This window comes from Schistocerca serialis, chromosome 2 (assembly GCF_023864345.2).
Source record: "Schistocerca serialis cubense isolate TAMUIC-IGC-003099 chromosome 2, iqSchSeri2.2, whole genome shotgun sequence".
NCBI lineage: Eukaryota > Metazoa > Arthropoda > Insecta > Orthoptera > Acrididae > Schistocerca > Schistocerca serialis.
The window spans coordinates 1,125,512,451-1,125,800,808 of NC_064639.1; the positions used below are offsets into that span (position 1 = coordinate 1,125,512,451).

A 288,358-nucleotide genomic window follows, 5' to 3' on the forward strand; every position below is an offset into this window, starting at 1 on the left:
CTTTATGTTGAAAAGGTAACTCTCATAAAATTCAGTTACACGAATGTACCACCTACTTCTCCTTCCGAAATTAAGAAAATTATACATTCTCCCAAAAATAAAAGCTCATCGGCTTTGATGGTTTTTCCAATAGCGTACTAAAGATTTGTTCCCACATAAAAGCGCACTCTTATCTGAAATCAGTAACTCAGAGCATTTTCCAGAGAGACTGAAGCCCTCTTAAACAAATGTGATAAGACAGATGTCAATAACTACCGACCTGTTTCACTGCTGACATCGTTTTCAAAAATTTTTGAGAAGGTGATGTATCCTAAAATAGTATCTCATACTCAGCAAATTATAATTATATGAAGAATGCCATTTGCATGCTCATTCAACAGATTTTACAAGCATTAAATAATAAAATTGTGTCGGTTGGTATTTTCTGTGACCTATCTAAGGCCTTTGATTGTGTGAATCACAGTAGTCTCCTAGATAAACAGAAGTGTTGTGGGATTGGTGGTGTAATCAACCAATGGATAATGTCATATCTAACAAAATGAATGCAGATGATTGTATTTAGTAATTCAACCAATATAGTCCGGGAACATAATTCTGGCTGGGGAGAAAGCGCATAGGGGGCCTCCCCAAGGCTCAATATTATGTCCACTATTGTTCGTCATATACATAAACGATCTTCTATCTAATAATACAACAAGCAGAATTATTTCCTTTTGCAGATGACACTAGTATTGTAAACAGTCCAGGCATATATAGAGAAACAGAAGGAATGGTAAACAAACTTCTTAAAAGTATCATTGACTGTGAAACCTCCTCTTAGAAAAATTATAAATGACTGTGCTGATAAACTTCTTACGTTATTTGATTTTCAAACAGATGAGCAAAACTGAACGTACTCAGACATTTCTCTCTTTACTTATTCTGATCATCACTAAACTGACACACAATATTTTTAGTGTAACGCAATCTGACTTTCAATAATCCCTACTAAAGAGTGGCCCTGACTAAGAATAATCTACACCTTTCATGAATCACTTACCTCTCAAAAATCTTCGTTCTCGAACTATTGCAATATATCGAGCGCCAATACTGGCAGCTAAATAAAAGATTCTAACTACTGAAGTCACTAAATACTGATAGGCATACTTAGCAATTGAAAGATTTTGATAGAGAACAAACAATGTATTTACCTTAATAATATATATATATATATATATATATATATATATATATATATATATATATATATAAGCAGTCCATGAAATCCAGTCTCTTTCTGATGGATGGATACACGTTCAGATCATCTGCTCTCAAAACTCCACCATCTCTCCCCCCACATCCACCACTGCTGGCGGCTCACCTCCAACTGCGCAACGCTACGTGCTGTTCATATCCAACTGCCCAACACTACAATAGCAAATATTCCAACAATGCCAACCAGCCACAGACTGCACACAGCACAGCCAGTGATTTTCATACAGAGCGCTACGTGGCGCTACCAACATAAAAGCCTAAACAGCCTACTTACAACTGGTATTTTGCGAATGGTCTCACCGTCAGTTTTGAAAAGATACAACTTATTCAGTTCTGCACATCTAGGGGTACAACATCAATGATTAGTATTTAACATTAAGTGTCAATATCGATGAGAATTTAGACTGAAAAAATCACTGTTTGGAACTCCTAAACAACTTATTTCAGGCACGTTTGCATTTACAATTATTACAAATCTTTGAGAGAGACAAATCATTAGGTTGACATATTTTGCATATTTTCATTCAATGTCATATGGAATAATGTTACAGGGTAACTCGCCTTTAAGAAATAAAGTCTTCGTAGCTCAAAAACATGCTATAAGAATAATATGCGTTGCTCAATCGCGATCATATTGTAGACATCTGTTTAAGGAGTTTGGCATTCTGACTACTGCTTCACAGTATATTTATTTCCATACGCAATATGTTGTAAATAATCCACCACAGCTCAAAGGGAACATTAACGTAAATAATTTCAATACCAGAAGGAAAAATGACTTTCATTACTCCACATTAAGGTTCTCTTTAGCGCAAAAAGAGGTGCACAATGCTGCAAAAAGTTTTTGGGTCACTTACCAAGTAACATAAAATGTCTGAAAGTAAAGAAAAATTCGAAAACGAACTGACAAAATATTTCCTCGTCGACTCCTTCTATTCAGTAGAAGAATTTCTATTATTTTAACGTGTAGAGGGTAGCAGATAGGAATTACAAGTCATATCTGTAAATCTTTTTTCTTTAAAATAACGAAAAAAAAGCTTCGACATGTTCTGCATGTAACCATACGTACAAATCAATTTTCGATGTGAATGTAAAGTGACTCGTTCCATGTCATTACGATCTATCGTGCAAAATAATCCAGGTAAACCTATCTGCCACTGGAGGCCAGTGCACGTTAGCTAACGAGTGCCTTGTTTTTACACTGTCCCGTCATTTCTCTTCAAATTAAGATTCTTTCTCGCCTCGTGGTTTCTGATCTTATATTTTCACGTAATAATTAGTTACTGCAGCTTCAGCTTAAGGAGAAAGCTTGCTTTTGGAGACCGCGGCCATTTCCCTTAATTGTGTTCTTTTGTCTGGTCATTTTGTTCATCAAGTACGATTAAAGTCTTGGCCACGAGTGAAATTAATTTCATTTCATTTTGTCCGTTGTCAAATATCAAGACACATATTTTTAATTAATTAATTTTTAATCGAAAGTCTTACAAACACCTGATTTATCGTATACCGTCCTGCGTCTTCAATAGCTGTAAAATTGAGCTTGTTATACCTAAACATTTTAAGCTCCTCGTCTCTTTGGGCCATTTAATATTGCAGAATTCTAACAAATCTCGAATAAAGTTTTGTAAATTTTAGACTTTTGTATCATACTCGCAAAACTGCAAGGAACATTGTGTACTTTGGGTGACCTGTTATGGTACACTTGGTCCACGTCTGTGTCCACAGAAAAACATATGGTTTACGGGTCCACCTTGACGCAGAAAACTTCATTTCTTACACTTGTTTCGGCGAGGTTCGCCATAGAGATCTTTTTAATTCTGAAAAGACAGTAAAAAAACATTGAAATTCCCTCTCGATGTAGTTTGCTAGCGATGATAAACCCTTGCATTTTAATACTTTTTATTGTTCTTTTCTCAAAATCATCAAATTGTTACGTGACGTGTTTTATAATACATTAAGCCATCTTGTCGTGTGACATTCAGTAAACTAAATTTTAGTTAAATTGCATTCCATTGTTGTCATATCATAGAAATGCTACTTGTGAGCTAACTGACGCAAAAAGACCACAGTCACAAAAGTCCCCATATTAGATATTTTGTAAACAAAAAATATTGCACAATATTTTCGATATACGTGAATGAAATGTAGAGAAACGCGTCAGGAAGGAAAATAGGTTGACGTCACTTTATTATCCTATATTTTCAGAACTGAAAAACCACTGATGACGATAAGCATCCCTGACAGTAGTTTGTAATAAATAATATCTTGCTTCAAAGGAGAATCCATTAATACCACACTCAGATGAACTATTTCGTCTCAGACTTCGTCTACGTTGGCAAGTCTACACGGCCGTCAGTTAGGAAACCTCTTTATTCGTAGTTCCACGTAGTATCATGTACCAACATCTTTGCTGAGCTGATACTGAAGAAGGAATTGCAACACGTTTCCAGTTTAGGACAGTGCAGCTATTTCCTGTTCCCAGGCGCCAGTACTCGAAACGCACTGCTAGCCGCCGTCTTGATCAGATGTTTCCCAGAGCGTGACAAAACTTGTGCCTTGTTGCTACAGGAGCAAAGCCTCCATTTCGTCAGTTGTTGCTGCACGTGTTCCACCGTACCAGGCTCGGGATAGGTTGGTGTTCGCTGTTTGCTCAGACCTCCATAACATAGATATCTGTTTAATATGTGATAATTCGCCTTTGATGTTCTGTACGCATTTATTATCTCTTAGAATATAGTACGAGGTGTACGGCTGCACAGTTTAACAACCAACGTTTTTTCGCAAATTTATAAAAAAACTCATTTCATTTGGACGCTAAATACGTTTTTAACTAAAGGTGCAGTGATAGAATACAGCGTGTAAGTTAAAAGGGCGGCATGTAATGAAAACTTGTACGTATTTCTGCTCACTGGAAATGCTTCACATAAATTGCGGCAAATGCGTATGCGAAACAGAAACTGATTTTGTTTTGTTTCACACAGACGCAGCATCAAAAGCATTAATATAATACATTGAAGAGACAAAGAAACTGGTACACCTGCATAATATCATGTAGGGCCCCTGTAAGCACGCAGAAGTGCCGTAACACGACGTGGCATGGACTCCACTAATGTCTGAAGTAGTGCTGGGGGCAACTGACTCCATGAATCCTGCAGGGCTGACCATAAATCCGTAGGAGTACGAGGGGGTGGAGGTGTCTTCTGAGCAGCACGTTCCAAGGCATCTCAGAGATGCATTACAGTGTTCATGTCTAGAGAATCTGGTGGGCAGTGGAAGTGTTTAAACTCAGAAGAGTGTTCCTGGAGCCATTCTGTAGCGATTCTGGAGGTGTGGGATGTCGCATTGTCCTCATGGAATCGCCCAAGTCCGTCGGAATTCACAGTGCACATGAATGGATGCAGGTGATCAGACAGGATGTTTATGTACGTGTCACCTGTCAAAGTCGTATCTAGATACATCAGGGGCCCCATATCACTGCAACTGCACACACCCCACTCCATTACAGAGCCTCCACCAGCTTGAACCCTCCCCCTCTGACATGCAGGGTCCTTCGATTCGTGTTATCTCCATACCCGTACACAACCATCCCCTCGATAAAATCTGAAACGAGATTCATCCGAACTGGCAACAAGTTTCCAGTCATCAACAGTCCGATGTCAGTGTTGACGGGCCTAGGTGAGGCGTAAAGCTTTGTGTCGTGCAGTCATCAAGAGTACACGAGTGGGCCTTCGGCTCCGAGAGTCCATATCGATTATGATTCGTTGAATGGTTCGCACGCTGACACTTTTTGATGGCCCAGCACTAAAATCTGCAGCAATTTCAGCAATTTACGAAAGGGTTGCCCTTCTGTCACCTTGAACTATTCTCTTCAGTCGTCGTTGGTCCCGTCCTTGAATGATCTTTTTCCGGCCGCAGCGATGTCGGAGATCTGATGTTTTACCAGATTTATGATATTCACAATATACTCGCGAAATGGTCGTACACTTCATCGTTACCTCGGAGATGCTGTGTTTCATCGCTCGTGCACTGACTATAACACCACGTTCAAACTCATTCAAATCTTGATAATCTGCTATTGTAGAAACAGTAACCGACCTAACAACTGCGCCAGACACTTGTTGTCTTATATAGGCGTTGGTGACCGCAGGGCCGTATTCTGCCTGTTTATCCCTATATTCGCATGTCTATACCAGGTTCTTTGGCGCTTCAGTGTATTTCTGTCAACTGAGGATTAGTTGGACTACATTTGAAATAGGTACTGCGAAATTTTCGGAACACATTGCTCAAACATAGAAGAAGTAAGTATGGGTTCAGAAACGCTCTACACGCTCTACTTTCTACAACTCTTGACAGTACGTTACTAACGGGAATCCCATAGGAACAGAATGTACCAGCATATCACATGAAATTATTTCTTATATTAAAGTGTCAAAATGCCATCCGCTAAGATTCATACGTGCATGATTCCGTCATTGTAGCGAATCCCTTTATCCCTGGCGTACTGCTTGTGGTTTTGTAGCCTGTTATGGTATTTGCGCAGAGACACTTTTCCTCTTGCACCGAAATTAGATACATAAGAGTTTTCCACCACTCTCACAAATTAACATCTAGTGGATTTACGTGCGACGAACGATGAAATTAGGAAATTGGTCCGTTCCTTCCCATTCCATCCTTCTGCCATTTTTGTAGATTTCTTATGCTGAAAGTTAACTGCCAATCCCCGCACTAAGTCTCAATTCTCTGTAGGCCTTCGCTACAATTTCTGCCATTACGACATCCCTAAGTACATCATCTCCACGAAACCTCTACGATCGTCTGGTGGTATTCACCAGAACACGTATGTTTATAAAGAACAGTAAAGGCCCAATAACACTGCCATCGCCTGAAGCCGAACTTGGTTTCTTCGATTACGAGACTATGTTGGCAAAAGTCATGTTCTTCTTCAACCTTAATTATTCAGAGAGACCACGCTGTAGTGTAGGAGTTGGGTAGAGTGGGCTGCGAGCTGAGGGTTGTGCAGGTGGTAGCTCAGTTTTTTAAGTAATATTTCATTCCGGAATTTATTAAACACAACAGGTTCTCCTTGACAGTAAGTAATACAACTAAACTTAATCTGAGGTCCAATTACAGTTCTTGGAGGCAGGACATGAAATAGGAGGATAAGTATACGAAATTGGTTCAGGACAATACGACAAAATTTAAATTACACTTCATCCTAGTAAGGAAAATGGGCCAACAATAAGAGTAGTTCACAATATGTAATCCTTGGCCACAGACACCAAAATGGCCAATGGAAATAGCTACCACAGATAACCACTTAGAACAAGAAAAAGAATCAGAAGACAAATCTTTGACTTAATTAGGGCCTACTCACATTAGTGCTCAACTTAATGTAGATCTAAGAGCACTTCCATCACCAGCGACTCACCAAAGTGGTACTATCAACTGGTACGCCCTGCGCAAATGTCACAATTACAGTTATCCGTAGATAGCACATACAAAATCAACCACGCTCGTGGCGTAATAACAACATAATTTTCTGTACAATGACAGATACAAAATCAGTCACACTCACAGACTAAAATTAATAAGATCACTGCAGTTTTTTTCTTAGACAAAACACCACATGCCTTGTGTGCGCGCAGAATAACCTCAACATGTCGCTCTGAACACACAGATTTACCGTATGCAATATTAATCACAATTTATCATAGAGAATGCATAGCCTGCACTCTTAACTGTACACGATGCTGTAGCTGCTGTCAGTCACTAAAGCGTCATGATAATTTTCCTCTTGTAATGTGAAAGCCCGTGACTATGTGTCCACTGGAATCGCCATTCTCTCGCCCAGCGAAAGACACCAATCGCCGCACTGGGTTGCTTGTGTTCACACAGTGCTCACGTTCCACGCTGATGGTTAGTCCCGAAGTTCGATCCTGGGTGCATCAGCTTTGGAGAAGGTTTCCAGTTCTTGGCTGTCCACAGACACACTGCGATCCCTTTGGTCTGCTACTCTGATTGGGATGAGTTGGGCCTATGCTAAAATTCTGGCCTGGCTAATATGGCTAATCCGCACATCAGTAGCAGACAAACTGCGCGAGAATCGGGAATCTCAAAAACGTCGCTGTTGAGAATGCTACATCAACATCGATTGCACCAGTACCATATTTCTATACACCAGGAATTGCATGGCGACAGTTTTGAACGTCGTGTACAGTTCTGCGACTGGCCACAAGAGAAATTACGGGACGATGACAGATTTTTTGCACGCGTTCTATTTAGCAACGAAGCGTCATTCACCAAAAGCGTTAACGTAAACCGGTATAATATGCATTATTGGGCAACAGAAAATCCACAATGGCTGCGACAAGTGGAACATCAGCGACCTTGGCGGGTTACGTATGGTGGGGCATTATGGGAGGAAGGATAATTGGCCCCCATTTTATCAAATGGTTCAAATGGCTCTGAGCACTATGCGACTTAACTTCTGAGGTCATCAGTCGCCTAGAACTTAGAACTAATTAAATCTAACTAACCTAAGGACATCACACACATCCATGCCCGAGGCAGGATTCGAACCTGCGACGGTAGCGGTCGCTCGGTTCCAGACTGTAGCGCTCAGAACCGCACGGCCACTCCGGCCGGCCCCATTTTGTCGATGGCAATCTAAATGGTGGAATGTATACTGATTTCCTTCGTAATGTTCTACCGATGTTGCTACAAGATGTTTCACTGCATGTCAGAATGGCGATGTACTTCCAACATGACCGATGTCCGGCACATAGCTCTCGTGCGGTTGAAGCGGTATTGAATAGCACATTTCATGAGAGGTGGATTGGTCGTCGAAGCACCATCCCATGGCCCGCACGTTCACCGGATCTGACGTCCCCGGATTTCTTTCTGTGGGGAAAGTTGAAGAATATTTGCTTCGTGATCCACCGACAACTCCTGACAACATGCGTCAGCGCATTGTCAATGGATGTGCGAACATCATGGAAGGCGAACTACTCGCTGTTGGCAGGAATGTCGTTACACGTGTTGCCAAATGCATTGAGGTTGACGGACATCGTTTTGAGCATTTATTGCATTAATGTGGTTTTTACAGGTAATCACGCTGTAACAGCATGCGGCCGGTCGAGGTGGCCGTGCGGTTCTAGGCGCTTCAGTCCGGAACCCCGCGACTGCTACGGTCGCAGGTTGGAATCCTGCCTCGGGCATGGATGTGTGTGATGTCCTTAGGTTAGTTAGGTTTCAGTAGTTCTAAGTTCTAGGGGACCGATGACCTCAGATTTTAAGTCCCATAGTGCTCAAAGCCATTTGAACCATTTTGTAACAGCATGGGTTCTCAGAAATGATAAGTTCACAAAGGAACATGTATCACACTGGAACAACCGAAATAAAATGTTCAAACGTACCTAAGTTCTGTATTTAAAAAACCTACCTGTTAGCAACCGTTCGTCTAAAATTGTGAGTCATATGTTTGTGACTATTACAGCGCCATCTACCACAAAGCGAAAAAAGTGGTCCAACCAAAACATTCATATTTCTTTACGTGTTGTTGTTGTTGTGGTCTTCAGTCCTGAGGCTGGTTTGATGCAGCTCTCCATGCTACTCTATCCTGTGCAAGCCTCTTCATTTCCCAGTACCTACTGCAACCTACATCCTTCTGAATCTGCTTAGTGTATTCATCTCTTGGTTTTTTTTTTTTTACTTTATTGTTATTTTAAAGCCTGTACAGCAGGCAGGCTGTCAGCAGCATACTACGCTGCTCTTCAGCCATAGAAGGTACAATCAGCAAAAACAGGAGAAAAACATAAAAGTTACAAAACGGTGGGCAATAAACAGGAGACACAGAGAAACAAACACGGAGCCGTTCACACTCGACGATAAGCCACACTGCAAACTGTTGAGACGACGCACAAACACTGAAGGAGACGATGGCACTGGTGAACGATGGAGTGTGACGGTAAACACTGAACACTAAACATGACGGCACACACGATACACTGATGGCGGTGATCTCCGGCGCGCGAATGTCCACTGAGCGTGTGCGAGTCCGGGGACCTGCCAAGAGGGCAAAAGGGATGAGGAGGGGGAGAGGGGAGGAAAAGAGGATGCCATGGCTTAGGAGACGGGGACAGGAGGATAGGGACAGGGGAGGGGGGGGGCCCGGGGGACGAGGGACGAGAAAAGGAGGAGGGAGGGAAGGGGAGAGAAGGGAGGGAGGGTGCCCCGAGGAGCAAGCACAGGAGGAGGGTGGGAGGATCAAAGTTGGTAGGAGGGGTAGATGGAGGGGAGGAGGGCATCATCAGGGAGGGGGAGCTGGCGGAAGCCACCTTGGGAGAGGGTAAGGAGGGTGGAGAGATGGAGACCGGGTGGGACGTGGGAGTACAGGCGTGGCAGCGGGCGGGGGTGGGAGAGGAACGGGGAGACGAGCGGGTGAGGAGGATCGAGTTTACGGGAGGTGTATAGGATGCGTATCCTTTCGAGGAAGAGGAGGAGGTGGGGGAAGGGGATAAGGTCATACAGGATCCGCGTGGGGGAAGGGAGACGGATGCGATAGGCAAGGCGGAGAGCATGGCGTTCAAGGATTTGGAGGAATTTATAAAAGGAAGGGGGGGCGGAGATCCAGGCGGGATGGGCGTAACAGAGGATAGGGCGGATGAGGGACTTATAGGTGTGGAGGATGGTGGAGGGGTCCAGACCCCACGTTCGGCCGGAAAGGAGCTTGAGGAGACGGAGTCGGGAACGTGCCTTGGCTTGGATTGTCTGGAGATGGGGAGTCCAGGAGAGGCGACGGTCGAGGGTGACGCCAAGGTACTTAAGGGTGGGGGTGAGAGCGATGGGACGGCCATAAACGGTGAGATAGAAATCAAGGAGGCGGAAGGAGGGAGTGGTTTTGCCTACAATGATCGCCTGGGTTTTGGAAGGATTGACCTTGAGCAACCACTGATTGCACCAAGCGGTGAACCGGTCAAGATGGGATTGGAGAAGGTGTTGGGAGCGTCGCAGGGTGGGGGCAAGGGCAAGGAAGGCGGTGTCATCGGCAAACTGGAGAAGGTGGACGGGGGGTGACGGCGGCGGCATGTCCGCCGTGTACAACAAGTACAGAAGGGGGGAGAGGACGGAGCCTTGGGGCACACCGGCGGAGGGGAAAAAGGTGTAGGAATCGGTGTTATGGATGGTGACATAGGAAGGACGGCGGGAGAGAAAGGAACCGATCAGACGAACGTAGTTAATGGGAAGGGCGAAGGTTTGGAGCTTGAAGAGGAGACCGGAATGCCATACGCGGTCATATGCGCGTTCGAGGTCAAGAGAGAGGAAGATTGCGGAGCGACGGGAATTGAGCTGTTCGGAAAGGAGATGAGTGAGGTGAAGGAGAAGATCGTCGGAAGAGAAGGACGGCCGAAAGCCACACTGGGTAACGGGGAGGAGGCGGTGCTGGCGGAGATGCTGGTGGATGCGGCGGGTGAGGATAGATTCCAGGACCTTGCTGAAGACCGAGGTAAGGCTGATGGGACGGTAGGAGGAGACGGCGGACGGCGGTTTGCCAGGTTTGAGGAACAGGAGGATACGGGAGGTTTTCCACAGGTCGGGGTAGTAACCGGTGGACAGGACTACATTGTAGAGCCTGGCCAGGGTGGAGAGAAAAGAGACAGGAGCTTCACGAAGGTGACGGTAGGTGACACGATCGTGACCAGGAGCGGTGTTGCGTTTGGTGCGGAGTGTATTGATGAGATCCTGTGTGGTGATGGGGGCATTTAGGTCCGTGTGTGGAATGTTGTCCAAGTACTGGAAACCAGGAGCGAGGGGAGGGACAGAGGTATCAGTTCGATCGCGGATATCTGGGAAGAGGGAGTAATCGAACTGGGGATCATCAGGGATGGAAAACACATCGGACAGGTAGGAGGCAAAGTGATTGGCCTTACTAAGGGCGTCAGGAAAGGGGCGATCATCGTGGAGAAGAGGATAGTAGGGGGAGGGTTTAGTTCCGGTAAGGCGACGGAAGGCGGTCCAGAACTTGGACGAGTTTATAGGGAGGGTAGCAGTTAAACGGGTGCATGTCTGTCGCTAGTCCCGGCGTTTCTTGGCCGCGAGCAAATTTCGAATGTGTCGCTGTAGTTGCCGGTGGCGTCGTAGGGTGTCCGGGTCACGCGTGCGGAGGAAGGCACGGTAGAGACGACGGGATTCACGGAGGAGGAGGACGGCCTGTGGTGGTAAGGTAGGACGGTGGGGGTGGATGGCAACAGTAGGGACGTGGGCCTCCACGGCCTCAGACAAGGTCTGCTGGAGAAAGGAGGCGGCATGGGTGACATCATCAGGACGGCGGTAGGCGAGAGGGTGGCTATCGACCTGAGTGGAGAGGGTATCCCGGTAGGCATTCCAGTTGGCACGGGAATAGTCATGGATGTACTTAGGGGGAGGGTCATGACGAGGGTCGGGGCGGGGGCGACGGCCATCTGAAACGGTGAGGAGGACAGGGAGATGGTCGCTACCAATAGGCTCCAGGACATCCACCGTAATGCGACCAAGGAGGTTGGGGGAGGAGAGGATAACATCGGGAGTGGAGTTGGATTCGGGACGAGTATGCTGGGGGATGGGGATGAGGTCGCCTTGAAGGGAGGAGAGGAACCGATGCCACCGCCGTAACTGGGCAGCGGAGCGACTATGGATGTTGAGGTCGGCGGCGATCACATAGGAGGAGAAGGTACGGTCGATGTGGGAGAGGAAGTCGAAAGGAAGAGGGGCGTTGGGGCGGACATAGATGGTGGCACAGGTAATGGTAAGGCCGGGGAAGAAGAGACTAAGGATCAGGTGTTCGGTGGGGTCGGGAAGGAGAGGCTGGAGCCGAACGGGGATCTGGCGGTGGTGGCCAATGGCAACTCCGCCACGCGCAACTGGGAGGGGATTATCGGAGCGGTGGAGGAGATAGGGGGAGGTGTGGATGGAGTGGTGGGGTTGGAGGAAGGTTTCATTGAGGAGGAAGGCATCCACACGGTGGGTAGCAAGGGTGTGCAGGAAGAGGTTCTTGTTGGCGGGAAGGGAGCGGATATTGTTGAAAAGGATACGATGCTGTCGCGCCATGATAAGGACTTAGACGAGGGTGTCAAGGCGGGAGAAGGTGAAATGGGCCTGGTTATTGGAAAAGGTGGCGTACATTTTAAGGTGGAATATGGAACGGGCGGCGAGGGAGATCTGTTGTAAGGTGTGGGGGCGCTGAAAGGGATGGACGTTTTGAAGGACAATGGTGAGGAACCTGATGATGTCCTCAGCAGTGGGGGGGGGACGAAGGGAATTGCCAGGAGGGGTGGGGGCGTCCAGGGGACGGACAGGTACGGTGAGTTCAGGAGTGGTGGGAGGGGGTCGGGCTTTGCACTTTTGGGAGTAGGTGGGGTGGGGGAGGCTGCAGGTATTACAGGAGGGAGGGGATTGGAGGTTGGGGCACTGCCGGAGGAAGTGCGCTTGCCGACAATGTGGGCAGGTGGGGGCCTCGCGGCACTCTGCTGTTGGATGTGCATTGTAGCGCAGACATCTCTGGCAGCGCAGGGATTGAGGGGGGGAACGGGAGGGGTCGACCTTGTACCGCTGATTGAAGAGGAGGGCACCCTCCTTCAGGAGACGGTCAATGGAGGGGGCGTCCTCAGAGAAAACCCGCATAAGGCGGGTGGGGCCGGTCGCGTTGAAAATGCGGCGGACCGCCCGCACCTCCAGGGTGGGATGGGCCTTCAGCTCCGCCAGCACCTCCTCCTCCGTGATCGACGGGCTAAGCCGAGTGATCACGGCAGTGAGGGTCGGCGGGCGACGCGGGGGTTGGGGTTGGCGGGTAGGAGATGGGGAGGGAGCAGGGGTGAGGGAGGCGTGAGGACCAAAACGGGTGATGGGGAGGCGGGAGAGGATGTCAGTATGGAGGGTTGGGCTGGGGGAGGAGATAAGAACAGAATCCCGTCTGGGAGTAAGGAGAGAGATGGGGACGCCAGGGAAATGTTGGCGGAGGAGGAGGGAAAGATTCCGGGCCTCGAGGAAGGAAGGATCGGGACGGGACAGGAGATATTTGTAGAGACCGGGTGGGGAGGAGGAGGAGGAGGAGGAGGAGGGAGCGGGGCCTGGTGGGGAGACGTCCATGGCATTTTGGGGTGGGGATGGCGGGCGGGGTGGAGCCTTTTTAGGAGCAGAGGAAGTGGAGGCGCCACTAGGGCGTTTGACAGCGGCAGATGGGCGGGTGGTGACAGGAGGGACGGGAACGATGGGGAGGTGGTGGGAAGGGACAGGTCCCGGCACGGACGCAGCAGGCGGCGCCGGAGATAGTGACTGTGACGGTGCAGGCGAATGTGGCAGTGATGGTGATGGTGACGATGACGGTGGTGGCGGTGATGGCGATGGCGATGGCGATGGCGATGGGGAGAGCTGGGCGTGGGCAGTGGCCCGACGGGCCACCACCCTAGCCGGAGCTGCAGTGACAGGCTGGGGGAGTGGGGGGAAAGGATCAGAACGAGAGGAAGAGGCGGGAGATGGGGAGACAAAGAGCGAGGGCGAAGGGATAGAGAGGAGGGGAGGGATGGAAGGAGGGGGGTGGGATTGGGCACACCAAGTGATAGTGGTGGAGGCGGCGGAAGGGGACGTATACACGATGGCGGTGGTGGTAGTAGTGATGGTGGTGGTGGGGGCGGACATGACGACAACAAGAAGAAAGAAAAACACAGCACTAAAAGGACAGGACACACACTGGGGGACGACGGACGGCGACGGCGACGGCGACGGCGACGGCGACGGCGACGGCGACGGCGAGAGGCAGGGACGCTGCTGCCGCGGACGGGGCCGGGGCGGCGGCGGCTGCGGCTGCGGCTGCGGCTGCTGCTGCTGCTGCTGCTGCTGCTGCTGGCTGGACTGCTGCTGGCTGGACTGCTGCTGGCTGGACTGCTGCTGGCTGGACTGCTGCTGCCACCGGAGGGCTGGCTGGCTGGCTGGCTGGCTGGCTGGCTGGCTGGCTGGCTGCGGGACCACTGCTGCAGGCCGGGACCGGGAACTGCTGGCTGGCTGGCTGGCTGGCTGGCACCTGGAACCCCTAACACTTCGATTAGCGCGAAAAAAGGCACAATCGAAGGGCGGTAACCTTGCGGTGTACCGCCGGAGATGTTGCATCTCTTGGTCTCCCTCTACGATTTTTACCCTCCACGCTACATGTCCTACCAACAGATCCCTTCTTCTAGTCAAGTTGTGCCATAAACTTCTCTTCTCCACAATCCTATTCAATACCTCCTCATTAGTTATATGATCTACCCATCTAATCTACACGAATATGTAGTAAAATATAGGGGTTCCTATTTAAAAAACACAGTTGACATCCGTTTGACCTGTGGCAGCGCCATCTAGCGGGCCAATTATAGCGCCATCTGGTGTCCCCCTTCAAGCTAGACAAGTTTCGTTGTTTGTAGTTTTTAGTTTGACTCTTATTTCGTGAGATATTTCGCCCGGTCACGATCAATGGACCACCTTGCATAGTACCATAAAGCATAGTTTCTTAAAACAATTACATACTTTTACATAACACTGCTACATACTATGTTATTTAAGGCATGTGTCTCTGTGTAAAGTTGAACGTAGTTTGAAGTTTATCTAAATGCAGCTACATATGTAGTTCCCAGTGCTAAAGCACGTATCTGTATACATAATCGGCATAAAACAGTGATTTGCACTGTAGTCGGTAGAAGGCACTTACCATGGTATCACACTTTTGGATATCTTCCTGTTCAAGTCACGTATTGGGCGCAGGAAGCACGACTACTTAAATACCTCTGTGTTTGTTGTAATTGGTCTGACCTTCTCTTCTTGCTGGAGTAGTAAGTCACGTATTGGGCGCAGGAAGCACGACTACTTAAATACCTCTGTGTTTGTTGTAATTGGTCTGACCTTCTCTTCTTGCGGGAGTAGTACAAGGGGGGGGGGGGGGGGGGGTAGTGGGGGGGGGCGAAGAATACCTCTAGATTTTTGACTTAGTACTGATCCTTGAATATTTTTAAGACGACATTAAAGGGTTAACTACCGTCTGTCTTGATGCGTCTGCTAATTCACGTTTTTCAGCATTTCCGTGACGCACTCCCGTTAGTGAAACAAGCATGTAACCACCCGTGCTGTCCTTCTTTGTGTACGTTGAGTATCCCCAGTTGGCCTAATTGGTATGGCTCCCACACAAGTGATTTGTAAGGAGTTCGCTTTGTAAAGGGTATTGCATTTCTTCATTATCCTGCCAACGAACGGCAGTCCGCCACAAGCCGTACTTACGATTGAGACTAAGTGATTATTCCATTTCGTATTCAATGCCACTAATGTCGTCGTCATAGGTTACTATTTTTCAGTGTTCTGTAAAGATCAAAACCCTACATTTCTGTGTATTTCAAACAAGTTGCCATATTTGCACTACTTAGAAATCTTATCATGAAATGATCTTCGGAAGCCTGGATAACCAGCTTCTGGAGCACGGACCGCTGCGAGACGTGCAGAAATAGTCAGTGAGGTTCTGGAAGGTACAGCGATGGATGTGGAGCCATGCCGACTCGAAGTTTCCCGGTTGAGGATCCATCGTGCGATATAAGAGGTCCGGACGATTCACGATTGGAGTTAAATCCGGATAGTTTGGTGACCAGGAGGGTACGTTCAACTCATCCTGATGCTCCTCAAATCACGCACGTGCACTGTGAGTTGTGTCACACGTTGGATTGTCCTGCTGGCAGACGCCATCGTGCGGAGGAAAAACAAACTGCATGTAAGAATGCACATGGTCCTCAAGGGTAGATGCATACTTTGGTTAGCGATTGTCCTCCAGTATGATCCGACCGCCCAGCGCATGGCACGAAAATGTTCCCCAGACCATAACGCTTTTGACGATTTTTGCAAGGTATTCGCTTTCAGACGTTTCTCGCCTTGCACAGCAACTTCCATCTGTCCGATCGAGCAAAAAACTTGATTCATTTGAAAAGACGACTCAGTGGACGTCAAATTGCGGTATTGGCGTGAAAATTCCAGCCTTCGTTGCCGATGAACAGTAACCAGTATGGGAGCATGAATCAGGAGCCTATTGCGGAGGCCCATACGCGGCAACGTTAGCTGAACTGTCGTTGAGGAGACACTGTTGACGGACCCTTGGTTCATCTGGGCGGTCAGTTGCTCAACAGTTGCACGTCTGTTTGTAACGCCGGAAATGCATATCCTCCTATTTCCATCTATTGCACTGCAAATTTTTTTCCTTATTTTGTTACCTGAAGATATAACATTTCTGTGTCTTTATATATTGTAATTGTTTTACTATTTGTATATATACATACATATTTATGCATTTATGTGGATTTATAATTGGTTTATTTTGTGAATATTATTTGTATTTATACGCTGGGTCTTGCCTAGGGAAAACTGCTATCGAAAGATTACATCGATAGGTCGTGTGAAGAATCAAAGTGTGTAGGATCTTTGGTAGTGTTAACTCTGCCGCGTGGAGCGCGGGCAGAGCAGAAGGGGTCTGGCTGGAGTAGCGAGTGGAGGAGGTGTTGTGTGACGCTCCCGCGAGTTGCCTCGCTTTCCGGGTTCAGCAGCATGTAATTGTGCTCGACTTGCGATGATAGTTTCTGACATGGTGTCGCGGACGGGAAGCATTAGCTGGCGCACATCAAGAGCCCGTTTCGTCTGGTGACCGTGTCGAGAAGAAGGCGTGTCAACATCCAGCTATTGTTAATTGTTCAGAATCATTTAATTCAAGTTCAAAGCTAAATCTCTTATTTCTAAATTGCGTAGATTCAAGTAGCTTTAGAAATGATTGTTGAGGTAGTCCAAGACTAACCGTATTTTACTGAATTTCGATGTGCTTAAGAAAGAAAGCTTCTCATTAATTTCAGTCACTAAATTAACTTTCAGTTTTCCGGTTTTATTAATTATTTTGCTAAATTAAGTCAGAGTGCAGCGAAAGTTATTACTTCTGACAAACTATCAGTTTTCACACTACACGTGTCAACCTTCAGTTGCCACGCTTCTAGTGCTAATTATATGTGTAATTACCTTTCTTTTTCAGTTACTATAGTAATTGTCCTTAGGACTGGCGACCGTAATTTCCCCCAAATCTCAAATATCTAATTACCGCTAGTTAATTGTTAACGTAACGGCCGCACATTTACTTTCTTCATTAACTTTACCCCTTTTCAAAATTAATTTCCACCAGTTTCATTTGCATTTTTCATTTCATTTAGATGTAGCCCTTTCCTCCCTCTTTACCGACAGATTAACTTCGGTGACGATTGCTTTTTCCCAAATTTCCATTAGGTACACGCGGTTTAATTTTTCACTGTCATTAAGGTCGATAAGTGAGGGGAAGGTTACATGTTCGCCCGTACACATCTCCGCAGCCGTGGTTCACTCTTGTCATCTGTGGCCCATGGTGCACCACAGTTGCCTTGGCGCCGGTTTTGCCACGCACAGTACACTTTTACGACGGCGGTAAGCGAACAATTTACAGACTTAGATATCTGAGAAATGCTTCCATCCTTGGCACGATCGGCAACAGACTCCCGCCCACCTCCCAAACTTTATATACCCTGCATAGCCCTGCATAGTGTTCCCAACTGGTGCCTGTGAGCTGTTAGTGTTGCACGTTTAGATCGAACATAGGTGATGGTCACGTTAATGTGCGTGGACAGTGTACTACTACATTCACTACGTCCACGCCGCCTAGCAGACAACCTGCAATTGCTTTTAATCACATATTTATTGTGATTCTTGAGTTTCTCCCGGCGTATTTGATAATCAAAATATCCACGGGTGTACTGCCGGTCTACAGTGTCCAACGGGCACGATATTTTGGCGATCATACATGTCGCCAAAATCAGGTGAACTGACGGACTGAGCTCCTGTGAACGTGCCGGCACGGAGATCCGTACGCTATGGCTGCTCAGAGGGAACTGGGTTCGGTCGCGGCGGCGGCCGATTTAAATACCCTCCGCCCGCGGCGCGCTCCCCTGCTGTCCGCGCCACGGTCGCACGGTGGAACAGATTGCGACGGCGTCTGAGATGACGTCGGAGTGATGGCTCTGTCCGCCGTGGTCGTCACAACTATACGTTTGCTCAGTTTACTCTTGATTGACCCAATCGCTGGTTCCCAAGCCTTGATAAGATTATAGCCACAGTCACGGTTTATGAGGTCGTCATTGGTGCAATTTCGATGGCCTCTCTAACAACGTTGTCCCAGTATCTCGACGTCTGTACCAGAATCCTCGTGCGTTCATACTCCATAGCGTGATTTTCCAACAGACAATGTTCAGCGACCGCCGACTTGCTCGCATACATCAGTCGAGTGTGTCTCTGGTGTTCACAGCATCAATCCTCGACGGTACGCATCGTCTGACCAATATACGATTTGCCACATTGACACGGAATCTGGTACACGCCGGCCTTCCTCAAACCGAGGTCATCTTTGGCGCTCCCCACCAGTGCACGAGTTTTATTCGGAGGACAAAACACAGTTCCCACTCGGTGTTTCTTCAAAATGCGGGCGATTTTCCCCGAGAGTGCGCCTGTATATGGAATAAACGCAGTGCCTACCTCCTCCCTCGTGATTTCACCCATCTCCACAGGTTGTGCTGTAGTGGTTGGGCGGAGAGCACAGCGTTACAGGGCAGCGTTGGATATCATGCCGCTAGGAGGAAAAGATAAAGCACAACATTCGACACTGGTGATAAGTGTGAACCCGGATCTGGCAAGAATGCATTAATGATGGAGAAGAAGAAGAAGAAGAAGAAGACCATGGAAAACGAAATCATTTGCTGTCTACGATTACTGAATGTCTTAGTAAAGGGGTTCTTAGGGCATTTCTTACACCGTAATCTTACACATACTAGTTTTAACTTTTAGGCGTCCAGCTGCCGCCGTCCTTCGCAAGTTACGAGCGTACTTAAAACTTTAATTCATAGGGCCCATGTAGTGACCGACGCTGACAGCCTAAAGTATTAAGTGAGCCAGTTGCAAGAGTTATTCAGTAGAAATAGGTTCACGAAACACCAAATTGAGAGAGCTTTCCAAGCGAAAACGTCAGACCAAACAAAGTAAGCGCAAAATGAAAGAGATGTAACGTCTACGGTCTTTCAACCATTACTAGGAAATGTTTCCTCAGAAAAGGCCAGAATAATGAAAAACCATAACGTAGGTGTTACATTCCGCCCACTCATCAATATCCCAGCTCTTCGGGAATTTTTCAGAGATTATCTGACTTTAGGGAAGGGAGTATTTCTGCCCCCCTTCTTGCAGTGGTGTACCGTACGTCTTTAGAAGAGCGTAGCGTTCCAAAGGATTGGAAATGGGCACAGGTCATCCCCGTTTTCAAGAAGGGACGTCGAACAGATGTGCAGAACTATAGACCTATATCTCTAACGTCGATCAGTTGTAGAATTTTGGAACACGTATTATGTTCGAGTATAATGACTTTTCTGGAGACTAGAAATCTACTCTGTAGGAATCAGCAAGAGTTTCGAAAAAGACGGTCGTGTGAAACCCAGCTCGCGCTATTCGTCCACGAGACTCAGAGGGCCATAGACACGGGTTCCCAGGTAGATGCCGTGTTTGTTGACTTCCGCAAGGCGTTCGATACAGTTCCCCACAGTCGTTTAATGAACAAAGTAAGAGCATATGGACTATCAGACCAATTGTGTGATTGGATTGAAGAGTTCCTAGATAACAGAACGCAGCATGTCGTTCTCAATGGAGAGAAGTCTTCCGAAGTAAGAGTGATTTCAAATGTGCCGCAGGGGAGTGTCATAGGACCGTTGCTATTCACAATATACATAAATGACCTTGTGGATGACATCGGAAGTTCACTGAGGCTTTTTGCGGATGATGCTGTGGTATATCGAGAGGTTGTAACAATGGAAAATTGTACTGAAATGCAGGAGGATCTGCTGCGAATTGACTGGAAGCAGTTAATTCCATAAATTATCTGGGAGTACGCATTAGGACTGATTTAAAATGGAATGATCATATAAAATTCATCGTCGGTAAAGCTTGATGCCAGACTGAGATTCATTGGAAGAATCGTAAGGAAATGCAATCCGAAAACAAAGGAAGTAGGCTACAGTACGCTTGTTCGCCCGCTGCTTGAATACTGCTCAGCAGTGTGGGATCCGTACCAGATATGGTTGATAGAAGAGATAGAGAAGATCTAACGGAGAGCAGCGCGCTTCGTTACAGGATCATTTAGTAATCGCGAAAGCGTTACAGAGTTGATAGATAAACTCCAGTGGAAGACTCTGCAGGAGAGGCGCTCAGTAGCTCGGTAGGGGCTTTTTCGAGAACATACCTTCACCAAAGAGTCAAGCAGTATATTGCTCCCCCCTACGTATATCTCGCGAAGAGACCATGAGGATAAAATCAGAGAGATTAGAGCCCAGACAGAGGCATACCGACAATCCTTCTTTCCACAAAGAATACGAGACTGGAATAGAAGGAAGAACCGATAGAGGTCCTCAAGGTACCCTCCGCCACTCACCATCAGGTGGCTTGCGGAGTATGGATGTAGATGTAGAAATTCGATGTCAGTTTGCTAAAAGGTACATAGGAAAAACAATACACACTGTACAAGAACGTTGCACCGAATACCCGTTTCCTACAGCACAACAAAGCTGCATGGGCTGAACTTTGTACGACCGGAAAACCAAGATACTGGCCATTCCCTCACCTCACTGGGGTTCAGTCGTGCATGAAATTCGATTTCAGTTCGCTAAATAATACATAGGAAAAACAATAGGTACTGTACAAGAACGGTGTCCCGAATACCTGCTTCCCACAGCCCAACAGTGGCTGAACCCTGTACAACCGCAAAATCAATGTGCTGGCCATACCCTTTCCTCATTGGGATTCAGTCGTCAAGGACGCTGTGGAACTACTATTAACAAACAATATACTCAATCGAGACGAGGGTTTCCTTGTCGACAAATCATCTGTGCCCTCAGAGGAATTATTATTCTGAGTCTTCGTTGTCTGGCATTACAACACATGCCATCCGTTTTAATACAACTACATAATTCGCAAGAACTGTCCATTTGCTGACTCGGCGCTTGTTATGTTTCATTCTTAGACGCATGAATTTTTCTGCTGTGCGTTTATTCTAAGTTGGACAACTAAATATCTCTCAAAATATTCATCTTACGAAAAAGTAGTTTCAGTTGAAAACTTATTATTTATTTTTGAAATGGTCATCTGTCTGTACTCAGTCTGGCTACTTCCCACCCCACTCCCCCATCCCTCCCCCCCCCCCCCCCACTTGCCCATGGTTGGGTCAACTTTTTGTGTTCAAATAGGAACCTTCATTTTGCGTGTGATATTTAGCTACTACACCAAAAAACTACCTAAGGTGTCCCCGACACATCTTCCGTTCTGATTCACTTATTAATTCGTGCTTCCAGTTCATGTACACAGCTTAAAAGAAGTTTTGGCGTAATTTGTGTGCAGTCATTTCTGATACAAACAACTTTATGGGGAGGGAATCACAGCTCAGAGACGCTATGAATAACAACAACAACACTGAACACTCAATTACCATTCAAATTATCATAAATATTACACAAATTAAAAATCAAAAATTATTACCTATATGAAGATGCTTTATACCGGTTTCACGTTAGTAAAGTCGCATTTTCAGGTTATCTGCCATAAATACCAATCATTCTGTGAAATTTTTGAAATGGTAGAAATACAGAACTGTAGTTGAAAGTGTTGTTAATAAAAATTCTCTGTTTAAACTAGACTGAACTGCATGTGACTGCTTTAGTCTTTAATAAAACTTGCATCTGACTGCGTATTTAACTGAAGTGAACTTTATCTGACTGCATGAAAATATTGTTGGAAAATTTATACTCAAAATACACATCTGACTGCATGAAAGTTTAGTGGTAAAGATAAATGAAAGTCACCAACCTGCATCTGACTGCGTCTGTGGACTTATCTCGTGCACTCCTTCCCGTTTAGCCGATAATAAACATATATTCAACTCAGCCATAGTGCAATGGCATAAAATTGTCATTCTAGATAACTTTACTCATTTTGGTCCTGTTTGTTACTTAATAAAAATTCTGTCCTGATCTGAATAATTTGCTAACTGTGCAATGGCATATAGACCATTTTACTCTGATAAAATGAAATTTTTAGCTTTACTCAAGGGTACTTTACTTTAATGTACCTTTTGGTTCAGTGCAAGCACAGGATGCGGAGAACGACATAAGGTATGAGATGAAACTCTAATTTTATCTAAAACAAATATTTATTATTCAAACTTTTAAGGCACATGTAAAAAACTAAAAAAAAAACTTCTATAGCATGAATTTACGAGAAAGTTTCACAAAACGCATATTGCGTCAACAATGGAATTTCTATCTAGCTTTTAAACATTATTTAATCAAAGAAAACCTATTTTATTAATTATTCTTTCTAGTTTCCCCAGGTATGTGCCGAGTTTCGCTCAATATATAGCTTATTATGTGCGTAGCGCCAATTCTTACTTTGATGCTGTCACGACCCGGCTGCCTCCTGCGGGCATCTAGCTCCGACTCGAAACATGTCTGCTGTCTCTGCGCATCTCCCCACCACTACTCAAACTTTTAACGCGAGCACCTAGCTCTGTTAGCTGTCAAAGATCTTACTACTCGAAGATGTACTACTCGTCCAACCTTGCGGTTGGGAACTATCGACATTTTTCACTGGCTCTATCCTGATCGAATCTCAGCACATACCTTTCATAGTGTTGACAGTCATCAAAAAACAAAGGTGAGTATTCAGAATGGTTAAGTTTCCATAATACACATGGAAAATTACGGAGTCCCAGCTTTCGGGAAGTTATCCACGTTAAAAGCCAAACGTCAATAATGGGTTGTCATAATAAAACTGAGTACACGCAAAAAGTGCTTGTGAAAATGTACAAAGCATCACTGCTGAATGAACCAAGCCTAGAAAAAAGCGGAGGAAAAAACTAATAATGAATGGGACACCACTGTGAATGGGACACTACTATCTTTAGGCATTTATCCCCGTTCACAGATTACCCTAAAGATTCGTCTTTACTGGTGTAAAGCCGGTTGTTGCGAATAAAGCGCCTTCATACATCTATGTGGATTTTTGAAACACTTCATCATTCTTGACTTTTCAGTTACTATAATTTTTGCTGGCCGCTGTGGCCGAGCCGTTCTAGGCGCTTCAGTCCGGAACCACGTGGCTGCTACGGTCGCAGGTTCGAATCCTGCCTCGGGCATGGATGTGTGTGATTTCCTTAGGTTAGTTAGGTTTACTTAGTTCTAAGTCTAGGGGACTGATGACCTCAGTTGTTAAGTCCCGTAGTGCTTAGAGCCATTTTAACCATTTTTTATAATTTTTTATGATAAGGAAGCTATGGGAGTACTATCAGCAAACAATTTACTCAATCGAGACGAGGGTTTCTTGGTCGACAAACCATCTGCGATGGTTACTGAGTGTTAAGTGTTGTTGTTTTTATTCATTTCTGATACGTTCTATTATGTTTTGTGGAATAATTGGTAGTTCTTGAAACACTTTGTCGTTAAAGTAACCCATAAGAAAAAATCCGATGACATAAGGTTGAGTGACCTTGCAAGACATTTTACAGACCACCTCTGCCGATCCAGCGACCATTGAAATCGCGATTTAATGCCTCATGGGCTGTCGTGGAGTAATGTACCAGATATGCCTTGTAACCACATGTTCTGCGCACTACGACGAGTACAGAATTGACAGCTCATCTTGCTATATGTTGCGATATCTTTCTGTCTTCAATGTGCCTTTCAAAAATAATGGGCCATTTAGTTTGTCGCCTAAAATATCGCAGAAATGTTGATAGACTAAGGACACTGATGATGTGATTCAAGGCGCTGCAGTCATGGACTGTGCGGCTGGTCCCGGCGGAAGTTCGAGTCCTCCCTCGGGCATGGGTGTGTGTGTTTGTCCTTATGATAATTTAGGTTAAGTAGTGTGTAAGCTTAGGGACTGATGACCTTAGCAGTTACGTCTCACAAGATTTCACACACATTTGAACATTTGATGTGCTCCACGCACCCAGTGCGGGTTTCCCACAATCCGATAATGCGTGTTATGACGATTAACTTCGCAATCTTTCGTAAAGGTTGACTCATCGGAGAAGATTACTCGACAAGAAAACTGCATTAGTCCCCTATTGCAAAAGCCGATTCGATTCTGAAAATCATTCCCATTAAGATCTTGTAACGTTCTTTAGAAAGATGAAATAATAAACAATACCAATAAAGAAATACAGTCACTGCAAAATATATTCAGCACGTTGGGCACTGAATCCTATGGACCTGTTCAAAACTAGTAACTTTGGTCTTACCTATAGAGCAACAACGGTAGAAGGTGATATATTCTGGTCTCATACAAAAAATTTAAATATGGTAACTACAGGCTCAGCGATGTGCAACTTTGAAATGCACATGAAATCGTTTTGGCTGATAAATGAAAACATTTATGAAAATGCCAGCTTCTTTGAAAAATATATGACCAGGACGGTACTGATTATGGTGAACTACTAAAACTCAATTTTCTACCAAAATTATATTGCATGTTAGGCTTGTCTTTTCAAAAACATCTGAAAACCTAAGTTACGTTGCTCGCAATTTATTCACAAACAATGAGATTTAAACAGCATGTATTATCTAACTTCATTAATCCAACATAATTGAAATCATCAAATTAAATATATCTCTGTTAACAAGTCTTAGGAACATTACAAAGTAAAATAACTAACTACCCTTTTTATCAAAACGGTTTACGTACATTTTGGGGTTACTCAACAATTACAAATTATCAGCCAACTCATCTATACTAAAGCGCTGGCAAAAACAGAAATCATAATTATTTAACGTCTTTACATTGGTTGCATGAAGACTTCTGCTTCCATGTTCAACAATACTGACATACCTACATTAATCTAACAATTGGTGGCTTCACAAAGACTGCCTACTTCATAGTCCTTCTCTCACAGACAGCTGCCCACAACTGTGCACCGAGCGCTCTCTTACACCAGCATTAGCAGTACAGTATCTTTGGCTCTGTGGTCGTGCAAAGTCAGCGATCCGCATTATGGAACCTACCACAGACGTACATTGTTTACACTGTACTAGTTTCATTTTAGTTTACATTAATATTCATATCATTTTCGGGTGCCACATACAAGTGTGCCCCAGTACACTCCTTTCAATTTTGATGCATGCAACATCACAGGGATGATGCTTGTGACGTTCAAGAATCACCTATACAAGTGTACGAGCAATTACTCACTAGTCAGATATTTCTCGGGCAGTCTCATGTAGATTAAGAGCCACTGTAGCAAGTATGCTGCAATTTCAATACTGATTTTCCCCGTTACAGTTGATCTACGAGTTCGTTGTTTAGGCACAACACTTCCTTCGGAAGGTAATTGTTTTACAAAACGATAAATAGTCCTGCGAGATCGTAACCTATCTATTGAACGTTCCATACAAAAAGCAAGAGCAGCGTCCAAATTTCTTTCAGGCTTGCCGTATATTAATATTATTTTGTTATCTTCGTCTATAGACAAAATATCTATGGCTTCAAAGATTGCTGATGAGTCGAGACTGAGATTTTCACTCTGCAGCGGAGTGTGCGCTGATATGAAATTTCCTGGCAGATTAAAACTGTGTGCCGGACCGAGACTCGAACTAGGCACCTTTGACTTTCGTCTTTGGTAGACCGCTTGCCCGCGAAAGGCAAAGGTGCCGAGTTCGATTCTCGGTCCGGCACGCAGTTTTAATCTTCCAGGAAGTTTCATATCAGCGCACACTCCGCTGAAGGGTGAAAGTCTCATTCTAGAAACATTCCCCAGGCTGTGGCTAAGCAATGTCTCTGCAACATCCTTTCTTTCAGGAGTGCTAGTTCTGCAAGGTTCGCAGGAGAGCTTCTGTAAAGTTTGGAAAATAGGAGACGAGATACTGGCAGAAGTAAAGCTGTGAGGATGGGGCGTGAGTCGTGCTTGGGTAGCTCAGTTGGTAGAGCACTTGCCCGCGAAAGGCAAAGGTGCCGAGTTCGAGTCTCGGTCCGGCACACAGTTTTAATCTGCCAGGAAGTTTCATTGCTGATGAGTCTTGCGGACTGCATGGCCGTGGTCAAAGAAACTTTTCGGTTCCTGACGTATCGTCCAGTGCTCAGCTGGACATTTTCGGAGGTGCTCCTGGCAACGCTCTAAAAGTCAGCGACGCTGAGTCTTAGTGTTGCCAGGAGCACCTCCGAAATTGTTCAGCTGAGCTCTGGACGATACGTCAGGAACCGAAAAGTTTCTTTGACCACGGCCATGCAGTCCGCAAGACTCATCAGCAACTATGACAACCGACCGCGAAAGCCTCCATTGTATTCTTCAGTGTCAGAAAGGGCTTCCGAGAGTAGTGGTGCCGAGTCGTTCGGTGTTGGTGGTCATAACGCCTCCAACACTGCGGTGGGGCACGGCGCGTGGTGGGGCGCTGAGCAGTTGGGCGGGCGACCGAGAGCTCACTCCGCCTCTGTGTATCTACGTCCGGTGCGCCTGTTATAATTATGACGAATACTTTTGCTTATACTGACTGTGGACTGTATCCCACCGGCAGTCGCGTAGCGACTGGTGTGAGAGTTACGGTTGGTTATAAGGAAAAACACATCAGTCACCCTGATGATGACATTCAAAGGAGCTCCCAGAAATCAAACGTCCAGATGATGTGGCACTCATGAAAGTGTACCCCGAAGCCAACAGAGAGCTGCGCTACGTTAAAAGTAGCCTATCTGCGAGCCTCTTAAATGTTTAAAAGTAAAAGTTATCCTGTACAATCAAATTTGCAAAACTAAATTAAATTTTTAACAAAAATATCAACTGTTTAGAATAAAAGAAGTTTCTATCTTCATCGCAAATGTAATGTAGAATCAAACGGCTAGATTGTTAAATGTAGAAACCTGAAAAATTTACTTTTCTCCATTAAAGCAACTTGTATCCGCGACTGTAAAAAACTGTTTCGGGTAAACCCTAGGTAATTTTTGGTATAGAACCCGATTCTCTACAATAAAAACTTGGCATTCTCATTTGAAGATAAAGCCATTTTCTTCGTACACTGCGTATTTTTCGAGATATTTAGTTTTTCCGAATTAAAACATACACTCAGAATATGACCTACGCTCTTGTTCTCGGATTTTATCTTTGACACGCGCTCATGTACTGTACAGTGTTATCTTAAGTGTTTTAATTCTGTCACTGACTTATCTTCAAGACGGAAGAAGAAATACTGCACTCATAGATGCGCGCGAAAGATTATGGAATACAGAAAACTATGTTGCATTCTGATGACAACGCTAAGGATGGGAGCGAATGGTGAATAGTCACGTCAGTATCCCGTGTGGAGTTGCAGAAGGATTTGGGTACTGACACAGTGTTGAAAATAGAAAGTATCATGCATAACAGAAAACGTGGGCAGAGCGTGTCCAACGACAAATCTGAGACAACTGCGATGAATGTTTTTAGATTAACCAACAAAATTCTTCTGGGTTTGAGGCCGCATTGTCAACTACAAAATTCCGACGTTTCGGCGACTATTGCCAGACGCCTTCCTCAGGGTGTACTGCTAACTTTTATAGTTGACACTGCGGCCTCAAACCCAGAAGAATTGTTTTGACTCTGACAACGGCCGCGGCAGCTTCCGTTTAGATAGAATGTTTTTAGATGCTTCTCAGGCATACGAGACGACTGAAAATAAAAATTTTACTGCCATGTTCTCTTTAGTGGTGTAAATTCTGCTAACCAGGACGGAAGTTCCAAGCAATAAAACCGACTCGTTATCCAATGAAGATGCTGAAATCCGTGTGTAATGTGCTTGTACACAAAAGTTCTGAAGATTTAAACAGAAACACAATCTCATCAAAGTTATGTGGACACCTATTACTGGACATTAAAGTGGTCTGCGGCGTCTGTTCGCCTTTGTGATGGCCTGAGCTCTGCTAGAGACTTGCAACGAGGTGTCTGTGGAGGAAAAGGAGGCTATTCTTCCTCAAGAGCAGAACCGGGGGAGAGAGTGATGTTGCACGCAGCGGTCTGGAGCAAAGTCGACGTTCTAACCAATCGTGAGGTTGTTTGGCTGAGTTGAGGTCGCGACTCTGGGCAGGCAAGTATATTTCAGGAACATTATGAACCACAAACCACTGGCTCACATACGTTGTTTTATGACAGGGTACACTGTCAAATGCAGATAAAATCGCCTCCGAACTGTTCCTCTAATACTGTAAATTTAGCGTTTTCCTAAGCGCTGTAAGGGGACCACACCCTAACCACGAAAAACAGCCCCATATCGCATCACCAACCCCTCCGTACTTCAGTGCTGGCATTGCACATGATCGCAGGTAATGTCCTCAACGCTTTCGCCAAACCCAAAACCTTCCATAGGATTGCCACAAGTTACGACACTGGTCATCGCTCCACATGAGCTGTGCCCCCGCCATTCACTGTCGAGTGGCGTCGGTCTTTGCACCACCTCAAGACTCGCTTAATATTGGCCCTACTCTTTTTAAGCCCCTACTTACCGTTGACTGTCCTACCTGGAGTGCTGGTAGCACTTCGGAACTCACGATATTCGCTCCCCTGGTTTCACGCGACTTTTTATGAAGACGCTAAGTACTGGTTGGTTGGTTCTGAGCACTATGGGACTCAACTGCTGAGGTCATTAGTCCCCTAGAACTTAGAACTAGTTAAACCTAACTAACCTAAGGACATCACAAACATCCATGCCCGAGGCAGGATTCGAACCTGCGACCGTAGCGGTCTTGCGGTTCCAGACTGCAGCGCCTTTAACCGCACGGCTACTTCGGCCGGCTCGCTAAGTACTGTTCGACGGTCCCTGTCCTTCAGTAAATGAGGTGTTCCTGGTCTTGGTTTATCTGAGATTGTTCTTCCACGTTTCCACTTCACAATCAGATCATCAACAGTCGACTTTCGCGGCTCTACAAGGGTTGAAATGTCGCTGACGTATTTGATACACAGGTGACATCCAACGACTAGTCTACGTTCGCGATCACTGAGCCTTCCTGGTCGACCCATTCTGCTTCTCTACAAGCAACACAATCCTCCCGCCTCATTTCTACATTCTTATGTTCAATTCCACACCATACTGAGGTGTCCGGGTACGTTTGATGAGATAGTGTACACGTATGGCGTCTGTATCTCGGATTCAGAATGTAATTTGGTAATGCTCTGTGACTTACAAGGACCTATATTTCTATATCTGTAGGGTGTCTGGATTGTTTCAATTTTGTTTTGTGTCTTTGTATGATACAAATGTGTCTGTATAAGGGGCTGCAGTGCGCTTTTTGCTGGAATATGCAGTGAGTAGCTTCGTTGTTTGTAATGTATGATTTCCTCATCTCATTATGATAAAAAGTGACACACTATAACAATTTTTTAGCAAAATGAAGCATAGAGCACACAGCTAAGGACATCCACATTTCTACACTTCCTTCAAGGCTTTCTTCAAGAATGTCGCATTCAGCGATGTGCCTATGGCATCTGCACTTGGATAGAGCGCTAAAGAAGAGGTCACAAACTATTTAAAAATATATTATAAGCTGGCTTTGAACGTCGGCTATCGTAACCTGAGTGGGACACATGGTTGTCATGTTTGGTAACAGAACTACGCGAAGCTGTTGTACCTAAAGTGGACATAAATGTTCAGCTGCAACTACGAAGTACTCTTTTCTTAAATCAACATCCATGCTCGTCCGGACGACAGGTACTCTTCACCTTTCTTCTTCCCCTCTCCTCCGCCCCGCCCCCCTTCCACCCCTCCCCCTCGCCGCCATTCAGACAGCTTACTGTTAAGTTTTAAAATCTCTTTTACATGCTCAGGTCTTTTACGTTTCCGTTTCTGTGTTCTCTGACGTGGTATTGACGCATGGTGCCCTTGCAAATTGATGTTTCTGAACGTAATCACTGTCACTAAGCATTTGGTGGAACACCTTTTTACGAAAACGATAAGCTTCCTCGCACCGCGGACTGAATGCGAAGACATTACAGATGACAACGTTGACTCGCCATTGCTGTTATCAGGCAGCACCGCTGTTAAAACTGCCCCTTACTCACTTCACGTTTGTCGCTCTCGCTGCGTCGTCATGACCACACTGTGTGCACGATGCTCCCTGACTCTCCACCACTGCTCTGCTCTGGTCGCGAGCAGACGCGACTGCTCACGCGCAAATTCAAGTTTTTAAGCCCTGGCGTAATCTCTGGAAAAGCGTCGTTTAAGAGAATAAGACTGGTACAGATCACGTCAGGCGAACATGACTTTCTAAACAATAGTATTCAACTCAGGTAGACAGAAGTTCAGGTTCCGCATTTCATTTGTTGCAGGGTACGCTAACCTCGAAGTTACGTCGTTAATAAATATGTAACGTTCTATATTCATGTGGGCTCGGTAGTGGATAAGGAAGAGATTGAAGTGATTGCAATAATTAATTTCCAAACCTCCTGAAAAATTTATATTGTTTTTGTTAATATGTCTTCATCAACCCCGAAAGTGAGACGACGTGCTCATTTACAAGCAAAAACAAGCTGAAGCCCGTTACCTTTGAATTCAATAACATATATATTTAACAATGTTCCTTAAGTTGTGTCAGCAACTTAATTTTATTTTTACACACTCTGAAAAGTAGTTTCAGGAGGTGGTCAGTGATTAGAAAGAATGGATAGCCACTTCTTCAGGCGAGTTAAAGCGGCATCTCATTTATCTAATAAAGCTTAAATGCTGTTCCAGAATACTAGAACACTATTGATCCCTCAAAAAGCGTAGGTATTGGTAGAATTTGTTGTATAAAGTGACGAATAGCGTCGTGTTTGTGGTTAAAGAGGTACTTTAACCAGCCAAAATTACAGCCATTTGCTGCTCATGCCCGTCTCGGAACCCACGGCTGGGTTTTGGCAAGAAGCAAGTTTGGCCTGTTTCTTGATAAAGGAAACGGTGAGATGACTCTTCTAGATAAAAGCCTAGAGAATATACTATTAAAATTGGAGCAATTTCCTGCAGTTATTTATTATTCGGAGTCTGACTCATACGACCGCTACGGTCGCAGGTTCGAATCCTGCCTCGGGGATGGATGTGTGTGATGTCCTTAGGTTAGTTAGGTTTAGGTAGTTCTAAGTTCTAGGGGACTGATGACCTCAGAAGTTAAGTCCCATAGTGCTCAGAGCCATTTTTTCTGACTCATACGAGTAGAATAACTTTGAACACCTCTATGTTGGGAATGGATGAGGATAGCAAGAAAATTTTCAAGTTCTTTCTGGATCGGCATTTTACATACACATCGTAAAAATTTCAGCCAGTTGCTTTGCATAGCCGTCTCTGGAATCCTCGGCTGTGGTTTGGTTCGCTGGAGACGGCAAAAATACAGTAAAAGAGTTCTCTTTGTGCAGTTTTCCAAGGAATCGTTGGAGTTTCGTAAGTCCCATCAGGGCCAATGCAGAAAGAACCAACCGATTTGTTCTATTTGCCTAAGCAGGACTTTGTATCCGTATGCAGGATAATGAGGTTAAGACGATTCCTCATGGGAGTAGACGAATGGTTCCTACACCAAAGCCGATCGAAAACACTAAGGTATGAGCATCGGAATATACCGTTTTTATCCGCGGCGTTTTGGAACATATTGCTAAGCATTCTGTCGGATGCGTACCTGTAAGTAAGTCCGAGAACTGTTTAGAAACAACGAAGGCGAAAAAAAGATAGGACATAGCAGGAACTGAACCAGCTGGTGAACACTTCATAGCTGTACGCTTAAAACCACTGCACCGCGATGAACTACCGAAACTTCAGCCTTTGCGCTATGACTTCGATCTCATAAAGATTTTAACCGCAGTTATGTCATTAGATGACGGATAATTATAACAAATACTACCAAGAACGACTTGTTTCATACATATTTACCGTGCCGACATCTTAAGACAGCGTACTTTCATAGCGCGCACGTTAAGGCGCGAAAACTATCGACTACTGAATCCAATATGGCACTTGCCAAGCGCCCCGCTTCGATAGCAGTTCCTACTGTCTTCGACGAAGCCTTACAAGCTGTTGGATACCCGTAAACAAACCGAGTCTGCGATACGTGATCCGGTAGTGATAGGTTTGTTGCTGTCAGGCGCGCCTCGAGGGCACGGTCACCGGGTTTGGCGACAGGGGCGGCAGCGTGAGTTTGGTCCCCGGCCTGTGTCCGGCGCCGGGCGTCCCCCGGTGCGTGACCTCCACCTTGGGACGCAGCTGGGCGGTGCAGCGGTGAAAGTGCGGCCCGCGCCCGCTTAGAAGCGGCGGACGGGCCTCCCCAGCGCCCAGTCGCGCCTCCGACGCCGACGCCGACACCTCAGCCGCGCAGCGCCCGCTGACCGCCGACGCACCCAGCAGCTCACTGCAGCAGGTAGGCGCCGCCGCCGGCAGTGACGAGAGGTCTGAAGCAACAGTGCTGCGATACCTACCTGCACGTCGTACTGGCGTTTCCCGTTCCCACTAATTCACGTATCCTAGGTTAATACTGCGTCCCCCTTTATATTACACCACCATCCTATTACAGTCTCGTAAATGAAGTTATTCACGTATGACTCTTCACCTTATCGTGGCGCCGGCCGGTGTGGCCGAGCGGTTCTAAGCGCTTCAGTCTGGAACCGCCTGACCGCTACCGTCGCAGGTTCGAATTCTGCCTCGGGCATGGATGTGTGTGATGTCCTTAGGTTAGTTAGGTTTAAGTAGTTCTAATTTATAGGGGACTGATGACCTCAGAAGTTAAGTCCTATAGGGCTCACAGCCATTTGAACCAATCTTATCGTGGCTCTTTCAAAACGTACTTCCACCCGCCCTAAGCGGGTTACTACAGCTTCGGAGCTGCATCTACATAAGCGTCATGCGAGCAACTGTGGAGTGCGTGGCAGAAAGTACTTTTTACCGCTACTATCTTTCTCCAGCTTTTTTGAGTCACCAGTCTTTTGACTGGTTCGTAGTGGGCAGATCGCTATGAATTCCTCTCCTGTACCAACCATTTCATCTCGGCGTAGCGCTTGCAGCCTACGTCCTCAATTATTTGCTGGGTGTTTCCCAGCCTGTGTGTTCCTCTATAGTTTTCACTCTATACAGCTCCCTCTAGTACCCTGGTGTGTTAACAGGTGTACTTTCATCGTCCTTTCTTCGTCCGCAGCTCGTGGTCCAGCAGCTAGCGCTGCTGCCTCTTGATCACGGGGTCCCGCGTTCCATTCTCGGGCGGGTTGGGGATTTTCTCTGCCCGGGGACTGGATGTTTGTGTTGTCCTCATCGTCATCATTATCATCATCATCATCATTCGTACTGAGGCTGGATTGGATTGTGAAATAAAGTGGACTGTGTACACATTGGCACTTTGTACGGACGCTAATGAGTGCGCAGTTGAGCGCCCCACAAACCAAACATCATCATCGTCCCTTCTTCTTGCTCTACATGAAATGTTTTCGTAGTTACTAGTGTAGCTGTATAATGGAAAGACAATGAAAATTTGTGCCGGACCCGGACTGGAACCCGGATTTCCCGCTTACTGCGACCGGTCGCCTTATCATTAGGCTATCAAGGCCACATCCAAACTCCAATGTGTCGTCAGCCATGTGTCTACAGCCTGTAGTCGTACACGCATTATATACATGCCTGTACAGGCGATAAATTGAAACTGCTTACGAGAAGCCAAAAGATGGGAGAAACCTTGAAAAAATCGTGTAAAAGCTTCATATTATTACATATGATTGGTGCCACGTACGGCTGTGAAATAATTCGTTTGTTATAGCGACGGCAGTGTCGAGCATTACTCATCATTAAAGATACGCACGCAGGCATAAATACACCCGCTGTAACTGAACTCCGTCCAAACCCAAACCTTGGAAGATATTCATGGTAAAAAAATCCGCCACAGTTGTAAAATAAACTGTTGACCAAAGTCTTGTATGACGTAAGTCAAGCCGGCCGAAGTGGCCGTGCGGTTCTAGGCACTGCAGTCTGGAACCGCGAGACCGCTACGGTCGCAGGTTCGAATCCTGCCTCGGGCATGGATGTGTGTGATGTCCTTAGGTTAGTTAGGTTTAACTAGTTCTAAGTTCTAGGGGACTAATGACCTCAGAAGTTGAGTCCCATAGTGCTCAGAGCCATTTGAACCACTTTTGACGTAAGTCACTACACACTTCGATTTCCGTTGTGGAAGACTCCCGTTGGTGAAGTATTTTACAAATGTGGCGGATTTATTTACCGTGAACATGTTTCAGAACAGTTATGTCCCGCAAGTAAAAATTTAAACCTTGGAACGCCCAACGGTGTAGACCGACCTCGTGCCATCCTCAGCCGATAGCCATCACTGGATACGGCTGTGGAGGTCAGCACGCCCTCTCGCGGCCGTTGTCAGCTCACGTGACCGGAGGCGCTGCTTGTCAGCCAGGCAGCTCCCCTACTGACCTCACAAGGGCTCAGTGCACCCCACATGTCAACAGCGCACGGCGTATCTGGACGGTCACCCATCAAATATACACGCTATTCGATATACGAACCGACTAGTGGGTACATTTTCAGTTTTATTTTTGTTCGTTAAACATCTTCAACTGGGAACAGCAGCGTAGACGAGAAACCTCTTAGAATAATCGATAAATAAGATGACGAGAATATGATAGATTATAATGCATGCTTTTTCTACTTTACTGTCTTTAAACGTGCTCCTAAAACTTCCGTCCCGAAAAAGTGCTAAGGGTTTTCAAATCAAATATGTGTGCATACTTTTGTGTTTACATAGCTTTCTTGAGGACTCTAATATGACACATTGTGCCGATATTGATCGAAATTATTCAGAAAGAGACTGACAGTTTTTAGAATTAAGTTTCTTAAGTATACAAATCACGTTCGGTACACAATCGTTATTCATTTCTGCAAAAATGCGCTACACGAAGAGTAAATAGTTTATCGATCGTCTAGGTCGCATTTGGTTTGTTTACTGAGCATATAAACTGTACACTAAGCATTCAGAACTTTGTACGACTCTCGCTTCTCGACTAGCCGTCACGTATACTAAACAAACGCGGTTTATACGTACTGTTTACCCAGTGGGCCGTGGGAGGTGGCGCAAGCGTCATCGCGCTGGACGCTTATTATGGAGGGTGGGTCAAAAATCTCCATCATGATACAGGTTTTCTGTAGCTTTCCACATCTATTCACCACGTTTCTCCAAAACAGCTAGCGCTCCGCCTCTTCAGTCTCGTATTTCATAGCGAGATGACGAGTGAGATATTGTCAAGATTGCGTACGATACAAATAGGCGGGCCGGTTCTTAGGCGCTCGTCTTACACTGTTCTTTGTGCCTGTCGATTCTCCTTTAAAGCCACGTATGCCATCCAGTTGCTGTGTTAACCATTCACCCTTTGTGCGTCGTCTAATTCGAGCTATAAATACCGTCGAAGAGACAATCTTTAATCTTCCATGCCACTCCATTCATTTTTTGCTTAGTGGCCATCCTGAGACTGCAATGGGTAATACAACTTCCGACATTCTTCCACCTGGTTCTGGTGGATGGCGACATTATTTATGGGGGACCGAACAAAGTACCGCTCGCTACTGGCAATTAATCGTCTGCTCAAAAGCTTCTTCGCGAACAATAGACGATGCTGTGCCACTTGGTTGCTTTAATTTATAAACTGATCACCCGTAACAAGTTACGCTGAGAAATATTACCTGCTAGCATGCTACTAGCAATGATACACCTGAAGGACAATCAGTGTAAGTTACCGACGGAACAACAATAAAAACAGTCCCATATAATTCCGTTTAAGGAACGAGTTATTTACGAGTGTCTTATTTCCCGTCTGATTCCATTAGTGGCATGTTTCTTCTTGAAGTTGTGTGTTTCTCTGTAAGCAAAAAGAAAAAAATTTAAAAGTGCTAAATTTTAGGAAGGAAAGAGCCTCCAATTACACGAATATTGGACTCTGACTTGGCACTCTTCATAAATGTCGAATGACGCTTTTGATAATTTGTGATGCATTCTAATAAATCGTCAGAGAAGCGTGAAATTTTTGTCATATGTGGCTAAAAGTACTGCACAGAAATGATTAGAGCTTCAAATTATTGATTTACATAGTCTCTCTTCCTTTTGTGATTTTGAAGCTATTAGTCGCAGTAGCCCCCATTAAAAAAATTAAAAAATGCCACATTTTCTGTGACACGTGCTTTAACTAAATTCTGGAAATCATTCAATTTTGAATAAAATAAAAGAACTTCTGGCTTAACTAATAGCAAATTCTGCCCGTTTGAGCGGAAAAGAAGGTTGTTTTCCGTCAGGTCACATTGCAATATGTAAATACAGGAAAACGTATGTGCTACAGCCGATGAAGCCCACAGCAAAATAGGATATTGTTAAATTCCTCTTACATATCCCTAGGACATGATTCTCATTGCAGAAATTACCACTCTGACACTAAACAGCTATTATTCGTCTCCACTGGACATAGGAATGCAGAACACGCTTTTATAAATGTCTGTTCATGTATTCGTCTTAGGGCGAGGGTTTCTACAAGAATAAATTTAATTTTGGCACGTATTAAGTGTTTGCATACTGTGCAAGCGCTCCGCACAGATCAAGTAGCAGGCACAAGATGCGCCAGATCTTTACGGTCAAAGTTATACAGACTGCAGAGAATCCAAACCTGAGTACTCCGAGATCGAAAACCAGTGGTCGAAAATGAGTACATCGGGTAATATGACTGCTTCGTCAGCGATGAGTGTTTGCAAACTACTTATGATTCGGAAACAACAATTACCTGCCGGATCGACTTTGATGGTGCTACCTTCCTAAATCACGCACAACTGTCTGTGACGTGTCCATTGTGTAGCTAACCACCGTTAATAGTTCATAGATGCCGGTCGAAAGTGCTGTTACAGGAAGCTGCAGACAAGCGTTTAATTGTGCTGTAACACATTATAGTTCCAGGGAAACCAAACGAGTGGATAAGGAGTAATTTCGCAACAGGAATCAGTCTATTAGGGGAAATTTATCACTATTCACAAAAATTTTACAAGAAACTGGGTCTCTGAAATCACAGAGAGCTGCTAAGATTCGCTACAGAGATTTGTTCGCACACCTGAATTTGAGGAGAGGGTTTTAAATATCGAGGTAGATGATTCATCAGTATAGAGCTTGTCATCATGGTCGTGAAATGCACACGCTTCGAAGAATAAAGTATTTTGAGTTTTGGTAGAGCAAGAGTCACAGCCGTACCACAAGCAACACATCCAAACTATTAAATACTATCTTGTTTAGAGATGAATTAAGTATTGTAGACTACATAGAAAGGAAGGCAAAAAAGGAGCTATGGGGCCAAATGATTTTGCAGCTGGTGTTCAGTTGTGTCAACGGATTATGTTGTTAGGTACACACTGAAACTGGTGACCGTCACTTTGAACAGCTGCTTTGAGCTTTAATTGTTACTGTAAGATGTAAGTTTTTTATGTCAATAAAAAACTAAATATCCATTCCTGACCATTAATTTCTTATCTCAGAGTCCAGTTTAGGCTCATTTACCATCTGGATCAATTTCATACTGTGAAGAATCTGTTCAGCAGACTTGGCCTCATCCCTGGCCAAAACGTCGGCATCATTCGCTCATAGTTGTTCAACAGTACGACACAACGTTGCACTGAGAGAAAGCTTATGTTAACTTTCAGACTTGTTCCGGTTGTAGAGCTTCCATTAGCATTTTGGGAAGCAGAAACCTAGTTATCAACGCGCACATGGTTCTAAATTGAGACATGGATACTAAAAACTATCCTCACTAAGGTTTCACGCACCAGTGAGATTCTGGCACTATAGTACCCTCCTCTTGAAGAATCAGTTTCGGCTGAATGTGAATACCTTTTTTGTAAAATAAATTTTTTTCTCGAGATGAAAAAGGAAGTAAGATTAGTATTTAACGTGTCGTCGACAACGAGGTTATTGAGAGAAGTGGCACAAGTGCAGAGCAGTGGAGAATGAGGAAGGAAATCGCCCGTGAGCTATCAAAAGGACCATCCCGGCATTTGCTTGAAGTGGTTTAGGATAACCACGAAAAACCTAAATCTAGATGGCTGGAAACGGATTTGAGTCATCGTTCTCCCGAATGTGAGCCCAGTGTCCTAACTCTGTGAAGAGAATATGAGCTACGATGCCATTTGTCATGAGGATTTTGTAGCTGGTACATGTCACTCTCCGAGTGATAAAAACTATATCTTAAAACTGATGTAACAAGACACTGGATCCACTCTATCTAACTACAAGCACTGATCGTTCCAAAGACTCTCGGCATTCTGCGGTCACGGAGCACCGCAAAGGCGGTGAAATATTTCCCAGGCGGCGGTCGCTTTGTGAAAAGCCACCGACCTTGTGCCGTCCTAACCGGAACTGCACGCTACATCCCGGTTGTTGCCGCCCATAGAAAGGAGACACAGGGAAAAACCTGCTGATATCATAATTAGCATGTGAGTAAGGAGCAGGTCGCACCTTGCAAGTCAATAGCGTCCCTATAAACTGCTTTTGTCGCAGATTTACACTCGTTGTTAGCGGACGTTGCCAGTATTCGGAAAGCTAACGAACCGGAAGCAAATGGGTTCGTCTTTTACTAGCACATCAATGGCCCTAACGTATAAGGTGGATGCGCCGTTCATTTGCCAAATTAAGTCAGCAGTTAGATGACACGCCGTTAGCTTGTGTATACCATTAGTAGCTATTTCTGTTTCTCATGAAAGAGGTCACAGTAATCTTCTCTAGAAGCTTTCGAACAATAATGGCACAGAAACGAGGAAATACAAGTGACTCATCGCCGAAAGCCGGCAATAAACCGGTAATGAAAGTTAGTGAGATGTTCTGCTTCGAATCACTCAGAGATGAGCGTTCCGTGACCGAGTTCGCTTGGTTCGTAAAATAAGGAACTCGACCCAAGTCTGGGCTAGCGGCTGACGTCGCGCAGTAGTTAAGAAACTGGGCACGTTTTAGTTAGTTAATTTCATGGTCCATGGATTATTTTGCACAATAAATCGTCTACATTCACATAGAAAATTAATTTGTTCATATAGCTACATGCTGGAAAATTATAAAATGTTTTAATGTTTTATTTAAATTTTTTAATCTACAGGTGTGAGTTAATAATTCCCACCCACCACTTTGCACAATGCAATAACAGAAACTCTTTTACGGAACAGAAGGAGTTGTCAAGGAAAAACGTTTTCAGTTTGTTTTCAAATTTTACTGTGCTATCCGTCAGACATTTAACATCACTGGGTAAGTGGTTAAAAATTTTAGTTGCAGTGTTGTGCATCCGTTTTTTGATAAATGAAAACATAAGATGCGGCAATGAATGTCATCTTTCTTCCTGGTATTGTTATTCTGTCCATCATTGTTCTTTTTGAACTGCAGTGGATTATTTACGACAAACTTGGTTCAAAATGGTTCAAATGGCTCTGAGCACTATGGGACTCAACTGCTGAGGTCATTAGTCCCCTAGAACTTAGAACTAGTTAAACCTAACTAACCTAAGGACTTCACAAACATCCATGCCCGAGGCAGGATTCGAACCTGCGACCGTAGCGGTCTTGCGGTTCCAGACTGCAGTGCCTTTAACCGCACGGCCACTTCGGCCGGCTACGACAAACTTCACGAGAAAATAAATAAACTGTGAAGCAATAATCATAATGCCCAATTCCTTAGACAGATGCCTACAAGGTGATCATGGCTGAGCACCACACGCATGCTAATAAGCGCAAATGCGGCTGAACTAAGTTGTTTTAGGAGTTTCAAAATGTGTTTTTTTTTCTATTTTACATTTTTATCAGTATGGACACCTCAGAATTTTGAAGTTTCCATCTTATTTATTATTTCCTCACCATGTGTTAACACTTGTCATTGGTGTAGTGCCGCTACATGTACAGGACCGAATATGTTGTGTCTTTTTAAAACAGACAGTTGGACCATTCGCAGACAAACCAGTCAATGATACTTTGAAGAACTTTGTTTACCATTTCTTCCTTCTCTTTATGTGTGCTTGGACTGATTAGAATGCTAGTGTCATCTGCAACAACAACTAATTCTCCTTGTTGTATATTAGACGGAAGATAGTTTACATATATGAGGAACAGTAGTGGACCTAAGATTGAGCCTTGTGGAACCACATCTATCATTTCTGTCGTCATAATTGCGTCCCCAAACTATAGTTGTCGAATTACTAAGTACAGCTTTCTACATTCTATTGGGTGGATGTGACATTATCCACTGGTTTACCATACCATCAATTCCACAAATCTTAAAATTACCTAGGAGAATATTGTGATTCACACAGTCAAATGCCTTAAATGGGTCGCAGAAAATACCAACCAGCGCTATTACATTTTTAACGGTTGTAAAATTTGGTGAATGAAGATCAAATAGTCATCGTTCCATACTTGTTTTCCGTGCTTTCCCTAACAGAATCTAGGGGAATATCGGAATGTTCAAATGTCTGTGAAATCTTATGGGACTTAACTGCTAAGGTCATCAGTCCCTAAGCTTACACACTACTTAACCTAAATTATCCTAAGGACAAACACACACACCCATGCCCGAGGGAGGACTCGAACCTCCGCTGGGACCAGCCGCACCGTCCATGACTGGAGCGCCCTAGACCGCTCGGCTAATCCCGCGCGGCGAATATCGGAATGGTGGCGTTTTCTTTGTCATGGTTTAGTGTTAGGCCTCTAATGACTCAGCTACTGACAACAATAAGCTCAAACCTTCCTTAAATAGTTAGATAGAATAGCAGTGCTAAGACGGCTATCGGAATACATTTAGTAAGAGAAACTGATATGGTTCCATGCAATTCCCGAAAGCCATATTGCACATGAATCTCTTGGGCTATAATCCGATACGTTCGTGGTATTTTATGGCGTAGAATTGTATGACATTTTTATTTTTCCATAAAGGGCTCCAATTTAACGTCCTGCCTATATTTATTAAGAGCAGGGATTTATGTCATGGTTAACTGTTTTTCAACGATATAAACAATAAGATGCAGTCTCTCTAAAGATAATGAACCCGACATTATTGAAATACTTCGGGTTAAGTGCTCGAAACACTCTTTGTAGAACGTCTCTGAAACTAGTATCAGTGACAGAGGTGTTCAGATTTCGCTTTTTGTTGCTTTCGCAGCGCGGAGTGGCCACGCGGTTTGAGGCGCCATGTCACGGATTGCGCGGTTCCTCCCACCGGAGGTTCGAGTCCTCCCTCGGGCAAGGATATGTGTGTGTTGTTCTTAGAAAAAGTTAGTGTAAGTTCGTGGTAGATCAGTTTGGATTCCGCAGAAATGTTGGAACACGTGAGGCAATACTGACCCTACGACTTACCTTAGAAGCTAGATTAAGGAAAGGCAAACCTACATTTCTGGCATTTGTAGACTTAGAGAAAGCTTTTGACAATGTTGAATGGAGTACTCTCTTTCAAATTCTAAAGATGGCAAGGGTAAAATACAGGGAGCGAAAAGCTATTTACAATTTGTACAGAAACCAGATGGCAGTTATAAGAGTCGAGGGGCATGAAAGGGAAGCAGCGGTTGGGGAGGGAGTGAGACAGGGTTGTAGCCTCTCCCCGATGCTATTCAATCTGTATATCGAGCAAGCAGTAAAGGAAACAAAAGAAAAATTCGGAGTAGGTATTAAAGTCCAAGGAGAAGAAATAAAAACTTTGAGGTTCGCCGATGACATTGTAATTCTGTCAGAGACAGCAAAGGACTTGGAAGAGCAGTTGAACGGAATGTATAGTGTCTTGAAAGGAGGATATAAGATGAACATCAACAAAAGCAAAACGAGGATAATGGAATGTAGTCGAATTAAGTCGGGTGATTCTGAGGGAATCAGATTAGGAAATGAGACTCTTAAAGTAGTAAAGGAGTTTTGCTATTTGGGGAGCAAAATAACTGATGATGGTCGAAGTAGAGAGGATATAAAATGTAGACTGGCAATGGCAAGGAAAGCGTTTCTGAAGAAGAGAAATTTGTTAACATCGAGTATAGACTTAAGTGTGAGGAAGTCGTTTCTGAAAGTATTTGTATGGAGTGTAGCCATGTATGGAAGTGAAACATGGACGATAAATAGTTTCGACAAGAAGAGAATAGAAGCTTTCGAAATGCTAAAAATTAGATGGGTAGATCACATAACTAGTGAGGAGGTACTTCAAAATAGTTCAAATGGCTCTGAGCACTATGGGACTTAACATCTATGGTCATCAGTCCCCTAGAACTTAGAACTACTTAAACCTAACTAACCTAAGGACAGCACACAACACCCAGCCATCACGAGGCAGAGAAAATCCCTGACCCCGCCGGTAATCGAACCCGGGAAGAGGAGGTACTGAATAGAATTGGGGAGAAGAGGAGTTTGTGGCACAACTTGACAAGAAGAAGGGACCGGTTGGTAGGACATGTTCTGAGGCATCAAGAGATCACAAATTTAGCATTGGAGGACAGCGTGGAGGGTAAAAATCGTAGAGGGAGACCAAGAGATGAATACACTAAGCAGATTCAGAAGGATGTAGGTTGCAGTAAGTACTGGGAGATGAAGAAGCTTGCACAGGATAGGGTGGCGTGGAGAGCTGCATCAAACCAGTCTCAGGACTGAAGACCACAACAACAACAACAAGTAGTGTGTAAGTCTAGGGACCGATGACCTCAGCAGTTTGGTCCCTTAGGAATTCATACACATTTTTTGTTGCTTTCCGGAAGGTTAAGAGAGCGCCACTGCGATGCATTGTGCATTCGGTTAGCCACAAGCGATTAATTGCCACACTGAACCCGTGTTTCCGTACCATTACGTCAGAGGGACATTCGCACGTCTATTGAGCCGATTTAAAGCAGGAACTGCAATAATTATTCGTCGTTGAAGTTGCTGGAACACAATGGAAAGCTGAGACAAGTACTTGTCGAATGTGTACCTGTATTATGTGTATGATCACGATGTGTGATGTGCAGATTAGTGATGAATTTATTACGGATCTCTATTAAAATGGAAATAAGGGAAAGGATAACAACCGGGGCTTACTTCCAGTGCGTTTATCGCTCCCGATCATGATCATCGGTGCTACCACACTACCTAGCTACATGAGATACTGACCGGGAGGTTAGGATTTAATTCTAAACACTCAAAGATTGATAAAATGTCACCATTAAGATTCCGTCGGCAACCTCCTCGCTGACCAGAAACGTGTTAAAGAGTTGAGTACTGCTCGAGCGTTTGGGATCCCTATCAGGTCGGATTGAGGGAGGACATTGAAGCAATTCAGAGGGCAGGCTGCTAGATTTGTTACTGGTAGGTTTGATCATCACACGAGTGTTACGGAAATGCGTCAGGAACTCGGGTGGGAGTCTCTAGAGGAAAGGAGGCGTTCTTTTCTTGAATCGCTACTGAGGAAATTTAGAGAACCATCATTTGGGGCTGACTGCAGTAAAATTTTACTGCCGCCAACTTACATTTCGCGGAAAGACCACAAAGATAAGATAAGAGAGATTAGGGCTCGAACAGAGGCATATAGACAGTCATTTTTCCCTCGTTCTGTTTGGGAGGGGAACAGGGAGAGAAGATGCTAGTTGTGGTACGAGGTACCCTCCGCCACGCACCGTATGGTGGATTGCGGAGTATGTATGTAGATGTAGAAAGAGCGGTACTGACTTCTAAAATTTCATCGTCACAGTTTGCGCTCATACCACGCTGAATGTCTGAGAAGAACAGAAAAATCCACGAAACATATGCGCTACTTGTGATGGGTATGTGATTGGAGTGATATTAAGTGGAATAACTGCTTAAACCGAGCCAAGGGGAAGACCAGCTTAGATTTATTGGAAGCGTCCTAAGAATGTGTAATTCTCGCATGGAATAGGTCGCTTAGATAGTAACCTTTGCGGCCAATCCATGAATATCGTGCGTCGGTCTGGAATACTACCTACTTGAAACGCGTCAAGAGATAGTAAAGTCTCACGGAACGGATCCTAGATTCTTCATGAATTTCCTTAGGTTCAATGAAAGTGTTATAGAAATTCCCAACGGACTGCAGGACGAGGTGTTTCAAAGAAGAATATGTGCATTACGGACATCATAGTCACAAAATTCCGAGTAACTAAAATACGAGTAAAATGTTAGTATTTCTTCGAAAATACATCTTGCATAATGACCACGAAATTAAAATTAGAGGTGGTGAGCTTTATAAATAGGATCACGGATAATTTTTCTTCTGACGTACCGTCTGCGAGTGAAATAGTAAGTGGGGTGCTGATGCTAATGCGCTATGTTCAATCTGCATTGCGGAGTGTAGACGAAGATATAAATATAGGGCTGATTAATCGAAACGTGTTGGGTTATGATTAAAGGATTCTGTCTGAAAAAAAGCCGCTATGGTTCACGTCAGACATCGCCTTTACAGTCTCGAGACCCTAGCTGCATTAAAAATAAATTATTTCCATCTCATATGTGCTTTTCTCTTAGATATTATAGTGAAAAATCTAGAGGAATTTAGATACGTGGGAGGTTCATTGTTTTAGTTCCACCCAACCTTGTTATAAGAAGAGAAATATGATACAGCAAGTAGCTATCTTGCAAGTAAACTCAGCGTGTCGATGACGTCACTGAGTATATCCTTCAGCTAGCGGCATGGAAAGCCGCTGGGCGGGGTCCCGTGGTCACACTGTGTGCTGGTAATAAGAAAACTTGTCTCCGCAGCGGACTAGAAACTCCAGGTTAGCTCGTTTTATACGCCACAGCACGCGAGGAAAGGTTTTGCTTTCCTTCTCGTGCATTTATTATTACTTTTTGTTTCGCTCTGGATCTGATACCTCACGTACGTTTTTTCCCCTTTCCCACTTTCTAAGCTCTTTTCCAGTTCTAAAACCTTCGACCCGACTGTAAGAGAGACCGATTTACCTCATTATTCCGTCGAAGCTGACAAATTGCATCGAACGTGCCCAAAATAGCCTTTGGCAGCTTAGCTGCTTACACTCGTTTGTTTATTTATTGCTATTACATCGCTACCTAATCTCCAAAGTTTCTACACTTGACGCTCAATATTCACTGACTTAGCAAATGTCATAGCGAGACACAGATGGTGCAGGTATGTTGTATGTGCACCACACCTCCCCTGCGCTAGCGGCCGCCGTATAGGAGACGTTCTGAGAAGTGATTCCGCAACTGATTTGTGTAACATGCAACGTTATCGTGGGCTGACGCCTTTCGAATGAGTTATGGAGCTCAGGGCTCGACGGATGGGAATTTCGATTTCGACAGTGGTGAGGGAATTCGGCTTCACCCGCTCGACCGTGTTTAGGGTGTATCGTGAATGGTTGAATAAGGGCGTTACACTCCACAACAGACAAACTATCGGCCGTCCAGCCACCCTCGATGACCATGACTGGCGACGTATGAGACGGGTCGTCAATAGTGACAGAAGGGCAACAGTGCAACAAATTACGTCTGTACTCAATACAGAAAGTGCTAGACACGTCCTTCAGTGGACAGTCTGTAGGAACATAGGTTCCATGTGGCATTAGAGCCGGCACCGCACACGGGTACCAATGTTAACCCAAAGTCATTGGGCACAACGGCTGCATTTGATGTTAATCACAAGGAAGGGACACTGGGGTAGTCGCGTAACATGATATGGTCTGACGAATCATGATGTCAACTGCAAGAGGGTGTGTTCCAAGGCGATGGTGTCTCTGTTGTGCTCTGAAGTGCATTTTCCTGCAATGGAATGGATCCCCAAGTTGTTCTGGAAGGGGCTTTGGGCGGTCCGCGGTATGATGAGCTGCTCGGGGACCACCTCCATCCATTTTTGGCCTCCAGCACCCTGGTGATTCTGCGGTGTTTCAAGATGATAACGCGCCACCACATCGCTCCCACGTCGTTCGGAAATGGTTCCAGGAAACTGCAGGGGACGTCAAAAGACTCAGATGGCCACCCGGGAGCCTAGATTTGAACACCATCGAGCATATCTGAGATATCAAGGAACGTAGGCTCCGTACCATGGAGCATGGACCCATGGACACAACAGAATTGGCTGCCGGTCTTGATTTCAGCTGCTTCCAGATGGGTACCAGTGACTTGTAGACTCACTTCCACTCCAGAGGACTCTCCACGCGATATTAGGCACCTGTCCCATGAAATTTGGTAAGTGAATGTATACTGAGCTAATATGCACAAAATTCCTCATTACTAATTCACAATTTTGGTGTTATTTACTACAACGTAACGAAACTTTAAACGTACTACCCACATGACGATATGAAATGAATGGAAAGCGGTGAAATCCCATCACTAAGTAGTGGAAAACCACCGAATTCAGGCATGCTGGAAGGATGTCTTGTAAGCATGTAGTTTCGATAATCCCTCTTTATACCTCTAAACTTAAGTTATTACTGAAACTAAGGAGGCTTCCCCGGTTGGTGTCGTAATGAGTAAAACTCTTCTTGGTGTTGTACCGTGTCATTGTATAAAATACGTTAATTATAATCTATAACACCGCCGTTTCGACCGTATTATAACGGCCTTCCTCAGAGCAAGACCCGTCGTAATACGGTCGAAATGTCGGTTGAAGATGGAACTGGTCATATATAATCACAATCTGAGAAGAATAGTGGTGTCTATGCCTACAACATACAAGAAAAATATTACCTTTATTACACATTATTTAAGTTGTCATTGCCCAACAAAGGAATTAAATATGCATGAACAAAAGTTTTTGATCGTTTCCTCTACAACCTAAAACGTCTGATAGATTGCAAAGTAATTTTTAAATCTAACATAAAACCATTTCTTCTGGAGAACTCTTTGTTATCCGTAGACGAAATATTTACGAAGTGGTAGCCAGTGAAAAAATAGGTTCAAGTTTAGTCGCACGAGTAGGACTAAAAACTAATATAATCATTGATGTTAAAAATACTCCTGTATATATATCACGCAAATGGCCTGGTTTCACATTATTTCGACAGAAAATGGTTCAAATAATTTATGGAATGTGTAACTAGCTGACTAAATCTGGATGATCTAGAACTAATAGCAGTCTCTATTAACACGCTGCAGTATTCTGAAAAATACTTTCCTGGTAACTTTCGTTTCCGCTGAAAAATTATGAATTAGCAATACAGAAATACAGCAGAATTAACTAATTTATTCAACTTCAGATGGCCTATAGCAGTAATCGAGGGTACAGAAATGTAGCCGAACCAAGCTGCTACACTAATTCTAGGGTGTCAGTTTTTCAATTCTGGCGGTGATCCGTATGTAGTCCCGAAAATTTAGCACTATCGACTTATTGTCTTTTCTTTACAAGTAAGATGTCCACTAACGGACGAAACATGGTTTTAAGCACTGAAAACTCCAACTCCAACGTGTCGGGTCGACAGAAGCTGTCTCAGGACCTTTGTTAACCGGAGTCGACTGACGAGAAAATTTTTCGGATAAAATTTGTGCTTGGTTATTTATTAACTAACGCTGCCATTTCTTATTTCACAATTTTATGGGCTTTTGTAATATCTTGTAACTCAGTGTTGCAGTCACTAAGCAGAATTTTAATATATTCAGATTCAGTGCCATGGAAGTCACAATGGATCCTTCTGATAGAGATGTATTCTCTGTACGTTGTATATTCACATGGGATTAAGTACACTACTGGCCATTAAAATTGCTACACCACGAAGAGGACGTGCTACAGACGCGAAATTTAACCGACAGGAAGAAGATGCTGTGATATGCAAATGATTAGCTTTTCAGAGCATTCATGTAAGGTTGGCGCCGGTGCCGACACCTACAATGTGCTGACATGAGGAAAGCTTCCAACCGATTTCTCATGCATAAACAGCAGTCGACCGACGTTGCCCGATGAAACGTTGTTGTGATGCCTCGTGTAAGGAGGAGAAATGCGTACCATCACGTTTCCGACTTTGATAAAGGTCGGGTTGTAGCCCATCGCGATTGTGATTTATCGTATCGGGACATTGCTGCTCGCGTTGGTCGAGATCCAATGACTGTTACCAGAAAATGGAATAGGTGGGTTCAGGAGGGTAATACGGAACGCCGTGCTGGATCCCAACGGAATCGTATCACTAGCAGTCGAGATGACAGGCATCTTATCCGCATGGCTGTAACGGATCGTGCAACCACGTCTCCATCCCTGAGTCAACAACAACCATCTGCACGAACAGTTCGCCGACGTTTGCAGCAGCATGGACTATCAGCTCGGAGACCATGGCTGCGGTTACTCCTGACGCTGCATCAGACAGGAGCGCCTGCGATGGTGTCATCAGCGACGAACCTGGGTGCACGAACGGCAAAACGTCATTTTTTCGGATGAATCCAGGTTCTGTTTACAGCATCATGATGGTCGCATCCTTGTTTGGGGACATCGCGGTGAACGCACATTGGAAGCGTGTATTCGTCATCGCCATACTGGCGTATCACCCGGCGTAATGGTATGGGGTGCCATTGGTTACACATCTCGGTCACCTCTTGTTCGCATTGACGGCTCTTTGAGCCGTGGACGTTACATTTCAGATGTGTTACGACCCGTGGCTCTACCCTTCATTCGATCCCTGCGAAACCCTACATTTCAGCAGGACAATGCACGACCGCATGTTGCAGGTCCTGTACGGGCCTTTCTGGATACAGAAAATGTTCGACTGCTGCCCTGGTCAGCACATTCTCCAGATCTCTCACCAATAGAAAACGTGTGGTCAATGGTTGCCGAGCAACTGGCTCGTCACAATACGCCAGTCACTACTCTTGATGAACTGTGGTATCGTGTTGAAGCTGCATGGGCAGTTGTAGCTGTACACTCCATGCAAGCTCTGTTTGACTCAATGCCCAGGCGTATCAAAGGCAAGTGGTGGTTGTTCTGGGTACTGATTTCTCAGGATCCAGGCACCCAAAGTGCGTGAAAATGTAATCACATGTCAGTTCTAGTATAATATATTTGTCCAATGAATGCCAGTTTATCATCTGCATTTCTTCTTGGTGTAGCAATTTTAATGGCCAGTAGTGTATATTCCAATATGTGGTGCATGAGACGCGTCAGGGCATCTCGGGATTATGTACGAGTAGATAAATGGTTCAAGAAAAAAGAGTGGTTCAGAATGCACAGTTACCAGACACTGCAGTTCGAAGGAAACATTAGATTTTCCTTCCCCCTCTCCCTTTCGAACGACAGCCAATCGCGTGCCTTGTCTGGGGATGTAGGACGTTCGCTGAACTCCTTTTATGGCTCGCAGCCCCTCACTACGACAGCGTACCCATCAATTAAAGGCGACTGCTTACCCAGGGAACTGAACGCACCGGCTTTCACCGAACAGTCATCAGCTGTGAGCCTCGCCGCTACCGTTTACGGAGCTCGGTATTCTCCGCACGATGCAACGAGGCACCCAGTTTCGCGTAAAGAGTTGCTACGTTGTTTCAACTATCTAAAATAATAGCTATACTTGTATTGAGAACGATGAAGGTGAATTGTCACATTCTCCACTAACATCGGTTCACACCATGTTCCACAAGCCAAAGGAAAATCTAATTTTAGATTGTACTCAAGAGTCCACTTACTCTGGTGGAACATGGAGATTTCAGGAAGAATTGCAGCTGTTACCGTTCCGTCCTAAAACTGACACATTTCACAGAATGCGAAATCCGCTGCTCACAGTTGCTTATAGCGCCATGTGTGGCCGCAGGCACTGTTGCTTATATTCATGGATATTTCTCAGGGGATGTTACTGAACAAACTCAGACTGAAGACATTGTCATATTTAGAAAACCGACATACGGATAGATTTATTTAAGAGCTCTTTCAAGGATGACAGTTAGCATCTACATGGTTACTCTGCAGTTCATAATTAAGTGCTTGGCAGAGGGTTCATCGAATCACCTTCAAGCTGTTTCCTTAGCGTTCGACTCTCGATAACTCTGGATAACCCGAATTCGAGTCTCGGTCCGGCACACAGTTTTCATCTGCCACGAAGTTTCACTCAAATCTTTCTCTGCGAGTTTTGATTATTTTCTTTTATTGCGATAGACATTCCTTCGTAGGTGCGTGGATGTCAACAAAATATTTTCGCACTGTGAAGAGAAAGTTGTTGACTCAAATTTCACGAGGAAGTCCTGCCGCAACGAGAAACGCCTTTGTTTTAATGATTGCCACCATAATTCACTTTTCATATCTGTGGCACTCTCTCCCCTATTTCGCGATAGTACAAAACGAGCTGCCCTTCTTTGAACTTTTTCAATGTCCTCCGTCGATACTGTCTTATGCGGATCCCACATCGCACAGCAATACTGCAAAAGTGGACGTACAAGGTTAGGGTAGGCAATCTCTTTAGTACACCTGTTGCATTTTCTCAGTGTTCTGCCAATAAATCGTAGTCTTTGACTTGCTTTATCCACAACATTACCTACATGATAGTTCCAACTTAAGTTACACTTCATCTAGATTTTTCAGTTACTTTTGTGTCCAGTGGAACGTAATATGAGAGCCAGTTTGAAAGTGACTTACCACCGATTTCAGAATTGTTTCATTCGCATGTCTGACGATTTACTTGAATGAATTATATCCCAGGAACAGCGTTGTAACGGAAGGACAGATATTATTTAACCAAATTAAAGTGTTCATACGGAAATTGTAACAAATGGAATGCCAAGGCACACCTGTCCAGCAGCTGTCTGAACATAATAGAAATAGGCTATGAGTTTGTGTTTACGTAATTTGAACTCCAACTCGAACAGTATTTCAGAAGCTGTTCAGGGATATTTTCCGAGTACTTTGGTATGTGATAGCTTGTTACACAGTAATTGAATTTCGTTTGATTTTTCACCTCGATTTATCTTTGTATATGCATAGTGCTGAAAATATCCGTGAAGGTCTGCAAATGTCTACAGTATGATATGTGCGTTTTTTTGGAAACAAACGTGTTCAATTCCATTCCACTCACGATATTTTCTGTTGACAAGAGTAATTCCCACTTCACTCTTCCCCTTGAAGCATGCATTCGGTACTGCTGGGCTATGTCTCAGGTTTCCTCTTCCAGCAGTGTTAGTTGTACGTTAGCAGTGATACTGAGCTGCTTTGATAGGTTTGCTAATGAAGAACTGACCGATAGGTTCACTGAATGTAATTGTAAGGTGGCGTGAAAACACTATGCGTAACCGTGCATCCAGCGATGGTACAGTTCCCCTGCCCCCTACCCACCGCCTAAAACAATGCTTTGCATCTGCACAGAGCTGCTTACAAGAAACCAGATCCTTCCATATTATGGCTATCGCGTATTGCAGGCTTCCTCATTGGTGCGGACGTGTTTTCATAGACACAAAGGTTGCTGGGGTAACACGTGTTATTTGTGTGTAACGAGCCATCAGCTACCACAACTCCCATGTATAACAGTACGCAGAAAGTGTCCCTGAACAACCTTTGAAATTCTGGTACGTCTAGAAATAGTAGAAAGTGGAATTCTAGGCGATACTCTTCTGCAGTTGACGAAACAAATTTCAATAATCGTATAATTCGTAGGAAATAATTGAACACGCACTCTCAAAGCAAGCACTTTTCACTTGATAATTCGTAGCGTATATCAGAAACGTTCCACAGAATGAGTGAAAGATGTTGACGCCACTGGAGACCTTTCGTACCAGCATGGTCAGCCACAGCATGCAAAATTCGCGCACGCACAGTGTCCTGCACGAGCGTGGTCCGGGATCAGCCTGTCTCGACATTACTCGGTACGTCTTCGCTTTGTTTCTCTCTCTAATGATCTCGCCTCGTTACTGTCTCCAGTGACCTCACTGTCAACGGACGTTAAACTAAAATCTACCTTCCTTCTACTTCGTTATGTTCTCCTCTGCTTTTCAGGTAATCACGCGATACTGCATGCACACATCCCACGACAATGCCAATTACAGAGGCGATATCTTTCATACTCAGTCAGCTATCATAAAAAATAACTGTCTTCATTCACTTGACAGAGTTAGACAGCCTTGAGCGAGACCGAGACCGTTTCCCTCTACGTCTTACGACGTTCGATCTTCTTTGAACGGCCGCAACAGCGAACGTGCATTCTGCCTGTGGTGTCACCGCCAGACACCACACTTGCTAGGTGGTAGCCTTTAAAACGGCCGCGGTCCATTAATATACGCCGGACCCGCGTGTCGCCACTGTCAGTGATTGCAGACCGAGCGCCGCCACACGGCAGGTCTAGAGAGACGTCCTAGCACTCGCCCCAGTTGTACAGCCGACATAGCCAGAGATGGATCACTGACAACTACGCTCTCATTTACCGAGACGACAGTTAGCATAGCCTTCAGCTACGTCATTTGATACGACCTAGCAAGGCGCCATAGCATTTGATATTGAGATTCTATTAATGTATCATCAAGAGCGATGTTCTACAGTTGTGGATTAAAGTTAAGTATCATATCAACTACGTACTTTATTTGCTACTATTAATTCCCTTAACTGTTCCAGACCTCGCGCCAGTCAGCGTGTAATTAAACGCGTGCATTTCGGCCTCCTCTAGCAACACAGTGTTGGCTCTTATTCCAACACTACACTGCCAATCATGATATCATCCTCACATGTATCACTTATCGGATGATGAATTTCGATGAGGTCACACCAAGAAACTAGAGAAAACGAAAATGGTTCAAATGGCTCTGGGCACTATGGGACTTAACTTCTGATGTCATCAGTCCCCTAGAACTTAGAACTACTTAAACCTAACTAACCTAAGAACATCACACATATCCATCCCCGAGACAGGATTCGAACCTGCGACCGTAGCGGTCACCGACCGGCAGAAAACGAAAGACTACTCTTTTTTCTTGTAGCGAAAAGTCCGTGATTGCTAGTATCGAGCTGTGTGATTGACGCAAAGTACTGTAAGCAGCAGAGTGGTCCAGTATTCACGTCGGGAACAAGCCGAGGTTGTGTCTGCGTACAGCCAAGCAGATAGAAACGGCAGGGAGGCAGCACTGCTACACCAAAACAGTGCCCTCACAGACACCAACCACGTCACACAACATTTAAAGCCCTTTTTGGGCATTTATGTCATCACGGGTCCTTTCAGGCAGCCAAACACACAGGGAAGCGACGGACTGTGTGTGCATAACATTTGGAGGACCGAATTCTACAAGATATTGAAACGAACCGTAGAACAATCTCCAGGTAAGTGGCCGCCAACATGGCGTAAGCTAAAGTGCGATTACGCGAACCCTGCATGACAACCGCCACTATCTCTGTCACCTGCAACGTGCTCAAGGATTGTCAGCAACGGATTTCTTTCTACGTGAAGGGCTTTGTTGATGGGATTTCTGTCATCAGTCCTCTTTGGCGACGAAGCAACCTTTACCAGAACTGGCATTATCAGTCTGGGTAATCGTCATCTGTGGGCTACAGACACGGCACGTGGTCAGAGGAACTGCCATTCGTCAGTGCCGTCTACCATGGCAACGATGCAGTTCCAGACCCATGTTCATAGAAGCTTTTTCCCTCTATTTACAGTCAGGCGGTTTGCGGGTTTTATTAATGTTCATCCTGTATAATGGACATTCAAGAAAAAACAAGCCGGAAGCAGTAAAATGAAACCCGTTGAAGGAATTGTAATGTCATGTGCTCCCCATGAGAGCGTTGAGGCCCAAACTAGCTGCTAGAGGCATTTGGCGAACATCTACGTGAGGACAGGACAAGCACTTGTACACATCGACCGTTCACTGCATTCAGTCGTGCTGAAAACGGTGAAATGAGGACTTAAAAAGAACAGCAAAGGGATATAGAGCGTTTACAGACAGCGGAAAGAGTGCGGCCAACGGAAATTCATCAAAGAATGCAATAAGTCGTCCCGAATGAAAGACAGCCCAGAGTTGCACTAAATTATGTTTACTTTAAACCTTGACCATAGTTTCTGCTATAAAAATATAGCCTTCTTCAGAAGTCATACACACTAATAAATGGAAAATGTCTTGGCCCAGCGGCTGCGTCAAGACCAATAAAATAACTTCAACAGACATACGCCTGTTTCGAACGTAAGTAAAATTACATATGTCACCGTACGTCCTCCGTCAATACCACTGTCATATTCAGTATAACTTCAACAGACATAAGCCTGTTTCGAACATAAGTAGAATTACATATGGCATTGTTATACTGAGTATAACAGTGGCAGTGGCGGAGGACGTACGGTGCCATATGTAATTCTACTTATGTTCGAAGCAGGCTTATGTCTGTTGAAGTTATTTTATTGGTCTTGACGCAGCTCCTGGGCAAAGGCACTTTTCATTTATTAGTGTGTACGACTTCTGAAGAAGGCTATATTATTAATCAACGTTTAAAATAAACATAATTTAGTGCAACTGTGGCCTGTTTTTCATTCGAGACAATCTACATCTACATCTACATCCATACTCCGCAAGCCACCTGATGGTGTGTGGTGGAGGGTACTTTGAGTACCTCTATCGGTTCTCCCTTCTATTCCAGTCTCGTATTGTTCGTGGAAAGAAAGATTGTCGGTATGCCTCTGTGTGGGCACTAATCTCTCTGATTTTATCCTCATGGTCTCTTCGCGAGATATTCGTAGGAGGGAGCAATATACTGCTTGACTCCTCGGTGAAGGTATGTTCTCGAAACTTCAACAAAACCCGTACTGAGCTACTGAGCGTCTCTCTTGCAGAGTCTTCCACTGGAGTTTATCTATCATCTCCGTAACGCTTTCGCGATTACTAAATGACCCTGTAACGAAGCGCGCTGCTCTCCGTTGGATCTTCTCTATCTCTTCTATCAACCCTATCTGGTTCGGATCCCACACTAGTGAGCAGTATTCAAGCACTGGGCGAACAAGTGTACTGTAACCTACTTCCTTTGTTTTCGGACTGCATTCCCTTAGGATTCTTCCAATTAATATCGTAACGGTTGCTGTTGTCACTGCCATGATGAAAATAATGAAATGGAATAAGTGTGCGAAGAACATTGTATGTTCATTGCAGGGTCAAGGCGTGGCACAAACGACTCAGGAAAGGAGGGGTGTCCCAGGCAAATGACGCTCGATCCGTGATGCCACACCGCATTATCGGTGTCATTGTCCACCAGGTGGATGGCCTCATAATTGAAGACCGTCGAGTTCCATTGGCAGTGTATGCTGAAGAGGGCGGATCGAACGCCGGAATTGCGACGGACACACAGTGTTCGCCATGCACTTGTGCCATTCTTTGACGAATTCCCATTCCCCGCAGTCCTGCCGCTGGAATCGAACGCCCTACACCCTTTGCTGCTTTCTTGAGGCCTCTGTTCATCTGTTTTCAAGGACAGTCGACGCTTGTTCACGCTTGCCCCGTCACCATGTGGGTGTGTCCGTGACCCTCTAGTGGGGAGTCTGGAGCCCAGGTGCCCTTGTAGGGGACCACACCTTCTTCCGTAGGCAATGGCGCTGCGATCCCTTCAGCAGTTTTCATTGTACAGCCTCCAGCCCATGTCGTTTTGGATGCTCCTTATATATCACTACGAGTTTTGGGGTATTTTAAGCTAAATGGTGTGTTTGTATTTGCCTCCAGCCCTGATAAAAACAGTCGGAGACCTTCGTTCTTGTACTCACCCTTTAACTTCCACTTTGGTTCATCGGGCCGTTCCGTCATTATAATTTTCACAAACTTTGGTGAACAACAAAATTTTGAAACTGAGGTAAGTATGTATGTAACTACGTGCGACACAATGAGATGTGTAGTGCAACATATGTAATTGAGATAGTTTTTGTTTTCAAAAATACCCTATATGTGGCCGAAATACTCACTCGAGTAAAATTTCTTTAAGTGTCAATATGAATAACTTACAAACGTTCGAGCATCTGCGAAAATTAAGTTCGAAATGGGTAAAGAAATAAAGGGAGTGACAAATCCAGATGCGCATATAAAATGAAATGATAACAAATGGCCGGCCGCTGTGGCTGAGCGGTTCTACGCGCTTCAGTCCGGAACCGCGCTGCTGCTACGACCGCAGGTTCAAATCCTGCGTCGGCCATGGATGTGTGTGATGCCCTTAGCTTAGTTAGGTTTAATTACTTCTAAGTTCTAGGCGACTGATTACCTCAGAAGTTAAGTCGCGTAGTGCTCAGAGCCATTTGATCCATGATATCCGTAAACATTTGCGAAATGAATACTAAACGATATAAAATAGTTTCATTGCTGTCTGAAAAAAAAACTTTCGTTTGTTGACATGATGGGAATACATTTTCTTGGAGACATATTTGCGCCTCAGATTTATCTTCGATAAGGATAGAAACTGAAGCAGTGAATTCAAATGCGCGTCAAGGGGTGGACTTCAGCGCTAGAGTCCTGCTTAGTAGGCAGATGTTTTTATTCACTACATTACCGTGTCACCGTGACTAACACAGCTGTCTAAATAAGCGGGAGACCCGGGTCCAAGTCGAGGTCTTGACACAAATTTTAATTCATTACTTGAGCTTCTATTCTTATCTAAGATACCGTTAAGACTCAATATGTCTCCAGGAAAATGTAATTCCATCAGATCAATAGATCACCTACACTTGAGGCACAGGCCGGATTTCTCCATTACGTCCGAAGCCGCAGGCTAGTCCAAAATCGGAGAGCCTAGGCGATACTGATGATTTAAGACGGAGAAAAACAATATGTGCTGACGTGTGGATTTAAGTTTCGGTTAGGAAGAGCACTGACTGTGATAGTCCGTGCAGCTATGTCAGCTGCAGTGATACGGTGGTGAAATGCCTGAATAAATAAAAGACCAGACCTCGTTTCGAGACCAGGCATTGACACAAATTTTAATTCATTATATCAGCTTCTATCCTTATCGAAGAACTAACCTGTGGTTACCATTCCCTCCAGCCCCATTGCTTCTTTTGTACAAGAGTACACTAACCTAAACTCGTGGTGATCGGTGCATGGCAAAATAAATGCTGGCACGCTAAAGTGCTCTAGCAGGGTGATATGCCGCCAGAAATATTGAGGGAATGGCCAGTTTTGTGTAACGTTAACTGAAACGAGCGTCTGCTAACTACATAGGCTGGTACATGTCGTCGTTTGTTCTCACAACAGCACTTACGAGTAGACGTCATAAACATGCAGAACGCGTGTTTGAAACGGCCGCATCCCTTTTGCAGGACGTTGATTAAAACTGCGCCTCTCTCTTTACAACCGGCGCGGTGCGGACTTCGAGGGCAGTGTGCAATTTGCATCGGGAACGCGTTACGTCGTCCAGCCCGAATAATTCAACCGCCACTTCGCACACTTTCCTTTCTAAGTACGCGGAAGCAAGCGATTGTCGAACAAGAACACCTTTCTCTACTGCAGACTGTTAGTGCACTCATAGTGCGATGTATGCCCCGATTATCTCAGGCACTAGGCAAACGATATTTATATAGCATTTGCAGCGATCTAACCAAAGCGCAACAATGCTTTTACGACTAAATCACAATATCTCATCTTCCTTGATGCTCAGAACTTTCCTTTGGAGAGTGCTATAATGAGAGAAAATTTACATCGTATTAGGCGTAATGAAACAAAGAAATTGCCGGCCGAAGTGGCCGTGCGGTTAAAGGCACTGCAGTCTGGAACCGCAAGACCGCTACGGTCGCAGGTTCGAATCCTGCCTCGGGCATGGATGTTTGTGATGTCCTTAGGTTAGTTAAGTTTAACTAGTTCTAAGTTCTAGGGGACTAATGACCTCAGCAGTTGAGTCCCATAGTGCTCAGTGCTCAGAGCCAAACAAAGAAATTGACCTATTAAAAATAACAGTACCGCTCTTATGAATTACTTTTCCCTTCTTCTTTCCCTCTTCCCGTCCCAGGTCTCTCTGCCGCGTGAGGTAGTCGCCCGGTCAGAGGCGCCTTGCGACGGTTCGCGCGGCTGCCGCCGTCGGAGGTTAGAGTCCCCACCCCTTGGGCATGGGTGTGTGTGTTGTTCTTAGCGTAAGTTAGTTTAAGTTACATTAAGTAGTGTGTAAGCCTAAGGACCGATGACCTCTGCAATTTGGTCCCATAGGATCTTACCACCACCACCCCCATCCATCTTTCTCTCTCTGCATCTACATATCCATATCAGTTTCCTCACGTTGTTGGTATCTTCCGTTAAATCTGTTTAAATTAAATAAGTAATTCCAACGAACGCAGGTAATTTTTTTTCCAGCTATCAATGCCACTGCTGTCTTACTCCTCAATCCTTGTCCACTTTCTCCATTGCTGTTCCCATACGGGACTAATGCTGATGCCTGTAACTGTATAGTACCGGAAATGAATAAAAGAATGGTTCCCAGCCGTCCTTCATATTTAGTTGCTTACTCATTATGGTCGCTCTTCTTGATCAGCGGAACTAATGGTTACACACATCCACTGAACTGATTTTGAAGGAGCGAGCGTGGTGGTTCCACTGTGTTTAGCACACTGGACTTCCATTCTGGAGGATAATGGTTCAAATCAGCATCCAGCTTGCCAGATTTTGGTTTTTCCCTAAATGACTACAAGCAACTATCGCCATGCTTCCTTTGAAAAGGTCAGTAGATTCCCTTCCCCTTCCTTGAAACAATTCGAGCCTGTGTTCCATCTCTAACGGTCTCGTTGTGGATGGGACATTAGACACTAATCTTCCTTTTTTCCCGAAGGCATCAACTGAAGTAGCGCATTGATTAAGGCGACAAACTCATGTTAGGGCGATCAAGCTTCAAATCTAGGGACACTTATCCAAAATTAGGTTCTCCCTGGATTTCGCAAACCTCTTCAGACAAATTTCAGGATAATTTCTTCTACATCCCTTACCGATGGAACACTACAGCCACGCGGGATTAACCCAGCGGTCAGAGGCGCTGCAGTCATGGACTGTGCGGTACGTCCCTGTGGAGGTTCGAGTCCTCCCTCGGGCATGGGTATGTGTGTTCGTCCTCAGGATAATTTAGGTTAAGTAGTGTGTAAGCTTAGGGACTGATGACCTTAGCAGTTAAGTACCATAAGATTTCACACACATTTGAACACTTTTTTGGAACGCTACACTCAAATCGACCTTCCTTCTTTCCTTTCACTGTCTATTTACAGAAACAATTCGGATATCCACTACAAGTACAGAATAATACTTTTCAGCCTGAGTGATTCGGAAAAAAGTTCACATAGCCAACTGTATATAGCTAGTTGCAAACATTTCGGCGTCAACGTCAAGTATTTGAGTTCTAGCACATCCCAAGTCAACGTTTTCACTCCTACATTCTACAGGTTGAGAAAACCCCCTATTTAAAACATGACTGATTCTTCGGACGAAGACATTAGCTCATAGAAACGCTCTATGTACAAACAGATGGAGAAAGGAATCCATTTGTTATTTCAATTGAATACATGTAATATTTGAAACCTTCCTAGTATTTCACGGTGTCTCTAAGTGTTCGCTCCATGTCGCCGTAGAAGCGCGGTTCACCCGGTTTAAAATGACCTGTTTCCACATCAAGCCAATAATACCGAAATACTCTGATGCTGGTTAAGACGAAGTTTTTTAGGCATTCCTCTTCGCATGTCAGTCGCTTTCAATTTAATATATAACATAACAGCTATTCATTCCCCCTACCAATATTACGTATCAGTAATGCATTACCTCCCTCGAACGTTTCTTGCTGTACAATATCACATCTTAGGAGACTTAAATTGTTTGCAAAATCACCTTTTCTCTTGAAAGTGCTTCAAGTGAATATATTCATGCGTCTCTTTATAACAATAATTAGAAAATCATAACAGGTTTAGAACATCTTATTCGATACACTAGAGCAGAGCTAGTGATCCACAGTTAATCCAATCCCTTTGGGGAAGAAAAAGAAAGAAAAATAGGCGAGACAGTTGACACAAAACTTAATTTTCTGGACTCAGATTTGGACGTATACCCATATTCGTTCCGATTCCAGTGTTCCTGCAAATGACTTCACGTGAATGGCTCGTCTACGTGCCCAGGGTCGAAGTCCCGTCCTTTGCAAGTCCACATGAGCTCGAGTTTCGTCACAATGGCATCTCGACATCAAGGCGAAAAGTCCATTTAGTCTTCTGTACTTCTTTCCTTCTTCTCTTCTGGAACCATCCCGGAATTCGCTCGAAGTCATTTGGGGGACACCACGGGGAACCTAAGGCATGCTATCCAAAGGGGTGTTAAAACGTGCACTTCCAAGATACGAGAAATGTCTTGAAGACTGTAACAAATGGTTCAGTGATGTTTCCGGCTAAGGGTGGTAGTCATTTTCTTGGAATTTTGAACATAAATACGAGAGAGACATTAGACGTCATCCTTACGCTAATTACACTACATGCCATTAAAATTGCTACACCACGAAGAGGACGTGCTACAGACGCGAAATTAACCGACAGGAAGAAGATGCTGTGATATGCAAATGATTAGCTTTTCAGAGCATTCACACAAGGTTGGCGCTGGTGGCGACACCTACAACGTGCTGACATGAGAAAACTTTCCAACCGATTTCTCATACACAAACAGCAGTTGGCTGGCGTTGCCTGGTGAAACGTTGTTGTGATGCCTCGTGTAAGGAGGAGAAATGCGTACCATCACGTTTCCGACTTTGATAAAGGTCGGATTGTAGCCTATCGCGATTGCGGTTTATCGTATGGCGACATTGCTGCTCGCGTTGGTCGAGATCCAACGACTGTTACCAGAATATGGAATCGGTGGGTTCAGGAGGGTAATACGGGACGCCGTGCTGGATCCCAATGGCCTCGTACCACTAGCAGTCGAGATGACAGGCATCTTATCGGCATGGCTGTAACGCAGCCACGTCTCGATCCCTGATTCAACAGATGGGGACGTTTGCAAGACAACAACCACCTGCACAAACAGTTCGACGACGTTTGCAGCAGCATGGACTATCAGCTCGGAGACCATGGCTGCGGTTACCCTTGACCCTGCATCACAGACAGGAGCGCCTGCGATGGTGTACTCAACGACGAACCTGGGTGCACGAATGGCAAAACGTCATTTTTTGGATGAATCAAGGTTCTGTTTACAGCATCATGATGGTCGCATCCGTGTTTGGCGACATCGCGGTGAACGCACATTGGAAGTGTGTATTCGTCATCGCCATACTGGCGTATCACCCGGCGTGATGGTATGGGGTGCCATTGGTTACACGTCTCGGTAACCTCTCTTTCGCACTGACGGCACTTTGACCAGTCGACGTTACATTTGAGATGTGTTACGACCCGTGGCTCTACCCTTCATTGGATCCCTGCGAAACCCTACATTTCAGCAGGATAATGTACGACCGCATGTTGCAGGTCCTGTACGGGCCTTTCTGCATACAGAAAATATTCGACTGCTGCCCTGGCCAGCACATTCTCCAGCTCTCTCACCAATTGAAAATGTCTGGTCAATGGTGGCCGAGCAACTGGCTCGTCACAATACGCCAGTCACTACTCTTGATGAACTGTGGTATCGTGTTGCAGCTGCATGGGCAGCTGTACCTCTACACGCCATCCAAGCTCTGTTTGAGTCAAAGCCCAGGCTTATCAAGGCCGTTATTACGGCCAGAGGCGGTTGTACTGGGTACTGATTTATCAGAATCTATGCACCCAAACTGCGTGAAAATGTAATTACATGTCAGTTCTAGTACAATATATTTGTCCAATGAATACCCCTTTATCATCTGCATTTCTTCTTGGTGTAGCTATTTTAATGGCTAGTAGTGTAGTAGTTCTAATTTTTCAGTATGGTAGGTACGGCACATTTTTCACGAGATGCAAACCAAGGACCAGTCACATTGCCTTTCTTGTATAGGCTCCTGTGTGTCCAACTAGATGGAAGAGACACGTCCGGAAAGTAAATACCGTTTTGGAAAAAAAACTCATTTTTGAAACCAATATTTATTTTTACAAGAAAACACATTTTCTTCATAGCTGCCACCATTTTTCAGGCATTCCTGGCTACTCGTCAAATATCGGGTGCCTAGGAAACCTGCTTTCTCGGATCGCTACACAACAATTCAAGCAAATCGTATCAATGAATTTTATTACGAGAGGAAATGATTACAATAGTAACTTTTTGTTAAACAGATGTGTCGCAAGCAAAGGGCAACAGAGAAAGTAAACAATGTTCTTCAGTATATACAGTGCCTAAGTCGTTGGTCTTGGAGTGCCTAATCTTGATGCTGCTGTAGAACTGGACCGCGAGCAGTCGGCGGGGCGCTTATGCCCTCTTCACATAGAGGCCGCCGCCGTTGGGTTGTCGTCCTGGAGAGTGGCCAGCGTGTTCTTGGCTGACGTCTTCTCCACAGCCCACATTGCTCTCTCGTTTCCGACTGCCGTGCCGGCCTTGACTTTACACCGTAACACTACAAAATCGTGCTCATATGTTAATTCGGTCCAGCACACTCGATTAGTATTCTGACAAGCTTTATCAACAGTCTTTTCTGGACAATCTGTAGTTTCCTACAATTTCCGAAACGTAGTGAGGTCTACTTCTTACATCAGCACTTCAAAAGCTGTGTGGTTCTTCTATTTCATTTCTTAGAGGTTGTCAGGACCAGATCTATAGTTTACGGCAAATAATGGAGAAGTGTTACGAGTGGAACAGGGAATTGTGTCTATGCTTCAAAGATCTAGAAAAGGCATATGACCGGGTTCCTAGGAGGAAGTTATTGTCTGCTCTACGAGATTATGGAATAGGAGGTAAACTTTTGCAAGCAATTAAAAGTATTTACATAGATAGTCAGGCAGCAGTTACAGTTGACGGTAAATTGAGTTCATCGTTCAGAGTAGTTTCAGAGGTAAGACAAGACTGCAACCTGTCTCCACTGTTGTTCATATTATTTATGGATCATATGTTGAAAACAATAGACTGGCTGGGTGAGATTAAGATATGTGAACACAAAATAAGAAGTCTCGCATATGCGGATGACTTAGTTGTGATGGCACATTCGATTGGAAGTATGAAAAGTAATATTTCAGAGCTAGATCAGAAATGTAAGGACTATGGTATGAAGATTAGCATCTCCAAAACGAAAGTAATGGCAGTGGGAAGAGATATAAACGGATTGAGTGCCAAATAGCAGGAACAAAGTTAGAACAGGTGGACGGTTTCAAGTACTTTCAGGATGTATATTCTCACAGGATGACAACATAGTGAAAGAACTGGAAGCGAGGTGTAGCAAAGCTAATGCAGTGAGCGCTCAGCTACGATCTACTCTCTTCTGCAAGAAGGAAGCCAGAACCAAGACTAAGTTATCTGTGCACCGTTCAATCTTTCGACCAACTTTGCTGTATGGGAGCGAAAGCTGAGTGGATTCAGGTTACCTTATCAACAAGGTTGAGGTTACGGATATGAAAGTAGCTAAGATGATTGCAGGTACTAGGGAACAATGGCAGGAGGGTGTCCACAATGAGGAAATCAAAGAAAAACTGGGAATGAACTCTATAGATGTAGCAGTCAGGGCGAACAGGCGTAGATGGTGGGGTCATGTTACACGCATGGGAGAAGCAAGGTTACCCAAGAGACTCATGGGTTCAGCAGTAGAGGGTAGGAGGAGTCGGGGTAGACCAAGGAGAAGGTACCTGGATTCGGTTAAGAATGATTTTGAAGTAACAGGCTTAACATCAGAAGAGGCACCAATGTTAGCACTGAATAGGGGATCATGGAGGAATTTTATAAGGGGGACTATGCTCCAGACTGAACGCTGAAAGGCATAATCAGTCTCAAATGATGATGATGATGATGGAATTCATGTCAGGAAAAACTATTCAGCGGCAACTACATGTCGTCAACGTTGTAGGGACCATCAAGTGCTGGTAGGACACTTCCTACAACAACTCTTGGTTTGTACACTCTACAGTGGTAGTCCGACGATGGGCAACATCTAACACACTTGATACTGTTAGGCCTCTTGCGAGGAGTCCCATTTTCGATCCGGCAGCGTATAATCTCACATTAGCTGCTGGATGCATGCCGAAGCGGCAACACCTGTAATATCAAGACTCTTCTGGGTCGTTTAGATGATGTTGACTGTAATGGTTTACTACTTACATATTGTTTTTTAACGTAATATTCATAATATACATCGAGGTTTGTCGGTATCGTTTTGTTACATAGTGTGTGTGTGTGTGTGTGTGTGTGTGTGTTTGTGTATGTGTGTGTGTGTGTGGATACCACCACCTTTTCTTAAGAAACATAATTAATTAACGACATCCTGAAGAAACAGAATGACTCAGTATCTAAACTTCATTCTTCCTGAACATCAGACTAGTTAATTAACTTAGCCTGGTTTCTTGTTGTAATCGAGTAGCACTACGTTGTTTCTGTTGTTTAATCCCTTTATCATGGTTTCATACACATTCTAGGAGTAATGTTATTGTAAATCGATAAATTGCTTTAGCCGTAATAGAACAACTATCTTTTAATATGCGGAACATCAGTGTCAGCGCAAAATCAGAGACAGATGTTAATTCCTCTAGATATTTTTGACTGAATAAATGTAAAAGGTCTGGAAGTATCTGTGAACGATTGTATACTGAAACTTCCTGGCAGATTAAAACTGTGTGCCGGACCGAGACTCGAACTCGTGACCTTTGCCTTTCGCGGGCAAGTGCTCTATCAACCTTTTTTTTTTTTTTTTTTTTTTGCATCTGCTTGGGGCGGACGTCGTAAGATAGCCGTTTAAGTTCGTCGTTGATCCATTAACTCAGTTTTTCTTATTACAGAAGGCAGCTATCCCTCTGACCGAACACGCTGAACTACCGTGCCGGCTCAACTGATAGCACGACTCACGCCCCGTCCTCACAGCTTTACTTCTGCCAGTATCTCGTCTCCTACCTTCCAAACTTTCTGCAAGGTTCGCACGAGAGCTTCTGTAAAGTTTGGAAGGTAGGAGACGAGGTACTGGCAGAAGTAAAGCTGTAAGGACAGAGCGTGAGTCGTGCTTGGGTAGCTCAGTTGGTAGAGCACTTGCCCGCGAAAGGCAAAGGTCCCGAGTTCGAGTCTCTGTCCGGCACACAGTTTTAATCTGCCAGGAAGTTTCATAACAGCGCACACTCCGCTGCAGAGTGAAAATCTCATTCTGATTGTATACTGTCCAATCACAATACTGTCACCACCTGTCAAAAGCCTGAATAATCACCTTTAGTAGCGTGGACCTCTCCGAGACGTGCAGGAAGAGAGTCAGTGATGGTGTTGAAGGTATCAACAGGGATGTGGAGCCATGCCGACTCCGATGACGTGTCAGCTGCGCTATGTTTCTGTGTTGAGGATCCGTGGCATGACCAGATTCTCGATTAGGTTTAAATCCGGGGAGTCTGACAGCCCGGGGAGTATGGTAATCCTGTCGTGGTGCTCTTCGAACCACGCACGTACACCGCTAGCTGCGTGACAAGTTGCGTTGTCCAGCTGGTAGATGCCATCGTGCCAAAGAAAAACAAAGTGCGTCTAGAGACGGAAATAATCCGTTGGGTGTTCCAGAACGACGAGACCACCCAGGGAATGCCACGAAAACATTTCCCAGGCTCTAATGCTCCGACGATTGTTGCACGATGTCTGTTTTCAGACGTTCCACGCCGTACACCCAACTGTTATCTGCCCGACGGAGCATAGAACGTGATTCATTTCAGAAGGTCGTCTGCCGCCGCTCAGTAGGGCTGGTGTGCAAATTACAGCTTTTGTCGCCGAAGAACAGAAGTCAGCATGGGCGCATGAAGCAAGCAGCTGGTGCGGAGGTTCATAAGGAAGCAAGGTTCGCTGAACGGTCGATTAGGAGACACTGTTGATAGCCCTTCGTTCAGCTGGGCGGTCATTTGCTTATCAGTTGCGCGTCTGTTCGCCCCCGCACATCTCCGCAGCCACCTTTCACCCCTGTCATCTACGGCCCATGGTGTACCGCAGTTGGCTCGGCATCGGTTTTTGATCTACATCTACACCTACATCGATACTCTGCAAATCACATTTAAGTGCCTGGCAGAGGGTTCATCGGACCACCTTCACAATTCTCTATCATTCCAATCTGGTACAGCGCGCGGAAAGTATGAAAACCTGCATCTTTCCGTACGAGCTCTGATTTCCCTTATTTTATCTTGGTGATCGTTCCTCCCTATGTAGGTCGGTGTCAAAAAAACATTTTCGCATACGGAGGTGAAAGTTGGTGATTGGAGTTTCGTGAGAAGATTCCCTCGCAACGAAAAACGCCTTTCTTTTAATGATGTCCAGCCCAAACCCTGTATCATTTCTGTGACACTCTCTCAAATATTTCGCGCTAATACAAAACCTGCTGCCTTTCTTTGAACATTTTCGATGTACTCCGTCAGTCCTATCTGGTAAGGATCCCACACCGCGCAGCAGTATTCTAAAAGAGGACGGACCAGCGTAGCGTAGGCAGTATCCTTAGTAGGTTTGTTACATTTTCTAAGTGTCCTGCCAATAAAACGCAGTCTTTGCTTAGCCTCCCCCACAACATTTTCTATGTATTCCTTCCAATTTAAGTTGTTCGTAATTGTAAAACCTAGGTATTTAGTTGATTTTACGGCTTTTAGATTATACTGATTTATCGTCTAACCGAAGTTTAACGAGTTCCTTTTAGCACTCATGTGGATGACCTCACATTTTAAGTTCTTTAGGGTCAACTGCCACTTTTCGCACCATTCAGATATCTTTGCTTAATCGTTTTGCGGTTTGTTTTGATCTTCTGATGACTTTATTAATCGATAAATGACAGCGTCATCTGCAAATAACCTAAGACGGTTACTCAGATTGTTTCCCAAATCGTTAATATAGATAAGGAACAGCAAATGGCCTATAACACTACCTTTGGGAACGCCAGAAATCACTTCTGTTTTACTGGATGACTTTCCGTCGACTACTACGAACTGTGACCTCTCTGACAGTAAATCACAAATCCAGTCACATAACTGAGACGATATTCCATAAGCACGCAATTTCACTACGAGCCGCTTGTGTGGTATAGTGTCAAAAGCCTTCCGGAAATCCAGAAATAGCCGCGATGGATTAGCCGAGCGGTCTGGAGCGCTGCAGTCATGAACTGTGTGGCTGGTCCCGGCGGAGTTTGGAATCCTCCTATGGGTGTGTGTGTTTGTCCTTAGGATAAGTTAGGTTAAGTAGTGTGTAAGCTTAGGGACTGATGACCTTAGCAGTTAGGTCCCAAAAGATTTCACACACATTTGAAATCCAGAAATACAGAATCGATCTGAAATCCCTTGTCAACAGCACTCAACACTTCATGTGAATACAGAGCTAGTTGTGTTTTACCGGAACGATGTTTTCTAAACCAATGTTGACTGTGTGCCAGCCGACCTGGGTGGCCGAGTGCTTCTAGGCGGTACAGTGTGGAACCGCGCGACCGTTACGGTCACAGGTTCGAATCCTGCCTCGGGCATGGATATGTGAGATGTCCTTAGGTTAGTTAGCTTTAAGTACTTCTAAGTTCTAGGGGACCGATGACCTCAGAAGTTAAGTCCCATAGTGCTGAGAGCCATTAGAACCATTTTACTGTGTGTCAATAGAGCGTTTTCTTGTAGCTAATTCATAATACTCGAACACAATATACGTTGTAAAATCCTGCTGCATTGGTACCACAGTTTAGCCATCCTCGTTGTACTTTAGCCACGGCGGCAGCGAATAGTTTACAAACGTACAAGGATCACCTTGAGAGCGAGGTACAGGTTCAACCTTTAGTGAGGTTCATTTGAAAGTGTTGTGTTAACGATTATGACAGGAAAAACATTAGCAGGTAATTACAAAGTACGTCAGGAGAGCGACAGGAAATGAGAGTCCGAGAGGTGAAGAGATCACTCTTCTGTGAGATATATGTACACATTTCACAAAATGGCTATCGTCGACATTGAAGAAATGTTCAAAACAAACCATCAACTTGCACCATTAACATCAGTGAAAAATGGCGCGCCGCAGTGATCACAAGGATTCGCACCATCAAGATCGAAAGTGAACTTCTTGGGAGTTACAAACTGTGCAGGATGTTCAGCTAGGGATCATATTTGTGTTACGGGGTGATGAAAACTGACGGAATGTGATGGTAGGGCAACCAAATGCTCGTGGAACTAATCGTGAAACCGGCTATCCTTTAAAGCGTAGCTGAAGGAAGTGCTATAATATTTGTGTTTTCCGCATCCGCCGAGATGTTTTATATACCCTGCTAGTGCTGCCACCTACCGTCTGTGGGCTGACGTCGAACATAGATGGTGGTCACAGTGAATGGAAACGTGTAAAACATAGCTGCAGCGAATCAGTTATCCTACATTACTCATTAAAATTACGCGCCACCTCACTGAAGTCAGATTGCTTACGGCAATGTAAAAGAACCTGCAGTAACTCCAAAAACTGTCAAACGCTGAACGATGCACCATGATCGGGCTATACAAAGAAAGAAAGTAGCACTGAGGGTAGGAAGAAAGTAGCACTTGAACAGCTGGCCAGACTGCGTAAGCGAAGAAGCCGGCACTGCAGGGGAAACCGGGCCAGCGGCGGCCGGCGTGGGCTACAGGTAGAGCCCGGCCGCGTCACTTTCCCGCTCGGACCGGCCGCAGGCGCTGGGCTGTGACGTCACGCGTGGACTGCCCCGCCCAGCTGCGCTGGCACGCGCCGCGCAGGCGCCGGCGGAACAAATGACGGAGCAGGCCCGCCAGCGCCACTGTGTGTGCACAGCGCTAATTAGGCTCTACGTGGCTGTTAGCTCAGACTCGAAACTCACGCCTTCATCTGCTGACCGCGACTCCCTCTCCTCAACGCACACTGACGACTTTAGGAGATGATTTCAAAAGGCAATATGGACCGAGTAACCTCCCTCTCACTTATCGACCTTACTGACAGTAAAAATTAAACCGCGTGTACCTAATGGAAATTTGGGAAAAGCAATCGTCACCGAAGTTAATCTGTCGGTAAAGAGGGAGGAAAGTGTTACATCTACATGAAAGGAAAAATGCAAATGAAACTGGTGGAATTTAATTTTGAAAAGGGGTAAAGTTAATAAAGAAAGTAAATGTGCGGTCGTTACGTTAACAATTAACTGGCGTTAATTAGATATTTGAGATTTGGGGAAAATTACGGTCGCCAGTCCTATGGACAACTACTATAATAACTGAGAAACAACGGTTATTGCACATATAATTAGCACTAAAAGCTTGGCAACTGAAGGTTGACACGTGTTGTGTGAAAACTGAATGTTTGTCAGAAGTAATAACATTCGCTACACTCTGACTTAATTTAGCAAAAGAATTAATAAAACCGGAAAATTAAAAGTTAATTTAGTGACTGAAATTAATAGTGAACTTTGTTTCTGAAGCACTACGAAATTAAATTAAATAAGGTTAGTCTTGGGCCACCTCAACAATCATTTCAAAAGCTACTTGAATCCACGCAATTTAGAAATAAGAGATTTAACTTTGAACTTGAATTAAATGATTCTGAACAATTAACAATAGTAAAATTTAGTACGAACCAAGCTGAGCTGCAGTCACAGGTAAGCTAAAATATGGTAACAAAACTTGCACTCTTAATTTGTGCTTGTGTAATCTAAATATTGTAGCCAGCTATGAATACCTTAACTGAACTTTGAAATTAAAGCAGTGAAGTCGAATATTTTTTTAATGCTGGCGTTTGAATTTCAACGTCACTCGCGTTCATGTCGGAAAAGGAAGGGACCCTGCTTGGTAATGCAATTGGGACAATGAGCAACAAAGGTTCATGCTAAGTTGCTGTATTTTGCTAATAGATTAGTTTGAAAAGCTGAGGTCTGCCATACAGTTCTAAAATTTTACGTGCTTCCAGTCTGCCTTGTTGGTTGATTGAAGGTTTGCAGTCGTCGATCGGGGAGGTGGCGACAGTCACTCATTGTCGGCCGTCGCTGCTGCAGAAGCTGGCTGTTGGCGCGTCTTCTTCTCGACACGGTCACCAGGCGAAACGGGCTCTTGATGTGCGCCAGCTAACGCTTCCCGTCCGCGACACCGTGTCAGAAACCATCATAGCAAGTCGAGCGCAACTAGATGCTGCCAAACCCCGAAAGTGCGGCAACTCGCGGGAGCGTCACACAACACACCTGCTCCACTGCACTACTCCCGCCAGACTCTTTCTGCCCGCGCTCCATGCGGCAGAGTTAACACTACCAAAGATCCTAAACACTCTGGTTCTTCACACGACCTATCGATGTTAGGCCAGACCCAGCGTAAAAATACAAATAATATTTACAAAACAAACCAATTATACATCGGCATATATATATATATATACTGTATATATATATATATATATATATATATATATATATATATATATACAAACAGTAAAACAATTACAATATCTAAAGACACAGAAATGTCATATCTTCAGGTAACAAATAAAAGAAAAAAAATTATAGTACAATAAATGGAAATAGGAGGATATGCATTTCCGGCGTTACAACCAAAGAAGAACTACCAGGAAAATGAAAAACAGCTCTGATTTGTCCAATACATAAGAAGGACGACAAACTGAAATGTGACACCTATCGAGTAATCGCCCTGCTTAACGTCTGCTATAAGATGCTGTCCAATTGCCTCATACATAGAATTCAGCCAGTGGCAGAATCGGTGATTGGGGAGTACCAGGGAGGTTTCCGGCGAGGACGTTCAACAGTAGATCACATCTTCAGTCTCTGGCAGCTCGCTGAGAAACTGGATGAATATGGTAAAGATTTGCAAATTTTATTCGTTGATTTTAAGAAGGCCTATGATTGCATACATCGCAAGAGCCTGCTTAACTGTTTAAGGGAGTCTGGCATAGCAGAGAAACTCATCAATCTGATAATGATCCGTCTGAACGAAACACGTGCTAAGGTGAAGATGGGAAATCGCGTCACTGAGGAGTTTGTAATTGTGACTGGACTCAGGCAAGGAGATGGGTTGTCCCCTATCCTGTTCAACTTTGCCCTCGAGAAGATCGTACGCGAGACCTTCCAAAAGAACGAAGGGATTGAAATCGAAGGAATGAGACTGGCAAACTTAGCCTATGCAGACGACATCTGTTTACTCTCTAGGTCGGAAGAGGAGTTGCAGCAAATAACTAAAGCACTAAAGGAGGCTGCCAGCAAATTTGGGCTAAACATAAACGAAGCCAAGACAGAGTACCTCGTTATGACGCGTGGTCATTGTCAGACTGCTGGTCATCTACAATCACTGCAGGTTGGGTACCATTCCTACGAGAGAGTGCCAGAATTCAAATACCTAGGGGCACTTTTCACTGAGAACTTGTCATGTGAAGCAGCGATCAATGCCAGAATACAAGCAGGAAACCGATCTTACCACAGCCTACCACAACTGCTTCGGTCCAAATATCTCTCCAGACAGTTCACGATTCGATTGTACAAAACCCTGATCCAGCCTGTTGTTCTGTATGGCTGTGAGACATGAAGTAGCCGGAAATAGGACTTCCATAAGCTCCTTGTGCTTCGGTAGATCTTCGGTCCGGTTCTGGATGCAGATACAGGGGAATGGAGGATCAGATACAACCAAGAGCTTGAGGAACTATACCAGCATCCCAACATAGCAGGAACCGTCAAAGTCAAACGAATGCAGGGGGCCGGCCATGTGACCCGGATGGAGGATCACAGATGGCCTCGGAAGCTCCTGGATTGCACACCTACAGGAAAGAGACCGCCAGGGAGACCCAAGAAGCGTTGGAGGGATGGACTCCATGAAGATTTAAACCAAGTGTCAATAGATGTGGACGAATGGCGGATAGCAGCAATGGACAGAATACAGTGGAGGAGGAAACTTGTAGATGCGTGCGGTCCTCTGGGCCTGATCACGTAGTAGTAGTAGTAGCAGTAGTAGCTTTCAAAAGGACGTCACAGACCAATCACTGCTTACCTAACCAAGGATCATTATCTGTTGTCGGAATAGCATTTCGCTTTCATGTCCGCTAGTGACGCGTTTCAAAAAAGAAATTCGCCATTTACAGTCAAAATAGCTGCTAAACAGGCTTCAGGAGCCGCTACATCACGAAGATGACGTGCTACAGACGCGAAATTTACCCGACAGGAAGAAGATGCTGTGATATGCAAATTGTTCAAAAATGGCTCTAAGCAGTATGCGACTTAACTTCTGAGGTCATCAGTTGCCTAGAACTAACCTAAGGACATCACATACATCCATGCCCGAGACAGGATTCGAACCTGCGACCGTAGCGGTCGCTCGGCTCCACACTGTAGCGCCTAGAACCGCACGGCCACTCCGGCCGGCTATGCAAATGGTGCACGAATGGCAAAACGTCATATTTTTCGGATGAATCCAGGTTCTGTTTACAGCATCACGATGGTCGCATCCGTGTTTGGCGACATCGCAGTGAACGCACACTGGAAGCGTGTATTCGTCATCGCCATACTGGCGTATCACCCGGCGTGATGGTATGGGGTGCCATTGGTTACACGTCTCGATCATCTCTTGTTCGCATTGATGGCACTTTGAACAATGGACGTTGCATTTCAGATGTGTTACGACCCGTGGCTCTACCCTTCATTCGATCCCTGCGAAACCCTACATTTCAGCAGGATAATGCACGACCGCATGTTGCAGATCCTGTATGGGCCTTTCTGGATACAGAAAATGTTCGACTGATGCCCTGGCCAGCACATTCTCCAGATCTCTCACCAATTGAAAACGTCTGGTCAATGGTGGCCGAGCAACTAGCTCGTCACATTACGCCAGTCACTACTCTTGATGAACTGTGGTATCGTGTTGAAGCTGCATGGGCAGCTGTCCAAGCTCTGTTTGACTCAATGCTCAGGCGTATCAAGGCCGTTATTACGGCCAGAAGTGGTTGTTCTTGTTACTGATTTCTCAGGATCTATGCACCCAAATTGCGTAAAAATGTAATCACATGTCAGTTCTAGTATAATATATTTGTCCAATGAATACCCGTCTATCATCTGCATTTCTTCCTGTTGTAGCAATTTTAATGGCCAGTAGTGTAAGAACAACACACACACCCATGCTCGAGGGAGGATTCGAACCTCCGGCGGGAGGGAAATGCCAATCATTTCTGCAGAACATATTATGTAGATGTCCTCTGAATATGAATGTACTATCTCTAGTCGTTGAAGGTGTTGTTTTTTTCTGAACGTGAGTGTAATATGCATCTAGCAACTAGCATCCGAATCCAAAAACCTCAACTAACGTTAAGAGCTTCTTAAGACTGCAGTCTTACTGCTCAGTAACGAACAAAAATACTTACAGAGACACTGATATTTCAAGATGTGCTTAATTTTATTTGATTTTGTTGTATCCCGCCTTGGACTATTCCAGTTGGCCGTTTACCTCAGGGGTAGAGCGGTAAGCGGTGCAGGAAGCACAGCATTAGAGAATGTGTGGTAGAGAATGTTTTATTAACTGTGTTGTGGCGTAACAAGCTTGCTACGCCACACTGGGAAGGGAGCCGAAAGAAAGGCACGCGTACACACACGCCGACTGGCGTCAATTCTGGAACAGGATACGTTATGACTGCTATAAAGAAAATACGTAGCTTTGGAATATACTTAACTTTTAATCTTTGTTGGTTTACAAAGTTCTTCTTGAGACATTTATACGATAACTCTCAAAGTAGGTAAGGCTAATGGCGCCTTGCTAGGTCGTAGCCAGGGACTTAGCAGAAGGCTATTCTAACTGTCTCTCGGCAAATGAGAGGAAGGCTTCTTCCGTATTGTCGCTAGCAATGTCGTCCGTACAACTGGGCGAGTGCTATATCGTATCTCGAGACCTGCCTTGTGGTGGCGCTCGGTCTGCGATCACACAGTGGCGACACGCGGGTCCGACATGTACTAAACGGACCGCGGCCGATTTAAGCTACCACCTGGCAAGTGTGGTGTGTGGCGGTGACACCACAAACTGTCTTCCAGTACTGGAAACTCAATGGCGTGCGTGACCCGTACCGATGAGCTGGTATGGTACTTCAGACGGAAGTCACATGGCTTCGTGAATGCACATCACAGAGATGGACTACTTAAAGTGCGCTACTTATTCATAGCATGGAACATTATACTAATTACTCGTAAGGCTGTTGAAATACATGGCAGACAGCAGAAATAATCATTTGTCGAACTTCTGTGATGGTGTTTCATATTCAATAGTGTATTTAAATACAAGTAACAATACTGTAAGTAATCATAGTCAACCGCCCACAAAGTACAACAAGTAACACTTCACTACACAACTACAGTGTCACAACTGTTAGATCGCTGAGAGTGGCAGCAGTCTGAAACAGAGAACAGTCAACGGCCGGAGTGTTCGAGCGGTTCTACGTGCTTCAGTCTGGAACCGCGTGACCGCTACGGTCGCAGGTTCGGATCCTGCCTCGGGCTTGGATGTGTGTGATGTCCTTAGGTTAGTTAGGTTTAAGTAGTTCTAACTTCTCGGGTACTGATGACCTCAGATGTTGAGTCCCATAGTGCTCAGAGTCATTTGAACCATTTGAGAGAACAGTCGATATCAAGTGTTCGGAATAGTGCCAACTTATAGTGATCATAATTCAGCGACTGGCGTCAACTCCTCTCGCCCTTGCTATAGCTAGTCTGACGGATACTTATGACATACTAAATTATGTAGGCTACCAATTAATAATAAGATCGACTCATATGTGGACTAAGATGCTGCCCTACACTTCAGTATCAGGTCTTGAGCAAAAAGTTCTACAACTGGTATAAATGTACATCCAGACGTAGAGAGAAAATACAACTGTCTCGAGGTACCACCTACGTACCTGCCACAATGCATGCGGAGGATTGTGGAGTATCTTTTGTATACCTGTCGGCACGACTGGCATAAGTTGCGGTAATGCGCAGCCTCAACGAATTGTTGCCCGGGCTACTCACGCGCGTCGCGGCAAACATATCGATGAAATACAACCTGTCACGGGCGGACAGTCAGTTTAATTACTTGTGAGAAGTCGTTTGGCACGCACCGTACCAGTCTGCTCGTAAAGGCTTCGCTGTCTTCTTTAGAGCTGCTGTACTTACTATTTGCAGTAGTTACTGTAAGAATCTCACGTTATTACTCGTGGCTTCGGCTTTGGCCAGGCTCTTACCTCTGACAGTGAAACTGCTTGCGACTTATTTTCTGTATCGTCTGGAAAATATATCTGATTACATCTTTGCGGCAATCCTTGACTTTCGCTGTATTCCGTGTGGTAGTGAAGTATAAAACTAGGTGTAGATGAAAGCTTGCCCTTTACTCAGGCAGGTTAAGCGAGAAATTTCCTGAAAGTTGTAACCCTCCCACTTTCTAATCGGCTATGCAAATAACCGTGATCGCGTCAGCCTAATTGGATCAGAAAATTAAGGCATCAGTTTCCGAAATAACTGATTAGCGGAGAAACTTACTTTGAGAAATAGTTTACCACACCTTCTTCTTACGTAAACTTTGGGTAATCGGTACGAAATAATGCAAATCACGCACAACAAACACAACAAAAAATACTACGAAATTTTGAGTTATTTAAGTTATTTCTAAATTCGTCCCCAGTTCAACTGGACAAATTCAGTTCATTAACCAGCTATAATCAGGAAAATATTATTACATAAATTGTATGAACGAACGTGTGCTGACAAAACAGTTCGCACGCGTAAACAACAGAATCACTTAAATAAACAACAAAGAGAAATATTTAGTTCGGTTTTAAATTACTGAAGGAATTAAACATAATAATTTTTTAAAAAAGCTACTAATAATCGTTGCGGAAGTGGCTAAATTGTGAGCTCTGTCTATTAGAGTCAAAAGTACGTGATCTCCCAACAACGCTTACCTGCACAAGCAAAGCTCATCAACATGACAAATAAAATTCATAGAATTTCAATGTTTTAAATAATTACAGCTCTTAACACTAAATAAATATAAACAAAATTCTCTGTAGTTACAACGCTCAAGTATGAAACACTAAGCAAGCAACAGGAAAGTTCTCTCACAAAATCAATCATATAAGTTTTTAAAAAATGCGATTCAGTTTGACAGCATCATTGCATTTAAATCACTGTACTATTAGTTCAGTGACACTTCCATTCAAATTATAATGATTTTTACTCTACATGGTTGTTATGTCGAACAAACAAACTAATAGAGCCGTTCTACTACAAAGCAAAACTGGTATATACTTAGGAAGACAGTCTTTCTTTGACGGATGTTCATTAACGACACATGTTACAATAGGAAAGGTGCACGGTCCTAGCCTAGGTGATAATGACTGAGGTTAACGACAAGGTCGAGGAGTTAGAACCATACGTGACCAGAGTTGTTATTCAGTTCTCAATCATATTCACTGGGTATGGCTTACAAGAGTTCTACGCCCACCTGATGTGAAAAGTCTTACAGATTGTCGAGATTGCTTAGAGGACTGTGTCGATGTCTACGACAATACTCCAGTAGCTCCAGCCTTTACGGGAGCACTCTGGTTAGCCGCAGACGATTTTAGGGCAGAATCTTCGTGTTATCTGGAGCTTAATTCATTTGCCCACATACTCCGCTTCCACTGCGTCTCGTAAAATAAGATTTGGCCTAACATTGACCAACTTCTCGTTTTGCACGAGATACATATATCTCCTCTCTAACGTCGCTGATACTGGAGTACCGAGTGCAGGCACTCTGACGTAACAGAACAACGCGCAGAAGCGTTCCTACCACCACAGTTTACTCTGTGAAGAATATGTGAAACTTGCGGCTTTCCATACCGACAAACGTTGTTCAAAAATCATTTTACGAATCTCTCGAAATCTGGCAGAAAATCCAAATGATTCTGGCGATATGTGAAGTAAACCTCTGGCAAGACGCAAGCTTTACCTCCACCACACGGTAACAATGATTACGTCAGTGATGATAGTATGACAGTTCCACTACAGCAGAGTTACTAAACACGGTTTTCCGACGCTCTTTCACCAAAGAAGACGAAGTAAATATTCCAGAATTTGAATCTAGAACAGCTGCCGACATCAATAACTTAGAAGTAGATATCCTCAGTGTAGCGAAGCAGCGTAAATGACTTAACAAAGGCAAGGTCTCCGATGCATATTCCGTACCGGTCATGTTACTTTCAGAGTATGTGGATACAACAGCTCTATGCTTGTTGTTGTGGTCTTCAGTCCAGAGACTGGTTTCATGCAGCTCTCCAAGCTACTCTATCCTGTGAAAGCTTCTTCATCTCCCAGTACCTATTGCAACCTACATCCTTCTGAATCTGCTTAGTGTATTCATCTCTTGGTCTCCCTCTACGATTTTTACCCTCCACGCTGCCCTCCAATACTGAACTGGTGATCCCTTGATGCCTCAGAACATGTCCTACCAACCGATCCCTTCTTCTAGTCACGTTGTGCCACAAACTTCTCTTCTCCCCAATCCTATTCAATAATTCCTCATTAGTTATGTGATCTACCCATCTAATCTTCAGCATTCTTCTGTAGCACCACATTTCGAAAGTTTCTATTCTCTTCTTGTCCAAAATATTTATCGTCCATGTTTCACTTCCATACATAGCTACGCTCCATACAAATACTTTCAGAAACGACTTCCTGACACTCAAATCTATACTCGATGTTAACAAATTTCTCTTCTTCAGAAATGCTTTCCTTGCCATTGCCAGTCTACATTTTATATCCTCTCTACTCCCCAAATAGCAAAACTCCTTTACTACTTTAAGTGTCTCATTTCCTAATCTAATTCCCTCTGCATCACCGACTTACGTCGACTACATTCCATTATCCTCGTTTTGCTTTTGTTGATGTTCATCTTATATTCTCCTTTCAAGACACTATCCATTCCGTTAAACTGCTCTTCCAAGTCCTTTGCTGTCTCTGACAGAATTACAATGTCATCGGCGAACCTCAAAGTTTTTATTTCTTCTCCATGGATTTTAATACCTACTCCGAATTTTTCTTTTGTTTCCTTTACTGCTTGCTCAATATACAGATTGAATAACATCGGGGAGAGGCTACAACCCTGTCTCACTCCCCTCCCAACCACTGCTTCCCTTTCATGTCCCTTGACTCTTAGAACTGCCATCTGGTTTCTGTGCAAATTGTAAATAGCTTTTCGCTCCCTGTATTTTACCCCTGCCACCTTCATAATTTGTAAGAGAGTATTCTTTGTCAAAAGCTTTCTCTAAGTCTACAAATGCTAGAAACGTAGGTTTGCCTTTCCTTAATCTAGCTTCTAAGATAAGTCGTAGGGTCAAAAAAATGGTTCAAATGGCTCTGAGCACTATGGGACTCAACTGCTGAGGTCATTAGTCCCCTAGAACTTAGAACTAGTTAAACCGAACTAACCTAAGGACATCACAAACATCCATGCCCGAGGCAGGATTCGAACCTGCGGCCGTAGCGGTCTTGCGGTTCCAGACTGCAGCGCCTTTAACCGCACGGCCACTTCGGCCGGCTCGTAGGGTCAGTATTGCCTCTCGTGTTCCGATATTTCTACGGAATCTAAACTGATCTTCCCCGAGGTCGGCTTCTACCAGTTTTTCCATTCGTCTGTAAAGAATTGGGGTTAGTATTTTGCAGCTATAACTTATTAAACTGATAGTTCGGTAATTTTCACATCTGTCAACACCTGCTTTCTTTGGAATTGGAATTATTACATTCTTCTTGAAGTGTGAGGGTATTTCGCCTGTCTCATACATCTTGCTCACCAGATGGTAGAGTTTTGTCAGGACTGGCTCTCCCAAGGTTGTCAGTAGTTCTAATGGAATGTTGTCTACTCCCGGAGCTTTATTTCGACTCAGCTCTTTCAGTGCTCTGTCAAACTCTTCACGCAATATCATATCTACATCCATACATTTGTCCTCTAGCTATCCCTGCTTAGCCATTTTGCACTTCCTGTCGATCTCATTTGTGAGACGTTTGTATTCCTTTTTGCCTGCTTCATTTACTGCATTTTTATATTTTCTCCTTTCATCAATTAAATTCAGTATTTCTTCTGTTACCCAAGGATTTCTACTAGCCCTCGTCTTTTTACCTACTTGACCCTCTGCTGCCTTCACTACTGCATCCCTCAAAGCTACCCATTCTTCTTCTACTGTATTTCTTTCCCCCATTCTTGTCAATTGTTCCCTTATGCTCTCCCTGAAACTCTCTACAACCTCTGGTTCTTTCAGTTGATCCAGGTCTCATCTCCTTTTTGCAGGTTCTTCAGCTTTAGTCTACAGTTCATAACCAATAGATTGTGGTCAGAGTCCACATCTGTCCCTGGAAATGACTCACAATTTAAAACCTGGTTCCTAAATTTCTGTCTTACCATTATATAATCTATCTGAAACCTGTCAGTATCTCCAGGATTCTTCCATGTATACACTCTTCTTTTATGATTCTTGAACCAAGTGTTAGCTATGATTAAGTTGTGCTCTGTGCAAAATTCTACCAGGCGGCTTCCTCTTTCGTTTCTTACCCACAATTCATGTTCACCTACTACGTTTCCTTCTCTCCCTTTTCCTACTAACGAATTCCAGTCACCCATGACTATTAAATTTTCGTCTCCCTTCACTATCTGAATAATTTCTTTTATTTCAGCATACATTTCTTCAATTTCTTCGTCATCTGTGGAGCTAGTTGGCATATAAACTTGTACTACTGTGGTAGGCGTGGGCTTCGTGTCTATCTTGGCCACAATAATGCGTTCACTACGCTGTTTGTAGTAGCTTACCCGCATTCCTCTATGCTTAGCAGTCATATAAAACTGCTCGCTCGTAGAAAGATCCGTACCTGAAGACTGGTAAGTTGCACAGGTGACACCAGTACACAAGAAAGGAAAAAGAACTAATCCGCTGAATTACGGACCCATATCACCAACGTCGGTTTGCAGTAGGATTTCAGAACATTGTGTATTACCTCTAAGAAAATGATTTATTAACGAGTAGTCAGTACGGATTCAGGAAACATCATGCTTTTGAAACACAAGTAGCTCTCGGTTCTCATGAAGTAATGAGTGCTATGGAAAGGAGATGTCAAACTGAGTTCATATTTTTAGGTCCCCAGTAGCCTTTGACACCGTTCTTGCAAACGTATCCTAATGATATTGCACCTGTCTCAGTTTTGCAACTGGATTCGTTATCTGCTGTCGGAAGGGTCACAGTTCATAGTGATTAATGAAAAGTACTGGGTGATCAAAAAGTCAGTATAGATTTGAAAACTGAATAAATAGTGAGGTACAAATTGACACACATGCTTGGAATGACATGGGGTTTTATTAGAACCAAAAAAATACAAAAGTTCAAAAAATGTCCGACAGATGGCGCTTCATCTGATCAGAATAGCAATAATTAGCATAGCAAAGTAAGACAAAGCAAAGATGATGTTCTTTACAGGAAATGCTCAATATGTCCAACATCATTCCTCAACAATAGCTGTAGTCGAGGAATAATGTTGTGAACAGCACTGTAAAGCATGCCCGGAGTTATGATGAGGCATTGGCGTTGGATGTTGTCTTTCAGCATCCCTAGAGATGGCGGTCGATCACGATACACTTGCGACTTCAGGTAACCCCAAAGCCAATAATCGCACGGACTGAGGTCTGGGGACCTGGGAGGGCAAGCATGACGAAAGTGGCGGCTGAGCACACGATCATCACCAAAGGACGCGCGCTAGAGATCTTTCGCGCGTCTAGCAATATCGGGTGGAGCGACATCCTGCATTTTGGTTGCAATAAAACCCCATGTCATTCCAAGCATATGTGTCAATTTTTGCCTCTCTATCTACATTATTCCGTGGTTTATTAAGTTTTCAAATTTATACTGGCTTTTTGCTCACCCAGTATTATAGGGACTCTGCTGTTCCCGATCTATGTAAACGATTTAGGAGACAATATGACCAGTCCTCTTAGACTGTTTGCCGATGACGCTGTCATTTACTATCTTGTGAAGTCATCATGCACGGTGGCAAACGTGGCAATTGATTCTAAGTAAAAAAAATATGTGAAGTCATCCGCATGGGTACTAAAAGAAATCCACTAACTTTCGGTTCCGCGACAAATCGCGCAAATCTGAAGGCTGTAAATTAAACTAAACACTTGGAGATTAAAATTACAAAGAACTTAAACTGGAACGATCACATAGATAATGTTGTGGGTAGAGCAAACCAAAGAGTCTGATTTATTGGTAGAGCACTTAGGAAGTGCAACAGATCTGCTAAATCGAGGGCTTTCACCACGCTTGTCCGACCTCTTCTGGAGTGCTGCCATGCGAAGCGGGATCCACACGAGATGGAACTGACGGAAGACACTGAAAAAGTTCAAAGAAGGGCCGCTTGTAATGTATTATCGCGAAATAGTGGAGTGCTACGGACATGATATCTGCATTCGTGTGGCAATGAATAAAGGGGCTTTTTCGGTGTAGCAGGATCTTCTCGTGAAATTTCAGTGACCAATTTCCTCCACCGACTGCGAAAATATTCTGTTGGCGCCGACTTACATACGGAGAATCGATCAGCGTGATAAGAGAAATCAGATCTCGCATAGAAAGGGTTAAGTTCTTGTAATTTGCGCCGTTCGAGAGTGGAACGACAGGGAATTATCTTGAAGGTGGTTCGATGAATGCTCTGCCAGGGACTTAAAGGCTCTGAGCAATATGGGACTTAACTTCAGAGGTCATCAGTCCCCTAGAACTGAGAACTACTTAAACCTAACTAACCTAAGGACATCACACACATGCATGCCCGTGGCAGGATTCGAACCTGCGACCGTAGCGGTCGCGCGATTCCAGACTGTAGCGCCTAGAACCGCTCGGCCACTGCGGCCGCCCCAAGGACTTAATTGTAAATTGCGGAGCAGTCGTGTAGATGTAGAAATATGCATCAGACGCAAGAAACACGTTGCGTTTTTGCGACGTCAGTGTTGTGGTACCAGTCCAGCGGAACCGCGGCTGCGGACTGTTTAGGCCGAGCCACGCCTGCGGTTGGCCAACGACGCCGCGGGCTCCGGTGCGACCTTTAGCACGGCCTGGCGCAGGCCAACCCTGAAACCCACAGCGCGGCCCTCCGGAGCCGCCCACGAGGCGGCCGAGGTAACGCCGCGCGCTCCACCCACACAGGCCGTACAGGGTGTTTCACATTTCATGTTACTCACTTCTAGAGGTTGTAAAAGAGACTTAGTAATCAATCTCAGGATAAAATTAAAACCATATAGTCTGTCGTAAAGGAAGTGGCTGGTCTGCAGAGACAGGTCGAGGACATAGAATCAGTGCGTAGTGGGAATGTCCGTGTTACTGATAAGTCGCATATATGTACAGTATTTAATAATCACTTTCTGAATATGGCAGGTGAACTAAATAGAAACCTAGTCCCAACAGGGAATCATATAGCGATCTTAGAAAAAAGTGTTCCGAGACTGTTACCTGAAATGCTCCTCCATGTTACTGACAAGAGGGAGATTGAGTTAATAATTAAATCACTCACTAAAGACCAAGAACTCTCATGGATATGACGGGGTGTCTAGCAGAATACTGAAGTATTGATCTACGTATGTTAGCCCAGTACTTAGCCATATCTGTAACTTTTCCTTTAGGAGTGGTCGGTTTCCTGACCGATTAAAGTACTCGGTAGTGAAGCCACCTTATAAAAAGGGAGACAGGGATAATGTTGACAATTATAGACCTATTTCTATGCCATCGGTGTTTGCTAAAGTTATCGAGAAGGTTGTATATACAAGGTTACTGGAGCATTTAAATTCACATAGTTTGCTGTCAAATGTACAGTTTGATTTTAGAAATGGTTTAATAACTGACAATGCTATATTCTCCTTTCTGCCGGCCGCGGTGGCCGAGCGGTTCTAGGCGTTTGAGTCCGGAACCGCGCGACTGTTACGGTCACAGGTTCGAATCCTGCCTCGGGCATGGATGTGTGTGATGTCCTTAGCTTAGTTAGGTTTAAGCAGTTCTAAGTTCTAGGGGACTGATGACCTCAGATGTTAAGTCCTATAGTGCTCAGAGCCATTTCAACCATTTCTCTTTTCTCTGTGAGGTTTTGGACGGATTAAATAAAAGGTTGCGAACGCTAGGTGTTTTCTTTGATTTAACGAAGGCTTTTGACTGTGTTGACCACAAAATATTACTGCAGAAGTTGGACCATTATGGAGTAAGGGGAGTAGCTTACAATTGGTTCGCCTCTTAATTTTAGAACAGAAAGCAGAAGGTAATTCTCCGCAATATTGAGAGTGGTAGTGATGTTCAGTCTGAATGGGGCACTGTTAAGTGGGGCGTTCCCCAAGGGTCGGTGCTGGGGCCACTGCTGCTTCTTATTTATGGAAATAATATGCCTTCTAGTATTACAGGTGATTCAAAAATATTTCTGTTTGCTGATGACACCAGCTTGGTAGTGAAGGATCTTGTGTGTAATATTGAAACATTATCAAATAATGTAGTTCATGAAATAAGTTCGTGGCTTGTGGAAAATAATTTGATGCTAAATCACAGTAAGACTCAGTTTATACAGTTTCTAACTCACAATTCAACAGGAACTGATATTTAGATCAGACAGAATAGGCATATTATAAGCGAGACGGAACAGTTCAAGTTCCTAAGCGTTCGGATAGATAGTAAGCTGTTGTGGAAAGCCCATGTTCAGGATCTTGTTCATAAACTAAACGCTGCTTTATTTACCATTAGAACAGTATCTGAAATAAGTGACAGTTCAACACGAAAAGTTGTCTACTTCTCATATTTTCATACGCTTATGTCATATGGCATCATTGTTTGGCGTAATTCTTCTGATTCAAAAAGGGTATTTTTGGCTCAAATACGGGCTGTTCAAGCTATATGTGGTGTAAGTTCGAGAACCTCTTGTCGACCCCTATTCAATAGTCTGGTAATTCTGACATTGCCCTCACAGTATATATTTTCTTTAATGTCGTATGTTGTTAGCAATATTAGCTTATTCCCAAGAGTTAGCAGCTTTCACTCAGTTAATACTAGACAGAAATCAAATTTGCATGTGGGATGCACTTCCTTGACTCTTGTTCAGAAAGGAGTGCACTATTTGCTGCATCCATTTTCAATAAGCTACCACAAGAACTCAAAAATCTTAGCAGTAGCCCAAACGCTTTTAAGTCTAAACTGAAGAGTTTCCTCATGGCTCACTCCTTGTATTCTGTCGAGGAGCTCCTGGAAGAGCTGAAAAAATAAGCAAATTCCAGTGTTACAAAATGGCTTTGAGCACTATGGGACTTAACATCTGTGGTCATCAGTCCCCTAGAACTTAGAACTACTTAAACCTAACTAACCTAAGGACATCACATACATCCATGCCCGAGGCATGATTCGAACCTGCGACCGCAGCAGTCGCGCGGTTCCGGACTGAGCGCCTAGAACCGCTAGACCACCGCAGCCGGCGTCCAGTGTTACATTGTTGATTTTCTTTATTTAAACTTACGAATTGTCGCCTGAATACGTTTCTTGTATTTCATTTTACCTGTCTCTACTATCGTGTTATAATTTCATGTATTGACTCGTTCCATGACCATCGAGACTTCTTAATTTGGTCCCACGGAACAATAAATATATAAAAATAAATATATATGCAAACTGAATGGGGATCACTGCTATCAGCTGAAGCGGGACATTGTTGCCGAATCAGCGGTGACGAGCGAAAATGTGTACCGGACCGGGATTCGACCCCGGGATCTCCTGCTTTACTACGCAAATGCGGTAACCAATGCGCCATCCGGGACACACAGCGCTATGGCAACAGCACGGTCTATCCCGGTACGCCTCACGGCCGATCCACACTCACATCGAGCGCCACATATCCTCAATCCCTGTCCATTAACTCCTGTTCGATACTTAGAGATTCCCACGGGAGGTCGGACGTATTTGTGCATTCTCACTGAAGAAAATGGATCAGTTACCCCCCCCCCCCCCACGCTTGTTAGTTACTTGAATGCGCAGTGTCTCTTCCTTGGAGAGAACAGACATCACGCATATAGGTGGCGCTCGATGGGAGAGTGAATAGGCCGTGAGCCGTACCGAGATAGTCCGTGATGTTGCGAAAACACTGTGTCCCGGGTGGCGCAGTGGTTACCACACCTGCCTAGTAAAGCAAAAGATCCCGGGTTCGAATCCCAGTCCGGTACACATCTCCGTCGTCGCTGATTCCACAAAAATCTCCCGCTGCAGCTGATAGCAGTTGCCCACCTTCAATTTACGTATAGCGTTTCGCACCTGCCGGATCTGCGTGATGTCTGTTCTTTCGAAGGAACAGACACTACACATTCAAAAAATTTTGTAGATCGAGTTTTACGTTGGAGCTCATGTGCGGGAACGTTATCCAACGACGCTACAAAGTGTCCAAGTTATAGGCGTAAGCGCCTCTCTCTCTCTCTCTCTCTCTCTCTATATATATATATATATATATATATATATATATATATATATATATATATATATATACACTCCTGGAAATGGAAAAAAGAACACATTGACACCGGTGTGTCAGACCCACCGTACTTGCTCCGGACACTGCGAGAGGGCTGTACAAGCAATGATCACACGCACGGCACAGCGGACACACCAGGAACCGCGGTGTTGGCCGTCGAATGGCGCTAGCTGCGCAGCATTTGTGCACCGCCGCCGTCAGTGTCAGCCAGTTTGCCGTGGCATACGGAGCTCCATCGCAGTCTTTAACACTGGTAGCATGCCGCGACAGCGTGGACGTGAACCGTATGTGCAGTTGACGGACTTTGAGCGAGGGCGTATAGTGGGCATGCGGGAGGCCGGGTGGACGTACCGCCGAATTGCTCAACACGTGGGGCGTGAGGTCTCCACAGTACATCGATGTTGTCGCCAGTGGTCGGCGGAAGGTGCACGTGCCCGTCGACCTGGGACCGGACCGCAGCGACGCACGGATGCACGCCAAGACCGTAGGATCCTACGCAGTGCCGTAGGGGACCGCACCGCCACTTCTCAGCAAATTAGGGACACTGTTGCTCCTAGGGTATCGGCGAGGACCATTCGCAACCGTCTCCACGAAGCTGGGCTACGGTCCCGAACACCGTTAGGCCGTCTTCCGCTCACGCCCCAACATCGTACAGCCCGCCTCCAGTGGTGTCGCGACAGGCGTGAATGGAGGGACGAATGGAGACGTGTCGTCTTCAGCGATGAGAGTCGCTTCTGCCTTGGTGCCAATGATGGTCGTATGCGTGTTTGGCGCCGTGCAGGTGAGCGCCACAATCAGGACTGCATACGACCGAGGCACACAGGGCCAACACCCGGCATCATGGTGTGGGGAGCGATCTCCTACACTGGCCGTACACCACTGGTGATCGTCGAGGGGACACTGAATAGTGCACGGTACATCCAAACCGTCATCGAACCCATCGTTCTACCATTCCTAGACCGGCAAGGGAACTTGCTGTTCCAACAGGACAATGCACGTCCGCATGTATCCCGTGCCACCCAACGTGCTCTAGAAGGTGTAAGTCAACTACCCTGGCCAGCAAGATCTCCGGATCTGTCCCCCATTGAGCATGTTTGGGACTGGATGAAGCGTCGTCTCACGCGGTCTGCACGTCCAGCACGAACGCTGGTCCAACTGAGGCGCCAGGTGGAAATGGCATGGCAAGCCGTTCCACAGGACTACATCCAGCATCTCTACGATCGTCTCCATGGGAGAATAGCAGCCTGCATTGCTGCGAAAGGTGGATATACACTGTACTAGTACCGACATTGTGCATGCTCTGTTGCCTGTGTCTATGTGCCTGTGGTTCTGTCAGTGTGATCATGTGATGTATCTGACCCCAGGAATGTGTCAATAAAGTTTCCCCTTCATGGGACAATGAATTCACGGTGTTCTTATTTCAATTTCCAGGAGTGTATATATATGGTGTCCCAGCTATCTTTTCCACCCAAAATATCTCTGGAACAATAACAGCTTTTGGAAAACGACTTTCACCGGTATCAATGTAGGGCTGGGGCCCATGAATGTACATATCTGGAAACATTCTAAAACGAAAGCATATGTGTTTTTTAACACAAACTTACGTTTTTTTTAAATGGACCTCCTATATTTTTTCTTCAGTAATCCATAGCATGACAAAGCACATACACAATGGCGTTGATTGCATCGCAATATTCCCATTAAATCCCGAGATATTGAGACGCGAAGTTGACGCTTCAAACACCCGACATGCGCTGCTAGCTCACGTCCTGAGGCTCAGGCGTGAACCCCACGCTGCCCGTAATCGCCATGTGTAATCACACCTCCATACTTATAAAGAGGGACACTTACCTGTCAATATATATATATATATATATATATATATAGAGAGAGAGAGAGAGAGAGAGAGTCGAAAGCTGTATGCAAAAACTGTTTCATACTGGTACTGTTTTTCCCAAGGCCGTAAGATGGGCAGCTGTCACAGGACCAAAGAAAGGTAAAGAATGTCCAGTAAACAAGGGTTTTAAAATGGATACGTGAGGAGTTGTTGTAGTTGTTGTGGTCTTCAGTCCAGAGAATGGTTTGATGCAGCTGTCTATGCTACTCTACCCTGTGCAAGCTTCTTCATCTCCCAGTACCTAACGCAACCTATATCCTGAATCTGCTTAGTATATTCATCTCTTCGTCTCCCTCTACTACTGCTACCCTCCACGCTGCCCTCCAGTACTAAAGTATTGATTTCTTGATACCTCAGAACATGTCCAACCAATCGAGCTCTTCTTCTAGTCAAATTGCGCCACAAATTCATCTTCTCCCCAATTCTGTTCAGTACCTCCTCATTAGTTACATGACCTATCCATCTAATCTTCAGCATTATTCTGTAGCATCTCATTTCGAAAGCCTCTATTCCCTTCTTGTCTAAACTATTTATCGCCTATGTTTCACTTCCCTACGTGGCTTCACTCCATCTCGCTGATTTTCCATTTTACAATAGCTAGTTTAATGATTACAACTCGCAAAGATGCATCTTTCATGCTGATGGCAAATTATGCCCTTCAGATGGGAGTAGTTCCCACACATATACGTCTGTACTCCTCAGTCCGAATAACAGTGGCTAGCGAATAATACGGCTACCACAGTTCGCTGCTTCCTGTTCCGTTCGAGGACGTTGCGCGGGAAGAACGACTACTGATTTCATTTCATATTAGATCGAATTCTCCTGAACTTGCGTCATCGAATTTGCTACCTCCTTCGAAGTTAGATTGTTCCGCACTCATGTTTTTATTTATTTAAAGGTCTTGACTGTTTACGGTGATTAACTATCAATCGTCTGACTGAATAATAACGGATCCTCCTGTCTACTTTTCAGCAATATATTACGTTTGTTAGTCAGACACTGCACCAAGCGTTGTTCCTATGTAGTTTTCACGTTAGTTTGCCATCAGTTTTTGGAGTTGCGACATCTCTGTACACAACAGCAATATAGCTGTACAGCATCATGTCACCAAAGACGCTACGCCATACCCTTGTGATACGCCCGAAGCTACACTACTGGCCATTAAAATTGCTACACCAAGAAGAAATGCAGATGATAAACGATTATTCATTGGACAAATGTATTATACTAGAAATGACATGTCATTACATTTTGACGCAATTTGGGTGCATAGATCCTGAGAAATCAGTACCCAGAACAACCACCTCTGGCCGTAATAACGGCCTTGATACGCTTGGGCATTGAGTCAAACAGAGCTTGGATGGAGTGTACAGGTACAGCTGCCCATGCAGCTTCAACGCGATACCACAGTTCATCAAGAGTAGTGACTGGCGTATTGTGAAGAGCCAGTTACTCGGCCACCATTGACCAGACGTTTTCAGTTGGTGAGAGATCTGGAGAATGTGCTGGCCAGGGCAGCAGTCGAACATTTTCTGTATCCAGAAAGACCCGTACAGGACCTGCAACATGCGGTCGCGCATTATCCCGCTGAAATGTAGGGTTTCGCAGGGATCGAATGAAGGATAGAGCCACGGGTCGTGCAGATGGTTGTTGTCTTGCAAACGTCCCCATCTCTTGACTCAGGGATCGAGACGTGGCTGCACGATCCGTTACAGCCATGCAGGTAAGATGCCTGTCATCTCGACTGCTAGTGACACGAGGCCGTTGGGATACAGCACGGCGTTCCGTATTACCCTCCTGAACCCACCGATTCCATATTCTGCTAACAGTCATTGGATCTCGACCAACGCAAGCAGCAATGTCGCGATACAATAAACCGCAATCGCGATAGGCCACAATCCGACCTTTACCAAAATCGGAAACGAGATGGTACGCATTTCTCCTCCTTACACACAACACATCACAACAACGTTTCACCAGGCAACGCCGGTCAACTGCTGTTTGTGTATGAGGAATCGGTTGGAAACTTTCCTCATGTCAGCACTTTGCAGGTGTCGCCATCTGCGCCAACCTTGTGTGAATGCTCTGAAAAGCTAATCATTTGCATATCACAGCATCTTCTTCCTGTTGGTTAAATTTCGCGTCTGTAGCACGTCATCTTCGTGGTTTAGCAGTTTTAATGGCCAGTAGTGTGTTTCCACATTAAGAATAATTTGTGACTTCCTGAGTTCTATAAGTTAAGAAGTGTTCCCAATTACACTGGTAGTCCTATACTTCGTTCGCCATTATTGAGTGTGTGCCAGGATCGCTAACGATGCACAGAAAAAAAAGTCAGTCACAGGCACACGGCTCTCCGCTATTTCGCGAAAGCAGACCGGTCTGCCTAGATCCCGGCGCTATTACGTCATTTCTTCCTCAGTTTTGTGTGTGCGGCTTATTCTCATTAGCGAGTGGCCCATTTCTCGCCGTCTGGAGATAACGTAGCGACAATGTTTCTCATGCACGGCACGTAAGACCTGCATTCAGCCAGGCTAACACATTGTCAGTTTTCACTGTGGCATTTTCTAACGGTGCTGGTAGCCTTACGTAACTGAGCCTCTTACAAAGGAAAACCTTTTATGAACAGCAAAACAATATAATGGGAAGATGAAAGATTCTAGTTTCACCTACTGACGGAAAAAGCTGTAAAATACGCTGTTCCAAAAATGAGAAAATAGCACGTATTAACTGCCATCACAATGAAATAAATTTGTTTTACAAAAGTGTTTTTTCTTAATACGTTATTCCAGTCTCATCCCTTTAGCGCCAGGAACCAGACGTGGGTTGGAGTGTCTGTTTTCTAGCTGCTATTACTCTACCTGTATTTTCACGAGGCGTTAGGTGCCTTTCTTCAAGTGTCTAGTAGCTGACATTCTTCAGGATTACAATTGTACTGTACGGGGAGTCGATAAAGCTTGTGATCATTCAACGCGGCTCCTCATTGATACAGTCCATTTCTCTTCAGCTTCTGGTTTCGTTGACACTAGCAGTATTGTAGTTCTGCTCGTACAACTGTTTTATAAAGATTATCTGCCACGATACAATGTGTAGTACACAAGCTACAATGTTTTCTGTTTTGCCTTTTATCATAATCAGTATTGAAGTGTATTGAATAGAGCTATCTCATACAACTTTGTAACAAAAAGTAACGTTAGCTACTATGTGGGAATTAATCAAAATATTTACAAAGAAACTATAGAAAGAGCCTATTCGATAACATGTACTAAGCAAACATAGGCCATTTTAGTAAGGACGGAGAGAGAGATGGCTGTACGGAGTTGTCGGCCGTTTACGGTTGGCTGGGCTTGGGTGTCTACAATTCGGAAGCGTAGTCCCATGGCTTTGAAAAAACTGTTGAATGACACGAACTGCCCGGATAGTGACTGCGTGTCTCAAACTGCAATGCCTCTTACTGTGCTAAGTTTGACTTACTGCGTGCTTTGTCGTTGGCATTGTGTACGGGTAAATCAACTGATAACTCATCGAGAACTTTCAAAATTGTAAGGGAATTGCATTGTTTCCATGAATATTTGATACACAAGTGACTGCGAAATTTCTGTGTTTTCTTTGCCTTGACCCGAAACCAAATTTCGAGTGTTTTAAGTACATCAGTATTTGTAAGTCTATCATTTCGAAAGTGATTATCTGGGTCATCAGTCAAATGGTTCAAATGGCTCTGAGCACTATGGGACTTAACTTCTAAGGTCATCAGTCCCCTAGAACTTAGAACTACTTAAACCTAACTAACCTAAAGATATTACACACATCCATACCGGAGGCAGGATTCGAACCTGCAACCGTAGCAGCAGCGCAGTTCCGGACTGAAGCGCCTAGAACCGCTCGGCCACAGTGGCCGGCTGTGAGCAATGAGTCGATCACACGCGCGCAGCGCATTGCTGGACACACCATCAAAATTTTATTGTTCTTACAACAGACGTTCTACAACTACATACTAAATTTTATAATGAACTTTATGTAAAGAGATAGGATTCCGAAAGTGCGTACTTTGCTGCTTTGGTACATAATTGTGTCCTCAAAGGTTGAGTGACTTTGTCTCAGCGTGAACATTTACGTGGTTAATGTGAACTAGCTTTATAAAATACTCTTACAAAGTGCACTTACTTCATAGTCGTTATTTTTTTAATTCGTTCTACAAGCCAACAACGTAACGCATTATAGTTTCTAATCTCATAATGTATTCCCAATATTTTGTCCATTCGTATCTTTTATATAGTTCTACTGTCATAAAAACGTATAGTCTAAATATCTGTGAGTGTTAATGCTTTTGCGTTGAGGACAGTGGTAAGTTGTTGTCAGCTGCTTATATGACTTTTTCTCTGTGTGGCCTTGAGTGCATTGTATTCCGATTAACGGGCGCTTTGTCGCTTGGGGGAATGTTTTGCCTACACCTCTGAACTGTCTTATGATGTAATTTATGTTGTGTATTTTGTCACGTGATTTCCGTGACCGTTCTCTCTTAAGGCCATAAGTGTTAGTGTTCAGTTGTTTAAGAATTTTTTGTGCATGGGTGCGTCGACAGACAATCGTTTGTAAGTAGGCTGTTTAGGTTTTTATATTGATAACGCCACGTAGCGCTCTGTACGAAAATCACTGGCTGTGCTGTGTGCAGTCTGTGGCTGGTTGGCATTGTTGAAATATTCGCTATTGTAGTGTTGGGCAGTTGGATGTGAACAGCGCGTAGCGTTGTGCAGTTGGAGGTGAGCCTCCAGCAGTGGTGGATGCGGGGAGAGAGACGGCAGAGTTTTAAGAGCGGATGATCTGGACGTGTGTCCATCAGAGACAGTAAATTTGTAAGACTGGATGTCATGAACTGATATATATATTAGGACTTTTGAACACTATTAAGGTAAATACATTGTTTGTTCTCTATCAAAATCTTTCATTTGCTAACTATGCCTATCAGTAGTTAGTGACTTCAGTAGTTAGAATCTTTTATTTAGCTGACAGTATTGGCGCTCGCTGTATTGCAGTAGTTAGAGTAGCGAAGATTTTTGTGAGGTAAGTGATTCTTGAAAGGTATAGGTTATTGTTAGTCAGGGCCATTCTTTTGTAGGGATTATTGAAAGTCAGATTGCGTCGCGCTAAAAATATTGTGTGTCAGTTTAGTGATGATCAGAATAAGTAAAGAGAGAAATGTCTGAGTACGTTCAGTTTTGCTCAGCTGTTTGAAAATGAAAAACGTAAGGGGTTTACCAGCACAATCACTCATAAATTTTTCTGAGGGGAGGTTTCACGTTGAACTCTATGTCGGACTGTCAGTATCTTGTCACGGGCGAGGCCGCAATAGAAGCTACCATAGAGGATTGCCCGTGAACCGTGGCCTCGTACAGACGTACTTTCGGGCTTCATCGTATGTTACTCCCAAATATTGTATCATCTTCACCCACGGGATTGGATTACCGCTTACGGAGAGCTTTGTGTCGATTGGGTAGTTATACGTGGAGCTAGTATTAAAACGGTTTAAAAGTAGTGCCAGAAACGAGAAAAACGCCAGAGTCAGTTGTAACGAAACTGTTATAAATTACTTACCCGAAGGAGAGTTAGTAATTGCTTTATAAACTCCGTCTGAACAGGCGCAACGGAGCCGACCGGTCGCTGTGTCACCCTTAGCCGACAGGCGTCACTGGATGCGTGTATGGAGAGGCATGTGGTCAGCACGCCGCTCTACATCTACATTTAAACTCCGCAAGCCACCCAGCGGTGTGTGGCGGAGGGCATCTTACGTGCCACTGTCATTACCTCCCTTTCCTGTTCCAGTCGCGTATGGTTCGCGTATGGTGCGCGCTCGAATCTCTCTAATTTTACATTCGTGATCTCCTCGGGAGGTATAAGTAGGGGGAAGCAATATATTCGACACCACATCTCCCGCCCATTGTCAGCTTCCGTGACCGGAGCCGCTACTTCTCAGTCAAGTATCTCCTCAGCGGCCTCACAAGGGCTGAGTGCACCTCCCACCAGCACTTGTCACCAACCCAAGCGTTTAAATTAGCTGATCTTACGGGAACCGGTGTCAGCACTGCGGCAAGGCCGCTGGCAATTGTTTCATAACCTCTGTTTAAATATTGAGACCAGTGGAGTAACATTAGCTGTAATTTCATATGACGGCTCTCTTGCACGAAACCTGGTCAGCAATCAAGTCTGACTGCTACATAAAGAGCGGTGCCCTGTTTCGCAGCGAGGCTGAGGACAAAATTACAGGGCCAAAGGCGGCCCCACCGCCCGCTGCCGGCACAAAAGAAGGCAGCAGGTTGCTTACTCACTGCGAGCAGCAGCACCGAAAGTGGCCTGCGACGGTCTGTCCTTCTCCTTCTTGGCGATGCTGCAGAGACCGGATTCGAGGCAGTGCTATTTATTATAACATACTGGCCGGCAGCCCTTCTCTCACCACTGCCTTTAAGCACCTTAAGGGAGGGAAATCGTATAACCCACTTGCCAGTGAATCACGTAAACTTTGCTCTGTGCGTTATATTATTGTAACTGTTCGTGTATTGTATTTTCTCAAGTGTAGACCGGGGACCAGCCCGTCATTTGCCTAAGTGATTTTGAAGAACTGCCTCAAAGCACATTCAGCCTCCCGTTGCACCGGACCAATGGTTGTCAATACGAATATTAGATCCAAGATCTTTTGACGTTGCTTCTCTGCAGCGTAACTTCCATATTATGGCCTAATATAAAGGACGAAACCAGTCGTGTGAACGTAAGTTCTAAAAATCAACTGGAGCGGAGTTTCATTAATTGAACAACACTTGTGGTATCAAAAGCATCATCCGGACATGCAGAAACTATCAACAAATCCCAGGTCTGTCTCAACTCCCCGTCTCGCAAGCTATCACGTTGCGTGTTAAGCTGTATGAAAAGGTCATACGGACTGGTACAATATAGAGTTTAGCAATATCTGAAACATACAGCACTGATTTGATTGACAACTTCCAATATAACAGAAACTGTGCAATATGCAAACGGAAAATAGTACTGAAGTTGAAATTGGTAGGAGTATTGTTCACATAAAGGGCCTTTACTTTGAGAATTCACAAGTACATGAGGAACAGGCTTTGAGGAAATCGGAAATCGAGAAACTGGAAGCGTCTAAAATGTAGTGTTATTAGGTAATTAGATTTACTGGATAGTCAGAAACAGTCTGAAAAGCTTGTAAAGGCATTTCAGGATAGGTTGTGCTGAGAAACGATTGTTGAGAAAAGACTTCGATAATTACCGTCGTTACTGAGTTAATTAACACTGAAGTTAGCTCATCAGGTCGTTGCGCGCGCTAATTCACAGCCCTTTAGAGATGGTGTCGGTAGACATGTACTTCGTTTGGTTACTAAAACCAAGCAAGAGAGCGATGCAAAAATTAGACATATGGCCGTAGTAAGAATCTAACCTGAGCCGAACTCTAAGCAGTTTCGTGCGCTGTCATCTGCGCTATGAGTACAACTCACACTAAATGTATCTGTCGGGCTGTTTGAATTTGGCGCGCAAAAGCCTGATTGGCTCTTCAAAGCCAATTACTCGGAAACGGCGCAACGAATCCCATTTTCTTCTTAACAGTAATTTGCCAGCACAACATAACCCTGCAACACCCGTATAAACTTTAGACTGTTTCTGACCACCCTTTAAATAGCGTATAAGGCGAAGACGTAGCTATATAAGCCAGACTTCTGTGGATTACCGGAAACAAAATGAACGGTGTGGTTGGATATCTGCTGAGGGATCTAGAACTAATTAATCTGTCACTAGTTAATCTGCCAGTAGATAATGCAGGATAGAGAGGAAAATTGTGAGAAGAAACAGCGTTTGGAATTATGACTAAGGAGTCACGCAGTACACTGAGTGAGTTAGGTATTAGGTTAGAAAGGTTAATTCGCCTATCTAATACCGGAACACTGTTCTTCCATTATGGATATATGGATGATATATCAACGGTCACTGTTCTTAACCAAAATTTGCGGCAATGGGTACAGCAATGGTAAATAACGGAAGTTATAGCACTAATTCAACGGCCCAACAGCATGCGCAGGGAGGATTTTGCCGGCGTCTTTGCTCCCAGCGATTCTAGTCCAATTGGCCATTTGTGTTCGCCCGCCACCAGCTCCACTAGGCTCTGGTTCATGAACGTGAACAGGCGGCAACAAGAGAACTGGAGTGCGGCATCAATGTCTCCCTCCAGGAAAAGCCAATTCGCCTGCCAGTCACCTGCTAGAATAGTACAGGAGAGCCACCTTTACACAGGGGACTTGACGATCCATTGACATACAAGAATGTGTCGTCGGTTGTTACCTTGAAAGCTGTCTGTTAAGGAACAACTTTCTAGCTAATTATCGGCGCGGGAGTTGCAAAGATTTCTATGACACAAATATCATATAGTCGATGTTTTTTGTCTGTTAGAGTAACTTCATTTTTGATTGAGTAACGTAAAGCAATGTATTTAGTCATTATTTTGAAAGTAGAGTCCAGTTGGCCAATCATATTGCTTGGCGCCGTGGCTTTGAGTTCGTCTGAGGGTTGTGGTCGCTGCTTTGAATTTCTGCATGACGCTGTGAACACCGTTCTACCCGCTGTGTACACATTTGTCTTGTGGTTTTTAGATGGGCTTTCTGAAGCTACTCCATTTAGTATTATTGGTGAGAATGTTGCTTGCAGCCGGCCGCGGTGGTCTCGCGGTTCTAGGCGCTCAGTCCGGAACCGCGCGACTGCTACGGTCGCAGGTTCGAATCCTGCTTAGGGCATGGATGTGTGTGATGTCCTTAGGTTAGTTAGGTTTAAGTAGTTCTAAGTTCTAGGGGACTGATGTTAAGTCCCATAGTGCTCAGAGCCATTTGAGCCATTTTTTTGTTGCTTGCTCGCGCTGAAGTGGCGTGATTTTAGGTTGCATCATTTTTTAGCTTCATTTACGGGACGTACATCGCAATAGCGTGTTCGCGTGAGCGATAATAGTGCTTTGTTCGATTCACATCTTTGTTGTAATACCTGAGGATCGATTTCTATTTCATATTGAGTCAACTGAGCACGTCGTTTGCTTTCCACATTACTTTCTCACTCTTTAAATAACACTTCAGGCTTATCGTGGATATGTGATTATTTTTCTGTTTTTTTTTTTTTAAATATGTGTTTCGGTACAGCCACGTGGTCCATAAGTTGACACTTGTGTTAACAATGGATTTTTGAGTCTGTTCTCTGATTAATAATTGAGTTTAATTGGAATCTCTCGTCAAATTTTTCCACGCGATATTATTTTTCAGTCCTTCAAACTTTATAGATTATTTGCACATGTGCTCATTTTAGCTTTCTTCATGAAGGAAAGATGTTTACGTACAATATACTTGCAACGAATTTCACCTGAGCTTCGTCCAGCAGACAAAACATTTCTAGAAATGGCACATTATTTTCTTGATTTATATGTTATTTTCAGCTAAGGTAAGTGCAGTATGCAGTGATCCTCGAGAGATGTGGTGCAACGGAGAACTCTTCAAGGCTTTGCTTTCGAGTTGAAATGGTTCAAATGGCTTTGAGCTCTATGGGACTTAACATTTGACGTCATCAGTCCCCTAGAACTACTTATACCTAACTATCCTAAGGACATCGCACACATCCATGCCCGAGGCTGGATTCGAACCTGCGACCGTAGCAGCAGCGCGCTTCCAGGCTCAAGCGCCTAGAACCGCTCGGCCACAGTGACCGGTTTGCTTTCGAGTAGCTTATTTTGCAGTCTCTAGGCATTACAATGTACCGTGTGAAGTTAACTTCTGGATTGCACTTATTTCTGTTATAAAAAAGTTTACACTTACACTGACAGAGCCAATTATGACAGAAGATCTTGCTTGCAGTTTGTATTGATTTGATTTATATCAAAGGCGCCTTTATTGCTTCGTTGCGGTATAAAATTTGGTTCAGTTCCTCAAACTTTGCTAAAAGTAGTCGGATTGCGTTGTTATTCACGTGTCGACTTTCATACAAAGGGGAATATTTTGAGGTCATTAACGTTTGAGTCATAACTTACTATACACTCACAGGTTATAAGTTAAAAAATAGTGGCAGGTTTCATCCTGATGACCAAAATAGTACGTTATACAGGACGAACACTAATAAAACCGACAAACTGCAGGGATGGACTCCTGACTCTAAACGAAGGAAAAATGGCCCTACGAACATGCGTCCGGAAATGGACGGTGCGCGTGGAACGACAACAAATCGGTCCGGAACACAATACAGAGCTAGAGCGCACGCACATATCATGTTCATAGTGATCTCAATGGCATGTAATGCAGGATTTCACACGTCGCATCAAGGATTGCCACACTCTTTCGCACGTTCCGGCCTTTCTCCGAATAGCGTCACAGGTGTCGTGAACACGCTGTTCAAGGGTCTGCACACCGAGAACTGGTTCAGCATAGGTAGTGCTTTTCAGGTGCCCCCAGAGATAAACATCCAGAGGCTTTTAAGTCCGGTGACATTGCAGGCCGCGCTACAGGGCCTCTGCGACCTGTCCAGCGTCCGGAAAAGATGGTGTTGAGATGTCGGCGAACTGTAATGCGGAAGTGGAGTGGTGCTCCCTCATGCAGAAACCACCTAACTGTCGTGTAGGCAAAACCACTTTCTCAAGCAGGGTATTCCGCAGGAAGTCCAGGTACGTTTCTATGTGCAGGTGTCGTGGAACAATAACCGGTCCTACCATGTGGTCGCCAAGAACACCGGCCCACGTACTGATGCTCAGCCGATGCCGATGACAAGCCTCAACACAGTCCCCGAGGATTGACTGTACTCCATATATGACTATTATGCAGATTGATTATGCCAGTTCTGCTAAAGGTTGCTTCGTCTGTAAAGAGGACTGATGACAGATATCCCGCAATTGTGATGCTCTGGTGCAAAAACCATTGACGAAATCCTTCGCATAGAGGAATATCGGCTCTTGATAATCCTTGCACTGGTTTCGGGTGATAGGGATAGTAGCGGTGATCACGTAGGATACACATAGTCGTACTTTGGCTTGCACCATGTTGGTGGACCACTTGCCTGGAGCTTGTACTAAGGGTCGTCTCAATATCCTGTAGAACTAGGTCCTGCAAATCAGGTGTACGCACAGTCCGTCGCCTCCCTACACTGCATGAATCTGTCTGAAAAGACCCATGCTCACGCAAACGGCCAGAAAGGGCTTGAAATGTTGTGTGATGTGGTAGGTGTCTGTCAGCGTACTTGTTTTGGTGTGGGTGTCCTACCTCTCACCCGTTTCCTTCTGCTTGACCATACACAAACACCATATTTGCATGATCTCGACATGAATACCCAACCATTCTCCAGCTTATTGTACGCTGCATCAGTCACGCGGCCTGAAACACGCAAGAAACACACGGCAAATGGTCGAGGAACTTCCATTCGTCTGCGCCGTCGATTCTGGCAACGATGCATTTCCGGACACATGTTCATAGGATCTTTTTTCCTCCATTTCCTCGAGTTCCTCCAGTCAGGAGTCCGTCCCTGCATTCTCTCAGTTTTATTAATGTTCACCGTGTATATGGGGAAGACCATCCCCAGAACCCAACAGACACGGACTCGGGAGGACGACGGTTCAAACCCGCGTCGGGCCATCCAGATTTTCCGTGATTTCCCCAGATCGCTTCAGGCAGATGCCGGGATGGTTCCTTTCCAAGGACACTGCCGATATATATACATATACATATATATATATATATATATATAACTTGTGATGTCCATTTTTTAGGTAGGGTACCGGGCACTTTCGTTCGTCACAGGTGTAACAAACTGTTTTTTCACTGTCTTGCCACCTTTCCCCTTACCATGGATGGAGGACACAGACAAATCGGTTAGTGCGCTACGATTCGTCTGCTGTCTTCCACTTTTCTCTGGTACTCTGTTTTTAAGTTGCAGCATGGACTTACTAGTTACCGTGCCCCATATTCTTTTTCATATGCCTTCGTTATCCTCCACAGCAAATCTGTGCATGCAAGGTGATCCTCTGAAACGCCCTACAAAGCCAAACTTAAATTCTTTTCTAGAACTGAATAAACGGCTACAAGCTCTAGTAGATGTGTCCACAGATATTTCTCAGTTGTTCATCGGAATAGTCACGAAACATGCAAAGCTTAGTGATTGACATGTTGAGCGACAGCTGGCTGGCCACGGCAATGTACTGTTTTAGAATCGGTTCGGTTGTGTCAACGGCTGCACGCATCTGAGATCTATAGCTCCAGAAAGCTCGACTGGAAAACTTGAATGAGTTCTTTGCTGTGCCACGTCGCCAGATAGGGCCATTGCTGTTCTTCTTATCCATTTATGAGATACCGAATGATCACGGATGCTATTACATACTTTTCGTGTTTTCGTGCTCCCTAATCCGAGCTTTTGCTCCGTCTCTAATGACCTCGTTGTCGATGGGACGTTCAACACTAATCTTCTCCTTGTTTTCCTCCTCTAGAACCCAGCAGTTTAGTCGCACTGAAGAGGACGGCTACAACGATGTTCGGAACACCATCTGTAAAGTTATTTTAGTGCTTCATAATGAGGCAGCCAAGCAACCCCCCCCCCCTCCCCCCCCTCACCGTCCCTCCCGACAAAGGACTATGTTCCTGTTGTAGAGCTGTTGTTGACTGCAGGGCTATTAATTTCTTGTCTACTGTAGGAGGACATAACGGACAGGACAATAAGTGTGAAAGACAAATGAGAGTGAAATGTCGATCGAAGGAATTGGGCGCCACCCAGATAACGCCGCGGTGCCGGCCAGGTGTCGTAACGAGCTAATGGTAGTGGTATCCGCACGCGGCCTGCCGAAGGCCGGGGGGGCCTTTCACCGGTGCCAGAGGCGAGCCGACCGCACCACCCGCGTGCTCACCGCCGGTGACAGCGTAAACCGCCGCCTGCCCCGGCACTTAACACCGGCTGCCTCGCAATTACGGCTTATCTGTCTTGTCTCCTTGTCATTCTCCGTAACTGGCTCTTGCGCTTCCGCCGTTTTTAGCTTTCTGTCAGCGTTTATTTACTACTCCACGGTTCGCCTTTGCAGAAGAAAGGAATGGCACACATCTAAGCACGGGGTAGAGAGTGCAGCGACGATTGTCTTACACACGGAAAAGTCACAGTCTTACGAGGAGCGTTTCGCCCAGGCGGAGCTGTATGCTACGACTTACCAAGAACAGATGTCTACACCAGCGACCCCCGTGAACGACGTCCGCCTGCTAGAACAGGAAGCCGTCGTTACAGCAGAATGGACTGCTTTTCGTGCTGCGCCTGTGCAGAGCCGCCCACAACTCATCACACCAACAGAGATCCGTGAAATTATCCGGAAGACTCGGAATAACGCGCCGGGCAACGACTCCAAAAGCAACACCGATTTGAAACAGTTGCCCAGGAAGCCAACTGTACTCCTTACCCGAATTCTCAACAGCTGTCTTCTGCAGGGATATTTTCCTACGGCATGGAAGACGGCTCGAGTAGTTCCAATATCCAAGCCAGGTAAAGACCCAGCAGAACCCAACAGTTACCGGCCAATTAGCCTCTTGCCGATCACTGGCAAGGTGCTCGAGAGAGTGCTGTTGAATAGGCTCCATGACACGCTTACAGCGCATGATGCCATACGACCCGAACAATTCTGTTTCAAGGACAAGTTATCTGCCGAACTTCAACTTCTACGGATCACCGAACGGATACAAGAAGGATACAACAAGCAGCACTTCACGATTGGTGTATTCCTTCACATCGAAAAAGCTTACGATAAGGTGTGGCGGCCCAACCTTATCGTCAAACTGCACCGCACTACCCCTATTGCGGATTGTTACATTGGACTCATAGAGAGCTTTCTGCAGGACAGGAAACTGAATGTTCGAGTCGACGATAAAAACTCCGAAATTAAACTAATCTCCGCAGGAATTCCGCAGGGCTCTGTCATTTCGCCTCTGCTTTTCAACTTATATATAAATGACATCCCAACAGCCCCCCTTGTTACGGCGAGTTTTTATGCGGACGATACGGCCTTTCTGACAACTGGACGACACTTGGACCAGTTAATCACTAGGATGCAACGGCAACTTGCTGTAATGGAACGCTGGGCGCTGCAAAATAAGATAACGATCAACCCGACGAAGACGGCAGCCGTTCTGTTCACACGGAGGAAACCAGTTCTGAACGACAGGCTCCAAGTAGCTGAACAATATATCCCATGGCCGCCGGGAGTGAAGTGTCTTGGTGTCTAACTTGACAAAAAATTACTATTTACGCAGCATGTGCTGTTTGAGGCTTTCCCGGCGCTGCATCTGCTTGATAGGTTCTCGGGACTTACGCCGGATAATATTGTAGAAGCCGCACAATATTTCAGCGAGACAACTGCCCGCCATCTTCAGGTGCTACTGTCGCGTCGCTGAGAAACGCGCCAATTTATATGCTGGCTTTCTAGAACAGCGCAGGCGCCAGCGGGGCATAACGTCATCGAAGACCAATCGTAGACAGCGTCGAATACCAGAGTCCTCTGCTGGAGAAACGGGTCGCGGTCTGCGGAAGCGCGCCGCGGCGCGGGAAATGCGGCCGGGAGCGACGGACCCCGTTCGCGCGCGCGAGGTGTTGATGGCGGGCAGTTGTCTCGCTGAAATATTGTGCGGCTTCTACAATATTATCCGGCGTAAGTCCCGAGAACCTATCAAGCATTTACGCAGCATATTGACGACAAGAAGACGACAGCCCAGAAGATGGCCAGGTCATTGATTCCGTTCCTGAAGAGTAAGGATCTCAACCCTAAAACTAAACTCCAGTTGTATAAGGCAACGGTGGAACCCACAATGTTATATGGCTCCTCCTCGTGGGGAACTACGTGCGTCTCCAACTACAACAAACTCCAAGCGCTGCTAAACATTTGCTATCGATGGATCACAGGAGCTCCATGGTGGACAAGAAACGTCGACATCCGCACCGCACTCCACGAGACCACTATACAAGAGAAGGTCCATGACAAGGCTCTACTAGTTTTTGACAAAATCGATGCCCTTAGGGACGAAGTTCGACAATTAGAATCGGTAGGATGGCACAAGTATCGAGTACCGAAGTCAATAACGTTTCACCCCCCAAAGGCAATCTGTCATAACACGACGAAGCAGTCACACATAACAGCCTCGACACATTTCACCCTCCACAGGAGATAGACATCAGGAAAGACAGCAGGCCAAAGGACCCATTGCTTGCCCAAGCCTAACTGAATGTGTAATAAATAAAGTGTTTTCCTTTTATCCTTGCATCCCATCCTAGAAGAATAAGTCATCAAGGATGATCTCTTCAGTTCACACTACACACACACACACACACACACACACACACACACTTAAAAAAAAAAAAAAGAGGACCGTTTGAAAAGTCCACGCGAAGTCCGAGAGATGTCACCACCGGCTCGTATCGAGGTCATGTTTAGTTAGTAGCATCTTTGGAAATAACGCACACCAAGATTCAGCCATATTGGACTAGAGTTTGGCATTCGTGTGAATCAAGGAAGTCGAGTGGTTGTCAGAAAATGGACGAAAAAGAATTTCGTGTGGTGATTAAACATTATTTTATGAAAGGCAAAACACCTCAGGAGACTAAAGAGAAGCTCGATAAACATTACGGTGACTCTGCACCTTCGATTAGAACAGTTTATAAATGGTTTAAAAATTTTCGGAGTGGCCATGCTGATGCTGAACGTTCTGACCCCCTGTGGAGGTTACGACACCAGAAATCATTGTTAAATCCATGATATGGTGATGGATGACAGAAAAGTTAAGGTGCGTGAGATTGCTAGTGCTGTGGGCATCTCGAATGAACGGGTACGTAATATTTTGCATAAACATTTGGACATGAGAAAGCTATCCGCAAGATGGGTTCCGCGATTTCTCACGATTGACCAAAAACGGAATCGTGTGAAGTGTTGCAAGGATGGTTTGCTGCTGTTCAGGAAGAATTCGCAGTTCTTTAAGCGTCGTTTCGTCACTGTGGATAATACTCGGATACATTACTATATCGCGCCGACCGGTGTCGCCGTGCGGTTCTAGGCGCTTCAGTCTGGAACCGCGTGACCGCTGCGGTCGCAGGTTCGAATCCTGCCTCGGGCATGGATGTGTGTGATGTCCTTAGGTTATTTAGGTTTAAGTAGTTCTAAGTTCTAGGGGACTGATGACCACAGATGTTAAGTCCCATAGTGCTCAGAGCCATTACTATACTCCTGACACCAAACAACAATCTAAACAATCGGATACCAAGGAAGAATCTGCACCAAAAAAGGCGAAGACCATTCCTTCGCGGTTCTAGGCGCTCAGTCCGGAGCCGCGCGACTGCTACGGTCGCAGATTCGAATCCTGCCTCGGGCATGGATGTGTGTGATATCCTTAGGTTCGTTAGGTTTAAGTAGTTCTAAGTTCTAGGGAACTGATGACCTCAGATGTTAAGTCCCATAGTGCTCAGAGCCAGCCACCATTCCTTCGGCCGGAAAGGTTATGGCGACTGTCTTTTGGGATTCGCAAGGGATAATCCTCATCGACTATCTGTAAAAGGTAAAACTATGACAGGTGAATATTATTCATCGTTACTGGACCGTTTGAAAACCAAGCTGCAAGAAAAATGCCGGAGATTGGACCTGAAAAAAGTCCTTTTTCATCACGACAACGCACCAGCACACACCTCAGCAGTTGTGGTCGCAAAATTAATGGAAATAGGATTCCAACTCGTTTCACATCCCCCCCCCCCTGTTCTACACACTTGGTTCTCTCGGACTACTGTTTGTTCCCCAATTTTAAGAAATGGCTGACGGGACAAAGATTTTATTCAAACGAGGAGGAGATTCTAGCAACTAATAGCTATTTTACAGAATTGGACAATTCCTATTATTCGGAAGGGATCAAAAAATTAGAACAGCGTTGGACGAAGTGTATAAGCCTAACAGGAGACTATATCGAAAAATAAAAACGTTTCACTCCAAACACGTGAGTAGTTTTGATTTTTGCACGGACTTTTCAAACGCCCCTCGTATTATACGCTGCTACGGTCGAGATGGTGGAGCAATCTGCCCATACCTAAAACCGTGATACACTTACATCTGTGCCATTTCCTGCAAAATCACTTCGAAGTATAGTAAAACGTCCAAAACACGAAGACGAAATGTGACAAATAAACGTAAGTGTAGTTTCATGACAGTTTTCTGTACAGGAATAATATGTAGCGACTAACGAATATTCGCTCCTCTAAAATATGTACTTGGAATTTTCTGAGACGCGTTCGTCCTAGCTTCTCCCAGTTATGATTTTACAGTTTTTATGTTGCAGTCCAGTATGAGTCAAATCAGTTTGTAACCATTCGTGCCACCCTTCTCTTTATCTGCTTTTCTCTCCTATTAGTCAGTCCTCATACTGATCCCTCGCATTTGACTAACATTCCGGTAGAGTATAGCGTGAGTCAAATAAGTCTGTAAACATTCGTGCCACCCTTACTTTTATGTGCTATTCTCTCCTATTAGTCCGTCCTGATCCCTCGCATTTGACTAGAATTCCAGTAGAGTCTGTATAGTTTTTAACCTACAGGTACTCACTATGTACTTATTTGCCTTATTCATAGCCGCTCAACTTCTTATTTACCTCATGCATTCCTACGATGCAGCTGAGCCCAGACGTGACATTAATCGTGTACTCAATTGCCGATTTGTTTTGCACCAAATTCAAATCTTTACGTTTTTGTTGTTTACAGTTTGTTCCCATTCGTTGCACAAGCACGATATTATATCAAGAAGTAAACGTCCAGCTCCCCTTCGTAGCTTAAACACGGAAAGTATGTAATAGCATCTACGATCATTCGGTATAACATAAATGGATAAGAAGAACAGCACTGGACCTATCTGGCGACGTGGCACAGCAAAGAACACATTCAAGTTTTCCAGTCCAGCTTTCTGGAGCTATAGATCTCAGATGCACGCAGCCGTTGACACAACCGAACCGATTCTAAAACAGTATATTGTCATGACCAGCGAGCTGTCGCTCAACGTGTCAATCACTAAGCTTTGCATGTTTCGTGACTATTCAGATGAACGGCTGAGAAATATCTGTGGACACATCTACTACAGCTTGTAGCCGTTTATTCAGTTCTAGAAAAGAATTTATAATTTCACTTTGGTTTTGTAGGGCGTTTCAGACAATCACCTTGCATGCAGAAATTTGCTGTGGAGGATAACGAAAAAAAAAAAAAATCTTATGGGACTTAAGGTCATCAGTACCTAAGCTTACTCACTACTTAACTTAAATTATCCTAAGGATAAACACAGACACCCGTGCCCAAAGGAGGACTCAAACCTCCGACGGAGGGAGCCGCGCGGACCGTGACAAGACGCCTGAGACCGCGCGGCTACCCCGCGCGGCAAGCGTAATTGATCTGATGCGCCTGCAACCTGGCCGTATATTCATTGCATCACGATTTAATCCTCAGTTCCTGTGAAGAATAAGGTACTAACAATATTTGTGAATACTACACCGTGCACAGGCGGTGTTGACAAATCACGTGAAAATTCAGCCACTTTCTTTGGTGATTCAAACCCCAAAAGCGGCAGTTTTACCGAATTACGCATTCAGCGATGTGAAAAAAGTTTGTCACCTATGAAAATCATACGTATCACGAAGACTTCGTCGCCATCCTTCTTCCATACGTTATATTTCGTTTGGGACGATCAAGTTCTCTGATTTCGTGACGTACTTGAATGTTTGCGTATAATCCCAACATCTTTCTTGCAACATTTTCGGCAGTTCATTTCCTAATGCCAGGCTAAAAACTATGGCATTTGACAGATGTACTTTAGTCTCGAATGCAAACTGCCGAATACACTCGATATTATCTGATTTGGTACGTGTTGTACCGACCGATTTACTCTTCTAGCTTATGTAGAGTCCACTAAATTTACGAAATTGTGTGTTTTCCAAAATGTTCATTGGTCTTGCTTTATCAAATGCCTCTCTAATTATGTACGAAAGTGGATATTCAGCTGATGTTTCACAAATCGTATGACAGACTGCGTATTTCCTTGCACAAATATCCCGCTGATTTCCCTCTGGCCGATTTCCAATCACAATTCTGCATGGGTAACCAACCAGCACAGCAAATTTAACTTTTATAGTGTACGTCAACAGTGAAAAGATATTCAGACTCCTGAGTCGATTGATTAAAATATTATTAGGACACAAAGTGCCAAGCCTTAGTCGGAAAACCAGTATTAGTGCAAAGTTATGGAGCTTCTAGGTTTCGCAGGAACATAATCTTTCTTTTCTGCTCTGCATTAAGATAGTTGTATCCAGTAGCTTACAATATGGGCAGGTTTAGTAGCATTACAGCGTAACTGTGGAAGCGTGTAATCACCGAGAAGAAGCGCAGCACGAGTGGCTGTGTGCGTCAATGGCGGATTAGCAGCGGCTCCGGTGTTTCTGCGCTGTGCCCGGCGTCACGCCGAGAGCGAATACTGTTTTGCGCTGACCTTGGACGACGTGTCCGAGATCCAGTTGCCGATACGTGCACAAAGTGACTTGCTGCTAAACTACAAAGGCAATGTTGTTCGTGCTTTGAGTCGAGGTACTGTGTTCCGATTTAATGTCATGATACGACAGTCCTTGCAACAGCCAATTAACCCAACTATAGAAGGATAATAGCAGACAAGCCGTGATGCTTAAGCTTACAGCCACTATAATTGTTGCTCATGAAGAATGCCGAAGCCCCGTACGGGAAGCTGTTCGAAGCCATCGCAAGAAGACGTTCGTGTAGATGAAAGCGGCTTCATTTTTGAGGATACTGGACGAATACTTGCTTGCAATTAAACTGTGCGAACATAGCCCGCCTTGGAAATGCCTAACTTTCATAAAAAAACAGCATAGGATTCCAGATTCAATCGGTGTAACACCACAACATATCCGGTTCTTGGCGCTTCGGTTCGGAACCGCGCTGCTGCTACGGTCGCAGGTTCGAATCTTGACTCGCGCATGGATGTGTGTGATGTCCTTAGGTTAATTAGGTTTAAGTAATTGTAAGTCTAGGGGACTGATGACCTCAGATGTTAAGTCCCATTGTGCTTAGAGCCATTTCTGAACCACAACATAAATTTACATAAAATTCAACTGGAACTAAAAACACTGGGAATCTTGCTTACTCTGTAGATAGCATTTTTTTTTTAAAGTCCTGAGTGTGCGACCGTAAACGAGTAAAGAACGAAAATGAAGACTAGGGTTCAACGTTCCATCGACAACAAGGTCACAACAGACGAAACGCTAGGTGAGATTAGACAAGGAAGGGGCAAGGAATTTGCTATAGCGTTTTGTAAAATAGTGATAATATTTCGTATTGCCGACAATATAACGCGACAATGCTGTCCGGCAACACTGCAGCCACACGAATTTCAGCCACTACAGCACAACATTAATGGGCGCTACTACTCGCCTGTGCTTACAGCAATATACACTCCTGGAAATGGAAAAAAGAACGCATTGACACCGGTGTGTCAGACCCACCATACTTGCTCCGGACACTGCGAGAGGGCTGTACAAGCAATGATCACACGCACGGCACAGCGGACACACCAGGAACCGCGGTGTTGGCCGTCGAATGGCGCTAGCTGCGCAGCATTTGTGCACCGCCGCCGTCAGTGTCAGCCAGTTTGCCGTGGCATACGGAGCTCCATCGCAGTCTTTAACACTGGTAGCATGCCGCGACAGCGTGGACGTGAACCGTATGTGCAGTTGACGGACTTTGAGCGAGGGCGTATAGTGGGCATGCGGGAGGCCGGGTGGACGTACCGCCGAATTGCTCAACACGTGGGGCGTGAGGTCTCCACAGTACATCGATGTTGTCGCCAGTGGTCGGCGGAAGGTGCACGTGCCCGTCGACCTGGGACCGGACCGCAGCGACGCACGGATGCACGCCAAGACCGTAGGATCCTACGCAGTGCCGTAGGGGACCGCACCGCCACTTCCCAGCAAATTAGGGACACTGTTGCTCCTGGGGTATCGGCGAGGACCATTCGCAACCGTCTCCATGAAGCTGGGCTACGGTCCCGCACACCGTTAGGCCGTCTTCCGCTCACGCCCCAACATCGTGCAGCCCGTCTCCAGTGGTGTCGCGACAGGCGTGAATGGAGGGACGAATGGAGACGTGTCGTCTTCAGCGATGAGAGTCGCTTCTGCCTTGGTGCCAATGATGGTCGTATGCGTGTTTGGCGCCGTGCAGGTGAGCGCCACAATCAGGACTGCATACGACCGAGGCACACAGGGCCAACACCCGGCATCATCGTGTGGGGCGCGATCTCCTACACTGGCCGTACACCATTGGTGATCGTCGAGGGGACACTGAATAGTGCACGGTACATCCAAACCGTCATCGAACCCATCGTTCTACCATTCCTAGACCGGCAAGGGAACTTGCTGTTCCAACAGGACAATGCACGTCCGCATGTATCCCGTGCCACCCAACGTGCTCTAGAAGGTGTAAGTCAACTAGCCTGGCCAGCAAGATCTCCGGATCTGTCCCCCATTGAGCATGTTTGGGACTGGATGAAGGGGGGTCTCACGCGGTCTGCACGTCCAGCACGAACGCTGGTCCAACTGAGGCGCCAGGTGGAAATGGCATGGCAAGCCGTTCCACAGGACTACATCCAGCATCTCTAGATCGTCTCCATGGGAGAATAGCAGCCTGCATTGCTGCGAAAGGTGGATATACACTGTACTAGTGCCGACGTTGTGCATGCTCTGTTGCCTGTGTCTATGTGCCTGTGGTTCTGTCAGTGTGATCATGTGATGTATCTGACCCCAGGAATGTGTCAATAAAGTTTCCCCTTCCTGGGACAATGAATTCACGGTGTTCGTATTTCAATTTCCAGGAGTGTATTTCCGGGGTAGAAGTCATTACTAGGAGCCACGCTATTGCCACAAAATGGACGAATGTCAGTAAGTGTGGAGTGCGGCGCTACCGTTTTCACACCACACAAGGAATCTACCTCTTGGTTCCAGAAGTACGCAATGTTTTGAGAGAAGGATCAAAGTATTTCATTAAGTTTGAAATAAGAATACAATTTTTATTTACACTCTCTTTTTGTTCACCAGCACACGGAAACAAAAGTGATAAGGCTGACAACAAAATTACGCACGGTTCAGACCCCTTCGCCAATAGCTCTCCAAATATCCTTTATCAAATTGCGACATTAACATTCATTAACTTTCGACGTTTCGTAACTATGGTCATATTTTTGAACTTGCAAGTCGCCGCTTGCTTTAATCGTAAATATATGTCTGAGCTATGCTAAATGTTATCGTCCTTACATAAAGAAAAGTATTTTCTTCTCAATAACGTTCAAGTCGTGAGCTACACCGTTAATTTTTATATATAAAATTAAAGAATTAACCCGTGAAACTATCGTTGCCTTTGCCTGCGGTCACATCCAGAATTCAAATTAATTAATTTAATAAGATTGAACCTTAAATTGCTGGTCTACCCATGTACCACAGAATAAAATAAGAACAGTCAGTAGTTGAGGGAATGTGAATGAAAAAAAATGCCGTATTTAAGTTTAAAAAGTAATGCAAGTTTTATTGATTCATTTTTAACTACAATGGGCTGATAAATCTTACGCAAAAAATATCAAACAAAAGTAAGAGAAGGGATGGTGTTTGATTGGCAAAGCATACATTGGAGTAGAAGCTATACAAATTCTCTCATGAAGTTATCCCTTTTACAACGCAATCTGACTTTGTTTACAGGAATCCACTGTGAGACCCAACTCTGTTCAAATGGAATCAGCTACGACCAAGTATACCACAAACTATGGTTCACCTGTGAACAGGCAGCTGTGAATATCATTTAACAACCCTACGCCAGTGCAGCAGTATTTTACGCTTTTACCTTGATTGAGGCGGCAGCAGTAAACGCCGAGCTGTCGGCGAGTAGCGACGCCTGCAGCAGCTGTTGATGTTCTGACACGTCCACGAAAATTTGCAAACTACGCGGTCTAGCATTCAGGTGATCAGAACGTGGGAAACTTCCGTACCGGAGCCCTGAAATACCGGCAGGTTTCAGTCTGAGGTGCACCTGTTCGCTGGTCTGTCCAAACCAATTTGACTCACAGTCATGATAGTGCGTGCTTGAATTGTCAAACGGCAAGCAGCTGACTCAAGACGAATAAGTTCGCCCTCGTGATACACAATATGCTGGAAATAATACGAGGGTTGGAACATTAATAGTGGCAACTATTTATTTACAGCTCGTACAAAGTAGATAGGTGTTTCAAAGTTTTACTGACCTTCAAAGTAGTCACCAGCATTGCGTATAACCCGTTGCCAGTGATGTGGAAGTCGTAGGATACTCTTAGCTGTGCCAGTTGTGTTGACAGTTCGAGCGGCGCGGTCTATTGCCCGACGAATTTTTAGCAGTTCTGGAGCGATTGCCGTGAAGTGTTTCCTTGAGTTTAGAAATCGAGTTGAACTCTCGTGTGCTTAAGTCAGGGGTGTGTAGTGCGTGGTATAGCACTTAGCAGCCCCATCAGTCAAACAAGTCAGTAACACTGTACGTGCTTGAGCATTGTCCTGCAAAATGATGGTCAGGTCCTGCAGAAAGTGTCATCACGTCTGTCTCCATGCTCTTCATTTTTGGAACACAACCCACGTGCTGTCATTCCATATCTCCATGCTGAGGCACGCCCCTGGTAGCTGAGTGGTCAGCGGGACGGAATGTCATACCCAGCGGCCCGGGTTCGATTCCCGGCTGCGTCAGAGATTTTCTCCGCTCAGAGGCTGAGTGTTGTGTTGTCCTTATCATCATTATTTCATCCCCATCGACACGCAAGTCGCTGAAGTTGCGTCAGCTCGAAAGACTTGCACCAGGCTAACGGTCTGCCCGACGGGAGGCCCTAGCCACACGGCATTTCCATTTCATACTGAGGGATTATGCCTGATTTGCGAGTGTCAACCGATGGTCTTGTTCACTGAATAGATCAGGCGATTCAAAAATGGTTCAAATGGCTCTGAGCACTATGGGACTTAACTCCTGAGGTCATCAGTCCCCTAGAATTTTACTTAAACCTAACTAACCTAAGGACATCACACACAACCATGCCCGAGGCAGGATTCGAACCTGCGCCGTAGCGGTCGCGCTGCTCCAGACTGTAGCGCCTAGAACCGCTCGGCCACTCCGGCCGGCTCAGGCGATTCGAGAAAACCGTCTATGAAGGGGAATTCAAAATAAACGAAGAGGTATCTTGTCATCAGACATTGTTCATCTTCATGACAATGTTCGGATGCAGACTGCATTTTCAATAAAGACGCTGCTGCAGCGTTGTGGGCGGAAAGTGTTCGATCGTCCACTACACAGCTCAGACTTGGTTCCCTCAGGCGAACCGCCTTATGAGGACAGCATTACGGCACAGACAACGAACTGCACACAAGCGCAGAGAACTGGTGAAGAGCACAGCTGCCTTCTGTAATGAGGGTATTTGGAAGTTGGTACCATGCTACGATAAATGTCTAAGTCGGAGCGGCGAGAAGTAGCTGGAAAGTGTAGTTAAATGTCGTTATTTAAACGTTTTCGCTTTTCACTATGGTTCCCATTTTACAACCGATCGGATCTTGAAAAAATAGCCCTCACATTTACCAAAATTAAAGTCCAAATGTTGTAAGTGCTTTATTTGTTCGGTGTCGTATTGCGGGTTGGTTGCTTCAGTCAAGAGGTAATACACAGCGCATGGAACAGTTCATGGCAACGTTTTGAAAAATGTGATCGCTGTGGATTTTTGTACTGGTAACACTGAAAATGATGTAGCACATTCACGGATTGCCCCTGTCAACCGTGCACATTGTTGCATTCCGCAATGTTTTAATTACTTCGTCCACAATCGTCATTGGCACTTCGGTAACAAGTAACGGAAGAAGTTACTACAGTATAGGACCATCTTTTTTGGGAAATACGAATTTAAGTACTCCATGTCTTAATACACTGAAGAGCCAAAGAAACTGGTACACATACCTAATATCGTGTACGGTCACCATGAGCACGCAGAAGTTCCGCAACATGACGTGGAATGGACTCCACTAATGTCTGAAATACTTCTGGATGGAACTGACGCCATGAATCCTGCAGGCCTGTCTATAAAACCGTAATAGTACGAGGGGCAGGAGATCTCTTCTGAACAGCACGTTTCAAGGCATCCCAGATATGCTCAATAATGTTAATGTCTGTGAAGTTTGATCGCCAGTAGAAGTGTTTAAATCTGAAGAGTGTTCCTGGAGCCACTCTATAGCAATTCTGGACATGTGGGGTGTCCCATTATCCTGCTGGAATTGCCCAAGTCCGTCGGAATGCATAAAATGGAAATGTCGTGTGGCTAGGGCCTCCCGTCGGGTAGACCGTTCGCCTGGTGCAGGTCTTTCGATTTGACGCCACTTCGGCGACCTGCGCGTCCATGGGGATGAAATGATGATGATTAGGACAACACAACACCCAGTCCCTGAGCGGAGAAAATTTCCGACCCAGCCGGGAATCGAACCCGGGCCCTTAGGATTGACAGTCTGTCGCGCTGACCACTCAGCTACCGGGGCGGACTTCGGAATGCATAAAGGACATAATGCAGGCTATAGACAGGATGCTTAAGTACGTGTCGCCTTTCAGAGTTGTATCTAGACGTATCAGGGAGCCCATATCACCCCACCTGAACACGCCCCACAACATTACAGAGCCTCCACCAGTTTGAACAGTCCCCTGCTCACAAGTAGGGTCCATGGTTTCATGAGGTTGTCTCTACCTGTCCATCCGCTCGATACAATCTGAAACAAGACTCGTCCGATAGGGGCAACATGTTTCCAGTCTTCAACAGTCTAATGTCGGTGTTGACGGGTCCAGGCGAGACGTAAACCTTTGTGTCATGCAGTCATCAAGGGTACACGAGTGGGCCCTTGGCTCCGAAAGCCCAAATGTATGATGTTTCGTTGATGGTTGGTACGATGACACTTGTTGACGGCCCAGCACTGAAATCTGCACAGCAATTTGGGGAAGCGTTGCACTTCTGTCACGTTGAACCATTCTCTTCAGTCGTCCTAGGTTTCGTTCTTGCAGGATCTCTTCGCGGCCTCAGCGATGTCGGAGATCTTATGTTTCAGTGGATTCCTGATATTCACGGTATACTCGTGAACTGGTCGTACGGAAAAATCCCCACTTCATCGCTACCTCCGAGATGCTGTGTCCCATCGCTCGTGCGCCGACTATAGCATCTTGATAACCTGCCATTGCAGCAGCAGTAACTGATCTAACAACTGCGCAGGACATTTGTTGTCTTATGTAGCCGTTGCCGACCGCAGTGCAGTGTTCGGCCCGTTTACATATCTCTGTGATTGAATACGCACGCCTATACCAGTTTCTTCGGCCTTCATTGTACAAATGGTTTCTAGCAACTATTTTGCTTTTACGTTGAATAATACCTCATTTAGACTCTCGTGAATCTGCTCGTCATAATTGTGTTTTACCAGGTATTTTTTGCTCGTCATCATTGTGTTTTACCATGTATCTATTCTTTAGATTCGTTTATCTTCAATCATCGATTGTACACCGTTGTAGTTATACGTTTGGTACATCCCGTTTCAGATCTGAGTTACCTGAAATGAATAACTTATTCTCTGATTAGAAGCGAAATTATGTTTATGAAGCCACTGTAGATATTGTTAAAACACTATTTATTTCTAAGCTGCCTCTACTAATATACAACGCCTGTTCCAAATCCTGCTGTGTTTATGGAGCAGCCATGGCATGTAACAACTACAAACGAGTAAATCGTACGTCACGGTTCCCTGCGTTTCGCATGTCGTGCCACATTTTCGTGACTCTGGATTAATTTTTATCAGCAGTCTCACGGCTGTGGTCACGGTATGTGCGGACTTTCCCACTATTATGGTCAGAGAACGGAAAGTGAGCGCGGTAAACTCGAGGAATGCCGACTGAAAGTACGTGTTTAGTCGTGCAGTGCTGTTATCAGCAAAGCCATCGGCCAACGACAACGCAGTAACACGACTCTCACTGCCAAGACCAGTGGTACGTTTTCTAGCTTCATTATCGCAAAATCCAAACTAAGTGACTTTACTAATTAGACCAAAAGGCGAAATTCGGATGATTAGGTGATGTTTTATATTTGCGCACATTTGCAGTGTGACGTGCTTTCTGACATTTGTTTCACGCGAGCTATAGTTGTACGAGTGTTCCTCTGCCACGTAAGCATCCACTCTTATCTGTTTCTCAAAGTAAACCTGACATGCAATAAACGCTAGGTGGCAAACACTTGCTCATTAAAGTAGCCCAAAACCTATCAATCCAATGTTCAACGACTCTCTACTGAGTAAATAAGTAACTTCAACCCTTATACTGCTACGGAACACCACATTAATCATTCACGACCGTTTATCTTCATTCCTGTTAAGTCTTTTTTAGACAAAATTTGCGAACATTTGCTGTGCACTTAATCCCATTTAGTATCCTTAGAACGTGTTTTCGTATATTCTGGCCAATGAAGTGTTTTGTCGACGTACACTAATACCTCTTATGTTGGTTGGTTCGTTGATTTGGGGAGAGGGGACCAAACAGCGAGGTCATCGGTCTCATCGGATTAGGGAAGGGTGGGGAAGGAAGTCAGCCGTGCCCTTTCAAAGGAACCGTCCGGGCAATTGCCGAAAGCGATTTAAGGAAATCACAGAAAACCTAAACCAGGATGGCCAGACAAGGGTAATAACCACCTCTTGTGTTGCTTCGGTAGTTTATACATAATGGTCTTCACCATTCATATTCATATATTAATTGTAGATTATTAATTTTATATGCCTCCAATTTCGTTTTATCGTTCAATTGCTGTTCTAACAGGCAGACGTTCACCAGATGTACACGTGTTAATTTGATGTTACATCCATACGCTTACATACATAATATGTATCTCAATTCTCCATGCTCACAGGTTCGAATAAACACTGAGAAGCACTTTCCTCCTTATACTACTGCTGTACTGAATTTCTATCAATCTCCAATTTCGGCCATACGACAAACACCATTTTTTTGATGTTGCAAAATTCAGTTTTTTTTTGTTTACTTTATAACCGCTTTCGAGTATCAGAAACCATTCTCAACCAATTCAAACAGAAAAAATGGTTTATTCCGTGATAGCACGTAGACCATGGTTGGTTGGTTGGTTGGTTTGGGGAAGGAGACCAGACAGCGAGGTCATCGGTCTCATCGGATTAGGGAAGGATGGGGAAGGAAGTCGGCCGTGCCCTTTCAGAGGAACCATCCCGGCATTTGCCTGGAGTGATTTAGGGAAATCAAGGAAAACCTAAATCAGGATAGCCGGACGCGGGATTGAACCGTCGTCCTTCCGAATGCGAGTCCAGCGTCTAACCACTGCGCCACCTCGCTCGGTTCGTAAACCATGTTAATGCTATGCATACTTCTGTTTAAGACAAGTTTTTCAGTGACATTTGGCAGGACAGACATATTTGTATGTAGATGCGGAAATAGATATTGTAGTTCCGTTGCTTAAACAAAGGCGCACTGGCTGTTGAAATAAACTTGAATTAATTCTCCTGACTGTTGACATTCTTGCTGTCGCGCGTATTCAGTAACAGAACGCTTGTGCGTGCCTAAGATCAGCTCTCCTGTCTAACGGTATACTCATCGCGTGGGGCAGTCCGGACATGGTCGTGGAGTACCGAGATACATGTGCGTGCGCTACACACAAAGGAGTGGGATTTATTCTCACGGAAGTGGGGTCCTTGGCTAGTAAATCACAAGCAGAGACTGACGTGAAGGCGGCGCCCGTCAAGATCCTGGTCCGCGAGGCGTCGGCTGTCGCCGCACCAGCAGTCCACACCACCACTTACATATATATTGCTTACTTTGCGTTTTACAACCTTTTTTGACGTATAGCTACATGATAAAGCTAACTGTCAGCAGCTCTGCAAGGCACATCTTTATCTTAGGGCAATAGACTTCATTCATCATTATTTCAAAATATTCACGCATAAAAATCAGTGCTTTACTTTTTCCCGTTTTCATTATACATTTTCCAACGTTACTCTTAACTCCAAAACCACACCGCGCAACAGAATTAAAGGATTACATCTCCGAAAGTGTGTACTTGTTTCTCATTCCGACGTATAAAAAAATGATTCAAATGGCTCTGAGCACTATGGGACTTAACTTCTGAGGTCATCAGTCCCCTAGAACTTAGAACTACTTAAACCTAACAAACCTAAGGACATCACACACATCCATGCCCCAGGCAGGATTCGATCCTGCGACCGTAGCGGTCGCGCGGTTCTAGACTGTAGCGCCTAGAACCGCTCGGCCACCCTGGCCGGCTCCAACGCGTAAGATTGAAATTAGGCTCAACAACGTTCCTCTGTAACAGTGCAAAACTGTGGCGCCCTGTGACTTCACCCTTGGGCTCAGCGCACTTCAAACAGCAAGGTTCGACACACATGGGAAAAAGGCCAGAGCTCAAAAGTTCACGCGCGTTGTGAAATGGATTCTTGATGTAACACTGGCACTAAATTTCTCCACAATTCTACCCAATGCCACTGTGGACGTGGGGGACTGATGACCTTCGCTGTTTAGTCCCCCTTAAACATCCAACAACCACCACCACCACTGTGGACGTAATACACTATAAGAAGGTCGTCATAGCCGCTCTTACTCACATTTAACCCCTTGTTTTGACGTCTCTGCGACAGAGGTGAAAACTGCTCAAAATGGCTCTGATCACTATGGGACTTAACTTCTGAGGTCATCAGTCCCCGAGAACTTAGAACTACTTAAACCTAACAAACCTAAGGACATCACACACATCCATGCCCGAGCCAGGATTCGAACCTGCGACCGCAGCGGTCGCGCGGTTCCAGACTGAAGCTCCTAGAACCGCTCGGCCACTCCGGCCGTCGTGAGAGCTGGGATGCCCAGCTTTGAAACTACACTGTTTTTGTATGACCGGCCGAATAAAGCATTTCAGACACACTTCAGACACACCGCCGCTCAGAGATGAAACGATAGGGCCTCAGCAGGTGACAGGAACAGCACAGTGAAACCAACCCTTACTTTGGGACGGTGGTCTCCACATATTTCGCCATCGAAAATGACAGTTGGCAGTGCGACGAGCAAAAGGACGATGTTATTAACAATCTTAGGCACTGTTGACAATTGCTGGGTAAAACAGACCTTTTCGACGGACCTCACGGGGTTGCAGCCACAGTGAAAGCGAACTCACCCTTTTGTGGGTACTGTGTGGAACCAATAGCAACCGTTCAAAATCCTTCGACGAAATCTGAACGTGATCCGACACAGCAAACTGTCCTTATGCTTTTCCAGTGCTACTTTTTCACGCACTCTTGTGGCGTGTACAGGGAGGGGTGCAACATTGACACATGCGTGAATAAAACGGTAAAGGGTGCCTCTAAGGCAACCCAGTTCAGCAGATGCCTCTGTGGCACCCACGCACATTTATTGAGTGCTTAAAAATGTGCGTTTAGAGAGAAAACCTGCGAATTACTCGCATGCTCCTGCAGGCAGACTGGCAGCTGGTTTCGGAGGTGTCTCAAGGGGCTGCCTCCCTGCGCGTACCTCGGGCTACTTCACAGGTTTTCTTTCTCTGTGCACTGAGTATCCTGTTCTTGATAAGATTTTTGTGGGAATGGTTTGCTAATGTTTTTTGTCTACACATTATGAAAACAAACCTCCTTTTCAGAATGTAAGGATGCATGTGATATGTTGGTACCATGCAATGTGTATTTCTCTTGTTAATTATAGACTTGAGACGAAGTGAAAGGAAGGAATATCCAGCGAACTCTACGTTGGCCCGTAGCCTACTCGGATAGCACCAAAAACAAAGGCTGATTTTTAACGTCCTCATGCTACCAATGAAACCATGTCAAACACCTTGCCACTGTCCCCAAGAGTCACTGCAGAGACGTTTCGTATCTAACTCAGGCCTGGTGTTAAGAACGCACTATTCCTCCGCGTCAGTCGCATCCTTGCCATTGGACTCCTGATTGTGACACAATACTAGGGCACACTTCTGGTGGTCAGCGGAAAATTATGACATCTGCCATACCACAGCCTGCATCTGACGAACTGTTCAGTCCTAGGTTTCGCATCGCAATTCCCCATACTGTGCAAGCAGCCAAATTTCCAGTAGGAGAAATTGTTTTGCCACTTCTCCTAGTTAACGTCATTATTAGTCTTGTTTTGTTATGCACTTGAGCACGTCTCTTCCACATCAGGAAATATTCTGCTTGTCTCTTGAAATATTATCTACTTACTACTAAGCTATTATGCGTTAGTTTAAAAGAAATTCCGATACAAAAGGAACAGATCTGTCAGTTGTCTGCCCTTCCCAGGAAATTCAGTAGAGTCTTTGTTGCCATGTATGATGAAAGAGACCGGTGTTAAGGATGTCTATAATGAGAACGTGAAAGCGGGAAAGTTCAGAGAGGGTGTTCAGTAGTTCAGATGCCGGACACAAATTTGAGAGGACTTGATCTAAGGTATCTTACAGCCACGCTTGTGATGTGAATGAGTCATATTGCAACGAATTCTCTGTGTACAGGACGTTAACCTTCGTATGAACCACACTACTTTAAAATTATTTTTCATGCAAGGATAATATCAAGCATAGTGTAACCAAAGCCCCATTGTTGATAACGGGAAAGTCCTTTTACTTGGCGAAGCTTAGCTGTCCTTCTCAACCTCACAGACACTAATTACGTGTGAACTTTCTTCGCTTCGGAGGCCGTGAAAAACTTTCTTAACAAGGAGATTGCAGTGGTGGTGTACTATCGTGCAACGTACTATTGCGATCAGCTGAACTCCTTTGTGTCAAGCATAATGGTAGAAGCTATTATGGGATAAGACGATTGAAAGCAGCAATGAAAGGCAACGTTCGCTACTAGTCGTTTCAGCAGCACAGCTTTAAGCGCTGAAAAAGCACTTTACCTACTTTTGTGTGAATTTTGATCTGCAGTTCGCTCTAGCCACTCATCCAAGATGTATCAGATCTTGTATTGACCGGTTGTAAATACGAATATTGAACACAGATCATTACACGTGAACATTGAACACAGGTAACCTGAAATGGACTACTCAGTTCCAGAAACGGATCTGATTCCATTTCTTTGTGCATTACCATCGATGTACATTTTTTTCCATGTGGATGAGTGTTACGCAGAAATTCTCACTCACCCATCACTGTTGCGAAAGTAATCTTATTTAGTTCCGTCTTATATTAGGATATTCCAGCGATTTATTTATTTATAATCTGGAGAACGTCGAACACACATTCTGGAATTATTATATTAACTCAGTGTGAAATGTCAGAACATTTATAACCAGGCTATACTTGGCATTCCAATGGTTTTATTTCCATGTATGAAAATAGACTCAACACCTTAATGAGGTAAAAAAGGAAATAAGACTGTTATCAATAAACAATCCAACGCTGCCATAAATATGTTTAACAAGCACAGCACAACAAATTTCCTAATGATATTTGGTGGGTGCGGACATCTGATATTAGGAGGCATTTCAGAGACGTGAAGGAACGGACACAAACCACTCTGTACCAAATGTAAAATCCCTTCCAGCAGGATGGTCAGCTCAGCAGCCACAATACGATGTTTTCTGGAGTGGGACTTCAGCATCTTGCATATGAGGATCTGTTGTTGTTGTGGTCTTCAGTCTGAAGACTGGTTTGATCCATACTACTCTATCCTGTGCAAGCTTCTTCGCCTACGGATAGCTACTGCAACTTACATCCTTCTGAATCTGCTTAGCGTATTCATATCTTGGTCCCCCTCTACGATTTTTATTCACCACACTCCCCTCAAATATTGAACTGGTAAGCCCTTGATGACTGGAAGTGTCCTATCAACCGATCCCTTCTTCTAGTCATATTGTACCACAAATTTCTCTTCTGCCCAATTCTATTCAGTACTTCTGCATTAGTTGCGTGATGTACTGACCAAATCATCAGTATTCTTCTGTAGCATCGTCTTTTCAAAACCTTGTTTTCCCTTCTTGTCTAAACTATTTATCCTCAATATTTCACTTCCACGTCTGGCTACACTGCATACAAATACATTCAGAAAAGGCTTCCTAACACTTAAATCTATATTCGATATCAACAAATTTCTTTTCTTCAGAAAAGCGTTTCTTGCCATTTTCAGTCGACATTTTATGTCTTCTCTAGTTCGGCCATCTCTGTTATTCTGCTGCCCAAATACCAAAACTGATCTACTGCTTCTCGTTTCCTAATCTAATTCCCTTAGCATCACGTGTCTTATTCGCCTATATTCCATTATCTTCGGTTTGCTTTTGTTGATGTTCATCTAATGTCCTCCTCTCAAGAGACTGTCCATTCCTTTCAACTGTTCTTCCCTATTCTAGGGTATAACTCTGTCTCACTCCCTCACTCCCTTCTCAACCACTGCTTCAATTTCATACCATCGACTCTTCATAACTGCCGTCTAGTTATTGTACAAGTTGTGAATAGCCTTTTTGCTCCCTGCATTTTAGCCGTTCTATCTTCAGAATTTCAAAGAGAGACCTATCTTCTAAGTCGTAGGGTCAATGTTGCCTCATGTGCTACGACATTTCTACGGAATCCAAACTCACTTTCCCCTAGTTCGGCTTCTACTAGTTTTTCCATTCTTCTTTAAAGAGTTCGTGTTATCATTTTTTAAGCATGACTTATCAGACTGATAGTTCGGTAATATTCAGGTCTGTCAGTAACTAATTTCTTTGGAATTCTTTGAGGGTATTTCCCCCCTCTCATACACGTTGTGCACCAGGTGGAAAAGTTTTGTCATGAATGGCTCTCCTGAGGCAATCAGAAGTTGTGCTGGAAAGTCGTCTAATCCCGGAGCCTTGTTTCGACTTAGGTCTTTCAGTGCTGTATCAAATTCTTCTCCCAGTACCATATATCCAGCCTCATCTTCGTTAGTTGCGTGTTCTACCAATCTAATCTTCAGTGTCCTTCTTTAGCGCCACATTTGAAAGAATAAGTCTGGAAATCCTAAAATGTGACGTGATCTGTGTTAACGTGAAACTACTTAGTGCAAGTATGTTCGCTGGTGAGTGGGTCGCACAGAAAAGTGAGCGGTACGCGGGCGCATGTAAAAGGCTTTTCCGTTCAGTGTGGGTGACAGCTTAGCTGCCCAGTGAAACAACTTTCGCTGCCGGTTGTTGTAACGTGTGTCGTGTTCCCTGGTAACTCGCCAAGCCGCCCAGCAGTCGGTAGGACTAGAGATCTAGGCTAGAGCGTCCGGACACCTGCCAGAAGGGAAAACGTCGAATGCAACTGGTCTCAGCTTGCCAACACGGAAGCTGTGGTATCTGGTGACAGAGGCTGCCATTAGAATCGCGGTAGTTACTAACTGGGTGACGTCAATGACTGCTAGGAAACAACAAAGGAAGTTGTTTGCTTGAGCAGAGAACGTTTTTAATTGTGGGACGGTATTAAGTTTTGCATTTGGAAAAATATATGGGTTTGTTGTTGTGGTCTTCAGTCCTGAGAGTGGTTTGATGCAGCTCTCCACGCTACTTTATTCTGTGCAAGCTTCTTCATCTCACAGTACCTACTGCAGCCTACATCCTTCTGAATCTGCTTAGTGTATGCATCTCTTGGTCCCCCTCTACGATTTTTACCCTCCACGCTGCCCTCCAGTACTAAATTTGTGATCCCCTGATGCCTCAGAACATGCCCTACCAACCGATCCCTTCTTCTAGTCAAGTTGTGCCACAAACTTCTCTTCTCCCCAATTCTATTCAATACTTCCTCATTAGTTACGTGATCTACCCATCAAATCTTCGGCATTCTTCTAAAGCACCACATTTCGAAAGCTTCTATTCTCTTCTTGTCTAAACTATTTATCGTCCACGTTTCACTTCCATACATGGCTACAGTCCATACAAATACTTTCAGAAACGTCTTCCTGACACTTACAACTATACTCGATGTTAACAAATTTCTTTTCTTCAGAAACGCTTTCTTTGCCATTGCCAGTCTACATTTTATATCCTCTCTATTTCGACCATCATCAGTTATTTTGCTCCCCAAATAGCAAAACTCCTTTACTACTTTAAGCGTCTCATTTCCTAATCTAATTCCCGCAGCATCGCCCGATTTAATTCGATTACATTCCATTATCCTCGTTTTGCTTTTGTTGATGTTCATCTTATATCCTCCTTTCAAGACACTGTCCATTCCGTTCAACTGCTCTTCCAAGTCCTTTGCTGTCTCTGACAGAATTACAATGTCATCGGCGAACCTCAAAGTTTTTATTTCTTCTCGGTGGATTTTAATACCTACTCCGAATTTTTCTTTTGTTTCCTTTACTGCTTGCTCAATATACAGATTGAATAGCATCGGGGAGAGGCTACAACCCTGTCTCACTCCCTTCCCAACCATTGCTTCCCTTTCATGCCCCTCGAGTCTTATAACTGCCACCTGGTTTCTGTACAAATTGTAAATAGCTTTACGCTCTCTGTATTTTACGCCTGCCACCTTCAGAATTTGAAAGAGAGTACTCCAGTTAACATTGTCAAAAGCTTTCTCTATGTCTACAAATGCTAGAAACGTAGGTTTGCCTTTCCTAATCTTTCTTCTAAGATAAGTCGTAGGGTCAGTATTGCCTCACGTGTTCGAACATTTCTACGGAATCCAAGCTGATCTTCCCCTGGGTCGGCTTCTACCAGTTTTTCCATTCGTCTGTAAATAATTCACGTTAGTATTTTGCAGCTGTGACTTATTAAACTGATAGTTCTGTAATTTTCACATGTGTCAACACCTGCTTTCTTTGGGATTGGAATTATTATATTCTTCTTGAAGTCTGAGGGAATTTTGCCTGTCTCATACATCTTGCTCACCAGATGGTAGAGTTTTGTTAGGAGTAGCTCCCTTCTAATGGAATGTTGTCTACTCTCGGGGCCTTGTTTCGGCTCAGGTCTTTCAGTGCTCTGTCAAACTATTCACGCAGTATCATATCTCCCATTTCTTCTTCATCTACCTCCTCTTCCATTTCCATAATATTCTCCTCAAGGACATCGCCCTTGCATAGACCCTCTATGTACTTCCACCTTTCTGCTTTTCCCTTCTTTGCTTAGAACTGGGTTTCCATTCAGATAAGCCTCTACATCCTTACATTTGTCCTCTAGCCATGCCTGCTTAGCCATTTTGCACTTCCCGTCGATCTCATTTTTGAGACGTTTGTATTCCTTTTTGCCTGCTTCACTTACTGTATTTTTGCATTTTCTCCTTTCATCAACTAAATTCAGTATCTCTTCTGTTATCCAAGGATTTCTACTAGCCCTCTTGTTTTTACCTACTTGATCCTCTGCCGCCTTCCCTACTTCATCCCTGAGAGCTACCCATTCTTCTTCTACTGTATTTCTTTCCCCCATTCCTGTCAATTGTTCCCTTATTTTGAGTTTATGCCACGTCGGTTTGCTGCTCTGTGCTAGGCAGAAGGATATCCGACACGGTATTAGGAGGTACCCAGTGACTTTCGTCATCTCAGTGTATGAGCCTTAAGTTTCAGTGTTTAGAGCTTTTGTAACATTTTTTTGTCTATTAGTCCCTCTATTTGGGACTGACACGTCAGTGTTTGCCGGTGAGTGAGACGGCCCGTGGCTTGGTGGCTGTGCAGGAGACATGAGGTGGGCCCGCCTGTTGTTCCTCGGCGTGCTGGCGGCCACGCACGCCGCCGACCTGGAGCAGCTGTACGAGTGGAACTTCCTGCCGTTCCGGCTGCCGCGCGGCTTCCCGAGCGACGGCTACGTGCCGGAGAACAACGTCTTCACGGGCCTCGAGGTGGGCTGGAACCGCGTCTTCGTCGCCATCCCGCGCCTGCGCAACGGCGTCGCCGCCACGCTCGCCGTCCTGCCCAAGGTCACGCACCCGGCGCACGGGCCCGCCGCGCCGCTGCTCGACGTGAGTATACCAGAGTACGCCTGCGCACCGCCGCCGGCCTGAGCTGCAGCCGCACGCTGTCAAGACACTATTTTGTGGGTGTGGCAACCGAAACTTAGATTATACATTGTTACTACAGATACATTTCCGAAAACAACACGATGAGGAAAATACACTGTCTGAATTTACGTCAATGGTCAGGGCAGGTAACTGGAACGTTAACGGCCACAAGGCAGAAGATTCCGCTGGTGCACTTCAATCCAAACAACCAAGTACAGTTAAACTCCACCGGAGGGTGGCTGAAACTTGAAAACACACATTTTTGCTCACGCGAATATCCGAACAGCCGATAACAAACTCCAAACGACACAATGTGAACAGTCGTGACTTGCTGGTAGATTCAGTCAAAACCCAACTTTCATGTCCAGTATCGGTGAGCTACGAACCTCGTAGCAATGGGAACAGCACCACACATTCAAACACTACATAGAGGCCGCCAGCGGGCCGGCCAAACCAAGCGCCGCGCAGATTTCCTCACTGCTCCACGCTAACAGACCAACTGCCAGGCCCGTAAACAGTGAAATGACCAGATCTACGTCGGCCGATGAGACGACCAACCGAACGACCAACCAACGGTCGTCCCGCTCCAATCTCCCTCCGTCGCACAGTTCATGTGTGTCACCAGCGGTCGGCGAGTACTGGCTGTCGACGCCTCACCGGCGCTCCCTCCCCGACTTCACTGCTGCTGCGTCCCGACTGCACAGCTGGTCCGTCCCGAACTGACTGCCAGACCACGACGACCCGGAAATACTATCGATCGCTCCGGAGATGGTATGACAGTGCACTTATCGATACGCGCTGCTGCTGCCGCTCACGGTCAAATGAGGCAGGAAGTTAACGACGCCAGTAAATGGAATAAGAAAACGAGGCGGCAGTAGCGTAATACAAGATGACAGACAATAAATTGGATAAACGCGAGCCGTACACGGCCCACCTTGCGACGTGCTATTCAGAAGAGATCTCCCATCCCCTCGTACTCTTACGGATTTATGGACACTCCTGCAGGATTCATTGTGTCAGTTCCCTCCAGCACTACTTACATTATTCGATTCCATGCCACGTCGTGTTGCGGCACTTCTGCGTGCTAGCGGTGGCCCTACACGACATTAAGCAAGTGCACCAGTTTCTTTGGCTCTTCAGTGTACGTCAGCCACAATGTAAGACCCACGTAAAGCTGAGCGTGTTGCACACACAGCGACCAATAGGTCGTTCCACAAGCTATCTCCGGAACGATGCCTTCAACGGGAAGTAAACAGCAACTGCTTTCCTGAATGTGCGATCTAGCCGTGGAACTGGTTTTAATATTTTTTTTTGTGGGATCTAAAATTTAAAAACCTCTCTCACACCGGCCTGATTTAGCTTCACTGATCAGGATAGTAAAAACATACGTATGTTAAGAGAATTTTCATTCACAAAGCAGGCTTATCACATTCACACAGTTCAATACTGATTAAATTGAGCTTAACTTGAATTCCATAAGGCAGTGAAGCAATTTCGAAGTCTCGGTGCGACGAAAATTGTCAGTCGATCTCCTGGAAACATTTGTAATAATTATTAATTTTCGGTGATCACGTGGGGAAGACCGGAGATCTGCTGGTAAGACCGTGTTAGCCTATTTATTTATACTGGATATCTTGAGCATACAAAACGGCAGGTTCGTCCAGTGTAAATCAGACGTTCCCCACTGATCCCGTGCAACACAGCGTAGTAAGCACACACTGTCAATAATAATCAGTTAAATAATACGCGAACACACTTACTTTAGTTTAGTTCATGTATTAAATTCCTTCTCATACAGAATCTCATCAAGATGGCGACTAGCTCAACAATACATACATATACATCCTCCTTCTTTCACGACTAATCGGCAAGAATTCCTTCATTCTTTTCATAAGAGAAAACATAGATAGCAGAGAAGCTATGCCATGGAGTAAATGGACGCTCCAAGGAATACTTGGGCTTGAAACTACTTTGCATTGATAATCGGTAAGATAACAAGAGATATTTCGAGATATGTACTGAGTTATATAATTTATAAAATTTTCTGAAAATATCGCGGAGAGACCGCTGCAAGAGACATTACATGGTGTAAGCTAACACGCGCCACCTTCAGACACTGCGAGACTACGAAATCTAATCAGCTTGTCAGGAGCCGACTGGCACATACAACGGCCCGTCCACACACGACACCACCTACAGCGGCTCTGCAGCACACAGCAAGTTGGACCATGGCTCCTTATCTACGCGAGGAAGCAAGCAGTCACTCTGCGGTCTCCCCCCCCCCCCCCCCCTCTCTCTCTCTGTCTCAAATACACCCACCCACCCGCACAAACACACACACACACACACACACTTTGTGTGTCTCTGTCTTCTTCCTTCGACTGCCTGTCTTCTCTCTAGCGCCAACGTCAGCGCCGTTTTAAGAGTAGCCGCGTTGGAGTTTCTCTAATATCCGAGCTGCGATTTAATGCGAGATATCGAACCCCGATCAGAGCTGGAGCAAGGTCGACCACTCCACAGCTCACAATGTACTTTCAAATTCTATGGACAACATCACGTGTAACTCCTCTGGAGTCGTTCAGGCATTCTTTTATGAGGGCAGCACTATTCAAAATCCAAACATTCAATTCGTCGGTTGAGTTTACAGCCGATGGGAGTTACAAATGTTATTACTACCGCCACGAGAGAAAGCGGCTACTTCAGTTAATGTCTACCTTTGCCTCCTTCTCGGACATTTACAGCAAACATAACGATATAGGTCGCGCATATGTAGTGTCCGCAACGTTCTTAAATACGTAATGCCGAAGCACGTATAAATTCTACGCATGTTTTCCAGAGGACTACTATCTAGCAACTGAATGATGGCTTCCACTTCCCTCTTCATTCGCGTCTACAGAACAGCTATGACCGCTGCGCAATGCGCTAGTCTCACGCAGTTCAGTGAAAACACGAGTAAATACTCTTGAGACTCTCACTGTGCCTTTAGAAAATCATTTATGGAATTCTCTGCAAGCAGCATCAGCGTTCCCATCACAAAACTCTTACAGAAACACTATATAGGCATACTCCAGAACTATAAATACGTGCGCCATCCTTAATCGCTACTTTATAAATTGTCGACAATTTACAATCACAGTTGAAGACTTCTAGTATGTACATTCAAGCACAGCTTCACAACTTGACCTTCAAATAAAGACTGACACTCGTTAAATAAACTCACAGCATCTGGAGTACCAACACGTGAAATGAAAACATGTCTACAACAACATGTATCTATGTAACCAATAGAAACTGGATACACGTACGAAATGTTTAATTCGAGTAAGACTGTACTACCGTCTGCTAAAATATTCTAAAATATTTACTTTTTGTGCTGAAATAATGAGTGGCCAGACGTCCTCGTTCAATGTTGTAGTTTCGACCATCCGCCAGCTCTCGTGCCTCATTAGTGCAGAAGGAATGAGTGTAAAAAGTTAAAATAGGTACCTATACGAGCGTCACTAGAGCTTGTTGAGCAGAAATTTGATGAGGTCTCCACGTATTTTCTGTTTTGTAGAGAATACTACGAACAAACGGAACGAGTCCCAATGTGCACCCCACTCTCGCCTATTGTCGCGAATTTGTATACGGAGTACTTCGAGGTGCCATCCAAGTGGAAACGTTGGTGTTTTTTTCCGTTATGTGGATGACACCCTCGTCATCTTGCCCCATGGAACGGACAACCTCATTGACTTCCTTGGGCATTTGAACTCTATACGTTCCAACATCAGATTCACTACGGAGATCGAAGCAGAAGGAAGACTACAATTGCTGGACGTCATGGTCAAGAGAAGAGCTGATGGCACCCTGGGCCACGGAGTGTACCAGAATAAAACGCACACTGACCTGTATTTGCCTGCAGAAAACTTCCACCACCCTCCGCAGAGGAATGGGGTACTAAAAACACTTGTATATAGGGTACTAGCCATTTCAGACGCAGAGAGTCTGCCCCTGGAGCTCGAATACGTCATAGCCGTATCCCGAAAAAAATGGTATCCAGAATGGCAGATTAGGTGCGCATCACAACAGTACAATCTGTGGAGACGGCAGATCCTACGGAGGAAGAGGCAGCCACTGTCTTTATACAGCACATTCGCGCACTATCGCGAAAGATCGGATGTTTCTTGAAAAAGCACCGAGTAAAAACCGTCTTTTGCTCGTCCAATAAGACACGAGAATTGTTGGGAAGTGTCAAAGATGATCTCGGTTTGCGGAAGGCCGGCGTATAGTACATCCCATGTCAATGTAGGAAGACATATATTGGACAGACAATGCGTACCGTCGAAGATCATTGCCAAGAACACCAGAGGCACACCCGACTGATGCCCCAACAGGTCAGCGGCCGCAGATCACTGTTTGTCCGAGAATAGCGCATGCAGTACCAGGATCTTGGCAGAGACTTCCAAATACTGGGACAGCGTTGTTAGAGAGGCCACAGACATTCGTACCAGGGACGATCACGTCAACCGAGGTTGCGGCCATAATCTTAGCACACCTTGGGAACCAGCACTGAGTTTCTGCGTCCAGGGCGGACAGAGAATTTATACCAACGATATGACAGACGCCGACGCTAGCGTGTCCGCGACCGCCGACACGTGCCCTCGGGCGCGAATGGCGCACGGAGCGGCTCGCGAGAACAGGAGCTCAGTTCGTCAGCGCACCTGACGATGGCGACGTGTTTTATCACCGAAATATTGAGCCCGTTGGACACTATGAACCGGCAGTACACCCGTGGACTGTTCGATCAGTTAAAATAAATGGTAAATCAACAATAAAAACAATTCCTTAACAATATCTTACTCCTAAGAAACTCACACATAGAATCGTACAAACTTACAGTCACTTGTTCTCACATTTCTTAATATTTCAAACACATTCTAAGTGCAAAACATTTCAAACCCGAGCGACACACTGCAGTAAAGTCGAATTCACCACGAGCAATTCAGATTTATGTTTTCCGATATTTCCTTTAATCACCTAAGGCAAGTTCTGGGGTGTTCCCTTTGAAAAGCATGCTGACAACTCACTTCACCATTCCGAAACTGACGACGCCGACAACGCCTTAAATCCCATTCTGCGTCCTTTGTTTCTCAGGAAATTCCAAACAAAACATAAGTCTACAACTAAATACATGCGATACTTGAAGAAATACAGCAACAAGCTACTTTATGTAAAACTTTATTTATGATAATGTGTGTTCAGGTTTTCATCCATGTTCAATTGACGTAATGTATTTATACCTTCACCAACGCCACATTTCAGTTGAGTGCACTTTGAACGCTGTAGCTGTCCTGTGCAATATAAAAATTGTTTTAACTAGCACGTTTCCCGAGGTGTATATTCAAGTTTCATTTGCAATTAGTTGCACTTAATTTTAATCTGGATCTTGCAACTCCTTGCTTCTGTGTATTTGTATCGGAAAATACACATACGTTATAATTTTCGCATGCATTCGGAAACTACCTCTGAGGTCAGATTTGATATACTTACTATTGTCGTTCTTGAAACTTGATATATGCTTCAGTCGGTTGAAAACGGAATGGTGTGTTATTCCTTACTTAAGATACAACTGTACTGCGGTGATTAGAGCTAGGGTTAGCGGAGCAAGGAGCACAGCTAAACATTAACGCACTGAGTCTTGAGGTAAATGTGAGAATATCATATACATAACGAAGAATAGAGTATATAAAAAGATATAACTACATTATCCGTTAGCAGAGTTTAAATGGTTTTGTAAATAGTGGAACAGAGACTGGTTAGCATTAACAGATAGTTTATCGCGCGAAATATAAACTGAGACAGTCACTCTCAAATGTTCAAATGTTTGTGAATTCCTAAGGGACCAAACTGGGTCATCGGTCCCTAGACTTACACACTACCTAAACTAACTTATGCTATGAATAACATGTTGTGTTGGCAGAAGAGCCAACACCGTGTTACTAGAGCAGGCCGAAATGCACGCGTTTTAGCTCACGCAGGCTGGCATGTGGAGGGAAGGACTATACGGACGTGAGGTCTGGAACATGACAAGGAATGAGAATTCAGAAAGCGGACGGAATTAGTTTGATACTTAACTTTAATCCATTAATGATGAAGGTCGCTCTTGACTGTAAATGATTCACAATATCAATGTGAGTAGTAACTGAATATGGCGCCTTGCTAGGTCGTAGCAAATGACGTAGCTGAAGGCTATGCTAAACTGTCGTCTCTGCAAATGAGAGCGTATGTAGCCAGTAAACCATCGCTAGCAAAGTCGGCTGCACAACTGCGCGAGTGCTATGGTGTCTCTCTAGACTAGGCCTGCCGTGTGGCGGCGTTCGGTCTGCAATTCACAGATAGTGGCGACACGCGGGTCCGACGTATACTAACGGACCGCGGCCGATTTAAAGGCTGCCACCTAGCAAGTGTGGTGTCTGGCGGTGACACCACATCACACACACACACACACACACACACACACACACCCATGCGCGAGGGAGGACTCGAACCTCCGGCGGGAGGGGCCACGCAGTCCGTGACAAGGCGCCTCAAACCGCGCGGTCACTCTGCGCGGCAGAGTCGCTCTGCGACAGGCTAAAATCTTCTCTCTGATATTTCAGGGAGGAGGGCGCAGAAATTTATTTGATATGGGATGAGGCAGGACATCTCTTCTAACGATCTATCTCGATATTAACCTTAAGCGATTTAGGGACACCTCGTAAAGCTTCATTGGGAACAGCTGAATAAAGAATTGAAACCGTTGAAACCGTTACTACCCGCATATGACTTCAGTGTCTCTTCTATTACGCCAGTTTTTTGGGCCTTGACATAAAGGTGTGTGTGTCATACACGTATCTAAGCAGAGAACAAAAATAATAGTTTACATGTCTCAAAAAGCAGCACTTTGTCATTATTCAATGTGTTTTACTCAGTTTTAGTGATGTGAGGATAAGTTTCGACTTCAGCCAGTTAAAAGGCACGAAGTTTAAATACGTAATCCAACGTGTCACCACCACCTCCACAGATATAAGTTTTAAAAACTAAATTAAAATGTTTTACTTTTCCATGCGTCCGATAAGAATCAAATCATTCTGCTTTTAAGCTACCTGCAGAATACCGTAAATCGATTTAGTAATTTATTCCAACATCTGACTCTCCATGAATATGTAGGCAGTATATTATTTCGACGGGATAGGATATCAAAGCCATAAAAGATCGAGTTCTCGGCTCTCGGAATGTAATTACGTTGTTCAGATTGTATACAATTTTGCTCTCGTGCGCTGCAATTTCATTCCTGAACAAGGTCGACATAACAAGTCACAGATTACTAGTTTCCACTTTCGAAACCTCAGTTTAAGTAGCGGCAAAACAGTTTGCAAATTAATATACGAGGCCGCGAATGACACTACATTAGGTTTTGTGATGTAATGCTGTACGATATATGTCATTCGCAAGAGAAATCGTAATAAGAAAGTTACGAAGGGAAAGCTTTGTATCTCTTTCATGATCATTTAGAATATTCTGACGTTACCTTTTTTTGTCTCGATTTTAACGAAAATTCATCTCATTATCATACTAAATTAGCAACACCGTGATATAATGCACTGGATCATTTAAGTCATGGCCATGAGTCATACTTTCGTGGTCTCCAGGATTTTCATAAATTATTCACTAGACTATACTTACATTAAAAAGTGAGACAAGGAGACATTACCTAATTCCCTACGTTTTCAGTGCATATTTTTGGCACTTTCAATAAAGTTGTTCGTGGGAGCCTACAGTAACTCTCACTTTCAGTATACTCACCACCTGAAACTTTCTGGCAAATTAAAATTGTATACTGCACTCGGACTCTTATCCAAAACATTGGCTTTTGTTCTAGCGATCATTAATTCAGCATATTGCTGCGCGCATGGTGTTTCGCGTGATACGGACGCGGTTCTCCGGCTTTGCATGGGAACCAGAACTCCATACGCCAACACTGTTTAGCATTTGATGATCTGGCCCGTTGCTTGAAAAGAGTGGGACAAACGAGACGAGAGAGAGAGAGAGAGAGAGAGAGAGAGAGAGAGAGAGAGAGAGGGAGCGAGAAGGGAGGTGGGGGGAGGAGGGAGGGTGAGAATATTCACTATAAATTCGCACAGTTTTACCTAAAGTTCACAGAACGATTCAGAAACTGAGACGCTACAGACACCAAGGCGGCATAATGAAAAAACAGAATTGAGGAGTTTCTTTAAAATGAGTCTTAAATCTAGTGAAGTGCTGAAGCCCAGAAATAATATACAGTTGGCACTTACTGTTTTGTGATGTTTAGAAAGCACATGGCCGATTTTCGCTCTACATAATTATAACGTAACCTTCGTAAATGTTAAGAACAAAAGCACGTGATGTTGAGTGAAGATGTTTTGGAGACAAGGAATTATTTACGTTTAATTTTACATAAAATTCATTCAATAAACATTTTACTGAATATTGACAGAAAAATCATATGAAAATGATTTTAGTCATAGAAGTAAGGAAAGATAGCTGATAACGTCCGTTATAGTATCCACATAACAAGCTGCTCCCTCTGAGAACCATCACTGGCACACTTACGAACCCTGATATTTTCTTCCTCACTCTGTAGATGTCAGAAATCTCTCCTAACCAACGACCCACATTCAAAACTAATAATTTTTCGTTTACAGAGAAATAAATAGTACAAAACCAGTATGCTATGTACTTACTTGGAGCAGCTACGGTGAGTCAGATCCATTCTTTGGTTTCATGTAGTGGCCACGCGAATATAAGGTACAGTAAAAAGAAATACAACAGCACTATAAGACGCCTTGAATATAAAAAAAAGTCTTCAGATCCTCTATAACTTAAGAGATGAGACAGATTGGCGGATAACACTCTTCTGTTTAAGTGCATGAATGTACAGTACAGTAAATACAGCAGCATAAAAACACAAAAAATTCAAACTTCTTGATTTCAGTGGCTTTCAAAATAAGATCTTCAGTGTATCAATTTAAATAAATAAAAAATCTTCTCTGACAGCAGAAAAGTGCTTTGATATTGCAGTCGAAACTAAAGTTAAAACATGAATAAAATACACACTTCCGTAGTGCTAACGTACGTCTGAGCTGTGGCATTGTACTGATTGGTCAGCAGGTTCGCATCCACAAGGTGGATGACATTTTCACTGCTAGTATTTACCTAGTAAGAGGAGGAGACGTGCTGGCGTAAAGCTGCTGATCACCATCACCAATCTCTGCGCCATTGTCCTGGGTTAAATGCCAGACCTCTCCGCATTGACTCCTGGAGTGATGGCATGCAGCGGCGTTGATTTTGACCCGTCCGTCGGATGGGCACCTTAAGCTCCGTGGCGCCTTCGATACTATTCGAGAGGAGTATGCAATATGCCAGAACCGGTGTCCCTTCTCTCATCACCATCCATCCAGCACAAACACCACACTATACCATACACACTTCGCTCACTCCACAACTCTCACATACCACCGAACTCCCACATGTCCACAGGCAAAAAGGATAACCTGCGCGAAGGGTGAACACTTTTCGGACAAGGTGGCAGAACCCACCCCGTGGGATATCCCAGTCAACTGCCATACAACATTTACTATTAAATTTGAGAGCCTCCCTCAAAGACTGTTGCCTACCACACTTCTCGCAATATTGAGTTTTCGATGCAATAAAGTGGTGCATCACCTGGGACTTGCTACCATAACAACGGATGTCTTTTTTATGTTTAAAAGTTGAGCTGTTTGCATTTCTAAAGTTGACCATCCTGGAAGACCGTTGTGTATCAGTGAAAAAGATAGGATACTGTATCGTTAGGCACATGCAAAGAAAGGAAATACAGGTTGTTACAAAAAGGTACGACCAAACTTTCAGGAAACATTCCTCACACACAAAGAAAGAAAATATGTTATGTGGACATGTGTCCGGAAACGCTTACTTTCCATGTTAGAGCTCATTTTATTACTTCTCTTCAAATCACGTTAATCATGGAATGGAAACACACAGCAACAGAACGTACCAGCGTGACTTCAAACACTTTGTTACAGGAAATGTTCAAAATGTCCTCCGTTAGCGAGGATACATGCATCCACCCTCCGTCGCATGGAATCCCCGATGCGCTGATGCAGCCCTGGAGAATGGCGTATTGTATCACAGCCGTCCACAATACGAGCACGAAGAGTCTCTACATTTGGTATCGGGGTTGCGTAGACAAGAGCTTTCAAATGCCCCCATAAATGAAAGTCAAGAGGGTTGAGGTCAGGAGAGCGTGGAGGCCATGGAATTGGTCCGCCTCTACCAATCCATCGGTCACCGAATCTGTTGTTGAGAACCGTACGAACACTTCGACTGAAATGTGCAGGACCTCCATCGTGCATGAACCACATGTTCTGTCGTACTTGTAAAGGCACATGTTCTAGCAGCACAGGTAGAGTGTCCCGTACGAAATCATGATAACGTGCTCCATTGAGCGTAGGTGGAGGAACATGGGGCCCAATCAAGACATCACCAACAATGCGTGCCCAAACGTTCACAGAAAATCTGTGTTGATGACGTGATTGCACAATTGTGTGCGGATTCTCGTCAGCCCACACATGTTGATTGTGAAAATTTACAATTTGATCACGTTGGAATGAAGCCTCATCCGTAAAGAGAACATTTGCATTGAAATGAGGATTGACGCATTGGTGGATGAACCATTCGCAGAAGTGTACCCGTGGAGGCCAATCAGCTGCTGATAGTGCCTGCACGCGCTGTACATGGTACGGAAACAACTGGTTCTCCCGTAGCACTCTCCATACGGTGACGTACTCAACGTTACCTTGTACAGCAGCAACTTCTCTGACGCTGACATTATGGTTATCGTCAACTGCGCGAAGAATTGCCTCGTCCATTGCAGGTGTCCTCGTCGTTGTAGGTCTTCCCCAGTCGCGAGTCATAGGGTGCAATGTTCCGTGCTCCCTAAGACGCCGATCAATTGCTTCGGACGTCTTCCTGTCGGGACACCTTCGTTCTGGAAATCTGTCTCGATACAAACGTACCGCGCCACGGCTATTGCCCCGTGCTAATCCATACATCAAATGGGCATCTGCCAACTCCGCATTTGTAAACATTGCACTGACTGCAAAACCACGTTCGTGATGAACACTAACCTGTTGATGCTACGTACTGATGTGCTTGATGCTAGTACTGTAGAGCAATGAGTCGCGTGTCAACACAAGCACCGAAGTCAACATTACCTTCCTTGAATTGGGCCAACTGGCGGTGAGTCGAGGAAGTACAATACATACTGACGAAACTAAAATGAGCTCAAACATGGGAATTAAGCGTTTCCGGACACATGTCCACATAACATCTTTTCTTTATTTGTGTGTGAGGAATGTTTCCTGAAAGTTTGGCCGTATCTTTTTGTAACACCCTGTATATCGGATCAGACTGGAAGCAGAACGTCAAGAAAACTACGAGGAACGATGGAAGATCTTACACTTCCGCAGCTGGTAACGATGTGCCTGTAAAAACTACAATAAATGTGGTCCGTGCAAGAGCCTTGTATATCATTATAACGTAAAAGTTGTACACCAGAATATTATATTTGGTCTGGCCTTTGGTTTGGGCAAAACAACAATGCGACAATGACACTTTTGCACAACTTCTTGCTTTGACAAAACATGTTACAATAGTATAGCAAAAATTTATTGTTTCGGGACATAGGTTTCTGCCCTGGTACGGTAATTTTGCATTAACCGGGAAAAAAGAAGAGTAATGGACGTCATGATTACCTATGAATCGAAGTCCTTAATATTTGCTTTTTAAGCACATCTTTCATTATAATGCAAATGAGCCAGACTGCCTTTGTTGCTGTCAGTATACCTGAAAGTATTGTGACATGTGACTCAAACTTCAAAATTACTAATTACATTGTTAAATATCAATGCAGATGACCCACATTCAGTGTATCTACGTTTTAGTCATAATGTCATTCACCTTTGGGTACGTCACTGTCTGCTAAAGACAAAAGAGAAAGTCAGACCTAAGTTTACATCCGTATTCCTGTTATGAGGTTTTCCATATCTACATCTACATAACTACTCTGCAATTAACAGTTAACTGCCTAGTAGAGGGTTTATCGAACCACTTTCACATTATTTCTCTGCCGTTTCCACTCTCTAACAGCGTGCGGCAAAAACGAACACTTAAATCTTTCCGCACGAGCTCTAGTTTCTCTTATTTTATTACAATGATCATTTCTCCGTACGCACATGGCTGCCAACGAAATATTTTCCGCATTCGGAGGGTAACGTTGCAATCAAAAACGCCTTAGTTTTAATTATTGTTACTACAGATCAGTATCGCATTCGTGAAACTCTGTCCACTATTTCGCAAGAATACAAAATTCTTTCAACTTTTTTGATGTCTTCTGTCAGTCCTAAATGACTTTGTTGTATAGAGAGTTTATTCCTCCTTCGGCATAGAAAATGAGGTTCTTGTTGGAAGGTATAGATAATTTGATATAGAATACAGGAAATTTTCTGTGAACTTGACTTCTGAGTGAACAGTTCAGCTTATTTTTCCTCTGTTTCACTTTTTCTTAGTTACTGTTTCGTATCCTCTGTAGAATCAGTCTTTCTTCGGTAAGTTTAAATAAATGCAAAGTATTAATTCAGTATATCAGATAATGTAATCTGTTAATATTTCACATAACTTTTGCCACTGTAAGAGAACATTATTTTTTTAATGTACGATAGTATTCCACAATGTACTTTTACACAACACGCAGTGTTCTTTCACGGAAAGGTACATAAAAATAAAGATAACTTCCTAAGTTTTGTAGAATATGCAAATACAAGTCACTGTTGTATAATAAATACTGTACCCCTTGATCATACATAATCAAATGCATAAATATATAGTGCTAAAGGAACTTCCTGAAAATTATTAAATAGTGATATACAGCCTTCTTAGAGGGAGATCCTCATATTGTCGCAACAGGTACGCCAGGTCCTTTGATTTTGTGACTATGTTTTGGTCGCTTTATAGAACAAAGAAGTCGAAACTGATCTCAAGTATAAAAAATTAACCCCTCGGATAAAAACAGTCTTGCAAGAAAAACGGTTTGATTCAGTAAATTAATCAAGGATATTCCACAAGATTTCGGGGTTGCAGCCGGATCTCATCGACTTCCTTCCACGATATTTCGGCTGACAACCTTACAGCCATCTTCAGGCGAGTGTTTGACACTGGGAATGGGTCGATGGTGTAACACGGGCCAAATCAGACTGGGTCCGTTAGGAGCATTCTTTAAGACAATCATCGAAGTTCGACCGACTCTCAGCAACGTCACGACAAGAAGATGTTTTTCGACGCTCTGTGGTAAATTCCACGGATAAGGATTTAGATAACGTGACACTGTCGGTACTTGGGAAAGGTCTGAACTTCGCACCGACACCTAGGACCTTACCTTTAATAGAATTTATTAGTGCTGTTGAAGAAGCTGTCAGGCCTCTATCCAGTGAAGCAGCAGACGAAATCAGGCGGGAAACATGTCGCGCACTTACGAGAACTCGGCCTCAGAAGAGCAACATTTCTTCAATGGAAAGGGCTGCGCTGCGCAAGTTACGGGAAGATCCTCAGACGGCGGTCCTTCCGGCGGATAAGGGGAATCCTACTGTGCTGTTGCCACGTGATATGTATGATCAGAAGATATATAGTTTGCTGAGTGACACAACGTACAGGAAGCTTGATAAAGACCCTACTCGGAAAGTAGAAAGGAAAACGTCAGAGTTGCTAAACTCGTCTTCTCTGCCGCAAGAAGTTGTGAAAAGATTGAGACCTCACAGTTCTGTTCTACCGAGGTTATATGGTCTTCCAAAGATCCATAAGGATAATGTGCCCTTACGCCCCATAGTGAGCAATGTCGGTGCTCCAACATATGATTCATCTAGCCATTTGGCTTCGCTACTGAGACCTTTTGTTGTCAAATGTACGCACCATATTCGCAACTCTGCGGACTTTATCAATAGACTGGGAACACTACAGCTGAAGGATTCGGACTTGTTAGTAAGTTTCGGTGTCGTTTCACTCTTCACACTTGCTAGGTGGTAGTTTTAAATCGGCCGCGGTCCACTAGTACATGTCGGACCCGCGTGTCGCCACTGTGTGCAGACCGAGCGCCACCACAAGGCAGGTCTCGAGATACGGACTAGCACTCGCCCAGTTGTACGGACGACGTAGCTAGCGACTATACTGACGAAGCCTCGCTCCTTTGCCGAGCAGATAGTTAGAATAGCCTTCAGCTAAGTCAATGGTTACGACCTAGCAAGGCGCCATTAGTAACATTGCATGTATCTAAAGAGTCTCACTTGTATCGCTACAATCTCCAGATGTACCAAAAGGATGGATTAAAGTTAAGTATTCCAGAAGCTACGTACTTTTCTTTATAGCATTCATAACGTATCCCGTTTCAGACCTCACGCACCCTGCTTTGGCTTAGCGCGTGCCTTTCGGCTTCCTCTCATTGTGTCTATGCTGTCTTGTCTAGACACAACAGTCCCTCTTTTGGATTCATTGTCACTTATCGGCAATAAGTTTACGGGCGATATAACGGCACTGTTTCACCATGCCCTGTCCTCTACTTACTTTCTATTCAATAATGAATATTTTGAGCAACTTGACGGTGTTGCCATGGGCAGTCCTCTGTCCCCTCTGGTAGCAAACTTTTATATGGAAGACTTTGAGGAGAGGGCTCTCGATTCGGCGATGTTGAAACCAACAGTCTTCTGGCGGTACGTGGACGATACCTTTGTAGTGTGGCCTCACGGTGAAGAAGAGGTTTCACGGTTTTTACAACATCTGAATTCCATCCACACAAACATTCAGTTTACGATGGAAGTTGAAAAGGATGGTTACCTACCATTTCTGGACGTCACGGTTAAACGCAGGGTGGATGGGTCATTGGGGCATTCTGTCTATCGAAAACCCACGCATACGGATCTGTACCTGCAGGCGTCAAGCTGTCATCACCCGTCACAAACTATGGGCGTCCTTCGAACGTTGGTGCACAGGGCACATGTCGTGTCTGATAAAGACAGTCTTGCAGACGAATTAGAGCACTTGAAATCGGTATTTCAACATAATGGATATTCTGCACATCAGGTCAGTACTGCTTTAAGGAGGAAGAAACGTGAACACCCACAAGATCAAGAGGATAAGGAGGTGTTTAAGTCCAGAGCATTTCTCCCATATGTCGGGAACATTTCATCGAAAGTAGGCAGAATTTTAAAGAAACATCGTGTGAAAGCAATATTCCGGCCACCTACAAAGACGCGTGCTCTTCTGGGCTCAGCCAAGGATGATCTGGGATTACGGAAGGCTGGAATTTATAAAATACCTTGCGAGTGTGGGAAAGCCTACATTGGTCAATCCACACGCACAGTACACGACCGCTGCGTTGAACATGAGCGCCACACTCGCCTTTTACAGCCCATTAAGTCGGCCATAGCCGAACATTGTATTTTCACAGGACATACTATGGATTATTCGGCCACGAAAATCTTGGCCCCATCGAGATCCTTCTGGGATTCAGTTATGAAGGAATCCGTGGAAATGCGTTTAGCGGAAAATCTCATTAACCGTGATGGCGGCTTTTTATTGAATAAGGCCTGGGACAGTTGATTTCTTTAATTTCAACCAAAAGAAAAGTTTTTATGGCTTCTGACATGTCGAGCGACAAGTAATTTTAATTTTAATATTGAAATTTTGCATTTTATTGTTTTGGACACGTCTGCGTGCATGTTTTACCTTTTTCACGCATTCGTTTGCGCTCCATAGATGCAGTAATATTGTAGACGGCCTTGGAATCGACAGGTGGCGCGCATGCTACGGTAACTTGCGAATGCGCGCCTGCGGCACTTTTACGTATAAATAGAGCGACTTGCACTAGCAATCTCCAGTGTCAAACACTCGCCTGAAGATGGCTGTAAGGTTGTCAGCCGAAATATCGTGGAAAGAAGTCGATGAGATCCGGCTGCAATCCCGAAATCTTGTGGAATATTCGATACGCCGGGAAAATTTCAAGAGTCACAATTAAGGATATGTGTGCGCAAAACGTAAAATACAAGAGATCATAGGTCACAGTACAAAACGACTTCTGAATCTTTCGTCCATAAGGGATGGTATCATGTGGGGTGCGACTGCTGATAAAGCAAATAAAAGAATTCACTACGTCAGTCACCTATTAATTCTTAACTACGCGTTTTGATGGTTCACACCGTCGATTTCAGGTGGAGAATTACATAGTTACTTTGATGGGGTTAGTGAAAACCATACACGCGTTTCTACAGCAGCAAACCAAAGGCAGGTTATGTTGCGTCTTTTGGTGGTAATACAGTTGGTTTTTCAGAAAACGCACTGTTAATATGAATGTAAAGGAGTACAGTGTACCTGTAAGCTAAGTATAGTCGAAGAAATGCTGCGTACTACTACTTGTTGCATGTGGCCTTCACTGTACATTTGTTTGCATAATGTCACTTGAAAGATGTTACACATTCAGAGATACGTTTCCACACTTTGAATACAAAGAATACTAACTGTAAGCTACAATTGCTGGAATTTAGCTATTCGTTACTGCACATCAAAATTCAATTATTATATTTATTAAATGGTCATTTGTTCATTTTTCTTTTATTTAAAAAAAAACATATGGCTGGGATGTAACAGAATATGGACGTATGTGTAAGTATGAAAGTCATCAATTGTAGGAGCAAAATTAATTTATGTAATAAAATGAATGTTATTTATTATATAGCAAGCAGATGATGTGCCTCACTACACCATCTCCAGTCCTTAACTGACGCTGAGGGGTAGTTTCCAATCTTATACACGACACCAGCAGTGGCCGACGTCTACGAGCTGGTTTCCTTAGACAACAGTAACAGCGATGTTGTGTCTGCAACCATCATTGGTTGTAGGCCATCATTAATGGGACGGGTTGTGTATACGCTTGGAGTCCACCCACTCAGCGTCAGTTACGGCCTGAAGATAGTGTAGTGAGTCACGGAAACTGGTAGCTATATAATAAATAACACTATTTCATTTTATTATATAAGCGGACGGCCGATTCCCACGAGCCTTCAATCAGAAGGATGGACACACACAAATTAGTGTAGTTTAGTGAGTTGTTACTGAATTTAGACTTGTTGCTAATTGTAAATGTATTGCAAATTTAAAGAACAAATAGCGAAAGAACTAACAGTTTAACCTTGCAGGTCCCATATTTTGAAAACATTGTTGTGGAACACAAAATTTTTCTTATGTGTTATTTATATCCGTACATCCATTTAATAACTATAGTAATATCATTTTGACGAAGAGTAACAAATATCTAAACTCGAGCAATTGCACTTTAGAATTATCTTAGTACTCAAAGTAAGCAAATCTACCTCAGACTTGACAACGCCTTTGCAGAGACAGTGTAAGCAAATGCACAGAGAGGAGCACTTGCAAGAAGCGACAAAGTGGAACGTTTTCTCGACCCTACGTGCCTTGTATGTACATCTACACCTACATCTACAAGGATACTCTGCAAATAATACTTACGTGCCTGGCAGAGGGTTCGTCGAACCATCTTCACAATTCTCTATTATTCCAATCTCGTATAGCGCGCGGAAAAAACGAACGCCTGTATCTTCCCATGCGAGCTGTGATTTCCCTTATTTTATTATGATGATCGTTTCTCCCTACGTAGGTCGCTGTTAACAAAATATTTTCGCATTCGGAAGAGAAAGTTGCTGATCGAAATTTCGTGAGAAGATTCCGTCGCAACGAAAAAGGCCTTTATTTTAATGGTGTCCAACCCAAATCCTGTAACATATCAGCGAAATATCTACCCTATTTCACGATAATACAAAAAGTGCTGCCCTTCTCTGAACTTTCTCGATGTACACCAACAATGCTATCTGGTAAGTATGCCATACCGCGAAGGACGGACAAACGTAGTGTAGGCAGTCTCCTTAGTAGGTCTGTTACATTTTCTAAGTGTCTTGACAATAAGGCGCAGTCTTTGGTTAGCCTTCGCCTTTGAATTTACGGCCTTTAGATTTGACTCATTTATCGTGTAATCGAAATTTAAAGGATTCCTTTTAGCACTCATGTGGATGACCTCACATTTCTCGTTATTTAGGGTCAGTTTCAAATTTTCGCACCACACAGATATCTTTTCTAAATCGTTTTGCAATTTGTTTTGACCTTTTGATGCATTTTCTAGTCGATAAACGACAACTTTACCTGCAAACAACGTAAGACGGCTAGTCTGATTATCTCCCAAATCGTTTATATAGGTAAGGAGCAGCAAAGGGTCTATAATACTACTAGCCGGCCGGTGTGGCCGTGCGGTTCTAAGCGCGTCAGTTTGGAACCGCGTCACCGCTACGGTCGCAGGTTCGAATCCTGCCTCGGGCATGGATGTGTGTGATGTCCTTAGGTTAGTTAGGTTTAAGTAGTTCTAAGTTCTAGGGGACTGATGACTTCAGTAGTTAAGTCCCATAGTGCTCAGAGCCATTTTCTATAATACTAGCTTGGGGAACGCCAGAAATCACTTCTGATGTACTCGATGACTTTCCGCCAGTTACTACGAACTGTGACCCCTGTGACAGGAAATCACAAATCCAGTCATGTTGTGTCTAGGAATCGTGCATACTCTGTTCGGTACACAAACAATCAAACGACTCTTATTAATGAGTTTTTCGTACAATAACACAAGTACAAGTACTTAACTTTGATCTGAGAATTCTTGTACTCCTCTATATATGATCATCCACAAGTGCGATTACATAGATGTATCGCAAGCAAAGGGCGACATACAAAATAATCAGCCTTCTTCATAATAGAGAAATACAAGTAAGACTCCTGGTCCTAGCGTCAGGTACTAGCATAAGTCTGTCAACTGAACTGCAGTGACGACTGATCTCGAACTGTGCTACGTAGGGATTGCTAATGAAGAGGCTACCATGCGCCGGCTAATGAAGTGGCTATCGTTGAAGCTGCTTTCGATGTGGGCTGCCACCAATTGGGCTCGGCGCTTATGTCGTCGTCACCTAGGGGCCGCTGGTGTGGCGTTGTCGTGCTGGAGGGAGGTCTATATGAAGATGGTATCTGTTCTTTTGAACATGTCCGAAAGAACAGGTACCATAGGTGACCATGCATTAGAATGAGATGATAATTAAATGAAGACCCTAAGCTGCCGACAGGCGTTGATATAACATCAACGGGGACAGGTGAAAATGTGTGCCTCGCCTGGGACATCTCCGAAAGAACAGACACCATCTTCATATAGTTAAGGCTAACCGGCCATTGACCTACTTCTTCTGTGCTGGATGCACACGCATTGCCCGAACTCTTACGGAACTCGGTAAGATTGTCTGCGGCGAGTAATGAGTGTAATGGGCAGGGTCACTACGATTGTAGTGTGTGGACATTAAGCTGGGAATGTGGGTCTCAAAGGTAGCGTGCAAGGGATAAATCCCTGCAGCCGCACTATCCTCTGTGCCCTCAGTGGATCAGACGGATAGAGAGTCTGCCATGTAAGCAGGAGATCCCGGGTTCGAATCCCGGTCGGGGCACACATTTTCAACTGTCCCCGTTGATGTATATCAACACCCGTCGACAGCTTAGGGTCTTGATTTAATTATCATTTCATGGAGGGAGGTCGGTCAGCGTGCGATTGGCTGACCTGTTCTCACAGCCGTCTCTTCTCTGGAGATTCCCGACTGGAACGGTAGCGCTGACTTTACGCCGTAACAAGTCACATAACTGAGACGATAATCCATAAGCACGAAATTTCAGTACGAGCCGCTTGTGTGGTACAGTGTCCGGAAATCCAGAACTATGGAATCAATTTGTAATCAATAGCACTCAACACTTCGTGCGAGTAAAGAGCTAGTTGTGTTTCACCGACTGTCTGTAAATACACTCCTGGAAATGGAAAAAAGAACACATTGACACCGGTGTGTCAGACCCACCATACTTGCTCCGGACACTGCGAGAGGGCTGTACAAGCAATGATCACACGCACGGCACAGCGGACACACCAGGAACCGCGGTGTTGGCCGTCGAATGGCGCTAGCTGCGCAGCATTTGTGCACCGCCGCCGTCAGTGTCAGCCAGTTTGCCGTGGCATACGGAGCTCCATCGCAGTCTTTAACACTGGTAGCATGCCGCGACAGCGTGGACGTGAACCGTATGTGCAGTTGACGGACTTTGAGCGAGGGCTTATAGTGGGCATGCGGGAGGCCGGGTGGACGTACCGCCGAATTGCTCAACACGTGGGGCGTGAGGTCTCCACAGTACATCGATGTTGTCGCCAGTGGTCGGCGGAAGGTGCACGTGCCCGTCGACCTGGGACCGAACCGCAGCGACGCACGGATGCACGCCAAGACCGTAGGATCCTACGCAGTGCCGTAGGGAACCGCACCGCCACTTCCCAGCAAATTAGGGACACTGTTGCTCCTGGGGTATCGGCGAGGACCATTCGCAACCGTCTCCATGAAGCTGGGCTACGGTCCCGCACACCGTTAGGCCGTCTGCCGCTCACGCCCCAACATCGTGCAGCCCGCCTCCAGTGGTGTCGCGACAGGCGTGAATGGAGGGACGAATGGAGACGTGTCGTCTTCAGCGATGAGAGTCGCTTCTGCCTTGGTGGCAATGATGGTCGTATGCGTGTTTGGCGCCGTGCAGGTGAGCGCCACAATCAGGACTGCATACGACCGAGGCACACAGGGCCAGCACCCGGCATCATGGTGTGGGGAGCGATCTCCTACACTGGCCGTACACCACTGGTGATCGTCGAGGGGACACTGAATAGTGCACGGTACATCCAAACCGTCATCGAACCCATCGTTCTACCATTCCTAGACCGGCAAGGGAACTTGCTGTTCCAACAGGACAATGCACGTCCGCATGTATCCCATGCCACCCAACGTGCTCTAGAAGGTGTAAGTCAACTACCCTGGCCAGCAAGATCTCCGCATCTGTCCCCCATTGAGCATGTTTGGGACTGGATGAAGCGTCGTCTCACGCGGTCTGCACGCCCAGCACGAACGCTGGTCCAACTGAGGCACCAGGTGGAAATGGCATGGCAAGCCGTTCCACAGGACTACATCCAGCATCTCTACGATCGTCTCCATGGGAGAATAGCAGCCTGCATTGCTGCGAAAGATGGATATACACTGTACTAGTGCCGACATTGTGCATGCTCTGTTGCCTGTGTCTATGTGCCTGTGGTTCTGTCAGTGTGATCATGTGATGTATCTGACCCCAGGAATGTGTCAATAAAGTTTCCCCTTCCTGGGACAATGAATTCACGGTGTTCTTATTTCAATTTCCAGGAGTGTAGATCGTTTTCTTCAAGGTAATTCATTACTGTTTACTCTCACGAATTCTTTTCTTTTCAACTTGTAAGTACCAAGTTCTCCACCTGAAGATGATAGTGTGAGCCATCGAAACGTGTAGTGGGAGAATAAATAAATGTTGACGCAGTAAACTGTTTTATTTGTAAAACGGCGTCTACTTAAGGAAAAATGTAACTGCTGTCCTCTCTTCCTGCACGACAGACAGAATGACAGAAACTGTTGCAAGTGTGGGTGTGGGCCGTTGCAGGCTTACCCCAGCTGGGCGTGGCACTCGACGGCGTCGCGGCCCAACTGCTCGACGCTGGTGTCGGTGTACCGGGCGCGCGCCGACCGCTGCGACCGGCTGTGGGTGCTGGACAGCGGCCTCATGGACTCGCTCGGCACCTTCACGCGCGTCTGCCCGCCCAAGCTGGTCGTGTTCGACCTGCGCACCGACGCGCCCGTGCGCTCCGTCACCTTCCCGCAGGACGTGCTGCGGCCCAGCTCGCTGCTCACCAACCTCGTCATCGACGACGAGGGCTCCCGCTCGTGCGACGAAGTCTTCGTCTACATGAGCGACAGCGCCGCGCCTGGGCTCGTCGTGTACGACGCGGGCCGCGACTCCGCCTGGAGGGTCAGCCAGTCCTACATGTGGCCGCACCCCGACCGCAGCGCCTTCCAGGTAGGCCGCCCTCCACCCAGCCTCACCACCTCCCCTTCTTCCTTCACCTACTCTCATTCCAGTAACCAGACCACTTGCATAGTCACTACATAATAACAAGAATGAGGAAAATTCTTCGAGTACATGTTTCACACTGTGCCAATCGTTGGGGGCGATTCAATGTTATGTTATTCTTGAAGAATCAAGTTTGCCAGGTTCGCTAGTAATTCTTGATATTACTAGTACCGGTTCTGACAGACGTGCGCTGTCATATTCGGATCCTGTAACATTATTAGAAGTACGTGCTTCTCACGACACTGGAAGTCACGTAGTGATGTTACGTCAAATTGTAATAAAAAGTGGCAGGAAACATCCGTATGTCACAAATAAAACGGCACACAGAATGAGATTTTCACTCTGCAGCGGAGTGTGCGCTGATGTGAAACTTCCTGGCAGATTAAAACTGTGTGCCCGGCACACAGTTTTGATCTGCCAGGAAGTTTCAAAATGGCACATAATGAAAAGCATACAACCTTCACACATACATTAAAAAATGCAGGCACTTTGGCGTATTTTTATTAACGAAACAACTGATAAAGTGGCAATAAATACTCAATAGTGTTGTGCAATATGTAGCAGACGACATGCTGTTGATCGAAACACCTATGTAACGGAAAATATTAACCATCTGAAAATGGACATGGTAATCCGAAATCGGTTATGGTACCAAAATTAAACGTTTTAAAATATTTGTGTCGTCATTCACCAACAATCAGCAACAGCCGCGGAGTTCACAATATCCAACACAGGTAAAATAATATTAAGACTGGACAATTTTATACCACATTTATCGTTTTCCCACTCTTCATTTGGCTATGAAAATTCGGACAAAAATTTTCCGTGAAGTAACTAATTTATTTGTTCAGGTTACCTTCCATTGAGAAATCTGTTGCACTCAGCGACTGTTATATTGACTTGTAAATTATAGATTGCAGCGATGAGTCGTCCTTTTTAAATTTTATTGTGCACATCTACATTTCGGCTAGAAGCTGGCCATTATCACTCCACTATTATTTTCGTTGAATGCATGTAATTTCCCTTTTAGTCGGGCTTCATCCACAGTTCATTGAACGAGTTCTCGAATTTATGGCCCGATAAAAGTACCTTCCTTAACTTTTGAAACACTTAATTTCGGAAATTTTTTCTCTTATGTACTTAAACGCCCGTCCTTCTTAGTTCATACCCTTGTCAATATTTTTCATCAAACCCAGCGTGATAAGCAGGGATGAAATAAAAACATCTTGTGGGTCCACGTGAGGTCCTGAAGCGACATCACTGCATTCTTATGAGTATGCAAATGACATTTAGATCACGACGGATTTTACGTTTGTGTTCATGGTATTTGATTTAGGCCAAGATGGATCTCATATGTCTCCTTCATATGGACTGTATGACCAACATTAATAGGAGGAAGACGGATGCCATTGTGAAACAACACAGATTTCAGACTAGGCTCGAAGGAGTCTATGAGTAGCCTCCATTCACTTGGATCATCGTTCAAATTCAAAGATTTCATCAAGCCATTAATGTCACTGCAAACAACGACATTGTTTTTCTTCTCCAACAAGGGAAGCAGTTCCATGTGACTTTTTCTGTACTGTCAGATAGTGACATCACATTGGAGAAGATTCCATTGCTGTAATCGAGATCCAAGAATATCTGCCTTTTCCTTCGACACGTCAAGGTGTTTAATCAGATCACACAACTCTGCTTGACTCAGTCCCTGCTGTTTATCATCTTATCCCTCAAAATCAGGGTCACAGGATGTGGAAGGCTTGTTTGGTTCTTCTTGTTGTTTCACACTTTCATTTCCTAATTCAAAGACACAATTTTCTGGTGGAATAGAAAGTGGTAAACTAAAGGAATGCGGAAGGGGTCGATTAGCAGGTCCAAGATTCGGGTACCGACCTATTCTTCTTTTCTTCATAGGCCTTCCTGCCCCTATATATCTAGTCAAGCATAAATAGCAGTCATCTGTATGGTCTGTAGTCTCCTGCCCAACCATAGACACAGCAAAAGCCATAGATCGTTTCTTATTTTTCAGCCATTCTCGTAGTGTAACAAAACACGCTTTACAACATATATGTGGAGCCCAAGACATATCCTGGTCCCCTCCTTTCATACCGCAATAATGTTGGTAGGCAGTTTTCACAAGGGCTTCTGACTGAGTTTGTGTGAGGAAAATGTTATTTCACCGCAAATGTTACAAACATTATTCATCTTATTTACACCATTTTTACGAATTTTACACTGCAAAAGCACTCTCTAACCAGAAATTCTACTTTAATTACAGCAAAAACTATATGAAACTCACCGTCATAGCAACAGTGTCTACTTTCATGACTTAAAGACAGGTGAAGAACATTTGTGTTTTGTTATCGGCCAGGTGTGCCAACTCCGAAAACAAAATTTCCCACCAAAACTGAAAATGTTGACTGGAAAAATGAAACGTCACTTTGGCTCCAAATCAAGAGCTAATTTGTCACTTTTATGCCGATCTTTTTGATTCAGCAGATGAAAATGCGTGAGAATTAACAATTTTAGAGCCCGAAACATTTTCATTGCTGACTAGTGTTATTTGCAAAACAAACAAATCCCAAAGGGAAGTCGTCGGCTCCCAGTTTCCCTTTCACGCATTCATTTATGTTTCTTTCCCTACCAAAGCCACCAGTACCACCGGTAATCCTGTTATTTACTGCGTCATTTATATATCTCTTTCTATTCGTTTAGTCGGTTCCGACTCTTCGTGACCCCATGAACCAAATCACGCCATTTTTTCCTGTCTTGCACTTTCTCCCGTAGACCTTCCAGGTTGGAACACATTGTTTCTGTGATGCCATCGATCCATCTCATCCTCTCACGTCCTCTTCTTCTAGTTCATTCAGTCTTCCCCAGCATTAATGTTTTTTCCGGTGAGGCATGCGTTCGCATTGTGTGTCCAAAGTAGGTCAGCTTTTGTTTTAACATTAGACCTTCCAGGGAGAAATCTGGTTTTATTTGCTCCAATATTAATCTGTTGGTTCTCTTTGCAGCCCATGGAACTCTAAGAAGTTTCCTCAAACACCACAATTCGAAGGAGTCAATTCTACGCCGTTCAGCCTTTCTAATGGTCCAGGTCTCACATCCATACATCACAATTGGAAAGACCATAGCCCTCACAATACGGATCTTTGTTACTAGCGTTATATCTCGGGACCTTATAACCTTGTCAAGGTTTGACATCGCCTGTCCACCGAGCAACAGGCGTCTCCGGATTTCATGGCTGCAGTCGCCATCAGCAGAGATCTGGGATCCGAGATAGCTGAATGTGGTTACCACCTCCACGGTTTCTCCTGCTATATCCCACGAATTGGTAGGTGTAGTTTCCATAATTTTTGTTTTCTTCACATTCAGCATAAGACCGGCCTTTTCACTTTCGTCTTTCACCTTCAGTAAGAGTGTTCTCAATTCTTCTTCATTTTCTGCCAACAGGATCGTATCATCCGCGTACCTGAGGTAGTTTACATTTATTCCAGCTATTTTAATTCCTGTTTCTCCTTCATCTAGCCTCGCATTCCTCATGACATGTTCTGCATACAGATTGAGTAAGTACGGTGACAGTATGCAGCCTTGCCGGACCCCTTTCTGAATCTTTATCCATTTCGTTGTTCCATACATAGTTCTCACCGTGGCTTCTTGGTCAAGGTATAAACTCCGTATCATTTATATACTTTACCAAAAGTACAGTAGTTTTGGTAGAGCGGGACTGTAATTGGGAGCTGAGAGCCGGTGTTGTGCGGCAGGTGGCTGGCGAGTCGTTCACGCTGATGGACGGCGTGCTGGGGCTGGCGCTGTCTCCGCCGCAGCCGCAGCTGCACCCCCACCCCCTGGCCGGCCACGGGCAGCCCGCCTCGGGCTCGCGCCTCCTCTACTTCCAGCCCATGGCGGAGACGCGCCTCTTCTCGGTGCCGACGTCGGCGCTGCGCGGCGGCCCTCTGCGCGAGCTGGAGGAGCTGCCGGTGTCCGTCGTGGGCCACAAGTCGTCGCAGTCGGCCGTGCTGCACGTGGACCAGCGCGACGGCGCCGTCTGGATCAGCCCCGTCACAGAGGCCGCCGTCGCCTCCTGGCAGCCGGCCACCGACACCGCCAGCGTCGTCGCCTACAGGTCAGCAGCGCCTCGCATCTCGCGTCCAACACCTACCACCGATTACAGAACATAAACTGCTTTGTCAAGATCGATATTAATAACCTTTATTCTCGATAACCGATTTCGGTAATCAGCGCCACCATCCTCAGATCTAGACATCAGGTTATTGCGTATCTCTTAAAACAGAAGTCTAGTACTCTTCCTCGTCAATTCGCAGGTACATAACAATCTGAAGGCTGATGCATCGGCATGTCAGAATTAAAACAAATATTTACACAGCTAATCAGAACAAACACCTGTCTTATGCCATTCACAAGTGGCATAAGACATGTAAGTGTTGAATAACTGTACATATAGTTGTTTGAAGAAGAAATAAAAACTTTGACGTTTTCCGATGACATTGTGTGGTGTGCGTACTGTAAGACCTTCAGTACACACACCATCAGATTATTTGACTCTTCGCTCTAACGAAGTAGGCGAGTGTCAGCAATATGTCTCGTGGTCTTATCGTGGCGTGTTTATCTTCTGCTGTTAGGTCAGACTATAGAAATGCCACTTGCACGCTTAGAGTAGCAGATTGACGGTGACCAACTTTAAACAGAACTTGATTAATTTTCACACACATTTATTAAAATAATAACAAGCATAAATATTACTTAACTTGGTCCTGGATGCTATTTACAATTGACAAACTGAAGTTCCTTTGGGTATTGGCACGTTAATCTTATTCTCACATATATCTGTGATACATGACAAAAGTGTCTATACATTTATCTTCATGGCTATGTACAGGAATATGGTAATCTGATTGGGCGCAGACTGAAACTTGACTATAGACTGGTACAGACAAATGTAGAACTCGTACAGACTGGTACAGACTAATGCAGACTGGTACAGACTGGTGCAGACAAATGCAGACTGACTAATCGAAAGTCTGTACACTCGTTGTAATACCTCACGCGTTCATGTATCACTGCACGAGTGTGATCCGTGAGGAGAAAAGGTTCTACATTAGCAGCAATCTCATTGGCTGCATTACATATTAATACGAGGATCGGCGGAAGTAGCATTTGGTCCATCTCTATGGCAGCGCCATCTCGCAGTGCGGAGACGGACGAGTGCTGCGCCTGCGCTGTTGTGCTTAGTGGGGCGCGCTCTAGTGGGAAAGTTGTGTACGCGCTGACTACGCGGAACTATGTACACAACACATTGTAACTCTGTCAGAGACAGCAAAGGACCTGAAAGAGCATTTGAACGGAATGGGCAGTGTCTTGAAAGGCGGATATAAGAAGAACATCAACAAAAGCAAAACTAGGTTAATGGAATGTAGTCTAATTAAATCAGGTGATGCTAAGGCATTTACATTAGGAAATGAGGCACTTAAAGTAGTAGATGAGTTGTGCTATTTCGGGAGCAAAATAACTAATGATGGTCCAAGTAGGGAGGATATAAAATGTAGACTGGCAATGGCAAGGAAAGCGTTTCTGAAGAAGAGAAATTTATTAACGTCGAGTATAGATTTAACTGTCAGGAAGTCTTTTGGAAAAGTATTTATATGGAGTGTAGCCATGTATGGATGTGAAACATGGACGATAAATGGTTTAGACAAGAAGAGAATAGAAGCTTTCCAAATGTGGCACTACAGAACAATTCTGAAGATTAGATGTATACATCGCGTAACTAATTAGGAAGTACTGAACAGAATCGGGGAGAAGACGAATTTGTGGCACAACTTGACTACAAGAGGGGATCAATTAGTAGCACACGTCCTGCGGCACCAACTTAGTGATGGAGGGAAGTGTGGAGGGTAAAAATCGCAGTGGGACAAAGAAGAGATGAATACAGTAGGCGGATTCAGAAGGATGTAGGTTGCAGTTGTTACTCGGAGATGAAGAAGCTTGCACAGGATAGAGTAGCATGGAGAGCTGCATCAAACCAGTCTCTGGACTGAAGACCACAACAACAACAACAATTCTGACAAGCCGATGCATTAGTCTTATAATTTTCTACGTACATGCCAGTTTACGAGGGAGAGTTCTCGTACGGCTATTTTGAGAAATATACGAAACCTGACTCTCGAGATCTGAAGATGGGAAAATTGATTACCGAAACCTATTATCGAGATAAAGGTTATTATCTTGGCAAAGAAGTTTATCTTCTATAATCTGTTGTTACAGATTGCCACTAGCAGTTCAAAATGAGTAAACTAAAATATGATCAATAGCATGACAGGATAGGGGGGGGGGGGGGGACACTGAGGTAAGTACATATTATGACCACCGCTTACCAGCAAACTAAGTGGCACCTGACGTCGTTGCGGGCACGAGATGCATGAGAGAAGTGCAGGGTGGTTATAATTAAACTTACTGTATAAATCTTAAATTAAATTTTCCCTGAGGCATTCAAGTCTCTAACTTATCTACGATAACGTTGGAAACTGAAGATGTGAATTAAAATTTGTGCGGCGGCCGGGTTTTGTTGCTTATTAGGCAGATATGCTGACCATTACACCAGCGCAGCATTGTAGTTACCAGAGCTGCACGAACTATACAAGTCAAGTACCCGCACCAACACAAACTCCAATTCACACCTTCCCTTATATTGTCACTATTACCAGGGCTCTCCGAGATTGGAATAACACCCCAGCATTGTACGTCATGAGGAAGTGCTGTACGACATGTGGTCTTATAGATCTTAAATTAAGTTTTCCCTTGTAATAGTGACAATATAAGGGGAGATGTGAATTGGAGTTTGTGTTGGGGAGGGCACGTGACTTGGGTAGTTCGGGCAGCTCTGTTGGCCATAGTGCTGCGGTCATGTAACGATCAGCATATCTACCTAGGAATTGCCGGCATGGTAGCTCAGCGTGTTCGGACAGAGGGTTACGTACCCTCTATAATAAAAACACTGAGTTAATCGACCATCAACGAACTTAATCGGATGTCTTACGACGTCCGCCCCGAGCAGATACAACGAACAAACGCGGAAAAAAAAGCAAGAAGACCCCGGTTCGAGTCCCGGCTGCAGAACAAATTTTAATTCACTTCTTCAGTTTCGAACGTTTTTGTAAACTTACTGTGTTACGATTGCTGGAATGCGGACTGTATACTTCGCAGTACGCTGAAACATCGTAGGTATGCTACTTAACTGATGCGCTCGCGGATTATGCTGAAAAAGTTGTTGTTGTTGTGGTCTTCAGTCCTGAGACTGGTTTGATGCAGCTCTCCATGCTACTCTATCCTGTGCAAGCTTCTTCATCTCCCAGTACCTACTGCAACCTACATCCTTCTGAATCTGCTTAGTGTATTGATCTCTTGGTCTCCCTCTACGATTTTTACCCTCCACGCTGCCCTCCAATGCTAAATTTGTGATCCCTTGATGCCTCAGGACATGTCCTACCAACCGATCCCTTCTTCTAGTCAAGTTGTGCCACAAACTTCTCTTCTCCCCAATCCTATTCAATACCTCCTCATTAGTTACGTGATCTACCCACCTTATCTTCAGCATTCTTCTGTAGCACCACATTTCGAAAGCTTCTATTCTCTTCTTGCCAAACTGGTTATCGTCCATGTTTCACTTCCATACATGGCTACACTCCATACAAATACTTTCAGAAACGACTTCTTGACACTTAAATCTATATTCGATGTTAACAAATTTCTCTTCTTCAGAAACGATTTCCTTGCCATTGCCAGTCTACATTTTAAATCCTCTCTACTTCGACCATCATCAGTTATTTTACTCCCTAAATAGCAAAACTCCTTTACTACTTTAAGTGTCTCATTTCCTAATATAATCCCCTCAGCATCACCCGATTTAATTTGACTACATTCCATTATCCTCGTTTTTCTTTTGTTGATGTTCATCTTATATCCTCCTTTCAAGACACTGTCCATTCCGTTCAACTGCTCTTCCAAGTCCTTTGCTGTCTCTGACAGAATTACAATGTCATCGGCGAATCTCAAAGTTTTTGCTTCTTCTCCATGAATTTTAATACCTACTCCGAATTTTTCTTTTGTTTCCTTTGCTGCTTGCTCAATATGCAGATTGAATAACATCGGGGAGAGGCTACAGCCCTGTCTCACTCCTTTCCCAACCACTGCTTCCCTTTCATGCCCCTCGACTCTTATAACTGCCATCTGGTTTCTGTACAAATTGTGAATAGCCTTTCGCTCCCTGTATTTTACCCCTGCCACCTTCAGAATTTGAAAGAGAGTATTCCAGTCAACATCGTCAAAAGCTTTCTCTAAGTCTACAAATGCTAGAAACGTAGGTTTGCCTTTTCTTAATCTTTCTTCTAAGATAAGTCGTAAGGTTAGAATTGCCTCACGTGTTCCAACATTTCTACGGAATCCAAACTGATCTTCCCCGAGGTCCGCTTCTACCAGTTTTTCCATTCGTCTGTAAAGAATTCGCGTTAGTATTTTGGAGCTGTGACTTATTAAACTGATAGTTCGTAATTTTCACATCTGTCAACACCTGCTTTCTTTGGGATTGGAATTACTATATTCTTCTTGAAGTCTGAGGGTATTTCGCCTGTCTCATACGTCTTGCTCACCAGATGGTAGAGTTTTGTCATGATTGGCTCTCCCAAGGCCATCAGTAGTTCTAATGGAATGTTGTCTATTCCCAGGGCCTTGTTTCGACTCAGGTCTTTCAGTGCTCTGTCAAACTCTTCACGCAGTATCTTATCTCCCATTTCATCTACATCCCCTTCCATTTCCATAATATTGTCCTCAAGTACATCGCCCTTGTATAAACCCTCTATATACTCCTTCCATCTTTCTGCCTTCCCTCCTTTGCTTAGAACTGGGTTGCCATCTGAGCTCTTGATATTCATACAAGTGGTTTTCTTCTCTCCAAAGGTCTCTTTAATTTTCCTGTAGGCAGTATCTATCTTACCCCTAGTGAGACAAGCCTCTACATCCTTACATTTGTCCTCTAGCCATCCCTGCTTAGCAATTTTGCACTTCCTGTCGATCTCATTTTTGAGACGTTTGTATTCCTTTTTGCCTGATTCATTTACTGTATTTTTATATTTCAATATTTCTTCTGTTACCCAAGGATTTCTATTAGCTCTCGTCTTTTTACCTACTTGATCCTCTGCTGCCTTCACTACTTCATCCCTCAGAGCTACCCATTCTTCTTCTACTGTATTTCTTTGCCCCATTCCTGTCAATTGTTCCCTTATGCTCTCCCTGAAACCCTGTACAACCCCTGGTTCTTTCAGTTTATCCAGGTCCCATCTCCTTAAATTCCCACCTTTTTGCAGTTTCTTCAGTTTCAATCTGCAGTTCATAACCAATAGATTGTGGTCAGAATCCACATCTGCCCCTGGAAATGTCTTACAATTTAAAACCTGGTTCCTAAATCTCTGTCTTACCATTATATAATCTATCTGATACCTTTTAGTATCTCCAGGATTCTTTCAGGTATACAACCTTCTTTTATGATTCTTGAACTAAGTGATGATTAAGTTATGCTCTGTGCAAAATTCTACAAGGCGGCTTCCTCTTTCATTTCTTCCCCCCAATCCATATTCACCTACTATGTTTCCTTCTCTCCCTTTTCCTACTGACGAATTCCAGTCACCCATGACTATTCAATTTTCGTCTCCCTTCACTACCTAAATAATTTCTTTTATGTAGTCATACATTTCATCAATTTCTTCATCATCTGCAGAGCTAGTTGGCATATAAACTTGTACTACTGTAGTGGGCATGGGTTTTGTGTCTATCTTGGCCACAATAATGCGTTCACTATGCTGTTTTTTTATGAAAAAGTAGTAGTTCCAATTTCTGCCACCAGGTGAAAATATGGTACTATAGGAATTCAGAGTGTAATGTGGGCGCAGGACAAGGGGAGGAACGATCAAACACATGATACGATCGGTTCTGGCACTTTTATTAGGGTACGGTCATAAGTTACAACATATGGTCTGTATGGGTCTCTGTACTCAGCAACGTGCTGCATCTGTAGCATGGCATGGTCGACACTAGCTCGAAACATAGCCAGTGTAATCAGAGCGATATGTCGACGTACGCTATCCTTCAGGTATCCCCACAACTAGAAGTCACATGGATTTAGTTCGGTCGATCTGGATGGCCACACGTCTTTAAATTGAATAGTGATGATGTAATCATTAACAAAGGTATCTCAGAACGAATCTTTCACCTGCCAAGCGACATGTCGTTTCGTCCCATCTGCCATCATAATAATGGTTGCGCTCCAGCAAAGTTTGAATCATATGTTACACTAGGCGGTCCTTGTAACACGCAGATGTCAATGCACAACTAAGACGCTCCTGAGGTGTCATCGCCTGGAAGGAAAACGTACCGAGAATGAAGGAGTTAAACCACACCACGCGGACAAATATGCTGAGTGCAGTGGTTGTTCCTCCACAACATGCTGCATAGAAGAACCCCGTATGCGGCAGTTCTTTGCATTCACGACAGTGTGCAGAGTAAAATGTGCCTCGTCCATGCAAAGAATATTCTCCGGCAACATGTCATCGTTTTCTATACGTACCAGACAACGAACGGCTAAGTCAAGGCTCTGAAGCCCGTTTAGGGACTTCATTTGGTGCAAATTCTGAATCTTGTAGAGATATCAGTGTAAAATACGCCGCATAATGTTTTGCAGTATTTATTTCCACGACACAGCCAGAGCATTGGCTGCAGGATTTGAGGCAAGTGCTTCCCGGTCGGCTATAGCTACTATAACTTCACCAACAACTTCCCTGGGAATGCGCCGCCTCCACCCCCCCACCCCGCCTTTCGCACAACATATTTCACCAGTTTCTTCAGATTTCTTGATCACTTTCTTTAGCCCATTTTACTGACATGGCTGCTCTTCGCAGCTGTTTCTGTCATCGATATTCCTGCAATGCAGAGCTAATATCGCTGCCGTACTGATAAAAAACTTTACCAGCAGTGTACGGTCTTTCTTCTCAGCAACCATTGTGTTTTCTGCGGAAAACTTTAACCTTCTTAACTCTTTACACCAAAAGTCACTCCACAAAAGAAATAACGCACATTGCCAAGCGTCAAAACAGGAAACATTATACGTTCTGACTGCTTGCAGTGCCATATTAAGAAAGTGGAACTATTATTTTTGTCACCATACTCCGCGAGGGCACCGCTTAAAGAACATACCTGCGATGTTACAGCATCCTGCGACTCACACAGCCCGCACTACAGCTCTCTAAACATTTAATTATAAATACACTGTATATAGTCACTCGCCTTAAACTTGCACCGCAGATGTTGCGGAAATGGAAAGTGCTATTGATGTGCAGTTTTCACAGAATGAAATGGTAGTCAGGGGCTCGTACTGCTAGCCTATGTACGGATTATAATAACACTTCCAAAGGATATTTTTTGCTCAAACTTACACTAATTTAAATGGAACTATGCCTGTTGACATTCACGAACTAAAAGTGTGGTATGTTATAATGTCAGGGGTGTTTGTTGCAGGATACTAGTGCGAGTCTCTTAGGGGGCTGAACTCATATGTTCCTGGTTTGATGGACATTCAGGCACGCTATCGCACATGGAACACGTGAGGCAATACTGACCTTACGACTTATCTTAGAAGAAAGATTAAGGAAAGGCAAACCTACGTTTCTAGCATTTGTAGACTTAGAGAAAGCTTTTGACAATGTTGACTGGAATACTCTCTTTCAAATTCTAAAGGTGGCAGGGGTAAAATACAGGGAGCGAAAGGCTATTTACAATTTGTACAGAAACCAGATGGCAGTTATAAGAGTCGAGGGACATGAAAGGGAAGCAGTGGTTGGGAAGGGAGTAAGACAGGGTTGTAGCCTCTCCCCGATGTTGTTCAATCTGTATATTGAGCAAGCAGTAAAGGAAACAAAAGAAAAATTCGGAGTAAGTATTAAAACCCATGGAGACGAAATAAAAACTTTGAGGTTCGCCGATGACATTGTAATTCTGTCAGAGACAGCAAAGGACTTGGAAGAGCAGTTGAACGGAATGGACAGTGTCTTGAAAGGAGGATATAAGATGAACATCAACAAAAGCAAAACGACGATAATGGAATGTAGTCAAATTAAATCGGGTGATGCTGAGGGAATTAGATTAGGAAATGAGACACTTAAAGTAGTAATGGAGTTTTGCTATTTGGGGAGCAAAGTAACTGATGATGGTCGAAGTAGAATGGATGTAAATTTAGACTGGCAATGGCAAGGAAAGCGTTTCTGAAGAAGAGAAATTTGTTAACATCGAGTATAGATTTAAGTGTCAGGAAGTCGTTTCTGAAAGTATTTGTATGGAGTGTAGCCATGTATGGGAGTGAAACATGGACGATAACTAGTTTGGCAAGAAGAGAATAGAAGCTTTCGAAATGTGGTGCTACAGAAGAATGCTGAAGATAAGGTGGGTAGATCACGTAACTAATGAGGAGGTATTGAATAGGATTGGGGAGAAGAGAAGTTTGTGGCACAACTTGACTAGAAGAAGGGATCGGTTGGTAGGACATGTTTTGAGGCATCAAGGAATCACAAATTTAGCATTGGAGGGCAGCGTGGAGGGTAAAAATCGTAGAGGGAGACCAAGAGATGAATACACTAAGCAGATTCAGAAGGATTTAGGTTGCAGTAGGTACTGGGAGATGAAGAAGCTTGCACAGAATAGAGTAGCATGGAGAGCTGCATCAAATCAGTCACAGGACTGAAGACCACAACAACAACATCGCACATGGACAGTTCCGCTAAATTACTCGACTTTAATTCTATTGAAAATATCTGGCACTACCTACATCTACACCAATACTTCGCAATTCACAATTCAGCGCTCGGCAGAGGAGCCAACATAATATTTTGGAATTCAGACAGTTTGTGAGTGAAATTTTGTGAAAGATCTAAATGCAACCAAATACGGTTTTGATTTAATTATTTCCGCTGCAACTCGCGTCTCATATCCGTGAAACTCTCCACCCTGCATCCACATCTACATCTACATGGATACTCTGCAAATCGCATTTAATACCTGGCTGAGGGTTCATCGAACCACCTTCACAATTCTCTATTATTTCAATATCGTATTGCGCTCGGAAAGAATGAACACCTATATCTTTCCGTACGAGCTCTGATTTTCCTTATATTATCGTGGTGATCGTTCCTCCCTATGTCCTATGTAGGTCGGTGTCAACAAAATATTTTTGCATTCGGAGGAGAAAATTGGTGATTGGAACTACGTGAGAAGATTCCGTCGCAACGAAAAACGCCTTTCTTTTAATGATGTCCAGCCCAAATCCTGTATCATTTCTGTGACACTCTCTCCCATGTTTCGCGATAGTACAAAAGTGCTGCCTTTCTTCGAACTTTTCCGATGTGCTCCGTCAGTCCTATCTGGTAAGGATCCTACACAGCGTAGCAGTGTTCTAAAAGAGGACGGACAAGCGTAGTATGGGTAGTCTCCTTAGTAGCTCTGTTACATTTTATCTGTCCTGCCAATAAAACACAGTCTTTGTTTAGCCTTCACCCACAACATTTTCTATGTGTTACTTCCAATTTAGGTTGTTCGTAAGTGTAATACCTAGGTATTTACTTGAATTTACGGCCTTTATAATTGACTGATATATCGTGTAACCGAAATTTAACGAATTCCTTGCAGCACTCATGTGCATGACCTCACACTTCTCGTTATTTAGGGTCAACTGCCACTTTTCGCACCATTCAGATATCTTTTCTAAATCGTTTTGCTGTTTATTTTGATCTTCTGATGACTTCATAAGTCGATGAACGACAGCGTCATCTGCAATCAACCGAAGACGGCTGCTCTGATTGTCTCCCAAATCGTTTATATAGATAAGGAACAGCAAAGGGCCTATAACACTACCTTGGGGAACGCCAGAATTCACTTCTGTTTTACTCCATGACTTCCCGTCAGTTACTACAAACTGTGACCTCTCTGACAGGAAATCACAAATCCAGTCACATAACTGAGACGATATTCCGAAAGCACGCAATTTCACTACGAGCCGCTTGTGTGGTACAGTATCAAAAGCCTTCCGGAAATCCAGAAATATGGATTTCCTCGTCAATAGCACTCAACACCATTTCACGCTAGTACGAAACAAGCGCCCCTTCTTTGAACTTTTTCGATATCCTGCATTAATACTATCAGATATGGATCCCATGTCGCACTGCACTACTCCGGAAGAGGACGAACGAGCGTAATGTTGGCAGCCTCTACAGTGCATCTTGTAGGTGTCCTCCCGATAAAACACACTACCTGGATCGCTTTCCGCACAACGTGTGACCGTTGCAAATTAAGTTAATAGAAACTGCAATCCACAAGTATCTAATTGAAATAAGTCTTTGAATTTATGGTGATTTACCCAGCAGCCGAAATTTAGCAGATTCCTTTAAGTACGCCTGTGGATGACCTCACACTTTTCATTATTTAGATTCCATTGCCACTTTTCCCACCTTACAGATATCTTCTCTAAATAGTTTTGTGATTAGATTTGGTGTTCTGATGACTTCGATGGACGGCAAATAACACCATCATCTGCAAACAATCTAAAAAGGCTGCTCAAATTGTCTCCTACATCGTTTTCATACATTAGGAACAGCAAAGAGCCTGTAATAATTTCCTGGGGAGCGCCAGCTATCAATTTTGTTTTACTCGATGACTTGCCGTCAGTTACTACGAGCTGTGGCCTTTCTGACGGCACAGCAATGACAACACTACATAGGCGCACAATTTCATTCGAAGCCGCTTGTGCGGAACGGTATCAAGAACCTTCTGGAAATCTAGAAGTGTGGAATCAATTTGAGATCCCCTGTTGATACACTCAGTAATACTGAAGGTGTATAACAAAGATGTAACACAGGAATCAAGATCCTTGCAATGTCTTAGGTCTAAAGGATATACACTACTGGCCATTAAAATTGCTACACCACGAAGATGACGTGCTTCAGACGCGAAATTTAACCGACAGGAAGAAGATGCTGTGATATGCAAATGATTAGCTTTCCAGAGCATTCACACGAGGATGGCGCCGTTGGCGACACCTACAACGTGCTGACATGAGCAAAGTTTCCAACCGATTTCTCATACACAAACATCAGTTGACCGGCGTTTCCTGGTGAAACGCCGTTGTGATGCCTCGTGTAAGGAGGAGAAATGCGTACCATCACGTTTCCGACTTTGATAAAGCTCGGATTGTAGCCTATCGCTATTGCGGTCTATTGTATCGCGACATTGCTGCTCGCGTTGATCGAGATCCAATGACTGTCAGCAGAATATGGAATCGGTGGGTTCAGGACGGTAATACGGAACGCCATTCTGGATCCCAAAGGCCTCGTATCACTAGCAGTCGAGATGACAGACATCTTATCCGCATGGCTGTAACGGATCGTGCACCCACGTCTCGATACATGAGTCAACAGATAGGGACGTTTGCAAGACAACCATTTGTACGAACAGTTCGACGACGTTTGCAGCAGCATGGACTATCAGCTCGGAGACCATGGCTGCGGTTACCCTTGACGCTGCATCACAGACGGGAGCGCCTGCGATGGTGTACTCAATGACGAATGGCGAAAAGTCATTTTTCGGATGAATCCAGGTTCTGTTTACAGCATCGTGATGTTCGCATCCATGTTTGTCGACATCGTGGTGAACGCACATTGGAAGGGTGTATTCGTCATTGCCATATCACCCGGCGTGATGGTATGGGATGTTATTGGTTACACGTCTCGGTCACCTCCTGTTCGTATTGACGACACTTTGAACAGTGGACGTTATATTTCAGATGTGTTACGACCCGTGGCTCTACCCTTCATTCGATCACTGCGAAACCCCACAATTCAACAGGATAATGCACGACCTGTACGGGCCTTTCTGGGTACAGAAATTGTTCGACTGCTGCCCTGGCCAGCACATTCTCCAGATCTCTCACCAATTGAAAACGTCTGGCCAGTGGTGGCCGAACAACTGGCTCGTCACAATGCGCCAGTCACTACTCTTGGTGAACTGTGGTATCGTTTTGAAGCTGCATGGGCAGCTGTACCTGTACACGCCATCCAAGCTCTGTTTGAGTTAATGCCCAGGCGTATCGAGGCCGTTATTACGGCCAGAGTTGGTTGTTCTGTGTACTGATTTCTCAGGATCTATGCACCCAAACTGCGTGAAAATGAAATCACATGTCAGTTCTAGTATAATATCTTTGTCCAGTGAATACCCGTTTATCATCTTCATTTCTTCTGGGTGTAGCAATTTTAATGGCCAGTAGTGTAATTATCTAAAACTATCTTCGGCTATGTATGGAGTTTTCTCCTCTAGAAACGAAGCGATTACCAAAGCCAGGGGCTGTTTTCCACGGTCTGTATCCCAGGCGACTACTTTTTTGTACGGTGTGTTTATTTTTTGGAGGCAACTTTGTGTAGAGTCTTTGTATGCAGTGGTGTGCACGGTCAGAGTGCTGAGGGCGCGCTGCTGTCGCTGTTGCAGCCCTGACCTGATCCAGTTCTCGTCGGAGCTGATCCTGGCGCCGCGCGACGACTACAACGTATGGATGCTGTCTTCGCGCTTCCAGAAGTTCTTCCGGCGCACCTACAACCCGCACGAGATCAACATGCGCATCCTGCGCATCCGCCTCGCGCCCACCGTCGGGCCCTACTTCGGTCCCGGACTCCTGAACAACACCATCGTCTTCGACGGCTTCTAGAGCGCCCGCCACCGGACCACTCGCAGAGGTCACCTGTTGCGTCGTTCTCCACTCCAGCCTCGTCTCGTTACCGCTTTCCAAAACTTTTGGCTTTTCATCTCTCCTCCCGCAAAATTTGTCTGAGAAGTATCACGAAAAAACTGGAAAATTACCTGTGTTCTTATTTACTCACTTACTCAATTTAACTGTAACGGAATATCTGTACTGCAGCAGTATTATCATATAATCATGTTCCTACGAGCGTCAGTCAGCTGCAAACGCAGAACTTTTCAGTTGTCTGTCGACCAGCAAAATGAAAGTCCCCTATTAAATAGATGTCGTATTACTCTCTGACCTGCTTCCTGACATTACTTGACTTCATTGCAGTTTTCAGATAGTTGATGACTGGTCATAACAGCTTATGTACACAATGTTTTTATCACATTTAACTTAAATCTTACTGAATAATACACACATAGCAGTAAGTTTTCTCCCACCATAGGAACAGCAACTGAGGTTCACATTCAAAATGATTGTGAAATTATGAGATATTTCGACTAAATGAAATCTGTATTTCAGATTCTGTTTCGAGACAAACTTTTACATAATTCGAGCTATGGTCACAGTTTGTTACTTTTTTCTTCCCTCCCTTCTCAGACACTGAAGAGACAAATGTCAATATCAAGTTTAAACGACAATAGCTATCATATAACTTTACCTAACCATGTACGGTTTGCTAGTGTATATTAACGTTTATGTGCAATATACAAATCTGTACTGCAAAATCGGATTCTGTAGCTACGAATTTGATGGTAAAATCGCTTGAATTAAAGTTCTAAAACTAGCCGTAATGATTAACGGCATCGGACCGTATTCCTTCGAATTTTCTTTATATGCACAAATCAACAAGTGCTTCTTACTTGTATAAACAGTTACGAATCCCTGTGCTCACATTAAATGAAACACGCAACTGCCTGTTTAAGCTAAACCAACGAATCTCTCACGGTATCTCTTTCTTCCAGAAGTTCAGACTTAGATATTACTTACTTGACACTTCATTGCAGTGTCTAAAATGTTACAATTCCTTACACTTAGTCATCTAGAGATAATTATATCCAAGAACGTAAAATAAAAATAATAATGGAAAAGTATCTTTAACAGAATGTAGCAGTTGTTCCGCGATGTCTACAGCTTTTTACTGGTCATTTCTGCAGTGGCCCAATGCATTTTTAAACCGTCAGTTTATTCTTTTTCAGAACACTGCTGACCGATTCGGAGAGCAGCTTGTGAATTAATCATCATTAACTGTCATGATTCTAGCGACGTTTCAACCCATAATGTTGGCACCATCTTTCTAAAGTGGCAGAAAAGCATATTAAAGATTTCGTTCGATCTTTTCATACTTCACTCTTACTTCCTGTGCCAAAGAGATCCGTGTATTTTTATGGTAGGCTTACAATATAGGCCTTAGCACACGTCAAAAGAATAGAATGTACGTTTGTAAAGCGTTATAGTTGTTTAATTATTGAAAGTGGAAAAACTATTCTATTTTAAATAAACTTACGTCAGTCACTTGTTTTGCTGCCATGCGCCAATACATTTAACTTGGAGTGAACAGTAGTACGTTAGATATGTACTACAGTAATAGCTAATACACAGACGGAAAATCTCTCTTGAGTTTGCATCCAAACAGACCACCGTCCATGTAAAGGACTTTATGATGTTGTTAATATGTTTGTTATTTATTTTTGTACATACTCAACAGAATTTTGTAATTACCATCTTTTTGTAACTTTTTGCACTCTCATGTTCTTGTTTCTGCGGTTACACGAAATTGTTTTTAAAATAAATTTTATTTTGGAAGTATCGTTGTTAAATTGTAAACGCAATGTTCCTTGCTTCCCTTTGTCTTCCATAAGGATGTAACTTTACAGTTTTGTGGCTTTATTATTAATGAAAAATCGTGATAAATTAATGCAAAATCCAATTATATTTTAAACAATAAACTGTAAAATAAAATTTTTAATAAATTCATTTTGTTTAATCAAAATTGTAATTCATGTCATGAAATTGGTCTCTCTAGTCAAAACTGTTGTAGCTCTCAATCGCAGTAAACAAGAAAAAATACAAAGAGGGCAAAATATGCGAATTATACACGTAGTGAAAAACTGTGATTGTTAAAAGCTAGTACCAAAATTAATGCCACTGTCATTTAAAGTGTAAAGGGTTAATTTTCTAGACGCAAATCAAACGAAAATCTTACGAGTTATACTTTTACAAAGTAACTATCATGAAATTATTCTTGAAATAAATATACATAAACGTCAAAGAACTGAGGAAGATATCGAAAATTGCACTAAATATTTTTCGCTGTTTTATCACATCAGTCATTCAGTGTTATCTAACCTCAGTATCAAAATAACGCAATACACGTGATAATAAATCTGCAGCAAAGAGTCACATTCGGTTAAAAATCGACTGAGAAGGTTACGCACACACTTTGAAAAAGTATTCACGCTGATGGGGAGATGTCTCAGTGTTGAAAAACGTGGAGCTCACCTATGCTGCCGTTTTAATGCTCTGGTGCTCGTCGGTTTGCAAGGATGAACTGTTAGCCACGCCCATCTTTCACTGTAGTGACCACCTGCGCTGATCACATTTCACTTTCACCGATCTACAGGGTGTTACAAAAATGACCGGTATATTTGAAACGGCAATAAAAACTAAACGAGCAGCGATAGAAATACACCGTTTGTTGCAATATGCTTGGGACAACAGTACATTTTCAGGCGGACAAACTTTCTAAATTACAGTAGTTACAATTTTCAACAACAGATGGCGCTGCAAGTGATGTGAAAGATATAGAAGACAACGCGGTCTGTGGGTGCGCCATTCTGTACGTCGTCTTTCTGCTGTAAGCGTGTGCTGTTCACAACGTGCAAGTGTGCTGTAGACAACATGGTTTATTCCTTAGAACAGAGCATTTTTCTGGTGTTGGAATTCCACCGCCTAGAACACAGTGTTGTTGCAACAAGACGAAGTTTTCAACGGAGGTTTAATGTAACCAAAGGACCGAAAAGCGATACAATAAAGGATCTGTTTGAAAAATTTCAACGGACTGGAAACGTGACGGATGAACGTGGGGGAAAGATAGGGCGACCGCGTACGGCAACCACAGAGGGCAACGCGCAGCTAGTGCAGCAGGTGATCCAACAGCGGCCTCGGGTTTCCGTTCGCCGTATTGCAGCTGCGGTCCAAATGACGCCAACGTCCACGTATCGTCTCATGCGCCAGAGTTTACACCTCTATCCATACAAAATTCAAACGCGGCAACCCTCAGCGCCGCTACCGTTGCTGCACGAGAGACATTTGCTAACGATATAGTGCACAGGATTGATGACGGCGATATGCATGTGGGCAGCATTTGGTTTACTGACGAAGCTTATTTTTACCTGGACGGCTTCGTCAATAAACAGAACTGGCGCATATGGGGAACCGAAAAGCCCCATGTTGCAGTCCCATCGTCCCTGCATCCTCAAAAAGTACTGGTCTGGGCCGCCATTTCTTCCAAAGGAATCATTGGCCCATTTTTCAGATCCGAAACGATTACTGCATCACGCTATCTGGACATTCTTCGTGAATTTGTGGCGGTACAAACTGCCTTAGACGACACTGCGAACACCTCGTGGTTCATGCAAGATGGTGCCCAGCCACATCGCACGGCCGACGTCTTTAATTTCCTGAATGAATATTTCGATGATCGTGTGATTGCTTTGGGCTATCCGAAACATACAGGAGGCGGCGTGGATTGGCCTCCCTATTCGCCAGACATGAACCCCTGTGACTTCTTTCTGTGGGGACACTTGAAAGACCAGGTGTACCGCCAGAATCCAGAAACAATTGAACAGCTGAAGCAGTACATCTCATCTGCATGTGAAGCCATTCCGCCAGACACGTTGTCAAAGGTTTCGGGTAATTTCATTCAGAGACTACGCCATATTATTGCTACGCATGGTGGATATGTGGAAAATATCGTACTGTAGAGTTTCCCAGACCGCAGCGCCATCTGTTGTTGAAAATTGTAACTACCGTAATTTCGAAAGTTTGTCTGCCTGAAAATGTACTGTTGTCCCAAGCACATTGCAACAAACGGTGTATTTCTATCGCTGCTCGTTTAGTTTTTATTGCCGTTTAAAATATACCGGTCATTTTTGAAACACCCTGTATGTGCACCATCCTTAAACCAGTAAACATTTTTTCCTTGAACAGTGTGACCGTATTATCCGCATTTCAGCCAATTTCACGTTCTCCTTCAAATAGAGTGTATTCGTAGCAATTTTGCATTAAAAGGTCAGTCCCGTTCAAGCTTGAAAGACTAAGGTGGTGAAAATGTCATCATTTAGACAAATATAAGCAGCAACAAATCAAGTCTTACTGAATATCATGCCTGGCAATCAGTGTATACTTCTGAAAAGGCGTGTTGCAAACACCAAGAGCTGCATTTTATTACATATTTGGTCACCTGACGATGATCATTTTAGGAAAGGGGGCGATGTCTGGAATACATCAAATTGAATACAGATATTCAGTTACTAATGATTGCAACGTGTACTAACAAAGCAAAAGATCACTTTTATACAGTAAATGTACTTATCTATTTAAGGAGTAGTTTTGACAGACTACCAACAGTTGTTGTTGCATCACGGGAAAAGGCAGCTATTTTAGTGCATAGTCGACTCGCACAGCGTTGCAGACCTAATTTGTGACAACGTTTTTGAGTAGTGAAGCTGTTAAACCTGTGAAAATTCACCGTAGGATTAAAGCACTGAACGGTGATTCGTGTGTGTCCCTGGGGTAAGTTCAAGAATGGTGCGAATAATTTACACGTAGACAAAGACATGGGATTCCTCCTGATATCGGGTCCTTTTGATCCTGCTTATGCCCAGCATAGGGCAACAACCCGACGTGACATGGGACTCATATCTACTTTCTTTTAGGATGCAAAAGGGGTCATTCTGCAGGATTACATCGAAATGGGATTATGAGTGACCAATAACTCATATACAAATCTGATACTAAATCATATTCTCCCTGCGGTCAGGGTAAACGACGAGGTCTTCTGTCTGCAGATGTTTCGCTGCAACCGTCCCACCGTAGCAACAATGCAGGATATGGAATTTGAGTGTCTCGAACTCCTACTTTACTCACATAACTCCGAATCCATTGTTCGGACGACTCAAGGAAGCGTTGGGAGCCAAGTGTTTCAGAGGTGATGGAGAGTTGAAAACCACGGCGCACGAATGGCTGCGGTTACAACGACAAAAATTATTTCCACGATTTACCGGTGGAGTTCCGAAGCGATGAAATGGTTGCATTATAGGCTAAAGATACTATTAAACATTCTATATCTGTAATTGTAGTATTACGTCTTACGTACAACAATAAATATTGATAGTTTTGATGTGAATCATCCTCTTACAATATTTTACGACCATGATATTAACAAACATAAATACCGCACGGCGTTTTTGGCTGTGATCTCTCCTAAGGCTTCAGCCAAATCAAATGCAATGATTTTTTTAATTCTAGCCACTAGGCAACTGTCCTATGTGAAACGTGACTGTTTAGTCTAGCTGAGTGATGAGTTCGTCCTTAGTGTAATTCGTGTTTATGTTGATGACGACGAGAGAGAGAATAGAGACGTTAAACCAAGGTACCAACACGTCTACTATCGAACAGCACCAAGAGGGACGTCGTGTTTGAGGTCCCCATGCGACCAGCAGATCACTTTCAAGGGTGTCGCGTTTCCCCAGTACGTGGTACTCTGTGCAAGGTTTGGAATTTAACCCAGAACATTGGTGCAAGGTCTGGTGAAAAGAAAACTGGTGCCACTATCTCTCCTTCCCATTGAAAAGGTGGAAATCTGTCCCACCACCTGACCTCAACCAGCTGAAACGCTTCTGCCCTTTTTAAAATGCGGTATTTGTGAGCTCGCTCTGCCATCTAGTTACGAAGTCATGGATAACCGGTATCTTAATTAATGTCCTCATATTTAGGTACCAGTACTGTATGGTTGAGTTGTTATACGCTATTTGGAGCTCTGTAGCAGTCTGACTGCTTCTCAGAAAACTCCACAGATCCATCCTCTGGACCGGAACGTAAGGAACGGAGTGCCGATTCCCTTCAACCGCCTATTAGTGTCCCACACACGTGAATGGGAGCAAAGTCCGCATGTTGCACCTGACTGGGTCCACCTGTACTACCAAGCTTCCCTCCTTCCCTCTCTCGCAGCTCATCTCCTTCTCTTTCCTTTCTCTGTCCATCACCTATTCTCCCCTCTCTTGGTCCATTTCCTCTTCTATGCTTCCTTTGTCCTTTTCTTCCTCCTCCTCTCGTCCATCTCCTCCTCCCTCCTTTCTTTCCCCATCTCTTCCTCCCCTGTGTCTCTTTCTATCTCTTTTCCTTTTCTCTCTCCTTCTCCCCCTCTGTCCACTTCCCGTGCCCCCTCTCTGTTCATCCCCTCATATGCCCTATCTACGTCGATCTAATCTATGCCCCCTCTCTGTCCATTTCTTCCTCCCCTCACCCACGTTATCATTCTGACCCCAATAGGAGGCTAGTGGTCCTTACCCCACAGTATTTCTTTCCAGATTGTAGCCAATATGTATACCCAATTTGGCTGAAATAGTTCCACGGGTTCAGGATGAATTTTTTGCATGTTAATTGCCTGTATATGCACATCTCAAATATATTTCACGTATATTTAACATGTTTAAAACATATTTGTTCACATTTTTCACTTGTGTCCCTAGCGAATTTCGCCTGCAGTTTAGCTTTCAAGCAGCTCAACGCTTACGACATCGTATATTCTGAACTTGATGTCGAACAATGATATAACTTTGCAAGTACATCCAGTGGTATATGTGTCTGCCGTCTGCGAAATGCGTAGTGTATAGAGATAATAGTAAAAAAGTAATAAATAAAAACATAACGCATTATGCAGCAGTTTTTCACACATTTCAGTGTTTGTGATGTCGTATCTTGTGACTAGGTGGCATACACTAATATATTTTTGTATGTACATTCAGCAGCATATTCGGAGATTGTGTGCCAAACGTGTTGAGATTAGAGTTAGTAGGGAGGAACTAATAAATGTAAACATCATGTACGATGCGGCAGTTTGTCACATCTCTCAATGTTTGCGACGGATATCATGAGCTGTGTGCCGCATAGTGATATAATTTTTCTGGTGCATTCAGTGGTATATGTGAGTACTTTCTGCAAAATGTGTCATGAATGCATTTAGTAGTAAGGAAGTAATAAATTAAAACGCCTTGATTCATGCGGCAGTTTTACGGCGTGAACAGCGAAAATGTAGCAGGCGATAAACTTTTTTCCCTCGACCGTTCTTTGGAGACTGTCAGTAAGAAAAAGTTTCCTAAGGATTTGAAATTGTGTTTAAAGTTTATTTCAAGCCACTAAGCGCTCTCATTCGCAAGTACTGGATGACTATGGCCATCGAGCGTTGTGGGCTGCACTGGTTTTTCATTCACTCCTCCACCCCTTTGATAGGTAGGTGGTTACTATCCACAGTGATGTTTCCCAGACATTAAGTGATATATGGACCAAGTCTGGTCGAATTCGGTTCTGTTGTTTTGGAGGAGATGTGAAACATACATACATCCATTTGTTGAATTGTATGGAAATACTTGGAATGCAAGTCATGTGTGTGTGTGGGGGAGGGTGGGTGGGTGGGTGTGCGTGTGTGTGCGATTGAATATCTCTTTCCTTTACTAAAATGAGTCGCATCCACTATAATTTGTAGCGTGTGATGTATCAGGAGCTGACTAAATAGATTATATCCGGAAAAAAAGATCCCTACGCATGATGAAGGAATGATGCGAATGGGACGGAAAAAGGTAGATCTACATGTACAGACAAGCAAATGATTACAATTTCAGAAAAAAAACTGGATAATTTGTTCAAGAGAAAGAACTTTACAAAGAGAGCAAGACAGTAACGCGTTGGTTGGTCCACCTCAGGCCCTTATGCAAGCAGTTATTCGAATTGGCATTGATTGATAAAGTTAATGGATGTCCTAGTGAAGCATATAGTCCCAATTCCATCCCACTGGCGTGTTAGACATTTACGATCTGCCTCAAATGTTGTCAATTGGCAAGAAATCCAACGACTTTAGTGGCGAAGGTAGATTTTCGCCAGCACGAAGACAAACAACAAAAACTGTCGCTGAAATGTATTCCCAGGATGGCTTGCTATGAAGGGCAACAAAACGGGGCGCGGAATATCCTAGATGTACCGCTGTGCTATTAGGGTTCTGCGGATGACAACCAAAGGGCTCCTGCTATGAAAAGAAATGGCAGTCCAGACCATTACAGCCGGTTGTCCGACGGCACGGCGGGCTGTAGTTAGGTTGGTATCTCCCGGCTATCCAGAGCGTCTTCGCTCGTCAGTTCGAAGTGGGACTCAGCACTGATGACAATTCCACTCCAGTGAGTAAGATTCCAGGCCGAATGTGTATGGCATCACTGCAAACGGGCTTGTTGATGTACAGAGGTCAGTCGCAGTCGGTGCAAAGAGCTCAGATCCCTCTCCGCTAGCCGCCTATTAATGATCTTTGTGGTCACTGAGCATCAGATGCACGTCAGATTGACGATAACCATGAATCCATGGCTCTCAGTCCTTCTCTGACGATTGCTCGGACAGAACGTTCGGTCGTTACTAAAGGTCGACCGCTTCCTTCTTGACGCTGTGCTCAAATGTCTGGGCGCATCACACCCGAGTTGTGTCTATCAGTAGGAAGGCTGGCGCCTACGAGTTATGCGACCGCCTACCTCGGATGTATTGGTGGTTGCTGCTACTGTAGGCGCTAGGACTACCCACAGCATGTATGACTAAGGATCATGGCTGATTGTGATTGAGGGAACTCTGACGACCTAACGGCACGGTAAGGGACATCTTGCGTCCTCACATGTTACCTCTCATGCGACAGTATCGTGGTATCAGCAGGACAATGCTCTTGTACCCATGGTACGTGACCCTATGAACTGTCTGCGAGATGCTGAGGTACTTTCGTAGCTGGCAAGGACAGTCTCCAACAGAACATATGTCGGACCAGCACGCCCTCGTGTCAGTACCCGCGATATCAAGGACGAGTTCCAACAGTTGTGAACCAGCTTGCCTAGGGTATCCTGCTGCTTGATGACGCCATTCCCAACCAAAGAGTGCATCCGTCCAAACCAAATGGAGTGCAATGACATACTCATATGAGGGCTCGCACTGTCAAGTTCTTCGTAAGCTTGACTCGATTTTACGGTCATTGAATTAACATCACATTGTCTCTCGATCCATGAAGTTTCATTACGTTTCTTCTTCCCCTTCTGGCTGTTTGATTTCTTTTATCAGACAGACTACATTTTGCGCCATGACCACATTTGCTAGTGCTCAGGAATTAGAAGTCAAAACCGGTGTTTACTTGTGAATCCACTTTGTGAAGCGTGTAGCACGTAGTTGACAACGCTTTTGGAACTCCCATCCTACATGAAAACTGGGTACTGGTCAAGTACCCTCTCACATATGCATTTGTAGGAAAGCGCAGCTGTGAGAGGAAACATTCCGCTGCCTGTCTGCCATGTTTCCCTCAGGAAGAAACAAATTATGATCAATACTGTTCCTACTGGTGGTAATAATGAAGAGGCAATTTATGTTCTACATGTTACGTCACTCTAGCATCGGTTTGTGAAGTGTATTCGGTGAAAATTTCTTTGTCAAGTTTCGACGTATGACCCTTTCAGATCTTATCTTTATAATGAGTGCATTCTGTATCTAAGTACGAGTCTGTAAGAACACATCTATGGCTGAATAACATCCTCACTATACTCAAAACGTTTTACACCCAGAAATTTCTTTTCGTGTAGGAATAGGCCAAAGTTCATCTAATTAATTGGTTAGATGATCTACGAAATTGCATTATGACTGGTTTGATGCAGCCCACCACGAATTCCTCTCCTGCACCAACCTCTTCATCTCCGACTAGCAACTACAGGCTACGTCCTCAATTATTTGCTGGATTTATTCGAATCGCTGTCTTTCGGTACAGTTTTTACCCTCTACAGCGCCCTCTAGTAACACGATGTCTTTACAGATGTCCTATCATCCTATCCCTTCGTCTTGTCGATGTTTTCCATACGTTCCTTTCCTTGCCGATTCTGCGGACAAACTCCTCATTCTTTACCTTATCGGCCCCCATGTTTTCAACATTCTTCTGTAACAACACATTTCAAATACTTGGATTCTCTTCTGTTCCGGTTTCCCACAATGTTTCACTACCATACAACACTGTGCTGCAAACGTATATTATTATAAATATCTTCCTCAAATTAAGGCTATGTTTGATATTAGTAGACTGCTCCTGGCCAGGAATGCCTTTTTTGCCAGCGCTAGTCTGCGTTTCATGGCCTGGCTGCTCCGTCCGTCATGGGTTGTTTTGCTGCCTAAATAGATGAATCCTTTAAATTCGTCTGCTCTGTGATCCCAAATTTTGATATTAAGTTTCTCGTTGTTCTCATTTCTGCTACTTCTCATTACTTTTGTCTTCCCCGATTAGCTCGATTAGCTTTTAGAGCATATTCTGTATTCATTACGTCGTTCATTCCATTCAACAGCGCCTACAATTCTTCTTCGCTTTCACTGCGAATAGCATTGTCATCAGCGAATTTTATCCTTGACATCCTTTCACTCTTAATTTTAATCCCAGCCTTGAACCTTTCTTTCATTTCCGTCATTGCTTCTTCGATGTACAAATTGAACAGTAGTGGCGAAAGATGACGTCCCAGTCCGACATCCTTTTAAACACGAAAGCTTGGTTCTTCGTCTTCCAATCTTATTATCCCCTCTTGCTTTTTGTACATTTTGTATATTACCCGTGTTTCCCTGTGACTTACTCCTATTTTTCTGAGAATTTCGAAAATCTTGCACCATTTTACGCTGTCGAAGGATTTTTCCAGGTCGGCAGATCCTATGGCCGTGTCTTAACTTTTCTTCAGTCTTGCTTTCTTTACCAGCCACAACGTCAGAACTGCCCCTTTGGTTGCTTTACCTTTCCTAAATCCAAATTGATAGTCATCTAACACATCCTCAATTTTCTTTTCCATTCTTCTGTATATTAATCTTGTCAGCAACGTGGATGCATGAGCTATTAAACTGATTGTGGGATAATTCTCACACTTGACGGCTCTTGCAATACTGGGATTGTGAGGATGATATCTTTTCGGAAAGTCTGATGGCGTATCGCCAGACTCATACACTATACACAGCCAAGTCATTATTCCTTTCGTTGCCTTTTTTCCGCAATGATTTTAAAAATTATGATAGAATTTTACCAACCGCTTCTACCTTATTTGATCTTAAGTCATCCAGAGATATTTTAAATTATGATTCTAATGCTGAATCCCCTGTCTCTATCACGTTATCAGCCAAGTCCGCCCCCTCATAGAGGACTTCAGCGCACACTCTCTTCACCTATTCGCTCTCTCTCCTTTCCAACAGTGAAAATCCCATTGCATTCTTAAGGTTCCCGCTCTTGCTTCTAACTTCACCGAAGATTGTTTTGACTTTTCTATATGCTGAGTCAGTCTTTCCGACAGCATTTTTTTTATTTCTTCACATTTCCCATTTCACCTTAGCTTCCCCGCGCTTCCTGTGTATTTCATTCCTAAGTGACTTATTTTTCTGTATTCCTGGATTTCCCTGAACATTTTTGTACTTCCTTCTTTCGTCGATCAGCTGAAGTATTTGTTCTATTACTCATGGTTTCTTTGCAGTTACCTTTCTTTTACTTACGTTTCTCTCCCCAACTTGTGTGATGGACCTTTCTAGAGATGTCCATTCCTCTCCAACTAAAGTGGCTAATGATCTATTCATTATCCCAGTATCTATAGCCTCAGAGAACTTCAAGCGTATCTCTCCTTTCGTTTGTCTGTCCGCACCTCTTTTCTTTGCACATTGATTCTTCCTGACTACTCTCTTCACCTTCAGCCTACTCTTCATCATTACTAAAATGTGATCTGAGCTATGTCTGCTGCTCGTTATGCCTTACAATCCAATACCTGATTTCGAAATCTCTGACTGACCATGATGTAACCTAACTGGAATTTCCCGTATCTCCCGCCTTTTGCAAATATTCCTTTTCGTTTTGTGATTTTTGAACAGAGAACTCTATTAATCTTTCACGTCTCTGATTCCTACGTTAAACCCCATATTCTCTCGTAACCATTTCTTCTAGTCCCTACCCTACAAGCGCACTACAGTTCCCCATGAGTATTAGATTTTCATCTCCCTCTCTGCATTGAAACTACCTGTTCGACATCGTCTTATACTTTCTCTATCTCTTCATCCACTGCTAGCAACGTCGGCATGTATGCCATTGTTGTCGGTGTAAGTTTCCTATATATTCCGATGAGAACAACTCTATCACTGAACTGTTTACAGTAACTCACTCTCTGTTCTACCTTCATTTTCATAGCGAATCCCACTCCAGTTATACCATTTTCTGCTGCTGTTTGTGTTATGCAAAACTAATCTCGCCAAAAATCCTTGTCTTCTTTCCATTTCAATTCAGTGACTTCCAATTACACCAATATTTAGCTTCTGCATTTTCCTTTTCAGAGTATCTAGGTTCCGCACTATGTTTAAACGTCCGACATACCATGCCCCCCGCCGGCTGAGCGGTTTTAGGTACTTCAGTCCGGAACCGCGCTGCTGCTACGGTCGCAGGTTCGAATCCTGCCTCGGGCATGGATGTGTGAGATGTCCTTAGGTTAGTTAGGTTTAAGTAGTTCTACGTCTAGGGGACTGATGACCTCATATGTAAAGTCCCATAGTGCTTAGAGCCACTTGAACCAACCATGCCACGACTAGTAGAATGTTATCCTCTCGTTGGTTATTCAATGTTTTTCTCATTAATCATCTCTCCCTAGGCAGTCCCCTTCCGGTGATCCGAATGGCGGTGGCAAAGTAGTCCGACATGTTTTGCCAGCGGAGAGTTTATCATGACATTTTTTTTCGGCTACAGACCACATGTCCTGTGGAACACATTATGTATCTTCAATGTAGTGGTTTCCACTGCCTTCTGCATCCTCATGCCGTTGATTATTGATTTATCTTCCACCTTTTAAAAGCTGTTTCCCACCCCAAGGGCAAGAAAGTGCCCTGAACCTGTGTCCGCTCCCCCACTCTCTTTGTCAAGGTAATTAGAAGACCGAAGGTGACTTTTTATGCCGGAAGTCTTCGGCTGCCATTTCTGATGATATATACTCAAAATTTAAGTCTTAGGTTCCTCTTTCCTAAGCATCTTTGTTATCAGGGACATTGTTCTGACGAAGGTTATATTTGTTTCTTCCTTTATTTTTTCATTCTTCTTTCACTTTTTACAGTTCAAGATTCATGTCGTGATCTCACCATTTTTATCTAGCTGGTTCAGAATCCTTTTGTAATATTTGTCAGTTATTGTCTTACCCTTTTCAAAGTAACGATTTAGAAGAATTCTTTTCATACCTCAGAAGAGAATGGCAATTACTGTTTGTCTTTAGGGTAAAGCCTACCTGCTTCCACTCACTCCTTTGACTGGTGTATCGTTTTGGTTGTAACGTGATGTCTCACCCATAAATACGGACGTAATCAGTTGAATTAATTTTGAAAGTGTGGAAAATATAAGAGTAACTTTTTTTGTATTTAATCTAAGTCAGTATTCAACAGACGGTGTAAGCACCTCCCACAAATCTTTCTCATAGGGAATTGTTCATTAAAAATATACTGTTGTCTTTCTTAGTTACTACTGCAGCGTTAGTTACTTTTTAAATCATTAATCAGTTGTCGCCTGTGGTTGCAGCTTTGCAATGTCTCTTGCGTCAACTCTCTTCAAGAGATTCAAGAGGGACATGGCTACGTTTGTATTCAGCATCACATTTCCAAACTGCATTACGAACTACCATAGGTTTGAAGAAATTTCGATTGGCGGTAATGTCTCCAACGCAGAAAATTATATGACAGTTCACGATTCTATTTTATCCATTTACGCTAAACATACACAGGACGACTACTTCAGCAAGCGTAAACAAAACTCTCCTGCACCTCAAGTTGACTCCAGATGTGACTCCTTAATTTTAACTTTATGTACCAACGGAGAAAAAGCACAATTTCATTGTCAAAACGCACTCATTTTCTTCCTGCTCTAACAAATGAGTCATTGTTGCTCATCGCAGACGCAACAAGAATAACAATCTGCAGTCTTTTTTCTCTGAGTGAGAAGGAAGACAATATATATTGGTAAGAGGTGTAAACAGTCGAATATGATTTGTCATACTCCATTCTACCAAAGAGAGAACGATACGATGGTAGACTGGGCATGTGTTACGCCTCAATGAATCTGTTGATTCTGCTAAACCACCAGCTAGTAATTTATTACAAAACCAACGCGGATACGGCGTGACAGGAAAATTAAATTATTCAGACACCTCTCTAAGGTCTGGGGACTTTTAATAACGTCCTGTTGCGTCAAGATCCTCGTACAGAGCGGGAGAGAGCAGTGATTAACACGCCGCACTCGCATACGGCAGGACGACTGTTCAAACCCGCGTCCGGCCAATTTGATATAGGTTTTCCGTGATTTCCCTAAATCGTTTAAGGCAAATGCTAGGATGGTTCCTTCGGAAGGGCATGGCCGCTTTCCTTCTCCATCCTTCCCTAATCAGATCTTGTGCTCCGTCCCTAGTGACCTCGATATCGACGTACGTTAAACACCAAACACCGCTTCCTTCAAAATCCTCGTGTGTACACTATGAAACACTTTCACTTCCTATCTAGGACTGCGGAAAACGTGTATCCGTATTATATCACTGGACGAAACAATTTCTTCTTTCCTGTAGTTCTAGATATAATGTAGAAAGTATGAGAGCGCCAGAGCACAGCCTTCACCTCGTAGCTTCGAAGTTTTTGGCTTCTTTGAGTGATCAGCATATACGAGGGGCGTTCAGAAAGTAAGCTCCGATCGGTCGCGAAATGGAAACGACTATGAAAATCCGATAAAGCTTTGCACAGATGTGTTGGGTAGTGTCTCTAGTATAACCCCAGTTAGCATCACGTCGCTCTTCTCATTTCTGAGCTCGCAGTGAGTGCGTAAAGATGTCTAGAAAATAGTGTCTGCCGCCAAGTACGAGGGCCTGGTGAGAAATTTCGCCTGAAGCTATGCAGCTAACATTACATAACTGTCGTGCTGTTTCTTCTTCAAGACAATTCTCAGCCGCATTCTGCAGGGGCAATGAAGATGCTCCTGCATCGTTTTCAAATGGAAATGTGAGATTACCCACAATACAGTCCGCAATTGTCTCCCCCTGAGTTTCATCTCTGGTCACATGAACCGCTGTCTTTGAAGACAACATTTTGACACAGACAACGAGGTGTAGGCCAGCGTGGAGAATTGGCGGAAAGCACTGGCGGCTGCCTTCTATGATGAGGCTATTGAAAAGTTGGTACAACGCTATGACAAAAGTCTAAGTCAGAACGGCGACTACGTAGAGAAGTAGCTGAAAGGTGTAGCTAATTGTTACAAGTAAAACATTTCTGATGTTCACTGTGGTTTCAATTTGGCAATCAATCGGAGCTTACTTTCTGAACAGGCCTCGTATTTATTTCATTAATATTTCGGCATGTTTCAGCCATACAGAAATTATTTCTTAAAGGATCCAACGTTGTGACGTCTCACTTCACGGAACTTGTGATGAAATGAAAGTAATTCATTTTCTACTACCAAAGTGTAGCACTTTGCGGAGATTTTTATTCTGAATTTCAGATTTGCTGAGAATTGTTAATGAAGGAACCTAAGGGACTGTTGACAATGAGACAGAAAGACGAGATGGATTAAAATGGAACAAGGTGGCGGAGGCATTCGAAGAAGAATAGACATTATTATTATTATTATTATTATTATTATTATCAGTAATATAATCAGTTTAATGTTTTTCTGTATGTAGCTTGTCTTCTAGGTAGCCATCACACAATGAAAGTTCCATAATAAATGACCAGTTTGGTTTTCTAAGAGTAGTTTAGTTTGCAGAAATAATAAATAAAACGAAATTGTTTGCATTTTCAGATATTCTTCCGCACCTGATATTTCAGTGGTTTACTTTTTACATACGAATAAGTGTTATTCTTCTTTTCCGATTGAATTTGATCTTATCCCTTGTATTTCATAATTTTCGTTCATACTGTGGGCCAGCTAACTCAAAATCTGGCAACCCACGTGAAACACAGCCACTCGAGGTCTACCGGGCCCCACAAAAACACAGGGCTTTGTCTGGGCAACTGCAGCTATTAACAAGCAGCGCAAAGCGTGCTGCAACACGAGTTTTACCGGCATCGGCAAGGATCCCAGTTAGTAATCAGAATACCATATTTACTTTTACATATCGTTTCAACAAAACTTCAAGAGTGGACTCGTCATATAAAGAGAAGAAAGAAAGTCTGATAAATATGGGCTCTAAAATGCCTACCTTATGAACTATGAGCACCTCTTCATCTTCGATACTGTGAAACAACTCTCTTGTACTGCAAGCTCTTTTTTTCATATTTTTGGAGGGGGTAGCATAGATCAAAACAAGGAAAATATATCCGGTAAAAATAGGACACTTTAAGACCTATGAGCATTTGTTGACGTTCGAAGCTTTCAAACACACCTCTTACGTTGAACAAGAGCCCATGGCTTTCGAGATGTGAATTTGAGAGCATATGTTTACTGGACATTTTTTCTTGATTTGATCCATCTCCTCTCAAAATATGGAAACCAATGAGCTTGCAGTAGAAGAGATACGTTTTGCAGTATCGAATATGAAGAGGTGCTCATAGCTCATGCGGCATCCAATTTAGTTCTCATGTTTACTGTTTTGACAAAAATGGTTCAAATGGCTCTAATCACTATGGGACTTAACATCTGAGGTCATCAGTCCCCTAGACTTAGAACTACTTAAACCTAACTAACCTAAGGACATCACTCACACCCATGCCCGAGGCACGATTGGAACCTGCGACCGTAGCAGCAGCGCGGTTCCGGACTGAAGCGCCTAGAACCGCTCTGCCACAGCGGCCGGCTACTGTTCTGACATTGACATCTTCAACTTTTGTAGTCCTGTCTTCCTCAGTTGCGTGTAATATTATGGTATATTGATAATTTTTACTTATGGACCGTCTGACAGCAACTGAATAAAACACAATTTTAGTGCCATACGCGTTTCGCCTTTATTTTCTGCAAGGCATCATCAGTGGCCTGGAATATGTACATATGTTAGCTGTTTTATTTACATTTTTGTCACTGTGCCTATAGGTTATAAACAGTTCTGGTGGTTGGTATTTCCTATTAAGAATAAGCAACCATGAGAAACATCTTATACAAATGCAAGAAAACTTCCACATTCAGAAAGCCATAGCAGAAAACAAACGTGTGATAAAGGAACAAACACACATCAGCACAGGCTCCCTACTACACTTAATAAAGGAAATGATAACATAAAATATATATACATATATATATGTATAACACCAAAATACACACACACACACACACACACACACACACACACACACACACACACAGCCACCCCCCCCCCCCAAAAAAAAAATTACATACTACCAAAATACAGACAGACACACACACACAGCACAAAAATATATATCACACCAAAACACACACACACACATACACAGGACAAAAACAAAAATATATAAATAAATACAATAAAATAAAATAAAATTAAATTAATACCACACCAAAAAACACTCATACTCACACACACACACACACACACACACACACACACACACACACACACTCACACACACACACACACACATACACAAACGCACACACAAATGCATACACGAACAGACCACAGATACTTCAATAGTTACACTCATAAGTTTGGCAGTAATATTCGATCTGTGGCAAAAACATTTGACAGTCGGCAACAGAAACCAAAACATTGCATTAAAACAAGCGTTCAGTGCATAGTGCTGTGGAATGTGGAAAAAACAGCAAATTGGCGCTCATAGGAAGAAGAACAACACCAAAAATGCAACAGGAGCGTAATATGTAAGAAACTGTCTTCGCAATCTGTAAGTACAGTTCAAAACATTACTACTTAATAGGAAATACCAACCACCAGAACTGTTTATAACCTATAGGCACAGTGACAAAAATGTAAATAAAATAGCTAACATATGTACATATTCCAGGCCACTGATGATGCCTTGCAGAAAATAAAGGCGAAACGCGTATGGCACTAAAACTGTGTTTTATTCAGTTGCTGTCAGACGGTCCATAAGTAAAAATTATCAATATACCGTAATATGTTCTGACATTGAGTTTCGAACACCCTGCACAATACCTTGTAACAGGTATTTATAAGACCTGTTGCAGGCAGCTAGAGAACCGGTTGTGTAAACTGATAGCTTCAATAAATAAATGGATAAATGAATGAATGCATGAACGTGCCTTAATCCATCAGCTGCACCTTTTGGGTTTAGACATCTGCATAAACTGAAGGCTAACTATGCGACTGATCTTCAGCAACATATGCCATCTGCGACTCTTCTTGTCTGGGAATGTGTCAGGTATTCCTCTATGGCTCACACTTGCATAGAGGAATATCTAAAGTATGTAGATCTTGTAACTACCTATCTACTTAAAGTATGTATGATACAAGTTACTGTTTCGGTCGTCATCAGCGTTTGTGTCTCTAGACGGCTATCATTTTAAGCATAATTTCTGTATTCTACATCATCGTCGGTCTCCTTGATACATAATCTGCCAGAGCCTGAGATTCTTTCGTCGATCAATGCTTCAAGACCAGTTTTCAGTAAAATGTTGTAATTTGTGCCTAGTCATTATAACCTACATTTTTAGGAATTTTGAAAGGTAACCACTGCTCTTATAGTTAATTGTCCACGTTGTTTGAAAAGAGTATCACGTATCAAATTTTGACTGGTTTTGATTTGTATGATATTGGCAATTAACGTACGCATAGATCTACGTCTGATCGCCCCTTAAAATGAGAGGTTTCCCGAAGAGAGGGTGTTAGAATAAACTAATAAAGAAAAATTGAAAAAGTAAATTTTAGGACCCAGCTGGCTCTCCTTCCGCGCACAGAAATTTTACATTGGCTCACAGTTTTACCTTGGACTGCCATCCCAGACACCACTTCGTAAAAAGGTGTGCTAGCTGCACTAGCGCCGCTTGTTTCTAGAATGACATTCTAACAGGTGCAGCTCTTTAATTGAACAGTTTTATTCATTGCTGGTTTCCGTCTACTTGGCCATCTTTGGATGCAAAAAACTGAAAATCATATTCATTTATCAGTCGTATATTATTGCTACTTGCTGGTTTAAATTCATTAATAACTTCCACGTATTTAACAATAATATTACTAACTATACTGCCCACATATATAGTACTACTGGATTTGTGCAGCACAATCAGTAACATTCGTGCTGCGTTTATGGACGCTTGTTGTTGTTGTTGTGGTCTTCAGTCCTGAGACTGGTTTGATGCAGCTCTCCATGCTACTCTATCCTGTGCAAGCTTCTTCATCTCCCAGTACCTACTGCAACCTGCATCCTTCTGAATCTGCTTAGTGTATTCATCTCTTGGTCTCCATCTACGATTTTTACCCCCCACGCTGCCCTCCAATGCTAAATTTGTGATCCCTTGATGCCTCAGAACATGTCCTACAAACCGATCCCTTCTTCTTCTCAAGTTGTGCCACAAACTCCTCTTCTCCCTAATTCTATTCAATACCTCCTAATTAGTTATGTGATCTACCCATCCAATCTTCAGCAATCTTCTGTAGCACCACATTCCAAAAGCTTCTATTCTCTTCTTGTCCAAACTATTTATCGTCCATGTTTCACTTCCATACATGGCTACACTCCATACAAATACATTCAGAAACGACTTCCTGACACTTAAATCTATACTCGATGTTAACAAATTTCTCTTCTTCAGAAATTCTTTCCTTGTCATTGCTCAAAAATGGTTCAAATGGCTCCGAGCACTATGGGACTTAACATCTATGGTCATCAGTCCCCTAGAACTTAGAACTACTTAAACCTAACTAACCTAAGGACATGACACAACACCCAGTCATCACGAGACAGAGAAAATCCCTGACCCTGCCGGGAATCGAATCCGGGATCCCGGGAGTGGGAAGCGAGAACGCTACCGCACGACCACGAGCTGCGGACCCTTGCCATTGCCAGCCGACATTTTGTATCCTCTCTACTTCGACCATCATCAGTTATTTTGCTCCCCAAACAGCAAAACTCCTTTACTACTTTAAGTGTCTCATTTCCTAATCTAATTCCCTCAGCATCACCCGACTTAATTCGACTACATTCCATTATCCTCGTTTTGCTTTTGTTGATGTTGATCTTATATCCTCCTTTCAAGACACTGTCCATTCCGTTCAACTGCTCTTCCAAGTCCTTTGCTGTCTCTGACAGAATTACAATGTCATCGGCGAACCTCAAAGTTGTTATTTCTTCTCCACTGATTGTAAACAGCCTGTGAATGTAGTATATCACTGACACACATACATGAATATCAACTTTCTGTACTTGAAGATTCCCATGTAGATTAAAACCTAAAGCCGATAAAGTTAATTCAGTATCATCTGCTACTTATTACACCTCTGTGTTAGATAATTTAATAGGGCTTCCCTCTCAGAAAGTTCTCTATACTAAGGGTCCTTTCTTTACACTATAATTTGGAAGTTTATAAGTCATGAGCAAGTTTGCAATACATCACAAATGGCTCTGTAAGAGACATTCTCCTACAACTATGCCCCAGCTCTCTCACGGGCGTTTGCCAGGGAGAATAAAAAGTAGGCGTCGGCCTGAGTAATTTGTTTCTGTAAATAGCTGTATGCCGTTAGTTGGGATGCAGCGCACAATCCAGGAAACAAAAAGACGGAAAACGGAGATCATTAACGCTGCTAACATGGGTAGGCTTGTTCAAACGTGTGTGAATTCCAAAGGGACAAACTGCTGAGGTCATCAGTCACTAAACTTAGACATTACTTGAACTACCTTAAACTAACGTATGCTAAGGACAACATACACACCCACGCCCGAGGGGGAGCTCGAACCTCGGGCGGGAGAGGGTAGGCTCGTTTAGGGTTATGAATATTTTCGGTACTAATACTCCTTCTTATTCAAATAAGTTTTGGGGAAAATATTACGAGACGTGAAAAAGAACAGAAGAAGAAATAATAAATAAAATAAAACTTGTAAGAAAGAGAGAGAACCTTGAAATGAGTGCTTAGCTTTTGCTGATGATTTAGCAGTATTAGCAGAGAACGTACAAGATACAACACGGGAGATAAATATTCTCCAAGGGGTAGCAGAAAAAAGCTGGATTACAAATTTCGTTTGAAAAAACTTTATACATTATCAGTGTTAGAGGTGCAGCAAAATGTGTGAATCATGCTACATAAAAATAAAGAAAATCTCCGAATTTAAGTACTTTGGAGAAATAAACCATTCGAGCGCTCAGGACCAAGCAACTAACATAAATAGAGCGAAAAAATGGGAATTGTGCTCCGCTAAACAAAGAAATCGTACAATAAAAAATTCTTCTATAGGCTGTTTGTAAAATGAATGTAAAAAAATGAGAGGACTGGTAGAGTGTGTCATAACTAGCAACTTTCGCATATCGACGTACGTCCGCATTCCTAGCGTCCGGCGCTAGGAGTCACTTAACAGCATCGCGCGCCAGAAGGAAGGTAGGCATACAGCCCGTCATCCGTGTCGACATGGTAGCATATCTCTACGGCAACGTTTGCAATTTATTTGTGAGATCAAGGTAAATGTGAGGTGGGGTTAACATTTCTCGACCTTTATTTGCAAACAGTTACAAAAACTGGTGGAAATTACGTCCTCCTGTTTGAATTTACGCGTGCAACCGTAGGCCTTCAAGGCAAATGCGCTCTTACGATACCTCGCCAGTGGACAACTCACCTCAGGTACCCCTCTTTCTCTCTCTTAGAGATCTGTGGATTGCGGTGAATGTGCGTAGACCTGGCACTCGAAAATCCAGAAACCACTGGACGTACAACAGTTGAGCAGTGAGAGCATTTCCATCTGCCGCCCCATGTGCATGTCTGCCCTTTCCTACCAAGAAAGGCGCTGTCTGCTCAGCAGAGACGTTCGCGTTCCAACAAATGCCAGAAGAAAATCCATAGTGTTGTCCCGCCCGGAGTACCTGTTACCATTTCGACTCGGACTGCGGATTGTATGCCTTCCTTCCCGGTAGTGTGCGACGCTGTTAAATGACGCTTAGCACCAAATGCTAAGGGATGCGCACATGGGATGCTATGTGAAAGTTGCTTACTATGGCCTACCGTACCAACCCTCTCATCCCATACATTCATTTTGGAAACTCACTGTACATTAATAAAAAATTTGAGATCTTACAATGTGGTTATCAAAACTTGGAGTCTCTATGTCTCATAATGGCCCGTCATAAACACACACAAAGATTTAAGTAATTTGAACAATAAAGAAAGAAGAATAAATGGACAAATTTTGGATCCAAAGAATGAAAGTAGAGTTTCGGGACTGAGAAGCAACAACGAGGTGTATGAAAAAACTGAGACAATAATAAATACTATGAGAAAGTGGAGGATTACATTTTATGGCCACTTAAAAACAATGGATAGGAAGAGGCTGACAAGAAATATTCTGTTTTGACGAAACAAACAGCCAACTTTCATTGTTTATAGAAGGTAAGAAGCATATATGATAGTTGGGAGTAGCAGATAAAGGCATAGAAAACAGGCATGAATTTCAAGAAACTGAATAAAATGTCACGGATTTCTAGATGAAACTCAGAAGAAGAGAGAAGGGTCACTGGTAGAGGAAAAAGGGGGTACAGAGAGCAAGAATGAAGAAATTTTGGAATGCCAAACAAAAGGGAAAGAATACGATGTCATTAATCTGCTGTCATCTGGTCCTGAGTTGGAAAAATTCGAATAACAATAATAATAATAATAAAAATAATAACAATAATAATAACGAATCTTATTATTGATGTTCCGTCGTCCTTCATTTCAATCTTTTACTTCTGGCGATACTTCTTTCAGGTACAGATTAAAGAGTGACATAGAAAGACTGCATTCCTCAATAAAAAAAAAATGGTTTAAATGGCTCTAAGCAGTATGGCACTTAACATCTGAGGTCATTAGTCCCCTAGAACTTAGAACTACTTAAACCTAACTAACCTAAGGACATCACACATATCCATGTCCGAGGCAGGATTCAAACCTGCGACTGTAGCGGTCGCGCGGTTCCAGACTGAAGCGTCTAGAACCGCTCGGCCACTCCGACAGGCATTCCTCAATCCTTTTTAATCGGAGAACTTCGTTATTATTGTACCTTCTAGGTTCATGCACATACTGTATATTACCTGTGGCTTCCTATAGCTTACACTTATTTTTCCGAGAATTTCGATAGTCTTATCCCCCTTTACATTGTCGAACGCTTTTTCTAGGTCTGTATTTTTCACGTTAACACATCATTGCCTTAAGTGAAATAAGCGGCGATAAGATTGAGAAAAACATCGTAGGATCAACTGAAAAGTGTACTTCAGACGTTTGTATTTGTAGTCAGATATTAGACAACTAGCCCGTCATTTGTATAGAGAAACTCTTAATTCAGGCCTAATTTTCGCAGATATTTTCTGTCCTGGGACAAGAAATAAATATTTTAGTAAACACATATTGATCATTATTGAAGTTAAGAAGTACTACATTATATTTAATTTATTTATAATTAAGGCAATGAAACACACAATGAAAGTGACATTATGCGTTAACTCAGTTTTTGGTGCTGCACGAAATCGGAGTTATTACTTACCCTCTACCGTTAACTAGCAGTGGCAGCATTGTTTTCGTTGGAAGATATATTTCTCTTCCTTCTTGGGGTTATTCTCCAAGCTACTAGTACTAACCTCGCATCATACGATGTAGCTGTCGGCGGCTGCAGAAAATTGAGAAGCACGACAGGAGAGCCCCTGAATGCGTAGGCAACTGACAATACATGAAAGTTTCCTGGGTGTTTGATGATCTAGGCGTTAGGTTGCTCTATACCGAAAAGTTACGCCTACAGAGAACTACGTCAGATTGATCAGAATACACCAAAATTAAAAAGGACGATAGATATACGACCCGCATAAAGCTATTCCATAATGCTTAGAGGTAAAATAAAGCTAGAGACATGCAACTATAAATCATTACAATGTTTGCTACATTGCTCTAATTGTAAGTATAAACATATTAGTACTACTGAATTAAGAGCCCTCTTGCATAATTGTAAACATTTCTTATTATATTATTGCAGCAAAAAAATTAATTCATTAATACAACAGCTCCAGTGCTCTCAGCCAAGGACTGCTTTATCCCTTGGGGAATCCATCTTAGGACGGAAGTAAAGCCGGTGGTCGGGAGGATGTAGGAAGAGAGTTGACGAGGGGGAGGAGGAAGGAACGAAAGGCGTAGGTAGGGAATGTGGTTATAAAAGAGCTCTACCGTTTTATAATATTCTATTCCGCTACTCCTCCAAGTAACTCATCAGCTGTCCTCACCAGGACGAGTGCAGCCCATTCCCGTTCTACTGTAAAGAATTATCTTAGGCGGTGTGTGGAAACGATCACCGACATTGTGGGGAGCATTCAAACACACTGAGCGTTCAGAGAAAGAGAAAGTTCTTGTTTTTTGAGATGCTTCAGCCTTATGAGTAATCGTCTGCGTGATTTAAGAAAGTTTTCTCGCTTACTGAAGCGCTTTTTAACCAAATTCTAGTGTGCAGAATTTTTCCGATGTATTTCGGTTCCGTGTTATTCACTACAGTTTTGAGACTGTATCACAACACCTGAAATAAATTCTCGAGAACAAAATGAATCAATTTAGTGAAACTAGGCAAGTCAGTATTATGGATCTTTCACTGTACCCTACCAATATTTTCGTATCCAGACACGCACGAAACATTTTTACCAAACATGAACTGATGACCTGTCGTGAGCCATTTTATTGTGTTTTCACCGCTAATCCAAAGTAGCTACAAAATTACGCAGATATCTTTCAGTTACACAGGTTTACCCACAATCATTCTTCCCACGCACTATTCGGTGCTCCATTCTTTAAATTTCTTTTTCTTTTTTTTTAGTTTTAGATATAAAAACGAAAACGCACAGTTCACGTTGAATAAACAATTGGAATTAAAGCACCATAGCATTCTGGCTAATTTAGATTGTTTGTATGATTATGTGTTAATATGAAATAAAATTCTGTGTTATTCTCACTTGCAAAGATAGCGACCCAGGACTCCTCCTTGTCGTGAGTATATGACGTCACACTGTCCACATGGACATTATCCTTTCCGCCAGCCAGCTAGTCTCTCTTCGTCGTTTGTGTGGGCCGCTTTCACCCTGCCCTGCACTGCTGTCACACTGGTAAGACATTGCCACCTGATACTGTCCACATAGTAATTTTCATAGTTTCGCGACTAATCATATTAGCAGTGACAATATTTTATCGCCACTCCGGCCCCTTTTTAAAGCCTCCTCTCACTATAAAATATTTTCTTCTTTCTTTTTAGATACAGGAAAATTTTAAGAAATGGAGTAAGTCTTCTTTACCTTTCGCTCGCCACAGTATTGACGACATTCTCTGAATAGTAAATTTTGACTAGGAACAACGGTTATGCCTATGATCTGTTAACATTGTGAGTATATATTAGACATTCCTTTATTAGTTTTAACATCGACAAAATGTGGTGACACTGTACTCGGTTTTTTATCTTCTAGGCTGCATCTGATGATGCGGCCTGAAGCCGCGAAACCAGGTGTGTGTTAACAAACAACAACTTTACCAGCTGTAGGAGGAGCTCTTCTTAACATCATACATTGCAACAAGTTGACCGGAATGTGCTAATTTTTGAAACGGCCTCACAACACTAACTTTGAGTGAAAAAGTAATTGTAAGGTTTAAAGTCACTTTCACATACTGGACTATTCTGTTTTGGTACATTACATACTGTAGTTTTAGATAAAGTGTAGTGTGAAATCGTTGGTTATTGAGACATGAAAGTCCGCAGTTCGTGGTCGTGCGGTAGCGTTCTCCCTTCCCGCGCCCGGGTTCGATTCCCGGCGGGGTCAGGGATTTTCTCTGCCTCGTGATGACTGGGTGTTGTGTGATGTCCTTACGTTAGATAGTTTAAGTAGTTCTAAGTTCAAGGGGACTGATGACCATAGATGTTAAGTCCCATAGTGGTCAGAGCCATTTGAACCATTTTTTTGTGACATGAAGAGTAAGTCGATGTGGATTTCGACATTTGCTAAAGAAGACTGTTTTGCCTGCTTCTCTATCGATTTGACAACAATTTTATAGCTGCGTATTATATTAACTGTTACTTAAATCGTCCATGTACAATCTGATATTGAAACAGGAGTGAATATTTGTGATCATGTTGAAGAGTTTGTTACATGTTTGTGAATGTTCAGAAGAACATTTTACAATTTACTCTTAGGTACCTACAGATCGTCCATTACTATCAAGATTGATATGAAGCTTTAAATTATGGTTAATATTTTATAACGTGACCTTGCACTGATGAACCACCGTAAACTGATTCCTGACGTAACATCAGTTGGCGATATTCTTCTCTGTGTGTTCTTCAGTTTTGCACTTTGATGTGCTAAAGTCCACAGAAATCAGAAAATACTAATAAATTAAAGCAAAAATATAATTTATATGTGTCTATGTCACTAATTCGTAATATTTCAGTAGTGTAGTTCCACCACGTTCATAGCTTATCGATCACACTTCCCTGTGGTAGACAGTATTTATGGATGTAAATGATGGTTATATAATGAGTAGAACTAGATTAGACGATTTTATCTGCATGAACTACATTTACCCTTCACATATAAGAATGTTAACAGTTAAATATATAAACAGTTCGTGTATAAATGCTCTGAGAACATTAGACATGCATATAGCTAACCACATCAAACAACAAACATGAGAGATGCATCCATCTCTCTTTTGCTCTGACAACGCGCGTGATATTCGGATATCTTGTAATCTCTTCCCGCAACCGCTGGTTTTGACAGAGTTACACGTGCAGGAAGCTGTTACACACTGGGAGGAAGTTTCCTTGCTGTCGAATGTTTCCTGTTGCACAAAATCGCTATCAAAAGACCACAGAATTCGTCGACCTCTGTAATCTAACAACTCAACCACAAAATCTTATGGATTATCATAGTGTTGTTTACATCTCTGGGGAAAGATATTTCTGTACAGAAAATTTTTGAGAAAGAAATATGCAGCAAACTGATGCAACGTGCCGATGTTATGCTCACGTCAGCCGCTGGTAGTCGATTAACTGGCATGTTTATTCAAAACGCTAGACAGAGGTGTCCATTACTTTGATAGCGGAGTCCACAATTTTGTGGTGTAAGCTGACACAGTTTTCCAACTGTCGCGTTAAGTAGGCGTAGAAATGCGTCACGATTCACACCATTATTCAGGAATAAAGAAAATATACTGATACACTCAGGTCCTGTAACGTGTAGTTTTGGAGGAACTCTCGTGTAATCTGCACAGTATACCTTTCAAGAGCGATATTTATATAAAGACCAGTTCGTAATGCTACGGTAGTAAGCGGGAACTGTGTTTAAAATGTACTCCGTACCCACCATAACTGGCCAATTTCAGTTACGCAGAAGCTTTCCACGTAATTACAACTACCCTTGTCCATTCATTAAAGCTCACATCATTCTAAAATTTCGAATGAACCATTCACTTAAGGTAAGCTACACTAGCCACGACTAAAAAGTGGAACTGTTGTATTTCATCAAGCAGGGATTAATTACGAAGGGCTCTATTTGAGTAGTAGATAACACTTCAGCATCGACTTCTGAGTCAGGTATTGTAACTACTGGAGTTCCGTGTCGGGAGGACTGGTAGTGTTTGAACCACAAGAGTACTGTTTCTACCAAACATCGGGCAAACGTCAAAAATACCACTACAGATATGCCCACTAATAAATTTTTACTGCCGCGTGGGATAGCCGCGCGGTGTAGGACGCCTTGCTATGGTTCGCGCGGCTCCCCCTTCGAAGGTTCGAGTCCTCCCTCGCACATGGGGGTGTGTGTTGTCCTTAGCGTAAATTAGTTAAAGTTGGATTAAGTATTGTGTAAGCCTAGGGGCCGATGACATCAGCAGTTTGGTCCCTTGGGAACTTACCACGACGACTTGCTGAAAGATCAAAACCTTTCCGAACATCTAATAACCTCAACGTTCACCACAAAATGAACTGAGTTTCTTGCAATACAGTCACTGGAAACACACAACCATTACGCTGACCAATGCTGAGAAGGCGGCCGAACTTTTAAAAATGAGATATTTTTGTCTCTCCAAAAGCACACATTCCACTACATCTGTACGGTTTCCAATACGTGATTCCCTTTATTGTGAAAAAAGAGTATTTACAACAATATGTGTGTACCTAAAACTATTATCGAAATAACAATCTTCGTATGTTCTGGTGGTGTGTTGGGGCTTATGGGCGCTCAACATCGAGGTCATCAGCGCCCTGACACACATTAAAAGGAACGAATGTGGACAGACCCAAGAAAATCAGTCTTCATAGCTTGTGCATAATTCTCTGAGGTGTGCACTATGCAACTCGGTATAAATTATAATAAAATCTTGACACTGCATTTATTACTGGAATACAGCGTGAGAGCTGCATTAGAGGGAAGCTATTTTATGTCAGAGGTGTAAATATAGGTACAAGGCACGAGTGAGCAGAAAATATCTTATCTCTTTTGTTTTTTAGCAATTATCATCTTTCACTGAATTTCTACAGTTGTACTACATTTAACAGCCGCATGGATGATTATGTTTTACTAGGAAGTCCATGAATCTTTATAAATGTTACACTGATCTCTCTGTGTTTTAAATGATTGCATGATGGAGTCTTTCTAACAGAAGAGCAATCGGTGACGGGAACTTCACTTAAAATGTTTACCTCCTCTTTACACCGCTCCAATGTCCATAATTACAATGTTGTACTATTTTTCCATTTCACAGTACGTTGTGAAAGTGACACTGCAGTTGACATTTATTTGTTTCCCACACAGTTGTCTTATCAAAATATACTTGAAAAACGTTAGACTCTGACACTAAAGATGCAATTAGCGTTTGTACTGACCGCACTCCATGTCGTCTCGTCCAGTTGCCTTGCAGTACTGCAAGTCATCCACAAAATGCGATGAGTGGGCACTTTATTTATTTCTTTGAGAATTATAATTATTCTATTTTAACCATTGCTAATGGAACAAGTAGTACGAACTACGTTGAAGGATAAAAATCATTTAATTACGAAAACAGTTTCCCGAAGTGTTGGTAAGCAGATTTTTTGGCGTCTAACGCCAACGTTCTTCGTGCCTCTGCTAACACACATTTAGAGCGTATTTTTCCGTGCGTTGGAGATGCGTGTAACTAATTGCTGTTATTCTTTGTAAATACTCGAGATCACTTCTTGACTCACAAAGCTTGCGACGTAAGACTACTGCTAATCAGACAAGAATCTTGTCCTCCTGTCCTGATGTCGCATTCTGTCGTCCTCTGATACTTTGTCTACAGCTCTTAGGCCCAAGTCAGCCAGATGTAAACAGCCATAATACCATTGCGTCCCACAAGGGTAGCAGTTCCGCACTGTGACATATCTCTTTACTTAATAATGGTCATTTATCACTTAGTTCCGCAACTTGGTCATACGGCATCCTTTCGCCTTGAGTAAGAGTAGACACTTATCACGCAACACTTACCGCTGGCGGACAACATTCCAGAGTACGTCTGCTGATATTTCCATAGACGATGAATACAGTCGTTCAGAATGTACCACTCAATCAGCTAAGATTTTCCAATTATAATCGATTACTTGTCGTACAGTGTTTTGCCATTGACTGAATCGAGGTGTACATCATCTATTTGATTCTTTTGTTGTGTTATCATTTCCACTATCAACAGTACATTGCTGTAATGAATATCTTACCTTCTAAAGTCTACAATTGCTGACACGTAAAATCTAAGTTAAATTTCCGTGATTTTTTCCACAGACGCCCTGAGCTTTGAGAGGTACGTAAGACAGTTGTTTCCTGATAGTGAAAACCTCCAATGAACAACTATTGTAGGGCATTTTCTCGCAGCAGAGATTTGGAAGTTACTACGCCAATTCGTGTGGATTCCTGGCGTGGGAATGAATACATGAAAGTCAGTATACTTTTGAAAAAAAAAGTTGCAAATTATGTTATCCACTTGTTACAAAGGTTACATGCAGAAATGTAACATGAAGATAGCTGATTAAACATCTAATGAATGACTGCATATGCACGTCAAATTTTCAAAACGAAACTCAGACTGGGCAACGTACTTCTTTCGTGTTTATGACTCTGCTGTCGAAACCGTGATAAATGGAAATGTCGTGTGGCTAGGGCCTCCCGTCGGGTAGACCGTTCGCCTGGTGCAGGTCTTTCGAATTGACGCCACTTCGGCGACCTGCGCGTCAATGAGGATGAAATGATGATGAAACTGTTATTCCCGAAATACGGATAGGATGACACGAATGGGATGCAAGAATAAAGGGCACAGACAAATTGCTAATTTTAAAGCAAAGGCATGGAAAGAGTTGTCTTCCCCATGCAAAACGTTAGCACCTGAAATTTGCAAATTCCATACGAGAAAATTCAATACATAACAGACACTGAAATAGGTCTTTCACGAATTACATAGAAAGGACAAATTGTTCAGAATAAGAAGCAAACTGAAGGATCCTCTTGGATGGTTAGAAATCGGGCAGATGAAAAATAAGAAGACACAATCTGAATAAGATGAATTCTTCATAGGTAGAAAACAACAGGAGAAACCTCACTAGTGCAAAATCAAGATATTATCTAACACTCGAATATTCTTAATCTCTTTACAATGGCAGATTTATTACCCTTATAAGGGCGGAATTAATTAACAAACTAAAATTGATAGAGAGAGTCATTCTGAGATGGGTACTGAATAAAGTGGGATGTGTCTTAATAAAAGACGAGTGAACAAGGGATCATATACTGAAGTGCCAAAGAAACTGATACAGGCATGCTTATTCTAATACAGAGGTATGTAAACAGGCAGAATACGCCACTGCGGTCGGCAACGCCTATATAAGGCAGCAAGTGTCTGGCGCAGTTGTTTGATCGGTTACTGCTGGTACAATGGCAGGTTATCAAGATTTAAGTCGGCGCACAAGCGATGGGATATAACATCTCCGAGACAGCGATGAAGCAGGGATTTTCCCGTGCGACCATTTCACGACAGTACCGCGAATATCAGGAATCCGGTAAAACATGAAATCTCCGACATGGCTGCGGCTGGTGAAAGATCCTGCAAGAACGGGACCAACGACGACTGAAGAGAATCGGCCAGCGTGACAGAAATGCAACCCTTCCGCAAACTGCTGCAGATTTCAATGCTGGGCCATCAACAAGTGTCAGTGTCCGAACAGTCAGGCAGCAGCAGTGGGCCAAGAGGACAAATACCGCGTCACAAACCAGCGACATTACGTAAACTCGGTTTCACACTGAGGTGCAAAAGCAATACTTCATGCAGCACACCATGACGCCACACATCAGTCCTTGGTTTGTGAAACGTGAATCTTCCTCTGTTCATGACACTTCTGCTTCGTCTACTGTGTCTATGACGTTATAGAATTCAACAAATTAGAGTAGTGGCTAGTTTGCATTCGGAGAAAATGTAAAATCTGAACTAACATTAATAGAGACGCTGGATGTAGAATATAGATAGTGAAGAAGAGATTGTTATAGACGCGAAAGGTTGTAGACTATGTAAGAAATAAATAATGGTAATAAGTAGGAGGTTTCATCGCCAGTGGAACAACCATTTGCAACACACACGCACGAACACACACAAACACACAAACACACACACACACACACACACACACACACACACACACACACACACATACACATATACACAAAAGAAGGAAAAAACCTACGTACCACGAAGGAATTATCCGAGTTGTAGGGAAATCGGTAGATGTAAGGTACGTGTCAGACTGGTTTCCCACAGCTGTCCGGGGGGTCTCCACACACGCCTTATCTTCAGTGATGAGTCCCTCTTCGATGTGAGCCTCACTGACCAACGAAGTCGTGCCTGGATACTCCCCAGACAGCGGTGTGATACCAACTAGACTTCCGCCCACCATACAGTCCGACAACAAGGAGTGGTGGTCTGGGGTGTCATTCCACTTCTTGGCAGGAATCATTTGGTTGCCATCCGCGGTACCCTTACAGCCCACTGGTACTTGACGATATTCTACGCTCCATTTTGTTGCCCTTAATGGCAAACCACCTAGGGCTTATACACTCCTGGAAATTGAAATAAGAACACCGTGAATTCATTGTCCCAGGAAGGGGAAACTTTATTGACACATTCCTGGGGTCAGATACATCACATGATCACACTGACAGAACCACAGGCACATAGACACAGGCAACAGAGCATGCACAATGTCGGCACTAGTACAGTGTATATCCACCTTTCGCAGCAATGCAGGCTGCTATTCTCCCATGGAGACGATCGTAGAGATGCTGGATGTAGTCCTGCGGAACGGCTTGCCATGACATTTCCACCTGGCGCCTCAGTTGGACCAGCGTTCGTGCTGGACGTGCAGACCGCGTGAGACGACGCTTCATCCAGTCCCAAACATGCTCAATGGGGGACAGATCCGGAGATGTTGCTGGCCAGGGTAGTTGACTTACACTTTCTAGAGCACGTTGGGTGGCACGGGATACATGCGGACGTGCATTGTCCTGTTGGAACAGCAAGTTCCCTTGCCGGTCTAGGAATGGTAGAACGATGGGTTCGATGACGGTTTGGATGTACCGTGCACTATTCAGTGTCCCCTCGACGATCGCAGTGGTGTACGGCCAGTGTAGGAGATCGCTCCCCACACCATGATGCCGGGTGTTGGCCCTGTGTGCCTCGGTCGTATGCAGTCCTGATTGTGGCGCTCACCTACACGGCGCCAAACACGCATACGACCATCATTGGCACCAAGGCAGAAGCGACTCTCATCGCTGAAGACGACACGTCTCCATTCGTCCCTCTATTCACGCCTGTCGCGACACCACTGGAGGCGGGCTGCACGATGTTGGGGCGTGAGCGGAAGACGGCCTAACGGTGTGCGGGACCGTAGCCCAGCTTCATGGAGACGGTTGCGAATGGTCCTCGCCGATACCCCAGGAGCAACAGTGTCCCTAATTTGCTGGGAAGTGGCGGTGCGGTCCCCTACGGCACTGCGTAGGATCCTACGGTCTTGGCGTGCATCCGTGCGTCGCTGCGGTCGGGTCCCAGGTCGACGGGCACGTGCACCTTCCGCCGACCACTGGCGACAACATCGATGTACTGTGGAGACCTCACGCCCCACGTGTTGAGCAATTCGGCGGTACCTCCACCCGGCCTCCCGCATGCCCACTATACGCCCTCGCTCAAAGTCTGTCAACTGCACATACGGTTCACGTCCACGCTGTCGCGGCATGCTACCAGTGTTAAAGACTGCGATGGAGCTCCGTATGCCACGGCAAACTGGCTGACACTGACGGCGGCGGTGCACAAATGCTGCGCAGCTAGCGCCATTCGACGGCCAACACCGCGGTTCCTGGTGTGTCTGCTGTGCCGTGCGTGTGGTCACTGCTTGTACAGCCCTCTCGCAGTGTCCGGAGCAAGTATGGTGGGTCTGACACACCGGTGTCAATGTGTTCTTTTTTCCATTTCCAGGAGTGTATTTCAGCAAGATAACGGTCGCCCGCACATTGCCCTCGTTCCCACTGCTAGTCTCCGTGCTTGCCAGACGCTACCTTGGTACACACTACCTTGGCCAGCAATGTCGTCGGATCTCTCCCCAGTTGATAATATCCGGAGCATTGTGAGCAGGGTCCTCAATCTTCCAGAGATTTTGAGTATCTAACGAGTCAATTAGACAGCATTTTGCGCTATATGCCTCAGGTGGACATTGTAAATGAATATTATAATTTTTTTAATGAATATATAGACACTAGTCCAACTACCAGAGATTAATGCGTAAAGCATTTGCTGAACAAAAGAAGCTTTACGCTCTTCGTTTATTAGTTTTAGAATAAGTTACCTTTCGCTGTTATCCTGTCCTAGTGTTAAGACGTGTTGTGCCATTTCTTACTGATAAAATTGCGTTAAATAATGGAAGCGAATTTGAAGCAGAGCGATTTCGTCTTTTGTGATACCATAGGTCCCAGCTCCTGAAATTCTGGAAAATTATTTCTATTATTTTAATTTTATGCAGGGAATTTAGATGGAGGCGACGATCTTCACGGTGACGTTGCTCGACAATAAAGGTACGTGAATGTGTTCATCTTTTCCTTTCGTTGCCGCTACCGTCAATTTCAACATATTTACAGCGACATTCAGAACCTGCAGTCTTTCTTTTCATTTAATTTCGAAGTCCACGCATTTAGGTTCTAAGATGAATAAATACATTTAACTGTGATTCCTTTTATCCAGGCCACGGGGGAGATTGCGCACAAAATGTACGTGCCTCTATCCCGTTCGTATGTTCGCATACATTTGAGTGTGTACAAGCGTAACTATATTTAAGACTCATTTCCTAGATAGTATTAACGCTTTTTTTCCACTCTTTCGCGAATGTACGTGCCCACTTATTTGATGTAGTCAGTCGGCCGTATTCTTTAATAACATCATTTGTAATTTTCAGTTGCTTAGTTTCTAAAATTGGTCTTTGCCTGTGTCGCAACAGCGCTTCCGCGCTTCACGCGAAATATTTATGACGCGATTTCCACAGCAACTTTTATTTCAAAATTTCGACGACCGACTGAATAAACATTTTTATAACAATAACAATAGCAAAACACAATAATATACGAGGACGCGTTACAAATGACGACCGAGTGCCATGACATTTGTTAATTTTCAGAAAAATTTACTACATATTTCAAGTGTAAATATTTACAAGGTGTATACGGGGACAAGGAAAAAAATTCCCGGATATCCCGTTTAAAAAATATGCATTTTCCCGGGCGAAAATACACTTTTTCCGTGCTAAGTGACAGTAGGTTTTCCGTAGATTTTCCCTCGGAACTGTAACACTTATCAATACTTTGAATGGTTAACGTTTTATACACTCGCGTAGAACTTCCGGAAAAAAAAAAAAAAAAAAAAAGACGGGGGAGAGAAGTTAGGCAAGGACTTTTATTGAAAAAAAGGAGATAAGCTTTGCAAAGACTTTTAATGAAAAACAGGACAGAAGTTTTGGAAAGACTTTTGATTGGCAGCAACATATACGCTGCATAATTTTGTATTACGAAAGTATAAATTCGAATTGCACCAAACACAGCGCGTTAGTTTCTGGAGTGTTGAAACCGGAGTTGCGATGTCTTTTTGTAAACCAATCATATGTCACGCCACGTGATCTCGCCAGCCGATGACAGCAGATGTTCAGAGCATAGGACACGTGTTATAGTCAGCCAATAGCTAGATCACTGGTTACGTAGCGAGAACAAACAAAGAGGAAAAGTTAACGGTTTACATTAATGTACATTGTATAGCTACAAGATAAAGTTAAGCTTTCACATATAATATTGGTCTCTAAGATTAACAAGCTACAACAGAAGCTAAGCTTTCACCTGTAGTATTGATCGTTTTTTTGCGTGTGTTATACTTTATGATGCATCACGTAAATGTGCAGGTAATTTTAAAATTATGACATAAATGTTTAGGCTCGAAATTCTTGTAAGTGGCTGGTCCTCAAACAGTTCAGTTTTAAACGCTTTGTGATTTAGAAATCCATCTCACTTTCCCACACATAATTCATCTTGCATAAAAATAAATTTACTTTGAAAGAAACGCTTTTCGAACCACCGTTCGCAATAATATCCGGAGACTGTCAGAAATAGGTTCGATTTACCAGTTGCCAGAGAGCGCCAGAAAACAGGCATTATTGCACATGCGCAGCTGCAGCGGTGTAGGAAGCCCGCATGTTCGTATGTATAAAGCACTAAGAGAGCTTACATTACAGCATAAAAGAAACAGGGCACCAGAGGATACTCCCAAGAGCATCGGAATTTCGTAAACCATACCAAAATGCATAATTCGGCTTGAAGTGAATATTGGTTTTTTCCTGATTCACAATGAAATAGGTCCCATCTGAGATTAAGCTTTTCAGTGTGGTTTTTGGGACGTAAATTTGCTTGGAGTACCAGTACTCTACGCTCTCATTTTTGGTTCTTTATTATGGCATAATGCCATACATAGCACAAGATGATGACGTGCACTTGAAATGTAGCGAACAGTTTGAACTAGCCAATACCGTGGAATGAAACACTTCGTTTCAAATAAAATGATTGCCTCAGCGGAAAGGTTAATAAAGCCAAATTTCTTTAGCAAACTTGCAAAAATAGCTTCACTGTTCCGCAAGGCGATTAATGCTTGACTGCTATTAACTTGGAAATAAAATCAGAAAACTACAACTAATAATATATTTTTGCCCTCCGTAATTATGTGAGTGCATTTTAATTCACTCGATAACTCCCGGCCACAGAAATCCGTTTTGTTTTCATTTGACGCTGGAGTTGTAAACGAAGAGAAGCAGCCAAATCACGTAACTTAAACACGGATCACGTGGAGACTAGCCCCCTCCCCACTACAACTCAGACAACTCTACGATGCGCAAATTTGGCAGCTAGGGCGCGCGAGAAAATTTTTCTCTTTGCATCTGGTTGCTTGCTGCTACTGCCGGTACAGCTAACAGCCACATTTCAAGTAGCGGGAAAAGGTACTACTCATACGCGAGTCAACTGCGCATGCGCATCAGCCCGCTTGCAAGTGGTCAAACGAACCTAATGTGAACAGTTGTGACATCATGCTCATAGCAAGCAGTCCATTGTTACGAAGAATTACCTAGTTTTCACCCTATGGCCTTTGACATATTTTTGCTATTTGCAGACAATTTCGCGTGCATGGTGTTTTGTTGTAAATTGCACATTTCCTATGTCACTAAAGCTTTTTTCCCCTCTCGTTTATATTTTATTGCTGCAGTATCATTCTCCAGTAATTGTTGCAGTATCATTCTCCAGTAGCAGGATACAGTAACATTCTTTGCTAGAGAGTCAATTCTTACCAGTCAAAATTACAATAATTTAACTGAAAGCTAAAAGAATGAAAAATTACCGGAATCCCGAAAAATTCCCGGGTTTATTTCCGGTTTTCTCCCGATTGAAAAAATTCCCAGGTTTTTCCCGGATATCCCGGTTGTCCCGGGTCGTATACACCCTGATTTAAGTAATTTTTCCCATCCATTATTGCGACTATAACCAATTGTTTCTGTTACATGTTACGCTAACTGCGTATAAGATCACCAAATTTACTAATGAAATCAGCCGATAAAATTCACATATATCCATAAAATAAAAATTTTGAAAAAAGAACGAACTTCTGGAACATCAAATTTTTAACCGACTACCAATAAAACGACTGGAAAAAGAAAATACGCTTTTAGTTTACCGTAAATGTGGGGCTGAATAGCATTTTTCCGACACCCACAGCGTAGCACGCGTTTTTTTTTTTTAAATTTCATTTTTATACATGATTTGCAGATTGCTGCTACTAAAATATACGTGAATGCGTCACAAGATGGCGGATCATTTTCACTGATTGTTTGCGTAAAAGTCATTTATCAGTCTACTGTTTTACCAGAGACATATTTTACTACATTGAATTACGCGAAAGAGCGCGACGTCATCTGTGATTTGTTTATATGTAGTACGAGCCGCAATAGTAGTGAAGTTCGGCTGCACATTGGTTTACGATTACATACAGCTATGGTGAAATTAAGATCACAAACCAAAACTATGGATAATTCGTCAGATGAGAAATCAGTTGCTCAACTTATACCTGGCACAGAGATAGAAAACATTTCAGACACAGATACCGCTGTCGCAGCTACTAGTGGTACTCAGTCGCAAGCGACAGACGAAAATATGTCAAACATAGAAATTGTTGCGGATTCCGCAGATGTACCAGGTCCAGCAGAGCCAGGAATTATGCAGATGTTCAGAATAATAAAAACACAGATAGGGAATGTAACAGTCCAAATGAATACACAGATAGAAAATGTCACAGCACAGATAGGGAATGTAACAGCCCACAGGCCGAAAATGTCACAGCACAGATAGGGAATGTAACAGTCCAAATGAATCCACAGATAGAAAATGTCACAGCACAGATAGGGAATGTAACTGACCAAATGAACAAGCTGGACAGTGATGTAAAAACCCTTACTGAAATGCACAATAACCCGACGACACAACTCAAAATGGTTCAAATGGCTCTGAGCGCTATGGGACTTAACATCTGAGGTCATCAGTCCCCTAGACTTAGAGACTTAGAACTACTTAAACCTAACTAACGTAAGGACATCACAAACATCCTTGCCCGAGGCAGGATTCGAACCTGCGACCGTAGCAGTCGCGCGGTTCCGGACTGCGCGCCTAGAACCGCTAGACCACCGCGGCCGGCGACGACACAACTGACACAACTAAAAAGAGAGGTAGGGGATCAGGTAATAGAAGTGGTGCGTGAAGATCTAAACTGTATGAATCGGGATATCGATAACTTGAAAACCACAGTTAAGGATGTGCCAAATCAGATAAGTAAGTAAACTCAAACTTTCACTGCCATGGGTGTACAGCAAACCAAGCTCAATACAAAAGTGCAGGAAGCTGTAAATCAAGTTGAGAACTTGACAAAACAGCAGAAACAGTAATTCGAGGGCTTTTTAGAAGAAAAAGACACACACATAAACAGTATTCTAGAAACAGAGCTACACAAAGTAATAAGTAACACAAAACACATCTTAAGTTAAACACCAAACTGACATAGGCCAGAGACAGAAAACTTTGACACAGGACTTACCAGGTTGGCAGAGTCAAATAGTCGAACAACTAAACAGGAAACTTGGTACAATGAACGAACGAAACCAACTTGCAGCAGAAGAACTTGAGAACATACCCACAGCAGTGGATATCCTAACCCGAATGTACATGTGTATTCACCAAACAATGAGGTGTACGGTAACCAACGACACCGTGACGAAAGAAGGGAACAGCAGATAGCTGAACCCACTTTGTCATCAGTTTTGTTAGAAGAGAGTCTTATAAAACACCGTCAGTTTCAAGTGTTTATCCCGGAAAAAAATCAATGCATCCGGTAATTTTTATAAAGTCATTTCAAAAATGTATTGCCTAAAACGTGGACGCAACAGCAAAAGATACAATATTTTACGGGTTATATCCCAGGCGACGGTGCGTTATGGGCGATGGAAATGTCAGAAAATTGTCAGACACTAGAACAGTTTGAAAACGCGTTTCTTTCAAAGTATTGGTCACATTGCGTGCAAGACAGATTAAGAAAAGCCTTATTCAACCCTGAACAATATAATCCAAAATTTGCCCCGCTCCGAAAGTACTTTGAGAAATATTTAAATAAAACAAGATTCTGGGATGAACTAGTGACACACACGGACGTCCTACGCATTATGAAAGCTAAACTAGAGCTAAATATTTGGGAAAAGCTAGTACAACTACCCGAAAGCAATTTGGAGTATTTTCTATCTGTCTTGAACTCTTTTGACTTAATTAATGAAGACGCAGGACAAAGCCACACCAATAAAAATAATTTCCGTAGCAGCGGTGGCAACCAACCTCCGAAGCGCCAGCCGCGGTACGGCGTCAAGAATGTAGCGTATGCGGCTGTCACGACCGGTTTTTGTCGATTCCGATGCAGCAGCGCATATGCCAGGCCCGAATTCGGGAGGCAGTTTCAATAACAACTATAATCAAAATTTCAATCCAGGATTTAATAGAAAAAGAAAAAAATGGGGGCAGAAACTACTCTGGCTATTCCAGTAACCGGAAGCGAAACTGGAATAGGAACGATAACGCAAATCAGTGGGGTAGCGCTCACAGTAATTTTCAGCCTCAGTTTAGCAACAACACGGGTAACTCACGAAATGTCCAGTGGCAGTACCCGATCAGCAATCAACACTATCAGTCCCAAGCTCAAAGTAACATTACGCCTCTAAACTCAGGGCGAAATCATGATCGCAATGTGCAATGGAGTAACAACACGTCAGGGGTGAATATTATAGAAGTAACGAAGGAAACACCTACAAACAGTAATAATGGGGCGTTAAACTAAACGTGGCTTCATTATGCTCCCCAATATTGGCCATGAATAGACGTGGGGGCGATCCATGCTACCATGGTAATAACTTGCTAAGATATCAAGATGAAACGGACATGCGTGATTTGTTAACCAACGAGGCAGAGCCACAGTTGTATGAAGAGGATGGTATAGTGCAAGCTAGCATACAGGCTATAGTAGGAAAAATACCCACTCATATCCTTGTGGATATTGGCGCAAAAATTAGTGTTATGTCGAAGGCACTGTTTAAAGAGACTGACAGCCACAAAGCTTTACCGACCTATCCAGTGCAGAACTGCAGGATATTAGGAGCCATAGGTGGAAAATCTAAATTAATTAAGGTACAAACCAAGTTCGACATACAAATTGAAGATATTGTTTTTCAGGTTATTTTTCTAGTAGTGGAAGGACTGACGGAACGGTGTATCTTTGGCATGGATTTCTTAAAGGAAAAATTTGTAAAAATCGACCTAAAAACTGGAAAGTGATATCTGTTTATAAATGGGAAGAACTGTACTGTAGATTTGATAAAAGCCAAAAGTAGCAACGCCAACCCTTGTCAAGCTATACACATCCAAATTTTAAAAGTCAACACTTTTCGACGCCATGACTCGAACGAAATGTGATATCAGCAAGTAGAGCAGCACGGATTTGAGGATAAAATATCAGAATGCACAGGAATCTCTCAGCAACAAAAGGACGACCTCAGAAGTGTATTGTTACGTTATGTACGCGTGTTCGACAAGAAACCTGGAGTTATTAGAAAGTATCAATATCGCATGGATGTCCGGCCCCACTACACGTTCTGCAGAAACACGTATTCCATACCGTGGTCACAAAGAGAGGCGGTGGCACAGGAGATACGAAGGACGCTTGCATGGAATATTATAGAGACCTCCTTATCGCCATATTGCAGCCCATTGCTTGCAGTAAAGAAAGCGGATAAATCGGTGAGACTTGTTCTCGATGCCAGGGAAATCAATAAGATTATTGTTCCAGTAACCACCCGACCCGAAAACCTAGAAGAACAATTGCAGCGGTTCCACGGAGTACAATTTTTAACTAGTGTCGACCTTCGTAGTTCGTACTGGCAAATACCCCTATCACCTGAAAGTAGGAAATACACTGCATTCATATTTGCAGGCAGGTCCTACCAGTACTGCGTTTTGCCCTTCGGGTTAAACGTGAGTGCTGGTGTTTTGATCACTGCACTCGACACCGTGTTAGAAGCTGACCTCTTAGACAAACTCACAGTATATATAGACGACATCTTAATAGCAACACCTACTTGGGATGAACATATAGAACTTTTAGACAGGATGTTACAGAGGTTTTCAGCAGCTGGTGTTACAGAGAACGTTAAGAAATCTAAATTTGTAAGAAAAGACATCAAATTTCTCGGTCACATAATTTCGCCCGCTGGGATAAACCCTGACCCTGTGAAACTATTAGCCATAAAAAATTTTCCAGCCCCTTGCACAAAGCGACAGCTAAAGACATTCGTAGGCTTGTGTTCATTTTTCCGCCGGTTCGTTCTGAACCAATTGCTCAATAGCTCTGCATTATTAGACCTGGTAAACTCCAATATTTTAGGACATTCTGACATCAGCAAAGATTTTTGTATAGCGGCAGATGCTTCATTTTCGGGATTAGGAGCCTGTCTGCTTCAGCTGGACGAAGGTGGGGGCACGGACAATGTTAAAGTTATTGGTTTTGCTAGCCGCACATTATCAGAATGTGAACGCAGATATTTCACCACAGAGTTAGAAGTCCTTTCTATTGTGTAGGCATCCAAGAAATTTAATTATTATCTATTTGGAAAACATAAACGAGTCTACAGTGACCACCAGGCGTTAAGCTTTTTACTCACATGTAAGTTATTACATAATCGCCTTGCGTGGTGAACTTTATTTTTGCAGTCTTATGATTTTGAAATTATGTATGTGAAGGGCAAAGACAACGAAATCACCGATGCACTGTCACGGTTACCTCAAGGATTATCCGAGTTTGAAGAGTTGATAGAACAAAACACAGAATTTAAGGTTATGCTCATAAAAGACACTAAATTTAGAAAATATTTTTTGGATATGTGTAACAACATGGCGAAATTGCAGGAAGAAGATGAGTGGTGGAAGAAAGTCAGATTTCAATTAAACAATAACCCACCTGCACCTGTACGACAGCATTACAAGTTGTATAAAGATGTGTTATTCTATACGAGAAACCTAAGCAGTGACGTGTGGTGCGTTTGTGTACCCGAAGCGTGTGAGAAGAGTTTAATTTGGCATACGCATTTCACTTGGGGATACTATGGTGCCCGCAAGTGCTGTAAAAAGTTGAATGTGTACTGCTCAGGGTGTCTACGTGGACAAGGAAAAAAATTCCCAGATTTTTCCGGATTTCTCAGTTAAAAATACACTTTCTCCCGGGCGAAAATACACTTTTTCCGTGTTAAGTCACCGTATACTATTCCTTGGCATTATAAAACTCATCAATCCTTTGAATGTTTATGGTTTTATATACCGACGTGGAAATACCTCGGGGGGGGGGGGGGGGGACACGTTTTGAAACACCTTTTCATGTGCAGCAATATGTATGCACCATATTTTCGTATTACAAAGGTATAAATTCGAATTCCACCAAATACCGCATATTACTTTCCAAAGCATTGAAATCGAGATTGTGATGCGTTTTTGTAAGCCACTCATAACATGTCACGTGATCTCGCCAGCTTCAGTCCGGAACCGTGCTGCTGCTACGTTCGCAGGTTCAAATCCTGCTTCGGGCATGGATGTGTGTGATGTCCTTAGGTTAGTTAGGTTTAAGTAGTTCTAAGTTCTAGGGGACTGATGACCTCAGACGTTAAGTCCAGTAGTGCTCAGAGCCATTTGAACCATTTTGTGCCTCTAACGTTTGTATTTGTAGTCATATATTAGACAACGAGCCCGTCATGTGTGTAAAGAAACTCTTAATTCAGGCCTAATTTTGGCAGATATTTGTTTTCTCGGGACAAGAAATAAATATTTTAGTAAACATGTATTGATCATTAATGAAGTTAAGAAATACTACATGATATACAATTTTTTAATCATTACGCCAATGAAACACACAATGAAAGTGGCATTCTGCGTGAACTCAGTTCTTGTGAAAAGATGTGGCAGCTTCAGTGAAGCCAATAGTTGGAGTTGGCATTCAACTAAAGTGAAAATAGGTCAATCTTCGTGTAGTACTGCTGATGCAAAAGGATGAAATGATGGAGGAAAAACGAAACAAGGTCACTGTAGGCACCTTATAGCGCCGTTGACGAAAGGAGAGCATGTTAGCGATGTTAGTGACTGGACTGGAGTAGGCAGTGGTGGGAGGATGTAAGGGACAGATCTTACATCTAAGTCTATTACAGAGGTATGAGCCACGAGGTAAAAAATTGGGAGCAGGAATTGTGTAAGGATGGACGAGTATGATGCCTAGGTTCGGTGGACGGCGGAATGCCACTGTGGGAGGGGTGGGAAGGATAGTGGGTAGGACATTTCACATTTTACGGCACGACGAGAGGTAATCGAAACCCTGGTGTAGAATGTAATTCATTCCAGGGTGGTACTGAGTTACAAGGGGAATGCTCCTCTATAGCTGGACGGTGGGACTTTGGGAGGTGGTGGGAGACTGGAAAGATAAGGCATGGGAGATTTGTTTTGTGCAAGGTTGGGAGGATAATTCGGTCAGTGAAGGCTTCAGCGAGACCTCGGTATATTTCGAGAGGGACTGCTCGTCACTGTAAATGCGACGACCACGGGTGTACGTTAGGGATTTCTTCATATGGAACGCATGGCAGCTGTCGAAGTGGAGGTATTGCTGGTGGTTGTAGGTTTGATATGGAATGAGGTAGCCATCTTTGGGGGGGGAGGTCAACATCTACAATCAATACTGTATTTTCCACTGTTTGGTAGTATCCAACAGTTATTTGTGTTGATGTGTAGGACACGCTGAGATATATTTGACGCTAAATAGCGCTTACACTAGTTAATAGTACGAAGACTGCAGTCTTTCTGTTCATTTAATTTCGTATTCCACGCATTTACCTTCTAAGATGAATAAATCTATTTAACCGTAATTCCTTTTATCCAGGCCATGGGGGATGATTGCACTCAAAATGTAGGTGCCTCTATCCCGTTCGTATGTTCGCATACATTTGAGTGTGTACAAGCGTAACTATATTTAAGACTCATTTCCAAGACAGTTTTTTTTAACCACTCATTCGCAAATGTACGTGCCCTCTTATTTAATGTAGTCAGTCGGCTGTATTCTTTAATAACATTATTTGTAACATTCAGTGGTTTAGTTTCCACAATTGATCTTTGCCTGTGTCGCAACAGTGCTTCGCGCGAAATAGTTATTACGCGACATCCACAATAACTTTTATTTCAAAATTTCGACGACCGACTGAATAAAGATTTTTCTAACAATAACAATAGCAGAACATAATAATATAAGAGGACGTGTTACAACATGCAGGAACTCTATCAGTCGATACCAAGCCAAATAACTGCTTGTGTAGGAGCCATCGCGTTATTGACTTGGTCAGTTTGTGAAGCTCTTTCTCTTAAATAAACCATCCAATTTTTCTGAAATTTTAACCTTTTGTTTGTCTGTACATACACATCACATCTATTGATTTCCGTCCAGTTCGGATAATTGCTTCGTGGTGTGTCGTTTTTTGTTGTTATTTTTTTATCACAGACTGTATGTGTTCAGTCGTCTGTAAGGGTAAAACGCCGACGCTGTCGACACACGTTTAAGGAAGGGTAATACATTACTGAAATAACGACGTAATTTCCTCTGAAGCTGTGAAACTTTAATATATGACCCTACAGCCAATCTGTCTGTGCTGTCAATAATTCGAGAGCAAAAAAGTAAGTAAACGGAAACAGCAGGTTGCCACGGGAAACAACAGTTATGGAAGCATTTCCGAGCAGCTCACCTGCAGTTTATCGTACGCAACAGAGTGCGATATTTTAAAACTCCACTGACAGCCACGTCACTTGGTTTCTGTTGTTACAGGCTGTGAGGCAGCTAGTCGCATATATACAATTAACGGCGCAATGAAAGCAGTTAATCTGAAGGACGTTCTCTTCGGATCTTCGACACGTGTAGATTATTCACCAGACGTTAAATTCTACGTCATCGTGGCGCCAGTTTATAGGTTACTGCAGTTGTTGGGCCTCGTACCGCTACATGTGGGGGACGTTTCTCCCAGCCTTTTTACGATAGGGAAGAGGAAGATTAGGATTTCTATGTCGCCGATATGGCTAGCCGTGTCAGCTACAGCGTTACTGCGGGGGATGTACGTGCGTATCAACGGTCTAGGAGTAACAAAAGTAACGGCCGTTCCAGACATAATAGTGAAGAATATTTTATGGTATAAAGTAGTTCATTTACAAGCAAAAGGGACCTTCGGGGGTTGTAAACGGTTTGCCGAGTTTCTGACCGCAATTAACCTGGCCGATAGTTACTTATGTATTACGGAGAAAGAGGGGAAGAAAATGTTAAGCGTGATTGCAGCGGCGACTGGAATAGTGTTCGTGGTGGCAGCACACTTCTTGGGAGTGGAAATGTTCCACCGGTATCCGGGGAAAGAGAAGCTGCTGAACGGCTTTCTGCACGCGGTCTACGCGATATTCGAAAGTTTCGTGTCGGTGTACCTGGTGTGCCTGGCGCTGGAGTTGTGGGTGAGGTTCAAGGTGCTGAACGCGCGGCTGCGGCAGGCGGTGCTGGAGCGGCTGGAGGCGGGGGTGGCGTGGCGGCGCGCGGCCTGCGACTGCGAGGCGCGGGCGCGCCGGCTGCGGCTGGCGCACGCGGCGCTCCAGCGCGGCGCGGAGCTGCTCCAGGAGCACGCGGGCGCCGCGGCGCTGCTGGAGGTGGGCGGCGCCTTCTGCGGCGGCGTCTACAGCGCGTACGAGCTGCTGGTGCTGGGGCTGCTGGCGCCGGGCGGCGGGCGGCGCGCGCTGCTCAGCGGCTCGGCGCTGCTGTCGGCCGCCTGGCTGGCGCTGCACGCGGGCCGCCTGTGCGCCCTCGCGCTCTCCAGCGCCGCCGTGGCCGACGAGGCGCGCGCCGCGCACCTGCTGCTGGGGCGCGCCGCCGCGCTGCTGCCCGCCGCGGCCGCGCCGGAGGTGCGCGCCTTCCTGCGGCAGGTGGGGGCCACCCCAGCGCCGCACCTCAGCGCCGCCGGCTACGTCACGCTGGACAGGCGGCTGCTCGTCTCCGTGCTCGCGACCGCAGTCACCTACCTCGTCATCCTGGGCCAGATGGCGGACAAGTGAGAACCGCCACTCGTCCACAACTCACCTCGTACACGTGAAGAGTCTGTAGTTTGATGCGACATAATTGTCCTGTTGACAACAAATTTCGTGCTATTCTAGAACTCCCACAAACGTTCAGCACGTTAGATTTGATTTGTCTGCACTCCTGGCAGACCTGACAGCAACCGCTCAATCTTCTGTTACTTTATAGCAGGGGCGGGCAGGAATTCTGCACTTGTGCGGTGCACATGCACGTGTGCAGTTAACAGGTGTTCTGCGTGCACACAGGGGCAAACTGGCCACCCGCTTCTCTCCCCTCCCCACCATTAATGATGGGGAGCTCGTGAATGAGTCGTTCATATGAACGCTTCACTCCAGTGAAGTGTGAACTAACCACTCAGTTTCAATGAACTGGTACTTCAAACTCCTCACAGATAACACACTCCACACTTTTTTCTAGGTCATTCACTCTCTTCCCCTTTCCCTCTCCCACTACATCGGCGCTACGTCACTCATCCTCCCTTCACTTCAGTCCTCCCTCTACTGCCTGTCGACCAATCACGCGGTGTTTGTGCAGAACGATAGGTTTATGAGGGGTCGGGGAGGTGAGGGGAAGGCAACGTCAGCTGCTTCCTACAGTGCTGACATCTTTACCCATGACTATTAGTGCAGACCAGTTAAACTTTGCGTCTACGGGTAGCCTTCCCGTGGCAGCAGTTGCAGACAAATGAATATTAAAGATACAAACGAAGAGGTTGGCTGTGTGAACACGCACAGCCAACATGAAAATAAAAGGTTTGTTAATAACACTGAAAGAGGGATTTCACCTGAAATCGTACCAATGACTACAGGTTCCAGTTTACGTTTTTAATCTGGAGGGTTATTATTCTCAACAAAAATAAAATCTACAGGAAAACTTCTGAATAATTACATAATGTAGGTATATAGACTTTGTGACAGTGGTAAATATACTCATTCTATTTTGGATTAAATTTTAAAAGGAACATAAAATTAGACTGCATTTCGTTGGTAGCCCTAGTTGTCAGTCCATGAATAAATGGTTCAAATAGCTCTGAGCACTATGCGATTAACTTCTGAGGTCATCAGTCGCCTAGAACTTAGAACTAATTAAACGTAACTAACCTAAGAACATCACACGCATCCATGCCCGAGGCAGGATTCGAACCTGCTCGGCTCCAGACTGTAGCGCCTAGAACCGCACGGCCACTCTGGCCGGCAGTCCATGAATACAACAAATAATGTTTCATTTGGCAGATAAAGACTTTTTTGGGTGCTTCATGAGGAAATGTCGAGCAAGATTAAATGTAATACCTTCTTTATATGTGACAGGCTTATCTGTTTATCTTTCCTTTGTCCCCTACGACCATGCTCTAAGTTAACTCAGACGCTGTAAGAGCATAAAACGTTGCGTACACGTTACTGCATAGTTCTGCCATCTGTTGGTAAAATTATGAAGTATTACAAAGCTTTATTGTACGAGCGAGGCTTCCATACTTCATGAATGAACTACTTCATTTGAACGCTTCACGGCAAAGAGTGAAATGAATGAAGTAGTTCACGGCAATGAACGAGTTCGACCCATCTCTACCCACCATTCCGCCTCTCCGCTTCCCCCTCTGTAATGCGTTTTGTTTCCTGGCCTGCTTTATTGAATGAAGGAATAAGGTTAGTAGGAGTGCTTGAAAGTAATCATGGTTTGAAAGAGTGCCTATTAACTACGATACGTTTTATTTAATTATCACAGGTGGAGTTTACAATACGTTTAATGTCTGGAACAAAATTTCTGCATACAGACAAACGCAAACTGTTACGTAAATTTTCATTACTGATGTTTGCTCTTGACCGAGACTTATTAATTTTCATAACAGAAAAAAATCTCTCACAAACGTATGTCGAGCCAAACATTGACATTATCTTCATGGCTTCACGATGGAGACGAGGAAACTCTAGCTGTGGAAAGTCGTTATAAAAATCTTGCCAAAAGGAACTTGTCTCTCACACGAGAATTACGCTGTAGATCTATTAATTCCATTTGAAAACTGGGATGAATATCATCTACAGAAACAGCAGATTGTCTCGAGAACTATTCAAAACCTTGGGATAAGTAAGATATATCCCTAAATCGCTTGAGAAATTCCTCTTTTATTGCACTAAGAACGGCAACATACTGAAATATATTATAATGGCGTTCAAGATCAAACTTCCGCTGACCAGCGAGAATACTGTCACATATTATACATTTCCAATTTTCGCGTTTTTGCACAGAGAAAAAATGATTCTCCCATTCCTTTTTAAAAGATAGAAAATCTCCAATTCTCCGTTTCCTTGATTCACTCTGCATTTTCCGGTTACTGAAATACAACGTTCACTACGTAGTGGTCGCTTTGAATCAACGTCCGCAGCTTAGCCTGGTACTACACTGCCGCAACCTGCCGGCTGTCGCCACTGCCCCGGTCGATGACTGCACGCGAGCAGCACACGTGCAGCGCTGTGTGCTCATGAGCCGCGTGCAACGTTTGCCCGGCCCTGCTTTACAGCCTTGCTCATATTCTGGGTTGCTTGTATTCTGGGTTTCTTGTACCAGAACAGTCTCCTTTCCTCTCCCATCCATCAACACTTTCTTTCTTTTTTTTGCTGCCACCATTCTCCCGCATTGTGCGCAGGGTCGGCAGGGCTGAGTAGGGAGTTAGCATGGTTAATTTGAAGGGGTGGCCGGATGCCTTTCCTGCCGCCACCCTGTACCCCCCAGGATGGAATTAGTGTACCCCAGCTGTCTGCGTCCAGTGTAAATCGTGAAATAGTGTGAATGTGGTTCAAATGTCTGCAAGTCGTGTAACTGAGGCGAGACGTGGGGACCAGCCCGGTATTCACCTAGTAGGATGTGGAAAACCGCCTAAAAACCACATCCAGGCTGGCCGGCACGCCAGCCGTCGTCGTTAATCCACCGGGCGAATTCGATCCGGGGCTGGAGCGCCTACCCAAGTCCAAGAAGCAGCGCGTTAGCACTCTCGGCTACCCTGGCCGGTCCCCGTCCATCAACTCTCTCCCCATTACATTACAAAGAAACTTCGAAACTTTTGTCATCTCCTATCTAACCATGAAACCCACCCCAGATTTAACGTAATACCCCTTTCCATTTCCGTTACAGCATTATTCGTCTCTCCAACACTTAGCTTCAGGGCACTCTTGCCCATCTTTACCACACCTCCCCAATACTAAAAAAAAATACACAGTAACAATAAATTGCATTATTATTAAAACTAGTAACTGGCCGTAATAACTTTAATAACATTAATAGTGATGATAAAATACCAGAGGAATTAAGAATGATAGTGATTAGTTATCATGTAACAAACTCAATAATACATATACATGTCCAAAAAGAGCTGATACCACCTATATAATTAAGGCAATGACGGTCAAAGATCCCCTCAGTGCAGATGCACACCAGACTCCAACTCTGAAATGAATCGGCGAGAGGCCGTGGCACAAGTTGAGAACTGTGATTTGACGGGAGATACGGTAGGGCTGTCCGTGCGGTTGCTGTGACCATTGTCTTCAGATGGCGTATTGTTCAACGCTTCTGCCTAGTAACTGGAGAACCAGTGTTCGAATCCTGATCTGGAATAAATTTTCAACTTATCCCATTGATATAATTCAGTGCCCACTGGCAGCTAATCTCTTTAACTCCTTTGTGTCTTGATGAGTAATAAAAGGTAATAATTGCGAATAACAATAGTAGTAACACAATAGTAATAAAAATAAAATAACGGTCTCATTAGGAATGACATTGATTAGTTTAGCACTTCTTAAGTCTTTTTTGACATTAGAAGAAGTGGGAAGGATAAAGAAAGAGAAGATTGAAACTAAAGAGACAATGACACGAGAGTACAGAAAACCAAGACATGAAACACCGAGGGCTGCGAATACTGATTTCATACCACCTGAGCTGTACACTACAGAACGAACTCCAGGATACATATAATATGGAGTGGGCCCCGAGGTGTAAAGCAAGACTGTACATAAGTGCTGGCTGAGTATACATGCTGAAATCAACTGACTCCTGAGGATTCATGAACTGATTCGACTGCGAAGGATGTAATGAGACCCTTGTATCCTCTCCTGAGATAAGATGACTCACAGCTGTTGTATGTGGTTCTTGGTATCCTGGACACGGCTCCTGGGACGTATTTGACACCTGAGCTGGTCCCATACATGTTCTATTGGGGACGGACCTGGGGTATTGCTGGTCACGGAATTAGCACGACTGAAAACAGTACAATTAACTTTGGGTCTCCCCTTGTGTGTGCTTGAGTATAAATCAGTCTTCTCGCTGCAGTAATGATGCCTTTAGATTCTCCATGCTGCTGCAAGATATTTATCTCCTCTTCAAATGAGGTTCGACATAGGTAAATTTCAAGTAAAAAATTTTCTCATATTTTCTGAAGCTATTTTGCAACTATGTACAAGACTGGGCGTGACCGTTGCTTCCACAGACAACGAACTCATGTTACTCCACACTACACACTGCACACGGCACTGCCACCGCCAGGACATACGTCGTCGCAGTGTAAATATACACAAAAAATTAAGATATTTCATAGTACAGTTACATACTTGTTGTGTGACAAATTACAGTTAAACATTCGGTAGTTTATCATTTTAGTTGTGTCACAAACATCAGCAGAACTCAAAGTTTTTCACCAGACAATAAATTTATGAATCCATTTACATTACAATGTGCAGTTACATAAAGTTAATTACAATAACAATGACAGCCATAGAAATACGAATAACGGTGACATAACGGCGAATTAAGAGTTGCTAATATGTTTTCAGTGTTTGGCATCAAGTACTTTTTACTGAGCTAATGCTTTTTACTTAGAAAGGTCCTGAAATCTGGGTTCCGTAGTTTATGTTTTGACAATGATGAATCGTTTTGCAATTAGATTCTGGTGAATATTTTAGCAGTTTGACCACATACTAGTTAAATACAGTCAAATGTTTTTTTTCTAATTCATATATATGTACAGAAAACCAAAATCTGTTCATTGTGAATGTTATTCAGCTAACATAAATTCTGCTTGAAAGAAATATCAACTCCGAATCCCCCTCCTGCCCCCTGAGAATTCCACCTGCATTTTATGTGTAAACCTCTGTCTTTGAGGTATGGATCTGCCTGTGTGTTTCCTGATTACTATGACATGGCTACTATCTATACATTAAATGAAGTGCCACTAAAAATAAAATTCATAAAAATAATGTTTTCATATACATACAACTTAATGAAACAGCGTCACTGAGGTAATATTTTGAATCATTAAAATTTTTCATTGATATGTATTTGAAAGTTCGATTGTATTATTACTTCAGTTTTCCGTGGTGCCTCTCAGAAATCCTTTTATCTTCCATGTGGACACCCAACTATGCGCTTGGTGAAAGACGGCAAACTTCATTATCCAGTGTTCTACCTTTCCTAAAGTGATGAGTTAAACCTCGACTCATTTCATTACATAGTTCCTCATACTACACATTATCTTCATTCCCAAGCCGGCCGGAGTGGCCGAGCAGTTCTAGGCGCTACAGTCTGGAACCACGCAACCGCTACAGTCGCAGGTTCGAATCCTGCCTGGGTCATGGATGTGTGTGATGTCTTTAGGTTAGTTAGGTTTAAGTAGTTCTGGGTTCTAAGGGACTGATGACCTCAGAATTTAAGTCCCATTGTGCTCAGAGCCATTTTTTTTCATTCCCATACTGTGAAACAGACCACAAAACAATTATTATAGACCAGTTTATTCAATAGCCGATGCTCAAAATAAAATATGGTAAATACTTATAGAGCCAAATTAAATTCGTTACTAATCGGATCATTTGGCCAGAGTTACAGCTGGTAAGTAAAAGCATTATAACTTCAGCGGACTCTTTCTTTACGTTAGCAATGCAGGTGCATGGGTCGTGCACCAAAGTAACTGTATATCAAAGGTCCTCGTAGTTTGGTATACATATTTACAACTAACAGTGATATCAAAAGGTATCATTTCTGAGCACAATGCGACACCATTCATCAGCATCCCACACTTCCTAGTCGCGATATCATTCCAACTACAGCAGTTGAATTGCGGAGTTCACGGCAGCGTACGCGTGGGACAGTAATTCTTCAGCTGCTGCTAGCATGCAACCAGTGCTGTGGGATGGCACAGAATGATGTAGGGAGTCTGTTAAACAGTCTCGGATGGCAGATGCAGATGAGCTTGGTGCGAAATATGACGTTCCTGCCTTGTGGCGGTCTGGCGTGGTTGACCAAAACATCGACGAATACAGAGCCTGCCCTCACGTTCCGGCATCGGACCGCCATCACATCCGAATGTCCCACAAAAATTTAGATGTACCTCATTCGACCAGCCAAATGGAGAATCACAGTGAGGTTCGTTCCAAACTCGGTCAGGAGCTGATAATGCTGTCACACCAGTACACAGCGTCTCTGTGTTCTTCACACTGATCACTCAACATCTGATGCTGTTGACGCCCCTTGTATGTCCTGCCAGGCTTGTTAACAACACTAAACACGAACAACACTAATGCACTCAGTTGGCCATTCTACCAGTCAGACAGAATTGTAACTTTGATCATTTACATACTCTTGTTTGTACGTGTTCGAAGTTACTTTGACATCTGATCATGTGATCTCGGTGCTTATCTTTTTAAATTGGGCAATGTATCAGTGTATTTCAAAACTCTCTGGTTGTGTGGATAAACACCAGATGAAGATGTTGACGATGATATTCCAAACCAAAAGTGCCGGGTATTTTAGGCTTGCGCCTGTGAGTAGGGCTAATAAAATAATATCAAATTTCGCAATTTCGGGTAAACAACTGTATCTAGGCTCGTAGCATACTCTGTAAGGCAATTAAAATTTCACGCTTCCTGTGAGAGAACCAGTGCACATACGTGTAACCTTTCGATTTTAATGTAAAATTGACAGTTTTAGTCTTGGATACAAAGACTTAATTGTTCATTACCACGTTCATGTGTGCTCTGAGGAATGCGGCAGGTACTTAATCAAAAATCATCTCGTTTGTGACACAGATTTTCATATAGTGAGGTCCCATTGGTAACAGGAATCTTTCAGATTGTTTGGATGTTGAAAATCATGACTGGGTAACGACATCCCATATAAATACTCAGTTCCCAAACTCCGTTTTATTAGCAAAATTTGTAGGTATGAATGTGGCCAGCAAGCATAGACTAATTATTAATTTTACTTCACGCAGAATACAATATAAAATACCATTTTTTTTACATCTTTAGTCGTTCGACTGTTTCGATGCAGTCTTCCATCTTTTCCTGTAATGTGCCGATCTTTTCATCCTCACACAACATTCTTTATGATCTATTTCGTTGCCTGCCACTATTTTTTTCCCATTCCACTACCTCTGGCCCAAGACAACAACTTACGGATGCCAGAGCAGATGTCCTACTAACCTCTACGTGATTCTTGTAAAGGTCTCTGATAAACTTTTTTCTTTACCTAAGCTTTCTAGTGTGTCTTCATTTAGTACTCACAGCTAAGTTCACGAAATACTAATAGATATCAAATAATGCTGGATCATGTCACAGTAATCCATACAGAAGGAGCTGGATTCACTTTCTAAGGCTATGATTACGTGTCTAATTTCTTCTCATTAAAACGCTTGTAGGTAATTACGATACTCTGCTTTACTGACAGATTTATGAATTGGCTCGTCAACAGCTTAAATTAATGCTCGACTTGTCCCCCTGCATGCCATTAGTTTAGATCTCTGTCATTTACTCCACATTTCGCTGTTTTCCCCAAACTTCAGGTTAGATTTAATACGATTAATTTCAACTCTGACTTGTTCCTGTACTGAGTACATGGCGATTGTCGGATACGTCGGACAAAGGACAATACTTTCCATTCAACTTACGTTGAAAGATTCAAAGCACTGATATTTCTGTATATGAATGAAAGAAGCTAGTTTTATCATTTTAAATAATAAATAAAGCACCTTTTTGTACCTTATCATTGTGTAATTTCTATTGTTTTACATAGTATCAATTCTCGTATTCTTTTAAAAGTTAGGAAATTAGTAATAAGGAATCTCTGTATGATATTACTTAAAAACAAAAATTCCCAGGTATTTGCATTTTTTGTTTAAAATGTGACGTTTTACTTTTGCACCACACACAAAAAAGAGAGCTCACACGTACCAATAACGTTGATGTTTTATTTTCTGTAATCAGCATTGCATAGCTTCGATGTATTTAAAGAAAGGCATCATGAAACTACCAAAATCTATCATGACGCATGTTTACTCACAGTCAACTAATTTTGGACAAGCGAACATCTTCAGGTAACGGATTTACATACTTGAAGTTAAATGTGGGTTTCTAGGAATCAAATATACATAATTGTTTTAAGCTACAGTATCTGTCACATGCACAGGCATCTATTGTCTAATGAAAATACATAGCCTGCGTCATGTAAACGCAGCTATATGTTTGACGCTAACTTGGTATAGTGTAACTCCATGACTTGAGGATGTTCGCTTGCCCAGGAAGACATGTAGGTGAGTAGACATAAATCACGACGGAATTTGGTCGTTTCATGATGCCGTCCTTTTGATTTCATATGTTGTTCACAATTTAATAATATATCTTATCGGGAGAGCAAAGTACTATTGGAAGTTGTGCTCAATGATGTTCCAAGTAATTCTGCATCAGATATTTTAGTAGTATATTTAATAGATTATATTCACTGTAAAACATTGCTGGATGTGATATATTAGTCCTAAAATCTACTGTCACTGGTTTAAAATCTGTATGGGATTATTTGCATATTTGTAACTGACTATAGAATCGACATGTCAATGATACAGAAATCTTTGCTGAGAGGAAGGAAGTACTAATTTCTTTTCCTTTTTTTCGTTAGGTCACCAAGCAGTTTTAAAAATGTGTGCTTCTTTATTGTCAAACTCACTGTTAGATGGAGTAGAAAGCTTAGGATTCTAAATACTATATTTCTTTGTAGTGCTGTGTTTGTGCATGTAGCTACTAACCACTAATAAACACGTTCACGTGAAATTAAATACAGTGACAGAATTTCTCACTTTCTAAATATATGGTTGGAAGATATGCTTTAATAAAACTCACATCATTGAAATTCATTTGTTTGCTGCAATGATCAGTTGAACCTCTCTTATTCTTACTGTACATCCAAAATGTCTTACCACAGAATATCAGTAAACGAAAATATGTTTACACACTGCTTCAAATTTAGTTGAAAATTATTATTATGAGAAAGGTAGATGAAACTATCGATTTTAAAATGTCATTATAAGATTTCACATTTCTATTTATCAACAGTTTGTACCCCATAAACTTCTGATCCACTTACTAATTCATGTTGCTACATCATATTTCAAGATGGTGTGATAGATTATGTATTCTGCATATCATTACATTAATAAAGAACTAATTTAAATTCATTTTGCGTGCTTGTTTCAATAAAGATATTTCATTAAATTTCTCGAATAATACCTAACCTTATAACAAACCTTAGATTTGTTACTTGTAACCTGTTTCGTTCTTTCCACAGTGCGGCAATTTTCCACCTGCAGCTCACGATTTATTGGCTCCTATTACATATCTTTCAGTTAGAGATCCTTAACACAACGAAGTTTTAATTATACGTCATTCTTTATTTGTCTTTTTCTTTTCGTACATTGATCTACTTACAGTGAGGGAGCTGGCACCACATCTACATGCACAAGTCACCTGATTCTCGTAAATTCCGGGGAGGGAGGCGATGAGCTCTGACGACACGTTCAATAACATCACACATATGTTCGATCGCGTTCAGATATGGCGAGCTGGGGTTCCAGAACCTCTACTCGAACCCACCACTGAATCACCCTCGAACCACTGAATCACACTCCCGACCTTGCTATATGGCGGATTCTCTAGTTGAAAAATGCCATTGCTGTCGGGAAACATGATCGTCATGAAGGGGTGTACGTGGTCTGCAGCCAGTGTACGATACTCCTTGGCCATCATGGTGCTTTGCACGAGCTCCATTGGATCCATAGATGCCCACGTGAATGTTCCCCAGAGCATAACGGAGCTGCTGCCAACTTGTCTCCACCCCGCTGTCAAGGAGCTATTCTCCTGGAAGCCGACGGATTCGCGCCCTCCTATCGACATGATAAAGAAGGTATCGGCATTCATCAGACCATGCAACGCTCTGCGACTGCACCAACGTCCAATGCCAACGGTATATGCGGATTTCAGTCTTAGTTGCCCATTTCGTGGTGTTAAGATAGGCACAAGCATGGGTCATCGGCTGTTGAGGTCCATCATTAGGAGTGTTTGGTCCACTGCGTGTTCATACACAGTTGTAGTCCGCCCATCATTAAAGTCTGATGTCAGTTCCGCCACAGTGCGCCCCCTGTCCTGTTTTACCAGTCTGCCCAGCCTACGACGACCGACATCTCTAATGAGAGGTAGCTGCTCAACTCCACGACTTCTGGACATGGTTTCACCTTGGTTTCACTATGTGTTGAAGACTCCTCGAATACCTGACAAGTGGTGCAGTTTCCGAAATGCTCGTTCCGAGCGTGTGGGCCACCACAGTCTGCCCTCAGTAAAACTCAGATAGATCACGCCTCTTCCCCACGGACAGCACGCTGACTGATACTACATGCAACGTGTCTGACTAGCAGTCATTCCTCGCCAAGTGATGTTGCTATCACCTGGACGGTTATATATCGATAGAAGGTGTAACCTCCCCGAAGAAATAGATAAATAAAAATGAGCCAAGTGTAACCTTCCCACAAAAAATATATTTTATAATTAAATGAATTTTTAATTATTGTAACCTCTGAACAAATTTGGCTCCCATTTATTGTCTGTGTGCAGAAATGCATTCACACTTAATATTCCCACAAAATTCTTTTCTCATTTAATGTCAAGTTCAAACAGAAAAATTCCTAAACACCAAAATAATAAAAAAGTTTAGTAACCTGATAAATTTTATAAGGACAGCAGCGCTGACCTTCGGCCCTGTATTCTGAATAAAAAAAAGCAAAACATTCTTACCTCAATAAAACTGCAATTATATCTGCTCTTAATTAGTCATTTTTTTGACACAGCTTCGTGCAATGCTGGCGTATTTTTTTTTTTTATTCTTGGAAGCAATGATAATGCATTGGAAATTCTTTAAATTGAAATGAATGCTTTTCTTTAAAAGAGTTGCTTTTTGTATTATGGGGCATTTTTTTGAACAAATTAAATTACAGTTAACATATATTATTAAATATGCGCAAGGCTGCTTCTTTACCTTCTACAACAATACTCATCCTCCAGAATCCTGACCAGAGTCGCGAGCAGAGCACACCGTCGACGCATGCCGACACCCGCCGACTCACGCAGACTACTACTCGACTACTACTGTCAACTCGCGCAGACTAGCGACAAGCAACAACTAACGATAAACTACTCTCTGGTCAGAGATTCTGTCATGCCTCGCCCATCGCCGGCAAAGCATACGTCTTACAAAGGTCGGTGGTCATAATGTTCTGGCTGTTCAGAAAAGTTGTGTGTTTGTTCCTGTATGGTGCTATAGCGAAGCGATTGCTCTTCATTGCACTGATTTAGTCTGCTGTCAAATATTATGCACCGATACACAGCAGAGATGTTTGAAGGCCAGAAGCACTGAGATCTTTGTGGACATTAGCAATGACAACTGCAGTATAGCATGGACCAAACAAATATTAATCCGAACCTTCTTTATGTGTAGAGAGACCAGAATAAAGACAAACTGTAACATAACAAAATTTCCCAACATATTGATTAACATATCCGTGTAATCACCTATTAAGTACTTTAAGAGGTGTAAAAACTTAAATGTAAGCAAACAACCTCAGTTTATGAGTGTGAAGTACAATGTAACGATGTAATGCATAGCTGGGTCTACTAATCTCATGAAGTTCCACGACGAGGAGATTTCACAGCAGTGAGCTGTTTGAGATTCTAAATTCGTGCAGACAATTTCCAATTTAGAATCGAAAATTGCTTGTTAAATGCCATAGTCCATATCCTATTCTTATTATGAATATTCTATTTAGGGTTTCTGTACCTCAACCGGTAAAAACGGAACCCTTATAGGATCAACTTTGTTGTCGTCTGTCTGTCTACCGATTGGTGCAAATGTTAAAAACTTTATCCTCAGGAAGGGGAAGACAAATCAAGTTGAAATTTATGTCACATATTATGATCTACGGTTCCTTGACGATGTAAAAAGGTGAAGCTTCTAAGTAAGTCAATGCACTCAAAAGATTCAGCGATTTGTGCTGCCTATTTTGATACTCGAAAACTCACTCATCAAAACTTACGTGGTACTTTCCTCTGAGCTCGAATCATGAAATTGGCCAAGAAGCACTGTGTCATAATAAAACCAAAGAAAAAAATCCGAAAATTGTTAATTTATAATTATTTCACAAAAAGAAAAATGTGTCATTTGTTTCCAGACTGTCTGTCTGTTCGTGTGTCCTTTTTCCCTGGAACCGTTAGAAGTATCAGGTTGAAATTTACGTCACATACTAAGATTTGTGGTCCCTTGGTGGTAAAATAAATATTACCTTTTAAGTCAATGCCAGGAAATATACGGCTATTTTTGTCAAATATTTTGATACCCACAAACTAACTCATTAAAACCTATAGGGTACTGCCCCTTGAGGTAGAATTATGAAATTTGGCAAGAAGAAAAGCTTCACAGTACAAGTAAAATAAAAGAATCAGAAAATTGTTAACCTTTGATTACATCACACAAAAATATTTGTTTTGTCATTTGTTATCCGATATCAAACATGCAATTAAAACACTCTCGAGAGTCTTGGAATCCCTGGGAACGATATCATGCCATTATCTATGTCTAACAGGCAAAAAAAACATCGCGATCCTCGATTCTTGGAGTGGGTGAACTGTGTATATATGTAATTAAGTTTGTACGGAACAGTTACTGTGCGAGTCCTCCTGGCGCATGGCTATTTTTTGTTTTGTGTAATAATTACAATTACCCTAAAATGATTACGACGATGATAATAATCATCAAAAAGCGGAATCACTCTATAGCTTTAATTAATATATTTGATTAAAATTGATAACTGTAAAAAAAAGCCGTGGGTTAGAGTGAAAATCAGTTTTCGTGTCATGTGAACGTGCTACAGGATGCCGAGCGGAGACTCAAACTCATGTTTATCTCAAGTACTAGCAACTTAGCTTACCGTAATCAACAGTATCAACTAGTGATAGAAAGAAATTGTGACAATTCAAGTGTCTTGAATTAATACTTCTTCTACTTCACAATTTGTCTCTTTCAAATCATCAGCTTGTAACCTCCCCACAAAGAAATTGTAATATAATAAATAATAATAATAATATGATTCTATTTTTAGTGTAACCTTCCCACAGAAAAATTGTAATAAATAAATATTATGGATAGCGATTCTAATTTTAGTGTAACCTCAGAACAAAATTGGTTCCTACTTATAACCTCCCTACAGAAATTCATTCACATTTAACCTCCACACAAAATTTGTTTCCCATTTAATGTAAGCTCGAAACAGAAAAATTCCTAAACCCCGTAATAAAAAATAAATTCAGTAACTTTGTAGAATTTGGGCGACAGCAGAACTGCGTCATGGCCCTGTAAGATCATTCTGAATAAGAAAGGAAAAATTCTTACCTCAATAAAAACGGCGAATATATCTGCTCTTATATAAAATTTTTCCGGGACAGCTCTGTGCAATGCTGGCCGATAGATTTGTCATTTATGAAAGAAAGTAACTGATATTTCTTTTGCAACAGTAGGAATGATCTTGGATTGAAGAAATTAGTAAATTCTTTAAATTGAAATGAATGTTTGTTAGAAATTACTTTATATCACGAAGATTATTATTAGGACATTATTAAAAGATTTACATGGGACTTCACATAACATTACTAGATATGCGCGAGGCTGCTTTTTACCTTATACAATAATACCCAGGCTCCGGCATCGCTGCACCGTGACCGGCCCAGCCAACATGATACACCAGACTGGATGGACAAGCGCAGACAGGCGACTGCTCGTTAGCAACAACTTACTGCTACTGCTACACAGTTCGTACTGCAGTCAACACTGCTCTTTGGTCTCAGATTCTCTTATAGCTTACATATCGCAGGCAGCGCATACGTCTTACATAACCCTCCACTGGGGGGGGGGGGGGGGGGGGCAAAAATTTGGCAGCGATGGTGAGACCATTGGACTTGCCATGAGCAACAAATTTTTCTAAAATCTACTTAATTAACTAAGTTGACAGTCACAGAGTATATACATATATATATAAGTACAGAACATAAAATGAAATAGAGTGCACATGCATTGAGTACAGAACATATCAAGAAATCACAAAATATATACGCAATTTTTCTTAATTAACTAAGTTCACAGTCACAGAGTATATACACATAGATAAGTGCATAACATGAAATGAAATATAGCGCACATGCACTGAGTGTAGAACATATCAAGCAATGACAAAATGTATACGCAATGAGTACAAATCATATTAACAAATGACATAAAGTGCATTCACACTGTAGTACAGAACATATCAAGCAATGACAAAATGTATACGCAATGAGTACAAAACATATTAACAAATGACATAAAGTGCATACGCACTGTAGTATGTTTTTACCATTTTACTAGAACTAGGATAGGAAAGGGAAGGATTGCATCAAGGTTGTAGCGCATTAGGTTGCACGTAGCTGCACTGAAAGTCCATATCTTTCTACAGAAGCACAACACCAAGTGAGACAATCTGAAGTTCTCTTCCCTGAAGTATTAATCAGTATAGCCAAGACACTGAAATGTCGTATTAATATTCCATGTTATCATTTTGGTAGTACATTAGGTACACCAAACATTGGAACCATAATAATATCTCCATTGTTCAAGGTGGTGGACACCATGATGTGTCAACACCACACTCATTCACCAACGTAGAATTAGTGCAGAAACCAAATATAGTGCTCCATGATCCATAGATAGGACAAACGTAAATTGCAGTAATTTCTGGTAATTAGGTCAGAAGGTGAAGGACATTAAGTCTCATGCTAGTCATCATTGAGAATTACACTAGTCTATCAACCGATTTTACTAATTGTTGGCACTCATCTCATAGTTACTGAACGTTTCTGTACTATGTATGAAGTATTACAGAATAATGTTCATAAATCATCTGATTACAGTGAACATTGTCACTCATTGGCCAGTTACAAACCATCAGAAGTCATCATTCAAAACAGGAGCTAATGAATGGCATAGTATTAACATAATTCACCTAGTTATAGCAATCATTGGCACTCATTGGCCAGTTACAAAACATCAGAAGTCATCACTCAAAACAGGAGCTAACGAGTGTAGCATCAAGCTATTGGTATTCATATATAATAGCATGTAGGTGACATAAAACAAATTTAAAATATAAGAAACAATGGCATTCATTGGCCAGTTACTAAACGTATAGCAAGTATTGAATATTACAAAACATTTTTCATCATTCAAGTGGCATATGACATATTTAAAATAATTATTGGCACTCTTTGGCCAGTTACAAACCATCAGAAGTATCATTAAAAATGAGAGTTAATTATTGGCATAGCATTTATAGAGTATAACAAAAATATTATTTACAGAAATTATTGGCATAGCATGTATGCATTATTACAAAATATCACTCACTATTACTCAGAACTCATCATTCAAGTGACATAGGACATATTTAAAATGTAACATACTGTAACTATTACTCAAGGTCTGTGGTTAGAAAACATCATTCAGTATTACTCAGAACTCTCTTAAACTGGTAGCATTATTTGGGACTGGTAGTACATAATTGTTTTTTGTGCTAGCAATGCATTGCGTTGGAATCGATAATTAATTGCTGGGGCATGAAAATATTTGCTTTTGACTTATTGCTACAAATGAGGATAGGTAACGTCAGTCGTCATGAGTCAGCTGTAGCAAGGTTATGAAACAAGTAGAGCATATGTGATCACATTCATGAATGACACACACAAATGGGTAAAAAAAATGCAAGTACTAGAACAGGTTTAATGACTAACTGCTTATAGCACATTAATTTCATGAATAGCTTCTCCTAGAAAAAAATACAAATTGGATTATTAAGCTGAAAGAGGAAACGCATATTATGCTGAAAAGTAGTGAACTTCGAATTAATGGGTAATGAAATGTGTACTCAGTATGTATGTACTCTAGCTGTCCTTTCCAAAACATTCAATCATTATACCATGTGACATAAGACATACTATCAAAACGAACTGCAACAAATACTTAAGTAACTACATAGCATTTCTTAACTAACAGTAAATATATAAACTTCATCATTGTTCTCATCTGCAAAGAAAAACATCATTATTCATATTACCATAACTTCATTACTATCATCACCTGCAAAGAAAAACTTCATTATTCATATTAGCATATTCATTCATTATCACCTGCAAAAAGACACTTTATTATTCATATTACCATTTACTTCATATAACTATTCATAGTATAGAGTTTCTTATTTATAGCATATTTCATCACTAAAACTAAGATGTGTAGTTCTATCTGACAGCCTGCATCAATCGCCTCGTATTCTGAAAGAAAAAATTAGTTAAGACTGCTATCATACGATGTGTATAGTATATTCTTGTTAAAGCTTGTTAATTCTGATCCATTTACTCTTCATGACGAGGTATTGCATCTTCTTTAGTTCATTCCGAAGGTGAAATTCCCATTTCATAGTAATCCACTGTGGTTTGTTTAATTTATTTCTTTTACACGTTACTGCTTTCTGAAAATGATGAACAATGATTAATGTCTTGCATTTAAATCATATACCCATTAAATAAAAACTAGTTTCTAGTGATATAATTAAGCATATGGCATAGCATGACAGAAAACGTATTATGTCAAAAACATAGACAGTTTTCAAGTCCAAAAAAAAATGTACACAGAGTATCATAATGAAGTAACAAAAAAAATGTAAAATAGTCACGATGTTGAGATATGATAAGACAAAATGTCAAAGTCAACTGGTGTTTGTTACGTCTTAAACATTTCATAGTGCATACAAACAAACAGGAAAACAATCATACATACATGAAAAATGGAAAATGTGCACAGTCTGATATATAACGACAAGAAAAGCGACCTGATAACCTTACCTTGCCGGGCACTTGCCAAGAAAAAACATAATAATCGTCAGTAAGTGTTCATATAAATATAATTGCATAAGTGGTCATATAAAAATCAGGAAATGGCATTACAGTGTGATAAATCATAAAGTATGTTCATTCAACAAAGGGTTTAATATTTGAGACATGGTGATTGCCTTTACTTTTTCTGGTTCTCATAGTTTCGACGTGTACTACGTTGGGATGAGGAATGCTGCGAATTCGATATGAACTTGCGTATAGAAGCTCAAATTTACTACATCTATTCTTTCCTCTGTTGGATAGATAGTGTGTATGTACTAATATATTCTGTCCAATGTGAAAGTCACGGCGTGTACAAACCTGTTTTTGCTGTCTTCTCCGGCGCTCTGCGGCACATTTGATGTTGTTCAGCGCAATGTCAATTATTTCATGGTGTCGTAGTCGACGAGATGTAGGAAAGGATACTAATTCTTTAATTTTGTTAGGTGGTTCAACATTTTTCATTATAACAGTCGGAGATAGCATAGTAGATTCATTTGGTATGGATTTAATTACATCCTGGAATGACAGTATGTGTGGATCCCAATCAATGTTTTTTATGGCAGTATATTCTACACAGTTTACCAATTTCCTTCATTAGTCGTTCACAAGCGTTCGAAGAAGCAGGGTACCTGGATATATCGATCGCAGAAATGTTTCTAGCTCGTAACATACGTGTCCATATAGCAAATCGAAACTGTGATCCATTGTCGGAAATTATTTTCAACACATGCCCTACATGGAATAAAAAATGTTTTACAAATGCATTCGAAACAGATTTAGCAGTAGCTTTGCGTAACGGAGTGAACGTAACAAATTTCAAAGTCAGTTCTACAGCGACAAAGATGTAGCAAAAACCTCTATTAGTTCTGGGAATCGGACCAAAAATGTCTACAGCGGCCATATGTCTTAATTTAACAGGTACAATGGGATATAATGGAGGAATGTGTGAAGTGGTGTCTGACTTAGCTTTCTGGCAGATTTTACATGACGCTAAAACTCGTCGAATACGTTTCTCCATGTTGGCAAAGTAACAGTTCTGTCTCAGTATAAGAAAACATTTTCTGGCTCCGTAAAGTGCGTAACTTAAATGAGTATACCAAATTAATTTGTTAACAAGTTCGTCAGGAATGCATAGTAACCAGTTGTTGCTGTCAGGTTGAGAGCAGCGAAACAAAATATTATTGCGTACAGTGTAATGGTTTCTAATGGTAACATTATTCCTATCTTGCCAAAGGTGTTTAACTTCTTTCCATACGTTGTCTGTACTCTGCTCTTGTGCTATGTCTCGTAATGACGGCGAAAGGAAATTTTCAAATGCAAGTTGTTAAATATACATGATGCTGAAATTTGCTTTGCAGAAGCTGGTTGTGATGTCTTGCTGATTGTTGCTGAGAGAACGGGATAGTGTGTCTGCTACAATATTTTGTGTACCGGGAATGTGAACAATTGTAAAATTAAATTCCTGTAAATAAAGTTTCCATCTGCTTAATCTGTCGTGTGTAAATTTTGCTGAAAGTAAAAACTGTATAGCTCTATGATCTGTGTAAACGGTAGTGTGTCTTCCATAAAGAAAATGCCGAAATCTCGTAAATGCCCATACAACACATAATGTTTCAAGTTCTGTGACAGAATAATTGCGTTCAGCAGGTGACAGAATGAGAGTACGTGAGTTAGATTCCGAACAGTCACGGACAAATAGATTCTCATACAATCCTGAACCTGTTGAGACATACAGAGACGATAATTTTGATTACAAGCATTTTCTATCTGTGAGAAAATTTAAATTATTTAAAAATGACAGAACACAGATCCACCCCTTGGATTGGATACGACAACTTAGCTTTGCTTTTCCACCGACTTGGCCTGTAACACACAAACTTGAATTTATTTGCAGTTTTTTGGAAGGCAAACCGGCAACTCGTATGAGACCGAACGCGAGACAATGCTATTCGGTAGAAGAATTTCAGAATGGATTTCTGTCAGCGTATTGGTTGAATACGACACAGCGCAGAATCAAGGATCAGTTAATTAGTTTACCGAATTATGAGAACTCAAATTTTTCCACTGTCACGCAATTTTTTGAACACATGGTCCAACAAAACCAATACTTAAGTGAACCATACAGTGAATCTGCACTTATCCAATTACGTATTTCTAAATTACCACGATCATTAAGAGTATCACTTTTAACAGGACAGCAGAAAGAAAATATTTCGGCATTTAGATATCTGCTACAGCTTTTGGAAGTTCAGCAATCAGATTATTCCTTCATAAACAAAAATTTTTCACATCATAACCAAGGCTAACCAACATACAGTAATTACGATCAGCCACGCTATTTCAATAGTAAAGTTAATAGACGCTCCAGGAACGACAACCACCAGAACTTCAATAACAGACAACATTTTAATTATCAGTATCGTCAAAATTAGCAGCAACAGGAACCATATTTTGCTAACAATAGACGCTTTTCACCGCAACAGCATCAAAGCCAGCCGGTTAGCATACCTAACCAACAATGTAATGTACAAGGTCAACAAAACTTTAATGTTTCGCCGCCTACACGCATAGCGTCGGCTCCACCAAATAGTAACGCACTGCAACAAGGAAACCAGTACGTACAGAATACACATCATTTCAATTCGTATCGCAACGCGCCATATAGCAATGACTATCATGACAGACGTAAAAATAATGAGCACAATTTTCGGCGTACGTTTAATAACAGTCGGTCTTATCAGCAGCAAAATCATCCGCAACAATATATTATCATGGATGAACCAGACAGTAGATATCATCCCGAACGTAATACGTCAGGAAGAAATAACAGTACAAATAGTGGAAATGCCACAGCATCCTCCCGAAAATAATAGCACGTCAGATAAAATTTGACTAGATACAGTACAGGTTGTATCTTCCAGCAACGCAAGCAATACTTCAGATACGCAGAATCTTGTTCACGAAAATGTTATTACTTTTGACGATATCCGAGACACTCTTTTGCAGGAAAAACCAGTTATTCAAAAAAACCATTTCACACCCTGTCATTGAAGTAAAGATTGAATCATCTAAATTTTCAGCAGTAATCGATTCTGGATCACCTATGTCAGTTATAAATGAGGAAACTTGCAACGAATGTAACAAAGAGAATACCTATCCTACGTTACCATTAGGCAAAACTAAAGTAAAAGGAGCAGTATCTGGTAAAGGAGTAAATGTAATATTACAGACACATTTATCATTTTGTATTGCAGGTCATACATTTCACTCAAATTTTTAGATTGTTCCCTTATTGACAACAGACGTTATTTTAGGTACGAATTTTCTGGTACAACACGACGCAGTTATTGACTTTCAAAACTCCTATTTAATGTTAAAGGATGAAAATGTACAACTGGCTTTAGAATTTCAGCACTCTTTATCTGCAGAAGAACAAACAATTAATTGTACAGAAGTCATTTCCGCATCACGTAACATAGACTGTCATTCCACATTGTTCACAGATACGTACGTACACAACTATAATACTCCAGACGAAGCCGACTATGACATTATGCAAATGATTTCTGATAAAGTTAAACAGAGCAGTGCAAATACAGACGACGAACGCACGCAACTACGCAAAATTCTTTTACAGCAAGCTCCAGTATTTGATAACGTCCCTGGTACTATGTCCGGTTTTATGTATGAATTTCAAGTTAAACAGCACGACACATTTAAAGCCAAACATTATCCCATTCCGTATATTCACAGAGAACAAGTTAAGAAAGAATTGCAAACTATGCTTGACCAAGGAATTATTGAACCGGCAGTTAGTCCGTACATAAACCCACTCCATATTGTTAAGAAAAAGGATGGTTCACTTCGTCTCGTACTTGATTCGCGTCACATCAACGACATTATTATTAATGAAACAGATCGCCCACAGACACTAGAAGAACTTCTACAGAAATTTCAAGGTACTGCTATTTATTCCACATTAGATTTGAAATCGGGATTTTGCAAATTCAGCTCCATCCGAACTGTAGAAAGTACACAGCTTTTCTCTGTTTTGGTGACTGTTACCAGTTTTGTAAATTACCGTTCGGTTTAACTATTTCTTCAGCAGCATTTATTCGCGGATTGAATACTATACTTCCGACAGAATTAAAAGACAGAACCACAACGTATGTAGACGACATTCTTATTGCAGAAGCTAACTGGTCTGAACACAATCTGATTCTTGAACAACTGTTACGAACTTTTCGTGCACAAGGACTCACAGTTAATCTCAGTAAATCGCAGTTTGGCAAGACTTCTATAAAATTTCTTGGACATGTAATTTCAGCAGAAGACATTGCGCCTGACCCGGAAAAACTTCAAGCTTTACGTGACATTACTGTTGCTACGACGAAGAAACAACTACGCAGCTTTCTGGGTTTAATTAACTTTCTTCGTAAATTTATTCATTACTCTGCTTTAGACACCCCTAGATTATGTCAATTGACAGGTAAAAACACTATTTGGTCCTGGGATAGCCAAGCCCATTCAGGAAACTGAAGAAGACGGTACTACAAATGTTCGCAAAGTGGCGTATGCTGTGATGTGTTAAAGGCTGAAACATTTTTCATCTCTGTTACCTCTTGCTGTAAAGTTGACAATGTTCTACGTAATGTATTATTGGACGAACCTATCTCACTGATTGTTTGCTGTAAATTTTGGAATTCAGGTGTTCGATTAAACGAAACTGGTGAAGTATCGTCCGATTTGGTGTCATTATTACTTTCGATAACGTCAATACGACTGGCCAATTCATCATATTTTTCAGTCAGTGCTTTTACCTGATCATCGTTTTTAGTATAGCAAGCATTAATTTGATCTTGTATTTTACGTGTGGTTTTGTTCAACCTTTTAACGTCTGCTTTGTTGGCATCGGAATCCTGAATTAGTTCTAATTGTTCAAGTCTGTCGGTCACTGCCTGAAAGTCTACTGTGTGTGTGTCTGTTTTTGATTTAAGATCGGAAATTTCATCACGCAACTCGGTGTTCAACTGTTTGATAGTATTAATTTCGTCTGATACTGTAGCAATATTGTTGTCTACGTATGTTTTTGCTTTCGTAAACAATTTACGCTTCTCTTCCTGTCTCTGTGCAGCAATTGTTTCCATGACTTGTTGCTTTACTTTATTCTGTTCCTGTATAAATTTACGGTAACGCGTTTCACTGTTTTGTAGGTGGTGATTAAAACGTTCGTCAATTTCGCTGTTCTGTTGGTCAAATTTCGCGTCTACTTTCGCATCCAGTGTGCGTGAAAGTTCTGCTGACATTAATTTAAACTCGTCGCGTAACTGTGTTGCGTTCTCAGAACATTGTTTAGCGACTGCACTAATTTCGTCTCTAAGTAATTTAGTTGTAGCTGCATGTGTATTATTTAATTCTTGTGCCACAGATCTAATTTCTTCACTACTATTCCTAGCACAGGCCTTAATTTCCTTACGTAATTGTTCTTTAGTATCGTGACATTGCACAGCAACGGCTGTAATCTGTTCACTAAGCTGTTTGAAATTGTTGTCTTGTTTTTCATTCGACTGTTTGGAATTGCTGTCTAGTTTTTCATTTAGTTGTTTGACATTTTCATTATTTTCATTAATTTGTTGTTTGAGATTTTCATTATTTTCATTAATTTGTTGGTTGAGATTTTCACTAACAAGGGGAGGCCGCCACTTGTGAAATTCAGATTCGATTCATACTGCGCATAATGAAAGCTCATGGCCAGAGGTGTAATGTAGCAAAGCACCAAGCTGCACTTCTCAGCCGTTGTCGAGAAAATCGACAGTTAAAAGAAACCGTTATGGTGAAATACTCTCTACGATTATTAGTTCTCTACAGCGTCGTGGCGCAGCGGTAAGTGCTCGGGTTCGTAGTCCGAAGGTCGCCTGGTCGAATCCCGCGCCATGCAACTTTTTTTATTATTTGTCTTTTTGTAATTCAAATATATATATATATATATATATATATATATATATATATATATATATATATATAATTCCCGGCAATCAGTTGCAACAATTATGCATATAATAAGTTGTTGAAAGTCGTTTGTCGTGGAAAAATAAAACTTGAAATAAAACACAATGCCACAAGTAATATTCAAGTGGATACAACTTATTGATAAGTTCGGTATACACTCGCACATAATTAACAATTAGTGACCAGAAGTAGCCGGAGTATCGCACTAACCAGAGTGATAGTTATCATAGAAACATGGAAAGCAGAAAACAACACGACATCGACCGCATCTGATAAACGATGCGTTTTTACAAGAAAAATTGTTTTTTAAATTATCTGTTAGGAAACACACCTGATTGACATTCTGAAAAATTGTTCTATCGTTCGACAGGTTTGATGCATACCACGCGGCAAAAATCGGAGAAGACAATTGGTGGTGGACAATGGATTGGATTTAATTCAAGTATATATATATATATATATATATATATATATATATATATATATATATATATATTTGAATTACAAAAAAAAGGTTGCGTGGCGCGAGATTCGATCCGGCGACCTTCCGATTACGAACCCGAGCGCTTACCGCTGCGCCACGACGCTGTAGAAAGTTATTAACCATAGAGAGTATTTCACCGCAACGGTTTCTTTTAACTGTCGATTTTCTCGACAACAGCTGAGAAGTGCATCTTGGTGCTTTGCCACATTACACCTCTGGCCATGAGCTTTTATTATGCGCAGTATGAATCGAATGTGAATTTCACAATTGGCGGCCTCCCCTTGTAAGTTGTTTGTGATTGTTGTCTTGTTTTTCACTCGACTGTCTGAGTTTTTCATCAAGTTGTAGCAATATTGCCATAACTTGATCCATACCAAAAGTAGCGACTCTATTTTCTATGCTGTGAGATGGTGTATGTGCCTTTGTCACGTTTTGTGTAATCATTTGGTCATTTTCTGATTCTTGAAAAGGTTCACCAATTGGATGTGCGCTGTGGGTCACTACCTCGGAATCAAATAAATCTGACGTACTTTGACTACATAGTTCATCTTCGTGAAAAAAATTTATCTGTTCACAATTCAAATTTTGCAAACCGGGTGTGTCAAACTGTGCAGCGTCCATTGTATCGGAACGTGCCGCGTCATCAATTGTCGTTAAATTAACAGAGGACACAATTGAATTTGTTTGCTCCCCATTAGCATTAGAATCATTACTAGTGGTCGGTACGCACTGATTGTCTGCAAATGGAGGATTATCATTAAGACACTGAGTGTCGTTAGTATTATCGGTCAAATTATTCGAATCGGCTATTTCACTCATTGCACATCGCGATGTACTGTTAACAGTTTTTCGCGGCATTTTCACTAATCAAAATTAAGCACAAAATGAAACAAAGACGAAGCAAAAATGGAACAAACACAATTACAACAAAGAGCAATAAATTTCCGATGATCTGTGAAAGAAAAAGTGACAAATTAGTAAATGCGTTGCGCCGGATGCAAACTACATTTAAGTAAATAAGAGCAGATATATGACTATTTCTCAGAGATTCACAAAGAAATACGATCCTGGCTGGATGTCGCCAAGTGTAACCTCCCCACAAAAAAATATTGTAATTAAATAATTATTATGGATAGCGATTCTAATTTCAGTGTAACCTCAGAACAATTGCTATTTATAACCTCCCTACAGAAATTCATTCACATTTAACCTCCACACAAAATTTGTTTCCCATTTAATGTAAGCTCAAAACGGAAAAATTCCTAAACCTCGTAATAAAAAATAAATTCAGTAACCTGGTAGAATTTGGGCGACAGCAGAGCTGCGTCATGGCCCTGTAAGATCATTCTGAATAAGAAAGAAAAAATTCTTACCTCAATAAAAACGGCGAATATATCTGCTCTTATATAAATTTTTTCCGGGACAGCTCTGTGCAATGCTGGCCGATAGATTTGTCACTTATGAAAGGAAGTAACTGATTTTTCTTTTTCAACAATAGGAAAGATCATGGATTGAAGAAATTAGTAAATTCTTTAAATTGAAATGAATGTTTGTTAGAAATTACTTTATATCACGAAGATTATTATTAGGACATTTTTAAAAGATTTACATGGGACTTCACATAACATTACTAGATATGCGCGAGGCTGCTTTTTACCTTATACAATAATACCCAGGCTCCGGCATCGCTGCACCGTGACCGGCCCAGCCAACATGATACACCAGACTGGACGGACAAGCGCAGAGAGGCGACTGCTCGCTAGCAAAACTTACTGCTACTGCTACACAGTTCCTACTGCAGTCAACTGGTGGTGGGCAGGAAATCGCGTATCTGTTAGAAATCACAGTGACTGAGAAGTCACAAATATCACAGTAGCAACTTTACAGAATCTAACTGCCATTTCAGTCACAGTTAGCAGTCGCAAGTAGTATTTCACATTCAAGGACGTGAGCCATCTATTGGTCGAATTTAGCACTGTTTTCTGCGATTTCAATGACAAGTCGCAACTAAGAGTCGCAAGTAGCAACTAAAAAGCGCAGTTAACAGTGCCATCTGTTGGCCAAAGTTCGTACTACGTCCATCTCTGCGGTACGCTATGGAGTCCAACTGCGATTTCCGTGACAAGTCGCAACTAAGAGTCGCAAGTAGCAACTAGAAAGCGCGGTTAACAGTGCCATCTGTGGGTCAAAGTTCGTACTACGCCCATCTCTGCGATACACTATTGAGTCCAACTGCGATTTCCGTGACAAGTCGCAACTAAGAGTCGCAAGTAGCAACTGAAAAGCGCAGTTACCACTGCCATCTGTTGGGCAAAGTTAATACTACGCTATTCGCTACCGAGTCAAACTGCGATTTCTGTGACAAATCGCAACTAAGAGTCGCAAGTAGCAACTAAAAAGCGCAGTTAACATACTTTTCCTAGTGTCATCTGTTGACCGACGTACGTACTTCGTTATGAGAGCCTTGTGTCTCACGAGATCGATGTGCTGTGTGTGCATATGAAGGGCTTATTTCAATAGTGGTACAAGTCCATTTTTGTTCATTATGAGATACAGAGTCGTAAAGTTAAATGAGCGCTGAAAAATCTGCAGTTGAGATACCAGAAATATTCAAGCATATGGCTTCTTGCTAGAGATGAACCTTTATTTATGTTTGTTTGGATCACTAATTTCAGAAGCATTATAGACAGAAAAGTGGAGGTAATGGACTTGTACCACTATTGAAATAAGCCCTTCATATTATATGACGACATGCACATTCAGCATCAGTTATGGTTGGTCAAATACTGCTGTGACTCTGAATGTATTATATTAATAAGAAGCAACATTGCCTTTTTCTCCTGAAAATATCAAGTAACGTAACAAATGTGTTTGATTCTGCTTCCAGTATGACAGTTTTGGTTAATACTCCACATGCCTACAGGACTTTGCAATGTTAACACAGCAGAACTCAGACATCTGTATAAGTGTAGAGAAATGAAAACAGTCATATGAATGCCTCACTTATGTTCCGACACAGTTCAAGACTCGGGTGAAAAGTTTTACACCTGGTGTTCTACATGGCAACTTCACACACAAGAACTTCTTGCCGACACTACTACCACCTACATAAGTAAGCTTTTCCTGTGTTACTTTCAAGTAATGCACTTAAGCTATTCCTGATTTAACTGGAAGATCTGTACTTGCCACTTTCATATCAACAGCCTCAAAATGCATATTGTAGACTTTGGGATATGTTACAGGTCAGTGTCACACCAAGATTGTGGAGAAAGGGGGGGGGGGGGCGGCATGTCACTCTCCAACAAGTGTTTAACAATAAGTAAGTGGCGGAAAATTATGGGTATAGGACGGCTTAAACATGTGGAAAATGCGATTTTTATTATTCACTCACTGTATTTGATATTTATTATTCCTTTAAAATCGCACAACAACTTCAATAAAACACAGTTTAATCATTCACACACTTATTTCACAATTATTTCACTTTTAAACTGCAAATCCTATAAGAGCTGTCTTGAATCTTCACGAGTCTCTCTCAACAGCCTTGATGTGGATAGATACGTACAACAACCAGTAATCAGAGTCAGAACTGTGTCTGCAAAAACACAAGGATTATTAAACAATTTTTGCTGTCATTAATTACTAGCAATATAATTGACAGAGTAAATTGCTAATACTTGCTATAATGAATATCACATTTGCAAGAACTATCTCACTGAAGTAATTAAGTCCATCGAAACGCTTAGAAACTAACCTCTCATCTGACGAAAGCGGTCTAAAGACGCAGTGCCAATTTCTTCAGATCTGTTGACAATGATATTTTGAGTTATCACTTTCCTGAGTGACTGAAATGTAGTTCAGGTACCTGTGAACATAACAATATGTTAGAATTCATTTTCTAAATACGAACTATTACGGTACTGTACGGCTACTTACATATTAATTACACTATTAATATTTTCACAGTTGTTTCTTTAATACAAAATTAAAGCCAACGGAAGAAAAAACGTAAAACATACTTGCCAATGACAGGTTTGTTGAGATGCAATTTTCTGTGTTGACAGATGGAACTTTTTCATACGGTGGTAAGTCACAGAAATCGCAGAAGTAGCAGAAATCGCAGAAATAGCAGTGGCTGAGGGACACACGACCTATGTTCCTTAACTGCGACTCTTAACTGCGACAAATCACAGTTAAGAATAACAGATACTGAAAAGTAGCATTCAAAGAAATCACTGATATCGGAAAATCGCAGTTAAGCCCATCACTACAGTCAACACTGCTCTTTGGTCTCAGATTCTCTTATAGCTGACATATCGCAGGCAGCACATACCTCTTACAAGCTTCATTATGTCGATGTTGTTGTTGTCTTCAGTCCTGAGACTGGTTTGATACAGCTCTCCATGCTACTCTATCCTGTGCAAGCTTCTTCATCTCCCAGTACTTACTGCAACCTACATCCTTCTGAATCTGTTTCGTGTATTCATCTCTTGGTCTCTCTCTACGATTTTTACCCTCCACGCTGCCCTCCAATGCTAAATTGGAAAAACTGATAGAAGCCGACCTCGGGGAAGATCAGTTTGGATTCCGTAGAAATGTTGCAACACGTGAGGCAATACGGACCCTACGACTTATCTTAGAAGCTAGATTAAGGGAAGGCTAACCTACGTTTCTAGCATTTGTAGACTTAGAGAAAGCTTTTGACAATGTTGACTGGAATGCTCTCTTTCAAATTCTGAAGGCGGCAGCGGTAAAATACAGGGAGCGAAAGGTTGTTTACAATTTGTACAGAAAGCAGATGGCAGTTATAAGAGTCGAGGGGTATGAAAGGGAAACAGTGGTTGGAAAGGGATTGAGACAGGGTTGTAGCCTATACCCGATATTATTCAATCTGTATATTGAGCAAGCAATAAAGGAAACAAAAGAAAAGTTCGGAGTAGGTATTAAAATCCATGGAGAAGAAATAAAAACTTTGAGGTTCGCCGATGACATTGTAATTCTGTCAGAGACAGCAAAGGACTTGGAAGAGCAGTTGAACGGAATGGACAGTGTCTTGACAGGAGGATATAAGATGAACATCAACAAAAGCAAAACGAGGATAATGGAATGTAGTCGAATTAAGTCGGGTGATGCTGAGGGAATTAGATTAGGAAATGAGACACTTAAAGTAATAAAGGAGTTTTGCTATTTGGGGAGCAAAATAACTGGTGATGGTCGAAGTAGAGAGGATATAAAATGTAGAGTGGCAATGGCAAGGAAAGCGTTTCTGAAGAAGGAAAATTTGTTAACATCCAGTATTGATTTAAGTGTCAGGAAGTCGTTTCTGAAAGTATTTGTATGGAGTGTAGCTATGTATGGAAGTGAAACGTGGACGATAAATAGTTTAGACAAAAAGAGAATAGAATGAGATTTTCACTCTGCAGCGGAGTGTGCGCTGATATGAAACTTCCTGGCAGATTAAATCTGTGTGCCCGACCGAGACTCGAACTCGGGACCTTTGCCTTTCGCGGGCAAGTGCTCTACCACCTGAGCTACCGAAGCAAGACTCACGCCCATTACTCACAGCTTTACTTCTACCAGTATCTCGTCCCCTACCTTCCAAACTTTACAGAAGCTCTCCTGTGAACCTTGCAGAACTAGCACTCCTGAAAGAAAGGATATAGCGGAGACATGGCTTAGCCACAGCCTGGGGGATGTTTCCAGAATGAGATTTTCACTCTGCAGCGAAGTGTGCGCTGATATGAAACTTCCTGGCAGATTAAAACTGTGTGCCCGACCCAGACTCGAACTCGGGACCTTTGCCTTTCGCGGGCAAGTGCTCTACCATCTGAGCTACCGAAGCACGACTCACGCCCGCTACTCACAGCTTTACTTCTGGCAGTATCTCGTCCCGTACCTTCTGTAAAGTTTGGAAGGTAGGGGACGAGATACTGGCAGAAGTAAAGCTGTGAGTACCGGGCGTGAGTCGTGCTTCGGTAGCTCAGATGGTAGAGCACTTGCCCGCGAAAGGCAAAGGTCCCAAGTTCGAGTCTCGGTCGGGCACACAGTTTTAATCTGCCAGGAAGTTTCAAGAGAATAGAAGCTTACGAAATGTGGTGCTACAGAAGAATGCTGAAGATTAGATGGGTAGATTACATAACTAAGGAGGAGGTATTGAATAGAATTGGGGAGAAGAGGAGCTTGTGGCCGAACTTCACTAGAAGAAGGGATCGGTTGGTAAGACATGTTCTGAAACATCGAGGGATCACCAATTTAGTATTGGAGGGCAGCGTGGTGGGTAAAAATCGTAGAGGGAGACCAAGAGATGAATACACTAAGCAGATTCAGAAGGATGTAGGTTTCAGTAGGTACTGGGAGATGAAGAAGCTTGCACAGGATAGAGTAGCATGGAGAGCTGCATCAAACCAGTCTCAGGACTGAAGACCACAACAACAACATCGATCCCAATGATAAACTCATGACAAGAACTGGAGAGCTGGGGAGTATTTTAAGGGAGCTAGTGTGAGGCTATGATGCTAAACTCTGTTGGCAGTGATCGAATGTGTCGTTCTTTTCTGCTACATTCACTTAACAGAATGTTAACTGCTATGTCCGTCCCTCGCTATGTGCTCTTATGAGATAGATACAGTTTCTTGCAACACGCCTTACGAGCTAACGAATGCGCTTGTGTCGTTTTCTTCCGTTTTCCGTTCTTTTTTCTCTTGAATTCTAATTCCTTGATCGGCAGACAATTTCGTCTAGCTAACCCACTTGCGACATAATGGCTCACTTGTTGCTTCAGACTCTCTCTGGCATGATTTGAATTTGCCTGAGGCTATGTGAGTGAGTTTTAATAATTCTTTTTCTAATTTTTACCCTGTGCCGTAACACATCCCTCACCTTTAAAAAGTTCATTCCGAATTTTCCTTTATTTTCACTTATTTCTAATTATGCTATAACTGTCTCGCATTAAAACAAAGTTGCTCTGTAACTATTTTCTGCTTGTCAACCTGAGTCTTTCATGTTAGTTACCTTAATTGATCTTCTTTGTCATCCTCTCCTGGTTCAATATGAGCCGTGGCGCGGCTCTCGGGCGCAAGAGGCTATCGATTACTCCTCTGGTTGAGGTTGGCACTATGTGCGATCGCGAGCGCCTCCTGTCGGAGCGGGTCCTAACGAGGGAGTGAGTGCGAGTACGGGAGTCTGGGGCGGACAGCAGGGGAGAACGGACATTGCGGCCGCACTCTGAGGCGACAAGACAAGAGTTGTTGTGCACGGCCGAGAAGGGAGCGTTGAGCAAGGCGGCAGTCAGCATCGCTTTCCGGGGGACAGAGAGTTGCGGCAGTCCGGCGAGCAGACACCTGCTCCGGGAGCAGTGCTCCGGTTTGTGGACGTGACGTGGGTCGTATTTTGGTGCAGTGTAGTTTGCTCGGTACGCATCTGCTGCTCCCTTTATGCCCACGTGTGGTGTTCTGTCGGTATGTGCATTGAAAAGGTTACGCTCCGGCTGGAACAGTGGCTTGTGCTTTACGTTCATGCACCCTGACTAATTTGTTTTGATGCAGGCAACTGTAATTTCAGAGATCTTTTTTTTTTCGTCGCGATTGTCTTAGCCCGGTGGTGCGTAGTATCCGAGACCAAGACAGCTAACGTGTGACCTGTTGTTTTGGGTTTTGGAGTCCGGTTTGGGCAACCTAGTTATCGCGCACAGAAATGTATTGCTGCCGAGTGAGGTTAGTCCTAATCTTGTCGAACTGAGCTTTCAGTGACTGGCTCGTCTGCAAATTAATTAATTTAACCTTCGTGGTGTGTTGTTTTATTTTTGCTTTCAATGGTGAATTTCTTGTCATTCATTTGTGTATGCTTCGCCGTTAATGATAACTGTGAGTAAGATAGCAAGGTCTTGAAGGGCTTGCGTATCGTGACTGTATTTTTGGCAACTGTTTAAGGGGCTCCGGAAAGGCTCAAAATCATGAAAAGTTCAATTTTTACTTTTTTGCGTTTTCTGAATCTTCAGACTATTACATTTTAATAGATATATAATTTATTCAATTCCGAAGACTACAACTATTTTTAAATTTTTTTAAAATGTGTTCTACATGGGCGTGACCCACTGTGGCGCTGTTAAACTGCTGTCAAATGGTGTTATTATTAACGTCCGTGTTCATCAGGTACATTTTAGTGATGTGAGATAAAGTATGTGTTGTGGCTAACCTGTGATGGTTCAATATATGTCGCTGGTGTGATTGTCGATTGTTTCATGTTTATTTACTCTGTCGTTATCTCGAAAATATTCGTAATTAATTCTGTTTCTTGACTCTCTGTTTTGCTGAAGTATAATAATGAGTAGAAGTAAAGTTATTAGAAATCCTCTGAGGGCTTTTAAGAAAAGGAGAAATGTTGGAAAGCCAAAGGTATGTGCTATTACTGTAAACAATAAAGACGATAACCAAGTGAGTGAACCTAACCTCTCAAGTACACCTGCCCATAGCAGTCAAAGTGGGAAAGAAAATGCTTCACAGAAGAAGCTTGGTTCAATGAGTGAAAACTATGAATGTTTTATGGGCGAATCGGATGTGAATGAAATATTTGATATGTCGGTTCTCAAAGGAATTTTTTCAAACTGTGTAAGATGTATTCATTGTAGTGAAGTTGGTCTGGAACTCTCCATAACAAAGCACGTAGGACTTGCTAGTGAAATACAACTGAAATGTGATAAGTGTTCTTACATGACCACCTTTTGGAACAGTGTTGCAGTAACTGGAACCGAAGAAAATGATAGCAAAATCTACGAACACAACAACGAGCGATGCTTGCTTTAGACAAGGAACGCCTTCGGGCTGCAGACAGGGCTGTAAAGAGTCTAGAAATACAAGCAAGAGTAAACAGGAGGAGGAACAAGAGGAAGCTGGAGGAGGAGTTTGCAGAGGATGAAGATAATCCATCCTATGGACCGGGAATGCACTAAAAAGTTAATCCAATCTTTGTCGCTCGATTCCCAAAACTTTTATTTTCTCATAGTAATTACATGTTTTCTAAGGATCTTCCAAACATATTTGTTTCAAACTTTCAGTAAATGTTACACAGTACCTTCTGTATAATTTAACACAGCCTTTTTCCAAAAGACTGTATATTTTTGAAATAAAAAATTGCAAAAAAAATGTTGTGAATTTTCATTACAATTGAAAAAAAATCATCTTTAATAGCTGAACTAAAATTTTGTAAAATCCCTGTGTTAAGTTGTAGCCCATATTCCAATAAATAATCTGTAAAAAGTTCAACTTCCTTCCTCAAATACTTTGTGAGGAAAGATGTAATTTATAAGCGTTATTTTAACATTGCAAGTATAGGGCGTTCCGGAGCCCCTTAATTTGATTTCTTGTTTATCGGTCTGGTGAAAACATATGCCAAGTTTACTAATTTCCGCCTGTGGTCCGGAAGTTGGTCTGAAGGTAAATCCGTTGGTAAATCTTTCCTGGACCTAACTGTTAACTGATCTTGCGTTGAACTAATGCCATTATTAAATCGTTTCTTGTGTGCTATAAATTGTATTACCATAGACAAGGAGACAAGGCACATTGTTTGGTCGAGGGGTAGGCACGGTTGCTGCTTTGCGCGTGGCGTCTTGTCGCTTGCTATCATTTCCCGCGTTAGTACGGGCGGCGTGAGATTTGTTTGCTCGCGGTTGTACGGCCGCTAGTCAGCTGTGCCTGCTCCCGCTTCAGGGTGTGCCGTGTTTCGTAAGACGTACGCCGACTTTGTCACTGTTACTCCTGTGTTGCTGTCGGTCGCTTACCGAAACGTTAGTCTGTTTTGGCACAGTGGCCACTGGGCCGTCACGATGTCGGTTGATGACCAGCGTTGGGGCGGTCGTCCGCTCTGAGTGGCTTCTGTCGCTTGGACTTGGCATTTACCTTCTGGTTAAACAAATCAAACTTGTTTATTTGCTGTAAATTCCTAAGTAGTTTGTGAGAAAAGTTGTAACTCAGCTTTTCAAGATTTTACACAATTCAAGCTGTTTGGTAAGGCATTTTCCTATCTATATTTTATTTAAATGAGAATTCTATATTGGGGTTATTCACCTGTTGAAGTTAAACATAAAATTTGTAACTTAGCTTTCATGATTTTACTTAATTTAAGCATTCTTGTAAAGCAGTCCTTTATCTACGTTTTATTGATTGATAATTCTTTATTGGGGTTATTCACTGGTTGAAGGTTAGCATATGTTTGTAAGCAAGTTTGTCCTTGCTTAATTGAGATTTGTTAAGAGCCTTTATGGCTGGAAGATCATTAAAGCTTGGGTGCTTGTAATTGTGAATACTGTTGTCTGTCTGTTGTGGGCTACCCTTCCACTTCCACAGCCAAGCTGTCCTATCTACCAGTACACAATACACTATTTACACTTTCCACTTACCTCACTTGCTGTTACTTTGTATTCATTCCACAGGTGACTGATGAATTGCAGCTTCTTTTGAGTAAGATACCATATGCTTTACACACGAGTAAGTTGCAAAAATGAACGCTAGAACCAAGATTATTCTTGTCGTTGAAAAAATAATTATATTTTGTCTACGTTTCACGCGACATTGTATTACAAGTTGCATTATTTGAATAACTGAAATTTATACTTTATCTGAAGTTAATTATTCGTCTACGGATTGTAGCAAAGTGGAATCTAAGGTACCGCTAATGAAGATTGTTTTAGGTAATATGTTTGACGATTCCTCCGATCGATACATTGGTCGAGACATGTTAATCATTGTTGTACCCGTGAAGGTAGTTGGAAGGCGAAATTGTCATCCTGCAATTGCACGTCTAATTCCATTTATAAAGAATCCACTGATCTGCAATTATAGCAAGGAATAGTTACTGTTTCAGGTGTAAATACGGAGTAAACTCAGTGAATTCCAATTTTATGGAATTTTGGCTGTGGAGTTAAAACTTTTATCTCCCGCTGTACTGCTTCCATTTTCCACAGAAAAACTGCGTTTCCCGTGACTGGTTGTTCGTTTGCATCATCCTTATTGGACAAATAACAGCAGTTTCACTAATACAGTCTTTTAAATGTGCTGCTTACATAATGGCATCAGCATCTCTCCGTCTAGAAACTGTTAATACTTCGTGCGTTTGTATCTGTATCCTTTTCCAATTGTATCCCATTAAATGGAATAGGGATGTATCGTGTAACACTGGTGTTGTGAGTTTATACCAACTAACGGAAGTTATATTTTAGTGTGCAATCTGACTTGATCAGTATCGACTCTTACATCAGATATGCGATAAAATAAAGTAATGAACAAGTAATTGTGCGACTTTTTGGTTGCACCGAGTCGCCTGTGAAAGGTGCGGGTGATTCACGAAACGCGATACGCTCCATTGCACTACTGCTCTCCGCTGCAGCAGCCCAAAAGAGAGATTCGCCCAGCAGGCAGTTCTGTGACTTCTCGTGCGAATCAGCACTGCCTGGTTTTACGGTTCTTATAGACGGTCCATGTGAAACTGGGAGACCTCAGTCACATCCTCTGTTCTGCATTTCTCTCAAAGAGATTGTCGTTACAGCCTTCAGAGACTGCATCATCACTGGTTTCTCACGTTCTACATACCAGCAGAAGCAACATCAGTACTCACGCCGCACTTTTCTTATGTGGGGTGAGGCACCCCCCCCCCCCCCGAGTATATATATATATATATATATATATATATATATATATATATATATATATATATATATATTTCTGTTCTCTTATTAACCATCGAGATATGGGCACCTTTCCCTTTCAAATGCAACAAACCTTTTTTCCACAGTAATTCTTCCTTTGAGATCATTCAAAATTTTTTATTTATCCTCAGCAAGAAATTACTTAGCGTGAATACCACTAATTATGCCATATAGATACGGGAACTCTTGCAGCTTCGCACTCATTTGATGTGCTAAGGATATAAAACCAAAGACAAAGAAATTTGTTAATTTGCTCTAACACATCGTTGTTAATGTCCATTTTGACCCTAACCGGATCAAATACTCCAAATGCTACCTATTATTTTTGTCGAGGAGATATTCAAATTACACTCATTTCCTACTTTCACAAGCAGAAACAGTCATTCGTAGATCATTTCTGTTCCAGCTAAGGTCTGTGATACTTTGCGAACAGCATTTTGTCTAGAGTAGCGTTATTTATTTTAAATTGTTCAGGTAATATTTTTTGACATCTGTCTACCTCATTCTCAACACATAAATCAAACAAAGGAGTTAATGCAGGGCACCTCTAAGTTCTTGGATTACTGCAGCCTCCGACGTTTCATTTAAAATTTTAAAATGTATTCTGTTGCACGTGCTTTGAAATACTCTAACCAAATACTAAGTAACCTAAGCAGATACATTAAACTCGATATGTTTGTATAAGAGTATCAACTGTGTTACACCGTTCTGTGCATCATTTATAATTGCTCCTGCTATTATCACACCTCTCTTCTTTACTGTCTTTGCATACATTTTCTATGCTTTAAGTGGCAAGCCCATATTCCTGTCATTGAAAATTTGACTTTTTATTAAGTCTTTTAATGCAGTTTACTGTCGCACTAACGTATACATTGATCTTTCGTTTCGTTCTTAATGTAACATTTTCAAATCCCTTAAAATAAATGAAAGGTGTGCTACGTTTGATCTGACTTACCTAATCTGAAATACACATTCCATATATAAAGCAACGTATACAGTATGCATCGTAGTTATAGAGCAACCTGAAGGTTTCATGTGCTGCGCACAGCGTCCGTAAGTCGCTAATGTAGATGAAATATAATAGCGGGATTTGTGAAGGAACGGAGGGGCTTACATTAAGTGTCGTCGCCGTCTGTGTGTGAACCATCAAGATGATAAAGTCTTTAAATTTGAACAAAACAGTTACAAAGATAAAAAGTTGATGATCATTATAATTCAAACAAAACAGATACAACGAAAATTAAGGACAGTGTACAAAGTTAAATTTGTAATGGAATAGCATTTTGCAGCTCCACTCCTAATCCGGTCCTGCCTTAAATATCGTATTACTCAAGTAACATACGGCAGCTGTACACAAAAAAAAGGCTCTGAGCACTATGGGACTTAACATCTAAGGTCATCAGTCCCCTAGAACGTAGAACTACTTAAACCTAAATAACCTAAGGACATCACACACATCCATGCCCGAGGCAGGATTCGAACCTGCGACCGTAGCGGTCGTGCGGCTCCGGACTGAAGCCCCTAGAACCGTTCGGCCACCGCGGCCGGCAGCTGTATACAGCACGTGATGTTGTACGCGATTGACACGAATAAACAAATGGATATGTCATCACCGTTTCGGCTTTGCACCATCTTATTTATCCGTGTTCTGAGTGAGCAGGTTTCTGTAGTACCAGTCTCGCTTCAGTGACATTTTGTTTGGGAACAAAATGAATTACTGCGAAATTGTTGAATTAATAAAATGTTTTTCACTTCAGTGTGAGACAGCTTTGCTTTTCTCAGAATGATTTTGACAACGGCAGTCTCCTTTCATGAACAAAAACTCACCACCGTCTGATCGTCGTTACATTATGCCTGCTTCATGACGAAACGGATAATTTCGTGTCCCTCTTCACTGTGATTTTTATAAAGGGACGCGGTGGATAACTATAACGATTCAGTGTAGGCTGAGTACTACGTTTCTTCAAAAAAATAAGCAGTTCTTTTATTTCGCGTGCCGTAGCAGTATGTTGTTTCTATTACATCGTTCGTCACAACTTCTCAAGTAGTCATATTACTTATGCACTGAAGCGCCAAACAGGCATGCGTATTCAAATACAGAGTTATGTAAACAGGCAGGATACGGCTCTGCAGTCGGCAAAGGCTATATAAGACAAAAAGTGTCTGACGCAGTTGTTAGATCGATTACTGCTGTTACAATGGCAGGTTATCAAGATTTAAGTGAGTTTGAACGCGGTGTTATAGCCGGCGCACGAGCGATGGGACACAGCAACTCCTAAATAGTAATGAGGTGTGGATTTCCCCGTACGGCAATTTCACCAGTGTACCGTGAATATCAGGAATACAGTAAACCATCAAATCTCCGACATCGCTGCGGCCGGAAAAAGATCCTACAAGAACGGAACCAACGACATCTGAGGAGAATCGTTCAACGTGCAACCCTTCCACAGATTGCTGCAGATTTCAATGCTGGTCCATCAACAAGTGTGAGCGTGCGAACCATTCAACGAAACATCTTCGAATGGGCTTTCGGAGCCGAAGGCATACTCATGTGTCCTTGATGACCGCACGACACAAAGCCATACGCCTCACCTGAGCTTGCCAACACCAACATTGGACTGTTGATGACTGGAAAGATGTTGTCTGGTCGGACGAGTCTCGTTTCAAATTTTATCGAACGGATGGACGTGTACGGGTATGGAGAAAATCTCATGAATCCATAGACGTTGCGTGTCAGCAGGAGCTGTTCAAGCTGGTGGAGGCTCTGTAATGGTGTGGGAATTGCTACAGACTGGCTCCAGGAATACTCTTCTGAATTTAAACACTTCCGCTAGTCATCAAAATCTCCATACATGAACATTATTGAGCATATCTGGAATGCCTTACGACGTGCTGTTCAGAAGAAATCTCCACCCCATCGTACTTTTACATATTTATGGACAGCCCTGCAGGATTCATGGTGTCAATTCCCTCCAGCATTTCTTCAGACATTGATCGAGTCTTTACCACTTCATGTTGCGGCAATTCTGCGTGCTCGCGGGTGCCCTACACGATATTAGGCAGCTGTACCAGTTTCTTTGTTCCTTCACTGTATCTCGTGTAGCTTCGAATCTACTGTGATTTGAATGTAAGGTGGCCATTTTGAAATGTCTGATTTACGGTAGCCGCGATGTAATGTTAAACTTTGCATTTACGTAGGGGAAGTCTTTACAAGCGGACTACGTGTGAAATTTTGTAGGAGGCTTGCGGTTATTATGATGTAGGTCGAATTTGAAAGTGGTCATTAATCACCTGAACATGGAGCTGGACTACAGAGCCTTTCGACATCGATAGGTGGCGCTCCTGTCTAGAAAATCAAGAAGTGTGTATTAGGGAATGAACATAAAAAGGACAAATTTCATTTGCGTCACGTTGTGAGACTTTTCGCTGGAACTTTAAACACCCATTAAATAGCGGCAATGTTTGCTCTTCGACTCATCACTGAGCGGCTCCAACGTACGTTTATAAGGAACTCCTTGAACAAGCTGACTGTATGATCCAATGGAATCACCAGTGGGAACAGTTTGTAAACAGAGGAGACAAGCAGTGTTAATAAGACAAGACGTAAACCTTTGTTCGTTTAATAAAAACATTATTCAGAAAAAAATCTTTTTTGGGTAGACCTCACATTCCGCAAGGCATGTACAGTGTTAATGATTCTTCATCAGAGCAATCTCATATTATTACCTCCTGATTGGAATAAAGATTCTGATACATAACCAGAATAGAAATAAGAATGCAACAATTCTTGGTGCACAACCTCGGTTACTCCCAAGAATTTTTAACTGATAATCTTCTTCTCTTCTTCCTCCTTCCCACCCATCCTGCCCCCTCTCCTAGTTCCCCTCTCTACGTGGTTCCTCTTCCTCCCTATCATCCTACTCTTCCCTCTCCATCACTTCTTTCCTCCCTCATTTCCCCTCACTTCTTCCTTACTTTCGACCATCTCTCTCTCTGTTCACCCCACTCAACGCCCAGTCCCTCCCATTTGTCTTCCTACTCGTCCTCCATTCATCCCCCTCATAAAGTTCATCCCTTGTCCCACCTCATCTCCCTGATCACCCCCTCCCCTTGTCTAATCTCATCCCCCTTGTCTCCCCACACCCTCTTGTCACGCACTGCTTCCTACCCTATCGACCTCACGTCACAGTTTGTCCATCCTTCTGTTTCGCCCCGTCCTCTCCCTGCAATCATCCATCTCCTCTTGTCCCTCTGTCATTGTACCTCGTCCTCTTCCGCTAATCCCTCCTCTCACAAATCGCCCTTCATCGAGACCCCTACTCCCCTGTTGGCCTCAACAGCGCACCCTACCTTCCTCCCACTCCCCCCTCCTTTCTCCCACCTCTCCCTTTCTCCCTCCTCTCCCCATCAACCTCGCTCTCCACATCAAGATGATAATACACGAACCCTGAGCGTTTCAGCAGTAGAGTTTGTTTTTCGCAGATGTGTAATTATGCACATTCAAACAGGCAGCTTTTATTTTAAATACTGTTTGTCTTTATTATACAGGAAAGTAATATTTTTAATTCATTAAGGCTAATTCTTTGACCCATGATTGTACTTAAATATAAGCCAAAACATGTTCACAGATACATGGGTGGTACATCATATTTCAACAATTCCTCTGTATGAAATAGATACTCTTGACCACTCTGTGGCTTTGGTTTTTCATATATGTCAGGTGCAGTTGCTTAAAGGTAATAACTTCCCTTCATAAGGGGTACCTTTTATTTTTAAAATACATTATTTCATCATTTAGCAATTAGGTACTTTCTTTCCTTTGGGCATTATCAGTCTACATCATCGCAATAAAAATTTTTGTGCTAACAATATGTTGAATTACACATGTAAGTGTGTGTGTTTGCATTTGGGAGAGTAGGTAGCTAATTGATAAAAATTGTAATAACGTGTTTATTTAAAAAATAAATCTTATCAGAAAAATGATTCCTGTAAGAGTTGTGTTTAGTAATTTTCCCAAGTGACGAATTATTCTTGCAATGGATCGCTAACATTTACATAAGTCTTTATAGCGGTGTGACTTTTCAGATAGGAAGAGCATGGTACGACGTATGTTTCTAAAGCTCGTTCATTACAGTGTCAGTGGCCACTAAATCGTTGTCTTGCAGGCTAATGTAACAGAGTGTACAACGGCGAATTTCTACTTCACTCACTCTTTATTGAAGTTCATTATATGTTTCAATGATCACGCCATTAAAACACTGTAATGTTATGACCATCGAAATACGTTGTAGGCTTAAACAGTGACTGAAAGTCCAAGTTATTTATGAATTACCAAACGTCACCGTCCTCGAAAGACAGTCCATCATAAACGAAGTTCTTCAGACACTGCATGATGAGTCTGTCTCCTTCGGACACATAAGTGATAAATAATTGGTAACCCTCCTGGATCCGAGTCTGGTGTACCTATATTTTGGAATGTACATATGTAACAATTGTTGGTATCGTTGTAGCATTATGATACGATTGTCGATGCGATATCTTATGCAGACAGCCCCTTTATGTAAGTTGAATGTGATACTCCAAAAAAAATGGAAGTCAAGGAGCATTTACAAACTGATGGGAGTATTGTGATCAACGTTTTGACTGCGAGCCATTCGTCTAATTAATTATGAGTTAAATATCATTTTCAACCAATCTGATGCGAGTGTACGGGAAATTGCTAGAAATAGGTGAAATGAACCAAGATACTCCGCATACAATCGGATCAGACAAGCAGCTTTACTTTTCAAAAAGGCGCGAGACTGGATTAATAAAGAAAGAGAAAAATTTTAGTGCCTCAAGTATTCTATATAGTCTCTGCCACTCTAGTACAACGCACAGTGTATTGATGGGAGGTGGCTGGATAACATTAGAAAATATGCAGGAGTGACATGCATACGTACAGATGAATACCTTTAATGCATGGAAAATTCTGTCCAGCACTGGATACCATACCCCCAATGGTGAGATTGTTGACGGTGTTTAAGAAACCATGAAACTGTGGAAGTGTTAACTGTAGTGAGTGGTACTCTCGCGAGCGTTACACCAGTAATATCGACTACAATTCCTCAGTTGAATAATGTGGATTTGGAGAACTGTTTTATAAGGACCGCAATGGAGAACGAATGAGATTACTAACAGCGTCATCAGCCATGAAAATTCGAAAAATGGAAGTGGAGCATCCTATAGTGTACGAAAAATGCAGGCGAGGTATGAGTGTACGAATAGGACAATAAACACAACCAGTGCTCAATTGCCACAGAGATGTTCACCTGAACCATATATTACACACCAGAAGGTTAGACACATCATAAAATGAGTGTGTAGTATATGAAGAGAAGTCTGTAATATGGAACAAACTTCATTCGTGGAATTTTCTTGGGTTGACAGTCAAGTAACGGACTCGTCATTTGCAAGTTTTCCACTTCGCGAAATGACGAGACGGAATTTTGTCAAATCATTGCAACACAACATAGCCCTTTCGTTATTCAAAAAAGAGAATATGTCGACAGACATAGAAGTCAACCTTACGAAGCCCTCTGTTGCCCTCAAAATGCGCATTCGTTTATTGGACTAATGAAGATAGTGATCTCCCCAAGGAAACAGTTTGCTCCTCAGTTTTTTGGGTTTTAATTACCTGTAAATTCATTAGAAACTGCAGTACAGGAAAATTCCACGGTGACCTCTTGATGTAACCGTAAGACAACTGACATGAACGGACCTTCGGAAAGCCCGGGAAAACTATTGCGATGGTCCCACAAATTTGAGCGCCTGTACCACGGCGTCCGGGGCTGTTCTTCCCGTGCATTTGAGCTTAAATTTGCTGAACAACAGGTAAATCTGCGTATTCGAGTCTCTCTAATTTTAAAGAAATCTCTTCTGTAGGAATTAACGTGAGTTCCGAAAACATCGATCGTACGAAACATAGCTCGCACGTTTCGTTCACGAGACCCAGAAAGCAGTAGATAAAGGTGCTCAGGCAGATGCCGTATTCCTTGACTTCATGAGGGCGTTCGATACAGTTACAATCTGCCGTCTAATGAACAGAATACGAGCGTACAGATTTTTTTTTTAAATTAGGGGTAAGTGCATATGGGACCAAACTGCTGAGGTCATCGGTCCCTAACCTTACACACTACTGAAGCTAACTTAGCACTAAAAGGTGTCAAAATGATCCCTGTCAACGTTTTTCGGTGATTGTCATATCCAATTTATTTACTTCGTTAATGAAATTATACAAATTTTTCTAATTTTTCTCCTCTTTCTGAAGATGTATTAGTGTTTACGAAATATTTTAATTTTCTTCGCCATTTCATTCAGTACACCTAGAACGGTGGAATGGGTCAATTTGACCACACTGTTGTTTCTCTTTTTAATATAAGGAAGTTATCCAACAATATAGTGACAATAGTGAGCAGTAACACAGAGCAGTTGTTCCTCATTGTTGCAACTTGGCACGTGTAAATTCCAGTCCGCCACAGCTTATGTTGTGTAACTCAGGCAGTCCTTGTCTGTGAAACACGTTTTCGAACAGATAGTGTTATAACTCTTAGAGAATTTCGAAGCTGAATCGGAAACTGACTTCACTAATGAAGATGATGATTATGTAGGTGACACAAGTGAAGATGAAAACATTGTGAACGAGGAGAGAGTAATTGAAGAGGATTTACATGCTGATATACGTCAATCATCACCTCTTTCACCACAGCAGGTACAGTTGGAAGCGTCTACAAAGATGATTGCAAGGGATGGAACCGTATGGGAGATTGGAAATTCTGCATCTACATCTACATTTATACTCCGCAAGCCACCCAACGGTGTGTGGCGGAGGGCACTTTACGTGCCACTGTCATTACCCCCCTTTTCTGTTCCAGTCGCGTATGGTTCGCGGGAAGAACGACTGTCTGAAAGCCTCCGTGCGCGCTCGAATCCCTCTAATTTTACATTCGTGATCTCCTCGGGAGGTATAAGTAGGGGGAAGCAATATATATTCGATACCTCATCCAGAAACGCACCCTCTCGAAACCTGGCGAGCAAGCTACACCGCGATGCAGAGCGCCTCTCTTGCAGAGTCTGCCACTTGAGTTTGCTAAACATCTCCGTAACGCTATCACGGTTACCAAATAACCCTGTGACGAAACGCGCCGCTCTTCTTTGGATCTTCTCTATCTCTTCCGTCAACCCGATCTGGTACAGATCCCACACTGACGAGCAATACTCAAGTATAGGTCGAACGAGTGTTTTGTAAGCCACCTCCTTTGTTGATGGACTAAATTTTCTAAGGACTCTCCCAATGAATCTCAACCTGGTACCCGCCTTACCAACAATTAATTTTATATGATCATTCAACTTCAAATCGTTCCGCACGCATACTCCCAGATATTTTACAGAAGTAACTGCTACCAGTTTTTGTTCTGCTATAATGTAATCATACAATAAAGGATCCTTCTTTCTATGTATTCGCAATACATTACATTTGTCTATGTTAAGGGTCAGTTGCCACTCCCTGCACCAAGTGCCTATCCGCTGCAGATCTTCCTGCATTTCGCTACAATTTTCTAATACTGCAACTTCTCTGTATACTACAGCATCATCCGCGAAAAGCCGCACGGAACTTCCGACACTATCTACTAGGTCATTTATATATATTGTGAAAAGTAATGGTCCCATAACACTCCCCTGTGGCACGCCAGAGGTTACTTTAACGTCTGCAGAGGTGTCTCCATTGATAACAACATGTTGTGTTCTGTTTGCTAAAAACTCTTCAATCCAGCCACACAGCTGGTCTGATATTCCGTAGGCTCTTACTTTGTTTATCAGGCGACAGTGCGGAACTGTATCGAACGCCTTTCGGAAGTCAAGGAAAATAGCATCTACCTGGGAGCCTGTATCTTCTGGAAAGCGGTCAGCTGTGAATGTTCTGAAGGAGAGAGGAGGTCCTACTGCTAATGCTTGCCAATGAGTAAACCGCTCTGTCATCACTGCCTTCCGTCTTATTTTTAATGAAGCAATGCTACGTCTCATGAAAAATTACACAGAATCAAATGCTCGAAAAGTACTAAAAACAATGTCTGGACTGGGTCACTTGAGAAACTGGAGAAACTGATAGCCATCATGTATGTTCGGGGTGTATTGTACAAAAAAGCTAGGTCTGTGGATGATCTCTGGTCGCGTTCTCGAGGGCCTGCTTTTATCAAGAACATTACGCCAAGGGACAGATTTCAGGAGCTTCTCAGATTTTTCCGTTTTGATAAAAAATCAATCCGGGCTGAACTCCTAGCAGCCACCAAATTCGCTGTTGTATCTGAAATTTGGGTAACGTTCCTTGAAAACAGTATAATCATTGACAAGTAACTGTTAACAAGCAATGTAAGATGCAGGTTTACTCAATTCATGTCCAACAAACCAGACAAATATGATCACAAATACTGGTTGGCTGTTGATGTAACCGGTCGCAGGTTAGAATGCTGCCTCGGGCATGGATGTGTGTGATGTCCTTAGGTTAGTTAGGTTTAGGTAGTTCTAAGTTCTAGGGGACTGATGACCTCAGATGTTAAGTCCCATAGTGCTCAGAGCCATTTCAACCATTTTTTTGTTGATGCTTTCGCATACCTCAGCAAGGAGAACACGCATAGGGAGAAAGAACCACTTGGGGAGTATGTTGTTCTGCGTCTGATGGAGCCATTTGTAAATCAAGGATGAAATGTGACCACAGACAACTTCTTTCCGTCTTCTCAACTTGCCAAAAAACTCAAAGAAAAGAAAACTTTATTAATTGGTACAATGAACAAGATCCACCGTGAAATCCCCGAAGAAGTAAAGAAGCCGAATTATGAAATACACTTCACCACAATACTGCACAATAGTGGCAACACAGACTGCACCTTGACTGTGTACCAAGGAAATAAGAATAAAAATGTCATTCCTCTGAGTACGCTGCACGTTGAAGTAGCGAGAAGCAAGGAAGGAAAGCAAAAACCTGAAACCCTAACGTTTACAATGCAACAAGCTACGGGGTGGACGTGGTTAATCGAAAGCCCTGTAAATATACTGTGAAGGATGCATGTAGGAGATGCCCAATGCATATCTTCTACAATGTAGTGGACACGGTGGCAATAAATGCATGGGTCATTTATAACATAAAACGAACAGGAAAATGGAAAGGAAGAAGTTCATACTTCAATTGGGAAATGAACTCCAGGGAATGAAAGAGCAAGAACATCAGGCAAAGGAAGAGGATATGGAACTGAAATCACCTAGAATGCGGAAGAAGTGCCAAACCAGCCTCTGCAAAGGTAACCAGACCAGCGAAAATTGTGTAAAGTGCCACAAAGCCGTGTGCACAAAAGGTGAATATAAAACAGAAATCACCTGTGCTAAGTGCGTCTAGCAGCTTCAAATGACTTTGAGTGAAAATTAATGCATAGCGTTTTGTAAAACACATGTGAGTTTAAATTATTATTTATAATTGTAAATAATTGTTGTGATTTCTGGAAATAAAGTATGGATTAACAAACACTAAAAAAAATACTTGTTTAAGTCAAATATGAAAATATTTTATGTGTGGTCAAAATGACCCTTTTCCGCCATTTTAGGTATTTTTTGCAGACGTTTTTCTACCCAGACCATTTTATCTGTAGTCGCACGATTGCAGAAGCAGTTGCTGGAAGCAGTTACTGCCATGAAATATCTAGGAGTATGCGTAGGAAAGGATCTGTAGTGGAACGCTGTATAAAATTAATCGCGGCTAGGGCATATGCCAGACTGAGAATCATTGGAAGAATCCTCAGGAAATATCCATCAACAAAGGAAGTAGCTTTCAAAACACTCGTCCGATAAGTACTTTTATGTTGCTCGTTATTTTGGGATTCCTACCACGTAGGATTGATAGCGGACATAGAGAAGATCCAAAGAAGAGCAGCACACTGCTTTACAGGTTCATTTAGTTAGTGCGAAAGCATCACAGAGACGTTCAGTCAACTCCTGTGGCAGATGCTGCCAGAGAGGTCTTCTATATCTTGCTGTGGTCTACTGTTAGAAGAGCGCCCGTTCCTAGAAGGCTCAAACAATACATCACTTCCTCCTATGTATGTCTCACTAAAAGATTATAAAGAAGAAATTAGAGAGATTGGAGCCCACACAGAGGCTTACTAGCAATCGTTCTTCACGCGAACCAAAAAATGGTTCAAATGGCTCAAAGCACTATAGGACTAAACATCTGCGGTCATCATTCCTCTAGACTTAGAACTACTTAAACCTAACTAACCTAAGGACAGCACGCACATCCATGCCCGAGGCAGGATTCGAACCTGCGACCGTAGCAGCAGCGCGGTTCTGGACTTACGCGACTAGAACCGCTCGGTCACGGCGGCCAGCTCACGCGAACCATCCAAGACAGAATACAAAATAGCCTCCGCCACACTCCTTAATGTGGCTCTGAAGTACAGATGCAGCTGTAGATGTACATCTCATTAAAATTTAAATATTTTTGGCACTGAAAAACGGCCAGGACATTCTGCGATACATGGTATGAAAGTTTATTATTGTATAGTAACAGGTAGCAGCTGCCTTACATTCGAACATTGTAGCTAGTTTCGGCTTGGTACAAGTTACTGCATGTGAAAACCATAGTTTCAGTGTAGAGCGTTCCGTGCACATACGTTTAAGGCGCAGCTTATCGGTTACCTAAAATGCTGCCACTTGCACATGAAACAGAGCTTTTGCTATGGGTTTTGCCTGAAGATGGCCTAAATTGGACCTAAACTAGTCCACCGTTTGAACTGAATGCCACACAAACTATTATGTCTTAATAATAATGAAAATTTCTGATAATCGAAGAATGCTAACAATACTACAGATCGACATTTGCTCAGCGTAGCACATGGGATAACACGGCAGTTACTTACCAGAAGCAGTGTTTTACTCATGGTGGTACAAAATATGAGAGGCCCTGACATCACAACAGAGAAGTGTGGCCACATTTGTAGTGTTTGGATGCACAAATCGTACCGATTGTGACACGAAAACTACAAGGATAACATTTCATGTGTAAGTTGTCTCGCTAATGTGTTATTTGGCCACTGTTATTGCGGACAAATGTGTGCTACTTCTTTATTTGTGGTGTAGCGTGTTTGTCTCCCATCGATTTCAGATTTTCCAAAGATGTAGCTTGAGAAAGCTCTACGGGGGAATGCAGAGAAAGAACTGGCGAGGGTCTACATGGAACACAATATGCTGTGCCATTAATTTTTCTGCTCATCGAAAACTTTTGCAAAAGGTATGTTAATTCATAGATTCCAACTTCATGTTTCTGTATGAAATACGTTTATCAGAGGTCACCAAGAAGTGTTGAGTGATTTACTTTCTCAACATTCGTGTTCTGAGATCATATACTCATTTTAGAAGCTAACAGTGCCGTAATTTTATAGGTCTAAAGTATAAATAAGACACTGCTTAGTTTTACGATTCTAATTATTTCCATAACTTTCGGTACTGCAGTAGAACGATTTGCAATAATGTTACTATTCTCTGTGCTTGTAGGTGCCAAAAGCAAGATGTATGATAAGTATTTATTCGATGTTATATTTGCTTTCCGCTGCTGTTGACAGCTGGTGTCACAACAGCTGTCAATGCACTGCCTACTTTACTTAAATGTTAACATTTGAGATAATCCAGCGTGTGAATGTCGTGACTAGTCAACAAATTATTGATTTAAAATTTTCAACACATTAATTCTTTCCTTGTTTTGCTTATGTGATTATTCTACTTTTCGCTAATTGTTGTGTTGGAAGAGCGTTGTTTATTTTGTACACCACTTCTGCAGAAAGTAATAATGATTTATGTGCATCAAAGATTTTGACATGTAATGCTAATTTTAAGCATCTGTTTGTGTTTTAGTGTTGCCAGATGACGTTCCCCTCAATTCAGACACACTGCCTCACGCCACTCTTCATATCAAGAGAAAGTTCTACGCTGTATGTGAAGCAAATATGTAAAACAGGAAGTAATCAAGCTTCTCAGCAGCCAAAAGGATGCTTCAAGCAGCAAAATAGTCATTTGAATCATGGGATAAAGACCTTGCAGGAGAAGAACTATAGAGACGAAGGGTATTGTATTGCTTAACAACAAATTCATTGTAGCCTAAATTAAGAGTTGTCACGACTACATCCTAGTACATCAAGTGATATCAAGGTGGTGCACCTGGTTTGGCAAGTAATGCTATATGTATATCCACAGAAGTCAGTTAATTTAATAGTTAGTGTAGTATAAGTAACTGTTTAACACTATTTTTTTCTGGACTTGAGTGCTGACGTGAGACTTCAATGACCACTTGACTGTCACTTGGTATTAGTCCAGTATGGTTCATGCAATGAGAAAACCGAAAGTCTTTTTCTCACAGAAACAAAAGTGAATGCAAATACAGTAGGGCTAAACCAATTATCTTTGAAGGAAAGCGAACTATATATGAAATAATCTAAGCTGGTTAATAAGCTGAAAGTTTGTTTTGTTTGTGAAATAAAGGTTTCAATTTCACGAATCACTGGAGTGTTATATCATTGAATATAAAACGATACCTTATTGTAGAAAATTATGTTTACAGGCATCATGGCTGCACATAAGTACAATAGTGATTTCAATGGTAAGCTAAAATCACACGTGAAATACATATTCCCGAGTGTGCAAAATTGTCAAATGAAATTGACAGTATGTAGAATGAATTCTTAGAAGTGGGTAAAATGTGTGGGAGAGACAAAGATAGGCTTTTCTTGACATTCAACCGTTTTAATTTTAGTGGTACTGCTCAACTGCACCTAAGCTCAACGATTTTCATACAGTACTGTCCGAGTACCTCTTATTAAAAACCTTAATTTCAGTACTTACATAATGAAAGTCGTACATTTTGGCAGTGAAATGTTAAGAAGTATTTTATGCCGTTTGTACTGTTAACTATTACGGCTAATAGTTCATTAAAACGATCGGCTATTTAGCTGCGATGTAGTCACTGCTGAACGAATGAAATTTCGCAATAATAAATTATGTTATCGGCTCTCTGATTATTACTATGCCTCCACGAAAGCATTTGTATCTAAGTACAGAGTAATATATGACTGTCAGTTCGGCGGCTTTAAGAAGAGAAACCAAGTTCCACACTGTGTTTTGTGAGAGAAACTGTAAGTAGGCTGTTTATATTTTCTCTATGTAAGTAGGCTGTTTATGTTTTCTTATTGGCAACGTTACGTAGCGCTCAATATGAAAATCACTGGCTGTGCTGTGTGCAGTCTGTGGCTAGTTTGCATTGTTGTCTGCCATTGTAGTGTAAGGCAGCTGGCTGTGAACAGCGCGTAGCGTTGCGCAGTTGGAGGTGAGCCGCCAGCAGTGGTGGATGTGGGGAGAGAGATGGCGGAGATTTGTAATTTGTCATGAACTGCTATATTTATACATGATGATATCAAGGTAAATACATTGTTTGTTCTCTATTAATATCTTTCATTTGCTAACTATCCCTATCAGTAGTTAGTGCCTTCAGTAGTTTGAATCTTTTATTTAGCTGGCAGTAGTGGCGCTCCTGTATTGCAGTAGCTTGAGCAGCGAAGATTTTTGTGAGGTAAGTGATTTGTGAAAGGTATAGTTTAATGTTAGTTGGGCCATTCTTTCGTAGGGATTTTTTTGAAAGTCAGATTGCGTTGCGCTAAAAAATATTGTGTGTCAGGTAAAGGACAGTCGTGTATTATTGTTCAAAGGGGACGTTTCATATGTCGACCCTTAGCCGAGGATACCTCACTGGAATCTTCTGATTTTTTCTTGTAGTTTGTGTAATTAGTGTAGCTATTGTTTATTGCTAGCGCGTAATTGTAGAGAAAATCTCCTTTGTAGTTGCAGTCTTTCATTTTTGTACAGTAAAACAGTTGTGGCATGCATGTAGATTTGCACCAAGTATTTCGCAGCTGCAATTAACTAGATATTATTTTCCGTGTTATGTTAATGTGTTCTCTTATTTGTGATCTTCAAATTGTGTTTTTCTGTGTAGTCGTGTGAAATACTGTGACAATAATGGCGTGTGAAAAACGTAATACTAGGCTCCAAAGTGAACTGAGAAATGACAGTGAAAACGAAAGCAGTGTGTTAGCGCCACCGAGTAATGAATTAACTGATGTTCAAAGTAGTAATTTGATAATTATGCATAGGGAAATGGAGCGGGCGGCAAACAATGGCGTGGACAGTGAAACAATTAGTGAAGAGGGAAGCATTATCGATCGATCGGTCGGCAACAGCTCGCCTCAGGAATCCGAAATGACAGGAAACAATTTTGCAAATACTGTAGATTCAGGTTTTGCGTCCTCACCGTTTTCCCAAATGAGTCAAGACACGTTTTCCGCTTGTCAAAATGTGAATGTTGCCGGTGCAAATTCACTGCCGAAAAGCACTGAGGAACATGTTTCAGACACCAGTGCATTATTATTACAGTTAATGCAACAAATGGGACAAAAGCTACAAAAGTTAGACACAACACTTGAACAAAATCAGAAACAAATGGGACAAAAGCTTCAAAAGTTAGACACAATGGAACAAAATCTTCAAAAGTTAGACACCACACTTGAACAAACACGTGAAGATTTAACTACTGAGTTACATAAAATCGAATCGAAATGTCAAAAAGTCTGTAACGACGTAAAAACACAAATTTGTGAGCATTTTCAACCTATTTTTTCGCGGCATGAAAATGCATTACAGAATCACGAAGCAGCCATAAAAGAACTGCAAATTATTGTTCATGAAAATCATGAGACCTTGCAAGCTAAAATTGACTCAGTTGCATCTACCGATTCGGTTACACAACTTACAAAAACTCAGGAAAACTTAAAGGACACAGTAGAAAGACACATGGAGGAAATTAGTTCATTATCAGAGAAAGTAGTTGAACTTTCGGATCAGCTAAATAATTTATCTACGAAGGTAGATGATAATCTGAATGACACAAAACCGGTAGTCTTTAATAACACAGTAGAGAGCGAACAAATTAGGAAACTGAAACAAAATCAGAATCAAATTAATACACAACACCAAAGAGAAATCCGGGAAGTACAAGATCAGCTGACACAGGTAATACAAGAATTACGTATTTCAGAGGACACTCGCGCTCCAACACGGGAAGAGGGACTTAGAAATACCGAAAAGCCGCAAAATAATAACACAGGGCATTTCGGAAGTTATGAAAGAAATTGGCAATGTGCACCGAATTTTGAGATGGAACGGCCGACACGACCTAACAATGACCGACATGCGACTCGCCGACATGATGATTTTGACTATAAGCTGTTCATTACTACACGTAAATTCAAAACATTTAAGAATTCTGCCAACGACATTCATCCACAAGCGTGGCTCCATCAGTTCTCTCATTGTTTTCCTCCCAACTGGTCATTAGAACACAGATTAGAATTTGTGTGTGGCTACTTGGAGAATGAACCAGCTGTAAGAATGCGATCGGTAATTCACGATTGCCACAGTGAAGGAGAGTTTTACCATGCCTTCCTCTCAGCATATTGGTCTCAAGCCACACAAGACCGTGTAAAACATAGCATCATGATGATGAAACACTTTGAACAATTATACACGACTGTCCTTAAACTGATACACAATATTTTTTTTTTAGCGCAACGCAATCTGACTTTCAAAAATTCCTACAAAAGAATGGCCCAACTAACATTAAACTATACCTTTCACAAATCACTTACCTCACAAAAATCTTCGCTGCTCAAGCTACTGCAATACAGGAGCGCCACTACTGCCAGCTAAATAAAAGATTCAAACTACTGAAGGCACTAACTACTGATAGGGATAGTTAGCAAATGAAAGATATTAATAGAGAACAAACAATGTATTTACCTTGATATCATCATGTATAAATATAGCAGTTCATGACAAATTACAAATCTCCGCCATCTCTCTCCCCACATCCACCACTGCTGGCGGCTCACCTCCAACTGCGCAACGCTACGCGCTGTTCACAGCCAGCTGCCTAACACTACAATGGCAGACAACAATGCAAACTAGCCACAGACTGCACACAGCACAGCCAGTGATTTTCATATTGAGCGCTACGTAACGTTGCCAATAAGAAAACATAAACAGCCTACTTACATAGAGAAAATATAAACAGCCTACTTACAAAACCATTGTTTTGTTCTTTACAAGACTGCAGAGTACCCCGCCCGCTGGCTTCAACCAAAGTCTGCTCTCAGCATGGATTCGCCATCTTCTCTATTTTTACCTCCATTGTCTTACAGGATATGAGACATCACTATTATCCATCGACCAGAGGGCTGATTCATTCAGCAAGTTATTGGGGAATGTGAAATTTAAAGAAATAAAGAGGTAGAAAATAAGCTAAGTTCGAGCCCTGATCTTTTGGATTTATAGTCTGACACAGAACGAAACATGGTCTCCATTCTTGAAGAATACATTTGATATTGTCATCCAGTTGTAAGTCGAAATTTCGTATTTATTATTAGAAATTTACAAAAAAGTAGTTTGTGATTTCTACGTAATCTATTAGAAGTAAGACGATGAACATCGCCTAGAGTTAACGGCGTAGTATGGATAGTAGCGCAGATTTAAATTGATCAAAAAGATTATGTTTAACTTAGTGAGTTGAATTAATTATATCCTGCATAATAACTTCATAATTAACAACCTGATCACTGTATAAATTTGATCTTCTGTTTATCAATTGCATTAGCACCAAATTTTAACAAAGCTCTTCGTTTTGCCATTCCAAAATTACAGTGCAACTTCACGTAATTTAAACTGCAAGGCTACTAATCCTATTATAAATTTTTACTTAAAAGTTGTCCACCCCCGGTAGCTGAGTGATATCCGGTACGGTAACTCAGCGTGTTCGGTCAGAGAGTTAGCTGCCCTCTATAATAAAAAAAAAACTAAGTTAATGGATCAATGACGAACTGAAACGGATGTCTTTTGACATCCGCCCCGAGCAGATGCAACGAACGAAAACGAACAAAATGAGATAACAAAAAAAAAAAAAAAACAAGTGGTCAGCGCAACGGAATGTCAATCCTAAGGGCCCGGGATCGACTCCCGACTGGGTCGGAGATCTTCTCCGCTCAGGGACTGGGTGTTGTGTTGTCCTAATCATCATTTCATCCCCATCGACGCGCAAGTCGCCGAAGTGGCGTCAAATCGAAAGACTTGCACCAGGCGAACGGTCTACCCGACGGGAGGCCCTTGTCACACAATTTTCTTTTTTTTACTTATAAGTTTGCAGGAACCTCAGAGTGCAAGGTTCTTTCTCTGTTTCTAAGACGGTGGAAAAAATGATATACAAGCTCACTATTAGGCCTACTCTCGTTTAACTCTGACCTCGCTCTGCGTGAAGAAAATAACGTAGGAAGACTGGTTATTATTATACGTAAGCAGTAGCGCAAGCTGCCGTATAGCATGGAATTTGATGTTTACCCTGGCGTATCGAAATAAAGGAGCAAATAACTCTAGTTTTACTATTAGCCACCATGCGTGGTGTGTCATCCGGCTGGAATATTTTACCAAGGCCTTAAAATTAGCTTACGCAACTGTTAGACCCCAGTAATACGGCTCGTCTGCACTACGAAGAAATTTCCTTCTCAGAGACATTCGTTACGAATAAAATCTGATTAGAAATTCACTTGAAATCAGCTACTTTCGCTCGAAGATTTAAAGGACATGTGGATACATGGAGGAGGGAGACATTTGAAAGGCAACTCCGATTAAGACTGTGAATTTACTACAATGGTCGATAAACCACGTGGGATAAAAGGGCTAGCATTAAGTTAACGATAATCTCTACTTATTCCCTCAGTCAGGCTTACATAGAATTGCAAGGCAAACACCAGGCGAATGGCGTCAAAGGTAGTGATGTCAGAGCAGAGAATCCACACAAAAAGGGAGAATAAGTCCACACTAATGTTGGGAAAGACACATGCAACTTAGTAACAGAAAGGGACAAAACCTCCTCCACCACTATTTAATCGCACGCGGAGACAGATCGTGCTACAAATGACTCAAGTGGAAGTCAAAGCTCTCCCGCCAATTTTAGTAGAAGTGTCTGATGTGTTGTTCTTGCGCGTTGTAAACTGGACTGGTTTGTTACTCTTTAACTTTGTGTATGTTTGTGTTGTAGGTGAACCTGAACAAGGCAAGTGGTGTGATTACAAAAATCCTATAAGATAAAAAGAGTCGTCAAATCCAACTGAAGCTGAACAACTGTATTGCAATTAACTTTTATCAAACATAATCCGGTAACGTAAAACTGTATACTAAACAAGCTGTCCTGTCTACATAGCCGAGTGCAGTGAACGTTAGTACAATGTGTGACGTCACAGTATGTGACTTACACTTGCAACACACAAAATTAACAGAATAAAAGTTATACATAAAATTAGAAAACGAATTTTGAAAGAATAAATATCCAAAATGCTTCTATTAAAATGCTCTGTAAATTAATGTACGCAAACAGACTAAATAAAATTCCAAACATTAGATGACATACACGCAAATGGAACGCTACACTCAATGAATAAGACTTTACCTAAACAGAACCTGGTAATAGTTTTGAAATGCAAAGCTTTAATGTAGATTGTCTTATTATGTTCTGGCTGATATTAAACTGATGACTTTTATGACTTACCTTGCGGCAACGGAAAGTCGGTACTGCTCGAAAGTGGCGAAAATAAAAACACGCAGCGCAGCAGAAAACCAACTAAAGAAAAACCTCGACCAGTGCTACGCAAAAAAAACGGCTAGACACGTTATGCTATGTTTCCGCTCAGTTCAGAGTGACAACACACAATTGGAAAGCAACACTTTCTTGAGCAGACGGTGGTAGAAATTCGACGTATTAAGTGATTGAAAATGGGACTGTTTGGCAAACTGTCATTCCTTCACAATTATAATCATCTTAAGAAAATCATTTTTTTATAAAAAATATGACTGCCGTGAAATTAGTTAATAAAATGGTAAAAGAGTTGTAACTCCATAATTCTGAGTGCAGACTATGTGAACAGATGATTTTGTATAATATCGTCTCGATAATCAAACTAACAGAAGAGAAAACCGCTATATATTTGTCTTTCTCAATCTCATGATAAATCACGGGTGAGCAAGCAATGTAGAGATATCACCAGAAAAGCTTAATTTCTCAAATAAATCTTTACCAAATCATATTTCCAAAAAGTAACATCCTCTGCATTTACATCTCTGTGTTCTGCAAGTTATTTCTACACCTCACTTACTTCTCAGTGAATGCTACTGGCAACAATGCTGCTGACAACCAAAGATCACATTGCTTGTATTCAGAACCTCTGTGGCGGGACATATCGACTATCGAAAACTTCTGCTTGAAAAATATCCAGCGTACAAATATGAAGTATGACACATCGAGTAACAATAGAGCTCACATCAGTGAATGCCAAAAAATACGCTCGTAACCTTACATGCAATTAATTAATATCAGTACCGTAACGCAATCAAAATGAAGAAAGCACTGCTTTTAAACAAACGCAATGTGATTTTCAAGTAAATAAGCCCCAGTGCTGATAGGACGGGGTCCATATTGGTACGAATAAATCGAGGAATCAAGTACAGGCATCATTCGCAAAAATTACTCGAAAAACGTTTAGTGAAATTAGGGAAGCAGTTTCCTCACAAAAGTAAGGTGTCTGCCCTCACTAACCGAAACAAAATTGTACCAATGCATGTTCCGAAGAACGTCCACGTTTACTAGATCGGCGTCCCACCCAACACACAGCTTCGCAAGCCTCCAGCTCTTGGGCGTTGCCCGGAAGACCACTTTGTTTTAAAAGGTTAGGGATAGATATCCAGTGGTTCAGCGAGCGGTAGCAGGGAGAAAAACTCTGTCACCGAAAAGCAACTTTGCCTACCTCTCAAACAGACCAGCCAATGGCGTTCACGTAAAGAGCATTCTTTGCTGTAGGGTGTCGGGGGTGTGTACCACTACCAGTATTTCTTAGAGAAACAAACGGGAAGGTTCTGACTCAAAAATATGCCCCTTGGTAAGCTTCACTGGAGAGCTTCAGCAAAGCTCGCATTACACTACCTGAAAGCACAGGAGTGTCTCTGTTACTCTTACAGGCAGATCTGAATTACATACACTCACACGTTCGTACTTACAGAGAGTATTCTGTGTAAATGAGTTGATGAGGGTAGAGAGTTGGTAGTTAGACAAAATAAGTATACTAACGGCATGCTTGTTCTTTATGAAGATAGTAACTGCTCTGAAAGAACAGATACCAATGATGACCATGCAGCTTCTCTAGAAAGAAATGATAATTAATCGAAACCCTCAGCTGCCAACAGGTGTTGTTGATATACCTCAATGGGGACAGCTGAAAACGTGTGCCTCGACCGTGACTCGAACCCCGGATCTCCTGCTTATACGCAGACGCTCTATCCATCTGAGCCACCGAGAGCACAGAGGATAGTGCGACTGCAGGGACTTATCGCTTCCCGTGAGACCCACATTCCCAACTGTCCACAACGTACATTCGTACTGTCCCTAAAGGATATTTGCCCATTCATTCATTACTCGCGCCAACTTAAAGTGACGATTCCCGTAACAGTTCGGGCAAAGTGTCCAAAAACACCACAACAGTTTCATAAAACTCGATTCGTGGATTTTCGAGATCAAGAAGGACTTTTGCTTCCCTTCTCAGACAATATGTTGTGTATTTCCAATCATATAAGCGGGGCCACCAATAGAGTTCTGAAAACAATGCCTGTGACATGGCGCGAATATGATCTGCAACGTTTGCATCGATCTTACCTGTCACCCTTCTTTCCTATAATCCACTGGAAATGACGTTATGAGCGCCAGAAACATTACAGAACATCTAACGTATTTCCCAGACCCAAGAAAATGGTGGAAACTAGAAAACTCCTCTAGCGCTCTCCATACATAGAATAAGCAACGGTGTGAAACTGGATTCGTGGGAGCTCATAGTACGATTCCATTGGATGAAGTTCTGGTCTGTACGCACCTGATTTGGAAGAGATCTAGTAGTAGCTTCTAATCGATGTGTGTTTGTTTAGACCGCACTATTGCCGAGTTTTTTACACACATACACTTTTTTGACAGTTTCTTAAGTAAAATTACTGTCTCTAATAACTTCCAGGTTGACGGAATGTGAAACCCTAACATGTTTTTCAGACAGAAGTAAAAATTCTCTTAAATATATTCCTGTATGTGCCTCTAAGGTTACTTTTTGTGCTGTTGTTGTCAGCGAGGAAATGTACCCATGAACTCTACCATCACACCAGAACAGTACTGATGGATATCTTTGGTTGATTTCCTACTGTCTTCCAGGGTTCATCAATTGAGCGAATACCCAGAACGTGACATTGTTGAAGTTTCTAAGAGGTGTTTGTGTTAGGGCATTCTGTGGAGGGCTATTTAGTCAACAGCCATTATTACCTTCATGGCAGTGCAACGCTGATTATGTACCGTGGTTATATTTATCTGGACAGTGTGAATCGTAGCTCCTGCGACTGGCTTTTCTAATTTGTCAGTTTTTAATTTAATTTAGCGCGTTTAATTCTGTACATTAGTGTTCAGACAGGCTGTTATAGATCTTTCCCCTTTTGGCGCAAGTTTCAGCGAATTTATAGTGGAACAAGAGAACGTTCCGCTACACCACTTGGCTTACAACCTCGAATAACCTATGGTAAATCTTCGTCAGATGAGGAAGTTACTGCGTACGGAATACTAAATCAAATCATGTGTTGTTAAAAAGGAACTCCTTGTTCGCGACTGATAATCTGACTCTTAAATACAATGAAACACAGACTATCAGATTAAAAGCTCTCAGAACATTCAGTACTTTCGGTAGATTTAGTTTCTCACAGTTCGCGCTGACATTCAACCCTCCAACAATGGGCGAGTCATTGACTGAAACGCAAAACACCGAAATTCTTGGATTGAGGGTAGATGGGAAGCTACTTTGACGGTCCGTATTCATGACTTATTGCTGTAGACTTACGACAATGATACCGTTCACAAACAGCACCGTTGATACAATGAAACCTTTGTATTCTTACATTTCATGAGGTCAAATGAGGTAATAATTGTGACTTAACTTCGATCAGATTCAAAGAATACTGCAAGAAAAAAAGCGAGCCATCAGGTTCACAAGTATTGTTTATTCATGAACGTCATGTACATAGATATTTAACAACATCTGCGTTATTGCACTGACTTCACTCTACATCTGCTTACTTATAGGACTCGTGTCTGGGAAAATGATCTTGTTTAAAAGTAACCGCAGTATTTTTATCGAAAATAAATAACTTCAGGTACATGAATATGTCACTCACTTCACGAAAGAAATAACTTCCATAGTAAAATCTTTAAAAACAAAGCATTCTAGTGGTTATGATGAAATATCAACAAAGTTAATTAAGGCATGTTCTTGTGAGTTTAGTAAAATTCTAAGTTACTTGTGTAACCAGTCAATTGTAACTGGGATATTTCCTGACTGGCTAAAATATGCAGATGTTAAGCCTCTATTCAAGAAAGGGGATAAAGAGATACCATCAAACTACAGACCGATTTCACTTTTTCTAGCATTCTCAAAAATTTTTGGAAAAAGTAATGTACAGGCAGCTTCTCAACCATATGACCACAAATAACATATTATCAAGAATACAGTTTGGATTTCTGAAGGGTTCTGATATCGGGAAGGCTATTAACACCTATAGTGAAAATGTACTTAATTCATTAAATAACAAGTTACAAACAGCAGGTATTTTCTGTGATTTGTGAAAGGCACTCGGTTGTGTGAACAACAACATCCTTTTAAATAAATTAGAATTCTATAGTGTCACAGGCAGTGCTGCAAAATGGTTCAAGTCATACCTCACTAACAGGAAACAAAGGGTGTCAGTGCAAGGGACTAGCGAATTAAGTCGTCAGTCATCATCAGAATTGGAAGAAATTACATGTGGTGTCCCACAAGGATCCATCTTAGGGCCATTGCTTTTTCTTGTGTACATTAATGATCTCTCATCAGTTGCACTGCCAGAAGCAGAGTTCGTTTTGTTTGCAGATGACACAAGTATTGCAATAAATAGTATGTCGAGTGTAGTTCTAGAAAGATCTGCTAATGATGTTTTCATGGATATTAATAAATGGTTTAAAGCCAACTCACTGACATTGAACTCCGAAAAGACTCACTGTATGCAATTCAGAACCTGTAGGAGGTTTCCACCTAGCATACGCATGAAGTATGAAGAAGAGCAGATAGAAGAGGTTGACAGTCTTAAATTCCTGGGATTACAACTTGATAATAAATTCAGTTGGGAGGAGCATACCACAGAACTGGAGAAACACCTTAACTAATCTGTATTTGCAATTCGAGTGTTAGCAGACATAGGCGACATAAAAATGAAAAAGCTTGCATACTTTGCCTACTTTCATTCCATAATGTCATATGGTATAATATTTTGGGGTAACTCTTCAAGTCAAACAAAAGTTTTCAGAGTCCAAAAGGGTGTAATACGTATTATTTGTGTAGTAAATTGACAGACGTCCTGTAGAAACCCCTTCAAAGAACTGGGTATACTAACTGCTGCCTCTCAGTATATTTACTCCTTAATGAAATTTGTCCTAAATAATATATTTCTTTTCCCAACAAACAGCTCAGTTCATACATACAATACCAGGAACAAAAATGATCTGCACAAGGACTTAAAAGCACTTACTTTAGTTCAAAAAGGGGTCCACTACTCAGGATCACTCACCTTCAATAATTTGCCAGCAAACATAAAAAGTTTAGTTACAAATAAAGATCAGTTAAAAAGGAGCCTGAAAGACATACTAGTGGCCAACCCCTTCTACTCCATTGACGAATTTTTAATAGAAACAAATGATGTATATAGTCATACTATTAGTATTGTTATTTCAGCTTAAAATAAATAAATAAATAAATTGACATGTTCCACATCCACGAGGATCTCCTCAGCACGGATCTATGGAACGAAAAACTAATCTAATCTAATCTAAAACAGTTTAAGGTTTCCAGCACATTCTGAAGAGCGTGTAGGCAAACCGAAGGGGCGCCAATTTTTGGCAGAAAAAACCTATAATTTACAACAAAATGTATTTTATATGCGTTTACGTTAGTAGCGGTTTCGTCTTCTGACTGACACGGTATACAAACGTTACCTTCGCGGTCAAGCTCGACAACGACACGCGGCGTTCCCCAGCGGCCGCTGTCCTCTAGTGATTCGCAGCTAACGCTACGGCAGTGAAGACACGTCCGTAACGGCTCACAGCTGCAGGCAAAAGATAGAAAACAATAACGTGATAATTTACATGTAAAAAAAGAAGAATTCTGACACATTCCGTTTAATCAGCGATTCGTAAGTCTGAGAAGTTATTTCCCGATTCTTCATTTTTATAATCAAATCTCTTTATTAAAAAACCTTCTGATGACGTCGTGATCATTGTACTATTCATATAAACAATTTCGTGTTACAGCTTAGAGTTATTTCTTTGGGAAGAAGCGGGGAGGCGGAAAGGAGCAAACACATTACTCGCCAAGGCCGACGTCAAAATATTTGGAAACGTGCTGGCTTCCACACGTGCCAGAAGCTTGTTAGTGGCAGTTTCTCGGACTCATGCTGATGGTTCCGCACCCATCAGAAGGGACTTTTAAGTTCCGTAATCTACTGGACACTGATGAGATTACGTGCCGTGTTTTCTATTTAGGTATGTATGCGAAAGCATGCATACCTAATAAGTTGCAAAACGCCGCGCATAAAAACGGGAGCGCCGGCCGAAGTGGCCGTGCGGTTAAAGGCGCTGCAGTCTGGAACCGCAGGACCGCTACGGTCGCAGGCTCGAATCCTGCCTCGGGCGTGGATGTTTGTGATGTCCTAAGGTTAGTTAGGTTTAACTAGTTCTAAGTTCTAGGGGACTAATGACCTCAGCAGTTGAGTCCCATAGTGCTCAGAGCCATTTGAACCATTAAAAACGGGATTTTCCGGTATTCATACCTCGGGAGTCAAATATTTCGGACAGTACTTGGGCTATGGATCACTCGTGTACCCAGCTTAGTGTCACTATCATACAGCACAGGGTCAAAGTATGAATACTTCACACTTAGTCTTGCTTAGGCAAATGGAGAAAATCGGTTGGCTTTTTATGCGTTTTCAGTATTCTACGGTGGGCTTGATGGGACTTAGAGAGGTACTATTAGTTCGTAGGCGGTTGTTTGGAAAACCGCACAAAAAGGATTTTTTTACTATTTTTTCCCCGTCACCAGCGGACCAAAATCCAGCCTATTATTCCCAGGCGGTTTTTGCACAGCAAAAGGCTGAAATTTTTACTATACATTCCTAAGATCCCGATCTCAAACAACCTTAAACTTTTGCTTCTTACCTTTATCAGTTTGCGAGATACAGATGTTCAAAGTTATCCTACTTCTTCACGAAAAATCTGATATGAGCTCGCAGAAATATGTTGTAAAATGCATCCGTTACCGTCTGGGTACACCTTGTTGTAGTACTGAGGAACATGCAATTTTTTTTTTCACCTGAAATCCAGTGTAAGATGTGAAATTAGTTTCACGTTATTTCATTTGCACGTAGATACTCTATCTAAAGTTTACTGGCCAATACATTTCTTTTCATATGAGTTACATGCCCTGGTGCAGCAGGGAAAACAATGGAACCAGCGGAAAAAGCTCATATCAGAGCACAGAAAATGCGAATATGTTCCTGTTTATTTAGAAATTGAGGTCCCAACTACCTCATTCTACCTTCCTCAGCACCTCCAAACTTGTTCCCAAAAATTTTGGCATGCGAACGTATTCGGGTATTCCTGTGCTGAGAGAGAAGAAGCCAGTGGCAGTGGCAAAGAGACAGAAACATAATAAATACTGGAAGAAATGGTTGTGTTATGGAAGGAACGAGGGAGTCAATGGCAGTGTGAAATTAAGAGAGGGTCACAGTGGCAATGGAACATAGTTGATAATGACAGAACATTTCTAGCAAGAGAATGAAGGAAACAGCGGTAGTGGGAGGCGGAATAAAGAGAAAGAGTAAGTCAAAGTGGGTGAGAGCCAGTGATAATAAGACAGAGTATGAGACAATGACAACGAGCAAGAGAGAGACACCGACAATGGGAAGAGACAGCAGCAGTAGGGAGGAAGGAATGAGATACTAGCAGTAAGAAAGAGCAGGAGGGAGACAGTGACAGAGAGAGGAGACTGTAGTAGCTGTGACACAGGGGACATTGACAGAGAGACACAAAGACATAATGACGATAATCTGGATTGAATGAGTGAGTGAGAAAGGGCAACTTATGGTGGATGGGACTGAGCGACTTACAGCGATGGAGTGGGTGTGAGTTACGGTTATGGGAGCTTGTGGAGTTTAAGATGAGTTGCATGCTAAAAAAATGTGAATAAGTTCACAAGCGAAAATTTTTGAAATCTCTAAAGGCTCTGAGGAGGGCAGAGTGAGGCAGGCGGTACCCCACTTTTCAGTCAGAGTCTTTTAAAGAGACAGGAGCATTTTTCCCCTGGTCTTGTACTTGACAAGGCAACACTCATCCCTTGGATGTACTAGGGCAAACATCCGCCGCTGCTGGACGTTAAAAAGCTACTCACCTCCCCCATAGTTGCGACTAGCATATTAAGAGTGAGTAAGTTTAATTTTGTAGTTTCAATTAACAATTTTTTTTAAATTTAGAGCAGAACTGTTGATATAGAGTCCGCAGCTCGTGGTCTTGCGGTAGCGTTCTCGCTTCCCACGCACGGGGTCCCGGGTTCGATTCCCGGCGGGGTCAGGGATCTTCTCTGCCTCGTGATGACTGGGTGTTGCGTGTGCCTTTCATCATCATTGACTCGCAAGTCGCCGAAGAGGCGTCAACTAAAAAGGACTTGCAATACGGCGGCCCAACTTCCGCGCATGGGGCCTCCCTGCCAACAATGCCATACGATCGTTTCATTTCTTTTGTTTGTATAGAGACATTGACGCAACGATCAGAACTATTTATCAAAGAAGGAGTGGCTTTCCCCCTGAGGACGTTGAATTGTCTGATGTGGTATCACCTAGAATCTGAACAAATAATTTTAAATTATGGTGGTTAGTGTTTAACGTCCCCTCGACAACGAGGTCATTAGAGACGGAGCGCAAGCTCGGGTTAGGGAAGGAAATCGGCCGTGCCCTTTCAAAGGAACCATCCCGACATTTGCCTGAAACGATTTAGGGAAATCACGGAAAACCTAAATCAGGATGGCTGGAGACGGGATTGAACCGTCGTCCTCCCGAATGCGAGTCCAGTGTGCTAACCACTGCGCCACCTCGCTCGGTTTTTAAATTGTGGTACTGTTATAATGGGACACAAAGCGTAAAGAGGCATCATGGCAGCAATGATGAACAGTTAATTCCCAGGTCTATTAATTAATGAAAGGGGAATGTATACGCTTGGTTCTTACTGACAATGAACATTTCTCACAGTCACTTTCAATTAGCACATCAGGTAGAGCTTTGACATCCACTACAAATTAGTCGTGACATCTTTGTTAATGTTTTGTTGAAATTAGCTGGTAGTCCCGAGACCCGGACAACCGCTCTTTTGCCACTTACATAAATGGAAGCAGCCAACATTAGCTTTGCCCCATCCGCAAGAACTATTCGCGCGTACGACTGTTCACAACTATTTCCATTTCATCTAGTGCGCTTGGCTCCCTGGTTCGAAATCGGCAGAACGCGAATACTTTTCTCCGATAGTATTCCGTTTCCAACGATGGCATCCAAGAATTCAAAAGTTATCATGCATAATAGTCGTTGCTGAATGTTAATTTTTCGGTAAGTGAAGTGAAATTTGTTTGTTGTACATGTTAATTTCGTCTTAGATTACAAAATTTACTTTCGAATGTAGGAAATATATAAATGTTCGTTATTCTCTGCGTCATTTGAACTTTCGTACACGCTCGGTACGAGACACAAAGTGGAGAAACAGTATATAGAAATTCTTGGCTCTGCCTCGCTCCTCTCGCCACGGCAGTCTAATGATGATGATGATGATGATGATGTTTGGTTTGTGGGGCGCTCTACTGCGCGGTTATCAGCGCCCGTACAAATTACCAACCTTTTCTCAGTCCAATCTCGCCATTTTCATGAATGATGACGAAATGATGAGTACAAGACAAGTGTAAGTGCTGGCCGGAGACGGCTTCCTCTGCCCCCTGCAACTCCATCAGTTCACGTAGAAGAACAAGATTGCAGGCTGGCACTTTTTACGCTGTTAACTAGAGCATACTACGACCCAAACAGTCCCTCACCAATCTTAACTGCGCTATTTCTGCCGCTGCACTCTCACCTTAATACGAGGTACGTTCAGTAAATGATGCAACACATTTTTTTCTCCGCCAATTTTGTTTGAGAAACTGTGGAATTTGTTGAGGGACTTTGTACAGCATTGCTACTTCGACTCCTATAGTTTCATAAAGTTCTCATAGGTGGCGGCGCTGTACATTGCCGTCAAAATAGCGTCTGTAATGTAGGTACGTTCCAAGCACTTTTGGTGGAAAAACAGAGCACTGCATATATTCATAGGCGCTTGCAAAATGTCTACGAAGACTTGACAGTGAACAAAAGCACGGTGAGTCGTTGGGCGAGCCGTCTGTCATCATCGCAACAAGGTCGCGCAAACCTGTCCTATCTCCCGGGTGCCGGCCGGCCGGACACAGCCGATATTCCTGCAATGTTGGAACGTGCGGACACTCTCATTCGTGGTGATCGACCTCTCATAATCAAATACCTCGCTGCTCAACTGAACGACTCTGTTGGCAGTGCTGACACACTCGTGGACCGGTTGGGGTACTGAGAGGTGTGTGCCCGCTCGGTTCCTCACCGCTTAACACAAGACCGTAAAGAGCAACGAAGGACCATAAGCGCGGAATCACGACGGTAATGCCAAAAGTAAAGTCTCCTATTTTTTTATGAGTACATAGACCTGCTTATTTATACAATGGTTTACGTCAGTTTACAGCTTGAACATTTAGCTATTTTTCGACATAATCACCATTTCCATCGATGTATTTTTGTAGACGCTGTGGCAGTTTTTGTATGCCCATGTCATAGCAGCTCGCCGTCGTGCTCTTCAGAAAGTTATGAACCTCTTCTTTCACCTCGTCGTCGGAGCTGAATCTCTGGGACCACAATTAACGCTGACAGGTACTGTGAGACTATGAAAAAACCCAAACGCGCAATTCAGAACCGGAGAAGAGGAATGTTGAGCAAGGGCGTACACATTGTCCATGACAACGCTCGCCCACACATCGCTCGGCAAACCGTTGCTCTCCTGCAACAGTTTCAGGGGAGCATAATCACCCACCCACCCTATAGTCCTGACTTGGCGCCTAGTGACTATCACCTGTTCCCTAGGTTAAAAGAACATTTGGCCGGAAAGCGATTCAGCTCCGACAACGAGGTGAAAGAAGAGGTTCATAACTTTCTCAACAGCATGGCGGCGAGCTGGTCTGACATGGGCATACAAAAACTGCCGCAGCGTCTACAAAAATGCATCGACAGAAATGGTGATTATGTTGAAAAATAGATAAATGTTCAAGCTGTAAACTGACGTAAACCATTTTAGAAATAAACAGGTTTATGTACGAGTACTTATAAAAAAATAGGATACCTTACTTTTGGGATTACCCTCATACTTGCGTGTAACGAGCCTGACCATGAAAATTTTTCGACGAACATCGTCACAACCGCTCATCACTTGGAACCGCAAACAATCCGGCAATCCATGGAGTGGTTTCGCACCACCTCTCCTCCGGCGAAAAAGTTCAAAGCAGCACCATCAGGCGATAAAGTCATGGCGACTGTCTTTTGAGACTCTGAGGGGATTATTCTGTTTGATGCCGTCCCTCGTGGCACAAAGATCAACTATGAAAAGCATTGTTCTAAACTCTGGTAATTGAAGAAACGTCTTCAGCGTGTTCGCTGTCACAAATATGAAACGAACTTCTGCTTTTCCAAGACAATACAAGGCCTCAGACAAGTCTACACACTCGAGGGGAGCTCACAAAACTTCACTGGACTGTTCTTCCTCATCCACACTACAGCCCGGATCTCGCACCTTCGACTTCCACCTGTTTGGTGCAAGGAGGGATCCACTCCGAGGGAAGTAGTACGTGGGTGATGTAACTCAGGCAACAAGACACTGACTTCGACGTCGAGCACTGGTGGTACCATGCGGGCATACAGGCCCTCGCGGTAACGTGGCGTAAGGCCGTGACATTGAACGGAGATTATGTTCAAAAATATGGTTTTGTTGCCAACAGAGTAGGGAATAATATTCTGTATCGGAGTCCTGAATAAAACCAACCTACTGAACGCCTCTCGTATTTCAAAATTAAAAAACGAAAAAAAAAACGTGACACACAATTTGAAGGAAGATTCAAAACAAGTGAATCACTTCACTTTTGTAAAACCGATTTTGGAGAACGATTCCAGGTAACAATGGCAAAAAATGTACCTCTTTGTTGGTTGCTGGCATTCCAAGAAAAATGGAATTTTGTAGTGCACTACAGACAAAAAATGGTTCAAATGGCTCTGAGCACTATGGGACTTAACATCTGAGGTCATCAGTCCCCTAGGACGTAGAACTACTTAAACCTAACTAACCTAAGGACATCACACACATCCATGCCGGAGGCAGGATTCGAACCTGCGACAGTAACGGTCGCGTGGTTCCAGATTGAATCGCCTAAAACCGCTCGACCACAACGGCCGGTACTGCGGACAAATTACTGTTTTTTTGCGCTGTTGTTTATTATTCGTTCGTGTGACCCGCATCACTTGTCGTTCATTTCCGCTTGCGGTGCGAGAAGCAGGACTAACAAGGGAAGGCCGCGACGTTTGGAACGCGGATTTACTGCAAACTTCGTACACTCGTAGTACTCCATTAGGACAACAGAATGGGTAAGCAGTAGCGCGTACTTCTCAAGCCTTATTGAGAAAATCGCAAGATAATTTCGGTCGTCAAATATATACCTGCGCGCGGCCATTTTTACCATGAAGTGGCGGCAGCCGAGTGGTAACAGCCGGCACCGGTAGCTCAGCGTGTTCGGTCAGAGAGCCGGTTGACCTCTGCAATAAAAAACTGAGTGGAAGGATCAACCACCGAACTAGAACAGAATGTCTTGTGACGTCCGCAACGACCAAACACAACGATCAATAACGAACGAAATGCAACGAAAAAGAAAAAAAAGTGGTTACCTTTGAAGCCCCATGGTCGCTGGATCGATGGATCGAGTCCCGTTCGTCAGCTTCTTTTTTTTTTTATTTTCAACACAGTCATTTTCTTTACTATTTATATTACAATTGGTATAATGGGACAAATACGTGTAATCGGATGAAATTTTATTAAATTTACAATGTTATTTGGCTGTCTACAAATTTTTACTATCAAAAATAATATTCATAAGTATCAGTTAGTAAACTACCAAACGCATAAAGTGATACTGAAAATGTATGGTTGTCGGTGATTTGAGAAATCCCTTATACCTGGAAGGAGCCCGAAACTACCTGTTACCTGCAAGTTTTGACCGGCACACGCGGTTTTCGGAAGATGTACAATTGATCGTCGCTTTCGACATTACGAGTACGTGTTGAAGGATGGTATTTTTCGTCAAAACGTGGAGAACAAAGTTATGAATATCATATTATTTGTGATAATAAAAATTTGTAGACTGCCGAATAACATCGTAAATTTAATAAAAAATCATCCGATTACACGTACATTACCCCATTACATCAATTATAATATAAACAGTAAAGAAAATGCCTGTTGAAAATAAAATAAAAACTGACGATCGGGACTCGATACAGCGATTCCGGTGCCTGAACGCTAACCACTCGGTTCGTGGTAAAAATGGCCACGCGCAGGTACATATTTGACGACCGAAATTATCTTGCGATTTTCTCAATAACGCTTGAGAAGTACGCGCTACTGCTTACACATTCTGTTGTCCTCATGGAGTACTACGAGTGTACGAAGTTTGCAGTAAATCCGCGTTCCAAACGTCGTGGCCTACCCGTGTAAGTGATCACCTACGCAATGGTCTGCTCTCTTTGCGTTTGACGGTCAATCACAGGCTGCCCTGCGACAAGGAAATGGCTGAGAGGCCGGGAAAGTGATGGGGCGTGATGGCCGCGGTTTCGCCAGCGGGCCTTTCCTCGCCCCACCCCCGGGCTCTCCTGGCCAGCGGCGTGGGCAGAGGCGGCCGCAGCGGCAGTCGACGCGCGCGGCTTCCGTCGCTCGGTGGTGTACTCGCGGGTTCGTTCGCGTTTGCGGGTCAGTGCGGCAGCCGAAGACACGCTCCACGCCACATCTCGCCGTGAACATCCAACAGGTAAGCCAAAGCTGTCTGCAAATTCTTGCCAAATTATGTCTGTTTTCGGCACTTACTTGTATCTCCGGTGGCAATTGTTGCAAGACAAATAGCACCGCCTCCATACCTGTCTGCTCCTTCCAGTTTCTCGTGCAACACCGTATCACCTGCTTAAACATCTACCGCAACTGTAAAATTTATAACATCTGGTATGTTAAACGCATTATCTACGCCGATGCATCTTCAGCTTCTTCTTACTCACAGCCATACATTTCTGGAACTAGCTACAATCAGTCTCCACACGATATGTAATCACCTAGTAACAAAGACCAAAGCAGTTTGCTTTAACGCAGCTTCTTTATAGATGTAATCTGAGCACTCTTGTACTTGTGAAACAGCATAAGCGTTTCGTACTTTTCTTCACCCCTCTTTCCGTCTCACACGTTAATTTCCTGTACCGTATCTCCCTTTCACCATCCACCATCAGTCATGTGCGTTCGCCGGCCGGAGTGGACGTGGGGTTCTAGACGCTACAGTCTGGAACCGGGCGACCGCTACGGTCGCAGGTTCGAATCGCTCCTCGGGCATGGATGTGTGTGATGTCCTTAGGTTAGTTAGGTTTAATTAGTTCTAAGTTCTAGGTGACTGATGACCTCAGAAGTTAAGTCGCATAGTGCTCAGAGGCATTTGACCCATTTTTTTCATCTGCGTTCACTTTCTTCAGCCCTGATTTCTTTTTTGTGTGTGTCGTTTTTGCTTCTGTGTGTGTGTGTGTGTGTGTGTGTGTGTGTGTGTGTGTGTGTGTGTGTGTGTAGGTATTTCCGTGTCGCGGTTTTCTATCCTATTACTTATTACATTTGAGTATTTAGCGAAGAAAAACGGGACTCTCCGAATGAGTCGGTAATGCGCCCTTTGACCTTGTGAAAATATTTAACCCTACGGTATGAGAGGGGGGTGGAGGGCGAGGGGCAGCAGCAGTCCTGAAACGTGTACCCCTAACAGTGATTCTCTACAAGTTACCAAAAGAAGTTTCGCGAGAGAGACGTCGCCTTTCTTCCAGAGACTTAATTTCCTGAGCACCTCTGTTACATTTTCTTGTAGGCTGTACTGGCTCATTACGATCATCGTACAGCGTCTCTGAGTTCGTTCGATGTCTGCTTAAAAGTCTTTTTGTTAGGAATTGCAGTGCTGCAGAACTGCCGAACATATGGTTACACTAGCGTCTTGCACGTGGTTTCCTTTACAGATACAATGCAGTTTTCCGAAACCCTGCAAACAAATCCCCTTTCCTAACACCGATTTCGTGCCATTTCATATCACTGAGCAGTGTTAAGGTAGACATTTAAATGATGTGACCGGCTTTACAAGTTCACCATTAAACTATAATCGCACACTATCGGGTTCTATCTCTTCGTTATCGACAGTATTTTGCATTTATCCATATTTAAAGACAGTTATGGTTCATTACACTACGTGGAAGTTTCATCCAGGTCTTTCGGTAAGGTCCTGCAGTGATTTCACAGTGAAATAACGTTAGGTGATCTAGATTTATATTCTGTGTTATTTCCCTAAATCACTTAAGACAAATCCCGGGACGGTTCCCTTAAAGAGGATATGGCTGATATTCTTCCCCAATCCCAATTTGAGTCCCCTCTTTAACGACCTCGTCGTCGACAGGATTTTATTCCCTAATCGTTCTCCCTTCTTACTGTACATTCCTGTTTACTTTCCTAGAAAGAACAATGACATCAGCGATGAGTCTGTGAGTGCTGCAGACATTTGTTTTCAGAACTTCAGTAGTCTTATCAGTGTTGTGTAATGAGGTATGTACAGTAGTTCGACAGCCGTAATCATAGCGCCGTTCTTCTTGTTATTGAAAGGGTACTGTTGCTTTTATTACGTCATAATAGACGCTGAGGTGACAGAAGCCATGGGATAGAGATATGCACATATAGAGATGACGGATGTATCGCGTACACGAACCATTAAAAGGGCAGTTCATTGGCGGAGCTATCATTTGTACTCAGATGATTCATGCGAAAAGGTTTCCGACGCGTTTGTTGGTGCACGACAGGAGTTAACAGACTTTGAACGTAGAATAGTTGTAGCTACACACACGGAACGTTCCAATTCGGTAATCGTTAGGAAAATCAATGTTCTTAGGTTCACAGTGTCATTAGAGAGCCGAGAATGCAAAATTTCAGGTACTACCTCTCACTACGAACATCGCAGTCGCTGACGTCATTCACTTAACGACCGAGAGCAGCGCCGTTTGCGTAGAGTTGTCGGTGCTAACAGACAAGCAACACCGCGTAAAGTAACCTCAGAAAACAATGTGGGATGTGCGACGAACGTATCCGTTACGACTGGGCGGCGGAATCTGACGTCAACGGGCCGTGTCAACAGACAACTGACGCGAGTGTCTCTGCTAACAGCACAACATCGCCTGCAGCGCATCTCCTGGGCACGTGACCTTGTCGATTTGACCATAGACGACTGGAATACCAGATAAGTATCGATTTCGGTTGGTAAGAGGTGGTGGTACGGTTCGTGTGTGGTGCAGATCCCATGAAACCATGGTCCCAAACTGTCAACAAGACACTGGGCAAGCTGGTCGTGGCTCTATAATCGTGTGCGCTGAGTTTACACGGAATGGACTGTGTCGTGTGACCCGACTGAACTGATCACTGACTGGAAATCGTTATGTTCCGCTACACGAGAGCCATTTGTAGCCATTTATGGACTTCATGTTCCCAAACAACGATGGAACTTTTATGAATGGCAATGCGCGATGTCATCGGACCACACTTTATCGCGAGTGGTTTGACGAACACCTGGACAATTCGACCAAATGATTTGAACATGCAGTTCGTCTAAAACGTATCCCACCGAACATTTATGTGACATATTCGAGCGGTCAGTTCGGGTATAAAATCCTGTACCGGCAACACTTTCGCAACTATGGACTGTTATGGAGACAACATGGCTAAATATTTCTGCAGGGAACTTTCAACAACTTTTTGAGTCCATACCGTGTCGGGTTGCTGCACTCCGCCGGGCAGAAGGAGGTATCCTAAGACTTTTGTAATAAGAAAAGACAATTCAATAACAGACAGAGGGAAGTGGCGCAGTTGTCAGCACACTATACTCGCACTCCAAAGGACGTCGGTTCAGATCTCCGTCTGCCATCCAGATTTAGGTTTCCCGTGTTCTTTCTAAATAGCTTTAGGAAACTGTTGGGATGATTCATTTGGAAAGTTCACTGCCGATTTCCTTCACCATCCTGTAACCAGAGCTTGTGCTCTGTCTCTAATGACCGCACTGTCGACGAACCGTTAATCTGCAATCTTCCTTTCAATCGTCCTTTTCAATTAGGAGTAAGGTGTGTCTTGAAGTAAGTGTAAGAGACTTCCCAAATTCCATGTTATTGAGAGAAAGAATAGAAAATTTGGTTAAGCTAAGGCTCTTCCGGTCGTTTTTGTTACCAACAGACACGTACGCTTTTGCGAAGTGAATTAATGAAGTTTATACTGGAAACGTCTGTGAAAAATAAACTGTTTTCATTACATATATGAGTGTTTTATTGCAAAGTAAAAGATGGGTCGCGTGCTATGATGTTTTGGAGTAATGCAATTATTTGCTCTTGACCGTGCTGATGTGCACTCCTATTAAGGAAAAAAAAACAAGGAAAACGGGTTACGAAAGAACAGGAAGAAATACGATGTACGTACAAGAAAACCTTCTGAGAAGATATGAAAATTATTTGCTGTATTTGCATGTGTAACGTCTAATAAGTTTCAGCAGTATGATTATGCGTGATACTTTATCTCGCTAAAGTTGCAAATGCATACAGAAAGAAGCACTACAGACCACAGGTATGCTGCAGAATGAGGCTGGTGAAGATTTAGTCTATGGTATTGAAAGTCTTACAAGGCACTATTAAAATTCAGCAACTGAAAAAGAAGTATTTAAAATCACAGAACTACATGTGATGAACGTCGTCTATTCATTATACACAGAGCAACGCACATTTTCAAGAGCACGCCTCATTCACGAGCTGCGAAACCATTGTAAATAAAGAAACTGTGCTCTGAGATGGACACAGGGAGCCCGATATATATCGTGTAGCGCAATAAAATATTTTTGTTTGGGACTAAACACAGTATTTTAAAGTACACTTCGTGTATGTGTAATATGCTCATAATTCAGCCGCTAAAATAATCAACTTTGGCGTAACTCGTTGCCTATGTAATTCTTCATGTATCTTTACTCTTGCGGCATCTTTAGTAATTTGATTTACACTGTGGTTTATATAGCTCTTGAAGATTAGTATCTCAGTGTTCACTCTAAATGAAATTATGAAGTATCTACTCTGTCTTAGGAGATTCACTAAAATCGTGAAGTATTTGGGGGGTACAAGAGTCAAAAGGAATCAGTTGAAGCCTCAGCTAAGTTACGAATAATTTCGTGCTGTATAATTGAAGTAGAGCCCACAGTAATTTTCACTTGTAAGTGAAAAGGTGCTGAAATATGAAATTAATGAGCTTGTAAGTGACTCTCTCGCCGTCACTTCCATTCGCTGCAAGCTGCCGATCGCGGAAAGGATCCCGTTCTCCGGATGTAGCATTCGGCACGGACTCGCTGCGCATGCGCCGATAGCCCTGCTTCATTAAGAGCCATTGGAACTCTTAAACGAAAACATTCTGTCAGACTCCCCACAAGAGCACAACAGATCATTTGAATAACAGCAAAGAGTGTAAAGACGGCCGTTGTTCATGGCGTTTGAGGAGGAATTATAAGTATTTCATGAGGCCGTAGAAGCGACAATTTAGGATTAACAGTTTCCTATAAACATGTGGCCCGTTGTCAATCAATATAGAGTTGCAGCTGTTAAAATGTAACGCGTCTACTAATCCTTACTGAATTAATCAAGCAGCTTAGCGAAAGAATTAATTGAAAAAATGTTCAAATTATGTTCAACAGTCCTTCAGAAACTTCGATATCTACTTCAATCCACGTTTCAGCTCGCTTCGCATCACTACTCCCAGCTCTTCTGAGAACATCTTAGTGTACAATTCTGAGGGTAGCGTTGTTTACGGTAGAAGCTATTAGCTTGATTCTTGCGCTCAGTTTCTCAGCAAAGAGTTCCCCTTTTGTATCATCCTCAAAAACGAAAGTATGATGAAATAAGGCGTAGCGAGCTTGATTACCAATGAACAAGATCATATATCAATGAGGGAAAATTAAGTGACATGCTCCACGCTGGGTGGAATATGCAAGGACTCTGACGTGCTGAAAGAACAAAGCTAATTTTCCTTTGTACAGGCATTTCTTTCAATAACACAGTTCAGTATTCAGAAGGTTTCTGTATGTGATGCATGCAATAAGTAAATTTAGTAGGACAACCGACTTTGTCACGTCACTGCACATAGTTATAGAGAATTGGTGTTATACGTATAGCAACACAGTGCTGCTTGGATCCTCGTTTGATTGATATATGCGTAAAAGAAGTTTCGTGAGTCAACAAAGTGAATGGACTTCCTTCGGCTGTCACCACCACCAGGATGTTTAGGATATATGTTCCTTCGTATCTGCACTTATCAAAATATTCACTGCTTCGTATCATTCTAATCTGGGCCGTTTCAAACATGGGATTCTTTGTGAAGTCCCCACGGAAAAAAAGTTACGAAATGATGAATAGTCGCTGAATTTCATTGCACCAGTATGGTCTAGACCAGTGGTCTGCAAACCGCAGCTCGCGAGCCTCATCCGACGGTTTGGCTCTTCCACGAAATACCACGTGAGAGCGCGTACGTGCAGTGCAAATGGAACTTCGAAGACCACGCACAATAGTAGGTTTTTGGCCTGGACTAACCTACGTGAGGAAGTGGCGTTAGCTGGGGCATAGGTGACGCAGACCACACCCACCCGCACTGTTTTTACAGCTTCTGACAATGTCTTCGAAAGAAGAGGATGCATAATATTTTGAAGGCAGGCGCAACGAGCTGAAATTAATGCAAACTAAAGCAGTGTAAGTACACTCTATTCCACTGAAGAGCTAGAATCGTTTTGGGCGAGGTGTCGAAAAGAAAAATCGCGATCGGCCGAAAGAACAAGATAATTACAGGGTGTAGTCATATTACTGCTATCAACGCCTGTGCTCGACGTCAGAGGGAATTAACCACTCACAGACAGCAGGTAACAGCACTAACAAGGGAAGGTACAGGGTGTTTCAAAAATGACCGGTATTTTTGAAACGGCAATAAAAACTAAACGAGCAGCGATAGAAATACACCGTTTGTTGCAATATGCTTGGGACAACAGTACATTTTCAGGCGGACAAACTTTCGAAACTACAGTAGTTACAATTTTCAACAACAGATGGCGCTGCAAGTGATGTGAAAGATATAGAAGACAACGCAGTCTGTGGGTGCGCCATTCTGCACGTCGTCTTTCTGCTGTAAGCGTGTGCTGTTCACAACGTGCAAGTGTGCTGTAGACAACATGGTTTATTCCTTAGAACAGAGGATTTTTCTGGTGTTGGAATTCCACCGCCTAGAACACAGTGTTGTTGCAACAAGACGAAGTTTTCAACGGAGGTTTAATGTAACCAAAGGACCGAAAAGCGATACAATAAAGGATCTGTTTGAAAAATTTCAACGGACTGGGAACGTGACGGATGAACGTGCTGGAAAGGTAGGGCGACCGCGTACGGCAACCACAGAGGGCAACGCGCAGCTAGTGCAGCAGGTGATCCAACAGCGGCCTCGGGTTTCCGTTCGCCGTGTTGCAGCTGCGGTCCAAATGACGCCAACGTCCACGTATCGTCTCATGCGCCAGAGTTTACACCTCTATCCATACAAAATTCAAACGCGGCAACCCCTCAGCGCCGCTACCATTGCTGCACGAGAGACATTCGCTAACGATATAGTGCACAGGATTGATGACGGCGATATGCATGTGGGCAGCATTTGGTTTACTGACGAAGCTTATTTTTACCTGGACGGCTTCGTCAATAAACAGAACTGGCGCATATGGGGAACCGAAAAGCCCCATGTTGCAGTCCCATCGTCCCTGCATCCTCAAAAAGTACTGGTCTGGGCCGCCATTTCTTCCAAAGGAATCATTGGCCCATTTTTCAGATCCGAAACGATTACTGCATCACGCTATCTGGACATTCTTCGTGAATTTGTGGCGGTACAAACTGCCTTAGACGACACTGCGAACGCCTCGTGGTTTATGCAAGATGGTGCCCGGCCACATCGCACGACCGACGTCTTTAATTTCCTGAGTGAATATTTCGATGATCGTGTGATTGCTTTGGGCTATCCGAAACATACAGGAGGCGGCGTGGATTGGCCTCCCTATTCGCCACACATGAACCCCTGTGACTTCTTTCTGTGGGGACACTTGAAAGACCAGGTGTGCCGCCAGAATCCAGAAACAATTGAACAGCTGAAGCAGTACATCTCATCTGCATGTGAAGCCATTCCGCCAGACACGTTGTCAAAGGTTTCGGGTAATTTCATTCAGAGACTACGCCATATTATTGCTACGCATGGTGGATATGTTTCCCAGACCGCAGCGCCATCTGTTGTTGAAAATTGTAACTACTGTAATTTCGAAAGTTTGTCTGCCTGAAAATGTACTGTTGTCCCAACCATATTGCAACAAACGGTGTATTTCTATCGCTGCTCGTTTAGTTTTTATTGCCGTTTCAAATATACCGGTCATTTTTGAAACACCCTGTATATAAAGCCCGTCGGGGGAAGCGGAAAACGGTGCCTTATTTGTCATTGTGCAAAAACGGAGGAATTATCTGATGTCAAGAAGGGCAGGGTCGTTGGAATTTGGGCAAAGATCGGAAGCATTTCCAAAACGACAACTGTTCGCGTGCCACCATGGTTAAAGTATACCGCTATGGCGGCAAGACAACTGTTATGCTTCACGGGCCACACACAGCAGGGAGGACGCCGGTTGTGGAGCTCTGCACGGGCGCAAACACTTGCTGCTACAGAGCTACCAACAGTGTATCCTCAACGATCGTTCAGCGAACGTTGCTGTATATGGACCTCCACAACAGACGCCTGGATCGTGCAAGCACTGTGATTGCTGCTCATCGGCGACGAAGGATGGAATCTGCGCGCTAACACCGCAACTGGACAAGTGGAGGAAGAGGAACCACATCTTATGTCCTATCGGACGGTAGTGAATACGGCGTGAAAGGTCTGATAGCAAACATCTTGCCAATCGCTGGAAGCGTCCGGGCCGGAGGACACTCCCCAGGTGAGCTCGTCATTCTGGAAACCATAAAGGATGAACGCAAGTACGCATCTATTCTTGGAGACTGCGGCGCGGTACGTTACTTTTTACCGCCCTGCCAGTGTCCAGAAATGTTCATTTGTCTAGCTAAAAGCTGTAGTAGAAAATACTAGACCACTACTGTCTATTGCAGGTCGCAACATACATAGAATTGTCCGATAAACGGGATGTGGCTAGTACTGAAATAAAAGTTTTAACTTGGCAATGTAAATTTTCAGTTGTATTTTTACGATAAAGATCACAGTTAATACTGCCACGTCCGTACTAAGAGTCTACAAAATGTAAAGTTCCCAAGCACACCACAATCACACACGTAGCCAGTTTATGGTATTTACACCCGTTACCGAAGTTAATAGAGTTCACCGGATCGTTTGGTTATGAAAATGCTCGCTCAAATGTTGTGCACTCTGCTCTACACGTAATACCTGTTCCAGTATTCGATCGCACAACACGCCACGCGGTTTTAACTAACAGTCAAAAGCAATAATTTTGATATTCCGTCCGAAATTCCACACGACTTCCACTATACCGTTCACTTAAACACGCTTTGTACTACTTCGCGAACTCGTAATTAGCATTTTTCCGCGATTTTACAGTACTTTCGTCGGAGCTGCTTTCAATGAGATGTTACTAGCCCCCGA

The 288,358-nt window shown here is 43.0% G+C and overlaps 1 protein-coding gene across 1 annotated transcript; it reads left to right on the top strand.

Annotated features, from left to right (window-relative positions):
• Positions 1 to 32,643: 32,643 nt before the first annotated feature.
• LOC126458572 (protein yellow-like) lies at positions 32,644 to 165,507 on the top strand. Its single transcript, XM_050095705.1, has 5 exons — positions 32,644 to 32,721; positions 124,375 to 124,658; positions 146,385 to 146,798; positions 150,620 to 150,981; positions 163,446 to 165,507. The coding sequence occupies exons 2-5, from the start codon at positions 124,380 to 124,382 to the stop codon at positions 163,660 to 163,662; spliced, it is 1,272 nt and encodes a 423-aa protein (XP_049951662.1). The 5' UTR covers positions 32,644 to 32,721; positions 124,375 to 124,379; the 3' UTR covers positions 163,663 to 165,507.
• The last annotated feature ends 122,851 nt before the right edge of the window (positions 165,508 to 288,358 follow it).

Excerpts from the sequence above, each read along its gene's own strand:
- LOC126458572 (XM_050095705.1), top strand. The coding sequence starts at position 124,380 with ATGAGGTGGGCCCGCCTGTTGTTCCTCGGCGTGCTGGCGGCCACGCAC. Across the intron at positions 124,659-146,384 it reads CCGCCGCGCCGCTGCTCGAC|GCTTACCCCAGCTGGGCGTG; the intron begins GTGAGTATACCA and ends GGGCCGTTGCAG. Across the intron at positions 146,799-150,619 it reads CCGACCGCAGCGCCTTCCAG|GTGGCTGGCGAGTCGTTCAC; the intron begins GTAGGCCGCCCT and ends GTTGTGCGGCAG.